The sequence below is a fragment of the Nomascus leucogenys genome, chromosome 19 (genome assembly GCF_006542625.1).
Source record: "Nomascus leucogenys isolate Asia chromosome 19, Asia_NLE_v1, whole genome shotgun sequence".
In the NCBI taxonomy this organism is placed as follows: domain Eukaryota; kingdom Metazoa; phylum Chordata; class Mammalia; order Primates; family Hylobatidae; genus Nomascus; species Nomascus leucogenys.
In genome coordinates, this window is record NC_044399.1 from 37,456,872 (window position 1) to 37,738,941 (window position 282,070).

The following is a 282,070-nucleotide window of genomic DNA, read 5'->3' on the forward strand; positions in this document are numbered from 1 at the left end:
CGATTCTCCTGCCTCAACCCCCCAAGTAGGTGGGACTTAACAGACGTGTACCACCACGCCTGGCTAATTTTTGTATTTTTAATAGAGACAGGGTTTCGACATGTTGGGCAGGCTGGTCTCGAACTCCTGACCTCAAGTGATCTGCCTGCCTCACCTCCCAAAGTGCTAGGATTATAGGCGTGAGCCACTGTGCCTGGCCTGTTACTTTTTTTTACAAAAAAAAAAAAAAAAAAAAAAAAAAAAAAAAGGCTGCTAGCTTATGTTCAGTTCTGTCACTCTCATCTTTTATTCCTGTTTTCACATAAGGTGGTACACTTTCTGTTTCTACTAGGAACTAGTGTGACAAATTCCCTGCCACCTTTAGATGAATTCCCAAATCTGTTCACTCATACTGAGTCAAGCCTCTGGTTAACTGGAAACTCCAACATCAACCTCCAATAACCCGGCCTGGGGTAAAAAGCTTTGTTCAAGTCAGAAAACATATTAATTTGCTTAACAGTTGAGAAATATTTCATGACTGCCTGCTGTGCCTAGGCCCCATTCTAGGTGCTGGTGATGGATAAGGTCCCTTCCTTCATAAAGTGGAGGGAGGTAGACACAAAATACATGCTGCACCTGCTAGTATGCATAAGCTTAGAGTGGGTAGAGAGGAACACATCATAGTGTCCATCCTCCAGGGGTTTGTGGACGAGGGCTGGAGCAGACCCATGTGGAAATAATTACATAAGACCTAACAAGGACGAAGAAGTTGCTTTGGACATATTATGGAGGGAGATACTCTCTTTGGTGGGAACGATTGGGAAAGCCTCTAAAAGGAGCTGCTATTTTGACCGGGGCTTGAAAATAGCACTTACAGTTACAGTTGCTGGGAAAGGCATATTGAGAAGAGTTTAAGCAAAGGTCTTGGGGCAGGGAAAGAGAGGTGGTGGTAGAACGTGCCACAGGCTGGCTGTGCGTTGTCATGACCAGTGCCTCTCCAAGTTTCAGCTGAGAAGGAGACAATTCCCTTGGCCCCAGAGGAGTCCAGGAGCCTTTAGGGCCACCAAAGCCCATCTTTATTTTGGGTGTATCTTGAAAGCTCTGCTGTTGACCTTACCTGTACGCTCATGGTACCTCTGGTCCTTAAGATGTTGCAGAAGGCAAATCTGGCCCTTTGCCAGGCTCAAAGCCAGCCTGCTAGATCCTCCTCTATAACTGCAGATCCCCGGGATTGCTCTGACTCCTGAATAAGAGGCACGGGCGGGAACCAGTGCCCCTGTGGGACTCCCCATAGTGCCCAGTCTGTGCCCAGAAACGACAGTGGCAGGCAGTGACCCCTAAATGGTCTTCTTTTGTCTTCGTGTCTCCTTGGCAGATTATCCCAGTTGTCCTTCCCCCATCCTCCGCCCCCTTGCCTGGTGGCACAGACACTTAGCGATTTGCTCCTTAATTGTCCCCCAGCTAGGCTGCGCAGATGCCGCTCTTTAATCTCTCCTGATAAATGAATCGCGCCGCTCCTTTAATCATATGTTCATATCCAAGCCAATTTGAATCAATTTGGCAGGGAGCGTGTTGCGAGAGATGCCATGACTGCTGTTTCTCCCCCAGGGCCCTGGAGCCAGAGCGGCTGCTGTCCTTACCCTCAGCAAAGAGCCCAGGAGGCCCTCCAGGGAAAGGATCGCCTACCTGAATAGTGGGGACTTTTCAAAGTCATCTAATTCATTCCTGACCTCCAAGCAGGCCATGTGGGACTGGAGGGAGATGGATTCCCAAAGGCCTCCGAAGTGGGAGGGGTATGAGTCCCTAGCCTGCCTTGGTCACTGAATAAAGGGCCCCATTATCATCCCTGGGAGAAAGTACTGCCTTAAATCTAACCCTAATCCCTTCTGTTCCCTGTTCATTTCCACTGCACCAGTTCTCTGGGAAGCTGGAACACTTCGTCACGTTTTATATAGCAACACATTCCAGACAAGTCTATGATAATTTGTCCTTGCCTGCTTCTACTGGCGGCCACCCTGACTCCTTCCATCTTCCCCTAGGACATATTTTCTAAAACCTCCAGCCTGGTGGGCAGTCCGACACGTTTGGTAATGTACCAAGCTCTGCCACCTTTGAGGGTGCTGCCTTTTCACTCCAGAGTGGTGCCCATGTGCAGTAGTGAAAACAAAGCAAAAATAGACAAAACCTGCCAAACTGAGTTCTTCTGCCTCTAGCACTGCGACCTTGGAAAAGAGGCTTAACTTGTCAGGCCTCAGTTTCCCCATCTGTGAAACAAGGTAGTATTGCTGGCAAGAACCTTCTGGCTTCTAAAGTCAGAGCTCCTTACCGCAGCCAAAAGAATCTCCCACGCCCTCCCCCTTCATCCGCCCTAGTGAGGGACTGACAGTTGATGCCAGTGGGGCTTCGAGATTCGGGTGCTGTGGAAGAAATGTTGTGCATGGTCTATCGGGAGTTAGTTTCCATTCAGACACTCGGTTGAACCTCAAGGTCCTCTCATTTACTCTTTTTCCCTAGCCTGCTCTGCCAGTCCAGGCTTGTGCCCTACCATTCACTGGGAAACCGAGAGCTCATTAATATATTCATATATATTTGCATATCCACTGTTCTTTGACGCACGTGGCCCTCTGGTCCCGCCCCTGCCTGGAGGTTCTTTACACACTTCCCAGAAGCCACTCCCCTTAAAAGAAATGGGTTTTCAAGCCGCTGACGGGCAGCCCATCTGCGTTGCCCTTTTAATGATTACAGCGGCATTAGGACCGGTCTACTCTCCCAGCAACCCAGAAATACTGTTTCCCGCCCTTTTAAGGGCCCTTGGAAGTCTTTGGCCTGAGCTGAGGCCCAGAGCCAGTGACTGGGACTGAGAGGCCCCTTCCTACCCTGTCAGTAGTGAGAGGAGGGTAATAAGACCAACAATTGGCCTGGTGCGGTGTGGCTCACGCCTGTAATCCCACTACTTTTGGGAGGCCAAGGAGGGTGGATCACCTGAGGTCAGGAGTTCGAGACCAGCCTGGCCAACATGGTGAAACCCCCGTCTCAACTAAAAAAAATACAAAAATTAGCCAGGCGTGGTGGCAGGCGCCTGTAATCCCAGCTACTTGGGGGGCTGAGGCAGGAGAATCACTTGAACCCAGGAGGCAGAGGTTGCAGTGAGCCAAGATCATGCCATTGCACTCTGGCCTGGGGGACAAAAGCGAGACTTTGTCTCAAAAAAAAAAAAGGACCAACAACAGTTCCCATTTGTTGAGCACTTACTATGATGACCCCAGCGCTTACGCACTTTGCCCCACAAAATCTCATTTCACCTCCATCACAGCTCTGTGAAGACGCCATCCTGGAAAGAAAACTGAGGCTGAAGGGTGATGTCATCTTTCTATGCAGAGTCCTCAACTTGCTTCCAGCAGCTGGCCAGGCATCTCCTAACTATTCTGGCCTTGGCAGAGGATGCAGTGAGAGGCAAGAAAGCAAAGAATCACTACCGTGGTCCTCATCTCAAATCGCGTGTGCTTGGCATTCGCCAAGTCCTGGCCTCAGAAAGGAAACGCTTCTTGGCAATTTTGGGGGAAAATATCTACTTCATATTTGCGTCGCTCTTCACAATTTTCAGAGCATCCCCCATATATTATCACATTTTCACTTCACTCCCACTGTGCCAGCAATATGAATAACAGTTCCACATCGCTCAGAATGCATATTTTAAGCTATATTCACTTCAGTCTAATTTCATTACAGTACAACAACAACCCAGACCATTCCCTGCTATTTGATCTGGGAGCAAAGATTTCCAGAGCAGTAGCCATTTTGGAGTTAACAAGGATGCCGGATGTGTTTAGAAGGAATTGTACAGAGAAATTGAGTCTTCTGTAGTGTGAGCCCCAGAGATGGGTCATAAACATAAGGGAGATTCCAAAAAGAGTGTGTGCTTTGCGACTGAAGTCAGTCACATAAATCCCCAAGTGGAATACTTACATGTGCAGATAGAATTTGCTGTAGATATCAAAAGTCAGCTATGACAGTTTTACAAAAAAAGAAAATTCAAAAAGGATATTACATTTTGACACTATCCAGCCAAATTATATTTGAAGTGGCTTCAGAGTCAAAGAGTTTCCACATTTTAATAAATTTTTGTATGCTTTGTGCCACATCTATGATCTGACTAGATTAGGAAAAGCAGCAAATGGATTTGGGAAAGAGAGGACACTAGGGAATTTGAAAATGGAAATAAAAAAAAAGGAGTTAAGGCTGAGATGGGTGGATCACCTGGGGTCAGGAGTTCGAGACCAGCCTGGCCAAGATGGTGAAACCCCCTCTCTACTAAAAATACAAAAATTAGGCCAGGCGTGATGGCTCACGCCTGTAATCCCAGCACTTTGGGAGGCTGAGGCGGATGGATCACGAGGTCAGGAGATCCAGACCATCCTGGCTAACACGGTGAAACCCCGTCTCTACTAAAAAAATACAAAAAATTAGCCAGGCATGGTGGTGGGCGCCTGTAGTCCCAGCTACTCGGGAGGCTGAGGCAGGAGAATGGCATGAACCCAGGAGGCGGAGCTTGCAGTGAGCGGAGATTGCACCACTGCACTCCAGCCTGGGCGACAGAGGGAGACTCCGTCTCAAAAAAAAAAAAAAAAATTAGCTGGGCGTGTTGGCGGGAACGTGTAATCCCAGCTACTCAGGAGGCTGAGGCAGGAGAATCTGGAAGGCGGAGGTTGCAGTGAGCCGAGATCATGCCATTGCACTCCAGCCTGGGTGACGGGTGAGACTGTCTCAAAAAGAAAAAAAGGAGTTTAAAAAAATTCTGTATGGGGAAGATATAGCCAATAGCTTCGGAAACATTAAGACTTTGAAAGACCGGTGAGTGACAGGCAGCCAGGCAAATATAAAATTGTGTGTGATGAAAGAGGTCTCATGGCTCATCTTTTTTTTTTTTTTTTTTTTTTTTTTGAGACATAGTCTCGCTCTGTCACCCAGGCTGGAGTGCAGTGGCACAATCTCGGCTCACTGCAACCTCCACCTCCCGGATTCAAGCCATTCTCCTGCCTCAGCCTCCTGAGTAGCTGGGACTACAGGCGCCCACCACCACGCCCGGCTAAATTTTTGTATTTTTAGTAGAGATAGGGTTTCACCGTGTTAGCCAGGATGGTCTGGATCTCCTGACCTTGTGTTCTGCCCGCCTCGGCCTCCCAAAGTGCTGGGATTACAGGCGTGAGCCACTGCGCCCGGCCTCATGGCTCATCTTAACCCTGGGGCCTGGCATCAATTGCAGGTTGGCACCCTTGCTTGAGGACTGCTGGGGGACTACTGTCCAAGGAAGAGCGACCCTAGTGAGTGCACTCCCAGGAAGGTTCTGCCCTGGAAGCACAGGTCTCATGGCCTGCCTTTGTGGGTTCCGGAGCACATCTGTGGGAGCTACTGTTTCTGGTGGAAACATACTCAGCCACTGGGCAGGTTTTAATAGTAGAAAGGAGCTTCTGCTCTCAGGAACCGACAAAATAAGCCTAGAGAACCAACTAGAAAGTGAGCAGTCTTACAGCTCTGTTAGTGGGTTACTAAGGTTACATATAGACATGACAAAAGTAGATGGGAAAACACAGATCAATAAATAAATATTAGAAGGGACCTCTGAAAACTGTAAGTAGTTTTACCTGGGGATGTGGGGTTATAGATGAAGTAGCTGTGCTTTCAATACCAAGTTTTCATACAATTTTTAAAAGTCAGTACAGATGTGTGTAGCAACACCAAAGAAGGCCCCAAATTGTCATATTAGCATGATTATAAGAGTCACTTCTTTCCCAACATTTCATATACAGAAATCATAGCAGGTGGGTGGGCGGGGGGTAAACTGTGTGGCAAAGCTGCTTAGAAACTGCTTAGATCCCTCGCTCAGGGAAAGCCATTCTTAAAGCAGCAGGCTTCTCTTGGCGTGGCTGAGAGGGAAGCTGGAAGAGGAACAGATTGAAGGGTGGAACATGAACAGGGTATTTAGGGGAGGTGAGCAGGGCAGATAAGACAAGAACATCTAGACCAAGCCCTCCCACGCAGCCGGGAGCCCTGCAGGTGATCGGTTTAGAGGAGGCTGTTTTTGCTAAAGGAACTGGCAGTGGGGTTGGGATGAGGAGAAGCCAAGAGTTGAGAAGGTCATTTAGGATATTTGTGTCATAGTGATAGACTTTTTTTTTTTTTTTTTTAAGATCTGCAATGGGGGGACATGGCTCACTGGCCAGACTTTGTGCCTGGCTGGTAGATTGGTGCTTCTAACACATGGTTCCATCTAAGAAGGTGTAGCCCCTTAGGGAAGTATTGTTGCCGAGCTGAGTGACCAGTGAGTTTCTCTGAGAAATTGGAAAATGTGGGATCCCTAGGAAAAGGGGAAGCCCAGGGGTTGAGGCATCCTGGCAGGTCTGGGAGGAGCAAGTCCCCTGGGGTGTGGGTGTGATCTCCCTCTCCCTCCCCACCCCCACTCCTTGCTCCCCAGTAGAAATCAGCTACAAATCTCAGCTTGTTGGGAACAGATGGCCTTGGCTGACGAATAAACCACCGCAGGCTGCTCCACCTGTTCTCGGGCTGGAATAATCAGCTCGAGACAAACATCAGCGCTGAAATAACTCATGGCAGCGGGTGATGCGCAGGCACTGATTCCAAAAATCTCTTAAACAGCCCCCCTCCAACTCTCTCCCCTCCCCAGCCCCTAGAGGCCATGGGGGAAGGTAATGGAGCACAGAAGACAGATAGAGCCCCAAACTGAGCAGGAGGCCGGAGCTAGTAGTGCCACCGGCGGAAATGGGTGGAGGACAGGGCTGAGATGTGCGACAGGGTGGGGGCATCCACTTCAGTGGCGCAGGAAATTATTTCTCAGGAGCACATGGAGAACTTGGGCATTCCTGTGTTGGTCCATGGGCCAAGGCTGAGGAGACTCAACTAGTCCAGGATGATAGATACCTGAGCATTTAGGATTCATTTGATTTGTTCATTAAAGGAATGATGTGCAAGTAGGGTCAAGCTACAGGGGAATCTCTCAGCAGCTCACACAGTTCTGGCAGCAACCACTGGGGTCTTCTCCTGCTCCCTCTGTCGATGGGTGTCTGGGTGCCCACAGTTGTACAGATTTGTGTTCAGCCTCCCCCGATCCCCGATGAAGTCAGCTGGGCTAACGTTCCCTGGCACTAGCAGATGAGCCCATCGGAGGAGTGACAGTGCAGGGAAGCAGTGGTGATGGGCAGTGGGGCATGCCAACTGAGATGGGGGTCTGAATCCCTGTGGAGCTGGTCAGGAGAGGTCAGGGAGACAGAGAAGAAGCTGATTGTTTGCACTGGTTGCCTCAGGCAGCCGGCACCCTCAGTCTGGCCTCCAGGCCTCGTATACAAAGCATGGGGACTCCAGAGGCTGTGTGGGCTTACAGTGAAGCAGCTTGCAGAGCCCTCCAAACCCCAAGTTGCATCTCTAAGTGCCAGTTATTCTTTCCCCAAGCGGCCATGTGCTGCCCAGGCCCCAGGACATTGGAGAATGAGCCCTCCCCTCTTATTTAGGGTCCTGCAAACCTGTTCTCCTCCAAGCTGGTTCTGCCCACAGAGTTGCTGAGGTGGCACCTGTCCTCCTAAGTGGCTGGCTCTGAGGTTCTCACCCCTGGCTGTTTTGGTTTATATACAAAAAGTTTTAAAATAATAGTATAATGAATGAACCTGTTGATATGGTTTGGCTGTGTCCCCACCCAAATCTAATCTTGAATTGTAGTTCCCATAATCCCCATGCGTTGTGGGAGGGACCTGATGGGAGGTAATTGAATCATGGGTGCAGTTACCCCCATGCTGTTCTTGTGATAGTGAGTGAGTTCTCACGAGATCTGATGGTTTTGTAAGGGAGTTTTCCACTCTTCGCTCTGCACTCACTCATTCTCTCTCCTGCTGCCCTGTGAAGAGATGCCTTCCATCATGATCATAAGTTTCCTGAGGCCTTCCCCAGTCATGCGGAACTGTGAGTCAATTAAACTTTTCCTTATAAATTACCCAGTCTCGGATATTTCTTCATAGCAGTGTGAGACTGGACTAATACACCTGTTTACCCCTCGAGCAGCTTCAACAGTTACTACACCTCAGGAGGCTGAGATGGGAGGATTCCTTGAGCCCAGGAGCTCAAATTCAGCCTGGGAAACACAGTGAAACTCCTGTATCTTAAAAAATATATACAATTTAATATTTTTTTTGAGACGGAGTCTCATTCTGTTGCCCAGGCTGGAGCACAGTGGCACGATCTCAGCTCTCTGCAGCCTCCGCCTCCCAGGTTCAAGTGATTCTCCTGCCTCAGCCTCCTGAGTAGCTGGGATTACAAGCACATGCCACCACGCCCAGCTAATTTTTGTATATTTTTTAGTTGAGACGGGGTTTCACCATTTTGGCCAGGCTGGTCTCGAACTCCTGATTTCAGGCCATCCACCCACCTCGGCCTCCCAAAGTGCTGGGATTACAGGCGTGAGCCACCGCGCCTGGCCTTAATTTAATTTAAAATAAGAAAAATTAAAACAGTTATCAACAGGGAATCTTGCTTCATTGGCAACCCTGCCCACTTCCCCATTCTCTTCACTGTATTATTTTGAAGCTGACAGACATGATGTCATTTCACCAGGAAATAGTTTAGTATTCCTCAAAGAAAAGAAAATGAGGCCAGGCACGGTGACTTACATCTGTAATCCCAACAGTTTGGAAGACCAAGGCAAGCAGATCACTTGAGCCCAGGAGTTTGAGACCAGCCTGGGCAACATAGGGAGACCCCATCTCTACAAAAAATAAAAATAATTAGCTAGGTTGAGGTAGAAGGATCACTTGAGCCTGGGAGGTCAAGGCTGCAGTGACCTGTGATAGCACCATTGCCCTTCAGCACTTCAGCCTGGGCGACAGAGTGAGAGGATGTCTCGAAAAGAAAAAAGAAAAGAAAAGAAGAAAAGAAAAGAAAAGGACTTTTTTTTTTTTAGATGGAGTCTCACTCTGTCGCCAGGCTGGAGTGCAGTGGCATGATCTCAGCTCACTGCAACCTCTGCCTCCCGGGTTCAAGCGAGCCTCCTGCCTCAGCCTCCTAAGTATCTGGGACTATAGGCGTGTGCCACCATGCCCAGCTAATTCTTTGTATTTTTTAGCAGAAATGGGGTTTCACCATGTTGGCCATGATAGTCTCCATCTCTTGACCTCGTGATCCGCTCCCCTCGGCCTCCCAAAGTGCTGGGATTACAGGCATGAGCAACTGCGCCTGGCCGACTTTTTTTTTTTTTTCTTTAATAAAGACAAAATCTTGCTCTTTTGTCCTGGCTGGAGGGCAATGGCATGATCATAGCTCACTGCAGCCTCAAACGCCCTGCCTCAAGTGATTCTCCCACCTTGGCCACACAAAGCACTGGGATTACAGATATGCGACATCACACCCAGTCAGAAAATGACTCTTTAAAAAACATAATCACAATACTCTTATCACACCTAAAAAATGATCAATAATTCCTTAACACAAAACATCCAGTGTTTAAACTTCCTTGATTTTATTATATATTTTTGTTATGTATTTTATAATACATATTTTAAAATTGATCTGTTTAAACTAGGATCCAAATAAAATTGAAGAGCTTTTTAAAAAATATGGTGCCTAGGGCCTTCTCCCTCGGCGATTCTAATTTAATTGGGTCTTGGGTGGGTCCCAAGCATCATCTTTTTTAAAGCTCCCCAGGTGGTTATAATGCGCAGCCAGGGTTGAGAAATGCTCTGCTTTTCCCCCTACCAGCTTCCCGCCAACTCCTCCATGTTCATGCCATTAAATACTTCTCCCTGTTTCTGATCAGCTGATCAGGCAGCTCCCAGAGCCGCTCAGATCAGGTGAGGGCTGCCCATCTTCTCCAGGTTCCTCTTTCAAGGTGGGTGCTAACTCTCTGTGGACACAGCATTCCCTTTCCCTACAGATTCTCATACCATGTGCACCTGTCCTATTTCTTTCTCCCCTAATATACCTGGTGCTTGTTCCTGCCTTGCAAGCGTAGCAGATTTTTTTTTTTTTTTTTTTTTTTTTGCGTGAAAATAGCAAAATTCCTGCCTCAGGAAAAAATGACAACTTCCCTGGGGGCTGTACTCACTTGGCTGCTCCAACGCCTCAGTGCTGTGCTGGAGCTGAGCACGGGGCCTGCTGGGGGGCTTGGCAACAGATGTAAGGGAACCCGGGGATTCAAGTGGGACTTGAACCCAGCACATGTCGGGGAATCTAAGAAACTTTTCTCTCCTGAAGATGCTGGCCCCAGGAGCATTTTGGAGAGCGATGCCCGTGTCCTTAGCTCTGTGCCTCTGCTGGCAGCTGTGAGCCTGCCTTCCCACGGCTGCTGTTTCCGTTCTCCAGCCCCCGACCCCTTCACTCCACTTGCCTTTTGGACTTGTTCCTCTCTCCCATGCCACCCCCACTCCATGCCTCACTGAAAGTTGGTGGAACAAATCTAGTCTAAAATAATGAGCAATCAACCACCCCGATGCTTGGGGGCAGGCTGGGCAGGGGCTGGGGGAAGGGGTAGGAGCTGAATCATTTATAAAGCTGAATAAAGATGCAGATGAGCAGTGCTAACTAGGAACCCCAGAGCTGGGCTTATTCATTATTCAAAGTTATGTAAATGTCATAGGTCCTGCCTGTTAGAATCCCACCCCTTGTCTCTGTGGCTCCTTCAGGGCTGACAGATCCAGCCCAACTTGGGCCTCCCCCATTCTCCCTAACCCAGGTGCCTGCATTAGCCCTGCCTTAGGCCCAGATATTTATTTCAGACCCTACCCCCAGGGTAATAAAAATCTTAGACCCCCCCTTTCTAGCCAGCAGTCGTCTAGAAGTTTTGAGGGGAGGGCCTGGCCTTCAGACGAGCCTCTACAGGCCCAAATAGCAGAGCTTCTAATTTTTTAAAAAGATTTCCAAGGAAAGAATGTAAGTATGCTCATCTACATGTTTTAGTATCTCATGAATCTACCTAATGGGATGGATTTCCTGAAGTCTAACTTTAATCCCTCTTGCTGCACTAACAGCCCACCACTTAAAAAACCAAATTCTCTTTCATCACTCTTCTGAGAAGAAAATGCAGGCATGGAGTTACTTTGTAACCAACTGTCTCCAGATGACTCAGCCATGTTGCCTCCTTTGACCTTTCTAGATAGTTGACCCTCCTTCCTGGGTACACTCACATTCCTTAAGCTCTAAAACCCTTTCTGGGATGCCAAACTCTGCTGGGGTCTAAACTGGTACTGAGGATAGTATACACCTCCTCCTCTCCCCACCACGATCCCTGACTGGTACCCCACGATCACCTGGGTCTTAGAACTCAAATTACTTTGCCCTGACTCTCCTCCCTCTTTGCCAGTCTTTCCCGATTTCCCCACCATCTCCTCATCTTTTGGAGAGGCTGAAATGAAAAATTGGGTCAGAGTCACGAAGGCATCGATTGCCTCTGCTCTCCCTTCTTTCCTGGACTGGCTTTCTTTCCTCCCGCCCCCAGTCTATTTTCAGCCTGCCTCTGCTTTCCTCAGTCTGCTTGCCAACCAGGCCAGCCTCTTTCTCTTCGTTGCCCTTATCTCTCCCCTGCAGCCTGTGCAGACCCCAGCTGCCCTTCCAGAGGTCTCTTCTTGCCTGCCCGATTGATTTTGATTTTCTTCCATCTCGAAGATCTGTACAGCCTGCCTGACAGGGGATGCCTGGCCATGCTCAGGCAGAAGGGAAGCAGAGAGAGAATACTGGTTGATCTGCTTTGGAAAATCCTTTGACATAACTGAAACCCTCAAGTTGTCCTGGGACCCCTTCTACAATGACTTTTGCTTTCCTCTAGGCCCAGAGACTATTCCCAGCATCTCCTCTACTATCCCACCCCACCCCACCCCACCTAAGAATGGCTGGTTTCCTCCCACTTGGGCACTCTGGGCCCATTTCCTTCAGCCTTAGGGGTGCGTGGCATCCCTGGAGGTCCTGACCTGCCTTCGTGGTCTGCACATCGCCAGTCTCTTCTTTCCCAGCTTCTTGTCTGTCTCCTTTCTTCGCTGGCCTGATCCATCCCCCCACACCCATCCTCCCTCACTCACCCATCCTCCCTCACTCACCCATCCTCCCTCACTCACCCCCCTGCCTCCTCCCACTCTTTCCTGGGCTCATCTAGAGAGGCCTCTGCCAGCTGAGGCAGGGCTTGGGAGCAGCCCCCACTCGTCCTTTCTCAGCCTCTGGGAGACACTGGTCCATCCTTTAGCTGTCACCAACAAGCTGAATAAGGCTGGATATTTTGGAAGGGGAGCTGCAGCTGGCTGGGGGAGGGGGTGGCACTGAGAAAAGCCAGAGGGAACTGCAGGCAGCTGTGGGGTGAGAGGGGGCATTCTGAGCATCTTAGCTTCCCAACTTTCTCGGCTTGGGAGCTGGTGGGATCTTATTCTGGTCCTTCTCTGTATCTCATTTGTCTGTCCCCACCAGTGATAACACAATACCTTGCTTTACAACTCATCACATTCTTTCACCTGCGTCCGAAGGCCTGCATGGCTCACTCCTTCTCCTTCAAGTCTGCTCAAAGGCCCTCCTCTGTGAGTCCTCCTCTGACCACCCACCTGAAAGGTCAGACCCTCCGCCAGCACTCCCTGTCACCTCCTCATCACCTGCCTCTGGTTTGTCCCCAAAGCATTTATCACCTTCTAATTTATAATTACTTATGTGAATTGCCTATGTGTCTCCTTCTCACTGGACTGTAAGCTTCATAAGAATGAGATTTTTTTTAGGCTGGGCACAGTGGTTCACGCCTATAATCCCAGCACTTTGGGAGGCCAAGGCAGGTGGATCACTTGAGGCCAGGGGTTCAAGACCAGCCTGGCCAACATAGGGAAACCCCGTCTCTATTAAAAAAAAAAAAAATTATCCAGGCGTGGTGGCACATGCCTGTAATCCCAGCTACTCAGAAGGCTGAGACAGGAGAATCACTTGAACCCAGGAGGTGGAGGTTGCAGCGAGCTGAGATTGCACCACTGCACTCCAGCCTGGGCAACAGAGTGAGACTGTCTCAAAAAAAAAAAAGAATGAGATTTTTTTTTTAAATTGTGGTCGAAAACATGTAACGAAATTGACCATCTTAACCACTTTTAAGTGTACAGCTAAGTGGCATTAAGTACATTCACATTGTCGTGCAGCCAATCTACAGAACTCCTTTCATCTTGCAAAACTGAAAATCTGTACCCATTAAACAAATCCTCATTTCCTCCTCCTCCCAGATCCTGGCAACCTCTATTTACTTTCTGTCTCTATGACTCTGACTACTCTAGATACCTCATATGTATGAAGTGAAATAATACCACTTGTGTTTTTGTGACTGGCTTATTTCACTTAGCATAATGTCCTCAAGTTTCATGCATGTGGTGGCATGTATCAGAATTCCCTTTATTTATTTGTTTATTTTAGACAGGGTCTTGCTCTGCCGCTCGGCTCACTGCAACCTCCACCTCCCAGGTTCAATTGATTCTCATGCCTCAGCCTCCTGAGTAGCTGGAATTACAGGCTTGTGCCACCACACCTAGCTAATTTTTTTTTTTTTTTTTTTTTTTTTTGAGACAGGGTCTCGCTCTGTTGCCAGGCTGGAGTACAGTGGCGCGATCTTGGCTCACTGCAACCTCTGCCTCCTGGGTTCAAGAATTCTCCTGCCTCACCCTCCCGAGTAGCTCAGCCTACAGGCACGCACTGCCACACCTGGCTAATTTTTGTACTTTTAGTAGAGACAGGGTTTCACCATGTTGGCCAGGATGGTCTCGATCTCTTGACCTCCTGATCCACCTGCCTTGGCCTCCCAGAGTGCTGGGATTACAGGCGTGAGCCACTGTACCCTGCCTAATTTTTGTATTTTTGATAGAGACAGGGTTTTGCCATGATGGCCAAGCTGGTCTCCAACTCCTGGACTCAAGTGCCCCACCTGCCCTCGGCCTCCCAAAGTGCTGGGATTACAGGTGTGAGCCACCATGCCCAGCCAGAATTCCCTTTCTTTCTAAGGCTGAATAACATTACATTGTATGTACATACCACAATGTACATTCATCCATCCAAGGATGCCTCAGTTGTTTCTACCTCTCGGCCATTGTGAATAATGCTGCTCTAAACAGGGGTGTATAAATAACTCTTTGAGATCCTGTTTTCAGTTCTTTTGGGCATATACCAGAAGTGTAATTGCTGGATCATATGGTAATTCTATTTTTAATTTTTTGAGGAACAACCATGCTGTTTTAGAACAGGGATTTTTATCTGTTTTGTTCACTGATGCATCTATGGTGCCTCACATAGTGCCTGACACATAATAGAGGTTCACTCAATGTTTGTGTTTTGAACAAATGCATGAATGAATGATCTTATTTGATCCTCAAACACCCCTGTGGAGCTGGTAGGCATTATTATTCCCATTTACAGATATAATACCACACAAAAAGCAGACTTGGCATGGGGTTGACAGGCTTGGCTGACTTTTTTTTTTTTTTTTTTTTTGAGACTGAATCTCGCTCTGTCACCTAGGCTAGAGTGCAGTGGTGCAATCTCGGCTCACTGCAACCACTGCCTCCCAGGTTCAAGTGATTCTCCTGCCTCAGCCTCCTCAGTAGCTGGGAATACAGGTGCCCACCACCACGCCCGACTAATTTTTGTATTTTTAGTAGAGACGAGGTTTCGCCACATTGGCCAGGCTGGTCTCGAACTGCTGACCTCAGGTGATCTGCCCCCCTCAGCCTCCCAAATTGTTGGGATGACAGGCATGAGCCGCGGCGCCCGGCCTTGGCTGGCTTTTATAACTCACTGGAGAATCAGTGCTAATACACGTGCCTAGGACCTTAAGGACTCGGGCAGTTGAAGAGCCATTTCCTCTGTGTTGTATTTCCTTTGGGGATATTTGTACTGTCGTTCTCACTGCCTGCTCCTCCCCACTCTGTGACTCCCCCTAACATATCTGCCCCGCCCAGTCCCAGTTTTTTTCTCTAGACCATTTTAACTCCTGTTCTGGGGTTGAACTGGCCCGATGTGGAGATCCTCCAGGTGGGTTTCATCTGAGTGCATCCAGACTTGCTCGAGTCCCGGTTTCCACCCCTCACCCCTCCACCCATCCTGGGGTGGTTATAAGCCTGTTCCCTTCCAAAGCAATTAGTGCGAGGAGGCCAGCCGACTCGGTGCTAATGCTGTTTCATTAAGTGGGAGCAATCCTAATGATAATAAAATGGCACATTTAACATTCAAACATTGAACAGGGTTTCTAAGCGAGTGTGTCTCTCTCTTTCTTTCTGGTATAACAGCTCCATCTTCATAAGGACCTGACAATACACCTTAATGACAGACTGGGGAGCTAAGCATCTTCACACAACCAGAGAGGGGGTGAGGAGGAGACAAAGAATCCAGAGAAAGGGGGTGCAGCGCATCGAGGGGATAAAGACTCCAAGGGTTCCTGGGTTAATAGATTCTGTGGTGCTAATTTAGACAATTAGAGCCTGGAAGAAATGAGGTCACACAGAAAAGAAAGCCCGCTACAGACTTAATGCAGAGCAGTTATTTATTTGCTCAACAAATATTTATTGTTCATCAAAGATGAGCCAGATTTTATGGGCATTTGTGATGGAGGCTGGCCTTAGCTTTAGGAAAAGGAACTCCAAGAGCAGTAGTGATCTCTGAGATCATCTTGTTCACCCTCCTCGGGGCAGATTTAGTCAAATCTATCCCAAGCTCTTCAAATATACCAGCAGAGATTTTTTTTTTCTTTCTTTTTTTTTTTTTGAGACAGAGTCTCACTCTTGTTGCCCAGGCTGGAGTGCAATGGCGCAATCTCGGCTCACTGCAACCTCTGCCTCCCGGGTTCAAGTGATTCTCTTGCCTCAGTCTCCCAAGTAGCTGGGATTACAGGCATGCGCCACCACACCCGGCTAATTTTATATTTTTAGTAGAGACAGGGTTTCACCACGTTGGCCAGGCTGGTCTTGAACTCCTGGCCTCAGGTGATCTGCCTGCCTCAGCCCCCCAAAGTGCTGGGATTACAGGTGTGAGCCACCACACCCGGCCCCCAGCAAAGAGAATTTTTAACAACTGCTTTGGTCTCCAGAGCCAGTTCTTGTGCCCTCTTCTTACTGATATATCCATCTCAAAGGTCCTTGCTCTTCTGTGATTGTGGAATATCTGATCAACCTTCTGGGAGCGAGAAAGTAGCTGTGAATGGGGAGGTGGCCAAGAAAAGAAGGTAGACTCAATCATCTAGTGTTTACGGGGGTTCAGGAGAGGCAGAAGAAAAGGATGACATCTCAGGGACACTCCCTTCATCTGAGACATCTTCTCCATCTGTGAAATTGGCTCCTGTGCACAGAAGGGAGGCTTCTGGCCAGAGGTCAAAGGTGGGCTTTGCCCAGGCTTGGGAAACGGCTGATTCGAAAAGGTGCCAAGTCATAAGATGGTGTTAATTTCATGCTTAATTCATACAGGATCTTCCCCACCACAGGGGCCAGCTTGAACCCGTGCCCTAGGAAGGGAAGAGCAGACTCTCAGGCAGCTTCACAGACAGAGAGGCTAAGCTCTCTGGACATCCCCTACTTACCCAGACAGGGCTGACTGTCCTCCTGGTCACATCCCAAAGCCAGAAGTGGCCTCCCACCAACAATACCGTTTTTCTGACTGCCCAGCCTCCTTATACCTACAATGTCCAGGCTTTAGCACCTATCTGGGCAGCTAAGAGTGTGGAAAATACCATTTCACCTGGCACTGAGGTAGGTCCGCTTTAAGGCACCCCATTCCCCCCAGCTCAGACTCACCAGAGAATCCAGCACCAATGACAATGTTGTCATACTTTGGGTGGCGATCGAGAATGAACTGCTCATCAGGGGTATTCTAGAAAGAAACAGTCACACCTTGTGTTCTTTTTTTTTTTTTTTTTTTTTTTTTGAGGCGGAGTCTTGCCCTGTCACCCAGGCTGGAGTGCAGTGGTGCAATCTCGGCTCACTGCAAGCTCCGCCTCCCGGGTTCACGCCATTCTCCTGCCTCAGCCTCTCCGAGTAGCTGGGACTACAGGCGCCCGCCACCACGCCCGGCTAATTTTTTTGTATTTTTAGTAGAGACGGGGTTTCACCGTGGTCTCGATCTCCTGACCTCGTGATCCGCCCACCTCGGCCTCCCAAAGTGCTGGGATTACAAGCGTGAGCCACCGCGCCCGGCCACACCTTGTGTTCTTTGAGGCTGGAGGGAAGAGAAAGAACTGCAGGCTGTAACTGGAAGGGGCTGGGCTGGTCTTTCCAGAAAGGATGGAATGAGGCACAGGGATGCTTTCCACATGCCCGTGCCCCTTTGGGCATGCCAGTCTTTTTCATTTGTCCATCTGCCTTTCTTCTCGCACAGAGCTACGAACACAGTAGGTGTTCAGTTAATCTTTGTAAACTAACTTTAGCCAAGATGCCTCAGGCCGTGGTGACATCTGTCTCTTCTCTTTGTCCCTAAGGCCTGCTCAACTGGAGGAGCTTGCCAAAAAATCTTTTAGCGCTCTTCTGGGAATCAGAGTGAAGGACCGACTGCCAGGCATAGCCTAGTTTCCTAATGAAGAAGAATAGGAATAATTTCGAACAGGCCCCTCACTGGTAGAGGTGAACCTACCCACAGAAATGAGCCCGTTTGTTTAAAGTTACACACTATGTTGGGGTCAAACAATCGGGCCTGGCCAGTGTAAGGTCTGTCTCCTTCTTCCCTTCTATAGAGTGGTGAGGGGGCCCAGCAAGGCTGCCCAGACCCCTTACCGTGTACATGCAGCTCTCAATGACGGCAGGCTCGGGCTTCAGATCAGGTAAGTGATCTCTGACAAAGCCGCTCAGGATCTGGACGTCTCGGATGTCTGTGTGTGCTGTGGGGCAGTCCGGCTCCTCAGGGTCTGCATGGTTGCCGTGGTGATAGCTGACCTGGCTTCCAATCAGAGCGGCATGAGTGGTGAGGGCTGGCCTTCCACATGCACCCACAGCCGAAGGGCAGGCGTGTACACAGGACGGTTTCATCCGTCATTCCAGCCTTCCCCACTCCTGGCAGGTGCTGTGAGCTGTCACCTGAGGCTGCTTAGCTACTGGTCCCTGCAACCACCCTATGTTTGCAAAGGAAGGGCTCCTTTTGCTGGGCCTCAGGGCAGCTGAGGGTCTTTCCTTGCAAATCGCCATGAATGAAGCAGGCTCCTGCTGCAGCCCCCGAGACCCAAGGGCATCTATGGAGGGGAAAGTTAGAGCAGCTTCCCCCAGTCTGCACTGGCATCTACCTGCCTTATCTCGGTCTTTCCACTCACCTTCATCAGCCCTGGGTACTCTCCTGCGGGCAGTCCGTAGATGTGGTGGGGACATAAGCCCAGCCACAGGAAGCACGGAAAGGCCTGGGACACACCATAGCTCCCAGGAACCATCTCTCGCCAGTAACACACGTTGATCCGCAGGGTCTTGAGGCAGGGAGAGGAAGTGGGAAATGAAGAAAAGCCATGGAACTCTACAGCAATGACAGCAGTTTCTCTGGGCCCCTGCGGCCCTGTAACACAAGCCTGGACACCCAATTGAACTCATCCATGTTTGTCTCTCCCACTTCTCATGTTGTTTACCTGTTACATGTGTTATGATGCACAAAGATCTCTGAGCTTCTGTCTCTTCTCCCATTCTTACTTTTCTCCCATAACTACACCCAGCCCCCAGCCATATTTCTGTCTCTTTTCAGGAATTAATAAGACCTCAGGTTTATTGCGTGCTTACTATAAGCCAGGTTATGTCCTAAGGGCTTTATTTTTATTTTATTTTATTTTATTTTATTTTATTTTATTTTATTTTATTTTATTGAGACAGGGTCTTGCTCTGTCACCCAGACTGGAATGCAGTGGTAGAATCACGACTCACTGCAGCCTCAACCTCCTAGGCTCAGGCCATCCTCCTGCCTCAGCCTCCCAAGTAGCTGGGACTACAAGCACACGCCACTACACCTAGCTAATTTTTCTTAGTTTTTGTAGAGACAGGGTCTCGCCGTATTGCCCAGGCTGGCCTTGAACTCCTGGGCTCAAGAAATTCTCCTGCATTGGTCTTCCAGAGTGTTGGGATTAGAGGTGTCAGCCACCACATCCGGCCTCTTAAAGGCTTTATATACAGCATATATTAGGTTAGTGCAAAAGTAATTGTGGTTTTTGCCATGACTTTGAATGGTAAAACTGCAATTACTTTTGCACCAGCCTAATAATTTAATTCTCCAACAGCCCTGTGAGGTAGCTATCATCCCCCATACTACAGGTGATAAAACTGAGGCTCAGTGAGGTGAATGAATTTGCCCAAGGTTGTCCACTAGCAAGAGGCAGATCCAGGACTCAAATTTGACTCCGTCTGGTTCCAAGGCTTCTCTTGAGCACCAACTCTCAGGCTTCCCGCTCCTCTTACCTGGAGAGGCAGCTCAATGCCCAGGGGACGGAGGAGCTGGTTGGTCCAAGGACCTGCTGTGATGACCAAGCTCTTAGCTTGGTAGCTCCTGGAGGTGGTTTTCACCGTGACCAGTAGCCCTGGGTTTATCTCCACCACCTTCTCTCCGTCACGCACTATGCCTCCTAGCTGTCGAACTGCATCCTGAAAGGGCAGGAGCAGGGAAAGGTGAATTAGTTCTGTATGTGGTTCACCCTGGTGGACAGAAAGCCTTTCGCCTGGAGAAGAAAAGAGTGCAGGGTCTAGACCTGTCCTGTATTGACAAGGCCAGCCGCATATACTTCACTGCCCTGCTGGAAAAGTCAAGACTAAAGCCAGCAGGGCAAACGCCTCATCCAGAGGGGGGTCTTGGGCTGGCTGGTTGGGACCCAGGACGCCCAGAGCACGGAGCACCTGCATTGCCCCAGTGCTGTACGACATTACCTGCAGGGCTCTGAGGGCCTTGTATGCATAGAGAACTCCTCCAGAATTGTCCAAGAGCCCCACTTCTCCCCTGGGCAACCGAATATTTGGGAAACGTTGCTTCAGCTCCTCAGATGAAAGACACTGGTGTTCTACCCTCTGCCTCGACAGATTGGCCTGGATTGTCTTTAATTCTTGATTCTCTTTCATTCCCAGCAACAGTAATCCAGTCTGCCTGTTAAAAAATAAGTCACCTAGGTGAAGGTGTGTTTCAAAATCCTGGGCCTGATGTGGCGACTCACGCCTGTAATCCCAGCACTTCAGGAGGCTGAGGCAGGAGGATCACTTGAGGCCACTAATTAGTTCACTAGCAGCCTGGGCAATATCATGAGACCCTGTCTCTGCAAAAAGTAAAAATTTTTTTAAAAGTAGCCAAGCATGGTGTCACATGCCCGTGATCCCAGCTATTTGGGAGGCTGAGGTGAGAGGATCATTTTAGCCAGGGAGGTCAGGGTTGCAGTGAGCCATGATCGCACCATTGCACGCCAGCCTGGATGAGAGAGCAAGCCCCTGTCTCAAAGCAAAACAAAGCAAAGCCCTGGGCCATTTGCTCTCCTTCAGGAGGGATCTCGGGTCCAGGTGTAGGCACTGAGAGGAGTCATGGCCTTATGTTCAGAGAAGAGGTGAAGCCATCTAGATTCAGTCGGTAGAATCCCAGTATTCTCATGCTGATTTCCAGCCCATTCCCAAGTCTGCCCTTGGCTCTCACTATTGGTTTTCTTGTCCTCTATGCCCCTTCTCAGGACCCATCCTGCCCTTGAGGGCAGAGATCCTAAGTCCTCTTTCATGTCCCATAGCTTGGAAGTGGTGGAAGTTCAGTCAGTTTGATGAGATTTCTTCCCTTCCTCCTGTCCCCTGACCCCATTCATTATTTTGATCCCTCTGTTCTGTATTCTCCCCTGCCCTCCCCGCTTCCCTCTTTTTCTTTCTTGTCATATATGTTTGTCCCTTCCTGTGCGTCTGTCTCTGTCTCTCAGTTCCTTAGAGGCTGCCTGTTTAGTGGAAAGGGTCCTAAACTGAGAGATCTGGCTCTGTCTCTAGTCCTGGCTTCACCTTGCCCATGACCTTGATCAGGTCACTCACCTCTCTGGGCCCAGATTCCTCCTCCGTAACGTGCCTGTTGAACAACTGATGGTTCCACACCAGGGTGGTACCCCCCACTCACCCACCCACCCAGGGACAACTGAAAATGGCATGATCCATTTTTGTAGTTGGCACAATGCCTGGGGCTGCCTGTCACATTTAGTGGGCAGGGGCCAGGGATGCTACACCTGCAATGCTCGAGAAGATTCCACCCCAAATTCCAATGGTGTTCTCATGCAGAAACACCGGTAGATGGTCTCCTAGGGCTCCAGCAATACACTCAGCGACTGTGATTTTGTTTCTCCCTGTACCTCCCTCTATGCTTTTACTCCCTAAGGGAGTGAAAGCTGTTTCCCTTTCATGCTTCCTGCCTCTCTGTCACAAGAGACCAGAGCTCCCTTTTGGGGGGAAACGGATAGAAACAATGGAAGAGTCACTCTGGCCTTTGGGACCGTTCCTGTGGTCCTTCTCCATTGCAGCTGCTGCACTGCCCAGCAGCAGCCTGGTACATCCCCCAGGTAGTGCGTATAAAGCTCGTAATAGCCTATAATGGAGTCTCATGGATATTACATGCTTCCAAATCCCACATTATCTGGTTGGGGGGATTAAAGAGAAGATTGGGAGGGGGTAGGGACACTGTGGGCCCTGGGGCGGGTGTCAGTACACAGAGCCGCGCAGCGTGCCCAATCCATTTGCCATGGCCCCGCCTACCCAGCATTCACCACCAGCGAGATAGTAACGAGAGCTCTGCCTCTTCGAAGCTCAACAGAGGAAAGATGCAGTGGAAATCCCTGCTCTCAGCTGACTGTCTTTTTTCTGTGGCCCCCAAAAGGCCTTCAAATTGGTTCAGAGGTAATGAAAACTTGCCTAGTAAACTTTTTTTTTTCTCCCAAGACAGAGTCTTGCTCTGTCATCCAGGCTGGAGTGCAGTGGTGCGATCTCAGGTCACTGCAACCTCCGCCCCCGGTGTAAGCAATTCTCCTGCCTCAGCTTCTGGAGTAGCTGAGATTACAGGCGCTCACCACCACACCCGGCTCATTTTTGTATTTTTTTTTAGTAGAGACAGTGTTTCACCTTGTTGGCCAGGCTGGTTTTGAACTCCTGACCTCGTGATCTGCCCGCCTCAGCCTCACAAAGTGCTGAGATTACAGGCAGGGGCCACTGCACCTGGCCAAACTTTTTTTTTTTTTTTTTTTTTTTAATGGAGATGGGGTCTCGCTCTATCACCCAGGCTGGAGTGCAGTGGCACGTTCACAGCTCACTGCAGCCGCGAGCGAGCTCCTCCTGCCTCAGCCTTCCAAGTATCTAGGGCTACAAGCACAGGCCACCACACTTGGCTAATTTTTTGTGTGTATAGAATAGGGGTCTCAGCCGGGCGCGGTGGCTCACGCTTGTAATCCCAGCACTTTGGGAGGCCGAGGCGGGCGGATCACGAGGTCAGGAGATCGAGACCATCCTGGCTAACACGGTGAAACCCCGCCTCTACTAAAAATACAAAAAAAAAAATTAGCCGGGCGAGGTGGCGGGCGCCTGTAGTCCCAGCTACTCGGAGAGGCTGAGGCAGGAGAATGGCGTGAACCCGGGAGGCGGAGCTTGCAGTGAGCCGAGATTGCGCCACTGCACTCCAGCCTGGGCGACAGAGTGAGACTCCGTCTCAAAAAAAAAAAAAAAAAGAAATAGGGGTCTCGCTGTGCTACAGAGGCCTATCTCAAACTCCTGGCCTCAAGCAAACCTCCTGCCTTGGCCTCCCAAATATTTGGGACTACAGGCGTGAGCCACCACACTTGGCGAATTTTTTGTGTTTTGTAGACACAAGAGTCACACGGTATGTTGCCCAGGCCTGTCTCAAACTCCCGGGCTCAAGCGATCCTCCTGTCTTGATCTCCCAAAGTGCTAGGATTATAAGATGAGCCACTGTGCCCGGCCCTAGTAAACTTCTTACTCAACAAATAAGTATGAAGTCACTCAGGTGTATTTCCTTGAGCCCTTTTTACTCAATGGGGTCCTGGCTGGGAGGGATTCTGGGAGAGACCTGGCTTAAACCACACCTAAGCAGACGTAATGTGAAATCCCTGACCTGGAAATTTCAGAGCAGCATATTCTAACCTCTGCCTGCAATATGGCCTCTCATATACTCTGATATTTCCTTTCCCTTTTTCCATTGTTTCTTCCTCCTTTCTTTCCTCCTTCCTTCCTTCTTTCCTTGAAATGACTCCTCTTACAGGGATGTACTATATGGGAAAAATGAACTCATGCCAAGACAACGGGCAAATCTGTCGAATTATGAAATGCTGAGTGATGTTCTAATTCCCAAGCCATCCAAGCGGGAGCCCCTCATCCCTGGGAGTAATCAGCGAGCTGATTCTGCCGGTGAATGTAATTGTGCCGATTGTACTCATTTTGCTCCAGCTCTCTGCCCCTGTGGCATTTCTTTCTTAGCCCAGATATTGATCTAACAGTGGGAAATTTTCCATCTGAATGTGTGATGCCGGACCCTCCCCTAGTCCGAAGATGTGTTTGGGAAATTCTCATTTTCCGTGGATCACAGCTGAGCTATTTGGCCTGAGGGAAACCATGCGCTGCTGGAGAAATGCCTTGGATTGGAGAGAGATTTTTGACCATTATGAGCAAATCGGAAATAAATGTAAAACACAGCCTGGAAATGCAAAGGCCTGTCATTATGGGAGATAGGTGAGAGGCTCCTATGGGAAATGCTTAGAGAATTGGAAACCAGTCAATCAAAACCGGGATTGGAGAATGGGCCTTTTCCTCCCAGTATGAAGATAGATGGCTTCCATGGGCAGATTGAAAATCATTTAAGTGCTTATTTTCTTAACGGCTTTTTCTAGATCCCAACAAATAGACTGCTCATTCTGCATCAATTTCTCACCCCTGTGTTCGTGGCCTCCCTGTCTTCTTTTTTCTGCTTAGACCTGGGCTGTAAGTTTGGGAAGCAGAAGGGTGAGAAGAGACAAGGGCATCCGCAGGATAAAAAATGACCGGGAAATGAATGGTCAGGACTAGCTACAAAGAAGGACTGAAAGCCAGCACATGGGTTGCCAGGGAACCCTAGAAAAGAGTGCAGCTCCCAGGTCCCAGAATGCCCATCAGCTGAGTCAAGAGCATTTGGTATGAACTATTCCTTCCTCCCGACCCTAGCTCGATCCAGCACTAGGAAGAGGTAATTGAAGATTCCTCCCGAGGGCCTTGTTGACTCTGCTATGGCCCGACTAATGCCTCAGATATGATGTAGGGAGTTGGTGATCAGGGATTTCCACCAGTTACTGTAGCAGGACAGGGTGCAGGATGGAGTGGGGAGGAATTGGGAGAGGAGACAGCTCTCCCTGCACCTGCCATCTCCCATCCCAAGCTTCAGCTCTCCCCTCTGTGGGTTAAAAATGCAGAGCAAGCCAGCTCTGAGTCACCTTGGGGAAGGGATTCGAACGGGGACTTGGTAATGGCTGCTGCCTTTGTTGGTTTTGGAGGAGCTCTCGGCGTTTCATCTTCCGCTCAGTCGGCCGAGGTGGAATTGGTTAACAAAGACTGCTCCAGGGAGGGGATGTGGCTGACAAGCCAGACACTTCGCAGACACAAGAAACAGCAGCTGCAGAGGGGGCCACCAGGTTCTGCCAGCAGCTGTACTGCCTACGGCTGTGATCTTGTCTGATATTGTCAGCTAAGCAGGGGCAGCCCGGGTCAGGAGCTAGATAGTAGGACTCAAAGGGAGAAGGCGGGGCAGGAAAGAGATGGGCCAGGGAGCTGGGTTTTGCTGTTGGAATCAGCGTCCTGGCTGTACACATCACAAAAGATTCAGACCTTGTGATCTGACACATGTGTCATTGTCTGTTCCCAGAATATATGCAAATGTCCCAAACCCACCCATGTTTAGTATGCCGCTGTCACAGGAAGCAGCTGAACAGAATGAAAAGCACTGGACAACCACCTGAACTGCCAACTCCTAAAGGTTTTTTTTTTTTAATCATCATCAAATAGCATTAAGTATGCTCATATCTATCACTAGTATTATGGTATTGTGCTGGTTCTTCTAGAAAAATCTAGGGAGAAGTAAGAACCACACAGATGATGAATCATTTAGAAAATAAGAATCAGTAAAAGCTAAAGGAATTAGAATGGCTTTTAGCCCAAAGGTAGTAGAGCTGTATTCAGATACCATTCTGAGAAAGGGAAGTATCTGCTCTGTGTCCCTGCTAAGTAAAAGAACCAAATAAATTGGTGTGCCTGAGTACATTAGGCTAGCCATAAGAAAGGACTTATAGAATAATAATGACAATAGTAAGAGTACTTAGCACTCTAGAGGTTTTTAAAGCATATTCACATTACTTTTCATTTTTCTTTTTTTTTTTTTTTTTTTTTTTGAGACGGTGTCTCGCTCTGTCGCCCAGGCTGGAGTGCAGTGGCGCAATCTCGGCTCACTGCAAGCTCCACCTCCCAGGTTCATGCCATTCTCCTGCCTCAGCCTCTCCGAGTAGCTGGGACTACAGGTGCTCGCCACCACGCCCAGCTAATTTTTCGTATTTTTAATAGAGACGGGGTTTCACCGTGGTCTCGATCTCCTGACCTCGTGATCCGCCCGCCTCGGCCTCCCAAAGTGCTGGGATTACAAGCGTGAGCCACCACGCCCAGCTACTTTTCATTTTTCATAACTGGGGCTATGAGACATCGGAATGGTCTTTTAAGAAGGGCTGTGATGTTTCCCTGTCTTTATATGCATAGTAGCAGCCTTTTGACCTGGGATGATTTAGGCATGAACTTATTTGGAGACAGAAATGGACAAGTTAACCAGTTTGAGGTATCTTCCAGCCCCAGGGCCAGCAAGCTACCTCAGGGACCAAATCTGGCCTTCTGCCTGTTTTTGTCTGGTCCATGAGCCAAGATGGTTTTTAAATTTTTTAATTGTTGATTTTTTTTTAATCCAAAGAAGAATAATGTTGAATGACACATGAAAATTATGTGAAGTTCAAATTTCAGTGTCTATAAATATAGTTTTATTAGAATACATCCAGGCTCATTTATTTACATCTTGCTTTCACGCTACAATGGCAGAGTTGAATAATTGTAACAGAGACCACATTGCCTGCAAAGGCTAAGATACTTACTAGGTGGCCATTTACAGATGAAGCTGGCCAACCTCTATTCTAGACTTAAGAGTATAGTAATTCTGTGATTTGCATTAATGGGATAAGACCCTGACTACCCAGCAGCAACCCTCTCACAAGATTGTGAGGAGAATGGAATGAGTTATAGGTGTCAGGTACTTAGGCAACTTAGTTTTTTCTTTTCTTTTCTTTTCTTTTTTTCTTTGAGACAGAGTCTCACTCTGTCACCCAGGCTGGAGTGCAGTGCAGTGGCGTGATCTCGGCTCACTGCAACCTCTGCCTCCCAGGTTCAAGCGATTCTTCTGCCTCATCAGCCTCCCTAATAGCTGTGATTACAGGTGTCCACCACCATGCCTGGCTACTTTTTGTATTTTTAGTAGAGGCGGGGTTTCACCATGTTGGGCAGGCTGGTTTTTAACTCCTGACTTCAGGTGATCCACCTGCCTCAGCCTCCCAAAGTGCTGGGATTACAGGCGTGAGCCACCGTGCCCAGCTTAGTTTCTTACTGTAAACACTGCATATATGTTGAGGAGGAGGAGGAGGAGGATGGTTTTCCAGGTGCTGTTCTAAGCCCATAACCTACTTATCCTCACCCCAGCACCATGACACAGGTATTAGTATCCCTACTTCACAGATGAAAAAAGCTGACTCTCACCAGAGGTTCAACAGCTCGTTCCAAACCACACAGCTGAGTGTGTCAGAGCTGAGACTTAGAACCAGGTCCGGTTCCAAAGCCCGTCCAAATTCCTGTCCTGGCAAGGAGGAGGATTATGCACTTCTGAGAGTCTCCTACCCAAGGATCCCTCTCCCTCTTTCCTGCTGCCACTCCCCTTGGTATCTGTGGTTGTCGCACCCATCTGTCTCCTCCTGCCTTTCCTCCCACCGTCGCTCAATGGAACAGGATGCAGCTGACCCAGAATGGATGGAAGGGACTGCCCCTTATTGAAAGGTGCTAGACATTGGGCCAAGTATTTCACAAAAGTCTCATTTAATCCTCTCAGAGCCCTATGATGAAAAGTGAGGCACAGAGAAGTCAAGAAACTTTTCCAAGATCACACAGCTGGTGTGGAATAGAGCACAAAGTCAAACCTAAGCCTGTCTCACTCCAGAATCGTCTCCCTCGGAAAGATTCCAGACACTCTAACATCTCTTAGTTGCCTCATTGTGTGCTGGGACGAAGTGTGCCCTCCAAGGCCCAGGGCGATTCTTTTAGCAAAAGATGCTCAGCAGTATTCACAGACAACTGACAGAGAAGGGTCCCTCTGCCAGGCCACCCACCAGCAAGACATGCTCCTTTATTTGGGTGCTGGGTGCATTAGCTGCCTCTGAATAAATCTGTAATTAGCTGCCCTGGCTGATTTGCATAATGGATTTCACTTTGTTCTTAAGTTAATGGTATTTTTGCAACAGAACACTAACCTCTTGGTTCCTGGCCATTAAAATAACCACCACCCTATCGGGTAGAGCCAGGGTTTGTAGGAAGTTCAGTTAAGAGTCACAGAGGAGGTGGGAGGGAGGCGGGATGGTTAAAGTTCCCATTGCATCACAGATTATTGGCTTTCTTTCCCGTGAGTGTTTGAAAGGTCAAGGGTTGGAGAGAGCCATGAAGGCAGCAGAGAAAGACGTGGAGGCTAACTCCCTGGCAAGCAATCCAGCCTGGGGAACGTCCCCATTTTGTTCCTACAGGAAAAGGTACTCAGAGAGAACAAAATGGGTTTATAGGGTTGCTACGGGGGGTGAGGACCCCTCAGGAAAAGTTAGGATATTGGTTGGACTATAAAGAATCCTGGGCCGGCGCAGTGGCTCACGCCTATAATCCCAGCACTTTGGGAGGCCGAGGAGGGCGGATCATGAGGTCAAGAGGTCAAGACCAACCTGGCCAACATGGTGAAACCTTGTCTCTACTAAAAACACAAAGTAGCTGGGCATGGTGGTGCGCACCTGTAGTCCCAACTGCCCAGGAGGCTGAAGCAGAAGAATCACTTGAACCCAGGAGGTGGAGGTTGCAGTGAGCCAAGATGGCGCCACTACACTCCAGCCTGACAACAAAGTGAGACTCCGTCAAAAAAAAAAAAAAAAAAAAAAAAAGAGAATCCTGAAAGCAGCCTCCTCCTCTATCTCAGCCCCTGCCCTACAAGAGTTGCAGAGGCCTCCACAGAGTTGAAAATACACACTCCAGCAGACTCCTGCCCACTCTGGGCATCTGCCACATGGTGCCTTGCCAGCAGACTTTCCAGTACCGCTTCTGCTAGCCTTGGACACATGGTCTGAACCCAGTCCTGCAACGCAGAGCCTGGCCAGAGTCAGCTGGATCTGTGGGATGACCATGCAAGAGTTCTTCCATGCATCTGGTACTTCCTGAGGCCTTGGGTCCCTCCCATTGCATTCCAAATGTTCCATGACACTGCCACTTCACACACTAAAAGCACCTACAGGTGCAGAGCCCCATGATTCAAGGAATTCCTCCCGCAGCCCACCTGTGCAATTGGGTTCCAGCCTCGTGCTCCAGCTGGGCCCATATCTGATAGCTCTCATGCATCATCTGGGTGTAAAAGTCTTCCAGGTATGCCTTTCGGATTATCCGGCTTTGTCCATGGGAGCTTCCTCGGGAGTGTGGTAGAAAGAACTGGAAGTAGAAATCAAGAGAGATGATGGAAGCCATTACCCCTCACGCTGCATCCCCCGTTAGGAGCCATCTCAGCATGTGCTGTCAACCAGGAGCCATTTATCCTTCAAATATTTCCACACAATCTGGGGAAGGATTATGCACAAGAAGATAATTTGAGCCCAGGAATTCAAGACCAGCTTAGGCAATATAGCAAGACCCAGTCTCCTCAAAAATTTAAAAACTATCAGGTGTGATGGCACTTGTAGTCCTAGCTACTTGGGAGGCTGAGGTAGGAGGACTGCTTGAGCCCAGGAGTTTGAGGCTGTAGCGAACTATGATAGTACCACTGCACTCCAGCCTGTGCAATAGAGTGAGATCCTGTCCCAAAAAAAAAAAAAAAGATCCATACAATCTTTCCAAATTCTCTCTTTATGACCAATTTACTGATTTGGCAATCAATATAGAAGTTCTTCAATAGCACTAACTTGGGCTTCCTTTTTGCTAACATTGTTCACATCCAGAAGTCCTTTGTTAGCTAGTCTTCAACCATCCTGCTGCAATCTCACCTCACTTAGATTCATAAAGAAGCAAAATTAGAAAAAACCTTCCAGTTCAACTAGTCTAGCCCCTTCATTTTATGAACAAGGAAACTGATGCTGACTTTATTTCTCTGTGGCTACAGATCACTCAGGGTAAGAGAACCACCCCAGGATTCAGCAACAATGAGTTTCCTGAGAGGATGAACCAGGAATCTTTGGGCTTTGAGAAAACTGATAGAGAAATGAAGAAGGTTTCTAACTACTCTGGCTCATTACCAAGAAGAGTAAACCATAGCCAGCCTGAGTAGCTGCAGGCAGAATGGAAAGGGAGAGCCCACTGCAATGGAAAGCTTTGATGATAGCTGGGTGGCCCTGCCCTCGAAGGACCCTGCAGACACACAGGGCCCACCCACATATGCAGTGGTCACTGCAGACTGCATTGCGTAGCAGGAAAAATAAGACCTCAGTCTCACTTATCATGTTTCAAACAAGGAGGCTGCTATTATCTGGAGGTGGCAAAAAAAAAAAAAAAAAAAAAAAAAACAGAAGCTTCTGCTGAGTTCTGGGGTGAGAGGCCAGGAATATGCAAGACAGAATCCTACCTCTTAGGCTGATAAATCAACCTTTGCCTCTAGGCAAAATTATCTCTACTTTAGGTTACCCAGAGCAGAACCAATTATTTTTCTGGGGTGGGGATCAACCATTTGAGCACAGAAGGGAAAGAGTAGTGAGAAGGAAGAGAACAGGACCTGGGACGCTTGGTCAAGGGCAGGAACTGGGAAGCAGTAGAAAGAGGAAATGTGCCTAGAAACCCAATGTGGGTATGAGGGAGGTGAAACTTCTTTGAATTGTCGTGAAACACACTAGGCAGCTAAGATACAAATTACACAGAATTTTTGATGATTCAGGCCCTTTGGCCTTGCCCTGTAGCCTGCTGGCTCGGAAAACCCCTCTGCAGGGGAGGAGGGTAGGACAGTCCTTACAGCTGGGGGTGCAGAAGGGACACAGTACCTGCTCCAGCAGGAGGATCCTCTTCCTGTGTTTGGCCAAGTGGTATGCAGTGAAGCAGCCCTGGATCCCCGCCCCAATCACAATGGCGTCCCAGAGATCTTTCTGAGCCGCCATGATGCCACTCAGCCCCACAGCCACAGAGCCTCAAAGGCAAAGGCAAGCAAAGACGGGCTCCCGGCTGAAGGACGAGGAGGAAGGCAAAGTCCAGCCTGGCCAGTGTTCCCACAATGCCCTGGGGTCTTGTCCTCCCCCTTCCCTCCCTGCCAAGCCTGGCCCAGGGCTCAGCCTCCCTTCCTCTGCGGAGCAGAGCTGGGTAGTCTGATTTCTGAGGTTTAGCCCAGCTCAGCTGCCAGCCTCACCCTTGCATCCCTGTGGCTTTCTATTCTTGGCTCAATTATTGTCATGCAAATGGGCTCCTTCCTTTGCCACCTTCCTGTCTCATTATGATCTTTGTCTCAGGACTTCGGCCCTGGAATTTCAATGCCTCCTAGACCATACTGGGCACCGGGAATGCTGCCTCCCCCTGCTGGTTTCCCCCTCTTCGGCCTGTTTCCTTTAGAGATTCTAGAGGGCCCAGCTAAGAACTTGGCACGATGCCCAGAATAAGACCCACCTCCCTGGTGGGTGGTGAGGTCAGGGGGTAGAGGCAGGGGCCAACTGGGAGGGCAGTTTTGTGATTATGAAATTATTCCCAGCATGTTTTGCTTTCATTTTGAAGAAAGGAGAAGAAATGATCCTGAAAAGACAGAAAGGACAGAAGTGAGAGGAGGAGCCCTCTCAGCCACACAGAGTCCCCAGCCCAGTGCCTGGAGGGACCCCGTGTTGAGCATCTCTCCGTCCCAGGCAGTATGCTTAGTAAGTACTGATACTGGCATTCGGGACAGAGCCACCATGGGTAGGGCTTGATTCTCATACAGTTCGAGGGTCCTCTTTGAGAAAAAGGAAAAAGGAGAATTATGAATACAAAATCAGATGCCCGGATGTGGAAGAAACTGTTCAGTTAAGGACCCCCGTGGTTGAAGTTCCATTTGCTTCATGGTAAATCTGCCTCTGCATGAGTTATCTCATTCACTCCTCATAGCCCTAGGAGTTTCTGCGGGTTTTTGTTTTTGGTTTTTTGGTTTTTGAGAGGATCTCCAGGATCTTACTGTCATGCAGGCTGGAGTGCAGTGGCACGATCTCAGCTCACTGTGGCCTCCACTTCCTGGGCTCAAGGGGTCCTCCTGCCTCAGCCTCCCGAGTAGCTGAAACTACAAATGCATGCCACCATGCTCTGCTAATTTTGTTAATTTTTTGTAGAGACGAGGGCTCACTATGTTGCTCAGGCTGGTTTCGAACTCCTGGACTCATACAATCCTCCCACCTCATCCTCCCAAAAGCTGGTATTACAGGCGTGAGACACTGCACCTGGTTTAGGAGTATTTTTATGCCTACTTTTGGCAGATTAAGGATGGCCCCAAATTCTTTATCACTCCTTCTATCACAGGCTCTGTGACTGCTTGACCCATAAAATATGGCAAAAGTGATACCATGACACTTTCTGGCACAGCCCTAAAGAGACTGGCAGCTCCTCTTCTTATGTTGGAGCCCTTACTTTTTTTTTTTTTGAGAGGGAGTCTCGTTTTGTCATCCAGGCAGGAGAGCGGTGGCACGATCTCGGCTCACTGCAACCTCTGACTCGTGGGTTCAAGCGATTCTTCTGCCTCAGCTTCCCGAGTAGCTGGGCCTACAGGCGCGGGCGACCAAACCCAGCTAATTTTCATATTTTTCGTAGAGACGGGGTTTCACAATATTGGCCAGGCTGGTCTTGAACTCCTGACCTCATGATCCGACCGCCTCGGCTTCCCAAAGTGCTGGGGTTACAGGCATGAGCCACTGCACCTGGCCAAGGAGCCCTTACTCTCTGAGCCCTGAGCCACCATGTTAGAAGTGCAGGCACCCTATGGGAGAGTCCATGTGGAGAGGATCTGGGACCAGGTGGAGAACCCTATATAGGAATGAAGTTATCTTGGCTTGGGAGGCTAAGTCAGGAAGGATCGATTGAGGCCAGGAGTTCTAGACAAACCTGTGCAACACAGCAAGACCTTGTCTCAAAGAAAAGTGAAGTCATCTTGGTTCCTCCAGCCCAGCCTAGCACCAGCCAAATAGTACCAAGTGACCCAATTGATGCTGCATAGTGCAGAAGAATCACCCAGTCAAGCTTCATTCCTGATCCACAAAACCATGAAACAGAATAAAATGGTTGTTGTTTTCAGCCACAACATTTTGGGAAGGTTTTTTACACAGCCATAACCAAAATACTACTTAATGGCTGAAGATGTGGAGGCTTAGAGAGGTTCTATCTTACCAAAGCAACACCCCTGGTATACAAAGACACTGAGGCTGGGCACAGTGGCTCACGTCTGTAATCCCAACACTTTGAGAGGCCGAGGTGGGAGAATCACTTGAGGCCAGAAGTTTGAGACCAGTCTGGGCAACATAGCAAGACCACATCTCTACAAAAAATGTTAAAAATTAGCCAGGGATGATGGTGCATGCCTGTAGTCTTACTTACTTGGGAGGCTGAGGCAGGAGGATCACTTAAGCCCAGGAGCTTGAGGCTGCAGTAAGCTATAATCACACCATAGCACTCCAGCCTGGGCAATGGAGCAAGATTCCAGCTCTATGGAAAAAAAAAAAAAAAGAAAAGAAAAGAAAAGAAAGACACTGAGCTGTGAACCTAGGTCTGTCTGCTCCAGAACCCGTTCCTTTAACCACCGTGCTTTACTGAGGATGAGTCAGTAAAGCATGGTTTACTGGGTTTCCACATGACTACAGGGAGCTGCCCTGCCTCCGTACAGTGACCCACCAAGGCTGCCAGCAATGCTTCTCATTCCACAAGTAATCCCCCAGACTGATCTTGGCAACTGGCTGTCCTCTCAGCCCAGCCGTTTTGTTCTTAGGAAAACAGGAGCCCAGAGAGGAGGTGCCATCGGACTGGAGTTTTCTTTCTTTTATCTTTTTTTTTTTCCTGTTACAAGATTTCACTCTGTCACCCAGGCTGGATTGCAGTGGTGTGATCATAGCTCACTGCAGTCTCAAATTCCCCGGCTCTGCTGATCCTCCCACCTCAGCCCCCTGAGTAGCTGGGACCACAGGAGTGCACTACCACGCCCAGTTTATTTTTTGTAGAGACAGAGTTTTGCCATGCTGCTCAGGCTGGTGTCAAACTCCTGGGCTCAAGCAATCTGCCCACCTAGGCCTCTCAAAGTGCTGGGACTGGCTGGGTACGATGGCTCACGCCTGTTATCTTAGCCCTTTGGGAAGTCGAGGTGGGAGGATCTTTTGAGGCCAGGAGTTCAAGACCAGCCTGGCCAACATGGTGAAACCCTGTCTCTACTAAAAAATACAAAAATTGGCCAGGTGTGGTAGTGTAGGCCTGTAATCCCAGCTACTCAGATGGCTGAGGCAAGACAATTGCTTGAACTCGGGAGGTGCAGGTTGCAGTGAACCGAGATTGTGCCACTGTACTCCAGCCTGGGCGACAGAGCAAGACTGCCTAAAAAAAAAAAAAAAGTGCTAGGTTACAAGCAAAACCCACCATGCCTGGCTTTTTTTTCTTCTAAAAAAAAAAAACAGTATATATATATATATGTTTATGTATATATATATGTATGTGTATATATATGTATATGTATATATATATATGTATATGTATATGTATATTTCAAGAGTCCAGAAATCCTCACAACTCCATATGCCACTCCCACCTCCCGGAACAGGCCAGCATCCACATGACAACTGGACAGCTCCCCAGAGTAAAAAATGGCTGACATAACTGAGAAAAATGTACTATCTGAGTATGTAAAGGCTTGATATAAATATACAAGATCAGCCCCCAGATTTCTCTTGATAAGATGTCAGAGGAGATGAACAGTTTACGTACAAGGAAAAGCAGACAATAAATCCTCACATGGAAGTGTGCCCAGTCTCACTAGCAATGAAAGAAATGGGAATTAAATAACTACAAGGTACTATCATGTGCCTATTAAATTAGCAAAAATAAATAAAAATGACAACATCTTCTGTTGTCAGTGCTGTGGGGACAGAGATAGAGGAGGGTGGCAATTTGGGTTGTCAGGATCTCCTGGAGGTGGCTGAGGCAACACACAGCAATCTGGGTAAAACAGCTCAAACCTTCTGACCTAGAAATTCAACCTGGGGAACCATATCCCAAGGGGAGACAAAGGTATGAAGATATTTATATCTGTGCTTTTACAATATAAAAAAATGGGAAATAACCACAAGGAATGGCTGAACAAGCTCTGGCTCGCTGGCACAATGGAATACTACGTAGCTATTCCAAATAACAAGCTGGACTCTGCTGTGCAGAAATGTGTGTATGAGATAATCCTGAGAAAGGCAAGCAGAACACAGACACACACACACACACTGCAACCAAGTGTTCTGTGTACGTGCGATCAAAAATCGAAAGAGAACTTGGTGGAGTAATTGAGCTTCATGCTCATTAGTTGCCGTATTCTGTAAAAACCACACATCCATTCACAATTTGTAAAAGAAGGAGCAAGTCCCTGGGGAAGCAGATGCTTCAAATCTCCCTGGCCCCTGGTTCCAGGGCCTGGGGAAGTTCGCTCTTTGTTCTAATCTCAATTCTTCCTGCTGCCCTCGATATTTCTTATTGTTCAGTCCTCCAGGGAAGCTACAAAGCATCTCTGTATCCTATACCCCCACCCCCACTTTGTTTAATACAATATCCCTTCAGAGATAAAATGACAATTCCATTTCCCCATCCCTACTTCACAAGGCTGCCCTGGATTCCTGGACTCAAGCATTCTGCTTCTCGTTAAGAATTTCAAACAGCTCCTCCGAAAGCAGACACTGGCCATGGCCCAACCTTGAAATGAAAAGCGAATCGACTTCTGAAGGCTTCCCCTTCTCTCAGGGTTGCCCGTCCTTGCGGCTGTCCTGACAGGGGCAGGCAGAGAGAAACTATCCATTCAAATTCCATTTTAACACCCATTCTGGATCGGAAGACTATTAAAGGGAGAGCCAGCACACACCTTGCTGCTTGTGTGTGTCAGCAATTGCTTCTCATGTCCTGGGGCAGAGACGCTGAGGATATGAGGCTGAGCTGCTCATCTGATGGCTTGATTGACACTTTGCAGACAGGGGTGGGAGAGCTGAGCCAGGGAAGCGGCAAGCTGTACAGATCAGAAATAATGAGAGGACCCGAATCCGGAGAGAGCAAGGAATAAATGAGAGACCTAGGGGCTGGATGGCGAGGGAAACACTTCTGTTCTCTTTTCCCTGCTCTGCTTTGCCAAGGAGCCTGGGGCAAGGAGTCAGGCAGGCAGACCAGGAAGGGCTCCCTGGACCCATCCTGCCAGCTGCTGGGGCATCTGGGGCATCCAAACATGCAGAGGATGCCAGCGTGAGAAAACAGAGAGAGGCAGAGCAGGCTTTGTGCATGGTCTCCATACACATCGCCATCCCGGTTCAAGTCTCAGGTTTAATCTCTTCTCTGCCATCCTCCCTCCCTTTGCCCCCGGGGTCATCTACCCACCATCTCTTACCTAAATTTTTGCATTAACCTCAAAACATTTCTCCCTGCCCCATCCCTGCCCCTCTTAATCTATCCTCTGCATCCCTGCCAGAGTCATCTCTCTAAACAGCAAATCTGAACAGGTCACTCCCTGCTGAAAATTATTTAATAGCTGCCTATTTCCTATTAGGAGAAAATCTAAATTCTTTAGCTTGGCACACAAGGCGGTTCACACTCCGGCCTCTACCTGCTCTTGCAGCTTCATCTCAGGTCCCTTCTCACTGTATCCTTTATGCCCAGGCAACGCTGAGCCTAGAGAGGTTTCAGCATTCGGCATGAATCTTCCAAATTCCCCGACACCCCCAAGCCCCCTTAGACAGTCTCTCTCCTATACTCCCTTCCCACCCTGCGCATCTCAATAACACTGAGCGTATTGCATTGTAATTGTTTGCATGCCTTCCTTCCCCCAAGCTCTTTAAGGAGAAAAAGCCTTCTTTTCATTGTCTTTTTTTTGTAGGTAATACATACATATAGAACAGCATAATGTACGAAAGAGACCACTGTGGAAAGGACGTCTGTTTCCACCCTATCCTCAACTGCTTAGTTCTCCTCATCAGATGCAAGCAACGCTGTTGCTATTTTCTTTTGTGTCCTTCCAGAGATGTTCATGGGTAGACAAACATATACAGTATATTCTCTTTTATTCATCTCAAAAGTAGGGTACTAGAACACCCTGGTGTTTTCATTTTCTTTATCTTGGCAATCCACATCAGTCATACCAAGTGGGCACCTTCTCCCTGATGGCTGCATAGTATTCCATGGTGTGTAGGAGACATTTGGGAATAAGAAGGCACCCCCTCCTGTTTACTGACAGGTGGTGAGTTTCTCTGGCTCTCATAGTTGCCCTCGAGTCACAAACTTTCTAGCTGTCTGCTATTGGGTGTTCAGGGAGGGCGAGATGCCTGTTCTGGGCTGCCCGGCAAGGTTTATCAAAGGCTGACGGTGCCCTCTGTGAGTGCCCAGGACAGCACGCACCTTCAGACCAGGAAGTGGAGGGGGTTGAACACCCAGAGACCCTGGTTTCTGCTTCCTTTGCATTTGTTAAATGACATATATTACAGTCAATGCTTCTCCCTCAAGATACAAGAGTACAGTTGCTAGGCAGACTCCAGGGGAGGGCAGAAAATAAGAAAAGTCTTGGGAATTAAGACTATAACCTCGAGAAAATACGAAGTCATGATTTAGCCTGGAAGTGAGGGGCAGGCAGGATAAACTCACGAATGAGCACCCTCAGACCTCACTGGGACAAAAGGAAATGCACTGAAAAGGAGGGTGGAGTGGCTTTCATCTGTCTCCAGGCGAAACTTCCCAGCAGGTAAACACTGGAATCTTCTTAGCCTTATTTCCTGGTCTTTCTCTGCCAATCCTACATAAAGACATGTCCATATTTATACACTCATCTGACTGTGATGCCCCAAAATATCCCCAGGTATTCATTAAGTGGTGTCTTCATATACATGTACATCCGAGTGGGTATATTTCTACCCCTAGGCTTTTGGAGAAGGCCCCATTAAAGCTCAGCAGGCAGTGGGAAAAATGAGAAATCAGAGTGCTCAGAAGTGGCCCTGTTCCTCTGTGGAGATGAGGGTGTGTCTGGGATGGAGACGAGGTATGTGTCCCCTGTTGGCAGCTTTCCCTCCCTTCTCTGCAGAGATGCTTTTCCATGTCTTTCTTGTGCCTCACAGCCCGGATATCACTATACCCTAAAGTGGAGAGTTGGGGAAAGAGTGGAAATTGGGGGCAGGAAAAGTATACAGCTTTCGCATGAACTGGGTTGGCTTGACAGGTGACAGGGCAACAAAAATTCAGCAGCATGCAGGAAGATTAACTCCAGCATTAGGCCCTCTGGTAGTCTCCTTTCTGGGTAGATGTGGTCTTCCCCTCCTAGCTCTGCAGCCAGACCCGCTGATTTTGCTGTTTATTAGGGAACATAGACAGATATGAAAACTCAGTTCTTCCCCACACTATCCCGCCAGCCACAGGGTCGTGGAGGCAGAGAATCCAAGGGAAGCCTGAGAAAAAGGAGGAAAGGAAAGCAGAATTCTGGATAACAACTTCTAAGCTTTCTTCAGTGCCCACCTTCTGCTTGTTGCCTCCATACTGGCTCCTAAGTCAGTCTGGCCCATCTCTCAGCCATGATGCCTGCAGACACATCTTTCTCACTCTTTTTTCTCACTGTTTCTTATTCTGTTCTTTTTTCTGTTTCTGCCTTGGGTTCCCTTCCTTCCTTTGAAGTCAAGAGAGAAACAGAGGTTTAAGGTAAGGCCTAGCGTGGTATTGTGGCATGCATCAGTAGCCCCAGCTACTCCGGAGGCTGAGATGGGAGGATCACTTAAGCCCGGGAGTTTGAGTCCAGCCTGGAAAACATAGCAAGACCTTATCTCTAAAAAAAGGAAGAAGAAGAAGAAGGAGAAGGAGGAGAAGAAGGAGAAGGAGGAGAAGAAGAAGGAGAAGAAAAAAGGAAAGAGAGAGAGTAAGAACATAACTAAATAAAAATAAGAGAAGGCCTTCATGGATGGATGATAGGAAACCAGGACCTAGCTAGGGAAGAGGCCTTGAGGCAGTGGAAAAGGGAGAAAGGCCTAGAAGAGCCAGGGAATCTTTGGTGCCAAAGCCAGAAGGCTTTGCTTCTTGTTGAGAAGCCTAGAGCTTTTTCTTTTCACTGGGGTTTTTATGGGAAGTTTAAGCATGCTAGAGCTGGGAAGGCTCAGCTGTGCCCCTCCTCTCTCACCTGGCTGCTGGTTTAGACAGGACTGCCATGTTTGGAATTTCACACCTCTTGAATCTGTGGACTGATGTCTTTCATGTGCTTTGGAAAACTCAGCCACTGTCTCTTCAAATATGTTCCTCTGCCCTATTCATTCTTCCCCCTCTTTCTGCAAAATACATATAATAGATCTCTGCCTGCTGTATCTCTTATCTTCTCTATTCTTCACTCTTTTTTTTTAATCTCTATGCTGCACTCCAGGTAATTTCTCCTTATTATCTTCTACCTTGCTAACTCTCTGTTCCACTGCATCTAAGCTGTTTTTAAATTAATGAGTTGAGTTTTAATTGCTGTTACTCTATCTTTAGTCCATTTTGTCACCTTGCATAATTTCCTGTCCCTGCAAATATTTTCAAGCTTGACTTTTATTTATTTGACTGCAGTAAGCATGGTTGTATTATAGTCTATTTATGATCATTTTAATGTGTGAAGTCCTCACAAATTTTTTATTTTGTCCCTTGTTTATTTGATTCTCACTCATGGAGCCTTATTTTCTTATAGGCTTGGCTGTCTTTAACAATGTTCTGGTAGCTGTGCTTGAACAAATATATTGGAATTATTTTCTTACGAAAGTACCTTCTTTTATACCACATTGTGTTTATTTCTGCCAGGCATCAGTGGCACAACCATCTAAACCCAGTTGCCAGCTTGAGGTTCCCTGGAGTACCCAGGCAATGTGAATGGGGCTAGCTTACTTTGGTTTATCCTTACCCTGATGGTGTAGCCCTTTGGGGGTCTCAGCATATTGAGGGGAGAATCTTCCATTACAGTCTCCACAATGAGCAGGCACTGGGCTTGGATTTCCAACCCCCTTACTCTACCAGGCCGTCAAAATGAAAGTTCAGATTTGCAAGAATTGATAGATCCTCTTTAAGGGAAAAGTGATTTCTATGCATCCTCTAGTTTTCTCTTCCATGTTGGCCTGTTAATTCCTTACTATTTTAATAACTCTTCAAGGCTTTTAAGATGTGGTTGATATTTTATCTAGCATTTTTCATTCTTTTTACTGGGATAATCGGTCCAAATAACTCAGCCTGCCATTGCCAAGTTTCTGAACCTGATTGCAATCAGAGTACTAGCTCCTAGAATATCTAAGCTCTGCACTATCTTCTGCATGTGTACTGGTCTCTCATTTCCTTCATCCCTTCCTCCCCAGATGCCTAGGTGAAAAAAGACAGTGGCAATTGTCAACAAGGATGGCCACCTCCCTCCTAGGGCAGCAAGAGTAAGAATCTCTTGATAGCCACCCTGAGAGCTAGATTTCGGCGTGGACCAGCCAGGCTTTGTCTGAGGGGCCAATATACATGGAACCCTAAAGTGTCATCATGAATTGGAATACCTTAGAAGAGCACCTTGCTGTCTAGAAAGTTTGTTTGTTTTTTTTGTTTTTTTTTTGAGACGGGGTTGTGCTCTGTCACCCAAGGTGGAGTGCAGTGGTGCAATCTCGGTTCACTGCAAGCTCCGCCTCCCGGGTTCACGCCATTCTCCTGCCTCAGCCTCTCCGAGTAGCTGGGACTACAGGCGCCCACCACCACGCCCGGCTAATTTTTTGTATTTTTTTTTAGTAGAGACGGGGTTTCACCGTGGTCTCGATCTCCTGACCTCGTGATCCACCCGCCTCGGCCTCCCAAAGTGCTGGGATTACAAGTGTGAGCCACCACGCCCGGCCACTGTCTAGAAAGTTTTTTTGGGAATCACTATATTTGTTTTAAAGAAGGGATAGTTTGATAAGTTGCAGGTGCAGGCTGTGACCTCCCAAGGCTAATTGCTTTCCACTAAGAGTGGGTCCTGCTTACAGCTTTTGTTTTGATGAATGGGCAGCAATTGCCCACCAGCACTGAACTGCTCAGATCCACAGAGAGGCATGGTCCTCTGTTCATCCTTCCTTTTTGTGGTGCCTAACCTCTTTAAATAAAGTGTTGAACAAATATTTATAGAAAATAAATTTTCTCTCTATGAGGATAGCAAGAAACTGGCAACACTAGTTGCCTCTGGGGAGTGAACCTGGGTGGAATCTTGCTACGAATAGGAGATGACTTAGGAGAAGATACTGTACAGATCATTGCAGTCCTGATGGGAGTCAGGGATGGGCTCTAGGCATTGTCAGCATCCTGTCTGCACCTTGGCTCCCAACCACAGCCTGGGTAGGAGTGAAATCCACAGAAACGCCAGAAAGCAGGTGAAGGGTTGTGTGCAGCATCTGGAAAATTTAGAGAATGTAAAGGAAGTGGGATTGCTGGGCCCATGCTGGATCTCATCTCACTAAGCAAGGTTCTCGTACAGAACCTTGAAAGGACCCCTGCAGAGCTCTCAGCAGCGCGGTATTATATTAACCAACTGCCACCCACTTCCCACCTCATCCTTGGCAGCCCCCTTTTCCAAGTGGAATCTTAGCTTTATTCTTTCTCTCGCTTTCTCTCTCTCACAGTTTCTCACCTCTCAGGCTTGCCCACATTTATTTTCTTGCTGTTTAGAAGGACAGAGGAAGAAAGGTTTAGAGAAGACATTGGGACGATTCCAGTTTTGTTTGGAACAGACCACCAGGGATCCTTGCCCAGAATTTTTAAAGGGATAGAGAAAAAGGAGGTTCCTGGAATGGGCCGGGGAAGGTCTGCCCAGAGCCCGTTCAAAGCTCTCCAGATGCCCTGGGGTGCTGGATAACTCTGCTCCTCACCATTGCTCCTTCATAACCACCCGCCAGGTTGCCTAAGTTTGTGGCAGGTTTCAGGGCACTCACTCACAGACATCTCATTTGATCTTCACAGCAGCCTCGTGAAGTGGACAGGCAAGCATTTTTACTCCCATTTTGCAGATGAGGCAACTGATCACTAAAAAGCAACAGAGTCGCCGGGCACGGTGGCTCACGCTTGTAATCCCAGCACTTAGGGAGGCCGAGGTGGGCGGATCACGAGGTCAGGAGATCGAGACCACGGTGAAACCCCGTCTCTTCTAAAAATACAAAAAATTAGCCGGGCGTGGTGGCGGGCGCCTGTAGTCCCAGCTACTCGGAGAGGCTGAGGCAGGAGAATGGCGTGAACCCGGGAGGCGGAGCTTGCAGTGAGCCGAGATTGCGCCACTGCACTCCAGCCTGGGCGACAGAGCGAGACTCCGTCTCAAAAAAAAAAAAAAAAAAGCAACAGAGTCAGCATTCCCACCCCCACCCAAGACTGCTCACCCCAACCCTTTCTCTAAATCAAGAGTGAGGCAGATGTTCGCACTCCTCAGCACCCTGGGTCTTGGGTCCTGCTAAGTTCTTTTGTGAAGATGGGGAAAGGATGTGGCTCATTCCACGTTGCAAATAACATTCCCTACCCCAACCCTTGCCTGCAAAGAAAGAGAAGGAGCCCCCAGTGGGAAGAAATTCTAAAGCAGCCCCTAGGGACCTCTGGAGAAGCTGTTTGATTTATTCCAGTCCCTACTGGTACTCTGTGCCACATTTATAAACGTCAGCGCTGAAAATGAAGTTCCCACTGCCCTGGCAGCTGCCGGTTGCTGCTGTTGCTCACCAAGGGTTCAGATAAAGTGTCCCCCTCCCCTTGATTGATAGGGAGCCGAGAATAAAAGAAAAATAAAAGCCCCCTGGAGCATTGATGGAAGGGAGGAGGCAGCTTCTTAAGAAGAGAAAGGGTGTGATCCAGAAAGGGCTGGTACCAGTGGAAGGCGGGAAAGGAGGCGTCTGTCTGTCTGTGTCTGTCAGCCTATAAAAAAAGACCCCGTTGTTAAGGGCACGTGGAAAATAAATAACCTCTGTGGGTGACAGAGTGAGACTCCACCTCAAAAGAAAAAAAGAAAAGGAAGGCTGGGTGCAGTGGCTCACGCCTGTAATCCCAGCACTTTGGGAGGCCGAGGCGGGCGGATCACGAGGTCAGCAGATCGAGACCATCCTGGCTAACACGGTGAAACCCCGTTTCTACTAAAAATGCAAAAAAAATTAGCCGGGCCTGGTGGCGGGCACCTGTAGTCCCAGCTACTTGGGAGGCTGAGGCAGGAGAATGGCGTGAACCTGGGAGGTGGAGCTTGCAGTGAGCCGAGATCGCGCCACTGCACTCCAGCCTGGGCGACAGAGCGAGACTCCGTCTCAAAAAAAAAAAAAAAAAGAAAGAAAAGGAAAGGGGAAAAGAAGAGAATAAATACTTCTGCATATGCAGAGAGAAGAAAGGTGGTGAAATCTATATTTCATTTCAGGGGCTCTGCCACAAGAAGAGGGAAGGAAAGGAGCTTGGTGAGGAAGTCTTTGTGACCTCTGGGCTTCTATGCTCCTGAGCAGGATCTGCTATCTTCTGGAGTCTGGGACAGAGATGAGGCTGGCAGAGACTTAGAACAAAGGTGGTCAGGCATGATGGCTCATGCCTGTAATCCTAGCACTTTGGGAGGCTGAGGTGGGCGGATCACTTGAGGTCAGGAGTTTGAAACCAGCCTGGCCAACATGGTGAAACCCTGTCTCTACTAAAAATACAAAAAAATTAGCCAGGCATGGTGGTGAGCGCCTGTAATCCCCGCTACTCGGGAGGCTGAGACAGGAGAATTGCTTGAACCCAGGAGGTGGAGGTTTCAGCGAGCCAAGATCGTGCCATTGCATTCCAGCGTGAGCAACAGAGTGAGACTCCGTCTCAAAAAAAAAAAAAAAAAAAAAAGAAAGAAAAAAACAGGCCAAGTGCGGTGGCTCATGCCTGTAATCCCAACACTTTAAGGGGAGGCCGAGATGGGCGATCACCTGAGATCAGGAGTTCCAGACCAGCCTGGCCAACATGGTGAAACCCCATCTCTACTAAAAATACAAAAATCATCCAGGCATGGTGGCAGGCACCTGTAATCCCAGCTAGTCAGGAGGCTAACACAGGAGAGTCACTTGAACCCGGGAGGCCGTGGTTGAAGCAGGAGAATTGCTTGAACCTGTAATGCAGAGGTTGCAGTGAGCTGAGATGGCACCATTGCACTCCAGCCTGGGCGACAAGAGCAAAACTACGTCTAAAAAAAAAAAAGGGTCCTAGAGGAGACTGGAAAGAAATGAAACGTAAAAGGATCCCAATGGACCATGCAGGTACAAAGTATTATCATCATAAACCGAACCAGTGAACCAGTGGTTGAGACTGGGGAGACCCTGCCGGGAACAGCTTGCAGCCCTCCAGGTAGCCAAGTGCACACTTCTCCAATAATGGCTTCCCTTGCACCTCCCCTACATCTGCGATGCTCTCGGATCTTTGAGAAGTGTTGACTGAGACCAACTCATGCAGCCCTGGCTGAGCACCCAAGGGATGCAGCGGTTAACCAGGGGTGGCCTAAGTGGTTTCAAAGCAACAAGTCATTGAAAAGTTGTTTTTAACTTGATTATTGTACCTTTATTTTAAAACATACCAGACCACTGGCAGGGCACGGTGGCTCACGCTTGTAATCCCAGCACTTTGGGAGGCCGAGGCGGGCGGATCACGAGGTCAGAAGATCGAGACCACGGTGAAACCCCGTCTCTACTAAAAATACAAAAAAATTAGCCAGGCGTGATGGCAGGCGCCTGTAGTCCCAGCTACTCGGAGAGGCTGAGGCAGGAGAATGGCGTGAACCCGGGAGGCAGAGCTTGCAGTGAGCCGAGATTGCGCCACCGCACTCCAGCCTGGGCCACAGAGCGAGACTGCGTCTCAAAAAAAAAAAACGTACCAGACCACATATTTCCAAATGACTATGGTTCTCTTCAAAGTCTCCCCCGTATGAAGTTGAGTAGTTAATCCAGTGGTACTCAATGTGTGGCCCAAGCCATCCTGGAGGCTGATGTGTGAAATACCTTCAGGCCAATTTATAACCCAGGCAATAAAATGTCTTGCTACTTTATAGGGGTTTCCTTGCTGTCCTTTAACTTGATTTATCAGATCTGTTTCCCCGTAACTTTTGGCCCTTACCAAATGCCAAATGCTCTGCCAAGCTCCTTTCTCGGAGAGGTTTGGAGCAGCCCTGGGAGGACAGGATTGTTCAGGGATGGGATGGAGGTATAATTATTAGCAAAAGAGAAGTGAGAGAACCATTATATTAATGGGAATCTGGTGGGTTTTCTCTGCTTTTCACTTTCCTTATGTGAAAATGTTTCTGTTTTTAAAAACGATGAAATAAACAAAATGTGACATATTCATACAATGAAATATTATTTGGCCTTAAAAAAAAAAAAAAGGTGACCCAGCCTAGGCAACACGGCAAAATCTCTGATCTACTAAAAATGCAAAAATTAGCGGGTGTGGTAGCCTGTAGTCCAAGCTGCTCAGGAGGCTGAGGTAGGAGGATCGCTTGAGCCCAGGAGGTCGAGGCTGCAGTGAACTGTGATCACACCACTGCACTCCAGCCTGGGTGACAGAACGAGATCCTGTGTCAAAAAAGAAAAGAAAAAGAAAGAAGAAAGAAAAGAAAGAAAGAAAGAAAGAAAGAGAAAAAAAGAAAAGAAAAGAAGAAGAAAGAAATGGCATTCTGACACATACTACAACACAGGTGAACCTGGAGGACATTATGTTAAGTGAAACAGGGCACACACAAAAGGAGAAATATTATGATTCTCCTTATATGAGGTACCTAAAATAGACATAGACAAATTCATAGGCAAAAAGTAGACTATTGGTTACCAAGGGCTGGCGATAGGGGGAATGGGAGTTAGTGTATAATGGGGAGAGATCTCCATTTTGGGAAGATGAAAAAGTTCTGGAGATGGATGGCAGTGATGGCTGTGTGAATGTGCTCAATGCCACTGAAATGTACCCTTAAAACGGTTAAATTGCAAATTGTAAATGTTATGTATATTATACACAGTAAAAAAAAAAAAGTCTAGATAACAAAATAAAATCTACTCAAAAGGTAAAGATGTGGCTGGGGATGGTGGCTCATGCCTGCAATCCCAGCACTTTGGGAGGCCATGGCCCAGTAGTTCAAGACCAGCCTGGGCAACATGGTGAAACCCTGTCTCTACCAAAAAATAGAAAAATTAGCTGGGTATGTTGGCACACACCTGTAGCTACTCGGGAGGCTGAGTCAGGAGGATCGCTTGAGCCAGGGTGGTCAAGGCTGCAGTGAGCCAAGATCCCACCACTGCACTCCAGCCTGGGTGACAGAATGAGAGACCCTATCTCAAAACAAAAGGGGGATAAATATTTTATATCACTGATGTTATTCATAAAAATTTGCTATGGGACGGAGTGGGCCAAAGTCCAAAGAAAAAGATGCAAAATATTCCTTCCTCAGGACCAAAAATTAGCCGGGATCAGCTAGGTTAAATACAGGTGTCTGTCACTCCTGCTCTAAAATAGCTACAGGAAGGGACCCCTCCTTCAGTTCTTCTCCCATAATATCTTGAACCTATCTGTGTCCTGGAACATTCCACAGCACAGCCTGGGTTTCCGTGACCCAGGGCCCGCTGGGGCTGGCCCACTCCCCTGGCAGTGTGAACAAGGCTCTGGAGAGTCATGGTTCTGCTGGCCAGGAGGCTGCTGAGGTGGCTTTTTAATCCTCCAGCCATGCCGTCCTAGTGATTGCTTTTATTAGGAAATGTAATGAAAAAGACTATATGAAGCCCCTGCCAGAAACAAAAAATCTAATAAGATTTTGCACCAAGTGTGGCGAGAAAAGAAAGGGGGGAAAAGCACATTAGGAGTCAGATAATGAGATAAATGAAAGACCGCAGGGAAGATCATTTTTGCAGACTTACTGGATGGTTGTAAAATTTTTAATTTGCTGAATTCTCTTTTTTCGTTGTCTCTGACTCTCCTCATCTCTGTCTTTTACTGTCTTTCTGACGGCTGAACCCTTTCTCTCTTTGCCTCTCCCCTTTTCCTTGATTTTTCTGCCTCTGTTTCAGCTCTTGCCTTGGAAATGTGTGTGTGTGTGTGTGTGTGTGTGTGTGTGTGTGTGTCCTTTCCCCGTGGCCAAATCCTGCCTCATGACTTGGGTAGGAGGCTGAGATCTGGACGGCGAGGACCCACCTAGTTAAGGGAAAAAGAGGACAAAGAACTGCCTCTCCCAGCCTTTGCCTTCTAGGGAGCGGCTATGATTCAGCTAAAGAAAGAGAAAGAGGAATAAATCAGGGAAGGAGGGGGAGAAATGGACTATGGAGGGAGGACAGGAGATCAAAGACCAAGGAAGTAAGGAGGAAGAGAAAGCCCCCGCTGCTCCCGCAAATCAATTCCCAGCAATGCCCACCTCTTCATCTGTGCATTAAGCTCCTGAGCAGAATGCCACCTCTGTGGGATGCCAGGCCTGAACAGAAGGGCTCTGGGGCACTGGGCAGGCATGCAGGCCAGGCTGCAGGGACCCCAGGCCTGCCTTGCCCTGAAGAGAGCGGTCTCCCTTCCCCAGGACCATCCTCTCACCATCCACACTTGAAGTCCTCTCCAAAATCTAGTTTCACCGCTTGCTGTGGCAGACTCCTTCCTCCTGTTCCGAACTTGGGAATTCTGAGGTGTCTCTTGGCTGCTGCGCGTAAGTCCCAGTTCACAGCTGCAACTTGGGGGACTGAGGGTGGACACAGTGAGCAGCTTCCCCACAGGGAGTCGGCAGAGGAAGGAGGCTGGGAAACTGAAGTATAGGAATGAGTGGCTTAGGATGGAGACGCACCGCTAGTTATTAGGAACATCCCTCTCACTCCTCGGTCCCTTGTTCCTTCCCCAGTGGGGACTATCCGCTCCGTTTCCCTCCCAGAGATGTCATCTCTCTTGGTGCTCTCCCACATGCGAAAGTGTGCTACTGGTTACCGAGGGAATGGGCGTTTCCTGTACTGGCCATTACAGGAGATAAAAGAGCCACCCAAATCAGCGAAGTCCATGGGAATGAAAGGACTTTTTAGAAACCACGCACTCTGTATCCTTTGATCAACAGTTCCTCTTTCCCTAGCCAACCCCCTCCCTGAGCCTGTGGTAACCATCTTTTTTTTTTTTTGAGTTTCGCTCTTGTTGCCCGGGCTGGAGTACAGTGGTGCAATCTTGGCTCACTGCAACGTCAGCCTCTTGGGTTCAAGAGATTCTCCTGTCTCAGCCTCCCGAGTAGCTGGGATTACAGGCGCCCGCCACCATGCCCAGCTAATTTTTTGTATTTTTTAGTAGAGATGCGGTTTCTCCATGTTGGTCAGGCTGGTCTCAAACTCCTGACCTCAGGCGATCCACCCGCCTCAGCCTCCCAGAGTGCTGGGATTACAGGCATGAGCCACCGCGCCCAGCCACCATTATTCCACTCTCTACTTCCATGACTTTAACTTTTTTGGATTTCACATATAAGTGAGATCATGTGATGGATTTGTTAATTAGCCTAACTTAATCATTCCACATTGTAGACATATATTGAAACATCAGGCTGGGCATAGTGGCTCATGTCTGTAACCCCAAAACTTTGGGAGGCTGAGAAGAGAGGATCACTTGAGGCCAGGGGTTTGAGACCAGTCTGAGCAACAAAGTAAGACCCCCATCTCTACAAAAAATAAAACAAAATAAAATTAGCCAGGCATGGTGTGGCATGCCTGTGGTCCCAGCTACTCAGGAGGCTGAGGCGGGAGGACTGCTAGGAGTTGGAGACTGCTGGGAACTATAATCGCACCACTGCACTCCAGCCTGTGTGACAGTGGGACCCTGTCTCTAAAATAAAAATAAAATAAAAGCATCACAATGTACCCCATAAATATATACACAATTATTATTTGTCAATTAAAAATAAAATTTTAATCTGGGCATGGTGGCACATGCCTATAGTCCCAACTCCTCAGGGGCTGAGGTGGGAAGATCACTTGATCCCAGGAGTTCGAATCTAGCCTAAGCAATGCATCAAGACCCCATCTCTTAAAAAGCAAACAAACCAACCAATACTTTTTTTTTAATTTAGAAAAAAGAAAAACTCGGGCAAAAGATCTGGTGAAATCTGATATGCATCAACGGTACTCTGGGGGGGTCTCAGGGAAGCTTCCAGGAATGAGGGTTATGTGGTGGGGTCTGATGGTGGGGCCCCAAGCCAGGCTGGGCAGGGGAGGAAGAGGGCTAGGAAATAAGGTGGACTGGAACAGAGATGGTCGCCCCAAGAGGGGAGATGAAATAGGTTCGAGGCCAGCTGGGAGGGGTGGCTGCTACCAGACTGTGGAATAGAATAGGCTGAGAATAAGAGCTCATACACACATAGACCAGCTCACTGAAGTGGGAAAAATACAAACGAGCTAATACACACAGTGCGTCCTATGCTCCAGGAATTGCTCTGAGAACCGGAGGATATTTACTTATTTAATCTCACCACAATCCTATGGAATTGGTACTACTGTTAACACCTCCGTTTTACACACGAGGAAAGTGAGGCTTGGTGAGAGGATTCAGAACACAGCCGCCTGCCTCCAGAGTCTGTGCTCGTAACCACCCTCCTCCAGAATAGGAACCTAGGTAGGCAAAGTCATGGAGACTCGGGGAGGGGAGAATGGCACTGCACTTAAGAACGTGAACTTCTGGACCAGGTATCCTGACTCTCACCCTCGGCCTGACCTTGGATAGGATCCTTAGCACTAAGGTCGGCCTGCGGAAAGACACGAAGAGTGACTGGAAGCATGTTGGTAAAAACACAGGCACAGTGCTGTCCCTGAGCTCAGTCAGGGGTAGTTTTTTTGTTTGTTTGTTTTGGTTTGGTTTTTTGTTTTTTTTTTTTTGAGACGGAGTCTCCCTCTTTCGCCCAGGCTGGAGTGCAGTGGCATTATCTCGGCTCACTGCAAGCTCCGCCTCCTGGGTTCACGCCATTCTCCTGCCTCAGCCTCCGGAGTAGCTGAGACTACAGGCACCTGCCACCAGGCCCGGCTAATTTTTTGTATTTTGTTTAGTAGAGACGGGGTTTCACTGTGTTAGTCAGGATGGTCTCGATCTCCTGACCTCGTGATCCGCCCCTCTCAGCCTCCCAAAGTGCTGGGATTACAGGCCTGAGCCACCGCACCCGGCCAGGGGGCAGTTTTTAACACTGTTACTCTCTGCTTCCCACGAGATGAAGGAAGCATCTTTGGTGCTTGGCAACTGGCAAGGCTCAATTTCCCATCTCTGATTTCCCACCAGAAACACAGGAGATGGACCCTCCAAGGGACTGACTTCTTAGAGGCACACAGTCCTGCAAACAGGTCCCAGCACACATAGCACAGCCCCTCTCCCCAGAGCCAACCATTCCTTGCTGTGTCCTGATGACCCCCAATGTTCCCAAGCCCTGGGAACACCCCCCAGTCCTGTGGCTCACTGCATTGTTCCAGGGAGTGTGTGTCACCCTTCTCTTTCGTTGCCTCCTTCCCTCCCCCAGCCCCTGCTTTTCTCTTCATGGAGAAGGCACAAATTAGGCAGAAAGGAAAACGTTGACAGTTCCCAGCCCTCCCTTGCTGGGGATAAAGAGAAATACGTTAACGGTTGAAGCTTTAGGCGGATCAAACACAGTTTGTGAGATGCTTCAAATGTATTATTCATCTCACCAATGAGATGCAATCTTGGGCTTTCTCTTTTCACCCCATCAAGAGGAAATCTCAGCTACCGTGAAGATGCCGGGCTCCAGAGGGGAGGGGGTGCTTTCAGAATGCCATCTTTTCAATTAAATCAACAAGTCCATCTTGTGTCTGCCCCGATTCTTCTGAAGCTTTCCAAATGAAATGGGTCAACTTGCCAGAGAATCTAAGAGTACAAAGGCTGTGGGTGACACCCACAAGTATTGGGCAGTGACAAGCACCTGGAAGCAAAGAGGAGACCTGGAATCGAATCTGAGACACTTAGAGAAGGCAGGAGTTGGAGCCAGTCCTAGAAGGTCCTCCATGTCCACATGATCTTGAGGCCATGTAACTCTCATGGGCTAGAAGAACTCCAAGAGGAACCATCTCAGCTGTGCCTTTAGCTCTGCGGTGCCACTGTAGAAGGTGGCGCTTAGGTCCCTGGTGAGAATCCAGGTCCAGCCTTGGGTTGTTGCTGTACAGCTTTTGGCCTTGTGATTTGGACTGGTGGAGGCCCCTGCCCCACCTGCCTGGAGATTCTACACCCATTCCTTGCTCCTCCTCCTTTTCCCTTTGGCCACTGAGGTCCCTCTGGGCTGCTGCCAGCATCCTAGGGTTCTTCACCCCGAGAAGAAGCTTCCCCAGCCTCTCATGAGTTTGCCTCACTGTCTCACAGACCTTACATGTGTGCTGTGTTGAAAAAATCTGATGTGGGAGTAGGGGGCAGGCTCTGCCCATGGAACAGGAGATTGGGACAGCCCAGAGGGAAGGAAATTTGACGTGATGGATCAAAAAGCCATAAAGTATACACCACCTTTGACCCAGCTGTTCCATTTCTTAAAGCACCCCCAAGGAAATACTAGATAAGTGTGCAAAGATATATTGGGTTTGCCATTACTTTCAATGGCAAGAACAGCAATTACTTTTGCTCCAACCTACAAAAAGATACAAAAATGTCCATCTCAGGTTTATCTATAATAGGAAGACTTGCAAACATCTTAAAACCACACTAATAAAGGACTGATTAAATAGTAGCCTTCTGATCTAGTCATTTAAAATCAGATTCCAGAGGAATAACAGGAGGAAGTACTGTATCAATATATTTTCATTCTAAAAAATTTCCCTTCAATCCTTACCCAACCTCATTATACTTCCCCAAGGTACTCATTGTTATCAGTTTAGTTTGTATCCTCTCCAATCTGTATTTTTGAAGAATCACATTTAACTCAAACAAGTAATAAAACCAGGTTATGCAAGTTTGTGACTATAGAGGCATGCATCTATGCAAAGAGAAAAGGCTGGCTGAAATGTGAACATCAAAAATGTGAACAATGGGCCGGGCGTGGTGGCTCATGCTTGTAATCCCAGCACTTTGGGAGGCCGAGGTGGGCGGATCACGAGGTCAGGAGATCGAGACCATGGTGAAACCCCGTCTCTACTACAAATACAAAAAATTAGCCGGGAGTGGTGGCGGGCACCTGTAGTCCCAGCTATTTGGAGAGGCTGAGGCAGGAGAATGGCGTGAACCCAGGAGGCGGAGCTTGCAGTGAGCCGAGATTGCGCCACTGCACTCCAGCCTGGGTGACAGAGCGAGACTCCGTCTCAAAAAAAAAAAAAAAAAAAAGTGAACAGTGTTCAATGTTCAACTCCAAATAGGGGATTGCATATAATTTTTCACTTTCTTCTGCAGGAATTACTGTATTTTCTACATGAACGGAAAACAGAAACAATGCTATTTTTGAAAACAGTGAAACAGACGCTATTGCTGGCACTGACTACCTCTGAGCAGTGGGAAAGCCTGTTCACCGTATACTCTTTTAAGCCTTTTGAATTTTGCACTTTGGGCACGTATCACCTATTCCAAAAATGAATTAAATTTTTAAAAATTTAATATGGCAATAAAATGAAATAAGGGGGGTGGTGAAGACCTCCAAAGGACAGCAAGCCGTGACTGAGAATCTGTAAAATTCCTCAAGCTGTACGGTTTCTGAATCAGCTCAGGATTCACTCCAATAGTGCTGGTCTCTTTCTGTCTCACCAGACAAGGAATTAGGGCCTATAACCTAGAAGAAATGAGGTAGGGTCTAACATAAAACAGGCTGCCAGGCAGGAATAACTTTATAATAATATACAGCATAGCAACAGTAATGGCCCCGTTGAACCTGTTTTCATACTTTTTCAAAGAACTTTTCATCTCCCTTTTGTTCTCCACATTTTCCTTGAGGCTACCCACTGCTGTCAGGTTCCTGGGGAGGAAAGGAGGGGACCCAAGACCTTGTCTAAAGGGCCATTGTCTGAAGTCTGCCAGCAAGACCCACATTTCCCGGGGCTGGGTGCTGGTCTCAGACAACAATTCTCTCTCCTTTCCAGGGCCCATTTCACCCGTCAACACCCAGCTTCTGTCACCTGTCTCTAAGCCTCAGGTTCCTCACTTGTAAAATGAGGGTAATCAGCCTGATTATGAGATGTGGTTGCCAGTCAACAGACTGTATGGCAAGGGTGCCACCCGCTAGAACAGAAGGTCCCCAGGGCTGGAGTTGCTTGCCCACCCTGGGGGAAGAATCTAGACAGCAAGTCTGAGGCCTGGTATAGCCATTATTTATAAGCTGATGACAGATATTTTCAATCCGCCATGTTGTGAGAATTAAATAAGACACATGCGTCTGTGTTTGAGGATGCAGGCCATCCACCCAGCCTAGAAAACGCTGCATGAAGGATGAATTCTCTCCAGCCCCACCAATCCCATCTTCCTATGCCTCTACTACTCGGACATCTCCTTGTATTGTCATTGTGTAACTTGTTTCATGAACAGTGTCCCCAGACTAATTCCTCAACAACATAATTTGGGTCCTAATCATTTTAATACATCACGTAGTAGATCCCCAGAAACTGGTTGCTGAATGAATAAGTGGATGCTATTTATAAGGCCATGATCCTTGTAAATTCTCACTACGCTGCCTCTTGTTCCTGCCCCTGAAGCTGCTGAAGACCTGCGCTCCCGGTCTGAACTCACTCTAAACTGGACCCAGAGGAGGTGGGAGCAGAGAAATTCAGGGAGCAGCACAGTGTGGTGAAAAGTAGACTGGGGGTCATCCTGAAGCGGCGGCCAGAGAAGAGACAAGGACACGAGCATCGAATCGCCATGCCTTTCTTGGCCATCCAGAAAAGGTTCGGCCTTAACATAGATCAATGGTGGACAATCCAGAGTGCTGAACAGCCCTACAAGATTGCTGCTCAATGCCATGCTTTTGAAAAAGAATGGATAGAATGTGCACATGGAATCAGTGTTATCCGGGCAGAGAAAGAGTGCAAGATAGAATATGATGATTTCGTAGAGTGTTTGCATCGGCAGAGAGCGATGAGACATGCAGGTACCATCAGGAAGCAGCGGGATAAGTTGATAAAGGAAGGGAAGTACACCCCTCCACCTCACCACATTGGCAAGGGGGAGCCTCGGCCCTGAGCAGAGCAGCTGCTGATGTCTGGAGGCTGATTTTCCTGTTCTCTGTTCTTCATTGGAAAGGTTGTTTACGGAAAACCTCCTTGTCAAAGTGTATAAAAATAAAGGATTGCTCTATCCTAAAAAAAAGAAGAAGGAGAAGAAGAGGAAGAAGAAAGGAAGAAGAAGAAGAAGAAGAAGAAGAAGAAGAAGAAAAGAAGAAGAAGAAGAAGAAGAAGAAGAAGAAGAAGAAGAGGAGGAGGAGGAGGAGGAGGAGGAGGAGGAGGAAGAGGAAGAAGAAGAAGAAGAAAAAAGAAAAAAGTAGAGTGGGGCTGTTGTCCTGGCCATCAGAGACTTCACCTCTCTGGGCTCAGTTTCTTCATCTACATGTGATCGTTAGAGCAGATCAGGATTGAAAACTCAAACGCCCACAGAGGCCAGAAAATAATGTAGACAAGGCAACAAAGGGGGAAGGTGGCACCCTCCCTGTGTTGAAGAGCAGGCATGCTTCTTGCACAGCACTGCCCTTCAGTGCCCGCCGATCATCACCAATTGATGCAAGACTGTGGGTCAAGTCTTGTGGCAAGGTTGTCTGATCTTTCAAGGGAAGCCAGCAAAGTGGATTTTTATGTGAAGTCTCTTGAATAGGTCAAACTCAAGTCCATAGGCCATTTACAGCCTGGAGGCCACTGGTTTGTAGTCTGAGCACCAGCGGACCACCTGGCTTCCTTCCAGCTCTTCAATTCTGTGTGTTCAGGAGAGGAGAACATTCTTGTAAGTAACTGTTTAAGGGAAGGACCCAAAGTCTGGACCTCATTCTGGCGGCTGGGCCTCCGGTAACTGCCAGCCTGACCCCTAAACTGCAGCTTTATGCAAGACATGTCCCCCATCTGCCAGCCCCCCGCCCCACCAACACACACACATGAGGGGGCAGAAATGGGGGGTGAGGAGGAGACAATGATCATTTGTTCTGGGGTGGGCCAGGGTTCAGCCCCTCCTGTTCTGCCCCTAGGAGTGCCCGCCCTGCCTAGAGAGCTAGGCCTAGGGGCAAACTCCCCACCCTTAGGCTGCCCTGCACAGGGGTGCCTACCGGTGATACAGTCTCACCTAATAAATTCCTGTCAGAAAAGCTGTCAGGGCCTGGGAAATAAATAATGATATTTAACATTTTGTAATAACAACAATTAACCAGTAAATAATATCCTTTAAACTGCAAACGCTAGAGTAAATTAATTCTTCTAATGAGCTGTCAGGCACGGAAGAAAAAAGTCCCCGTGTTCTTTGTCGCCACGCGGCTGCCGTGTGAGCAGCCGAGGAAGCTCACCTCGGGCCCTGGGAGCTCATTACAGGGAAGCACGCGGCGCGGGGTTCCCGGGAAATCAGCCCGGCCTCGCCTGCACCCACGTGGGCACTCGGCCGCCGCCCGCACCCGGAGCCCCACGGCCCCGCCCTCATTGCGCACGGCGCGCCCCTCCAGGTGCCGATCGCAAATGGGCAGCGCGGAGGGCATTTCAATTAGAGACCTCCCCCTCTCCCTTCTGGTCGCCTGGGCGGCTCTCAGCCTCGAGGTGGAGGGGGCACAGGAGCTGGGAACGGAGGAGGGAGGAGGGGGAGAAGCCCTGCGCGTCCCTAGTCCTTGCTGCCTGACCTTGGACAAGTTTCTTGCCCTCTCTGGGCAGGGACGTTGTAAATGGAAGTGTGAAGCTCATCAAACCAGATGTGATTACTTCTGAGCTCCTGAGAAGTCCGTGACCATAAAAAGACACCTAAGAGTGAGGCAGCTCTTTATGTACTGATTCGGAGTAATCTCCAAGATATTGTCAGGTGACAAAAGCGAGGCACAGAAGAGCTTGCAGGGGATGCTACATCTTGTGTATTAAAAGTAGGACTCAAGAAAGAGAGTATGTGTCCGTGTTTGCTTGTATATGTCTAGACAGGAAGCAGGTAACATTGCTTGCCTCTGGGGAGGGGAAGCTGGAGACGGGGACTGGAGGGAGAGTTCAGTGAACAACCTTTTATACCCTTATTATTTGAACCATGTACAGTTATTACCTAGTCAAAAAATAAACGTTACGAAAAACAAAGCCATACACATCAGGGGTCAGCTTGTCTCAGTAGCTTTCAGGAAGTGGAAGCCACAGAGGCCCAGCTGAACTGAAGCCACATCTGAAATACCTCCAGAGAGACAGCACACTGCCTCTCTAATAACCTATTCTAGAGACAAGCTAGTGAGTCAGGAAGTCCTTCCCAGTAGCTAATCCCATTCCCTTCTGCTATAATTTAAGTTTCTCTCTTCATGTTCTGTGTTTGGTGGGTGAAACGGCTGATAGATAATTCTCTGCAGAGAGCTGGGGGTAGAGGACAGCCACTGTATGGACAGGAGAGAATGAAGGGCAGTCCCAGCCCTCTGGAGCCCACAGGCCTGGGTTTGAATTCACTTCTGTCACTTGCTCACTGTATGGTGTTGTATGTCACTCTCCCCACCGCGCTTCTGCTTCCTGTGGTCCCCGCCTCCCTCGGGGAGGATATTAAGTGCTGGGCCTGGTGAACAGGCATCTACTTCCCGTGGAAGCCCGCAGGTCCATTGCTGCCCGAGATGGACAGAGACCCCCCTGCACAATCCTGGGTCATCTACCCACCCCTCCCCAGCTGCGACGCCCAACCCCGCCTCCCACCCGGAGCAGCCAGATACAGCCTCCCTATGGCCAGACGCAGCTTTGCCCATTTGGCACCTAAATTGCCATGCCCTGAATCTAGAACAAGTTCAAGGTAGCTGGTGGCTGAGATAGAGTTGGAGCCAGAAATCACCAGAGGTGATCACTTCTGAGCTCCTGAGAAGCTCGTGACCTAAGACACCTAAGAGTGAGGCGGCCCTTTACGCGCTGGCCCAGGGCTTGAGGAAAGCACTTGAGAGGCTGCTTTGGGGCTGGGGGTGAGAGAGGGTTCAAGCCAGGAGAACTCCCAGCCCCCTATCACCATCTGACCAACTCCCCCTTTATCTATTTTGTATCCTTGCCATCTTCATAAAGTGTCTTTTGATTAAAGAGTTCCTTAGCTGGCCAGGCGCGGTGGCTCACACCTGTAATCCCAGCACTTTGGGAGGCCGAGGCAGGCAGATCACGAGGTCAGGAGTTCAAGACCAGCCTGGCCAGCATAGTGAAACTCCATCTCTACTAAAAATACAAAAATGAGCCGGGCGTGGTGGCACACGCCTGTAGTCCCAGCTACTCAGGAGGCTAAGGCAGGAGAATCGCTTGACCTTGGGAGGTGGAGGTTGCAGTGAGATCACACCACTACACTCCAACCTGGGTGACAGAGTGGGACTCCATCTCAAAAAAAAAAAAAAGAGTTTCTTGGCTAAAACATATTTGAAATGCCCTGACCTTGGCCATTCAGAACTGGGCACCCAAGGCATGGGGTTTCAGAAAGAGCAGGGACAAGGGGGGGAAGAACCCAGCGCCTACTGAGGACCCACTTTATGCCAGGCACTTCCCATGCAATTTTCCCCTTAATCCTCACAACCTGTGGTTTGAGTAGTATTATCCCCACTGTATGGACAGGATTAGGGAAGTTCCAAGGGGTTAATAGACTTGCCCAGGTGTATTCAACAAATAAGTTGTAGTTGGGCTAGAATTTGGACCCAGATCTGCTGACTTCAAAGTCACATCTCCTAACACACTGCTGCCTGTCCCAGCCCCTCACTTCACCATCTAGATCTATTAATGTGATGGGGTGCAAGTGGGGTGGTACAGAGCTGGGGTGTGGGAAGGAGGCCAGCTCAGCCTCTTGACCCTCTCTTTCCTCAACATCTTCTACTCTGAAGCATTGAGATGAAAATTCAAGGAACAATTGCTGATTGTAAGAATTCATGAGAAAGGCTCCCCTTCCCTGGGAGCCTAGAGGAAATGCACTGGCTTCTGCTCTCAGAATCTGCTTCCTCCTCTCTAAAGTAGGAATTACTTAACCAGGCAATAACTAGGCAGGGGGAGAGTATGGGCCCCTCTGATGTCATCTTTAGGAGAGTGTGGTGGCTGAAGCTTAGGCACAGAAGTCTAATACACATGAGTTCAAATCCAGGCTCTACCACTTACAAGCTGTGTGACTCAGGACAAGTTACTTAACCTCTCTGAGCTTTGTTTTCCTTCCCTGCAAAATGTGGATCATTGCCACTGATCTCTTTGGGCTGTTACAAAGGTTAAGAAGATGACGTGTATAAACTACTTAGCATGGTGCCTGGGCATTAAGTGGGCACCCAATACATGACTACATCTGTCCTGATGAGTTTTTTGTTGCCCTGCCAGACAAACTCAATCTCCCAGACCAAAAAGGGCAGTTGTCCTGGTGCCTGAAATAGGCAGCCTACCTCTGCAGCTTCCTGATTTGGGAGGCAGCCCAGAAAGGCCTCCAGGCTTGGTTTTTTGCAAAGGGCAGCGGAAAATCAAAGCTGAAGCCAGCAAAACAAGGATCTCAGCAGTGGATCTGAGTCAGCTGCTTCTGGGTCTGGGGGTTCAAGAGTCTTCCTCAAAGTAACATAGCTTCCTGGTTACCCTGTCCTCCCTGTAGCTGCCCCCTTGGCCTGAGTCCTCTGAGGGCCCTGGGCACTTGTGTGCACAGAGCATCAGCTGGGAAACAGGGGTGCTCCAGTGAGTAGAGGAAGCTGGGTCTCAGCCACGCGGAAATTAAAACCAACTTGCCCAGCACTGAGTTACCATGTCGCCTGAAATCAGATTGATTTCTTGGGCTTGTTGTGACGGCAGTGTTGCAATTGATTCATCTGGATGGCGGGGAGTTTATCTATTCAGAGCTGTCTGTCACTGATCTGAATAAGCTGCTAAAATAGCCCAAATACCTGGCGAGGGCGAGGTCGCCACCAACCTCGGCTCAATATTAATTATAATAATGAACAGGCATAAGGAGCGTTGGTTCATTGCTTGCCCAGCAGGGCTGGCCTCTGAGGTTTGGTGTTTAATATTCATTTCATGTCAACAATGTGCAAAGAGCGAGTAGACTCTCCTAAGCTGAGAGAAGTCTGCAAGGGCAATGATGTTGATCTGTGCTTCCACGGGACTAAGAAGGAGCCAGTGCTGCTGAAACAGAAAAGGTTTAGGTTAGACCTCAAGAAGAACTTTCTAATGACCAACAGTGGATGGACATAGAATATCTAATTCAGCCTGGACGAGTTACTGCTCCTCCTTGACTCAGCTTCCTCCTCTGCCTGGCTAACATGGTGAAACCCCATCTCTACAAAAAATACAAATATAGGCCGGGCGTGGTGGCTCACGCCTGTAATCCCAGCACTTTGGGAGGCCGAGGCGGGCGAATCACGAGGTCAGGAGATCGAGACCATCTTGGCTAACATGGTGAAACCCTGTCTCTACTAAAAATACAAAAAATTAGCCGGGTGCAGTGGCGGGCACCTGTAGTCCCAGCTACTCGGGAGGCTGAGGCTGGAGAATGGCGTGAACCCGGGAGGCAGAGCTTGCAGTGAGCCAAGATAGCGCCACTGCAGTCCGGCCTGGGCGAAAGAGCGAGACTCCATCTCAAAAAAAAAAAAAAAAAAAAATACAAATATCAGCTGGGTGTGGTGGTGCATGCCTATAGTCCCAGCTACTTGGGAGGCTGAGATGGGAGGATCATCTGAGCATGGCGAGGTTGAGGCTACAGTGAGCCATGATTGTGCCACTATACTCCAGCCTGGGTAACAGAGTGAGACCCTGTCTCAAAAAAAAAATAATAATAAAAAATAATAATAATAATACTTCTTGGAGGTGCTGCTACTGCTGCTCCTGGCCAAATAGCAAGAAAAGGAAAAACAAAACAACAAAACTGGCAGGCTCTTCTGGGTTGTTGGTTCAGGGAGCAACAAAGGGGTCCTACTTCGGGTGATAAATCACCCTTCTCAGCCTTGGTACAGAGCGAGCATTCCATCAATGGGGCTTTTGTAATAATTATTGATTCTGTGAATATTTATTGAGCCCCTGCTATATACCTGAATCTGAAGAAAAACTATTGAACAAGCCATGATCCCCAGCTTGTAAGGAGATGAATTCTGGGGTTACTATGGGAGCTAGGGCACCCTCCTCACTGGAGGCTCTCAGGAATAAGGGTGAGCCCTATCTCTGGGAGATAGCTTAGCAAGTGCTCCTGGAGGCATGCAGATGGATGTGAAGACCTCATGTGGTAGCTGGGGTTGTTTGAGGCATAATTATCCAGCAGAAGACCCTGCTAAACATCAGTCAAGAAGAGCCCCTCCAGAATATTGTTCTTTCAGAAAGGGGAGGATCCTTCTCTCGATGGGTCTTGCAAAAATGTGGTCAGACTTGGGGATCAAGTCTGCAAGAAGCCAACAGTGACCAATTGACTCCCCTGCCCCTAAAGACACCAACTGAAATTGCAGCAAGAAACATGGAGGTTAAACGAGATTTGGAAAGCAGTGAAGGAGACCATGATGAAGAGATTCCCCTGGCTGTCTGGAAGCCTGGTCGGCTGCCTTCCTTGTGACATTCCTTTCTCTGTTCCTACAAAGCTCTCCTCTCTCTCCACCTCAGCTGCTGGTGGAGACCCCCATGGCCAGCCTTAAGAGAAACATCAGAAAAAAGTTAATAGCGAAACGCTCTGGCGGATCTAATTGATTTTTTTCCTATTGGTTCCCTAATATAGGCAACACTGTTCCTGCCGCTTTTCTGGGCTGCAGATTATGTCATAAATAAAGAGATTTGCTTCCTATTTCCATGTGCTTATCTTTAATAAGTTAAGAACTCAACAAGCTTTAGGAGGACTTGAAATAAGCAAGAGATCCGGTGGTGGCTTCGGCTGTGGCGGTGGCTTTATTTCAACAAAGCAGGAGGCAGATTGCTGAGGTGGGTGGAAGAGAATTTCCATTCTTTGAGTTGCACTGGGCCTGGGCTCAGCTGGGAGAAGAGAGGGGCAAGTGGGAGAGCTGGGGGAGGAAATTCGTGGTGGCAGATATAGTAAAATGGATGGACCCCGCCCATGGGGCTGCGGGTAATGTGGGAGTTAAGAACATAGGTTCTAGAGCCAGGTAGCCTGGGTTCAAATCTGAGCTCCGTCATTGTTTACTAGTTGTGTGACTTTGGGCAAATTACTTAGCCTCTCTGTTTCCACATTTTAAAAATGGATAATATCTAGCTCATAGGTTGTTGTAAGGATCAAAATGTAAAGTGCTTAGAACAGAGCCTGGCACAGAATATGCGCAGAATATATGTTAGTATATTATTAAATTATGTTAGTATATTATTAAGACATCCTCTAACTCAGTTTACCTTAACTGTTGCTGAGCCTGTGCCATGTGTCAGGCCCCAGCCTGGGCTTCATAGATGAGTTCACTCTGACTTCAAGGAGCACCCAGCCCCTGTGACTGGTATGAGCTGGGTGTCCGCACTAGGGGGAATCCAGAAAGTGAGCGGTCACCCCTTTCGGGGAGAGACTGCCGTCCTATGGCCCTCTCTTGAGGTTCACCCACTCTCCAGTTCTGGACACTCCACAGATTAACTCACATTTCCTGAAAACTGACAGTGAACACAAACTGTGCAGCACGTGCAGAAACGGCCTCACTCAAGTTTAGGTACTGTGTACCTCATGTGTGCCAAGCTCTGCTATTTATTTGCAGGGTCTCATTTAGTCCTAATCAGCCCTATGAGGACAACAGTATTGCTATCTCCCATTTTACAATTAAGGAAACCAAGGAACAGAAAGGTGATTTGCTCAAAGGCTTACAGCTAGCAAGTAGCAGAGTGAGGATTTGAATCCAGGTCCATAGAATTCCCCTGCTCTAAACATTGCCCTGTAGCCCTCATCCTGCACTTACAGTGCACTTACAATTGCAAGCATTAATAAGGCACATATAATATGCAAGATCCTAGGCGTAAGGGCTGAGGGGTAGAAAAAGAAGTAGATAGAAACAAGCACCTACTATGTGCCAAGCTCTCCAATAGGTTATCTCGCTGAATACTTTTCTGAAAGGCAAGTGGCATCATTTTCCTTTCATAGATAAAGAAATGGAGGTTCCAAAACTTGCCCAAGGCAAATATTAGGCTGGGATGATTTGAATTCAGGTCTGCCTCTGAAGTCTAGCCAATGCTCAGGATGACCCTCAATCCTCAGCTTCTTTTTTCTTTTTTCTTTTTTCTTTTTTTTTTTTTTTGAGAGTCTTGCTCTTTCACCCAGGCTAGAGTACAGTGGCATGATCTTGGCTCACCACAACCTCCGCCTCTCAGGTTCAAGCGATTATCCTGCCTCAGCCTCCTGAGTAGCTGAGACTACAGGTGTGCACTACCACACCCAGCTAATTTTTGTATTTTTAGTAGAGACAGGGTTTTGCCATGTTCGCCAGGCTGGTCTCGAACTCCTGACCTCAGGTGATCCACCCACCTTGGACTTCCAAAGTGCTGGGATTACAGGCATGAGCCACCACGCCCGGCCTCCCTCAGTTTCTTGATGAGCAGTCTCCCTTTCTAGCAGGCCTTGCTCTTGCCTATCCCGAATGTGGCCCTACTACAGATGGGCTGAGAAGTGGAGCCCTCCCCACGACGGGCCTTGGGTGGACTCCCCCTTTCCCAGGAGATGGTCTCTATCCCGGGCTTCCATTTTGTATTCTTCCTTTCTCTTGCAGGCCATTGTCTGGACCCACATATTCTGTTGCTTTAAGGACTGGTGACCTCACAATCAGTTGCCATAGAGACCATTGTGATGTCACAAATAGAGGACAAGTAGTTCAAGGAGGAGTGGGGGAGGGAATATGCTAGAATTAAGGGACATTGGGAATTTCTGTCCTATTTTCATGCCCAGAAAAGGAAGTGGCTAGGATGTATCCAAGCCTGGGTTCTGATGTCTAAGGGAGGCTTGACCATGCTCTCATACCACTTCCCCTGGGTTCTCCTGAGACTGTGATGCCTCTAAGGCCCAAATAAAGGGTCAGTGAGAAGGAACATCAGAAACACTCCCCGCCACTCTGGGGCTATAAGAAGCGGGCTGCTTTTGTAGCAGGAAGGAATAGCATTAGATGCCAGGAGGATCTGTGTGAATGGAAGATCTCCCCGGAGGTAATGAAGGGCCCTTGCCTTGGGAAGCTTGAAGCGTGGGAGACTTGGCCTCTAGGGCTTCCAGAGCCTTGTTTAAGTACCTTGTGGAGATAAACATGCTGTCTTTCAGGGTGTTGGGGCTGTTTCCCCTCCCCAATCTGGGCGCTCCTTGAGGGCTCTCCCTCTCCAGTAGCTAGCTCAGGTCCTGGCATACACACAGTGCTCAGTAAGTGCTCACTCATTCAGTAAATGAATGAGTGGGTGATGAATGAATTGAGAGGTAGTAGGGTGAAGGATGAATGAATAAATGGACAGATGGATGGGCAGGTAGGGCTCCTAGAGATTTCGTACCAGCCACTAAGCTTCGCTACACCCCAGCTCTCTAGCTACATCCCACACCACAATTCTTGTTTGCTGCCATCCAGCCACACTAACCATCTCTTAGTCCTGCCTACTCATATACACGCTGTTCCCTCTGCATAGAATGCACTTCTCTTCCTCTTCAATTAACTAACTCATCCGCATCTCCCCGTAGCCTCCCGATGCCCACCTGCCAGGGGCAGCCCACAGGATGCATCCGGGGCCTCTTCCCTCTTTCTCAGGAACTCACCCCACCTGGTGACTCACTCTCTCATCACGTGGCCATCAACCTGGCACCAGGTTCCCAGCCCCAGAGCAGCACCATAAACCCAATGCCTCTGGACAGATGTATTTTATGTAAGTTCAAGCACTAGAAATATTGAGTTCAGAGGATTTTATTTCTAGACCCCTCTATATTTCTCTGGGATTATCGCCTGTCTTTGTTCCCTCCCTCTCTTGGTTACTATCTTTGGACCCTTTCCAAGCCAAGCTGCCTTGATTGCTTGGGATGACAAAGTTCCCCAGCATCCTCCCATGGCGTCTCTGGGTCTGGAGAGAGTGACCTTGGGGGACCCTTTCTTCTTCCTTCAGCATAACCCTGCAGGTGGCCACAGTGCCAGGCAGCCTTGGCTTTTAGGAGCTGGCTTCACTAAGAGACAAAGTGTCAGGGAACATGAAGGGGATGGTGAAAGTGGAGGCCTCATGCCCCCCAGTTGCAGAAGGCTATGCTTAGAATAAGCTCTGGGGTAAAGAGGGGATGGAGAAGGCCAGCTGTTCTCTTTCCTACACCATGCCAACCTAGCCTGACACCAAATTAATAGCATTCAAATGAGATGCAAAGCATTATGCAAATCTAGAGGAGAAAGCCACTCTTACCAGGCTGTTGGAAGGCCAGCACCTTGAGTCCTTTACGGAGGACCCCACGGGCTTCTTTCAACTTCAGCCCTTGAACCTTCAGCACCAGCTGGTGTGAAGAATCCAATGAGACTGGTGCAGCCTTCTCCCTGATCATCTGAGCCGGAGCTCACTCTGGCCTCACCCCACTGCAGGTACTCAGGGCCTCCTGAAATGACACAGAGGCAGCCACGGAAGATAGCACAACCTCCCTCTGGATGCCAGAATTCCGGCTCCCCACTCATCAGCAGTGTATGCAAAGTAGATGCAGGGTTTTTTTGCATCTATTTAACCGTCCATTAAAATGGTCCCTCGCCCGTCACCTCTGCACAGGCTCAGGCTTCCAAATTGCCAACCCCCGCTGCCTGCAAGCACCATGTGGTTCCTGAGCCTGGTAATTGCTGTGGTGTTTGTTGAGCTGTGTTTGCATTTGATTGTCATTTAACTTTCCATCTTTCTCCTTCAATCAAACCAGAGATTGGGCTTTTGCAATTGATTATTCATTTTATTTTCATCCCCTTGGTGGTTTTCGAAGAGTTTTCTCTGTTAGTGCCACAAATTTGAACGCTGGGACTTCTCCTGCCACATGATGGGGGAAAGCCTCCTCCCATCCATCCCAGAGCTCCTATGTGAAAATAATCTAGCCAACATTGTACATCTTAAGTCCTATCCCCAGTCTCCCTGTTTTAGCACCTGCCTTATTTCTGCCCAGCCGGTGGCATTAAACATTTATGGAGCTGTGGAGGATCAAAGGCCTCGGCTGGGGGTGGTGGGCAGGCTGGAGGCCTCTGTTTGGAGATGGAAAGTAGCTCACATCAAACCACTTTCTGCTGCTGTCTCCATCTACCCTGAGCTCTTCCTACAGCCAATCTGGTCCAGCTCCTGGAGCAGGAGCAAGTGCCTGGAGCCAGGACTCTCCGTTTATCAGAGCAGGGCCCTCCTCCTGCCCCTAAATTCAATGGGTTGACTTTGGGTAATGCAGGGAGCCCTGGCTGGAGCACTGGCATCCCTGACTGTTCCAGGCACTGCAAGGTCTAGAATCCTGCTCCACGAAGTGGGTTGAGGTAACCAGGCAGCTCTGTACCCCTGGGAGCCTCTGGAGTGAGGTGGCAGCCCCTGCCCTTGCCTCCTTGAAACACCAAAACACCTTTGGCTCCACAAAAGATATGGCTCTGGTTTGAAAGCTGTCTTAGAAGAGAGTAATTTTCTCCGCCTCTCGCGCAGAAAGCAAGTGTCATCTCAGCAGAGACTTCAAAATAAGTCACCAATGTGCCTGTGATCCTACAGATTGATGGGCTGTTTGGAACTGGGGAAGTGAAGCTGGCTTCTCCAGGGGTGGGGGCTCTATGAATGTCTGGCTTTGTCTGGGCAGGGGTTGGGGTGTCTGGGATTGAGGAGCCCCTTCTTTCCTCTCTCTGGTCTCTCAAACCTAATTCAGTCACTGTAGCTCAGACACACACCCCACCCCCTGGCTTCTGAGTCAGCAGTGAACCCCACAGTTCCTACCACTTGCCATAGTGCTTGAAAACATACCTTAATGATGCCAGATTGCTCTGTTTCAGTTCAAATATCTTCGTGATGGAGTAATCCCTTCAGTGTAGCCACCAAGGATGACCACCAAGCCTTTCACAGCTAGGCCCCAGCCTGCTCTAGCCCTTTCTCCTACTTCCCAGCAGGAACTCTGCTCCAGCAGAACCAGTCTTCTCACTGACCCCAGACTAGCTTGCATTTTCCACCGCTGTGCATAAACCACACCCCCCCACTTTGAATGTCTCCATTGAATCATAAAACTTATTTGGGCTAGGGGCAGTTGTTCATGCCTGTAATCCCAGTCCTTTGGGAGGCCAAGGTGGGAGGATCACTTGAGCCCAGGAGTTTGAGACCAGCCTGGACTACATACAGAGATCTCATCTCTACAAAAAAGTAGCCGGGCATGTTAGTGCACACCTGTGGTCCTAGTTATTCAGGAGGTTGAGATGGGAGAATCACTTCAGCCCAGGAAGTCGAGGCTGCAGTGAGCCCTGATCACACCACTGCATCCCAGCCTGGGTGACAGAGTGAGAACCTGTCTCAAAAATTAATTAATTAATTTTTAAAAACATATTCAACTTGGTTTCACCCATCCATTGTGTGAAGATTTCACTGACCTTGCCTCATCCCCAAAAGAAACAATAGCCCACTTCTTCATTATCTCACAGCACTCATTTGACACTAATGACCAGCCTTGGGCTTTAGACACTCCTCATCCCTGTTGTTTATTCACAAATATTTATTGAACATCTACTATGTACCAGCCACTGAGCTAGATTGTGGGTAGATGAGACAGACATGGTCTGTGCCTTTGCAAAGTCAACAACTAGTAGAGCAGACAGACAATTAAGCAAGCAATTACACAGACAGGGGAAGCCCAGGGTTCTCTGGGAGCAAAAAGCCAGGTGGGGGATGCAAAGAACAGAAGTGAGAGCAGTGAGGCGAGCCTTGCAAATCCACCCAGACTGCCACTTTCAAAGGTGCCTATGAATTAAGTAGACTATAAGCCTGCCAGCCCTGTATGCAGCTGATTGTCCCCTTGGGCATTTTATTGTTCTCAATTTGTAGGTAATATCAAGGTCTGGTTAGGATGAGCCCCTTGGAGGGCAAGACAGAGGGCACCTGACAGAAGCTCTGCTGTTTCCTGGTTTGGCCCAGACTCTGCCTCAAGCTGCCTAGGAACCCACTGCATAAAGGCTATGTTGACTGCCTTTAGGAGGGAGGGACAGCCCCAGTGCATTGTCATGCCCGTCATGCAGTACAAGCCCATCTTCTGAGCTCAGGGTACAGTGCTGTATTCTGGGACTTGTAGTCTCCATTGGACCCTCTAGGTTAGTTCAGGCCATAGGGAAGGTGATGTGGCAAGTTCCAGGATGGCTTCTCTCCCCCTACTTTATGTGTATAGTGCCCAATCCATCAAGGAGCCCTGTTGCTAAGAGAGTCAGACAAGCCTGCCACCAACCTCCAAATCCCCATGAATCATCCTGGCAATACAAGGTTCATCCCTAGGTCATGACTCACTCCCCTTGCCCAAGCTGCCTAGCCATGAGGGACCAGGAGTACTAGAGGAGCTCAGAAATACTTTCAAGGAGGAAAAGAGGAATCTCACGACATTTGCCAGCATTTCCCTAAGCTTCCCTCGGCCACACAACCTTCAACCTCTGTGTCCCTTCCCTTCCTCTGTTGGCAACTCTCTTTCTGCCTCCCCTCTTGCACCTTCCTTGCTGGCTTCCTCTCCTCACCCCTGATTCTTTCATCAACTCCTCCTTCTTCCTGCCATCCTTCTGCTACTGCCCTCTTTTTCCTCAGCTTCTCAAAACAACTGTCCAGAAATCCCAGCATCTTCCTAATTCCACACGCCATCTGCCTGCTGCCTGGGATTCTTTACAGCAGTCATCACAGCTCCCCAGAGCCCATAAGAAGAGGGTCTGGAGAGAATCCAACCAGCAGAGTTGGGAGACTCTGGTCAAGAGGACCAAAACACTCTCTAAGGAACTCGAGCAGAAATTTCACCACCTACTTCCAGGATGAGGTCAAGAAGGACACTGGACAATGACTGGAGTCTGGAAGCTTTGGAGAGCAATCAAGTTCATGTAAAAAGAAACTAAACAAAAAACTGCCCTTCTCCCAGGGGCAATAGGGAGTTCAGCCCTCTTATTCCTCTGCAGGGAATAATAACATCAGCCATAGGATCCTGTCCCATTGTACCCATTAAAGCTCTTCAAGTGAGCCCATCAATGAGCCCCTGCCTTTAAAGAGCAGCCTCAGGATGGCACAGCTGTGACTGCCCCCTTGCTGTCCTGTGACTCACTGGGGCTTCTCAGCCCAAGCACGGCCCTGGAAAGTTATTTTTCCATGCCTTTAATAGTACAGGCTACACCCCTGGGCCTCCTGCAAGTCTCTATCTAAAACAGCCCTAGGGCACAGTGGCTCACGCCTGTAATCCCAGCACTTTGGGAGGCCGAGGCGGGAGGATCACTTGAGGCCAGGAGTTCAAGACCAGTCTGGGCAACATAATGAGACCTTATCTCTACAAAAAATTTTAAAATTAGCCAGGCTTGGCCGGGCGCGGTGGCTCACGCTTGTAATCCCAGCACTTTGGGAGGCCGAGGCGGGCGGATCACGAGGTCAGGAGATCGAGACCACGGTGAAACCCCATCTCTACTAAAAATACAAAAAATTAGCCGGGCGTGGTGGTGGGCACCTGTAGTCCCAGCTACTCGGAGAGGCTGAGGCAGGAGAATGGCGTGAACCCGGGAGGCGGAGCTTGCAGTGAGCCGAGATCACACCACTGCACTCCAGCCTGGGCAACAGAGCGAGACTCCGTCTCAAAAAAAAAAAATTAGCCAGGCTTGGGGGTGCATGCCTGTAGTTCTAGCTACTCGAGAGGCTGAAGTGGGAGGATCTCTTGAGCCCAGGAGTTTGAGTGAGCTATTAATATAATTGTGCCACTGCATTTCCAGCCTGTCTCTAAAAACAATAAGAAAATAAAATGAAATAAAACAAAATAACAGCTCTAGGAAACCCTCTCTCATGACTATCCCATTTTCTCCACCAATTCCAGAAACTTGGGCAGAGATGGCATGAAGGGTCTGTATCGACTGTCACTGTGGCTTCTCTGGTCCTGCAGAGGGGCCAAGGCAGAGTCCTGGAGATCCAGGGCTACGTGGGGACCCAGGATACTACCTTCAGCTGCCCACAGCTTGGCCCAGGTTGCCTCCTGCCAAGTGAAGAATGTCTCCCCAGGATGCGAGTGCCACTGGCTTTTAACTATAATATCAGGACAATTAAGCTTTTCTGTGAGCACAGTTTGCTGCTGATGCAGCTGCCTGGAGCCCTGGCATTTATTGAGCGCAAAGTAATAATTTATTGTCCTTTGTACGCTCAAAAGCCATCTTCATTATCGGCCCAAGACAGAACTGCCACAAGGACACGCGGGCCTCACCAGCTGCCTCACTCTCGGATGTCTTCCCAGGTCACCCTTGACGCCCTCAGGTACCAGGATTGGGTGGAGAGGGGTGGGGAAGGTGTTGCTCTTTCTCATGGAGAATCAGAAGGCTACAGTGAGCTATTAATTGAGGTTCCTTGGCAGGCTGTTAACGGGATAGAGAGTGGCATGCTTGGCTGGGCGCGGGCAGCGCAGAAGGGCAGGGTCCGTGTGCCCACATGAGTAGGGCAGTCGCGGTGGAGCGGGATCCTGGGCTCCTGCCCCTGGGTCTCTGCGCCTTTGCATGAGACTTTACGGTAAGCCGCTCCTCCTGCGCCCCCGCCCCCAGCCCCGCGCGGCGATCCCCGGCGCCGACGCCAGGCGCTGGCCGTGGTGCTGATTCTGTCAGGCGCTGGCGGCGGCAGCGGCGGTGACGGCGGCGGCCCCGCTCCCTCTCCCCGGACGGACCCGGATCTGCCCCCGTGCCCAAGCCCCACCAAGCCTCCCGCCCTCCCGCCGCGGTCCCAGCCCAGGGCGCGGCCGCAACCAGCACCATGCGCCCTGCAGCCCTCCTGCTCCTGCCCTCGCTGCTGGCGCTCCTGGCTCAAGGTAAGGGACCCCGGCGTCCGGCGGCAGGACGGGGGCGGGAGCGGGGCCCCAACGGTGGGAAGGGAGACCCGGTGCCCAGCTTCGGGCATCTGGCTGCCCAGTCCAAGCACCGCGCCCCGCCGGCTGCGCTGCCCCCCGCGCCGGCCAAGCCGGGCGGGGCACGGGCTTCACGGGCGGGAAGCTGCCGCGGCTCCCGCCATTCGCGCCTGGCCGAGACCTCGCCTTTAATCATCTCCCCAGATCTAATGGGATTTCTCTGATGCAATTCATCACGCCACCCACTCCCCGCACACACGCGCTCACCCGCGCGCTACCTCGCCACACTCTAGGCGTCTCAGGGCGCCGGGGCGCGTGCCGGGGGGCGCAAGGCAGTGAGTCGGGACGGTCCAGCTGGCGGCCCGCGGTCCCGCTTCCCCTGCCGCCCGCCAAACTTCGCTCGACTTTGCCGCCGGTTCCAGGGCCTCTCGTGTTCTTACTGAGGGGAGACGGGGCCGGATGGCGGCCGGACCCGGGGTTGGGACCTCGCTCACCTCCCCATGCCCTGGCGCTGCCACGCCAGAGTCGGGACCTAGAGCACAACTCTAGAGAGAAACTCCAAGGGCCTGGACCCCCTATCTGGCTCCTGGCTCTGCCCTCAGCTGCAGCAGCGGAGGTACTGGGATAGAGATTCTGTCCTCCCCAAAGTCCTTTCCTTATACACACACACACACACACACACACACACACCACTGCCCCGAGTTCTGCCTCCCTCCCGGCCTGCCTTCCTGCCCCGCCCTGGTCCACTCCCCACCTGCGCGGCAGATTCGTCTCTGGAGGACCGGTTCCCCACACCCTGAGAATCTCCGCGCCCTCTCTAGGAGTCTGGTCCCCAACTTCATCGGTCTCAGGTAGAGGGAAACTTGGCCATGGTGTGAGCGGCAAGGGAGTGTTCGGGAGAGGATAGGGGTTCCGTGCCTCGGGGAAGAGTCTTATCTGGACCTGCCGTCCTGGCTCAAACAAGCTCTCATGGAAGCTACTGGCACCCAAGTCTTTCTCCCGCTGCAGTAGGCTGGTAGGGTCGGCAGAACCGCACTTGGAGTTGAGACCTGCCATCCCTTGCCATATGGTTTGAAGCGCCTGATGTGGAGAAGTGTGAGGGTGGGAGTTTCTAACCTCCCTGCTCGATCTTTCCAGGCCGCTGCCGAGGTCAAGGCAGCCCGGCCAGGGACAGGCTGGGCCCCTGGACGGCAGTTTTCTTCATCCAGGAAGAAAAACTGTGGCCCCAGAGACGCAGAAGCCTTTTTCTGAGCCTCTAGCTCCACTTGCACACAGCCCAGTGTCCTCACCCCGCCACCGGCCTACCCATGCTGGATCCTCCGGCAGCGCCCAGAACTTGAAACCGTGTGCTCACGTTTTGGGGAGAGGGGAAGAGTCCTGCAAGCCCCACCCCAGGGATGAAGACCGGGGAGGAGAAGCGTGAATCCCTGCCTAGCTGCCTGGGGATGTCCCTAGGAATTCCGAACCTATCTTGGGTCCTGATGGGTCCTGGTGCTGGACAGCTCCCTTGGGGCACAGGGCCTGTGTCTGTCCCCTGGCAGTTAGTCAAGGCCTTGTGTGTGAGTTTGTGGGTCTGAATGTGAGAGTAATCAGGGCCCTGCATGCCTAGAGGAGCCAGTCCCAGTGTGTCTGCACTTCAGGTGGTCCGAATCTTGGGTGAGGGGTCAGCAGTGAATGGGTGTGAGGACTGTGTGAGGCCACTAGTGTGTGGGTGCAGCCTCAGCCAGAGAGCTCCCTGCAGGGCTAGAGTGAGACTGTGGGAACCCAGGAGGAAGGCTGGTGTGGCCAGGAGTCCGACCAGCCCTGATGGGGTTGTGGGTGTGAGTGTTAGGAGGAATCTGCTCACTCTGTGGCCTCAAGTCTGTGTGTCCCTGGGCAGTGTCCCTTCCCAACTATCAGGATCTCCAGTGCCCATGGGGGCACCTGCCCATGGGATGTGTGGGGTAGGAGTCTGGCTGTTAGGAAAGACCTTTATTTTCACTCCCCAAGGGAGATGAAGAAGCAGCCCCGAAGTGCCAAGCCTGAGGGTGAGAGGGCTGGGATGTCAGAGCTGGGTGGCCAGAGGCTCCTCTCTCCTCAGCTGGGCTGGAGGTCCCAGCCATTGGGATAGTGAGTCATCTCAGTGGGGAGCAGCGCATTTGGCCATCCCGGGGTTCTTGGGCACTTTAGCTTTGTGAAGGCAAGCCTAAAGGGGCAAAGGCCTCGGGCTATGAACCTTTTCGGCCGGAGGGGTGCATCCCTCAGCCTTTCAGTCCTGCCACCTCTCTGATGAGGCCCTCAGAGCTTTGCTCATAGGCAGGATGCAGACTGCAGGTTGTAGCCAGGCATGGCCCAGATGCCTTGGAAGGCCTGGTATGCCGAGGCTGCGGAGGTAGGGAAAGATCGTGCTGGGCCTGGCCCAAGCTCACAGGCTCAGTCCCCTATTCCTTTCTGCAGCCTCCAAGTCTTGATTGGCGTCAGGCATCGGGGTGCCTTGGGCCACGGGGTATCTTCCCAAGTCGTGTGGGGTGCCTGGGCCATCCAGCCACAGTGGAGGAAGAAGGCGGTGTGGAAGGGGCTGCGTGTGCCGAGCCTGCTGTGTCAGTTTAATGATTTTTAATGAGCAATTACCTTTAGTCATTCTTCTAATTTCTGAATATCAATAAAGTTAATTAAACTCTGCATGTGTGAATGTAGGGAGATTATGAAGGTGGAAGCCGCTGAGACTGGGGTAAGGTTGGGTCTCAGGAATGGAGGCTGCCTCCGTGGCTGTGTGACCTTGGACCTGCTGCTCCACCTCTCTGAGCTCCACTTGAGAATGTGGTGATAGAGGGGGCCTGGGGATGGCAAGTCTGGGTTACTCACTCTGCCAAGAACTGAGGGATGATGTCTGGAAGGGAAGGTCTGGAGGAGAAAAGACAGGAAGGACGACTCAGCTTCCAGGAACCCTAGTGCTGCAAGGGTTAACAAACCAGGGCTGCCTTAACCTAAAATGGTAATTGCTGCTTCCTGCAGACTCCTTGGTAGGTGCTGGATTCTAACAGCACATCCCTGAGTCTGGGGGCTGCTGTTGAAACCGATACTAGGTCCTGTTCCTTGTCCCCAGCCTGGCACTTTGGGATCAGGAAGTGGTACTGGGGACAAGGCCCCATGGGAGACAGTCCAGATTCTGTTCAGAACCCCAGAGGTTGACATGGCAGGCAGGAGCACACCCCCACCCACCGGCCCCGGGCTTCTGAGGAGGCTGGAGGACCCAGAGACTGCCATGGACAGGAGAAGCCTGAATTGGCTTTTTGCTCCTCATAGGTCTAAGCTTGGCAGGCCCTGGCGGCCATCCCGGCCTCCTCAGCAGGGTGGCAGCTTAAAATGCCTTGGGGACACTGTGGGGCACTAATGGAGATCAAGGAGACACAAGGGCTGGGCTTAATTAGAAACCGAGCTTCCATTCCCCACCAGTACTACCATGCCTGCCTAAATATGGGGAGCATATCAGAAAGCCTGCTTCCATCCATCCAGTTCCAGGCCCTCCATCCATCCAGTTCCAGGCCCTCCAGCTTCCTGTGCTCTTTGTCCCCACCTATCCTAGCCCTATTAAGCCCCATCTGCCGGGCTGGGATCAGCTCAGGAATGCTGTGCCCCCACCTGGGCAGAGCTGTCAGGGCTCAGCACTCCACCAACCCCACCCTTACCCCCATCAAAAAAAAAAAAAAGAAGAAAGAGAGTGCAGAAAAGGGCCTATTAGGCACGGGTTACATTAGTGAAGGGACTTCTCAGCCCAGGTGGTTAAGAGCCCAGGTTCCCATGTGATCTCCCGTATACCCCTGTCCTCTCTGGGCCTCCACTCTCTGGAGCCTTCAATGGAAGTTGCCATGCCTTATAGCGCAGGAGAGCCTCAAAGTTCTTGTCAAGTCATGCAGATTTCTGGGTCCCCAGCTTACTGGCCTATTCTCAGGGAGGAGGAGCCAGGTTCTATACGGAAGAGGTTTCCGGCAGAGACTATGCTGCCAGCACTGGTCTGCAGCTGGGTGGTGGGAAGCAAGCACTAGGAGGTCTCCAAGACCAATTCCAACAGGAAGTGGCAATTCCAGGAAGCTGACCCACCCAGCCAGGCCAAAGGAGTTTTAGCTTCAGTTTTCCAAATTAGCCAAGTCAAATGAACCAAGTTCTCAACAGCTTCTGGGCTCTTATCAGCCTTTCTGCCTGAAATTCCTTTCCCCTCCCAGACCAATCTGGCTCACTCTACCTCATGCTTCAAGTATTAGCTTAGCTAACACTTCCTGTAATTCTTCAGTATATATTTAAGGGGCATCTACTCTATAGTTCCTCAGAGGAGCCAGGCCTGTCCTCCAGCCTGGGTCAGAGGACTCTTCTGGGTGAAAGGACTCTCTCACCATCCCTTGGCTTCCCCCCTCCAGGTCCCCATCTTGCTGGGTCACAAGTCCCTGGTTGCTTGATGCTCCAGCAGCAAAACTAAACTCAGCAAAGGTGATCCCAAGTCTGTTTTGTTCACCCACTATGTCTTGGGGAAGCTCTAGAATTCCTGTTCGGGAGAAGTTTAGGGTCAGCTGCTTGGTTAGAAAGGGTAGGCGGGCCTATGGCAGCTGGGACCGAATCTTGAAGCTGAGTTTGCGTAGCAAGCATGCTATTTTTACATAGATTGTATGTTAGAATTTTTTTCCTTTCCTAACAGTTGGCCAATTATCCCAACTGTAAATTACAGCCTTTACTTCGTTTTTTCCTTCTACAAATTAAGCTGTCACGCCATCAGCCTGAGGTGGCTCGGAGGTAGGGTGCTGATGGCCATTCTGAATGGGCTAAAGCCTCTCCCCAGTCACTCCTTAATGCCACCACTGCTTGTGTCCCCAGTGGCACAAAGCCTAGCACATGGCAGACGTTAAATACATGTTGAATAAATTAATGAGAGTTGCACAGGTGTATACTGGCAGAGGTAAAGCCCAGGATTCCTGACCCTCCCCCATAACAGCCACCCTAAGCACCCACCCACTACCCCTAATGGCTGAGAAGGATGCCTCGCAGGGACTTGGCTGGCACTAAGAGGTAAGGGAAGGATGAATCCATGTCATCTGGCTCCATAGCCCTGTCATCCATCTCCCAGCTTCAGACACTGTCACATAGCTTGCAGGGACCAACATGAATCTTTGAGAGCAGCTCTGAGCCTACATGCCCTTTAGTGGAGAGGTGGAGGCCTACAAATCATCCAGAACCACAATAATTCAGGTCCACAGCTCCTAAAAGAGCAGGCCCTGGGGTATATCTACCCATCCATCCATCATTCATTCATTCATTCCATAGACATATATTGAGGCGTGAGGCCTGGCCCAGAATCCCTAGGGGCCCAGCCTTCACTGGTCAAGCCTTTCACATGACTTTCTATTTAGTACTTGCTGTAAGATATTAGTTGTTCTCATTTTACACATGGAAAAACTGAGTTTTGAAGAGATTAAGTCACTTACCCTGAGGCTGCACAGCCAGTAAGCAGTAAGGCTACTCCAAAGTGTCTGCCCATTTCACAAAACCTGGCTTCAGCTAGCACTGTGTCCACTTTCCCAGCATAGGGGAGAGCTTCACTACAGGCAGATGGGCGCCCAGGAGAGTATCACTATCCAAATAATAGCAACAACAATAATAGCAAACATTTATATGGTACCAACTACGTGCCAGGCACTGTACAAAGTGCTTTGTATACATTAGCTCATTTAGTTCTCTTATCATCTCTGTGAGATAGAAGTTATTATCTGCCTTTTATTAATCAAGTTGAAACCCATGTTGTCCGACAGACTCAAGACATAAGCAGCCCCTCACTTTCTTCTAGCACATTTCTGGTGATGACAGGTGCTTCTCAGTCATTAGTGGCAAAGGAATAAACATCCTTTCCAATATTTGGAGGTCAGGAAAGAGCGAGGGGCTGGGAGTCAGGTGAACTATGGTCCCTGAAGTCTTGGGCCAGAGCAGAGTGACGTGGGGTGGCTCTTACTCTTCAATCCTTTGAGGGCTTTGTGAATGAGAGGACCAGTCACTGCTGTCCTGGCATCCTGGGCTTCCCTACCTCTCCCCTTCAGCCTCCACTGAGGCCCAGCCCCCAGGTGGGAAGGCCCAACCCTGCCCCAGCTTCCTTCCACCTGCCTACCTGCTGCTGAAACCACCGCCAGACCCGTCGGGGGAGGATCGATGCTGCAGCCGCGGGCAGAGTGTTGTTGGCCATTGATTGTTGGGATTTCTCCGCGGGCTCCAGAGCAAACAAACCTGCGGCTTCTCCAACAACAATCCACAAACCTGCCAATTCTCCAACAACAATCCGGGTCTCCGGGTCTCAGGCTGCAGAGCCTGTAGCCTTGCTGGCAGGCAGTCTGGCAGGAAAGGAGGGGGTGGGGTGCGAAGTCCTGGCTGGGCCCATCTGGAACAAGGGGCTCTGCCAGGAGATGAGCAGGGACTGAATGAAGGGGGGCAGTGGGGAGATGCCGTGAGGATGCTAGGGTGAATCCTAGACCCTGTGCATGCCCTGTTTCACTCATCCACTACAGTTTTGCTCAGCCATTTTTTCATACCTGGAATGCCATCCTGGGTCCTTCTGCTTATTTCAATTCTCCAGTCCCCTCTTTTCCTGATCACTCAGCCCAGATGGCTCTCTCTGTTTCCCAAACACCAACAGAACTTAGCCTGTCCATCCTCCATCCATCCATCCATCCATTCTCCATTCAGCAACCCTCTATTCAACAGCTACCAGGTGCTTTGATCAGCAGGAATACAACATAGTCCCTCCCCTTAAGGAACTCAGTTTAGAGGAGAGCTGCCTTTTTAATAAGCTCAGTTGTGACTATCTCTCCAGTTAGATTTTAATAGAAAGAGATACAGATGAAATGACAAACGGCACCTATATGATCCAACTACTCTGGCCTCCAGAAGGACAGGAGACTCCTGGCCAGGGACTGCTCAAGGCCTCAGTTTCTCATTTGTAACAAAAGAGTTTTCCTCTGGGTCTGTGAGGACCCAGCAAACCTCTGGGGTCCCTGGGCCAATCCATGATGGGTGCCCTTCATGACAACCCTTCCTATCTCTGGCGGGTCAAGTGTGCCCCTGAAGAGCAGGTACAGGGCCTCTGCTGCCACTGGACAGCTCTGGCTATTGGAGGGGTGGGGGGCACTTCTGGTTTCTTCCCAGTCACCACCCCCCTGATTTCCTTTGATCCTGATGCTGTTCCATTAAAGAGCTGGAAAAAGGACAGACATCATGAATTTGTGGTGGGGAAAGAAGGGGGAGACCCGCTGCTTGGATTCTGCAGCACCAAATCGCATGTGCTGCAGAATCTCTCCTCACCATGCCCTCCTTCCCATGACTTCCCCCCCTACCCCTGGGTCCCCAGGGCCCAGCCAGAACCTTGACACTGTGGCATTAACCTTGGCATCTCTCTCAGTCTCTCCGTCCCCCCTCCCAACAGGCTGTTCTCTCTACCCTCAAGCCCCTCCCTCTAACTGGTCATGAGTCTGGGAGGACAGAACTTGGGTTTACTGTGACAAGTGCCTAAACCACTGAGCGCCCCCCACGTTCATGTGCACGCTGGTTTACCCCTTTTTGCTCATGGATCCTTGTTAAAGACACCAAAGCGGACCCTTCTCCCGCCAACTTCCAGCCCCATCCCTCCTCCCTCCTCATAGCTTCTCCTTCCCTCCCTCCCTCTCTCCTTCCCTCCCTCCCTCCCTCCCAGCTCAGCAACTGAGTGCCAACTCCTTTGTCCCCCAGGCAGCCACCTGCTGAGTGTCTGGCCTGGGTCCCACCAGCCAGCAGGTGCCTAAGGAGTCCCAGAGCCTGGGGTTGGGGGCAGGGAGGCATCAGGCAGTGTGGGGAGCCAAGTTGTGCTCAGGGAGGAGGGGGGAGTCCTAAAGGAAGAACATAAGAGGAAGAAGGCTGGTCAGGGAGTCAGGACTGCAGGGTTTACACCCAGTGCTGGGTTTTGCTGGCTGTGTGACCTTGGGCAAGTTGTGTCACACCCCTATGCCTCAGTTTCCTTGAGAATCCATGATGTCTGTCCCTGCCCCACCTCTTTTGTAGAGCAGCATGAAGATCAAAGCAAATCGGGGTGGGGGGGGTGGTGACTGGGAAGAAACCACAAGACCCCTTGAGAGGAGGCCCCTCCAACAGCCAGAGCTGTCCATCACCAGGAGAGGCTGATTTGTCAGGCATCGCTGGAGGGGCTGAATCATACAACCCAGGAGTCCAGAGCTGGACCACTGAGGCAGCGGTGGGGGTGAGCGCCAGCTGGTTTGGGTCTGTCCAAGAAGGTGCGACTAGCAATGCAGAGGGACCAAGTGCAGGGTGCTTCTAAGGCCTTCACCCTGGCTTGCTGCTCTGCTGGACATTGTCTTAGGCATCATTTACATCTAGCAAAGAGATATGCTGGTGATTTGAAATGTCTGGTCCAGCAGCTGCAGGCCCCCTCCTGTCATGAAGCCCTATTTTCTGGCTGGTTAGAGGAAAGGTAAGACGTGGAGTCAACTTTTGTGAACCAAAGAGCCCCTGGCAAAGGGGGCATCTCCGGGCAAAGGTGTGAAGGTGGGATCAAACAACTCATGCCCGAGAGTGGTCATCCATGCATTTACTTCTCTAGATCCCCTTGGCCCCCTTCCCTCAATTCCCACCCATCTCCTGGCAGAGCCCCAGTCCTGCCCTACTGGGTCCAATCACTCCTCTCCCATGCCTCCCTCTGCCTGCCAGCCAGGCTAGAAAGAGCCTGTTGCTCAGGTCGAGTGATGCTCCTGAGCCGACAGCCACTTGTTGGTGCCCTAACTCTGGTCTGTGCTGTAACTCTATCCCCGATGCTGCCTCTGGTGACCCTTGGTCCTTCCCTACCCTGAGCCACACACACAGGAGACTGAAAGAGACAAGGGAGGAGGGCTTAGCCCTGTCAACTCAAGGTGTCCACACACCCAGCTCTGCAGGGTCCTTGGAGGTCAAAACAAGGTGGGGGCAAGGGACAGGCCTGAGAGGCTGGGGGCTGTGCAGCTGGGCCCATCTGGTGTTCCTGAGGTTCTGGAGAGAGGAAGCCCCACATGCGCTGGTAGCCATGTCTACGTGCATTTCTGCCTGGCTTGTTCACCTGTCCTTGAGTATCTGTGTTCACATGTCCCTGCATGTCTGTGCCCTCTGTCCCTGCATCCTAGGACTGTGGCCTGGGTGTAAGGTACACCAGGCCCCAGCTCAGGCTGGTCTCTCTCCCTCCTTGCAGCCCACTCCAGTCTCTTCCTCCCCAATCTTGGGCTCCACTGACCCCTCAAGGAGACTCATAGCTGGAGCTGCTGCAGCTATTTTTAGCAGCTCTGCACCCCTCCCCTCCCCCACTCAGGTTTGCTGGGGAAGTGAAGGGCCAGGCCAGCCTCATGGGCTGGAGTGCTGGGCAGGCAGGGCCCCTTCCTCTCAGGCCCACAAGGCCTTGGAGAGCAAAAGGTGCCTGGGATAGCTCACAGGTGCAGGGCCCACACCCTGGGGCAGGTGAAGCTCATTCCACCTGCCTGGGGATGGGAGAGGTCCCACGATGACTTCCCTCTGCCCCCACAACCTCACCAAGTCCCTAAGGACAGAGCCCAGGCCTCCAGTGACTCCTCCCTAGGCCATTTGGAAATAAGGCTGGAGCTAATTAGCTGGGTCTGGTGGCTGGGACTAGAGGCACCTGCTGTAGTCCCAGCCACTCGGGAGGCTGAGGCAGGAGAATGGCGTGAACCCGGGAGGCGGAGCTTGCAGTGAGCCGAGATCTCGCCAGTGCACTCCAGCTTGGGCAACAGACTCCATCTCCAAAAACAAAAAGGAAATAAGGCTGGAGCTTCTGTGTCTCCCACACAGAGGCTCGGAGAGGCAGAAAGGAGCTCAAAGTGTCAGGATGTGGAGAGGAGGGAGGCACGCCTGGAGGAGGTGGCCCACCCAGGGACCTCCAGTACTGTCCTTGCACTCTCCAGCGGGGCTTCAGGCCCCTACTACAGCTCAACTCTGCCAAAAGGCCACCATTAGAGCTCATTGCCTTCCACACCCTTGAGCCTTCACCCTGGATCCCACCACCATCAGCTGCAGCTGCTCTGGAAACTGGTACCAGCTGGGAGAAGGTATGGTAGGGCAGTTCAAGGGGTCTGAACTGAGAGACCAAGGAGGGAGTCCTCTGGTCGCAGGCCATCTTTGCTTTCAAAGTCTTTTGTTCCTGCATCTGTCCTTCCGTCTGTCTCTTGAGCTCAGCAGGACAAGGATGGCCCAGGGTCTGCCTCCCAGGCCCAGCTAGACCACCTCCCACAGGTCACGTCAGCTCTCAGACCCTGTTTCTCCACCTGTAGGATGGAGAGGATTAATCAGATGGTGTAGATGATGGGGCAGCATGGAGTCTAGCACACAGCGGCTGCCCAGAAACCTTAGCGCTCTCTCCAGGCCCTCTTCTCACACCTCCATCCCCAACTCCTATTCCTCATCTAATGCACCACCCCCCAACATACATGCACACACACAGAGACACACACACAAATATGCTCACACACCTACATACATACACATGTGCACACACAGACACACAAACACATACACACAGCCTAGCCCTGCAGATGCTCAGCAGAGGGAGAGGAGGAGACAGGCTCCAGCACACACAAAAGAAAAGTGACAAGTCGGCCGGGCGCGGTGGCTCACGCCTGTAATCCAAGCACTTTGGGAGGCCAAGGCAGGTGGATCACGAGGTCAGGAGATGAGACCATCCTGGCTAACACAGTGAAACCCTGTCTCTACTACAAAATACAAAAAATTAGCCGGGCATGGTGGTGGGTGCCTGTAGTCCCAGCTACTCGGGAGGCTGAGGCAGAAGAATGGCGTGAACCCTGGAGGTGGAGCTTTCATGAGTCAAGATCGCGCCACTGCACTCCAGCCTGGGCAACAGAGTGAGACTCTGTCTCAAAAAAAAAAAAAAAAAAGAACAGAAAAGTGGCAAGTCAACAGAACACAGTCGCCCACCATGCCAAGCCCCCTCCTCCTCTACCCCTGCGCACCCAGAGGCTCCATCAGCCCCCAGGGTTGAGCACCGATAATAAAGGGTCAGTGACTATGTCCTACCCACCCAAAAGACTCTCTAAAAAGTCAATAACCAGGCCAGACACGGCGGCTCACGCCTGTAATCCCAGCACTTTGGGAGGCCGAGGCAGGCGGATCACAAGGTCAGGAGATGAGACCATCCTGGCTAACACGGTGAAGCCCCATCTCTACTGAAAAATACAAAAAATTAGCCAGGGGCAGTGGTGGGCGCCTGTAGTCCCAGCACTTTGGGAGGCTGAGGCGGGCAGATCATGAGGTCAAGAGATCGAGACCATCCTGGCTAACACGGTGAAACCCTGTCTCTAACAAAAATACAATAATTAGCCAGGCACTATGGCAAACACCTGTACTCCCACCTACTCGGGAGGGTGAGGCAAGAGAATCGCTTGAAACCGGGCGACAGAGGTTGCAGTGAGCCAAGATTACGCCACTGTACTCCAGCCTGGGCGACAGAGTGAGATTCCGTCTCAAAAAAGGAAAAAAAAAAAAGTCAGTAACCAAGTACTGTATGAAAAACCGGCCAGGCCCAGAGAGGCCGGGCAAACCCAAGGTCGCATAGCCTGTCAGTGGCAGAGCTCCCTCCATGCTCGAGGCCTTCTAATAAGGCCTCACCAGGCTCCTCAGCTTCCACAGCTAAGAACAGACATGCTAGGGACCTCCAGGGTAGGAAGTGGCCAGAGCTCACCTCAGCATCAGGGTAGCCCAGGGGTCTGGGCTTAGGGCCCCTCCATCTACAGCCAAGCTCTCCAACTTCATCTCCTCCCAGATGCAGCAGAGAAAAGTAACCACGGGGCAAAGGTCACAAAGTCAGGGAGGTAACTTTGGTCCTGGTGCACAAAACAAGCCCCTTCATCTGACCCAAAGTCCACAGAGCCTTGGGGCTGCCGGGCTGGTGATTCAGCTCAGAAGTGGACACGTGTGCTGGAACAGCCTCAGTGGTGTTGCCCTTTGAACCTCAGAGTAGAGGCTGGGAGGGGGCAGTAGTCCAGAGATGCTGGCCTGGGGCCCAGGAAGGAACCTACTCTCCGGCCCTGGCACCTCATGGCCTTGTCTTGCTGGGCTCCATGGCTAGGAAGGACTGTCTTTGGTGGGTATGTGGAGTGAGGCAGTAGGGCAAAGGATGGAGGGGATGCTATTCCTTCCTAGATCAACCCCTGTCCCCCAACTTCACCACTGCGCTGGGCAGAGCTGACCTTGATACTGGCTCCAGGGAGAATGCAGTTCCTGCCTCCACATCCTTCCTTGTCCCAGCTAACACCTCCAAGATTTTCCATTCAGAGAGATATGGTCTCTGCTGCTGATATGGTGGTGGTTGAAGTGGCTGGCACAGGGAGAAGTGAGCCGAGCACCCAGCTCAGGGCCACGTACTTCTGCCCACTTGCTCCACACCCCCACCTTGGGGCCAGTGGGTAGCTCCTCATTCTCTGCCTCCTAATATAGCAGGTAGGAGAAGGGGCCTGGGGCTAGCAGATGGACAGAAGGAGCTGATGGACAGAAACCCCTCCAAGGAGAGAACGAAGCCCAGTCCCCAGCTCCAGCCCTACCTAGGACTCTGCCCTGGCCACACTCCTGGGAGTTGGCATAAGCAGGGTGAGGTACAGCAGATTGATTATTTATCAGATTGGTGAGGGGGTGATGCCAAGAAGACCATTCCTTCCATCCTACCCCAGGGGCTGGGGTCAACTCCTGCCCCTACCTCAAGGTCAGTCCCTCCCTCTCACCTAACCCCCACTCCAGGCCCCCAGCTCCAGTGCCACCTGCCCAGTCTGAGGAACTGCAGGCAGGCAGGGCTGGGGTCCCCAGGGCCAGCAGGCAAACAGGAGAGGGGAACACAGGGCTGCAGGGGAAGGTGTAGAGCGCAGCAGGTGACGCAGGAGCTGAGGCCTCATTCATCACCTCTTCAGCCCCCAGCTCTGCAGTGGCGAGACCATATTAGACTGTAAACTGGAAAGCAGAGAACGTGGCAGTTAGCTGGGAGCTCCCTCTCCCCTGGGCCCCTGGTCACAGCCTCATGGGAGGGAGGGGACACTGGAGGAGAGAGGACTGGCCCAGCCACAGCCCCAACTAGTCTCTCCCTCCCCCACCCACCCAGAGCCTGAGACGCTGTCCGGGACAGATAGCCCTGGGGCGGGTCAGGTCAGGGCCCAAGGAGAGGGCAGAGTGAAAAGGAGGGGCACAACAGCCACCTTGGAGAGAAATATATCCCTTCTTTTGGGGGGTAGGGCCTTTCTGGGCTTGGGGACTGCTTGAAGTCAGGTCCCAGGGTGTGGCATCCTTGGGCAGGGATACATGGTAGTGACTTGTGGCGCAGGCATGTATTTGGACCTGCACATGTACATGCACTTGAACACACACAGACACACCCGGTCTCATGCACACACATACGCCCACACACACACGCACATGCACACATGCTCACACAAAGCAGCAGCCAAGGCAGTAGACATTTTCATCCCAGGCTATGGAGCAGGCAGACTCAGTTCAAACTCTTTGTCACTTTCCTCTGTGTGAACTAGGACGATTCACTTTGCCTCTCAGCCTTAGTTTCTTCATAGGCCAAACATAAACTATTGATTCCAAGCACAAAGGGCTGCCACTCTAGGTGGAAGACAGCTCTTTGTGAAGTGCATGGCTGGCCCATAGCAGGTGCTCAGTAAATGTGAGTGCCTCTCCTGTGCCCGAGGCCAGGCAGCTGCTCTGGGGTAGTAGCCAGGCCAGATACTCTGCCCTCCGTGCTGCTGGCTGGGCAGTGAGGCAGGGGCAAGCCAACAGAGCGCAGCAAACGTTCCCCTGGAACACACATGTGAGGGCAAAGTACGAGGCTAAGCGTTCCTGGCTGTCCTCCACCCATAAAATCCTCCTAAACTGGCTCTGTCTGAGCTTCCAGAATTGCCTATCATACATCCAACCCTCAAAGCACCAGCACGCGGCCAAGGTTGGGAAGCAAATCTCATAGGTGGATGACAAGAATCCTCCCTGAGGAATGAGTGGCTGCTACACCCAGTTCCCCGAGGCCTTTCTGAAAAGCTCGAAGAAGTCCAGGGCTCCTTGTCATCTCTCCCTGCCAATCCCAGTTTTCCCAGACCCAAAAGGAGGGGAGCAGGCACCCCATCTTAACTCTTTTCCAGGAGTCCCACCCTGGGCTCTTCCTCACTGAGAGGTGGTGAATACTGTAAGGCTGAGAAGTCAGGTAGGGATATGCACTTTCCGTTATGGTAGCCACTGACCACATGTGGCTATTTAAATGTAAACTGGCCGGGCGCTGTGACTCATACCTGTAATCCCAGCACTTTGGGACGCTGAGGCAGGCCGATCACCTGAGGTCGGGAGTTCGAGACCAGCCTGGCCAACATGGCGAAACCCTGTCTCTACTAAAAATACCAAAAATTAGCCAGGCGTAGTGTCGGGTGCCTGCAATCTCATCTACTCAGGAGGCTGAGGCAGGAGAATCGCTTGAACCCAGGAGGCAGAGGTTGCAGTGAGCCAAGATCGTGCCATTGCACTCCAGCCTCAGTGACAGAGCGAGATTCCGTCTCAATAAATAAATAAATGGAGGCTGGGAGCGGTGGCTCACGCCTGTAATCCCAGCATTTTGGGAGGCCAAGACAGGTAGATCACCTGAGGTCAGGAGTTTGAGATCAGCCTGGCCAACACAGCGAAACCTCATCCCTACTAAAATACAAAAATTAGCTGGCCATGGTGGCACACGCCTGTAGTCCCAGCTACTTGGGAGGCTGAGGCAGGAAAATTGCTTGAATCCAGGAGGCAGAGGTTGCAGTGAGACGAGATCATGCCACTGCACTCCAACCTGAGTGACAGAGTGAGACTGTCTCAAAAAAAAAATTTTTTTTAATAAATAAATAAATGGGAGACCAGAGTTTTATTACTACTCAAATCAGCCTCCCCGAATATTCAGAGGCTAGGGTTTTGGTGGTTTTTTGTTTTTTTACTTTTATTATTATTATTATTATTATTATTATTATTTGGAAGTCGTCTTTCAAGCCTGAAGGAGGCTAGGGTTTTTTTATAGCTGGGGGATGGGGAATGGGTGCTGCTGATTGGTTGGGGATGAAATCATAGGAGTCTGGAAAATGGTCCTCCTACACTGAGTCCACTTCTGGGTGGGGGCCACAGGACCCGGGAGTCATGAGTCTTGAGCCAGGTGGAGCCATCTTGCCAATAGAAATGCGAAAGTCTTGCCAGGCACAGTGGCTCACACCTGTAATCCCAGCACTTTGGGAGGCTGAGGTGGGCAGACTGCCTGAGTTCAGGAGTTCTAGACCAGCCTGGGCAACAGGGTGAAACCCCATCTCTACTAAAAGTACAAAAACCTGCCTGGGTGTGGAGGCACATGCTTGTAATCCCAGCTACTTAGGAGGCTGAGGTGGGAGAATCACCTAAGCCTGGGAGGTCAAGGCTGCAGCAAGCCAAGACCATGCCACTGCACTCCAGCCTGGGTGACAGAGTAAAGAAAAAAAGAAATGCAAAAGTTTGAAAAGACATCTCAAAAAGGCAATCATAGGTTCTACCATAGTGATGTTATTTACAGGAGTAATTGGGAAAGTTGCAAATCTTGTGACTTCAGAATAACGGCTGCTAACTATGCCTACATCTCAGCAGAATTCAGGCCCCTCTCATCCTCCAAACCTAGTGGTCTTTCATTCTTTTTTTTTTTTTTTTTTTTTTTGTGGGTGGGGGACGGAGTTTAACTCTTGTCGCCCAGGATGGAGTGCAATGGCGCTATCTCAGCTCACTGCAACTTCCGCCTCCCACATTCAAGTAATTCTCCTGCCTCAGCTTCCTGAGTAGCTGGGATTACAGGTGTGCACCACCACACCCAGCTAACTTTTGTATTTTTAGTAGAAATGGGGTTCCACCATGTTGTTTCACCAGGCTGGTCTCAAACTCCTGACCTCATGTGATCCACCCACCTCGGCTTCCCAAAGTGCTGGGATTACAGGTGTGAGCCACCGCACCTGGCCTCTTTCATTAGTTTTTAAAAGGTGGTTTAGTTTTGGGAAGGGCTATTATCATTTAAACTATAAACTAAATTTCTCCCAAAGTTAGCTTGGCCCATACCCAGGAATGACCAAGGGCAGTCTGGAGGTTAAAGGTAAAATGGAATTGGTTAGATCACATCTATTTCACTGTCATAATTTTCTCACCATTATAATTTTGGCAAAGGTGGTTTCAAGCCCAGTCTGGGCAACATAGCAAGACCCTATCTAAAAATAAGATAAATAAATAAAAATATTTCCATCATCACAAAGTTCTATTGGACAGGGCTGCTCTAGGCTAGACAACCCAGGTTTGAATCAGACTGCATTAGCATCCAAACTGCTAATGCATTTCCCTGGGTCTCAGTGTCCTCATCTACAAAATGGGATAATAAAAGTTCCCATCTCATAAAGTTATTATAGGGATTAATTCTGATAAAGCACTTAGAGTGTTGCTGGGCATGTGGTAAATGTATACTCAGTAAACAGCAGCATTCAATATTTTTATTCATAGAGCCCTTCATGGTTCACTAGATCCTGGAATGTGAGAACTGGCAGGGACCCATTTTACTGACGAAAATATGGAAACTCAGGTTGTGGAAGTGATTTGTGCTGAGGGACCTGGCTTGTCAGGGGTGGGAAGAGGAGAGCATGGCCTGACTCCTAGCTGGTGCCCACTACCTCCACCCACGCTCCCTCCATGTGACAATGAGACCCCAACTCTGGAGATGCCAAAGCCCACAGTTACCCCTGTCCCCAACCAGGATGGTTAAGGAGGCAGTGAGTTCTCTGTCCCTGGAGGTGTGCCCACAAATAATAGACAGCTCCAGATTGGAGGGTTCACTCTTCCCAGTAGTTGGGCTAGATGTCCCAGCCCCAACCTGAGTCCCAACCCTGCCCCAAGTTTGCTGTGTGACTTGGGAAAACCCTCTGGACTTGGTTTCTTCTTGGGTAAGTGTGGGAGGGATGAGATGCTCACAAAGGCTACAAGGCTTAGGTTCTGGGAACCAGCCACTGCCCCACTTGGAGCCTGGCCAAGAGGAAGTGCCCCCGTTCATATCTGCAATCCAAATTTGACTGGACTGCAGGGGTTGACCAAGAAAGAGAGGGTGGTGAGAAGCTGTGATGGGGATGATCAGTGGCAGGGGCAGGGAGGGTAGTCTGGGGCAATGGGGACCCACCAGCTTGTGCCAGCAGACACTCCCCATCAACTGCCAGTTGGGGCTGTGATGGGGCACTGCCAAGGGCTGGCTGCCCATCTTCTCCCTGCTCCTGCCCACCTTGCTGGCCAAGGGCTAGGCACTTTGGGGAGGAGGTTGCCTTCTGAGTGTGCAGAGAGGCAGAATCGGGGCTTGGAAACAGTGTGCCCTGAGCCCAGCCTTCACTATGCCTAGCACCAGGTAGAGAAATGAGAAGAGAGATCCCCACTGCTGGATCCTTGCCCAGGGACACAAGCCATTCATGTGTTAGGAGCCCACTAGGAAGTGCCCCCAGGAGGTCAAGAGAAGGGCCAGGCAAGGATGGCTCTCCAGAGGAGGATAAGAACTGACCCATGAAGGATGGGGAGGGTTTGCAGAGACAAAGGAGTAGAGAAGCCAATGGCAAGGAGACAGAATCACGTGAGCAAATGGGGCCAAAACGGGGAAGGCACCTGTTCTGACAATGAGAAGGTCCTTTTGAGTGCATCTCTGTGTCCAACCCAACAATTGCCCCTCCAGGACACAACCAGAACACACTTCCCCATCATCCAAGCTGCAGGGCTCCTGGCACGAGTGCCCTAGGATAGTGGTGTCCAGCTTGGTGGGGAGATAGGAGGCCCCAGGTGCTACAGCCGAAAGCCAGCAAGAGCAGTAGACAGCTGAGCTATGGGGCTGTCCAGCTTTGGGTTCCAGTCCGAGGCTCTGCCATCATTAGCTGCATGACCTTGGACAAGTTACATAACCACTCTGGGCCTCAGTGTCTTCATCTCTTGGGATGATGTCCCAAAGCTCCCTGGAGCAAGGGGAGAATGAGAAATTACATATGAGGGCACTGAGGGCATGGTCAGCACACAGTGGGCACACAGCAAGTGAATGGCAGCTCTTACCAGCCCCAGTTTCCTGGCTACAGACCACAGGAGACAGAATGTGTCCATTCTGGCTCAGCCATAGCTTCTGGGTGACCTTGGAGGAGCCACATCCCTGCTTAGGGCCTTAGTTTCCTCATCTGTCTCGTGGGGGTTATATTGCTTTCCCTGTCAATACAAGCAGATGGATAGCAGCAAACCTGCCTCAGGTGCTGGACGCGTGGGGGTAATTATGTCAGTAGCGCATGGAATTGGAAGCCTCTAGAACTAGGCCTCAGATCCCAGCGGCCCTATATAGCCCTGCCAGCCTGTAGCTGGGGCCTCACAGTACAGAGGGCAGGGCTGGGCCCATGGAATTGTCACCGTAAGGAGGGACTCTGGCTCTGGGGGGCCCAAGCACTCTCAGCTCCCTCAGGTTCTTGGATAATAGGGGTCTGCAGGGACCAGGCCCTCACTAATCCCCTATTAAAACTTGAAAGGGGCCAGGGAACTTCCAGAATAAACTCATTAACTTTTATGGGATAATAAATGGATCCCATTAAGTTCTCATTGTCCCCGTGCTGGGCCAGCTTAACCTCTGGAACCGAGAGGAGTGGGCCCCCTGCCCGCCCTGTCCCTCAGGCTCCCCCTTGTACCCACACACTGTCATGCCCTCCCCCAAAGCTGACAGTTGGTGCTGCCATGAGGCGGTGATGAGGCCTGAACTTGTCCCAGAACTTTGGCTCCCGTGCCTGCCCACCTCGGAGGGGCCAGAGGCTTGGGGAATGCCTGGCACCTCTTCAGGGGCTGCCAGAGTGACAGGCAGTGCCGCCTGCCCTTCCAGAGGCTTCGGTGGGTGACAGTATACGTCTGTCCATAGATGAGCCCTCCCCAAACCCAGCATGTTTTCACTCCACAGATGAGCAGACAGAGGCTTGAGTGGGCAGCCCCCACCCAGGTCACACAGCTAGTGTCACATCGATTTGGGATTGGAACCCAAGGCTTTCTGGCTGACTGGTACAGAAAGATCTGCAGAAACAGCAGCGCTGAAGGGGCAGACCAGCTGGCCCTGAGATGGCATCACTGCCTGGTTCGGCGGTCCCCCCAGGCTGGGGCACTGCGTAATGACTCCAGCTCCACCGCACACCACCACTGTGAACCTCCCCTCCTGCAGGGCCGGGGGCTGCATTCTCCAAGTGGGCTGGGTCCAGGAAACACCCCTCCCCTCCCCGCCGGCCATCCCTGGTGGAGACGGCCCAGGAACATCCCCGCGCCTGCCGCCCCCAGCCCTGGCATGGCCCCGCCGCCGCCTGGGCCCTCCCCCTGCATTAGCTCTTAAGCTATGCAAATAGACATCGGAGGGAGCCCTGTTTAAAGTATTTAGACGAAAAGAAAAAAGGCCTGGGCCTCACTGAGCCTCGGTTTCCCCATCTATAACACAGAGGCCATAACACCTACCTAGCTGGACACTAGAAAAGGCCCCAGTCCTTAAGGCTTCCCCTAAACACAGGCTGGGCCCCACCCCCCATCCCGATCCAGATCTGGTGGGGCTGGGGCGCAGGGGGCCTCCGCTCCACCCTCACCTAGCTGGGCCCTGGGAAGTGGGGTGGGGTAAGCAGTCCTCCCAGGGAGTCCCAGGCTGGGGTTGGGAGGAAGGGGCCTCCAATCCCAAGAGGGGCCGTAGCGGGGCGGTGCGGGCAGGGAGGCGGGAGCGGGAGAGAATCCACCGGGGAGGCATCCTGAATGGCTCATTAGTGCCGATGAAAGCCTTTTTTCATTTCGTCTAAATACTTTAAACAGGGCTCCCTCCGATGTCTATTTGCATAGCTTAAGAGCTAATGCGGGGGGAGGGCCCAGGCGGCGGCGGGGCCATGCCAGGCCTGGGGGCGGCAGGCGCGGGGAAGTTCCTGGGCCGTCTCCACCAGGGATGGCCCGCGGGGAGGGGAGGGGTGTTTCCTGGACCCAGCCCACTTGGAGAATGCAGCCCCCGGCCCTGCAGGAGGGGAGGACTGAGCAACTGGGGAGTGCATCCTGTGTTCTGACAACAGGTGGGCAAGTGGGGATCACGGGGGACGATCTTGCTGCGGCCCACCGCTGTGTCCCCCACGGCCATGCAGGGCCTTGAAGGTGGCCGCCCTTTGCATGGTGCAGTATTATCCTTGTTTTATGGATGAGGTCTTTGACATCCTCAGGGTCACACATGCTGCCACCCAACATGGAACATGGGTAGTCCCCCAGAGAAGAGAGAGCCCTACCTGCCAGGGGCCAGCCCCTTCCTACCCTAGAAGCCTGCCTCAGTGTTCCCCTGACAGGGGCTGCCTAACCTCTGACTGTGGCCTTCTCCCTCAGCCTTTGGAACTCTGCTATTCAGAGCATGCAGATTCCCACAAAACCCTTCCAAAGTGCCCATTTTATAGCTGAGGAGGTGAAGGCTCTGAGAGGCAAGTTGCCAGGTTCACATGACTTTTAAGTGGCAGAACTGACACTTAAACCCAGGTCTGTGTGGCTCTGTGCCCTGGCCCCGCACAGCAGTGTTGTTGGGTCTCCGGTTTGGGTTTGAGGCTCAGATGTGCTTCAGGCACAGGGTGGGGGCTTCCCTGGGTCCCAGCCAGAAGGCTTCCTGAGGGCCTGCTCAACCAGGGCCCAACCCAAGTCCCAATGCCAGAAGCTCTGGCCCCAGACTTTTAAATGGCGTGATATCTTCGACGAGTCCGTGCCTCTCCCTGGACTTAGTTTCTTCAACTGGCTGGAGTGTTCTCTGCTGTGTAGCTCCAGTCTGCCCCTCCCACGAGGCAGGTGGGTACGTGGAAAGAGCTAGGGCTTTGAAGCCAAATCATCGTAGGTTTAAATCCCAGCTGCATCACTGCGAGACTTCAGGTGAGTCCTTGCTTCAGCTCTCTAGGCTTCAGGTCTTTGTAAAATGGAAATAAAATTCCCATCTCCCAGAAGTGCAGCACCCATTAAATGATACAAGGTCTGGGAAGGGCCTGACACAGTAGTGCCTGATGAGACTGGGCATCGGAGCCCCTGACACCTTCTGCTGTCCCCTATATCATACTCTCCCTTTGTCAGTCTCTGCACCCCTGAATTCAGTCAGCCCAGGCAGAGAGAAGCCCCTATCCACTGGCCACAATCCTGGGAAACTAGGGGGCAGGTCTCAGGGCCTCAGGCCTCCAACAGAGTCAACCGGGGGGTCTGGAGATGCCCTCTCCCCAGAAATGGCTTGTCTCCCAGAGGTTATCTTACCCTCTCTGACAGTGGGTGGCACCCGCTGGGACCAAGTGGCAGCTGATTTTGGAATCAATTTGCTCGTTTGATATGCTATCTCGATCCCAGAGAGCACAATCAGTGCAAGCGACAGTGACGGGAGGTGCCCGTTAGTGCTGCTCCATTGCTCAGCACCCACCTGGCAGCCAGCGGGAAGAGCTGTGCCTGCCCTGGTCACTTCCTGAATTAGAGGATCTCTGTGCACTCCCTCTCCCAGGAAGAGTCACACAGGTACCTACTCTGAGAGCCAAGGGCCACATCTCTTGTTGGGTACTCTGGAAAGGGGCCGCATAAACAATGCCCGGATCCAGGGGGCTCCAATCTATGTGATTAGAAAAGCCCCCCTTCCTTGCGCCATGCTAGAATCAGTCTCAGCGTACCTGGCAAAGCCTGTGTGACATCTGGGGAGTGGGCAAAAAGAGGAGCCCTGTTCTCGCATGTCACAGGCACTGCCTGGACCTTCCGTAACTGATTCAGATGAAAGACAGGCACTGGTGGACCATCTGCTCTGGGGGGTATTGGCCTGGCTGGACATCTAGATTGGACGGTGCTGTCAGTGGCTGGCACACAATGCCAAGACACAGATGGGCTGCTTTAGTGGGCATCTCAGGAGATAGCGGTTGGTCCTGGTTTCTCAGGGCTGCGGGGTGCCCAAGCTTCTCTGACCCAGAAGAATGGAGAGCCCTCCAACCTGTACCCACCTCCCCCACCCAATTTCCTCCCTCCTCCCATTTGTCTGACACATCAGAGCTGCTATGGTCTCCTGAACAGAACGTAGGCCATCTGCTGCTTCCTCATGCCTGCCAATCCGTGGAGTGGGTGTGAGCCTCTGGAATGACAGCCCCACCACCAGACGTGCGGAGGAAGCGACCTTCTCCTTGCAAACTCTGTGATCTCACCCCGGCTGTGTTTCCCTTCAAGTCCTCGTGCAGCCATTTTGAGAGCTGTAAGGATCAGAAATATCCTCCCAGGCTTCTCAGAGCTGGCAAAATTCTGTATGAGCTGAATCTGGAGCCAGCATTCATTGACCTTTTCTTGGCAGTTAAGGATCTGGGGAGCCGAATGGGCCACAAGCAGAATATGCATCATCTCTCCACCTATATGGTTGAATAAGTCAACATAATCAATAGCAGAGCAATCTGTACCTCGGACTAGAGATAGCAAATCAGTTTCATCCCCCAGAGCCAATCTCATTGATTGGTAGTGGCTGCCTGGATAACATTGTGAGAGGGAAGTTGCTAAGGCCCACGTGGCCTTAGCAAGAAATAACCAAAATTGATTAGCAATGCCTGCCGTGGATTAGGGGGTTGGTGGGTAGCATGCTAGATTTCCATTCTACACCTGTTTTTGACCCTGCCCTAGATGGAACCTGATTAGTGTCACCAGAAAGATTAAGGGAACTCAGGGGGACAAATCAAATAGAGACAGGATGTAATATTATCTCAGTCAATCCTAAAAAGGAAACCCAATTTTACAGATGAGAAAACTGAGCTTCAGAGAGTTTGGGTTATTTGCCTGAGGGCACGCAGCCCTAGAGTATTGGATCTGGGATTTGAAGTTATGCCTGCCTAGCTCCAGAACTTGGCTCTTCCCACTCTACTCATATTACTACTCTAGAAGGACCATAAAAACAGAAAAGAGTACAAAAGAAATGATTTTCTGAGAACTGAGAGAAACTACTGGGCCCCTAACAGAGAAGTCATGCACCCATGGCCGGGTGCGATGGCTCATGCTGTAATCCCTAGGAGGCTGAGGTGGGAGGATTGCTGGAGCCCAGGAGTTTGAGACCAGCCCAGACAACATAGTGAGATCCCCATCTCTACAAAAATTCTAAAAATTAGCCAGGCATGGTGGCATGCACCTGTAGTCCTAGCTACTGGAAGTGGGGGTGTGGGGAGTGTGGCTGAGGTGGGAGGATCACTTGAACCTGGGAGGTTGAGGCTGCAGTGGAGCCACGATCGCACCACTGCATTGCAGCCCGGGCCACACAGCAAGACCCTGTCTCAAAACCAACAAACAAAAAAAGAAGTCATGCAACCATGAGGAAATCTAAAATAAAATCCCAAATATGTGACGCATTTCCTGAGGCTAATGACTAGCAGGTTCACTGAGAACAGGAAATGAACTTGAATGCCCTATCATCCCAGGCAGGAAAGACACTGGTGGGAGACACACTTATGCTTGCTTAAGGTTTTCATCTCAATTCAACTGGTCGTGTGACTTTGAACAAGTCACTTCCTTTCTCTGGCCTATTTCCTCACTAGTAAAATAAGGCCTCTGCTCTTCATTAAGGATGGCAAATATTTGTCATGTCAGTCTGAGGTGTCAGGTGTGACCTCGTGGAGTGCTGTGTTGAGGAGGATTCTGAGGCTGAACCTGAGAACAGTAGGAAATAGTGCACGGATGGGCTAGAAATGTCTGCCTCTGGTGCTGGAGGAGAAAGAGTATCTCATGTGCCACCCTTGAAGTATGTAATAGCACCTCACTTCCAGCTCACAAATTCTGTAGTTCCGTGATTCTCAGCAGTGAGCACACTCCTCAGGGCTCTCTGTCAAAAGAGAGCGGGCCCCCCCACTACTCGAGTTGGGCGTGATGCTGCTCTCTGGAGCAGGGGGAGAACCTCTGACCATCCCTTATTATTTCAGGACTCTCTTTAGAGGCCCCAACCGTGGGGAAAGGACAAGCCCCAGGCATCGAGGAGACAGATGGCGAGCTGACAGCAGCCCCCACACCTGAGCAGCCAGAACGAGGCGTCCACTTTGTCACAACAGCCCCCACCTTGAAGCTGCTCAACCACCACCCGCTGCTTGAGGAATTCCTACAAGAGGGGCTGGAGAAGGGAGATGAGGAGCTGAGGCCAGCACTGCCCTTCCAGCCTGACCCACCTACACCCTTCACCCCGAGTCCCCTTCCCCGCCTGGCCAACCAGGACAGCCGCCCTGTCTTTACCAGCCCCACTCCAGCCATGGCTGCAGTACCCACTCAGCCCCAGTCCAAGGAGGGACCCTGGAGTCCGGAGTCAGAGTCCCCTATGCTTCGAATCACAGCTCCCCTACCTCCAGGGCCCAGCATGGCAGTGCCCACCCTAGGCCCAGGGGAGAGAGCCAGCACTACACCCCCCAGCAGAGCCTGGACACCAACCCAAGAGGGTCCTGGAGACATGGGAAGGCCATGGGTTCCAGAGGTTGTGTCCCAGGGCGCAGGGATCGGGATCCAGGGGACCATCACCTCCTCCACAGCTTCAGGAGATGATGAGGAGACCACCACTACCACCACCATCATCACCACCACCATCACCACAGTCCAGACACCAGGTCAGCTACCTGCTGGCTTGCAGATGTGGAAATGGGGATGAGGGAGGCTGCGGGGCCCCTAAAAGCCTGTCTCTGACACTGTGCCAGCCTGCCCTGCCCTTTGACACCAAGGGCCAGCCTGCAGGAGGCGTGTGGATTGGACCCAGATAGAGCTGAGCTCAAATCCTGATTCTTCAGCCAGGTACAGTGGCTCATGCCTGTAATCCCAGCACTTTGGGAGGCTGAGGCCAGTGGATCATCTGAGGTCAGGAGTTCAAGACCCTCCTGGCCAACATGGCGAAATGCCATCTCTACTAAAAATACAAAAATGAGCCGGGCACGGTGGCGGGCACCTGTAATCCCAGCTACTCGGGAGGCTGAGGCAGGATAATCACTCAAACCTGGGAGGCAGAGTTTGCAGTGAGCCGAGATTGTGGCAGCCTGGGCAACAGAGCGAGACTCTGTCTCAAAAAAGAAAAAATTTTGATTCTTCCAACTATAACATGACCCTAGGAATTCTACTTAACATCTCATCTCTGAGCCTCATCTGTAAAATGGCAACAAGAAAACAAACCTCTGGCTGGGCACGGTGGCTCATGCCTGTAATCCCAGCACTTTGGGAGGCCGAGGCAGGTGGATCATCTGAGGTCAGGAGTTCAAGACTAGTCTGGCCAACATGGTGAAACCCCATCTCTACTAAAAATACAAAAAATTGGCTGGGCGCGGTGGTTCATGCCTGTAATCCCAGCACTTTGGGAGGCTGAGGCGGGTCGATCATGAGGTCAGGAGATCGAGACTATCGTGGCTAACACGGTGAAACCCCATCTCTACTAAAAAATACAAAAAATTAGCCAGGCATAGTGGGGGGCGCCTGTAGTCCCAGCTACTCAGGAGGCTGAGGCAGAAGAATGGCGTGAACCCGGGAGGCAGAGCTTGCAGTGAGCCGAGATCACGTCACCGCACGCCAGCCTGGGCGACAGAGCGAGACTCTGTCTCAAAAAAAAAAAAAAAAAAAAAATTAGCCAGGCATGGTGGTGTACACCTGTAATCCTAGCTACTCGGGAAGCTGAGCAGGAGAATAGCTTGAACCCAGGAGGCAGAGGTTGCAGTGAGCTGAGATCACGCCATTGCACTCCAGCCTGGGCAACAAGAGTGAAACTCTGTCTCAAAAAAAAAAAAGAAAAGAAAAAAAGAAAACAAACCTCACTGAGCTACTGTGAAAACTGAGATAAGATTGCACATGTTAGGGGGCCGAGCGCAGTGGCTCACGCCTGTAATCCCAGCACTTTGGGAGGCCGAGGCAGGTGGATCACGAGGTCAGGAGATCGAGACCATCTTGGCTAACATGGTGAAACCCCATCTCTACTAAAAATACAAAAAAAAAAAAAGATTGCACATGGTAGGTGCCTAATAAAAGGTGGTCCCCTTCCTTCAACAGGAGACTAGACATCACAAGAGATGGTCTTCACCACACACACACACACACACGCACACACACACACACACAGAGTTCAGCCTTAGTTGGACCACTTCACCAGAGCTGGCACTAGCTTTGTGTCTCCTCCTGCCTCCCAGGCCCTTGTAGCTGGAATTTCTCAGGCCCAGAGGGCTCTCTGGACTCCCCTACAGACCTCAGCTCCCCCACTGATGTTGGCCTGGACTGCTTCTTCTACATCTCTGTCTACCCTGGCTATGGCGTGGAAATCAAGGTGAGTGATCTGGATGTGGCAAGGGCAAAGCTGGGGCGGGTGTATTCTCTTTCTTCAGAGAGGCACATGCTATGAGAGGATGTGGGGATGATTAGGGGCATCAATTGTGGGGCGTCGCCTAAGGCCAGGGCTGGGAGATGGGCCTAAAACATGGTTGGATTCTGTCCCGTGTGCTTGACAATGGCCTAGGCCAAGAGGGGCTGTGGGAGGTGGCTCTAGCCTTGGATGGGCAGGGGATTGGGTGAGTATAAACCCTACATCTGAATCTATGGGCTAAGCAGAGAACACAGGGCTGCCTCGTTGGGCCTGAGAGTGTCATGGAGCTTCATTCATTCATTCATTCATTCAGCAAATCCTCTGAGCAGTTCCTCTGGGTGAGGTTCTGTGCTGGGTTCTGGGATGCAGAGGTGGGGGAAGACAGACCTGACCACAACATCAGAGAGGTGATCAGCTGATAGGAAAGTCAAATCTACAGCCCAGCCTCCTGTCCCTAGCCTCTCTGGGTTATCTCATCCCTCCGTTAGGATTAAGACTTTCTCTTAATCCCAAGGCCCAAGGCTACAGGTCCTCACAGGTGTCCCACAGTCTCCTCAACCTCCACAAACCCAAATCTTCCTTTTGTTCCCCCAAAGCCACTCCTGTCCAGGTCAGAAACCTGGAGCAGAACCACCACAGTGCAATGTGGATGGTGTCCCTTAATGTGCAACATGGGGTCACCTTAGCCCTTCCCTGTCCCTCTTCCTCCAGTCCCATCAATTCATCCCCAAATTCTGTCACCATGACACTCCCCTCTAAATCTCTCTGCTTCTCTCCCTCCGTCCCTCTTCCTCCAGTCCCATCAATTCATCCCCAAATTCTGTCACCATGACACTCCCCTCTAAATCTCTCTGCTTCTCTCCCTCCGTCCCCACAACCACACGTGGTTTAGACCCCACCATCCCTCCCCTGATGATGCAGTAGCTGCCTCACTGGTCACCCCGCCCACAATTGCTCCCTACTCTACCCATCTCCACCTCCATTGCAGTCATTTTTCTCAAATCAATCCTGCCCCCTACACCTCTCTAAGGGCTCCTGAATCAAGGTCTGTCTCTCTGGGTCCACCCCTAGACACTTCGTCCCTTGTTCTTTACCCCCACTTTGCACGAAACAGCTTGCAGCTAACTGAATGGGCCAAACCTTCTTTCCCAAGTCCCAACTGCACATGCTGGTCCCTCTGCTTGGAAGAGTCATCCCATGATGCCTTCCCTTAGGACTCGGCCCTGGCATCACCCTCTCTGGGAATTCCCTCAGATCCCCAAAGCCTGGGGCATCCCCCATCTTAGCTCTTAGCAGTCTGCCTTCCATCCAACTGTTTACAGCTGTCCACCTCCCCAGCTAGACTGTGAGCTCCTTAAGGGGTGCCTTGTAGTGCAGAGCCCAGAATGGGTACTCCATGCGCTGACTGAATGATCGGACAAAGGAATGGAGGAAGGAAGGGATGTGGTGACATTTGACTTGAATCTTGGAGACTGGGGTGGGCAAGAGAGGCATTCAGCCCGGTTGAGGGAATCTGGCAGGGTGCTGAGAAGTGTGTCCTGCTCCCTGCTCCCTGCTCCCTGCCTTCTGTTCTGCTTCCCGCCCATTCCAATTCCTGCATGTTCCTGGATTGGGGCCTGGAGCCGTCTAGACCTATCCTGGGGCAGTGCCTCCAGCCCTCCCCTCTGGGGATATCAGGTCCAGGTCTCTGAATCAGACCCTGTCAGGGGGACCCTCTCCTACCCCTGTGGGGCCCCTCCCCTTCTTCCTACAACTGTTTCCTCCTACTCTGCCAAGCCCTGTGCCCCTCACTCTGGGCTGACTGGGAGGGTAATTAGGAACAGCCACCCCACCTCAAGCCATTAGCACTCAGCACCGCTTAATTAAGGTAATTAATGTAAAATCATCACCTAATGAGAGATGGCACTGGCTGTGGCTCACTGGGTGGAAGGCACCAGCTGCAGGTGTGGGAAAGGGGGTGGGAGGGGGCAGATGCCAGGCTGAGTGCCCCCCTGCAGGCCTGGGAGGCTCTGTCTGCCCCCCCAAGCCTACCACCCCTACTGAAGCCCACTGGATAAGGCTGAGCCCAGCCCTGGTACCCTCCACAATGGAGCAAGATGCTGGCCCTGCCTGCCCGCTCTCTGGCCCAGGCACAACCCCCGTGCTGGATGCCCACCCCCTCACATAAGCCCCGTGTCTGTTGTCTGGTGCTGCCACATTTTTTTTCTTTTATCAGAATGCAAAAGCCGTTACCAGGCAACCTTGAGACGAAGACCTGCCACAGCCCTGGATTGCTGTCAGGAAATGTGGCAAATGCTGGCCCCACCCTCCACCTCGGTACCATGGGGGCAGGGTCCTTGGGGACACTGTCGGCCCGGATGGCCTGAGATAGTCTGAAGTCATGGAGGGGAGGTGGGCACAGGGTGGCCAGAGCGGGGTCAGCACCCAGTTTGGGGAAGGAGCAAGAGAAAGAATCAGCCAGAACTAAGCAGGATTTAAGGTTCTTCTCCCAGGGCCAGTTCTGGCAACCTCCACCCCCACCCAGGCCATTTGGGACCTGAAGAATTTCTGACACTACCCACCAATACCCACTGGAGAGCTGGAAAAACTGAGGCCCAGGCAAGAAAAGGGATTTGCCAAAAGTCGGTCAGTTAATTACTAACTAATTAGTTTTGTTGAGTGGATTTGTTCCACAAGCATACGTTGAGAATTTGCTATGTGCCATGCTCTGCGCTGGGCACTGGGGACACAGACCTTCATGATTAGTAGGGAAGACAGAAATCATAAACAATGACCACGGAATGCCCAGTGCTGGCAGGGATGGGGATAGGAAGCACAGGACGGGCATACTCCACCAGCCTGGGGGTCAGGGAAGGCTTCCTGGAGGTGATGACACCTGGCCTGAGACCTGTAGGATGAGAAGCCAGCAGCCAAGTCTGGCCTGGGCAGCAGCAGGTGCGGCAGGCCTGGCCCTTGAAGGCTGCCCTGGCTGTTTTGGAAAGGTGGCTTTGTTGTGTAGGGGCAGCGGGTAAGGGTAAGGGCTTCCAGATCACACTCCTGCCAGATGCTCAGCCCAAGAGCAGCGTCCTTCTGCCCAGGCTGACAGTTGTGTCAGGCCATGCTGGACACTGGGGGTGGGATGGGTGGGCAGCTGGAAGGCCTACAGAGCTCCCCATGGCTCCTCAGGCTTGGGGAGAAGGGACTGCCTGTGGCTTCCCTCCATCATGGAGAATTCTCCACCCGCCCGTCTATGAATTCACTGGGATCACTCAGGGCAGATAGGTGGGACAAAGTCTGGGCAAGAAGATTGACGGGAGCCATGGAGGAGAGGACTGTCTTAGGGACCCACAAATCATATCCCTGAGCAAAGCAGCCAGACACCATGCTGGGCCCCTAGCATGAGACCACAGCCCTTGCCTAAAGTCTGGGGCCTCGAGAAAGACCCTCTCAATTCCCTTTTTTTTTGGAGGACCAGCCTCAGGGGTACCAGAATCCCTAAAAGCCCTACTCTCCATGGCTTGGACCACAGCCTCTCATAACCTGCTTCATCTCCTGCCTCCCACCTCCTTTGATGGTGCTGCAGTTATTGATGCCCTCTGAGGCTGAAGGTCTGAGCCATCCACAGGGAGGAGGCCAGGTCAGGCCCTCTGTGATCCAAGGAGGCTTGCCTGCTTCATCTGGGGATCAGGCATTGGGCTAGGCTCTTTCTTGAGCGGTCCAGAGAAGACCCTTCAGGATGGATGGGCATGAGCCTCATGGCCCATGTGGGTCCCCGCCCCTCCCCAGGCAGTCAGTCTCCCCCTGAGGGCTCCAGGCCTTTCCGGGCCTGGCGCCTGCCTCTCTCTGCACTTGGCATTCCAAGAGCCTTCCCACTGCCAGCCTCCATCTTGGCTTGGCTGCTCTCTGTACCATCTGGGCCTGGGCACAGCTGCCCACAGTCCCTGCCCTGGTGCCCCAGGTGGCTCTGTTGGCACACAGCTCACCCATGCCAGGCCAGCTGACAGCTTGATAGCCAGAATACCCTGGCCTTCTAAGCCGTGTCAGGACCAGCACTGATGTGGGCATGGGATAGGGGGTCAGTTGGGTGGAATTTCTGGACAACTTTATATTTCCTGGCTCTAGGCAGGCTTATCTAAGAGGGATGACAGGATGCAGGCAGGTCTAGCCCCATGGATTTTGGCCACTCTCCTCATCCCTAAAACAGATCTTACCCCATAAGGTTTTCTGGATAAGTGCCAATTCAGAAGGGCACAGAGGCTGTCTGGTAAGACTGAGGTTTCAGTGTTGGCTCTGCAGCCCACCTCTCTGTGACTGAGCTAAACCCCTGGCCTTCTCTGTGCCTCAGTTTACCTCTCTATAAAGGGAGATTGAACCAGATGATGCACCAGGCTCCTCCTAGCCAGTCCCTTTGAGTGTGGCTCCTTCTCTGGGGTCAGCAAGCTCCCTCATAGGCCTGACTGAGCAGGGGCACCTCAGGTTCCTGGCTCTGCTGTTTGCTTCCTGGCAGCTGCAGAGCCTGGGCCAGGGAGAGGGTGGCTCCAAGGTACAGTGCCTCCCAGGCAGAGCGCTGGCAGTCCTGAGGGTAAAGTAAGTTCATAGCCAGCTATCATTTCTGCTGCAAATGCCAAGGTTTTACCAGGGTGTGGCCCACATCTCCCCATTAAATGGAAAGATGACTGCTAGTGCTGTGCCCCTCTGTGCTAAAACCCTTACTGGCAGGATCTAACCAAATCCTTACAAACCCATGAAGTAGGTAAACTACCCCCATTTCACAGGCAAAACTGGGGCTCGGAGCGGTCATATGACTTGCCTAAGGCCCCTCAACTGGTCAGTGATGGAGCCGAGATTCAATCCAAGACTCAAAAGCCCTGTTCTTCCCTTGGCCCAGGAGACAGGCCTTTCTGTGGCACGAGGCAAATCCAAAGTGGGAGACCCAGGCGGATACCGGTACCTGTCAGGATCTGCCCCAGATGCCCTTTCCCAGTCTGGAGGACATCCACTTGGAATTCTCCCAGTTCTGGGGAGGGCCTGGGGTTGCCAGGCACACAAGACAGGGCACTGCACCAGGAATAATGAGTCCTGGCCTCGAGTCCTGGCTTTGTCTTGGACTCACTGTGTGACCAAAGAAGATCTCTCAACCTCCCTGATTACAAGGTTCCCTTATCTATAAAGTGCAGGAAAACAGCCTGCCCTGCCTCCCTTATTGAGGCTTTATGAGAGCTGAAGAGATAATGGATGTGAAAACTGCGGAAGTTCTTATGGGAAAATTGTGATTATCCTATGGTTGCTATGAGGGAGCACAGGTATGTGAGGGCATGCACGTGTTAGGACACGTTTAAGGGGGTTGTGTGTGTGTAAGTGGGCCTGTCTGAGTACACACAGGTGATGGTGACCAAGAGATCCTAGGAGACCTATAGCCAGCATCTGGGGGTGGGGATCGCACACAAGAGTCATCTTGGAGCTCATCTGCCTACGCCGGGTTGTACTGGTGCAAATGAGTACAAAAACTGTAGTGCCATCTCATCTGTGGGTTATGCCATTAGGGGACATGCTGGAGGCCTGACTCACAGCTTCTATGGGGACAGACAGGCCAGATGAGGCTGATGAGCTAGAGGTTGGCAGAAGACAACCTGAATCCTTCCACCTCCCACCCTGGAAAGGGCCAGCCTCTCAAAGTGGCTATATTTCTTCCTTGAGCTGACCCCATGGTCTGCTGGAAGCAGGGCAGTGTTAGACAGCCCAGGGTCCCGGAGGAACTGTCCTCAGCTCCCTCTGCTTCTGTCTTCCCCCTGCCTGGCCCCCAGGTCCCCTCCTGTCACTGGCTATGGGTATGGAAGACAGCCCTCAAGAAGAGAGCTGACATTTCAATCTGTCTCCCAGACTCTACAGATGCCTGCAAATTGCATCAAGACTTCATCACCCCTCCTGTCCGACACCCAGCCCTGTCTGGCCTCTGTCAGCCTGGCCCTCAAACAAGTGACAAATTACATTCCAGCCACTGCAGCAGGCCCGCAAGAGGGTGCTTGAAACCCAGGGGACCATAGCTGCACAGACAGCCTCTGGTTGAGAACAGAGAGGCTTCTGGATAGGAGCCACTTCATTCCACACTCTCATCCCAACCCTCACCACCAGACTGGGCCAGGAGCCAGGCCAGCTTGAAAGGGCCATGTCTCCCCTGGACCAGAGGGGGCCAGAGGTCTCAGTCTCAGTTTTCCCAGCTTTACAGACTGCTAGGAGCAAGGGTGGCTGGTGGGAACTCAAATCCCAACATCTTAAAAAAGCCAGGCCAAGCCAAGACCCACCTCCTTGCTAAACCTGGGGGAGCTGGAGCTTGGGAATAAAGATGTCTAGATGTTATTTCTACAGAAGATGCTCCCATGAAGTTGGGAGGATAGGGAGCTGCCTCGTCTCAGCAAGGCAAGACTGCTTAACCCCTATGTGACCTTTTGCAAGTTCCTTAGCTTCTCTGAGCCTCTGTTACTTGTGGGTATTTTACCACCTATCTTATAGAATCGTGGTGAGGATGAAAACACCTAGTACAAGGCTTGACACACTCTATGATGGCAATTGTTGTTACTCTGTCGCTACAGCTTCTCTCTGGTCCCAAAGCAGCAAGATCAGGAACAAGAAGCTAGAGGTCAAGCCAGAGGTATATGGGGAACTAGGAAGAAAATACAAATTAATTTCTAGTAATACTTCTCTGCCTTTGCTTTCGTGGTAATTTCCCTGTAGTGAGCATCCTCCATTCCTCCTTCTCCCAGTGCTCCTCTCTTCAAGGCACTCTGAGACCCACCTGCTTCAGGCGCTTTCCCTGAGCCTCTGAGCCCTTCGCTCTCCCCCCGAGGATTCCTGCTGCCTGCATTCAGTGCCACTTAAGGCGGAATTATATGCTGCCTGGCATCTCTCGATAATTACAGATTCCACGTGTGTGAGTCTTGTTTTCCCAACTCTAGAATCACAGAATCTCCAAGTTTGAAGGGACCTCATCCAGCCTCCGCCTGCTGCAGGAATTCCCTGAGGAATGTCCCCAGCAGATGGTCAGGCAGCCTCCGCCCAAACGTGCCTGGGTGGGGAGTTTCTCACAGACAGGAGACGCCTCGGCCTCCAGCACCCTGCCTTGAGCCTTCTCTTCAGCCGAAAGACCCACCAGGTCTTTCCTCTCAGGCAGGGGTAGGGACCTCTCCCTGCCCAGCTGCCCCTTCTGGAGTCCCCAGGGCACATCTCTTCTCAGCACCCAGTCTGAGGGGCCCTGAGCCTCACAGCAGCCATCTCTTTGGACCTGGCTAGGCTCAGCATCCTCTATGCTTCTCAGCTCACAGGTATCTGATGGGAAATATCCCTCCAGCAGCCCACACATTTACTCTTTCCACACGTCTTTGTTGAGACTGGCCAGTGAAGAGGGCACTGTGACCCAACATGCCACCGTTGGCTTTAACAGCAAGATGGGCAGGAGCCAGTGGGGAGAGTCTGAAACAGAAGGACTGCCTGGCCTAGCCTGGGAGGCAGAGGATGCGGCCCTGAGATCTGAAAAGATGACCAGCTTCACCAGGAGAGGAAGAAGGGAAGGCATTGCCCCCGCAGAGTCCCATACGTGGATGCCCAGGGGGTGGAAGTGAGGGGTGGTCTGTGGCTGCAGTGCACGTTAATGAGGGCTGCAGAGACACTGGCACCAAATGTGAGCTGGGCAGTTTGGACCTTTTCCTCTGGGCAATCTGAAATCAGCAGGAGATGAGTTGGGGATGGGAAGTGTGAGACAGACAGAAAGCCATTCTCAAGAGAAAAATAATGGGCAGGAGGTAATTAGGACCAGGACAGTAACAAAAGGATAGAGAGGAGGAACCCATTGGAGTATTTGGGAAATAAGACTGGGAAGGATTTGGTGACTCACTGATGCCACTTAACCATCCCAGGTGGTCAAACCTTGAAACCCTGCTTCAGAGCAACACGGTAGGAACCTTGAGCCCATGTAGATCAGTGCTTTTGAGTTGCCCGAGGATCCTGTTAAAATGCAGAGTATGCTTTAGTGGGTCTGAGGTGGGGTCTGAGATTCTGTATTTCTTTTTTTTTGAAATGGAGTTTCGCTTTTGTTGTCCAGGCTGGAGTGCAATGGCGCGATCTCGGCTCACCGCAACCTCCGCCTCCCAGGTTAAAGCGATTCTCCTGCCTCAGCCGCTTGAGTAGCTGGGATTACAGGCATGCGCCACCATGCCCAGCTAATTTTTGTATTTTTAGTAGAGACGGGGTTTCTCCATGTTGGTCAGGCTGGTCTTGAAATCCTGACCTCAGGTGATCCACCCGCCTCGGCCTCCCAAAGTGCTGGGATTACAGGCGTGAGCCACAGCGCCCAGCCAAGATTCTGCATTTCTTACAAGTTCCCAGGTGAGGCTGATGCTGCTGGTCCAGGAACCACATTTTAAGTAGCAGAGAACTCCACTAGTTCATTTTATAAAATGAGGAAACCGAAGTTCAAATAGCAGCATATTTGTCCAAGATCACATGGTTAGGATGAAGTCCCAGATCTCTGGGCTCCCAACCAGTCCTGTGTTCCTTCTATCAAGCCATGCTGCTAATTTCCCTCTGGGCAGAGTCCGTCCTTGTCCAATCCTTGTTTGCCTGAATGGAGGCATGGAGCCCAGAAAGATGCTCAAGGGACTGAGGGCCTGAAGATCAGCGTGGTAGCAGAGGAGACTGTGACAGCCAGGGGAAAGGATCAGAGAAAGAGGCTCAGAAAAAAGAGAGAATCATGATTGACATGCGGAGGGGCGTAGTGTAAGGCCCAGCTGACAGTCAGCAGGGGCCAAGTTGGGCAGGGCCTTGAGGGCTAAGCAAGGAGTTTGGACTACATAATGTCGGCTTCACAGACTCAATGGGGAGCCACTGGAGGACTTAAACAAGAAGCACCATGATCAGCAACAGATCTAAGACTGTCAGCTGGCTATAGTTCAGAAAACACTGCTGTAGAGGGAGGGGTGGGTTAAGCCCTACAGGCAGGAAGGCTGGCCAGGAGGCTGCTGCGGTGATCTAGGTGAACAGTAACGGCGGTAAGCTGGGGAATGGCAGTGGGGATGAAGAATAATGAACAGATTTGAGATCCAGTTGACAGGACTGAAGGACTGACTAGGTATGAGGGAGGAGGCAAGATGCCAGTTTCTGATTTGGACACCCAGGGAGATAGTGAGATCATTCCCAGGGGAACTGCTGGCTGGGGGAAGACAGTCACCTAGCATGAGGCAGGCTGGGTGTGAAGCATCCAACAGGGATGTCCAGGGGAAGCTGGGCACATGGATCTGATATTTAAGACCTCATACTGCTGACCAGGGCCTCGGACACCATCTGGTTCAATACACCTACTCCATCCCTACTTTACAGATGAGAAAACAGAGCCAGGGAAGGGAAGGACAGGAAGCAGCTGGTGTATCTGAAAAGCTTGGAGACAGAAAGTTGTGTTTGCAAACCCCAGTTCTGCTAAGAATCTCCATGTGACCTTGGATAATTTACTTAATCTCTGAACTTCTGGTCCTATCTCACACTGAGATGAGCAACTCCTGCACTGCTGAAGTGCCCAGCTCAGGGCCTGGGGGCTCCGACGCTCAAGGGGCATTGAGGATTGATCTGCCCGGGGCCTGCAGGATCCTGAGGGCGGCAGGATCCAGGCAGCAGGAAGAAGTCTGACTACTTCGCTTTTCTCTCTCTACTCCACCGGCAGGTCCAGAATATCAGCCTCCGGGAAGGGGAGACAGTGACTGTGGAAGGCCTGGGGGGGCCTGACCCACTGCCCCTGGCCAACCAGTCTTTCCTGCTTCGGGGCCAAGTCATCCGCAGCCCCACCCACCAAGCGGCCCTGAGGTTCCAGAGCCTCCCGCCACCGGCTGGCCCTGGCACCTTCCATTTCCATTACCAAGGTAAGGCCTGGGTAGTTGAAGGTGGAATCAGCCCAGACTCACTGCCCTCCTTGCCGGGGAGGGGGGTCTCTGTGAAACTACATCCTAGAGGGAAGCAGCAGAGAGGGGCTAGTGACACATAGCACAAATGTCCAGTGAAGCTCTGGACAATTGGAGGTAAGTATCGCGTATCTGAAACCTCCAGGATCTTCTCTCTTCCACCCACCACCCTGCAGAGAGCTGGTCTTGACTCAGGATCAGGTAGCCTCTAGGTGTGCCCGTTGTCCCTCATTCATTCATTCAGCAAACTTTTCCTAGGCACCTGCTCTTTGCCAGGCTTGTGCTGGACACTGGCAATGTCAGGATGCACCAAGGTCCTTGTCCTCAAGGAGTTCTTTCTCAGGAGGAGGCAGACACTTAAACAGGCAATAATAGAAGCCCTCTCCAAATGCAAGAGGGTGAAGGTCAAAGGGATCTGACAATGACCATCTGGAGGTCTTAGCCGCCAGACTTCCCTTCCTGAACTGCCTCACCCACCTTGACCTGGCCCATGCCCCAATCAGCTCAGAACACCTCTGGAAATAAGGGAGCAGCATGATGTAATGAAAAAAATCACAGACTCAGGCAATGGGCAGATCTGTGTTTGAATCTCCTTACTGGCTGTTGACCTTGGACAGGTCATTTGACCTCTCTGACCCTTCTGCTGTAATATGAAACCAAAACACCTACCCCACAAAGTCATGGTTAGGATTAAGCAAAATGGTACATGTCAAGTGCTTAGCACATGCTCCATTAAGGAAACCAGTATTACATGACTGGCAGGATGGGAAAGGGAGGAAAAGCGGCTCAGGACTTTGCCGCTCTCTCGGCTGTGTCCCTTCTACCCATGCCCCTCTCTGAGCACAAAGTCAGCTTGATCCTTTGCATGGGTTCACTAGTTGAGACTAGGGAGAACTAATAGGGAAATAATTGGTGTGAACAATCAAGGGATTGTCTTGCATTGTCATGGACCACTTCTGCGGCCCTGCAGGGGGCCACAGCCGGGCAGAAGAGCCAGCACTCTGGAGATGGGGCTGCTTGGAACCCCACCTAAGGAGCACTCACCCCACCCTCACCCCTCCACCCAAACTAAGGGAGCAGTCTGGCATAGCAGCAGGGAGCCTAGAAGTGGATGGGGCTGTAGAGTGGCTTGGCAGAGGCAAGGGGCCAGCTGAGGCAAGGGTGAAACGTCTAGGCGGCCCAGCTAGCCTCCCTAATGGCTCATCAATCCTCCCTGGCAGCAGGCATAATTTCACGCCATGATAACCTTCTCTCTTGCTGCAAATTCCTTTGCACAAAACTCCAGACCTCCTCTCTGTCGGGCCAGACAAAGGTGGCTGAATGGCAGTGAGCTGGAGGCCCAGCAAGGGGAAGCAACCTCCAAGGAAGGGCTGGAAGAGCTGGCCTGGTCCTTCCTCCTTCTCAGCTCCCAGAAGCCCTCCCTCGTCAGCCCAGTTTTTGTCAATGATCAGCTCTTGCCTTAATGAGTGTAATTCCCCTAATTACAGGCTGTAATTAGCCCTGATCCCAGAGATGGGAACAGGAGGAGCGTGTGCTCACACGTGAATCTCCGTGGGCTACAGAAAGAGGGTGCCAGAAGAGGGGGTGAGGGGCCTAGTACCCCCACCTGTGCTGGAGCTGTCCAAGCTGATGTTGGAGGTCACAAGGATGAGCCCTCACAAGGGCCTTATCGCAGGACCAAGTTCCAACTCCCCTCCCACAGCCTCAGGCATGGTGGGGAGGCAGACGGCCCTGACAGACATCCCCCTCCTCCATCCTCAGCATTCCTGGCACTGGACTTGGCTCCAGAAACAGACTCCAGTGAGAAAATAACTCAACAGATTGCAGTGGTGCAGGCTCCCCGGGAACGGTTGTCATGGCAACAGGAGGAAGCTCATCCTGGGAAGAGATACTTTAACTACTATGGAGTCTGGGGGCTTCATTGTCTGCCCCCAGCCTCCTACTGTCACCCAATTCCAGCCCAGTTTCCTCATCTGTGAAATGAGGGCCCTCCCTTACTAGAGTGGTGATAAGAACTCAAAGGGGAAGATGTAAGGGGAAATGCTGGGCCTGAACCTGGCTCATGGTCTAGACCCCACTAGGCGTCAGTTAACCTCTTAGCCTCCTCCACTCTGGGCGTGGTGCCCCACACCCCTTTCCCCATCCCATCCTGGCCTGGGATCTCTCCCCAGGTCACTGTGAGTGGCTGCCCTGGACAACCACCCAGAGCAGGCTTGTCTGTTACTCTCAGATTTCTCCAACCCCTGAACCCAAGTTTCTACTTCAAATGGGGAAGCAGGTGGGGTGGTGGTGGAAAGCAAGAAGGCTTCAGAGCCCAGGAGCTTCCAGTTCCTGGTCTCGTACTTCCCTGCTGTGTGATGAGGGCACAGGGTCTCTCTGAACCTGTTCTCCTTATCTGAAAATGGGCTAACAGCCCCTACCTTGCCTGCCTTTCTCCCAAGCATATTGTAGACATCAAGAAAGAGGAGTGTGAAGGCATTTTAGAATCTGGAAAGTACATGCAGATGTGAGGTGCTATTATTAATCAAGATTACAAACAATAACAGCAGGCTGATGTCTTAGGCATTTGTTCAGGAACTGCACATATGTCTTCTCACTTAACCTCCACAACCTTGGATGTAATACTGAAAATGGGTGGATAAATGAGGCAACTGAGGCACAGAGAATTTAGGTAACTTGCCCATGGTGGCACAGCACGTAGGGAAGAAGCCTGCATTCAAACCCAGGCAGTCTGACCCAGAGCTCACCTGCTAAGCACTGCCCTGTACTGCCTGCCAAGCACAACTAGCCACTTACTGACCATTCTCTCCAGAGCCCCGTGAGAGACAGAAGAGGAGGAATTCTCCTCCCACTTTCACAGACATAATAACAGGACAGATGAAAGTCATAAAACTCAAATCTCTGGACCCTGGTCTGCCCAGAGACAGCCCCTTTTTCTTTTTCTTTTTAATGGGGGGAAGAAAGAGGGCCCATTTTTCTATTCACACAAAGGCACCCAGGAACAGAGGCCTTGCATGGACCTCTCCTCCCATTTACCTGATACCATCAGTGGGGCTGCCCCCTACCCCAAGACCCAAGTTCTTCAGTCTAGACAGTCCTCACTTTTCCTACCACCCCAAGGGTTATCAGGCTCTGTAGTACAAGCCTCTCCTTGACCCCTCCAGGCCTTTGCACTCACCTCTTAGACGCAAGCCAGGATCTTCGCTTTTTTTGAGAAAGAGTCTCGCTCTGTCACCCACGCTGGAGTGCAGTAGCACAATCTCCACTCACTGCAACCTCTGCCTCCCGGGCTCAAGCGATTCTCCTGCCTCAGCCTCCCAAGTAACTGAGACTACAGGCGCGTGCCACCATGCCCAGATCTTTTTTTTTTTTTTTGTATTTTTAGTAGAGATGGGGTTTTACCATGTTAGCTGGTCTTAAACTCCTGATTTTGTGATTCACCTGCCTCGGCCTCCCAAAGTGCTGGGATTACAGGCATGAGCCACCGCGCGCAGCCAGATCTTCACTTTTATTTTATTTTGTTTATTTTATTTTTTGGGACGTGGAGTCTCAGTCTGTCGCCCAGGCTGGAGTGCAGTGGCATGATATCGACTGACTGCAACCTCTGCCTCCCAGGTCCAAGAGATTCTCCTGCCTCAGCCTCCCGAGTAGCTGGGATAACAGGCACCCGCCACTATGCCCAGTTAATATTTTTGTATTTTTTTAGTGGAGATGGGGTTTTGCCACGTTGGCCAGGCTGGTCTTGAACTCTTGACCTCAGGCCATCTATCCGCCTCAGCCTCCCAAAGTGCTGGGATTACAGGCGTGAGCCACTGCACCGGGTTGATCCTTTTAGCTACCACCCCAGCTTGACCCCAGGATCGGGATATGCCAGATTGTTTTGTAGGATTTGCTGCCACCATTTGGTCAAATTTGGTATGACAATTCCAAAGCTGCCAGCTTTCCCAGGGCAACTTGTTCTTCCCCCAACTTCCATGAAGGCAGTGCACTGCCTCCCTACCCTCGTCCCCATCTTTTTCTTGTTTGTCTGACGTTGTTTTTCGAAACAGGGAGGCTGGAGCGCAGTGGTACAATCATAGTTCACTGCAGCCTTAAACTCCTAGGCTCAAGCGATCCCACTTCAGCCTCCTGAGTAGCTAAGACTACAGGTACACATCACCATGCCTGGCCATTTTTTTAAAAATTTTTATAGAAATGGGGACCTCACTATGTTGCCCAGGCTGGTCTCGAACTCCTGGCCTCAAGCAATCCTCCCACCTTGCCCCAGCCTACCACCATTCTGGATTTTGTTTGTTTGTTTGTAAGTTTGTTTTTTTGAGATGAAGTCTCACTCTTGTCCCCTAGGCTGGAGTGCAATGGCACGATCTCGGCTCACTGCAACCTCCACCTGCCAGGTTCAAGCGATTCTCCTGCCTCAGCCTCTCGAGTAGCTGGGATTACAGGCGCCTGCCATCACGCCCGGCTAATTTTTGTATTTTTAGTAGAGATGGGGTTTCTCCATGTTGGCCAGGCTGGTCTCGAACTCCTGACCTCAGGTGATCTGCCCGCCTCGGCCTCCCAAAGTGCTGGGATTACAGGCGTGAGCCACCACTCCCGGCTGTTTGTTTGTTTTGAGATGGAGTTTTGCTCTCGTTGCCCAAGCTGGAATGCAATGGCATGATCTCGGCTCACCACAACCTCCACCTCCCGGGTTCAAGTGATTCTCCTGCCTCAGCCTCCCCAGTAGCTGGGATTATAGGCATGCGCCACCATGCCCAGCTAATTTTGTATTTTTAGTAGAGACGGGGTTTATCCATGTTGGTCAGGCTGGTCTTGAACTCCCCACCTCAGGTGATCCGCCCGCCTCGGCCTCCCAAAGTGCTGGGATTACAGGCATGAGACACCGGCCCAGCCACCATTCTGTTTTTAAAAGAAGTCCATGGCCATTGGCATCAAGCTTTTTAGCATTTCTCAGTGAATACTGGGAAAGCCTTTACTGTCTGACTTCAGTCTTTGCTGCTGCAATTCATATTTATTCCCTAAAGGAAAAACAGTATCAACACTTTACATCAGTATAGGTTTTTCACTATTTCAAGTGCTTTCATGTCTATGAGTCATTCAATAAGCATTTCTTGAAGATATATTATCAGCTGGGTACCAGGGATACCAAGCTAGATAAAATACTATCCCATTTCTTCTCACAGTAACCCTGTAGGTGGGCTGGGATTTTAAACCTCATTTAACAAATGAGGAAACACACACACAAAGATTAAATAACCTGACTAGAGTGTCACAAAGCTTGAGCCAGAACCTAACCCTTCTAATTTCCAGCTTTGTATCTGCTCCACTAACCAGCCCAGGCTGCTGGAAATATCACTGGCACCTTCTAGGGAGGAGATCTTTTGGAACTCCTAGTGCTTCCTCTGGCCCCAAATGACACCTCCAGGCAGACTGAGGCAGACCTCCCCCACCAATGGCCCAGCTCCCGCCCCCACCCTGCACACATACAGTGTCGCCCGTTCTCTGTTTGCAGCCTATCTCTTGAGCTGCCACTTTCCCCGCCGTCCAGCTTATGGAGATGTGACTGTCACCAGCCTCCACCCAGGGGGTAGTGCCCGCTTCCATTGTGCCACTGGCTACCAGCTGAAGGGTGCCAGGCGTCTCACCTGTCTCAATGCCACCCAGCCCTTCTGGGATTCAAAGGAGCCCGTCTGCATCGGTGAGTGTCCCCAGGGGAAAGGGCTCACTGCTGAGCAGAGAAGTGAGATGGGGACTCATCCCTGCTCTCTATTGCTGTCTGCCACTTTCATTTGCTCTTCATAAGGAAGCCAGAAAATGGCCATGCACCTCAGTGGCATTCATCCAACCTGCACTTACTGGGCATCTACCAGATGAAGTCACCACAGGCATAAACAGCTGAATTAAACAGGGACTCTGCCCTCAAAGAACCCACATTTCCAGGAAGGGGAAAGGAGAAAGCACAGAGGTCACCAATTTCCAGGGCAAGAAGTAAAAAGCACCAATGAAAAGATATAAAGCGACCTGGGAGGCGAGGGTGCAATCATTCTTACCTGGACATTTAGGAGGCTTCCTGGGGGAGGAGGCCCTGCAGGTTTGACATTTAAATGGAGAGAACAAAGTGGGCAGGGACATACAGGCAGGAAGGTGAGGGTGTTTAGGGACACAGAAGACAGCCAGGTTTGGCTGAAGCCTGAGACATGTGGCAATGGAAAGGCCTTGAGTGTCAGGGTAAGATACAGGCTGAGGAGCTGTTGAAGCTTATGAGAAGAGAGGGGCTTAGAATTCCTCAGGAGATGGCTGGGAGGCCAGCCAGGCAAGACAGTTTGAACTTGGATTGTGATTTGGGGAATGAAGCAGAGGGAAGTTCCAGAAACTGATGGGAACTGGGAAAAGGGAAAGGGGACTCCTAGGTCTGGTCCTGAGTGATCAGGTCTGGGATTGCTGCCAATGTAAAGGGGCTTGTTGGAAAAAGGAAGACGCAGTGTTTGGTTTGCAGTATGAAAGGCAACTTAGGCTTTTTTTTTTTTTTTTTTGAGACAGAGTCTCGCTCTTGCGCCCAGGCCAGACTGCAGTGGCGCTATCTCGGCTCACTGCAAGCTCTGCCTCCCGGGTTCACACCATTCTCCTGCCTCAGCCTCCTGAGTAGCTGGGACTACAGGTGCCCACCACTGCTCCCAGCTAATTTTTTGTATTTTTAGTAGGGACGGGGTTTCACCATATTAGCCAAGATGGTCTTGATCTCCTGACCTCATGATCTGCCCACCTCGGCCTCCCAAAGTGCTGGGATTACAGGCATGAGCCACTGCGCCCAGCCAGGCTTTTTCTTTTTAGTGGTTATGGGCTTAGGCTTTTGAATCTTTTTTTTTTTTTTTTTTTTTTTTTTTTGAGATGGAGTCTCCCTCTGTCACCCAGGCTGGAGTGCAGTGGCACGATCTCTGCTCACTGCAACCTCCGCCTCCCGGGTTCAAGTGATTCTCCTGCCTCACCCTTCAAAGTAGTTGGGGTTACAGGTGCATGCCACCACACCCAGCTAATTTTTTTGTATTTTTAGTAGAGATGGGGTTTCACCATGTTGGCCAGTCTGATCTCGAACTCTTGACCTCAGGTGATCCACCTGCCTTGGCCTCCCAAAGTGCTGGGATTACAGACTTGAGCCACCATACCCAGCCATGAATCTTATTTCATTCTATAAATTCTTCCTGGGTGCCAGGCACAACCAGAGTTGAATAACACAGACGCATTCTCAGCCCTCGAGGATCTGGCGGGGAGGCTGGCAGGCAGCTCAGTGCAGAGGATGCTACAATAGGAGTAAAGGCAGAGTGGTGGAGGAGCCCAAGGGACGGAGAGCTACTCCAAGATGAGAGAGGAGGCAAGCAAGGCTTCCCAAGGAGACAGCATGGAAGGATTTCAGAAATATTAGTTTGGGAAAGTGCGGTGGATTCCTGGAACAGCATATGCAGAGGTGTGGAGGCATGAAATAGCACAAGATAGTGAACACACAGTGAAGTGTGCCTGAAGCAGAGGGTATGCAGGGAGAGGGGACTGAAGCTGAGTCTAGAGAGAGTTAGATTCATAAAGGGCTTGAACACCATCTTCAGCTTTAACTCTATGCTGAGGGTAATGGGGAGCCACTAAGCAATTCTAAGCGAAGGATGGGGCATGATCAGATTTGAAGGGCAGTTCCATTCTGAGACCAAGCCGAGGCAGATCTGTCCTTTCTGCAGAGAAGAAACTTGCCCCAGCCCCCAGGAGCTTTACTATGTTAAAATATTCTGCTGCCTTGAGCATCTGGAGACAAAGGTCCTGTGTATTGGTCATGACAGCCCGGTCTCTGAGAGTCGGGTAGGTCAGAGCTGTGTGTCCAGGAGAGGAAAGCACTGCCTGGAACCAGCCATACTCCTCTTGCCTGAGGCCCCCTTTCTGGCCGCACTTAACCGCCAGGAGTTTGTGGCCAAGTAACCCAGCAATCCTCACGGATAGCCATAGGCAAACTGTTCAGTCTCTCCTTAGAAAGAGAAGACGGTCCCAAGCCACAGGGTCAACACTAGAAAGGTCAGTCGGCCCAGGAACGGCAGTGGTAGTGAGGCCGGGGCGGATGGCATGCACATCAGGTGTTTGCCGCCCGGATCTAGTGCTAACCCCTTTTTACATTCATTCACTCATTTTACTCAACCAATGCTGAACACCAACTCTGTGCCTGGCCTGAAAAGACCCGGTTCCTGCTCCGGGGGGTCCTAGTTAAGGGACATACCCAAACAACTGATTTTAGGAAAGTGGCATGAGGTAGAAGTAGCAGATGTATCCAAGAAGGTTGAAGCCCACAGTAAGGGCTTTAATAAAGCCCACCTAGGGAGAGTCGGCCTTCTAGAGAAGTCAGCAGAGAGGGAAAGTGACTTACCTGGGCACACAACCAGGCAGCGATACATCTACCCACAGTCAAGAGAGTTGCCCTGGTCAGTCCCAGGGGTGTGAAAGGTTAGGCGGCAGGATTCTGGAGCTCAGGCAGCCTGGAGACGCAGGTTCACAGGGCTAAAAGGTTGACCTTCAGGACCATGAGGGCCAAGATGGCAGAGAGGCAAGGTCCCCGCTGCTCCAAGCAGAGGATACAGAGCTGAGATAGGGAGGAAGGCATGTTAGGCTGCCTGGGTTCAGGCAGGGGCCTAGCCTACGTCCTGTCCTGGTCTTACAGCTGCCTGCGGCGGAGTGATCCGCAACGCCACCACCGGCCGCATCGTCTCTCCAGGTTTCCCGGGCAACTACAGCAACAACCTCACCTGTCACTGGCTGCTTGAGGCTCCTGAGGGCCAGCGGCTACACCTGCACTTTGAGAAGGTTTCCCTGGCAGAGGATGATGACAGGTGAGGGGCTGTCCTAGTGGAATGGGAGTGCCTGGCGTGGTAATACTCTGCTGGAGGGGCGCTACCCAAGCCTGGGGCCACACCCCATCTGGGTCAGCCACCAGCCTACATAGCTGCCACTCTCCTGGTTCAGGCTCATCATTCGCAATGGGGACAACGTGGAGGCCCCACCAGTGTATGATTCCTATGAGGTGGAATACCTGCCCATTGAGGGCCTGCTCAGCTCTGGCAAACACTTCTTTGTCGAGCTCAGTACTGACAGCAGCGGAGCAGCTGCAGGCATGGCCCTGCGCTATGAGGGTGAGCTTGCTGGGGCCTCACTGGGGGTGGGGGGTCCAGGGGGATGGGCCCGGGCCTAGGATCTTTCTCCCACACCCTACCCCTCTCTGCCTCCATGCTGTCACTCCTTCCAAGTCAGCCCCTGCTCACTCAGTACTTAGGCCCCCTTTCCCTGCCCCTCTCTTTGGGTCCAGGATCCCTACCCCAGCTTTGCAGGAAACCTCTGCCTGGACCTAGGCCCTATGGTCCAAGGGAATAAATTCTCCAGATTTTGAAAAGCAAAAAAGCCCTCAACCCTTAAGAAAGAATTGCTGTAAGAGACATTCTAGAACCATTTATGCATGCATGCATGCATTGATTAATTCATTCAAAAAACATGTATGGAGTACCTTCTGTGTACTAAGCACAAAACCAGGCACTGGGAACAGCATGGTGATCAAGACGGCCTCCTGAGCATAATAGGGATGGATGCTCTTGGCTGTCTCTCCTCCATCACCTTCCTGCTCCAACCCCAGGATATATGTCATTCGTACCCAGGAAAAGAAAGGCTCTGGGGAGGGAAGTAGGGGGATGCTTGCCCACTGTGTTTAATACCAGTCAAGGCTGAGCTGGGCTGGGCCCTGTGGTTTACAGCCTTCCAGCAGGGCCATTGCTATGAGCCCTTTGTCAAATACGGTAACTTCAGCAGCAGCGCACCCACCTACCCCGTGGGTACCACTGTGGAGTTCAGCTGCGACCCTGGCTACACCCTGGAGCAGGGCTCCATCATCATCGAGTGTGTTGACCCCCACGACCCCCAGTGGAATGAGACAGAGCCAGCCTGCCGAGGTCAGTAGACACCAGTGGATGGGCCTGCCGGGCAAAAAGCAGGGTCATACCAGGGGAATAGCAGCAGAGCCTGGGGCCACAGGGGCCCTGTGATATACGTGGTTCAGGCTTCCTCCAAGGAGGAGGTGGGGGGTCCCAGCAATTGGTGGGCACTCCTACAGGCAAATGGTAAGCAACACCGTGGTAAGCTGGAAAAGACCCTTCTGGGCCTCCCCTGCCTTCTAGCCGTGTGCAGCGGGGAGATCACAGACTCGGCTGGCGTGGTGCTCTCTCCCAACTGGCCAGAGCCCTACAGTCGTGGGCAGGATTGCATCTGGGGTGTGCATGTGGAAGAGGACAAGCGCGTCATGCTGGACGTCCGAGTGTGAGTGCCTACCGGGTCAGGCCGACCCAACTCCTGAGGTCTGGGGATATCCCGTGTCCAGCCCATCCTCGGGCCCCCAGGCCGGCTCTGCCCTGATGCTCCTCCTTCACAGGCTGCGCATAGGCCCTGGTGATGTGCTTACCTTCTATGATGGGGATGACCTGACAGCCCGGGTCCTAGGCCAGTACTCAGGGCCCCGTAGCCACTTCAAGCTCTTTACCTCCATGGCTGATGTCACCATTCAGTTCCAGTCGGACCCCGGGACCTCAGTGCTGGGCTACCAGCAGGGCTTCGTCATCCACTTCTTTGGTGAGCTTGTCCCTACCCCACTCAGAGTGCAGACAGCAAGCCATGGCAAGTCAAAGAGGCCAGGGCAGTGAGGTGCCTGAATGCTGTCTCAGACAAGAGGAAGCTGGAAAAGCACCAGGGATCACCTGGAGGAAGCTAGTCCTGTTCTCCATCTGCCCTGAGGGGGAGCCAGAATTCTATAGTGGCAAGGGGGGTTTCGGTAGGCGGCAGAACAACTTTCTTTTTCTTCCTTTTTTTTTTCTGAGACCGTTTCCCTCTATCACCCAGACCATGGTGCGATCTCTGCTCCTTGCAACCTCCACCCCTGGGCTCAAGCAATTCTCGTGCCTCATCCTCCTGAGTAGCTGGGATTACAGGCACACGCCACCACGCCTGGCTAATTTTTGTATTTTTAGTGGAGACAGGGTTTTGCCATGTTGGCCTGGCTGGTCTCGAACTCCTGGCCTCAAGTGATCTGCCCACCTCAGCCTCCCAAAGTGCTGGGATTACAGGTGTGAGCCACTGCACCTGGCCAGAACAACTTTCAAACAAAAATGGGGGAACTAAGGAAAGGTGCTGGCTTCTATCTTTCTGACAATCTTTCATAGAAGTGACAATTTCCCTCACCCTACCTGGCCCCATCTCTCAGGCCTAAGGAACTGGTCAAGGTGCTTTTGGAAGTTAAGGCCAAAGCTTAAATGCTAACCCTGGAATCTAAGAGACAGAGCAATGTCAGAGGCAGTCAAGGAGGGGCCCTTGAGCAGGGAGGAATGGATCCCTGAGCCCGCCCAGGACAGTCTAGGTCCAGGACAAACTAGCAGGAGCCAGAGTGCCCTCAAGGTGAGGGGGACAGTCACTTTGGTGCTGGCCGAGGGCCTGCATGTTGTGCCTCTGTGCCCCCAGAGGTGCCCCGCAATGACACATGTCCGGAGCTGCCTGAGATCCCCAACGGCTGGAAGAGCCCATCACAGCCTGAGCTAGTGCACGGCACCGTGGTCACTTACCAGTGCTACCCTGGCTACCAGGTGGTGGGATCCAGTGTCCTCATGTGCCAGTGGGACCTAACTTGGAGTGAGGACCTGCCCTCATGCCAGAGGGGTGAGTATACCTGTTCCCCATGCTCCCCCTCCCAACACAACCTCCAAACCTCTCTCCTGGATTCTGAACCAGACTGTAGGTGTTATTAGCTAGTATCCTCAAAGTTCCTTCACCTCTTATAGCCTCAGTTTCCTCATCTGTGAAATGGGGATGATACCTTTTCATGGGGTTATCAGCCACGTACTCTAAGTATTTCATTCCTGGTAGATGGTCAATCAGTGTTTATCGAACCTAATAGATGGGAAGGGGTCAAATGGGGGGACACACCCACATAATGGTAGGGACAGATACATAGGGGGTAGACCCATATGACATGAAGAAGTTAGCTGGCCTAGAACAAAGCCAGGGTGGATTGGCCTCTGCTTAGTTCTCCTTGGGCTACTTCTCCCCATCATCCCCTACCCATAGTGACTTCCTGCCACGATCCTGGAGACGTGGAGCACAGCCGACGCCTCATATCCAGCCCCAAGTTTCCCGTGGGGGCCACCGTGCAGTATATCTGTGACCAGGGTTTTGTGCTGACGGGCAGCTCCATCCTCACCTGCCATGATCGCCAGGCTGGCAGCCCCAAGTGGAGTGACCGGGCCCCTAAATGTCTCCGTAAGTGTCAATTGGAGGAAAAACCTCTAGCTGGAGATAAAAGATGCTGCCCTGAAGGCCAAGGGTATGACACCCTCACTGCGCTCTGCCTGCTTTGCAGTGGAACAGCTCAAGCCATGCCATGGTCTCAGTGCCCCTGAGAATGGTGCCCAAAGTCCTCAGAAGCGGCTACACCCAGCAGGGGCCACCATCCACTTCTCGTGTGCCCCTGGCTATGTGCTGAAGGGCCAGGCCAGCATCAAGTGTGTGCCTGGGCACCCCTCGCATTGGAGTGACCCCCCACCCATCTGTAGGGCTGGTGAGTGCCCTGTCACCCCTTAAAACCCTCCCTGGCCCATAGAGCTGCTCTGGCAAAGATGTCCAATGTTGAGAACCAGAACCACCTGCCCATGCCACCTTCATGTTACCCTTGGTCTCCCCAGTCTCTGCCAGATCCTTCTGACCTGGCATCACCAAGACAAATGCTGGAGTGGCCTCTCCTTGGACAAATCCTTCCCATGATCATGCCACTACCTCCTCTCTCTGCCTTAGTGGTTTGGCCCACTGGGCTCACCCACTGCCCTTGGCTATCCCCTTTTGTTCCAGCCTCTCTGGATGGGTTCTACAACAGTCGCAGCCTGGATGGTGAGTCTCTACCCTTGAGGGCCAGAGAAGTGGTCTCCCTGGTCCTGGTTCTCACGGCTCCCAGGTCATGGGCTTCCCAAGGAGGGAGGGTGGAGAAAGAGAGAGGTTTGGGCCTAGCAGGATAAAAAGCTCCTTCCCTGCACCCAGCCAGCTAGAGGGAGCTGGTAGCCAGATGCCCTTGGGCAGAGGTGAGAGAATATGGGCTCCAGGTGACAGAGACCTCTGCTCCAATCCCACCCTCTGTGTCTTCAGTTGCCAAGGCACCTGCTGCCTCCGGCACCCTGGATGCTGCCCACATTGCAGCTGCCATCTTCTTGCCACTGGTGGCGATGGTGTTGTTGGTAGGAGGTGTATACTTCTACTTCTCCAGGTGAGTCTGGCTTCTCTTTCTGCTCTGCATACCTGCATACCTCACTCCTACCCAGTGCTCCCGACTTGCAGGCTTCTCTGCCCCACAGGCTCCAGGGAAAAAGCTCCCTCCAGCTGCCCCGCACACGCCCCCGCCCCTACAACCGCATTACCATAGAGTCAGCATTTGACAATCCAACTTACGAGACTGGAGTAAGTAACCATGCCAGCCTTGCCACGCTATCCAAGACCCAGTTCTTTGCTTCTTTGGGCAGATAACCCTGAGGGTCCTGCCAAGCCCTCTCACTTTTTCCCTTTTCCCCTTTTCCTAGGGAAGGTGAATTATGGCCTGGCAAACCTAATACAAGTTTCCAACTCCCAGCAGTCTCTTTCCTTTGCAGGAGACGAGAGAATATGAAGTCTCCATCTAGGTGGGGGCAGCCTAGGGAAGTCAACTCAGACCAGCACCACAGTCCAGTAGCAAGGCTCCTTGCCTCCTGCTGTCCCTCCACCTCCTGTACATACCACCTAGGAGGAGACGCCACCAATCCCTCAAGAAGTTGTGCCCTTCCCCGCCTGGGATGCCCACCATGGCCTATTTTCCTGGTGTCATTGCCCACTTGCGCCCTTCACTGGGCCCATGTCAGGGGGCATCTACCTGTGGGCAGAACACAGCTGGAGCACAAGCATCAACAGCCAGCATCCTGAGCCTCCTCATGCCCTGGACCAGCCTGGAACACACGAGCAGAGCAGGAGTACCTTTCTCCATATGACCACCATCCCGCCCTGGCATGGCAACCTGCAGCAGGATCAACTTGACCATGGTGGGAACTGCACCAGGGTACTCCTCACAGGGCCATTACCAATGGCCAAAACTCCTCTCAATGGTGACCTCTGGGTAGTCCTGACATGCCAACATCAGCCTCTTGGGAGGTCTCTAGTTCTCTAAAGTTCTGGACAGTTCTGCCTCCTGCCCTGTCCCAGTGGAGGCAGTAATTCTAGGAGATCCTAAGGGGTTCAGGGGGACCCTACCCCACCTCAGGTTGGGCTTCCCTGGGCACTCATATTCCACACCAAAGCAGGACACGCCATTTTCCACTGACCACCCTATACCCTGAGGAGAGGGAGACTTTCCTCTAATGTTTATTTGGCTGTTACAAACATCTTCACCCTAATAGTCCCTCCTCCAATTCCAGCCACTTGTCAGGCTCTCCTCTTGGCCACTGTGTTATGGGATAAGGGGAGGGGGTGAGCATATTCTGGAGAGGAGCAGAGGTCCAAGGACCCAGGAATTTGGCATGAAACAGGTGGTAGGAGAGCCCCAGGGAGACGCCCAGGAGCTGGCTGAAAGCCACTTTGTACATGTAATGTATTATATGGGGTCTGGGCTCCAGCCAGAGAACAATCTTTTATTTCTGTTGTTTCCTTATTAAAATGGTGTTTTTGGAAAAAAAAAAAAAAATGGCCAGGTGAATGATGCTTTCTTGGAGGGACGGGAGGTGGGAGATAAATAGGATATGGACTTCAGGACCAGAAGGCATGCTAGACCCACCAATCAATCATCTTCAGGTTTTATATTATTACTACCGTTTTTGAGATAGGGTCTCACTCTGTCATCTCTGTCATCCAGGGTGGAGTGCAGTGGCTGGATCACGGTTCACTGCAGCCTCGACCTCCAAGGCTCAAGTGATCCACCTCAGCCTCCTGAATAGTTAAGACTACAGGTGCAGGCCACCACACCTGGCTAATTTAAAAAAAAATTATTGTAGAGATGGGGTCTTAGTATGTTGCCCAGGCTGGTCTCCAACTCCTGGGCTCAAGTGATCCTCCCACGTCAGCCACCCAAAGTGCTCAGATTTTATTTTAAAAGAACCTGCTACATGCAGTTGAACAGGGTCCCCTGTCCCAAAAGGGACAGTGCAACAGATAGCAGGCGAAATCAGAGGCCCCAATGGCTGGTGTTGCAGGGATGTGGGAGCCCAGGAACCCCACTGCACATCCACCCAATGGCTTATTTCCTCCTCTTTGCCAGGTCCAGAACTACAGGCTGGCACACTCCCAAATCCCTTCTCAATGCCACTGATGCCCTTCTCAATGCTAACTAGGCTCAGGAAGTCTGATGCATCTCTCCTTCCCCTTATTTCTAAGTGAGCAAGCCTTGGGAAATGAGAATAGGAAACAGAGACTGATCTCCGGAACATGAAGCCCTAATCTGGCTTGGCCTTAGAAAACCCTTAGATTGTCAGGAGCAGTGGTAATGCAGCTTAGGGGCTTGGATCCTAAGTTAGGCAAAGGCCCTAACCATGGGCTCTGGAGAAAGGTGGCTGGGAGGATCTGCTTAAGTTTGCCCCTTCCCTATGGGCCCCAGCACCTACCAAGATGGAAAGTGCCCAGCGTTGGCTCCCAGTATGCACATTCCATGCTGAGAGGTGTGCCCTGCATTGCTGCTCTCCAAGAGTAACAGCAAGAGGCAGGCAACAGGAAATTATGGGAGCTCAGAAACCAGTAGAGAAAAATCCATGAAAGAAATAATAGCAGCAACCAGCACCTTCTGCTTCTACAGTCTTCCAAAAGGGAGGTCTTGACCACTCATGCTGCCTACCCCTGGCTCTAGCACAAGCCACCTTGAAGGATGGAAAAGCTCTTGTCCATGCAGAGTGCAGTGCCTAGATTAGCCACGAGAGGTCACTTCCAAAGGCGTCTGTATCCCACCTGCTCGCCCCTCAATCCCCCCTGAACTGGCAGGGCGGGAGCTCTCCAAGGTGGCAGCATTCCTTGGCTCCATTGGCCTAACCTCATCCTCCAAGTTCCAAGAGGAAGATGTGTGAAGTTTCCCTGGCTCTTGTCAACAGAGCCAAGTCTTATTTCCCTCATTAGCCCATGGTTCCTATTATCAGCTGTAACTGATGGTGTTGATCAAAGCAAAGCCTTTTTCAGTGGATGGACGCCAATGGCTTACTTACCTGTTCCATAATGCCTTCAGGCTGACACAGCAGCACAGCTGGGCCCTGAGCAGCAGGAAAAAAAGCCAAAGAGAGAGGGCACATGAGGTTCTAAACTCTGAGAGCCTGTGGCATAAAATATAGCCATAGGAGATAAAAATCTTGCCTCTTTCATACAAACAATCTAGCTCAGCCCTCCCCTCTCTGTGAGCCACATCTCTGGTCCACAGCTCCTGAAGTTTATTGTTGGCTCAGGATGGTAGAAAGCAGAGAGCAGCCAATTCACATGACATTCTCCACCCCACTATCCATGACCTTATCATTCTTTCCAGGCACCAAGAGGGTCATCAGAAAAGCAAAAAGTCAGGAAAACAGAAACCTAAGACTCCATACACTGACATCCCCACTCTATCTAACTCATCCTCCTTATTGTCCCCAAAGCAAGCATAGTAATTCCTTAGACACAGTCGACATGGTGTAATGGACAGTGTCTGGCTTGAGAATCAAGAAATACAATTCTTAGGTCTGCCATAAATGCGCTATGTGACCTAGGCATATCACTGCCCCTCCCTGTGCATCGGGAAACGAGGGGATTAAATCAGATGGTCTCTAGACCCTTTCTAGTTTTACGACTCTGAGAATGCTGTGTCCCTTAACATTAAAAGTGGGCCGAGCACAGCTACGAAGCAATAATTCCAACTAAACCCCTAGTATCAAGCACAACGATACAGTTCTCTTCTCCACTGCTTCATCCACCATCAGGCAGCAGTAACCAACCGCCCATCTCTGACGGCGATACCAAGGGGAGGAGCGGGCGCCCTGAAAATGTGCATGAATCCCCGCCCAGAATGCGAGGCGGGCCCTCAGACTACAAATCCCGGCATGCAGCACTGACGCTCTCAAAAGTATCCCTTCCTGGCCGGCAAATGACTCTTCCCCGGGTCTATCCTACCATAGAGTGCATCGCACGCACATGGAACTACAGCTCCCACAATCCATCAGACCTATCGCGATTCTTGCTCCCAGGATGCAATGCGCCCCGGTTCACCCTTTAGACCCTTTGGCATTGCAAACTGGGAGTTGGAGTCGGGGGTACGCAGGTAGCTGGGCGTTGTCAGGATTACGAACTCTCCACTTTAGGCTTCCTCTTGAAGAGCAGATCTCAGGGACAGTGGTGAAGAGAGGGTGGTAACGGGCAGGCAGAACTCTCCAGTGCCACCACCACGGAAGGCAGGGGTGCTCAGGATACAATTAACTGATAAAATTAACTGTTGGGAGCGGGAGAGAATTAGGAACCACAGTCATCCAACACGCCTCCAAAAGCGTCATTTTCTGTCTCAAATGGCTTTTCTCTTTACCAGTATGGTGGCCTGGTCCAGCCACACCTGATGGTAGAACCAAACGGTCCAGTACAACATCCCTAGGAATACTGCTGTCACCGACAGGCGACCAGCTCCATCCAACACCACACCTTGCTCCTTTCTGTTCATGCCTGAGGACTCCAAGGGCATGATAGCCCATATCCCATTACCAAAATGGCGAAAGGAGCAGCTTTCTTGTGATGGCCTGCGGAGGGCAATACGCCTGCGCGGGAGGTGTCTGTGTTATGGAGTGGGAGGGGAGCACCCCCAACACGCCTGCGCAGGACAGAGTCTTCTTAATTTGCACACAAACACCAATGGATGAAAAGTCCCCAGCTTCCTGCGGCTGCGCCTTGACCCCTACAAGCTTTCTCAAGCGCCTGCGCGAGACCTCAGGTCCCGCCTTTTTGTCTTAGTGCGCTGGCGCAGGACAGAAAGGTGGGGCTTCGGTCCTCCAGACGAATGCCAGCGCGGCTGCGCGCTGGGGGGTACTCCCTCACCGCGGCTGCGCGGGAGCCAGGCCGCCGGCTGTCACTGCGGTTGCGCGCGGCGAGCGCCGATCCCGGGGCGCCTGCGCGGGTGGCTTTGCGGGCGCTCGCGGTAAGTTTGCGCCAAGTGCGCGGCAGCCGGGACGCAGACGGCGGCGGCGGCGAGAGGCGGAGCCCGGGGACCACCCCCCATCACCCTCCCCCCAGTCACCTCACGTACCACAACCTCACCTAACCTCTCACCCCCCCCCCTCCGATACCCCCAGCCCAGGGATGGCAGCGCCCGCCAGCCTTCCCGGCCGGACCGGCGGTCGCCAGTGCCGGCTTTAGCCTGTGGGACTAGGCCCCGCCGAGGCCTGACCCCCGGAGCCGGGACCCACTGTGCAGCCAGCAGCCGGGCCGGGACTGAGGGGCCGCTCCCCCCTCGCGGCCCGTCGGGAGGACGCTGTCGTCCCGGGGACTGGGGGCCGGGGGGTGGGGGGGAGCCAGGGCGAGGAAGTCGGGACCCGTGTTGGGAAAAAAGAAGCGGGGCCGGGGTCAGGAGCGCCCCCTCCCCTCACCTCCCCCCTCCCCCCGGGGTTGGGGGGGCCGGAGCAGAGAGCACCCAGCCCGGGAGGTGGATGAATGTGGGAGAAAATGGAGACCAAGACGATCGTGTACGACTTGGACACATCAGGGGGGCTGATGGAGGTAAGAGTGGCCCTCCTCATCTCCTTCCTTCAGCGCCGGGAGGGAACCTCCGCCCTCCGCCCCACAAAGCCGGTCCTAAACTCGAAGCGCCCAGAGGGCCGAGGGAGGGGGATTCTTCCTCACCAAGCCTCTCCCTCCCCTCTTTGCAATTTAGGGGGCTGAGCTCAGCCTCCGAGGACGTTTGCAGCAGTTTCACCTACCCGCCGCCCTCGATTCGCTCTCCCGAGGCGCCAGCCCACTCCATCTCGTTGCACCGGCAGGCCTCCCCACCCCCTTCTTGTTGGCCCCTTTGTGCTTCCCCCAGCACGTCCGGGTACCGGGCTTCGGGCCTCTCCCGAGCCGGTCTTTGGAGTCCCCCACTGTCCATACAAGGAAGTGGCAAGAAGGGAACCGCGCACCCTCTTCCCATCCCCCTACCCTTGATCCTCCCCATTTGGAAGAAGCTGTTCTCGTTGTTGTGCTGCAGGAACGCGGTTAGGGTGGGCTCCCCCTGGTTCCGGGGGCTGAGAGATTCTGGGAGCAGCCTGGATGGGAGGAAGAAGGACAAAAGGGGGGAGAGGGGTGGGTGACGGAGAAGCCGCGCCGGGGGGGCGACGGACCGCCCGGGAGCTCCGAGTGTGCACACACGCCGTTTGTATGTGTGTGCAGCAAATCCAAGCTCTGCTGGCTCCCCCCAAGACGGACGAGGCAGAAAAGCGGAGTCGGAAGCCTGAGAAGGAGCCCCGGAGAAGCGGCAGGGCCACCAACCACGACAGCTGCGATAGCTGCAAGGAAGGTGGAGATCTCCTGTGCTGCGACCACTGCCCGGCTGCCTTCCACCTCCAGTGCTGGTAAGGTCTGGGGACCCTTTTGGAGCTTCTTGGCGGACCCTTCTCTGCGCATTCCTTCACCCGGCCTGCCCCTGCCTGCCGAAATAACGGGCGCTTGCAGCCGCTAGCTGACTTTCTGCAGCTGCCGGGGCGAGCACCTCCCCGCCCCCAGGTGTCCGCCGGGTTCTGGCAGTTTAGGGGGGAGGAGCAGCGGTGGGTCCGGACCCCGAGGTGGCGGTTGGGAGGAATGAAGAGAACCCCATATGGGATTGGAAGTCGTTGGGGAGCCGGGACAGAGCCGGCCGGGGACAGCCGGCAGTGGCGGGGGAGGAAGGGGAGGAGCTCCGGGCCCAGTGCCGCTTGCCTGCCCGCGCGCCCGCTGCCCTCGGGGCTCCTGCCCGGCCGGGCTCTCCTCGGGGTGGGTGCGTGGAGCCCTCGGCCACCTGAGTTGCCCTGGTCCAGACCCCGGCAACTGGGCGCTTGTGGCTGTAGAAGAAATCATGGAGGGTGTCTCTCGAGTCCGCCTCTTCTTTGCCTCTCTGTTTACAATATGGCGACCTGCCTTTAAATTATATTTTTATTCTCAGCGCCATTTTGGCTGCATATATGATTTGCAAACGTCTCTCGGGGAACGGTGGGGACAGCCCCAGAGTCCTTTCTGCAGAAGCTTCTCGGGCGCCCAGGCTGGGATCTCGCCGCTTTGGTCCCCTTTCTCTGCCTCCGCTTGCCCCCTGTTGCCTCTCAGAGCTGCCTTCCTTCCTCCTCCCTGTTCCCTCCTCCCTCCCGGCGCCGCTGCCTCTTAGGAAATCGGGCCGGGTTAGACAATTAAAATTGCCCTTGGGCGCCGATTTCATTTCTCCGCTCCGGATCGGCGAGCCCTTCGTTGCAAAATTCTTTGCTGCCCGAGGGAGGATTGTGTGCGGTGGCACTGGAAAGGCATTTTTAAGGAGCTGAGAGCTGGAAAGCCGTACGCTTTTTTCCCCCTTACTGGACGTGAGGGGAGGGGAGAGACCGAACCGAGAGGGAGGGACCTGGGTTGATCGCCCGCTGCGTGATCCTCCTCAGCGGCTCAGCCCAGAACAATCCGGCAAAGAAGAGTTTAAACTCCATCTTCTGCCGGCAGAAATCACCTCTGCCCTCCACAAAAATCCCACATCTGCGGCAGCAAACCCAGATTTCGTCTTGTTCTACTGGGTCTCGTTCTGTTGTTCTGCAACAGTTGACTGAGGCAGGGGTTTGAGAGAGAAGCCAGACTGGAGAGAGGAAGAGGGGGCTGTTCTGTGTTCCCACCAGTTTTTTGATGTTGCCTTTTTTAGCCTTCTGTTTTTGTTTTATTTTGTTTTAAGTGAAATTTCACCGAAGGTCTCTCAACAGTTCCATTCACGTTCCATCTCTTGGTTTGTGGAGTAGTGTCTACTGTATATTTGTACTAATTGCAGGTTTGGGAACACTTACTAGACAGATGACTGATACTGAGCAAATTATGTCTGTGGTCAGAAGTTATGTAGGAAGCTCCCATTACCATTCCCAAGATACTTTTGCCCAGGAGGGCACCCCATCCCAGCTTGTAAAATTGCTGGGACAAAAATGATTACGCAGAGGAAGTTTTGCTGCTGGCTTTAAAATTTTTATTATGAAGTGACTAAGGGTCTGTGGTTTTTAGCCTTTACTTCCTATAAGGTGTAATCCACCTGGAGAAGATATTTCTGGTCACATTTCCTTTGCTGTTCTTAGGAGAAATTTGTGCCTGAATATACTTTGTGTTGCTTACCAGTTATTCCCAGTTGCTATTTTTTTAGTGTGTTTGGTATGTTTACCAGGACTGAGCTGTAGACGTCTTGATTTAAAACGTGGGCTTACGTCCTACTCCTAGGATGAAATTGGTGTTAACCATGATTGTTGACATGCATGTTGAGTGAGAATTTGATAAGCTCATTTATTTGATAAAGTTGAAATTGTTTATTAGAAACCTCAGGCATGGGAAAAGTGTGCTGTCTGGTTTGCCTGAGATTGGGCTTTTAAACTCTAAAACCTAACCTCTGAATTTTTTAATTAGATGAGTCTAAAGTCTTGTCAAGTGGTAACAATTAACAGTTTCCACTTTAGATGAAAGGAGAGAGAAGGAGGGACTCTTTAGCTGTTGGTGAGATTCAGACTTGCCTAGACTGTGCATTTCATTGAATTTTTTTTTTTTTTTTTGAGGCATTGAATGGGAACTGGTAATCAGAGATTTGTGAATAGTAGTAAATGAAGTAGTGCTTGTTTCACATCTCCACTTCTCCCTTTGAAGATGTCAATACTGAATGTACCATTGACTTACCTGAGTTATTATCTAAATCACAAAGCATTGTAGATATTGGTGCAAAGGCAGGAAGTCTTTTAAGTAGGAATTCCCTAGACGAATTTCATTTAGTGAGGCTTATCCCACTTTTCTGCGTCTGAAGCCACACTCTTTCCACCAAGAGTGAAGTATTTTTTTTTTTTTTTTTTTTTTTTCTGAGACAGGCGTCTTCGCTTTGTCACCCAGGCTGGAGTGCAGTGGTGCAATCTCGGCTCATTGCAACCTCCACCTCCCAGGTTCAACGGATTCTTCTGCCTCAGCCTCCCAAGTAGCTGGGATTACAGGTGCCTGCCACCACACCCAGCTAATTTTTGTATTTTTCGTAGAGATGGGGTTTCACCACGTTGGCCAGGCTGGAGAGTGAAGTATTTTCTTAACTCAATCAGAGTAGTTAGATCAAGTAGTTAATGTCTCAGAACATTTTTATTCTTGAATGTGTTTTCATGAATTTGTCCTGGCCGGGTGCTGTGGCTCACGCCTGTAATTCCAGCACTTTGGGAGGCCAAGGAGGGTGGATCACGAGGTCAGGAGTTTGAGACCAGCCTGGCCAACATAGTGAAACCCCATCCCTACTAAAAATACAAAATTAGCCAGGTGTGGTAGCACGAGCCTGTAGTTCCAGCTACTCGGGAGGCTGAGGCAGGGAATCACTTGAACCCAGGCAGCGGAGGTTGCAGTGAGCTGAGATCACACCACTGCACTCCAGCCTAGGTGACAGAGTAAGACCCCATCTCAGGAAAAAAAAAAATTGTGCTATTACTGCTTATTTTTATCATATGAGAGTAAGGTTATATTTCCTCTTGCTTCCCTTTTAAACTGGCTAAGACTGAATTATTTAGGTAGGCATGATAATGATAATTTTCCTTACATACGGAAAGTACAAGAGTAAGGTTGAAGCCGAGTATGGTGGCTCATGCCTGTAATCCCAGCACTTAAAGGAGCCAAGGTGGGAGGATCGCCTGAGGCCAGGAGTTCAAGACCAGTCTGGGCAACATAGCAAGACTCCATCTCTACAAAATTTAAAGAAAAAATGAAATTTAAATTTTGCAAATGCTGTAGGTCTTAATTGCAGTGCTGCTGTGGTTCTCCATCCAAAGCTCTGTGGGATAAGTCTTTTTTCAGTCTCTAGTATTCCTTGCCAGTCTGCCTCACTGTGAACGGAATCCAGTACAAGTGTTCCAGACGTGGTTCTAGGCAAACTTTACCTCCTGGGCTTGGTAACACAGCTATAAACCACAGGAGATCTTTCTAAGATAAATAGTAAGGAAATGACTAGTCAAATAAGCTGTTTTAATTGTTCTGTCTTTTCTCAGGAGCCAATGCTTTGTATGAGGCACGTCATCTCTTCCCAGTTAGACTGGGAACCTATTTCTGGGTTTTCTGTAATGATTCTCTGGGTGAAGGAATGAATTGTCTTATGCTCAGTACCATGACCTCACCAAAGAATTAAACTTGAAGAACTGATGTCTTTTTGATTAAGTGATAGTGTAATCATTTTATCCAAGTTTAACTGGTTTATCAATTATTCAGAGTGATAGTAGGGGTTACTAAACCCGTCCCTAGAGAATTGGAAAGAGATGTGTGTGTGGTCTTTTTGTTTTTGTTTTTGTTTTTTTTGAGACGGAGTCTTGCTCTGTCACCCAGGCTGGAGTGCAGTAGCGCAATCTCAAGTCACTGCAGCACCTCCCGGGCTCAAGCGATTCTCCTTTCTCAGCCTCCTGAGTAGCTGGGATTACAGGCTCATGCCACCAGGCCTGGCTAATTTTTTTGTATTTTTAGTAGAGACAGGGTTTCACCCTGTTGGTCAGGCTGGTCTCGAACTCCTGACCTCGTGATCCACCCACCTCGGCCTCCCAAAGAGCTGGGATTACAGGTGTGAGCCACCACACCCGGCCATAGAAAGAGATGTTTTTAAGTGTCCTTTGGTGAATCTGACTTCATCGTGATTATCATGCCATGAGTTGAGCTTTCTAAAAGATCTCTGGACTGATCCCAAAAAATCTGTTAAAAATTAGAATAACCAGTACAGCTTTAGTTGCCACTGACCCATCTTTCTGTTTGAGATCGGTAGGACTGTTGTCATTGACAGAGTGAATACCATGGGGCATCAGTAATCAGGATGATAAAACTGACTGGTTTCCTGTGATTGCCTTCTCATGGCATTTTGCTCCAAACAGACTGAGGGACCAAAATGGTCTGATAGAGAAGTGCATCTACCTCAGCAGACCTCAGCATGGTCCCTTCCCGTCAGACAGATTTCTGTAGCATTTGCCTCCGTGTGTTATATTTGGAATTGTTGGCCAGCTTTCCTCTCTCTGGTGTTGGCAGCGAGATCCAAAATGAGGTTTTCGAAGAATGAGAGTAAAAAGGTCTCTGTGCACAGGCAAAACTAAGCTCAGCTTGGAGTTTTGCATATTTTCAGTGAGTCGTAACAAAGGTTTCACACATAGAATAGAAAACTGCCTTGCAGAAAATGTTTGATGTTTGAAGTGGGGTTGTTTGTTTTTGGATACAGGGTCTCCAAGGCTTGATCCTAGCTCCCTGCAGCCTCAAACTCTGGGCTCAAGTGATCCTCCCATCTAAGCCTCCCAAGTAGTGGGACCACAGGAATGTTCCACCATGCTGGGCTAATTTTTTAAATTTTTTTGTAGAAACAGGGTCTCACTATGCTGCCCAGGCAGGTCAAGCAGTCCTCTCGCCTTGGCCTCCCAAAGTGTTGAGATTACAGGAGTGAGCTGCCATGCCCAACCTGTTTGAACTTTTAAGGAGGTGGTTTTTCTGATTTTGTTGTGTTTAGCTCCTCATTAGAATAGTATCAGGCAAGTGATAGATTAACATATATTAATTTTAACATTATCTTGTCAGTATGTTGTTTTCGACATTGTAAGTGCTTAAAAGCCTAGCACTGACGAACTGGAGGTGACAACGTCTAGATTCCTTCCCCTCACCCGGCCCCATCAGTAGTAAAATGATTCTACAGTAAACAAACCTAATTTGCTTTTATGTTTATTTTATTTATTTGTTTGTTTTGCATTTTCTGTGTTGAATTAGAATCTAGGTATGTCGTATTGTCTTTGTTTTTTTTCTTTTTTGAGACAGAGTCTCACTCTGTTGCCCAGGCTAGAGTGCATTGGTGTGATCTCAGTTCACTGCAATCTCCGCCTTCCAGGTTCAAGTGATTCTCCTGCCTTACGTGTCATGTTGTCTTAATGGTCCACCTAAATATGGAAGATACGGTAATGTTCAATTTTAACTCAGGTTCAGATGCATGCTTCTTAATGTAGGGCTCGGGCTAATTCTTATGAAATGAGCGCAAGTGTCAGAAATATTTAAAGTGGAAAAGGAGGTTATACTCTTGAAATATTACAGTTTTTGTGTAAAGTAAGGCAAGTACTTAGTAGTGCTGTTATGGGAAATTTTTCACTTAAGGCCTGTCCCAAAATTAATTACCATACTCAATAAAAGGTAGGATGCAGTTATAATTTCATCAATCTGCTGCTGTTCCTTTACATATAGCTCCACTAATAATATATTAGGACAGTTTTGGCCTTTGTAAATGACTTGTGTATTTTTAATAGATATAAAGGTTCAAAGGAATATTTAGGTACTGCTTTCATTTGAACCTGGAGATGGGATTCATGTTGGTCTGTTGTAAGTTCTTGGTCAAGTGTGCCTCCAGGAGTATTTTTGAAAGCTAAATCAGTAATGTTCAATAAATTGTCTAATCTTAATTTAAAAGGAATTCAACTAGTCACTATTAATGTGTTGAATAAAACACTGGTTTTTGCTAACCTGAGTGAAAGTACAAGTGATAACTAAAATTACTCAGAGGAGCTCAGTGAATCTTTCCAAGGTTCATCCTGGTTGTAGCATTTATCAATTCTTACGTTGCTTTTTAATGGCTAAACAATATTCCATTGTATGGATGTACATTTTATTTATTGGTTCACTAGTTGATAGACACTTGGGTAGTTTCTACTTTTTGGTGTTGTAAATAATGTTGTGAACATTTGGGTGCCAGTTTTCTTTGTTGTTGGTTTTGGTTTTGTTTGTTTGTTTGTTGAGACAGAGTCTAGCTTCGTTGCCCAGGCTGAAGTGAAGTGGAGTGATCTCGGCTCACTGCAGCTTCCACCTCCCAGGTTCAAGCAATTCTTCTGCCTCAGCCTCCCGGGTAGCTGGGCTTACAGATGTCCGCCACCATGCCCAACTAATTTTTGTAATTTTAGTAGAAACGGGGTTTCACCATGTTGGTCAGACTGGTCTCATACTCTTGACCTCAAGTGATCCGCCCACCTCAGCCTCCCAAAGTGCTGGGATTACAGGTGTGAGCCACCACGCCAGCCAGGGTGCAAGTTTTTATGTGCAAGTTTTCATTTCTCTTGGATGTACACCTAGAGGCAGAATTGCTGGGTCTTATGGTAACTCTTAACCTTTGGAGGAACTGCCTGTTTTCCAAAGAAGCTGCATTGTTTTACTTTCCCACCAGTAGTGTAAGAGGGTTCTAATTTCTCCACTTCCTTGACAACACTTGTTATTTTCTGCCTTCTTGATTAAAGCCATCCTAGTGAGTGTGAAGTGGTATCACATTGTGGTTTTGAATCAGATTTCCCCGAAGGCTAGTGATGTTAAACTTTTTTTCATGTGGTTATTGGCCATTTGTATATTTACTTGGAGATCTCTATTCAGATTTTTGTCCATTGTTAATTGCGTTATTTGGTTTTTGGAGTTATGAGAGTTCTTTATATGTTGTAAATATAAGTTCCTTGTCGCATATATGATTTGCAAGTATTCTTTCATTTTGTGGGTTGTCTTTACACTTCCCCCATCTTTATTTATTTATTTATTTTACTTATTATTTTTTTGGGACAGTCTCCCTCTGTCGCCGAGGCTGGAGTACAGTGGTGTGATCTCAGCTCACTGCAACCTTCACCTCCCAGGTTCAAGCAGTTCTCCTGCCTCAGCCTCCCAAGTAGCTGGGATTCAGGCGCCTGCCACCACAACCGGCTAATTTTTGTATTTTTTGTAGAGACGGGGTTTCACCATGTTGGTCAGGCTGGTCTCAAACTCCTGACCTCGTGATCTGCCCGCTTCGGCCTCGCAAAGTGCTGGGATTACAGGTGTGAGCCACCGCACCCAGCCTATTTATTTATTTTTAGAGGCAGAGTCTTGCTGTGTCTCCCAGACTGGAGGGCAGTGGCACAGTCATAACTCACAGTAACCTCGAACTCCTAGTCTCAAGCAATCCTCCCACCTCAGCCTCCTGAGTAACTGGGACTACAGGCATTCGCCACTACACCCAGCTAATTTTTTCCTTTTTTTGTAGAGAGAGGATCTCACTGTGTTACCCAGGCTGTTCTCAAACTCCTGTCCTGGCCTCAACTGATCCTCCGGCCTCAGCCTCTATTTTTTATTTTTTAGTCTTAACCTAGCAAAAGATGGTTGATTCAAGCACACTTTAATATCTATGCCTATATTACCTCTGTAATGTCAGTAAATGAAGAGTTTCTTCTGTGAGCTCCACTTAGGATGGTACATCCCAGTGAAGAGAACCTTACGTTGTGATTTGGTATGTTGTTCAACTTTTCTGGATGTCCCTTCCTAGCAAAGAAGTCTAAAGATGTATTGTTGCCTTAGAGGAAGTACAAAAAATCCACCATCTGCCTTTAGATAGGATGCTCACCTGTCACCCAGTAGCCACAACAGAAAATTTCTGTGTTTGAGCAGTTCTCATACTTGGAGGACCCTAGTTTAAGAAAGAAGATGTTGGCTGAGGGCAGTGGCTCACACCTGTAATCCCAGCACTTTGGGGAGCCGAGGCAGGTGGATCACTTGAGGTCAGGAGTTCGAGACCAGCCTGACCAACATGGTGAAACCCCATCTCTACTAAAAATACAAAATTAGCCGGGCGTGGTGATGCACGCTACTTGGGAGTCCCAAGTACTTGGGAGGCTGAGGCAGGAGAATCGCTTGAACCCGGGAGGTGGAGGTTGCAGTGAGCCAAGATCACGCCATTGCACTCTAGCAAAAAAAAAAAAAAAAAAGATTTTAATTGTCTCAGTTTTATTGGTTGTGGTGGAAATAACTTCAGGTCAATTAAAATGTGCTGTCTTTTAAGCCCAGTTAACAAGAACAAAAAGTTGTTTGTATATTGCAGCAAACTCACCTGTTTGTTTGTATCTTTATATAAGCCCAGATAACAGTAAATAAAGAGAGTGCAGAGAATATTTACTGGACAGTTTTATATGGCTCATAAAAAGAAACTGTCTGCTTTGATCCTCCCAAGAGGATTTTTGCTACCTAAAAATGCAGATGTCCTGCTTCTTGAACAGAAATGGGTGCATCTTTTCTCCCACAAGTGAAGAGTAATAGAAAATAGATTAATACTCTGGGCTTTTGATAAAGGGTAAACATACTGAAATCCATCTCTCAACTTTCTTGTCCCAACCCCAACACAGAGACAATTCCTTGGGTATACAGTTAAGTAGGCCACCCTGATAAAAGATACCGTTTGAGTTTATGGTAGCCCTTATATATTAATGCAGCACAAGCTCCTGGAAATGCATTCAACTTTTAAGGTGCCAGCGTTTTAAGTCACCAGAACAGGGAAAAAAAAAAGTGTTTTCCGCCCTCCACTGGGCTCCTCCTTTGACTTAGAGACCCCAGGGAGTACAACATGGCCAGCTGCATTGCCATTCAATGAGTGACACTTAGAAGAGAACCTCTGCATAATGCTTGCCTCCCAAGAGAACACAGGACAGGAGCACAGCTGTCCCCCTGCCAGTTTCCTGAAAGAGGAGGACATTGTATTCAGTGCAAGTCCTAGACCAAATTTCAGAAAGGCACTTTGGTATTGCACATTTGTCACCATGCCCAGGACGCATGCACAGGTCACTAGCTGACTGCTTTTCCCAGGACTTGAGAGCAGTTAAGAAGAATGAGAATGTGACTCCTTTTTCTGCCTGCCATTTCCAGATATCAAAATCCTTATCCTTTAAGCCTAAGGTTATTCCTAAATCTAAGTCTCAGCAAATAAGAACAAAGATGAGGTTTTAGCACATTTTGTGTGAGGCAAAAGCTGAGGCATACAATAGACACTAATAAACGGAGGAATCCATGAGTTGACCCATCAGCAAGAAGGAACTTGACTACTACATAGAGCTGTTGTGGAATTCACAATAAGTAAATTACAAGTGCATGTTGCAGGTCGATGCAATTTTCAAAGTAATGAAAAACTTGACTTGCTCACTCAAAGAGTGAGTCCCTTTTGCTCTGCTGCCTACTTCCCCTTTTGCTATAATCGTACTACATAAATGCTCACTAAACTACTTGAAAGCCGGAGGCTGACCCATTTCCTCTTCTCACTGCCGTGTAATTCCTAGTGGTATTACAGATGAGAGACATGCAAAGGTAAACAGTAGTTGGGGAACAAAAATGATACCTGGGTTATTCCAAGTGGATGATACCTTTGTTAACACAAACACAAGGTGAAAATTTCTTTTCCCCTAATTACATTTGCTTTCTTTTAAGTTAGTGACTCTGTTGTTTAATTTTTGCCTCTCCCGTTTTCTGACAAATTTTACAGGATATCTCCCAAGAAATGTTTCTCAGCCTTGACAGGACAAAAGACATATAGAGTAACAGCAGGGCAGGGAGAAACTCCATGCCTGAATGTAGCGTCAGTCTTTCCCACTGATCTGGGCTCTCTGCGTGAGGCTCTTTTTGAAATAAGCTTGAGTAAGCAAAAGAGGACTCTCTGCAGGGTTTGAATTTAACGGTAGCCCAAAGACATCACTTTACCTCCAAGCCAGGCAGGGATAGGGGAACCTCTCAGAATTACTAGCAAGCTTGAGTTCCAGGTGGACCCCTGTTTGTGGCAGCACAAGCACCTTTTTTACTCAGCTATGGTCCTCAAAGGGATGTTGAATATTATTTTTCTCCTGTCTGCATTTGTGCAGAGAACAGAGCAGAGAAACTAATGAAATGCACAGAGCTTCAAGTGAGTTTAAAGAAGCCTCTGCATTATGAAATGAGGCAATGATGACCTACTCTTGCTTTTCTTTCCACCACCCCTAGGCTCCTGTGATGAGCCGAGTGCTTGTTAATTCCCACGTTCACTAAACCATCATAGTTCTGCTGATTCTCAGCTTTAGAGGAAAACTCTACAGTGAACTTTTTCAATTAGCAGTCATCAATTACTGGTCAGAATACATTATAATTGTGAAAATTATACTCCATTAATCTCATTAAATGTGTCTAAACCTGTAACTTGTCATAGTTCTATATACATAGGTTGGCCATATTTAACTTTCCTTGATCTTATTTGCCATTTTTTGCAAAAGCATCATCTAAAATGTAGGGAAAGTTGTCAGTAATTTTGGCTTTTTAATAAACATTGTTTTGCTTTGTCATTTTTGTTTTGCTGTATCCCTCCTTTGTGGTCCTTGTGGTTTTGCCTGGCATGGGTGACACTTAGCCATTTTAACTTAGCAAACTGTCATACCAAAGGAAATGCCTAATTCTGTGATATCAGGCATCTTGACTGCGGGCTACAGTTTGTTGGTGTTGAAGTAAGCTGTATGTTAAGAGAAGTATCTCCATTTTTTTCTTATAGCAAATAACGCATGTCCAAGGTTTATGTGCTTGCTGCCTTTCTTTGAGGGCTTTCCTCAGAGCTCACCATTTGTGTGTACACATGCAGACATTTAGGGTGATCATTCTTTGGTTAGGGACCATCTGAAAGAAAAGTGGACCAAAGGGGAAAATCATGGCTCTGGAGAGGTATGTTCAACTCATAAATAGGTCACTGGTGGGTATAACTGGAAGGCTGTGGAAGCCCAAGTCAGCACTTAGCTGCGGCATCAAACCATGACAGCACAGTTTGACAGCATGCCCAGGAGATTACTTCAGTCCTGTAGGGTGGGGAGCTTTGATGTTTATGAGTAGAATTGGGGGATGGGAAAGGGTAAGGGTTTTAAAGTAGTGGGGTATAATCCCTATGCTGGCATGGCCCAAATAATATTATTCTCCCTTTTTGCTGTTTCTATAGACCCTGTCAGGGGAGGGTAAATTAAACCAAAGTCCCTCCTTAGGAAAAAACAGCTGGGTCTTAAGTAGAAACCTGCTCTCAGGCCGGGTGCAGTGGCTCACACCTGTAATCCTAGCACTTTGGGAGGCTGAGGTGGACGGATCACGAGGTCAGGAGTTCAAGACCAGCCTGACCAACATGGTGAAACCTCATCTCTACTAAAAATACAAAAATTAGCCGGGTATGGTGGCGCCTGCCTGTAATCCCAGCCGCTCAGGAGGCTGAGGCAGGAGAATCAGTTGAACCGGGAGGCGGAGGTTGCAGTGAGCTGAGATCATGCCACTGCACTCCAACCTGGATGACAGAGTGAGACTCCATCTCAAAAAAGAAAGAGAGAGAGAGACAAGAAAGGAAAGAAAGGAAAGGAAAGGAAACGAAAGGAAAGGAAAGGAAAGGGAACCTGCTCTCTTGATTTTGTTGGGTTTTAAATACATTGTTAGTATTTTTTGTTTTCTGAGCCTTTATAGAATTTTAGGTCCAATATATATAAACTGTAAACTGGCCCACATTCCTGAGCTGTGTCTGCAAGAAGTGTATCACCTGGCTATTTCCTTTTTCTTGATAGTCTGCTAAAATTTGGCAATAGAATAGTACCCAGTTTCCCATACCTCTGAGACTCTTCCAGAATACAGAGTTGGCAGTTGTTGGTTCTTCCTTCCAATGGAATGTTCCCAAGAGTGTTAGAAAATTACTATTGAGGCCAGAATTTTGTCCCTTTTCCAAATCAGGTGGGCTCTAGCATCTATCATGAGGTGAATTAATGAAGCCCCTTTTTAAAGTGTTTGCACCGCAGCCCATCTTTCTTTGTAGAGAAGCCAGAATTGCAAGAATAGCCAAACCAGGCTAGTGATAGATCAGGCCCTTGAGACTGAGGCTCAGCTTGTAGAAAAGTTAGCAGAGGCAAACAATTGGTATAACTGTCAGTGCTCTACCCTCCCTGCTTCCTTTTTTCCCTGTACTAACTAGTAACACTCGTATCCAGGTGTCCTTTACTGTGCTCTGCATAGAAGGTGATAAAATTTGGGGGCACAGTCAGCCAGTTTAAAAGGATTGTTTGCCTGTGGAAGTGACGCAACTAGCTAAGTTTCTCAATGAGGCATTTGTAATGTTCTGGCACTTCATTTGTTTCCTTGTTAACACTCTCACTGAGGCTTTGCATGGGAAAACCAGCAGTCCTTGTACCTTTTTATGTACTTTGTGGCATTAGTGGTGTTTGAGTCAGTAGCCAGGATGGAGGAGGATAAGGGATTAAGGTTGAGGGACCCTATGAATTTTCTCCTTCCATCTCTTTAATATCCTTCAATATAGCTATCTTCCTGCAAAAGACAGGCCATACTTGAAGAGAAAAGCTGATGCCCACACAAGCGTCCAGAGGAAGCTAGCTATTTCTGCTGACATTTACATTTCATTAAATGTTGTTCCCTCAAGGCATACACTTTAAAATTTGGGTGTATTAATGCAACTTTTCATTTAAATTAAAATTTAAATTAAACTTTACCCAGCACCACTTAGCTTTTCCAGGACATAAGTTTGTTTTCATTTATAAAAGCCTGGTTCTCTGTGCTCGTGGGTCCCTTTACAGAGCAAGATGGCTGCTAAGAGGCTGAGACATGATTGTGGTCCTTTCAGTGATCACCTTCACTCCCCATTTTGGCTAGTACCAACACATTTTCTGAGCTGGATGAGGGCCGCAGGGCCAGTCTGAGGGAGCACAGGCTTGTTCTGAGCATGTATTATGTTTTGCAGTTTGTCTTCCACAATGAGACTAAATATAATTGCAGGATTTTTATCTGGTAGTGGTCCTCAGATGGATGGATGAGCCCCGTGAACTGTGAAATTAAAAATCAAAACTGCTCAGTCCTGTTGTTTGCTTGCTGAACACCTCTTCCCCCACCAAAAAAGGGTGGGGAGGCATACAGACGATGATAGGGGCAGTGAACTCTTTCTTAGTCCAGCTGATGTTTTCTTTCAACTGAAACTGCCATAGATGGCTAGAGAGCTTCTGATTCCTGAAGAATTACGGTTTCTGACAAGAAGGACCCTACCAGTTCATGTGACTGACCTCTTTTGGAAGAGAACCCGCTTAGTAGGCTGTTGGTGTATTGTATATGGATATGCTATTTACATAGTGTTCCTGTTAAGTATTTGTATTAAATAGAATTACTTTGTTAATCCAGAAAGAGAAAATGGAGTTTTAACAGCTTTTTCTTAAATATTTTTCATCTACTTGCTTTCTCTCCCTCTACCTCTCGCCTCTTCCCTTTGTTCTCTTATTCCCCCATCCCCCCTCTCCCCTCCAATTCCAGACTGAGAAACTGCTTGTGCTGGATGGATAATTAACATGGTGCTGTGGAGCAACAGGTCCCACTGGTAGCGACTAAATCTGAAGTAAATGTTAATGTTGTGCAGGTTCACATATATTAATAGGCGAGGGAGATGAGTGAGGTTAGACTCAGATCAACCACACTGGTATATGACTTGAAATAGATCCTCTTAATTAGAGAGCCAAGAACCATGACAACTACCAACATCTTCCACTTGCAGTGTTGAGCTTGCAGCCTTATTAGTGAATGCAAGGCATTCTAAATTAAAACTCGACTTTAACCTGGGGCTGAGAGTTGGGATCATCTGGCTCTGGGCTTTGATTTGAATCTTTGAAACAGAGGTCTGTCAGTATAGGCATTACAGTTAGCTGAGGGATGTGTGTTTGTGGTTTTCTCCTTGATGACTCCAGAAACAGACTGATGTAGATACCCTCCTCAGCAGTAGAGATGGGCCATTTGGATTTGTTTATGGGAGTCTAGGTATGTTGGAGTCATGCTGAAGAGGTTGGCTTTAGGAATTGGTTTGTATGTAAATATTACTCTTAACACTTTGTAGGCCCTCTAGGCCTCACAGAGAGCCACACCAAACTGAGAAACATATCTTCCAATTGAATGTACAGTCTCTGAAGATTTAGGGCTTTATGAACAGCTTTATAACTAACAGCATGTCTTAAGATCGGGTAGTGGTTAAAATAGTGAGCTGGGGCCAGGAGTGGTGGCTCACACCTGTAATTCCAACACTTTGGGAGGCTGAGGAGGGCGGATCACTTGAGGTCAGGAGTTCAAGACCAGCCTGGCCAACATGGTGAAACCCCATCTCTACTAAAAATACAAAAATTAGCCCAGTGTGGTGGCGCATGCCTGTAATCCCAGCTACTCAGGAGGCTGAGGCACAACAATCTCTTGAACCCAGGAGGCAGAGGCTACAATGAGCTGAGATCACACCACTGCATTCCAGCCTGGGCGACAGAGTGAGGCTCCATCTCAAAATAAAAAAATAAAATAAATAAAATAGTGAGTTGTAAAAGCAGTGAATGGTCGCTTTCTGGCCAGGAATTGTAGGCCAGGGCCTTTTAACAAATGATCTGGGAGGAAACATACCAACAGCAGTGAAAATGGGAAGATACTCTGCAAGAGGTCTGTCTTCATAGGGCACTGTCATCTCTGCCTATGGAAAAGAATGCCTGTCTCATAGCAATGCAGGCTATGCTCTTTTGAAGCCAGAAAATAAAGTAGAGGTCCTTGGCCTATTGGCTAAAAAGCTACCAGTTTTCCAGGACAAGCCAGTTCAGGTACAGAAGATAACTATTCCAGAGCTCACCATCCCAAGTACTCAGATAATTCTCAGAAGGAATCGAAAGGTTCAAACATGCTGGGCGCTGTGGCTCACGCCTGTAATCTCAGCACTTTGGAAGGCATAGGCGGGTAGATCACCTTAGGTCAGGAGTTCGAGACCAGCCTGACCAAGATAGTGAAACCCCGTCTCTACTAAAAATACAAAAAGTAGCTGGGCGTGGTGGCGGGTGCCTGTAATCCCAGCTACTCCAGAGGAGAATTGCTTGAACTCGGGAGGCGGAGGTTGCAGTGAGCAGAGATCGCACCATTGCACTCCAGCCTGGGCAACAGAGCAAGACTCCATCTCAAAAAAAAAAAAAAAATAGAAAAGAAAGAAAGAAAAGAAAGGTTCAAACACTGTTGTGCTCTAGACAGACTTAAACATTCATTTTCTGGAGAAATGTCCCCACTTCTAGAACCTTCCTTTTATCAGATATTTTATCAAAATGCAGAAATACACCTGCTTCTGAAACTATGGCTTCCTCCTGAACTCCTCATGATCCTTAACTTCACTGTCTTTAAAGGCTCACTGGCTGAATTACCATTTGTTAAATAGCTCTGAATTATGAAAAGAGTAGGAAAAAATCCCATGTCACCTTCAGGTACCAAATGTCCAAACTTTGGGGCTCTTCGTTGATTCTGGCATCCATAAGCAATTGAGTTTTATGTGGGTCTTTATGGTAAGAATCAGTTTGTAGTTGATTCTGGCCTCCATAAGCAATTGAGTTTTATGTGGGTCTTCATGGTAAGAATCAGTTTGTAGTTGATTATGTATGTTCTCATTACTGCATGTCCTTTTCACCTTGTCTCCAGCCCATGATCCCTAAAATCAAGAACCATGTCTGAAATACCAGCACTTCGCACATTGTCTAGCCTAAAATAAACATCCAATAATGTTTGAGTGGATGGATGACTTTGATCCTCTCTCCCCAAGGCTACTTTTTTTTTTGAGGCAGGGTCTTGCTCTGAAGCACAGGTTGGGGTACAGTGGTGTGGACATGGCTCACTTCAGTTTTGCCCTCCTGGACTCAAGTGATCCTCCTGCCTCAGCCTCCCAAGTAGCTGGGACTACAGACGCATGCCACCACATCTAGCTCATTTTTGTATTTTTGTAGAAACGGGGTCTCACCATGTTGCCCAGCCTGGCCTCTAACTCCTGGGGTCAAGCACTCCTCCCACCTTAGCCTCCCAAAGTGCTGGGATTACAGGTATGAGCTACAGCCTGGCCTAGGCTACTTTTTTGATGGGGTAGATGATAATTTGTTTGCTTTGTGTTCATTTTTCAGTGTGGGACGTAGTACATGGATAAGAAAGTCATGGGTACTCAATAAATATTGACTGATGTAGAAGGAAATGCTCAGCCTTGAGGCTAAGGAGGGTACCCTGATGGATATTTCACTGTGTACCCCAGAAATAAGAAAACTTCTAAAGGTTCTTAAAAAACAACTTGGGCTCTGAAGCATATCCTGAGAGTGAACCAAAAACAACAACAACAACAAAAATAGCTTAGGCTCAAGATTTCAAAGGCCAGGAAACTTTGATGTGGGTTCCAATTCTGCTACTTAGTGGCTTTAGATAAGTCAGTTTCCTCACCTGTATGATGGGAATAAGAATTATCTCAGTGTGGTAGTGAAGATCAAATAAGAACATCTGTTAAAATACTTTGTGAACTGTAATACCTAGATGTCAATGAAATTATCACTATGCTATTTCTAGGCTTTAGTTTAAGAAACACATTGATGTCTTTACAAAAGCAGCATTGGCTCATTATAGTGTTTGCCCTGCTGAGCAGCTGAAACTCTGGTAATCTCAGTGTTACGTGACTTTTAACTTTTAATGATTTTTTCTTATAAAGGATGGCCTCCAGCACCCTGTGTTCATTGATATATGAGGATGAGAGGGAGCGAGGGCAGAGCCTTTTTTTCTTGACAGGCATATCATGATTTAAAGACTCTGGTGTGCATGTAATTGTTTTCAGAGTTGCACACTAGGCTTATGGGAATACCATTCTTCCAAGGAAGGAGGGGTTTTTGTTTTTGTTTTTAGGAAGAATCTCGTTCTGTCACCGAGGCTAGAGTGCAGTGATGCGGTCTCGGCTCACTGCAACCTCCACCTCCTGGGTTCAAGCAATTCTCTTGCCTCAGCTTCCCTAGTAGCTGGGACTACAGGTGCGCACCACTACACCCAGCCAATTTTTGTATTTTTAGTAGAGACAGGGTTTTGCCATGTTGGCCAGGCTGGTCTCGAATTCCTGACCTAAAGTGACCCACCCACCTTGGCCTCCCAAAGTGCTGGGATTACAGCGTGAGCCACCACACCCAGCTGTGGAAGGAGTTTTGAGGTGGGGAGTCCTCAGAATAAATACATGAGTACCGTGAGTCTGCAGAATCTCTTTTCTCCCTGCAATCCTTTCCCTGTCAGCAGTATTTCTGATATGGAGCAAAACAGCCCCTTTCAGAATTGGTTCCTGAGCTTACCCCAATGACAGTGTCTTTCCTGGAACCGTTTCATGAATCCCTTTCCTCTAAAAAATTTGCATTGAGCCAGGCATGGTGGCCTCACACGTGTAATCCCAGCACTTTGGAAGGCAGAGGCAAGTGGACTATTTGAGCCCAGGAGTTTAAGACCCAGCCTTCGGCAACATAGTGAAACCCTATTTTCTACAAAAAATACAAAACTTAGCCCAGCATAGTGGTATGCGCCTGTGGTCCCAGCTACTCAGGAGGCTGAGGTGGGAGGACTGCTTGAGCTTAGGGGGTCAGGGCTTCTGTGAGCCAAGATTGCCCCACTGCACTCCAGCCTGGGCGACAGAGTGAGACCCTGCCTCAAAAAAAAGATAGAAGTTTGAATTGAAAAGCTGCCTTCTAAATAGCTGGAAAGGAATTAATTGCTTGAAGCAGAGAGGAAACATGGTCATGAGAAAGCTTTATGATGGGTGATTTCTTGTGTTCCAGCTATGCCTATGATGATCATTTTCTAAGACCTTTCTTTCCTATCCATCTAATCTTAGATATTACTGCCTTCTCCCAAGATACCATCTTTTCAAATTTGTTATTTCAAGATGCATGTTCTGTCCCTAAGAAAGCAGCAAATCTTGGCCAGGCACAGTGGCTCACACCTGTAATCCCAGTACTTTGGGAGGCCAAGGTAGGCAGATTACTTGAGGTCAGGAGTTCGAGACCAGCCTGGCCAACATGGTGAAACCCCATCTCTAAAAAAAAAAAAAAAAATTAGCTGGACATGGTGTCGGGCACCTGTAATCCCAGCTACTCGGGAGGCTGAGGCAGGAGAATCGCTTGAACCCAGGAGGCAGAGGTTGCAGTGAGCCGAGATCACGCCACTGAACTCCAGCATGGGTGATACAGTGAGACTACATCTCAAAACAAATTTTAAAAAAGCAGATCTTAAGAAGTGATGGCCTCAGCCAGGTGCAGTGGCTCACACCTGTAATCCCAGTACTTTGGGAGGCCAAGGTGGGTGGATCACTTGAGGTTAGGAGGTCAAGACCAGTCTGGCCAATATGGTGAAACCCCATCTCTACTAAAAATATAAAAATTAGCCAAGGGTGATGGCGGGCAACCTGTAATCCCAGCTACTCGGGAGGCTGAGGCAAGGGAATCGCTTGAACCCCAGAGGCAGAGGTTGCAGTGAGCCAAGATCGCGCCACTGCACTGCAGCCTGGGCAACTGAGCAAGACTCCATCTCAAAAAAAAAAAAAAGGAATGATGGCCTCAGTCTTTTAAATGTTTTATCTTCATCTGGGAGACAATGCTTGGGTTTCCCTGGACTACTCCCTAAATTCATAGCCCCTATCCATACTTTAGGGCAGGCTTAACAGAAGGAGCCTATGGTCATTATCTAGAATTCTGAGAAATGTGTGGTTTTCTTTGTTTGTTTTTTGTTGTTGTTATTTTTGAGACAGGGTCTCACTCTGTTGCCCAAACTGGAGTGCAGTGGCATGATCACAGCTCTACCTCCCAGGCTCAGGTGATCCTCCCACCTCAGCCCCACAAGTAGCTGGGGCTATAGGCTCATGCCACCTCACTTGGCTAATTTTTTGTATTTTTAGTAGAGGTGGGGTTTCACAATGTTGCCCAGGCTGGTCTTGAACTCCTGGACTCAAGCAGTCCACCCACCTCGGCCTCACAAAGTGCTGGTATTACAGGCATGAGCTACTGCACCCGGCCAGAAGTGTGTTCTTAAACTTGGTAACTCTAAAAGTGATCCTTTAGAAACCAGCAAGATGCTACTTCTGAGAGCCTCTTAATACAAGTTTTAAGCATTTTACCCTGTGTTAAAATAAACGAGATTAAAAATCAAATTGTTTAAAGAAGATTAAAATGAGTAGAGGTGGGATGGTTTAATAAGTACAGGCTTGCCAGTATGGACTTGGACTCCTGTTCCGTCTCATTGTGTAGTAACTTAGAAAACGTAAGTAATTTCATGTGTGATTTAACCTACAAAACAGTTGCCTGCCCCGTTGCATTACCTTGCCTCATAGCTTTGAAGGATTACACTCACTTCCTAGAAGCCCATTCCTTAGTGTTCCCCAGTTCTTTAAAGCTTTATTGAGTACCTGCTACATGCCAGGCATTGTACAGGGTGTGGAGGTACAAAGGCAAATGAGGCATGGAGAAGGGGATTCAGACACGTAATGGTTTGAATACAGTGTGGTGCAGAAGTGCTCTGGGGAACCAGAGACTTTCAGAGAAAGCTTCCTGGAAAGAATACCTGACTTGAGTCTCAAAAGATAAAGAGTTTACCAGGTGAAGTAGTTAGGGAAGAGTGGCATAGTTGTGGGTAGCAGCCCTGGAGTGAGCAGAGACACAGATGAGAAACAGTATGGTCTGTGTAGGGAGCTGGCCAACTGATTGAGCTGGAGAAAGAAGAGGGTTCTGGCCACAGGGATCTTATCTTCTCTACTTTAAATGTTTTAAATGTTTGATGTAGGATATCTTGGTACAAAGCCAGGGGGCAGATGAACAGAAATGATGAGAAACAGAATCAGAAGTGACACCCTTCAGGGTAAATTTTGATAGGACAGCTACTGAAGCATAGCAGAGTCTGTAGGCCTTTGAAAATTACTTGATGCATTTCAGTAGTTTAGATGTGGCCTTTTGCAGAATTACATTGGCGAGAATGAGCGGAGGCTTACAGGTGACATTCACCTGTGGTCCTGTAGGGCTTGGAGATCTGTTCCAGCAGGCCATTGTTTTTCCAGTTTCCTGATTCCTGGTAAGCATCCTCCTGAGATTTCACTAAGGAAACAGGGAGGAATGGAAGTAATGAGCTGTGAAGCCTTGGTGGGTATCTGACATGTACGCTTAGGGCTCTGGGGAAACAGGGAGCTAAGAAAATTTGCCAAGTGAAGTGCTATTTTATGTGGAATTGGTAAAACAGCATAGCTTTAAGCTCTGAGATACTCAAGTTTGGCTGGGCGCGGTGGCTCACGCCTGTAATCCCAGCACTTTGGGAGGCTGAAGTTGGCGTATCACCTGAGGTCAGGAGTTCGAGACCAGTCTGACCAACATGGAGAAACCCCGTCTCTACTAAAAATACTAAAAAAATTTGCCAGGCATGGTGGCGCATGCCTGTAATCCTAGCTACTCGGGAGGCTGAGGCAGGAGAATTGCTTGAACTTGGGAGGCGGAGGTTGCGGTGAGCCGAGATCGCACCATTGCACTCCAGCCTGGGCAACGAGAGCAAAACACCTCTCAAAAAAAAATACTCAATTTTTTTTTTTTTTTTTTTTTTTACCATTTCCCCCATTATTTGAAGAAAAATTTCCTGCATACCATTCCAAGTAGGTGACTTAGCCAAGAACTCAAAGGTAGGAATTTCTTAAGCATAAATGTGGTTTGTTTTGTTTTTTGTTTTTTTGTTTTTGAGACGGATTCTCACTCTGTCACCCAGGCTGGAGTGCAGTGGCACTATCTCGGCTCACTGCAACCTCCACTTCCCAGGTTCAAGCGATTCTCCTGCCTCAGCCTCCTGCGTAGCTGAGACTACAGGCGCCCGCCACCACACCTGGCTAATTTTTGTATTATTAGTAGAGACAGGGTTTAACCATGTTGGCCAGGCTGTTCTCAAACTCCTGACCTCATGTTCTGCCTGCCTCGGCCTCCCAAAGTACTGAGATTACAGGTGTGAGCCACCATGCCTGGCCTGTTTTTTGTGTGTGTTTGTTTGTTTGTTTGTTTTGAGATGGAGTTTCGTCACACAGGCTGGAGTGCAATGACATAATCTCTGCTCACTGCAACTTCTGCCTTCCAAGTTCAAAGGATTCTCCTGCCTCAGCCTCCCAAGTAGCTGGGATTACAGGTGCCCACCACCACGCCCAGCTAATTTTTGTATTTGTAATAGAGATGGGGTTTCCCCATGTTAGCCAGGCTGGTCTTGAACTTCCAATCTCAGGTGATCCGCTGTGTGCACAACCTCTATATTATAAAAATACAAGGAGGGAAGAGATCCAATCATTGTCCTAGTCCCTCTAATAAAATAAATAAGAGAACTGCCGAAATGGGCAAAGCATGAGAAGTGCCAAAAGAGAACTAACCCATGCAGCAAGAGGTCCAAGGTATAGGAGTAATATGAACTCGTGGAAAAGCTGTTTGGTTATCTATTGTTGCATAACAAACTACGCCAAAACTCAGTGGCCTGGTACAGAAACTCGTTATTATCTCTCACAGTTCTGAGGATTGCCTGGGCTCTGCTGGGTGGTTTTTCTGTTTAACATGATGTTGGCTGGGACTGCAATCATTTGGAGGCTTCACTGAACTGGTATGTCTAAGATGACTCACTCACATAGCAGTAGTTGCTGCTGCGTGTTGGCTTGGAGTTCAGCTGAAGCTGGTTTTTTGTTTTTTGTTTTCTCAAGATGGAGTTTCGCTCTGTTGCCCAGGCTAGAGTGTAGTGGTGTGATCTTGGTTCACTGCAACCTCCACCTCCCAAGTTCAAGCAATTCTTCTGCCTCAGCCTCCCAAATAGCTGGGATTACAGGCATGTGCCACCATACTTGGCTAATTTTTATATTTTTAGTAGAGATGGGGTTTCGCCATGTTGGCCAGGCTGGTCTTGAACTCCTGACCTCAAGTGATCCACCAGCCTCGGCCTCCCAAAGTGCTGGGATTCCAGGTGTGAGCCACCGTGCCCAGCCCAAAACTATTGATTGGAATACCTTGTCTCCTCCATGTCTTCTCTCACAGCATGACAACAGGGCTCTGAGATGGAACTTTCCAAGCATACTTTTTAAAAAATAGAATCTGCAGATCTCTTAAGGCCCGGCTTTGGAAGTTGCAACATTGTCACCTCTGCTGCATTCTGTGGTCAAAGCAAGTCATAAGCACAATTCAAAAGGAGGGAAAGGGACTACCTGTGGATGGGAGGCAGAGCAAATAATTTGCAGCTGTCTTTTAATCCATCACAGCTGATTCAGGCAGGTATGAAAGGATGAATAGAGTTTTGACAGGCATAGCTTTCTAAAGGAAGGGTATTCTAGAGGAAGAAATAGGAAGTCTTCCATTTGAATAGTGGGAAGAGCACCTGAAGGGGTCTGGGAAGATGGAATGGGACCATGTGACAGGGCTTTGAACAGCAGTTAGAAAAGCTTGGCTCTACACTAACAGGCTTTAAGAAAACTGTGTGGAGGACCTCTCAGTTATTTTATTATACCTTTCCCTACAAACCCAGTGTTAATAGCTCTGGATTTGGCTTCTCTCTCTAAGGTGTGGGAAGGGATGCTCACTCCTTAGGTTATTATGAGTGATGCTGACTTAGGCATTTTGAAGGAGGAGACAACCCTAGCAGTCCTGCAGGACTGGCCACAATAGGAGTTTAGGAACATGCAAACCTAGCTAGGCTTTTCCTACTGCCTCAAAGGGCTAGTTATTTAGTCTTGCCCTTGTCTGTTCCCCACAGTAACCCTCCACTGAGTGAAGAAATGTTGCCTCCTGGAGAGTGGATGTGTCACCGATGCACTGTTCGCCGAAAGGTAATAATGCTGCTTTCTGTCCAGAAAGCCTGATCCAGAGCACTGATACGCTAGAGCTAAGATGGCCTAGCCCTGAAGGCATTCTTGTCCCTTCTTCTTGTCTCTTCCAGCCCTGGAATCACCCCACTCTTCCCATGGTGACTGTTTGGAATCCAGTAGGGCCTAAAAATCCAAACATGGGCTGCTGAAATGGGCAGAAGAGGTGTGTTAACTTACTGAGCCATGTTTAGTCACTAGTGACAGGAGTAGTCTTACCTTCTTGTTGTCCTCCTAATAAGTGGCCTTATCCATGGCGGAAAAACGAAGGTTGCTTCTCTAGCTTGATGGAAAATGGAGTTTTCTCTCACCCCAGGGCAAATAAGTCACTGGTATCCAGAGACTTGGCATACTGACGGAGAGGATTTTGAACCCATTTGTACCCCAAGTTGCCTAATCTTTCTTTAGCTTCCCTTCCTTCAGCTTTGATAATTCAGTACTGGCTTCAAGAACATGGTTTATTATTTTCTACTTTGAGAACTCTTGTGGGTAACAAGAGCTAAATTCTCCCTTATTAAAAAAGGAAGTAGGTGTGCTTGCACCCAAATTATGATTGACCCAACCCTTAAATTACAGGCTATGGATTAGAATTTGTCTGTGCATTGTAATCCACCCCGCTGTGCTCCCCACACTAATTATACACCAAGCAACTTTCCTATGTTGTGACCTCACCTCTATTTGCCTGGTCCCTGAACATGATGTCACAATGAATGATGACTTCCTTGGTTGCAGAAACAGGATGAGATGATTCAGATTGTGGTTTATGTGTGTAACAGTTTCAGCCTTTAAGAAAGAAAGTAAACAAGCAGACATTATTTTTCGAATATGTGCATAAGGGTTCATATTTAAAAGCAAGCCAAAGCCAAGTCAACCACCTAACCACAGCTGTAGTTAAATTTCTCCATAAACCAGGCTGTCTTCCAGCCTCTGCACCTTCCAAGATCCTTTCCTGTGCATCCCTAATTAGGTTAGAGCAGGGCCTGTTAGAGGCACCTGCCAGCTAGGAGCCCTCTCAAACTTGCCATTCAAAAAAGCTGGACCTGAAAAGGTTTAGGGGAGCTGAAGGAAAAGAGGTAAAGACGGTGGAGAAAAGGAAATATTATGTTAGTGCCCATCGTATGCCAGGTGTTTTAATTATGTTATCCCATTATCTATCCATCCAGCCATAGATGGATACCGAATGCTAGTGGTAGGTTTCCATTTTAGAAAGGAAGAAACGGAGGCTTTCTTCCTTTCTAAAGGAAGAAACTTTCCCAAGGACTCAAAGGAATTGACAGAACGAATATTTGAACCAAATTCTCTCATTCCAAACCTCTGTTACCTCTTCATCAGTTTTCTAGAAGGAGAGCTACTTGTTGGGGATTACAGTATGCCGTTTTCTAACATGGCACTTCTCCTGAGATGCCTCTCTTACCTTTCACATGGACCTCTTTGCCTACCAGTGCCAAGTCTGCCTTTTCCACCATCACCAGCACTACTCCCCTTTGGCCTCTCATATTTACACTGAAGTGGATTGAAGTAATATATCCTCTGGCCTTCATCAGCTCCTGACATTCAGGCCCTATCATGATTCGTAGTGGAAGCACTAGGTCCTACTCCAACTCCAAATTATCCCTTTCATATATATGACTCTTTTTATCTCCCTCCACCATATCCCTGAGAAGAGGAGGAGAAAGATTTTTCTCATTTTACAGATGAAGAAATTCCTGCCCACCAGCCTGAGTCACCACAAGGTCAGAGGGGATCAGTGGCAGAAATAGGACAAGATCACAGGTCTCCTACCTGGAGATCAGTGTTAAACCTTCATTTGACCACTCCATTTGGAGTCCTGGAGGAAAGTGTACTATCAGATATCCAGTCCTACTGAGTACACTTAATCTTTTTCCATTTCCCCACTTTCTAAGAAGTGTCACTTATTTTTGAGCAAAGTTTTTAAAACCATTCAGGAGGTCAGGAGGCTCTATAGTGATCTCATTGATTTTTTTTTTTTTTTCTGAGATGGATCTTGCTCTGTCGCCCAAGCTGGAGTGCAATGGCGCAATCTCAGTTCACTGCCATCTCTGCCTCCCAGGTTCAAGCGATTCTCCTGCCTCAGCCTCCCCAGTAGCTGGGATTACAGGCGCGTGCCACCACACCCAGCTGATTTTTTGTTTTTAGTAGAGACAGGGTTTCACCATGTTGGCCAGGCTGGTCTCAAACTCCTGACCTCAGGTGATCTGCCTGCCTCGGCCTCCCAAAGTGCTGGGATTACAGACGTGAGCCACTGTGCCTGCCCCGTTGATTTTTACTATTAGTCTCACTAAATTTATTCTCACCGTGTTACCTTTTTAGCCCTATACTTCATAGATGTTGTATGTCATATGATGAGTTAATGTTAATGATATAAATTTTGTATAGTTATTCCTAACTTACCACGCTTTTTGGTGATTCTCTGATGCAACAGTTTTGTCAGCTTTAGTTCAGTTATAGTTGTGTCAACTTTAACAGACCAGTGTTCCAAGTGACCAGGTAGATGAGTCTGTGATATGTGAAAGCCTTTTACAATTTTGGTTAGTGGTCTACCAGGACTTTGTAGCACACATCTCTTTGTTTCATGGTACTTTTCATGATGGGCCCACCTGTTCATTTGCACAGAAACGAGAGCAGAAAAAGGAGCTGGGTCATGTCAATGGACTGGTGGACAAATCTGGCAAACGGACTACATCCCCCAGCAGTGACACTGACTTGTTGGACAGATCGGCCAGCAAAACTGAACTAAAGGCCATTGCCCATGCCCGGATCCTGGAAAGGAGAGCCAGCAGGCCTGGCACGCCCACATCCAGCGCCAGCACAGAGACCCCCACCTCTGAGCAGAATGATGTCGACGAAGATATCATTGACGTGGATGAGGAACCAGTAGCAGCGGAGCCAGACTATGCGCAGCCCCAGCTGAGGCGGCCCTTTGAGCTGCTGATTGCTGCCGCCATGGAGCGGAACCCCACCCAATTTCAGTTGCCCAATGAACTGACTTGTACCACTGCACTACCAGGTCAGCCAAACCATCATCATATCCCTCCCCAACCCCAGTTTCCCCAAACGACCAGCACAAGAGCAGTGCTGCCTGTGGAGTCACTGTTCATGTAGCTACTGTCTTGGGTTCCTGTTCCTGGTTCTGCTTAGAGAGATCTTTGAAGGTCTTAGCCATTACAGAGCTTACTCAGTTTTCCATTTTCTCAGTTTCTGAACTTCTTTCCTACCCTTCCCCCAGAATTATCTTTTTCCTTTTTTTTTTTTTTTTTTTTTTTTTGTGAGTCTCACTTTGTCACTCAGGCTAGAGTGCAGTGGCACGATCTCGGCTCACTGCAACCTCCGCCTCCCAGGTTCAAGCGATTGTCATGCTTCAGCCTTCCAAGTAGCTGGGACTACAGGCGCATGCTACCATGCCCGGCTAATTTTTGTATTTTTAGTAGAGACAGGATTTCACCATGTTGGTCAGGCTGGTCTTGAACTCCTGACCTCAGGTGATCTGCCCACCTCAGCCTCCCAAAGTGCTAGGATTACAGGTGTGAGTCACCACGCCCGGCCCCAGAATTATCTTTTTTTTTAAAAAAAAAAGTATTATACATTCACATGGTTCAAAAATCAAAAAATATTAAGGGCTACAATGAAAATTTCCCTCCCACCCGTCTGCCATTTGCCTACTTTCCACCTTCCTGCTCTTCACAGGTAACCACTGGTTGATTCTTGTTTATTCTTCTCCAATTTCTTTGTGCATGTAAAAGTAAATACAGATACATGCTGATTAATTTCCCCTTAAGTAACATGCTAGTTAAACCATTCTACACGTTGCTTTTTTTTTTTCTCACTTTAAAATATGTTCTAGAAGTCTTTTCATATTAATATAGAATTTTGTTTGTTTGTTTGTTTTTGAGACAGAGTCTTGCTCTGTCACCCAGGCTGCACTGCACTGTGGTGCAGTGGTGTGACCACAGCTCAAGCAGTCCTCCCACCTCAGCCTCCCGAGTAGGAGTAGCTGGGTCCACAGGTGCACACCACCACACCCAGCTAATTTTTATATTTTTTATAAAGACAGGGTCTCACTATGTTGCCAGGGCTGGTCTCGAACTGTGCTCACACGATCCTCCCACCTCAGAGGATCCCAAAGTGCTGGGATTATAGGCATGAGCCACTGCACCTGGCCTTCTCGCTTTTTTTAATGGTTACCTAGTAGTTCATTGTACAGATACGTCATAATTTATTTAACCAATTTTCTATTAATGGACATTTAGGTTCCAAATCTTTTGTTACTAGTGGTAGTGCTTCAGTGAATAACTTTGTAAATACATCATTGTATACATGTATAGATGTGTGACTATGTCTATAGGACAATAAAATTGCTGGGTCAGAACTATGCATTTATAGTTTTGATAGATATTGCCAAATTGTCCTCTATTCTTTTTTCTTTTTTTTTAAGTCCTGGCTTCCTGATACCGTAAAGCTTCTAGGTCTTACTTTTTCTTCCCAAAGAAAGTGAAATTGGTAGGCTTAAGAAGGATGCATATAGAATCAAAGCTTCTCTGATTTTTATGAAAATGTGGGCCAGGTGTGGTGGCTCACACCTGTAATCCTAGTACTTTGAGAGATCAAGGCAGGAGGATTGCTTAAGGCCAGGAATTGGAGACCAGTCTTGGCAACATAATGAGACCCCATCTCTCAAAAAATAAAAATAAGTAGGTTAGCTGAGTTTGGTGGCCCACACCTATAGTCCTGTCTAATATGGAGGCTGAGGCAGGAAGGTTGCTTGAGCCCAGTAGTTCAAGGCTGCAGGCCAACTCCACAGAATAGTCCTTGTTGACTATGTGACTTGGACATTTACATTTCTTAGGTTGCCTGTATCTAACCTAGCATTTCTGACCTTTTTATGTTTGCAAAACAGTTAGATGTGTTTCTGCCATAGAACAGGTGACTTCTGGTTGTGACTTGTGTATTAGTCTCTTTTTTTTCTTCCCTTCTCATTCTTTTTTCTAACTTAAAATCAACCCCAGGGGCCTCAGAGAGCAATTCATGCCTAGGCCATGACACATGCTTAAGATCTGTTTTTGTCACTTAATGTTGTTTCCATATTGCAGGCTAGAAACTCTGAAGCTAGGGATAGCTCAGCACAATCATTTTCTTTTCTAGGTTCTAGCAAGAGGAGAAGAAAGGAGGAAACCACAGGGAAAAATGTTAAGAAGACACAGCATGAATTAGATCACAATGGTCTCGTTCCCTTACCCGTCAAAGTCTGCTTCACGTGTAACAGGTATTTTCTTTCACACTAAGGGGCTCTTTCTCATATTTAGCAAATGATACTTTTTCTCTCTTCACCTCTTCCAGACCATGTATGTTAAATGTGAACAGCCCATATTCTGATAGTATGAGTACACGGAGACTAACTGACTAATGGACTGACGAGAGCCTCGAATGTGTATGTGTTAACAAATTTTCTGAAGAATCACAGTACAGGAGTACTGTGAACTGTGTTGAGCCCGAGCACGGTGGCTTATGCCTGTAATCCCAGCAATTTGGGAGGCTGAGGCAGGCTGATCACAAGGTCAGGATATCGAGACCATCCTGGCTAACATGGTGAAACCCCGTCTCAACTAAAAACTAAAAAAAAAAAAAAAAAAAAATTAGCCAGGCGAGGTGGCGAGCGTCTGTAGTCCCAGCTACTCTGGAGGCTGAGGCAGGAGAATGGCGTGAACCCGGGAGGCGGAGCTTACAGTGAGCCAAGATCGCGCCACTGCACTCCAGCCTGGGCGACAGAGCAAGACTCCATCTCAAAAAAATAAACAAAAATAAATAAAACGAAAACAATGGCCCGGTGCGGTGGCTCACGCCTGTAATCCCAGCACTTTGGGAGGCCAAGGCGGGCAGATCACGAGGTCAGGAGATCAAGACCATCCTGGTCAACAGGGTGAAACTCCGTCTCTACTAAAAATACAAGTATTAGCTGGACGTGGTGACACATGCCTGTAGTCCCAGCTACTCCGGGAGGCCGAGGCAGGAAAATCACTTGAACCCAGGAGGCGGAGGTTGCAGTGAGCTGAGGTCGCGCCACTGCACTCTAGCCTGGTGACAGAGCAAGACTCCATCTCAAAAAAATTGTGTTTACACACTAGAACGAGAGGAGTTGGACTTAAATTAAACATTAACTTGAATCACTAAAGATAAGTTTAAAAGTAGATAAGGATCTATGATAGTGTGTATTGGACTGGATGACTTCCAAAAGCCCCTAGGGCTGCCCCAGTTGTAGTCTCTGGGACAAGGTTTCCTTCAAATAGGATCTCTTTGACAGAAACCAGCTGCTTCAGTTACTGAAGCTGGACTTGTTGGCTTGGGTGTGTCAGAAGGACTGTATTATGGTCAGAGCAGGGTAGCAAGAGAAAGTAACTATCAAAAAGAAATGTTTCACAGCAAAAGGTATAAGGAAATGGAACTAGATAGTAGAGTGGCAGAACTCTGAGCCAGGACAAACTGTGGCTCCAGTGCATCTCGGGGACCCCAGGAGTATTGTAGTTACAAATCGTAGTTGTCATTTGCTTAGTCCTCCCTTGAACCCTGCTTACATGAATACATTACAAAATCATCTTTCCAGCACACCTCTGATTGTCAGTTCTGCTGAGTGCTTCATGCAGAAGAGAAATATTTTCTTGCTATAGTTAAGACTCCAGAAAGGTTGCTAGTGATTTTTTTTTAATGAAGTAGCCTCTCTCTTTTAAGAAGTAGGAAGATCAGATCAGAGTTCACTGTTTTCCCCCAGTGAGTACTGAGCATTGATCATCCCTGCTCTGCCACTTAAGCTGTACTCCAAATAAACATTCACTTTTCCACAAGACATGTTCTTCTTAGAAGAGAGAATAATGGAGAACCTAATGGGAGCCCCCAAATCCATCCATCTTTTTTTTTTTTTTGAGATAGAGTCTGTCACCCAGGCTGGAGTGCAGTGGCACCATCTTGGCTCACTGCAACCTCCGGCCTCCTGGGTTCAAGCGATTCTCCTGCCTCAGCCTCCCGAGTAGCTGGGATTACAGGCGCCCACCACCACACCCGGCTAATTTTTTGTATTTTTAGTAGAGACAGGGTTTCACCATGTTGGTCAGGCTAGTCTCAATCTCCTGACCTCAGGCTATCCGCCCACCTCAGCCTCCCAAAGTGCAGGGATTACAGGCATGAGCTATCACACCAGCCCCATCCATCTTTCTAATCATAAATGTAACTGAATCACTGGAGGAAGATATGGGAGAATGTTAGGATCAAGGAGGAGAGGCTGTTCCACAAGTCAAAGTTAGTTTGAATTTTCCTTTTCTTGCCACAGAAATGGCCTACATCTCTTTTTTGCAGGAGTTGCCGCGTGGCTCCTCTCATCCAGTGTGACTATTGCCCTCTCTTGTTTCACATGGATTGCCTCGAGCCGCCGCTCACTGCCATGCCCCTGGGCAGATGGATGTGTCCGAATCACATCGAACATGTGGTGGTAAGCGCTGCAGTGTCCATTCAGACCTCAACAGGCATAGCTGGAGGGTGGACTGATTAGTAGAAAGCATATTAAGGTCAGCTTGGTCCCAAGTTCACCACATTGTCATAGGTACTGGTTGCTGCAGGCCACCCTACTCAATTCTGATCATTTTGACATATTTCAGCTATGCTTTTTCTCACAATGTTTTGTTTCAGCTGCCCACACAGACTTAACTCACTAGTGCTTGGTTGTTTGTAAGTGACTTCTCCTACAAGGAATTAAGCAGTTGATGTTACAGCCCTAAAAGAGGAGTATATTAGATCCAACCTTAAGGAAATAAATCGTTGGCTGTCTGGGGTACATGTGTCCCAGGCACCAAATGAAGTTCAGTAAATAAGCTGTTGAATGAATAATAGTGTGAAGGTCCTATTGCTTTCTCTTCCAGGAGTCTTGGGTTTATTTTCCAGACTGAGGCTAGAAAAGAGCTGTCACTTGCTATCTCCAAAAGAAGTTTAGGACATCTCTTTATAGGCAGTTAGAACAGTCACTCACAAGATTGAATGGGAGAGGATTTGAGGAGGAGGAGCTCCCTCATAAGAGCAGCCTTCCAAATTAAAAAGGCTACTGCTTAAGACATTGTCAAATGATGATAACCATGGAATGACCATTGGCCTTCATGGCAGTGTGCTGCTGACCTTGCACTGAGAGGAACCTCCGTTAAAGACTTGCACACATGGAAGAGAAGAGTTACTTTGTGTTCTTTTGACTCATGCCACTCAAAGATTTTTCTAGGAGGAAAATCTAGTCTTGTTTTGCTTCCGTGTTTCTCTCCTAGTCTTGTTTTGCTTCCTGATGAACCAGAAAAAAAATGACCATAAGCAGTTTACCCAAATGTGAAACTTAAAGAACAGCTTTCTAGCATTTGAGAAATTATTAGTTGGTTAAATTTTTGTTAGCCACTTAAAGGTTTTTCCTGATTTATGAATTAGGAAGCTGCCACAGCAGGTCCTTTCTTTTGAATTAAAATGTAGGAGCCCCGGTGTAGAATAGGAAAAGTGGCATAATTTCTGTATGCCTTCTGTATATTATTGCAGAAACTCTTCTTTCTTTTCTCCTTTTGGCCTCTAAGAGCAATCCAAGGTTTTCCCTTCCGGTAGAGGAAGACTGATACCAAGATGGGTTAACTTATGCTCCTTGGTACCATGGAGTAGGAATAGAGCAGAGCACACAGATTTCTGGTTCTGACCCAGTTGTCAGCCAAGCTCCTATGTAGGACACAGTCCTGCTTTTCCTATGAGAGAGAGGCCCTTCCCGGGAAGGGAGTCTGGGTCTCTTAAGAGTTGAAACATACGTCTTCTCTGAAACCTATGCTGCTATTAGAGGGCCCTGACAGAGGCTTCTCTGAGCTGGAACAGAGACTGTCAGAGGCTGAATTTGGAAGGGTACATCTTGGCTCATTTCTCCTGCCTTCCTTAAGGCTCTCTAGGGAGCAGGAACATATTGGCTCTCTTCCACTGGACTGGGCAGGGCTGAGTAGGAAGTCTCATCCGTGTTCCCTTGCTCTCTGACAAAGAGTGCCAACATCCTGGTCCGTAATTGAGGGAACCCATGTGGCTGAGGGCTTCTAGTTTTTAAACACAGGGAATGGGGTTAACTGGGACAGGAGGTGCCTTTTGAGGCTCACCACAAGGCTGTGTCTGCTTTGTCCCTAGCTGAACCAGAAGAATATGACACTGAGCAATCGGTGCCAGGTGTTTGATCGTTTCCAGGACACCGTTTCGCAGCATGTCGTCAAAGTGGACTTCCTGAACCGAATCCACAAGAAGCACCCCCCTAACCGGCGTGTGCTCCAGTCGGTCAAAAGAAGAAGCTTGAAGGTGAGTCACAATCAGGTGCAGGCAAGATGGTGGTCTGCCTGCCATCATGGGTTAGACAGAGGATCACTGTCCCAATTTTACAGGCAGGAAAACTGAAGCCCCAGAAATAGGTTTGTGGTGTCTAGTGAGTAATGAGTGTGACCTTCATTTACTTGGGGATGATGGTCAGGATTATGAGGGCCAAACCTCAAGTTAGCCTTCGAAGTCTACCAGTCTCTAGTTTTCCAAAGGATAAGCACTCTTCAGCCCATCCCATCAAAACCCAAATGTGCTCTGTTGTTACTGCCACCCTCACCTAACACTCATTCTATCTGTTCCTGTTAGATGGCCTCTGTCCAAGAGGCAAGGTAAAGGTGGGGATGATTAAGCAGAAAGAGCCATGTGGAAGGTGAAGAGCTAATGCCAGCTCAGGAACTTAAGTGGAAAATATCTAAAGGAAACTTGAATCTATTTTTCCAGGCTGCTGTTAATATATCACCAATGCTCCAAATTGTAGCATAGCTATAATAATACCTAATATTTATATGCTCTTGACATTGGCCAAAGTGTATTTACAGAGATCGACAGAAAAATTTCCCTCCTTGAAAAGCATTTGGTGGTAGTGAGGATGTTTTTAAACCATTCAGTCCCGTCATTCAGTTAACTTAGAGGGTCCAACACTATATACCCATATATAAACTTGTTTTTCTCTTTTGAAATGATCCCACAGTCTTATGTGCTAACAGAAACCAGCACTTCTCAAGTATGGCCACTTGGTGGCAGCCACATTTTAAAATCAATCACACTGGCCAGGCGCAGTGGCTCACGCCTGTAATCCCAGCACTTCGGGAGACTGAGGCAGGTGGATCACCAGAGATCAGGAGTTCGAGACCAGCCTGACCAACATGGTGAAACCCCGTCTCTGCTAAAAATATAAAACATTAGCCTGGCATTGTGGCAGGCATCTGTAATACCAGCTACTCGGGAGGCTGAGGCAGGAGAATCATTAGAACCTGGGAGGTGGAGGTTGCAGTGAGCTGAGATCGTGCCATTGCGCTCCAGCCTGGACAACAAGAGTGAAACTCTGTCTCAAAAAAAAAAAAAAAAAAAAAATGTCAGTCACACCACTGCCATCACCTCCAGTGGGTATCAGCACTAGCAAGATGCTAACTGTTGAAAATTGTATAACAGGCCAGGTGCGGTGGCTCACACCTGTAATCCCAACACTTTGGGAGGCCGAGGCGGGCGGATCACCTGAGGTCAGGAGTTCGGGACTGGCCTGGCCAACATGGCGAAACCCCATCTCTACTAAAAATACAAAAATTAGCCGGGCGTGGTGGCAAGCACCTGTAATCCCAGCTACTTGGGAGGCTGAGGCGGGAGAATCGCTTGAACCTGGAAGGCGGTGGTTGCAGTGAGCCGAGATCATGCTACTGCACTCCAGCCTGGGCAATAGAGCAAGACTCCGCCTCAAAAAAAAAAAAAAGAAAAAGAAAATTGTATAACAAACTTAACTGGGCAAATATTTATACATCAGTGGAGACACAGGTTTTCCAAAACTAGATTCAAATATTTTGGGGATGGATATTAAAGGTAGTATGCCTCATCTCAGTGAAACAGATCTAAAAGTAATCCAGACTGTGTAATTCACTGTGTAGATTTGTCAGAGAGCATGCTGAAGTGAACGGGCCAGGAGACCTTGATAAAAATCCTGTCGTTGTATGGTGCCCCTCCCCCCCCTTTTAAGTATTTCTCTAGTGAGGGAACTCAAAGGGCATGAGTTACCTGCAAAGTATTTTGTACTTGGACAGTTTGAGAGTGAAATAGGACCATAGCACCATAGAACATTGGTGAAGAACCCCAGCTGTCTCCTGGAACATTAGCCTTTACACTTGATTCTAGCAATTCAGGAAAAATCTGCTGAGAACTTTGTATCTTCATTGCGAATTTCTCTTCCACTTAGCCCTTCACTCTTCCCCAGGGGTAGCCTTAGACTAGTCCACTGTTCATTCCTCCTCCTCTCATTCCTGGGTGATCTCAGAAAGCCCATGGCACCAGCTAAGGCCATCACCAGCCCATATTCCATGCATTTCTCCTTATATCCAGACTTATGTCTGCCTGCCCATCCCACAGATATCTCAGGATGAACCTCCCTAAGACCAAAAGTCTTCTGCCTCTCCACATCTGCTCTTCTTCCTGTATCTCCTGTTGCAGTAAATAATAATGATCACTACTCAGTCCCTCAAACTAAAATTCTGGGAACCATTTTCAGTTCTTCCCTTGTCTACCATAAGGATTTTGTCACCAAATTTGTTGGTTCTCTGGATGTTTTCCAAATCCACAAAGTGCTATCACATCTCTACACCTTACATCTTCTCCGCCTCCCTTATTTTTCCTTTATCTGCCTGGAAGATCCTACTCAACTTCCAAGTGTCAACTCAAATACTGACTTCCTATAAAATCGTCCCTAATCCCAAATTCCTGTCCCCCAAACTAAAATAAGCACTCTATGTTTTTAATAGCATCTTAGACATGCTTCTCTTCTAGAACCCATTACCTTGTGTTGTAATATTTCTGTGTTTATCTCCCCACTAGACTGTGAGCTCCTTGAGGGCAAGTCTTAAGTTTTATTCATCTCTGGATCTCTAGAACTTGAAACAGTGCCCAGACACAGGAGGTGCTCAATAAATGTTGGTTGAATGTATGAATGACTCTTTGCTTGTGTGGCTCTTTCATTCTTCCATAGTGTGATTCAGAGTGTGTCTTCTGTTTTTGGTGCACAGAGACGTCTTTAGTTGTTTCATGAGTCATGAATGAATGGATGAAGGAAACTAACATTGATTGAGTGCTTATCATGAGCCAGGCCTCATGTCAAGCATTTTTATCTCTCAGTGACCGCTCACCCACTCCCAAACTTGACACTGAGCAATAAGAACCCAGAGTACCACTCTGAAGCCCTGTCCAGTGCCAGTCTTACACCTTTCAGGCTGAAGCAGAAGACAGAACGCAGTGGTTTCTGTGTTCTGCAGGCCTTAGACCTCGATGAAGAAAAGTGGAGGCCCCACGTGCTATTTCCATTTCTGAGCCTCCTTTTCCTCAGCGGACCCCAGAGTGGATGGTCCCTTGAGCACCAGCACCACAGACAGAACAGCATACCAGGGCAGAATCAACTAGACATGTTGGAACTATCTCCCTCTCCTTCCTTCTTCTATCTATCCTGAACAGGTTCCCGATGCTATAAAATCTCAGTACCAGTTTCCACCCCCTCTCATTGCACCCGCGGCCATTCGGGACGGGGAGCTGATCTGCAATGGGATCCCTGAGGAATCACAGATGCACCTTTTGAACTCTGAGCACTTAGCCACCCAAGCAGAGCAGCAAGAGGTGAGTGAAAGCGGGGCGGGGATTCCAAATCCAACCTTCCTTCCGTGTCACCACAGCTGTTATCGGAAGTAGCCTCAGTGTGATTCTCATTCCAGTCCCCACCCACCCTCATCCTAACCCCTCAAGAGTTGAGTATTCCAGGGGGAACTTCTGGCTCAAATCCCAAAGGCAAGTAAGAGATCTACAAAGGCAACTGGTCTGCTTCTCTCCATCGTTACCCCAGTGCACTGTGAGATGGGCAAATCTATACTGTAGAAAGAGATGAGTAGACCCATAGAGAGGTTAGGTGATAGTGCTGGACATACCACAGGTGCTCAGGGTAATTGCTGAATATTGGTCACAAGTAAGCCTTAAAGGCAGAGTCAAAATGCAGATCCCAAGCTCTGTTGGCCAGAGGGAGTGTTGGCCTGCTGAGGATACCTGTAAGTCTTGCTTGGGAATGGAAATGGAATTCTATCAGGAGTCAAGCACACCCTTTGTGAGCATTCGTGATGGGACCTCGGAAACTGCTTGTCAGCTCTGCTGCAGCCCTGGCCACTGTGGCAGGAAGGACCGGCGCCTCTCAGGCCTCTCACCCTCCTCTCCTCTCCTCTCCTTCCATTGCAGTGGCTCTGTAGTGTTGTTGCGCTCCAGTGCAGCATATTGAAACATTTATCTGCTAAGCAGATGCCTTCGCATTGGGACTCTGAACAGACAGATAAGGCTGATATTAAGCCTGTTATTGTGACTGACAGCTCAATCACCACCTCCCTGCAAACAGCTGACAAGACACCTACACCTTCCCACTACCCCTTGTCCTGCCCCTCAGGGATTAGCACCCAGAATTCCCTGAGCTGCTCTCCACCCCACCAGCCCCCAGCCCTAGAGGACATCGGCTGCAGTTCTTGTGCGGAAAAATCCAAGAAAACCCCTTGTGGGACTGCCAATGGGCCAGTGAACACAGAGGTGAAAGCTAATGGCCCACACCTCTACAGCAGCCCTACTGATTCCACGGACCCCCGGCGACTTCCAGGCGCTAACACCCCACTACCAGGCCTCTCACACCGGCAAGGCTGGCCCCGGCCCCTCACGCCACCAGCGGCTGGGGGCCTTCAGAACCACACCGTCGGCATCATTGTGAAGACAGAGAATGCCACTGGCCCCAGCTCTTGCCCCCAGAGGAGTTTGGTTCCTGTCCCAAGCCTGCCCCCTTCCATTCCCAGCTCTTGTGCCAGCATCGAGAACACCAGCACTTTGCAAAGAAAGACTGTCCAATCACAGTTAGGACCTCCATTGACAGATTCAAGGCCACTAGGCTCACCCCCAAATGCCACCCGGGTGCTCACTCCCCCGCAAGCAGCAGGAGATGGTATCTTGGCCACAGCAGCCAACCAACGATTCAGCTCACCAGCGCCATCGTCAGGTGAGTGCTGCTCAGCTTTGGGTTGATTTGGAATAATTTTATGCTCTTTCTGGCAAATAAGACAAGATTCTAAAAGCACTTATATTCCTGTGAATACTTCAGACGACTTTGGCCTTTGTATTGTTTGTCTTACTCTCGTTTCCATAGTAGAAGAGGAAGCACATGTTAACTTGTCCCTTTTATAAATGGGACTGCTTAGGCTCTGAAACCTTCAGTGATTTCCTTAAAATGACCTACTGAGTCACTGGCAGGATTGGAACCACAGCCCAGGTCTCCTGACTCCATCCCATACCTTCCGGGCCTAGGCCCCTGCCTGTTTTGTTCTGTCACCTTAAAAGAAGGCAGGGTGCCCTCTGGAATTACTGTGATCAGCCTGAGGTTCTGCGTGATGGCCTCAGTATTGTCAGATCCACACAAAAGAATGGATTCATGCCTGATGCATATTCTCAGAAAGAGTTAATCTGATGAACTTCCATATCAGGAAGCAGGGATAGACAGCAGCACTGTCTTTCAGAGGAGCTGTAGAGTGGGATGCCAACAGGGGTTGGTCTAGCCCAGAAGCATGCCCTCAGGCCACATGCCAAAGGGTGGTCCTTTAGGTCTGTACTTGGCCTACTGTGGACCTGCTCTCTCAGCTGTCCCCAGACAGCACTCAGGACCTTGAGGTTGCTGACCCCGGCATCTGAACCAGGTTTCAGATGCTGCCGGAACCCCCTGTGGTCTCTCCCGTCTGAACTGAAGCCGGCCTCCTAGTCAGCTGGGAGTCTCGGTAACCAGGTGATTGTGATTCCTCTGCATGGGGGCCCCTGGTCCCAGGATGGCCCCACTCCCAGGCTGTTTTCCTGTCTCTGTTTATCACTTAATACCAGCGTGGGTGGATTTTCCACGCTGTGAGTCATATTTCAGTAGGCAGGAATTATAAGGGCAGGCACCACTTATTTAAAAGTAGAGGCAGCAGGGAGGTGGTCATGACCCAAAGAATGAAGCTGCCCCACCACTTTCCCCAGAGCAGTGGATTTCAGTGGTTCTCACTGCTCTGGAGACTCCTGTGTACCTGGGTGCTTTGCCGTTCCATCTGCCCTTCCTCACCACACGTTTTTAGCTCTAGGAGTTCCAGAGCCTATGGGTTGAGAATCAAGAAGGGAACATCACCTTGGGTCCGAAATCCAGACCTGTCTCAGCAGTGGGGGATTGGACGGTGGGTTTCCCTCAGGCGACGTAAGTAACAGTCTTCCTGCTCCGTCCCCAGATGGCAAGGTCAGCCCCGGCACGTTATCCATAGGAAGCGCTTTAACCGTACCCTCTTTCCCAGCCAACTCTACTGCCATGGTCGACCTCACCAACTCACTTCGAGCATTTATGGATGTCAATGGAGGTGAGTGAATGAGCTGCTGCTGTTCCACCGTTTGCTATGTTGAAGGTGCTATTCCTATACAGCATTCAGCTCATTTCAGAAAGGGAGGGAAGGGACACCTGATCCCAGAGGCCTAGGGGAGATGGGAATGAGGAGTATCCTTTTGGATGGGGGGGGTGGGGTGAAAAAGCTCCTTCTGTAGCTCTGCCTTCTACATGTGCATATATACATAATCAAAGATGAAGGGAGGACAGAGCCAAGCTGAACCAGTGAGACGAGAACAAAATCACTTTAGGCAGATCACCTGGATTTGCAGAATAAAACTAAGATCCTCACTCCCAAAGGAGGGACCTCATCTGTGGGAAACCCCCAAAGTCCAGGAGAACAGGGACAGATCTTGATCTCTGTGAACACAAGGTGGGTAGAAAATTCAAGTCTCAATATCAGACATCCAGGCCCTCCCCCACAGACAGGCAAGTGGTTTATTCCACTCTGCCTTTCTAGGAGCACTTTAATTAAAATCAGTCCACCCAACTACAGAAGGTAGCTGCAACTGCACAGGCTGCATTGGGGCCTATCCCACTGCAAATGGCAAGTGAGGTGCCCAGCTGCAGATCCTTGTACGCTCTGCACTCAATGCTGTTTGAGTAAAAATCACTTGGCTGGATTTTAGAAATGCCGAACTATTTGCTCTGTGACCCTGATTTGCTTGCACATTCCACTTCCCATCTCAGCTGCTTTTTAATCTTTCTCTTTGGCTAATAGAAATCGAGATAAATATGCTGGACGAGAAGCTGATCAAATTTCTGGCCTTGCAGAGAATACATCAGCTTTTCCCCTGCCGGGTCCAACCTTCACCAGGCAGTGTCGGGACACATCAGCTGGCTTCTGGAGGGCACCACACAGAAGGTGCGCATGTACACACCTGTCACCACATCATCAGATCTCCCCTCTACGTGTGTGAATGGTCACCTTGCCTCTATGGAGAATCTGAGCTTCCAGTATCTCAAACCTCCTTGTGTGCTTTTCATGGGCTTAATAAAGCACCATGGTTTTTTCTGAAGAGAGCAGGAACAAGATGGCAACCACAGCTTTCTGATCAGACTTGGGGAAGTCTGCTGTAACTTTCTTTCATATATAAGTCCACTTCGAGACACAGCAAAGCAGCTACCAGTACCTTTGGGTATATGTAGTGTACTTTCTGCTTACTTGCTTTCAAATATTTGAATTAGAAGGGCTTCCCGACTGAGTGCAGTGGCTCACACCTGTAATCCCAGCACTTTGGGAGGCTGAGGCTGGAGGATCACTTGAGCCCAGGAGTTGGAGACCAGCCTGGGCAACACAGTGAGACCCTATCTCTACAAATAATTTTAAACTTACCCAGGCATGGTGGCATACACCTGTAGTCTCAGATGCTTGGAAGGCTAAGGTGGGAGGATCGCTTGAGCTTGGGAAGTCAAGGCTGCAGTGAGCTATGATTGTGCCACTGCACTCCAGCCTGGGTGACAGAGTGAGACCCTGTCTCCAAATAAATAAGTAAATAAATAAATAAATAAAATTTTAAAAAGAATGGCTTCCCAAGAGGGAACTTTTCAAGTTCAAGGTGAGAAATAGAATAACACTAGGCCAACCTTCTGGAAATTTTCCCCGAGGGGTTAACTCTGTTTCAGATATGTCTGAGCATTGGCCATTAAGAGCCTTGCTGCTTCAAAGTGTGGTTCCCAGACCAGCAGCATCAGCAGCCCCTGAGAGCTTGTTAGAAATGCAGAGCTCAGTGCATTGGTTTTTTGCCTATTTTTAAAGAAAACAGCAAAAGAAATGCAGAGCTAAGGCCCCTCCTCAGACCTATTGAATCAAAATCTGCATTTCAACAAGATCTGTAGGCGATTCTTATGCACATTAAAGTTTGAGAAACACTGGTCCATGCCGTCTGTTTTTCCATATTCTCCATATAGTACCAGCTGGAATATCCCGGATAGCCAACCAGGAGCCCAGGAACTTACAGAGTACTGTCATCTCTGACTTCTCTGACCATCTTCAAAGATGGTCCTCTGTACCCTGTGTTGGAAATGCTGTGGGTGGGGAGAGAAAGCCTTACCCTGCCGCAGCTCAGTGTTGGATGTGAGTTTGGAAAGATGAGTCATCCAGCGGGATTTTCTCCAGGCCATGAGCCAAAGGTCCAGATTTTGTTGGTTTATGTTTGGATCACAGGATCTGAGTTTCTGAATGATCCTATTCCTATGTTTGTCTTATAGTGCAAAGAAAGGAGGTACAGGCCCGAGCTGTGTTCTACCCCCTCTTAGGGTTGGGAGGAGCTGTGAACATGTGCTATCGAACCCTCTACATCGGGACAGGTGAGCCAGCCAGGAAGCTGGGAGAGACACTGAATCTGTTCAGCCCTAAAGACTGACACCCTTACCCACAGAAGTTAGAAAGGGGTGAGGGAAGCCCTTTCCAGAGTTGACTGCTTTAAATCAATGGATAGCTAGACAAGAGAAACTAAGAATAGAGACAATCAGCCAGTCACGGTGGCTCACACCTGTAGTCCCAGCACTTTGGGAGGACAAGGCAGGAGGAACACTTGAGCCCAGGACTTCGAGACCAGCCTGGGCAACATGGTGAAACCCTATCTCTACCAAAAACAAATACAAAAAATTAGCTGGGCGCACATGCCTATAGTCCCAGCTACTTGGGAGGCTGAGGTGGGAAGATCACCTGAGCCTAGGAGGTCCAGGCAGTGATCCTTTTCAAGCCACTGCACTCCAGCCCAGGCAACAGAGTGAGACCCTGTCTCAAAAATAAAAGAGACGATCAGTTCCTTGTCTTCCCTTGTTCAGGCCCTTTTGTTTTGTCTTTGCCCAGTGTTGCAACAGCAGATATGAAAGTCAGCTCTGACTACTGCCCAGGGAGGCACTTTAAACACTGCCGGGAAGAACCCAAGAAGAAGGCAGATGCTTTGTCCCTGGTGGTCTTTGAAAGAGTGATAGGCTCACACATACCCAATCTTCAGTTAGCCCAGTATCTGTTTTTTGCTTTGTTTTGTTTTCCCTAAAAGTCCTAGAAACAGATAGCTCTATATCTGGTACAGAAGGACAGACAACTTAGCCCTTACCCTAGAAACTTCCCTTTCTTTAAGGTGATATGATTTTCTAGGCTCTGCACCCCAATGTTGTATTTTCATAGAAATATCCCGTCCTCTTCAGTAACTCACTGTTCCCTTCTGGGTAGCAGCCACATGTTCTAAAGCAGATCAGCTGGCAGGGACAGCTGTTCTTTATCAGGAGCTTGGAAAAGACAACAGTTTTTGTTCAAAAATAAAAGGGGAGGGCCCTAAGCTACTCACCCTTGAAGTCTCTGCTAGTGCCAACCCAAAAGCTAACTCCCTCCCTGTCTCACCTCCCCGACACATGCACCTTACAGTCTGTTCTCTACCTTCCTTTTCCTCTACTCCTGCCACCTTGCAGGAGCTGACATGGATGTGTGCCTTACAAACTATGGTCACTGTAACTACGTGTCCGGGAAACATGCCTGCATATTCTACGATGAGGTGAGGGCTGAAGATGGCGGTGGGAGGGAGCTTTCCCAACCTGAGGCCTCTCCCAGGCAGTGGGTTTTTGTTCAGTGCCCTGACGGGAGGGAAGAGGGATTGGGGGTCCTCTTCTTTATTCCCTCCCTGTCATTCCTGGAGGAGGAGAGTCTTGATGTGAAATGGCATCCTACCTGGGAAGGTAGCTTCCCAGGAGCAGGGCTACCATTTTTCCTGAGGTTAGTCACAGGCACAACAGAGGGAGCCTACCCTAAAGCAAGGGGAGGGGACCAGCATAGAAGGAAGCCAAGCCTTGTGGGTGTGTCCCTGTGAATTTCATCATCATCACGGGCCAGTGAGTATCATACCAAGAGGAGCGGTGCTGAGAGGGCAGAGTGAAGGAGGAGTGGGAGAGTAGGGAGTGTGGGACACCGGAAGGAAGGCTTCCCTGAGGAGGCGTCTCCAGCCCCCTTCTGAAAGGACAGGGGCCATGACTGGGGAGGCAAGTAAGGACTCCCTAGGTAGAGTAGCACTGCCTTCTCCATATGTACTCTCTCCCCTTAGCCCCAGGCCCCACACAGCAGACCACACATCTTATCTCCCCTCCTCCTCCTCAGAATACCAAACATTATGAGCTGTTAAACTACAGTGAGCATGGGACAACGGTGGACAATGTGCTGTATTCATGTGACTTCTCGGAGAAGACCCCGCCAACCCCCCCAAGCAGTATTGTTGCCAAAGTGCAGAGTGTCATCAGTAAGTTGGAGCAGAGGTCTGTGGCCACAAAGCTGAGGCCCCAGTCAGGGTGGTTCTGACTTGCTGCCCATGGTCTGTCTCTTGCCTTCCCTGTCCTATTGGCCAAGCTCTACTTCCTTGTGGGCCCAGGGCAGGCCACGGAGAAGCAAGTGCTGAGTACCCCCATGTGTGTACACACCTGTGGGGACTTCAGACTCCACCAATCCTTTCTGAGCATCCTTCATCCCTAGTCATGCAGCAGTTGGAATGGGGAGATGCAGGAGCCCAACCTTGGCAAACAGCCCACATGGGTTGGCTGCTCACTGTTCCTCTTCTGTGACCATCCCCCTTTTTCCCAGGGCGCCGCCGGCACCAGAAGCAGGATGAAGAGCCAAGTGAGGAGGCAGCCATGATGAGTTCCCAGGCTCAGGGACCGCAGCGGAGACCCTGCAATTGCAAAGCCAGCAGCTCGAGCTTGATTGGGGGCAGTGGGGCCGGCTGGGAGGGCACGGCCTTACTGCACCATGGCAGCTACATCAAGCTGGGCTGCCTGCAGTTTGTCTTCAGCATCACTGAGTTTGCGACCAAACAGCCCAAAGGCGATGCCAGCCTGCTGCAGGATGGGGTCTTAGCCGAGAAGCTCTCTCTCAAGCCCCACCAGGGCCCTGTGCTGCGCTCCAACTCCGTTCCTTAGGACTGGCGGCTACCCCGCCACTGGCCTGTACACCCACCCAAGACTCCTGCAATGCAAAAATGTACACAAACCAAGCCCGGGTGTTTTCTATACTCTACCAGAAACCCTTCAACTACAATCTTTGCATGAAATGAAGAAAACCTTTTGACTGTTTTTTAAAAATCTTTTCTTTTCTCAAGTTCTAGGGGGCATTTGCACATATATTTGTACTCAACATTTCATGGGAAAGCGGCAGACCCGAGCTGAGGAACAGCGTGGGCAGGGAGGGAAAGACCCAGGGTCTGGACACTTCCTCCAACACAAAACCCTTCCCCACCCACCTCCTGCTCCCTCCCCCTTGCCCACCGTTGTAAAATAATCAGAAACTTGTTCTATTTTGTGGCAGTGACAATAGTTTTATATTAAAAGAAAATACAGTTTTCATACAGCAAAATCTATACAATATCATTGTTTTATTTAATATAAAGATCGCTACCCACCTTCCTTCCATGGTTCCCACCCTCCACGTTATTTTCCCTTTCTGCAGCGGTTGCACTACAGGTAGCTACTGTGTATTATGGACAAATGAGAAATGAATTCTTTTTCTGGCTGTCCATCTATTTTATTTCAAATAAGGAAAAGTGTATTTGGATTTTGTGTAAATACATCTAGTGATGACATTTTTCAATGTTTTTAAAAACTGTGTACAGTACTACATGTGGTAGAGCGTTTTCTCAAATTGTCTATTGTAGCAAAAATGTTTTTGTCGTAAACCTGTTTTGTCTCCTTTTTTTGTTCTCTTGCCACTTCTCTCCTCTTCCTCCTGCCCCTGGTTCCCTCCTCTCCTCCCACCCCTACAACCAGTACCAATGTACATAGTAATTGTAATGTTTTAGACTTTACAGAAACTTTCCTGTATTCTGTATATAAAAAACAAAAATACTTCAAATTGTGTTTTCTGACTGTCTGTCCTACCTGTCATCACCCTTAGAGAAGACCCTCCCTTAGATCTGGGTCTAGCAGGTGGGGGGCCTTTTGAACAGGTCTCATTCCCATAGGGAAGTTTGGGAGGGGAGGTGTTGGAGAAAAGTGAGCCAGGGTGGGTGGAGGACAATGGAATGACATGGTTGCGTCTGCTGGCCAGGGGGGCTGTTTCTCCAGAGAACCCTGACTGATAGTGGAATCTAGTTTTGACCTGTCACTTCTAGTCATGTGATCTGCAGTCACACTTCTCTACAACTGCTATTCCTCATCAAAAAACGAGTCTGCCGCATTACTTTAATTCTCAAGTCCCAGGGACCTTCATTCAACCAAATTCCGTGCTTTCCTCCAAGATCTTAGTGAAAAACTCTCCAGGAAGTTTTCGTGAGGACAGCCTCCTCCTTAGATGGAGAGCACCTCTGTGTATATTCTAGCACTGTTTGTGTAGGTGCATCTGCTTGTGTGTCAGGATTTTGCCTTAGGGATAGAGCATGAATATTCTACCCCCAGCCTCATCCCACAGCATCTACAATGGAAACCCGAATCCGCAGTGCAGCTAAATAGGAAACTGGCCCTGGAATCTGAGGTCTGTCCCTGACTTTCATCTGCCCATCTAGGCTTCATCACTCTGCTCCCGGTGCCCTAATGGGCTTTTTGAACTCCCTAAGGACAGAAACTTGTATATCTTCCGCTCGGAATTTCCAAGTCTAACTACACTGCTGGGCACATCATAAGTGCCAAATACCAGGTTCTAAGTTGTACTGAATGTATCAGGCAACGGCCTTCTGCCCTGGAATGCTCTTACCCATTTGTTCCTAGCCGGCCCCACCCTTCCTGCCTTCATGGTCACTTGTAACTGAGTGATGGAGCTTCTCTGCCTGTCTCTGCCTGTCTCTTATCACCTGTGAGAACCATTCCAAAGGCAAATTTCCTCCTGAAAGGCAGTAACAGATTTTACTCTCTATCTCTTCCTGCTTCCCTTCAGCCATGGAAGGCACTAGTGGGGTTGAGGTAGGGAGATACAGACGGGGAATGAAGGAGTGAATTCTGACACCCCTTAACTGCCTGTGCCACCTTTAACAGTGTCCCCTCTAGCCTGTGTGGGGAGAACAGGGAAGAATCCTAGAAGCTGGGGGCTGGATGTGAAGATAAGAAAATGAAGGATTTGGCCCAGTGCAGAGGGTCACACCTGTAATCCCAGCACTTTGAGAGGCTGAGGCAGGTGGGTCACTTAAGGTCAGAAGTTTAAGACCAACCTGGCCAACACAGTGAAAACCCTTCTCTACTAAAATACAAAAATTAGCTGGGTGTGGTGTCACACACCTGTAATCCCAGCTACTCTGGATCCTGAGGCAGGAGAATTGCTTGAACCCAGGAAGCAGAGGTTGCAGTGAGCTGAGATCACACCACTGCACTCTAGCCTGGGCGACAGAGCAAGACTCTGTCTCAAAAAAAAAAAAAAAACAGATGGGGCTGGGCATGGTGGTTCACACCTGTAATCCCAGCACTTTGGGAGACCGAGGCAGGCGGATCACCTGAGGTCAGGAGCTCAAGACCAGCCTGACCAACATGGAGAAATCCCGTCTCTACTAAAAATACAAAATTAGCCAGGCGTGGTGGTGCATGCCTGTAATCCCAGCTACTCAGGAGGCTGAGCCAGGAGAATGGCTTGAACCCGGGAAGCAGAGGTTGCAGTGAGCTGAGATCACGCCATTGCAATCCAGCCTGGGCAACGAGAGCGAAACTCCGTCTCAAAAAAAAAAAAAAAAAAAAAAAAAAGACACCTGGACACGGTGGCTCACGCCTATAATCCCAGCACTTTAGGAGGCTGCTGAGGTGGGCAGATCACCTGAGGTCAGGAGTTCGAGACCAGCCTGGCCAACATGGCAAAACCCCCTCTCTACTAAAAATACAAAAATTAGTCAGGTGTGGTCGCGGGGACCTGTAATCCCAGCTACTCAGAAGGCTGAGGCAGGAGAATCGTTTGAACCCGGGAGGCAGAAGTTGCAGTGAGCCGAGATGGTGCCATTGCATTCCAGCCTGGGCAACAGAGGGAGACTCCGTCTCAAAAGAAAGAAAGAAAGGAAAGAAGGAAGGAAGGGAGGGAGGGAGGGAGGGAAGGAAGGAAGGAAGGAAGGAAGGAAGGAAGGGAGGAAAGGAAGGAGAAGGATTTGTTCGGAAGGGAAGGAAGGAGAAGGACTTGTTCCTAGAGGGAAAAGCATCTAGGACTAAACTCAAAGACACACGTGTATTCATGTACACACCTAACTTCAGAAGGGAGGGACTGTGCTACATACACCTCGAGTAAACATATGGAGATATGCAAGCACATGCATTGGCAGAGACTACAGATGCAGGCACATGCCTGGAGGGACTCTGCCGGAATGCACACAAACACCTACAAGATGCTTACATGGGCTCACACACAGGATCCAGAGGCACGCACACAACCCAAAGGGTGATCCTCGGGGCCATGGGCACATACATACCTAGAGATCATTCACATACAAGCGTTGCAGATGCATGCACATACCTAGCATGCACTCCCAGGGTGTACGTGGACACACACACCTAGGAGTTCACACAGGCACACACCTAGGGGGCGCTCCCAGGGCCCAAGTGCACACACGCACCTCAAAGGTGTCCACAGAGGCACACGCCCCCAGGACGCCGACGCTCGCCTAGGGGGCGCTCGCAGGGCCGGCGCGCACCCGCACGCGCACACACCCCTGCCCAGCCTCCTGCCCGCCTCCGCCTTCGGAGGCTGACGCGCCCCGGCGCCGTTCCAGGCCTGTGCGGGGCGGATCGGCAGCCGCCTGGCGGCGATCCAGGGCGGCGCGGGGCCTGGGCGGGAGCCGGGAGGCGCGGCCGGCATGGAGGCGCTGCTGCTGGGTGCGGGGTTGCTGCTGGGCGCTTACGTGCTTATCTACTACAACCTGGTGAAGGCCCCGCCGTGCGGCGGCATGGGCAACCTGCGGGGCCGCACGGCCGTGGTCACGGGTGAGTGCGGAGGCGGGTGAGTGCGAGCTGGCGGGGCGCGCGGAGAGGAGGCCGGGTCGGCGGTAGCAGCGGCCCGCCGGGCTCAGCTCAGCTCGGCTCCCGCCCGCGGTCCGCAGGCGCCAACAGCGGCATCGGGAAGATGACGGCGCTGGAGCTGGCGCGCCGGGGAGCGCGCGTGGTGCTGGCCTGCCGCAGCCGGGAGCGCGGGGAAGCGGCTGCCTTCGACCTCCGCCAGGTGAGAGGCAGCGGGGGCGCGTGGAACGGTGAGCCGAGAACCCGCCGGGACACGGAGAAGCCAGCAAAGGGGCTGCGGAGGATCCGGGTCCAGGGAGGAGAGTGCGGCGCGGGCGGCTGAGCGCGAAGAGGGAGTGCACGGAGCGCCGGGGTCACCCGAGGAAAGCGCACCAGAGCCGAGTGGGGGAGGGGCTTCCTGAAGGCCGTAATTGCAGGTCTGAGACGTTTAAGCATCAGTAGAAGTTGGATTAATGATTAGTAGGAAAGGGAACAGCAGAGGGCACAGCATAAGCAAAGGCTCTGAGGCAAGAGAGCTGGACTGATCTGAAAAACAGAAAAAGATTTAATAAGGCTGGAGCACAAAGTATGAGGAAGATGGGCAAATGAGGGGGCTGGAGAACCTTCTAGAGCCTATTGAGAAACTTGGATTTTATAGATTGGGTAGCAGAGACCAGTGGAGACCATGAATGGCCCTCAGTAGGCTCTGGACTGTCAGAATAGCCTTTGGAAGGAACCCCTTTGTGGCTGCGTGGTGCCTGGAGTGGAGGGGCAAGAGCGGGAGAGAGGAGACCAGTGAGAAGTTACAGATTTTAGGGTAAATGGTAATGGGGAAAGGAGGTGATAATAATAATAGCAAGTACCTACCCAGTGCTGCTGGAGTGTATTTTACACATGTTAACTCCTTTCATCCTCACAACAGATCAGTGAGATTGGGACTGTTGTTATTATTATTCCCTTTATGCAGTGAGAGAACTGAGGCCCAGAGAGATTAAGTATCTTGCCCAAGGACACACTTTAGTAAAAGGCAAAGTCAGGATTTGAATCCACAAACTTATCTAGTACACTCTAAGACACGGGCAGATTTTAGTAAACAGTAAGAGATGGACTCTCAGAATTTGGTGCCTGGGGAGAGGGAAGAGGAGAGAGATGCCTGGTGACAAGCCCAGCCCTTGCCGCTCCACAGGAGAGTGGGAACAATGAGGTCATCTTCATGGCCTTGGACTTGGCCAGTCTGGCCTCGGTGCGGGCCTTTGCCACTGCCTTCCTGAGCTCTGAGCCACGGTTGGACATCCTCATCCACAATGCCGGTGAGGGGCAGCAGGCCCTGGGTGGGGTGGGGTGGCGGGTGGCCAGGGGCAGCTGCCCCCTCCAGCGGGGGCCCTGCTGGGGCCAGTGGACACATGGGAAGGATGCCCCCTACTCCCATCTCATAGATAGGGATGCCAAGGCTGCAGAGCTCCTTCTGGAGCAGCCGCTCACATCTAGCCTCTGCCCCAGGGATCAGTTCCTGTGGCCGGACCCGCGAGGCGTTTAACCTGCTGCTTCGGGTGAACCATATCGGTCCTTTTCTGCTGACACATCTGCTGCTGCCTTGCCTGAAGGCATGTGCCCCTAGCCGCGTGGTGGTGGTAGCCTCAGCTGCCCACCGTCGGGGACGTCTCGACTTCAAATGCCTGGACCGCCCAGTGGTGGGCTGGCGGCAGGAGCTGCGGGCATATGCTGACACTAAGCTGGCTAATGTACTGTTTGCCCGGGAGCTTGCCAACCAGCTTGAGGGCACTGGCGTCACCTGCTATGCAGCCCACCCAGGTGAGGTCTGGTTCTTTGGCTTCCGATTCCCCTCTCCTTTCCTTGCCCCATCCTGTGCCCCCCACACCACTACCACTTCCCCACCCCCCATCCCTCATTGGGTCACAGAATCTCAGAGCAGGAAGGAAGCATAGTCCAAGGAGAGACCTGTTCCTTGCTGATCTTGGAACCAGGCTCTCCTGGTTTAGGTTCTTCCTCTCATACCACAAGCCTGGGTCCTGAGCCCTGGGGGTTATATGGCCATGAATAAGACCTGGATTCCCACCCGTAGGAGCCATCTGCACTGACTGAACTGATAATGATGATGATGATAGCCAATAATTCATCCAAGAAGCATTTACCGAGTACCTACTCTGTATCAGGCATTATTTGCAGTGCTGGGGATATAGCAGTGAACAAAACAAAGACCCTGCCCTCATAGAGTTTGCATTCTAGTTTGGAGGAGAGGGAGACAGCCAATAAATATATACAATGAGGGGTGGTGATAGAGTGCTCTGAGGAAAAAGGAAACAGGGCGAGGGGCAAATGGAATGGGAATATGGTGTGGCAGTCAAGGAAGACATTATCTATAAAGGTGACATTTGAACAGAGGCCTGAAAGATACATGGCTCAGTGGGGAGATGCCCAGAAAAAGAGAGAACAGCACAAATAATAAGTGCAGCGGGGCTGGGAGCAGTGGCTCATGCCTGTAATCCCAGCACTTTGGGAGGCCAAGGCTGGTAGATCACTTGAGGTCAGGAGTTCGAGACCAACCTGGGCAACATGGTGAAACCCCATCTCTAGGCCGGGCGTGGTGGCTCACACCTGTAATCCCAGCATTTTGGGAGGCCGAGGCGGGCAATCACAAGGTCAGGAGTTCAAGACAAGCCTGACCAACATGGTGAAACCCCGTCTCTACTAAAAATACAAAAATTAGCCAGACATGGTGGCACGCACCTGTAATCCCAGCTACTCAGGAGGCTGAGGCAGGATAATCGCTTTAATCTGGGAGGTGGAGTTTGCAGTGAGCCGTGATCACGCCACTGCACTCCAGCCTGGGGGACAGAGCAAGACTCCATCTCAAAAAAAAAAAAAAGAAAAAAGAAAAAAAAAAAGAAAACCTGTCTCTACTACAAATACAAAAATTAGCTAGGCATTGTGGCTGTCACCTGTAGTCCCAGCTATTCAGGAGGCTGAGGCAGGAGAATTGCCTGAACCTGGAGGTGGACGTTGCAGTAAGCTGAGATCTCGCCACTGTACTCCAGCCTGGGTGACAGAGCGAGACTGTCTCCAAAACAGAAAAAAGTAAGTGCAGAGGCCCTAAGGCAGAAGTTCCTGGTGTGCTTGAGAAAGGCTAATGTGGCTGGAACAGAGTGAGGGGGGAGAGTGGCAAGAGGTGAGGTCATAGAGAGGCACTGGGTCCTGTAGGGTTTGGAGGGAGGTTCACCATAGGCATTCTGGCTTTTACTATGAGTGAGATAATTGGGGATCCAGAGGCACACTTTGTCTTATGGAAGAGGTTATACGAGGATAACAAGATCTGCCATATTCATATTACCATGCTGCATTTTGGATAGTCACTGCCTAAGGCTCATTAGTAATTATAATAGCGATGATCGCAGTTAGCCTTTATTAAGCCTTTATTACATTCCATATCACTAATGTCCAAAATAGTGGCTGGTATACTGCAAGTACTTAATAAATCCTGGTTAAACAAGGAACAGGACTTGAGCTAGAAGAAAAGATGGAGAGAGACTGAGAATTGTTTCAGGCATGGGACACGGCATGAACAAAATCTGGGATGTGGGGTGAACAAGCAGTCTGGATGGAAGGGAAGAGGCTTCATGCAGGAAATGAGTGAAGTCACCTCGCAGAAGCCCCCGATGCCTGGTAAATACTATCCTGGTTCCCTTGAAACCAGATTCTGTCCCTGTTCTTCTAGCTCTGTTCAATTTTTTTTTTTTTTTTTTTTTTTTTTTAAGAGACAGAGCTTGACTATGTTGCCCAGGATGGTCTTAAACTCCTGGGCTCAAGCGATCCTCCTGCTCCTCCTCCCAAGTAGCTGTGACTGTAAATACACACCACTGCGCCTAGCCCAACTCCTTTCTTTCTTCCTGCCTACAGGGCCTGTGAACTCGGAGCTGTTCCTGCGCCATGTTCCTGGATGGCTGCGCCCACTTTTGCGCCCATTGGCTTGGCTGGTGCTCCGGGCACCAAGAGGGGGTGCCCAGACACCCCTGTATTGTGCTTTACAAGAGGGCATCGAGCCCCTCAGTGGGAGATACTTTGCCAACTGCCATGTGGAAGAGGTGCCTCCAGCTGCCCGAGACGACCGGGCAGCCCATCGGCTATGGGAGGCCAGCAAGAGGCTGGCAGGGCTTGGGCCTGGGGAGGATGCTGAACCCGATGAAGACCCCCAGTCTGAGGACTCAGGGGCCCCATCTTCTCTAAGCACCCCCCACCCTGAGGAGCCCACAGTTTCTCAACCTTACCTCAGCCCTCAGAGCTCACCAGATTTGTCTAAGATGACGCACCGAATTCAGGCTAAAGTTGAGCCTGAGAGCCAGCTCTCCTAACCCTCGGGCCAGGATGCTTTCCATGGCACTTCATGGTCCTTGAAAACCTCAGATGTGTGCCAGGCCATGCACACACGGGTCTGTGATCTTGACCTCCATGGTTACTTTCTGGGGCCCCAAGCCGTGCCCTGGACATCTGTTTTCCTGGTTGAAGGAATAATGGGTGATTATTTCTTCCTGAGAGTGACAGTAACCCCAGATGGAGAGAGAGGGGGTAATATGCTAGACCCTGTGCTTCTCGGAAATTTCGATGTAGTATTTTCAGGCCCCACCCTCATTGATTCTGATCAGCCCTGGAGCAGAGGCAGGAAGTTTGCAATGTGATGCAGTGCCAACATTGAGAAGTAATGAATTGAGCCCTTTGCAACCATCTAGCTAGGTAGTTAAATTACCCCCATGTTAATGAGGCGAAATTAGGCTTCCGAGCTAAGGGACTCGCCCAAGGTCTCACAGTGAGTAGGAGGAGGGTCTGGGATTTGAACCCAAGGGTCTGAGGCCAGGGCCAACTGCCTTAAGATGGGTGCTGAGAAGTGTCAGGGCAGGGCAGCTGGTATCGAGGTGCCCCATGAGAGTAAGGGGACGCCTTCCGGGCGGATGCCGGGCTGGGGCGATCTGTATCCGGAGCCCCTTGGAATAAAGCGCGTTGACCGCCGAGGCTGCCCTCGCTCCTGCCTCAACGCGCCGGCCCCGCCCTCCGCCGCCACACTTCCGGCGGGGCTGCGACCACAGAGGGGCGCGGGCGAGCGGGCGGCCGGCCGCTGGGGGTGGCGGGATAGGCTGGGCGCGGCCGGCGCTGCGGACCCGCTGTTGCTGTCCGGGTCTGTGCGGTCCCGAGGGCCCTCCGTGCCGCCGGCGCCATGGGCAATTGCCACACGGTGGGGCCCAACGAGGCGCTGGTGGTTTCAGGTGAGGGGGCGGCGAGGAAGGTGGGCGCTGTGGAGGATACTCGGGGTGGGTGCAGGGCTGGGGAGTGCACGGGGAAGAGCTGGGCCTGAGTCCACCGCGCGGCGCAGGGCGCTGGCCCCCGGGCCGCACCTGAGGCCCCTTTCGAGAGAGATCCCCTTGTGCTCACGCTTTCCTTGCTGCGCACCCTCGGGCACCCACCAGGGGTCTCCCCCTCCCGCCGCGTGTTTTCCTGTGTTTATTTGCTTCTCCTCCCCCTCCCCCTCCCTAGGCGGGCCTCCCCGCCGCTCCTCCGTGAGGTTGGGGGTCCCGAACTGAAGCCGCGGGGTTCCAGGAGGGAGGGAACTGGTGGTGCCGGGAACGCAGAGGTTTGGCTGGATTCCAGCGCCCGCGATTGGGGGCGGGTCGCGCAGTCCTGGAGGGCAGGTGCCTGTATGGGGAGGGGCCCTGAAACAGAGGTCCTTTCTCGGCACAGTCAGACCCGTTAATTCCAAGCAGGCTGGGGCTTGTAGGGGATTACCGGCACTGCCCGCCCAGGAGACGCGAGTGCGGCCTCTACAGGTTGGGAAACCCGGTTCTGGGCCGTGCAGCTCGGGATTGCAAAATGCTGCAAGTTCCAGAATTTCTGTCTAGGTGGGGCATGGGGACTGCGGTACTGGGGAAGAGGAGCTGCTATTGAGATTTTATATTTGGAGTGCTTTGAGAAGCGGCGGACACCTTGCAAGCCACCGGGTTGTGCAGCTCCTTGCTCTCAGGAGCTGGCGGAGGGGGGTCCTGGTGCCTGACAGCTTGGAGGCCTGGAGCTGGAGGAATTTCTCTTGTCTGTCTTCCCACTATCAGTGCTGATTTTTTAAGCCTGCGTGCAGATTTGGTAGAACTGGTTACTGAAGAGATAGTAGGGGATAGAAGCCCTGAGCCAGGCCTTACAGCTGCCAACCCTTGGAAAGGGGTGATAAATCCACTGGGAATTTTCATTCCAAAACATGGCTTCAGGCTCACTTTGGATCTCAAAATCAGTCTGTCCACTGGGACATCCCCAGTGTGTGGGAGATAAGTACCCTACCCCCCTGAAGACCAGAAATAGCCTTGGGGACAGAAGGGAGACTCCCAGAGAACACTGAAGGCAGACTTGCTCCTCTATAAGACCTGGACCTGTCTCCCAGTCCCCACCCTTAGAGAAGGCTTTTAGAGACCAGAATCTGCACTGCACTTTGTTTTTCTTGTGGAATTTCGTTCAGGAAGCCCAGACTCTGAGCTGAGAAGACAAAAGCTCCAATTCCATCCTTGTGGAAAGGACTTGGGACTGAGGGGCATGAAGAGCCCCAGAGATGGGCTGCTCTGTGCCTTCCAGTTACTGAGAACCTGGTCTTCAGAACAGAAGTCAATGCTCTGTTAGCTTCAAAGCTTTTAGGGGTGGGAAGAGGAGGTCATGCTGAGAACTGAGGATGCTCAGGTTGGGGGGGGTGGCAGATAATGCCTGGCACAATGATACCTTGGGATTTGAGATGATCAAGCTGAGATCCAGCTCCCTCTTGTGTGTGGACTCCTGAGAGAGCAGAGCAACTGCTCCCACCCCTGCCCCCACCTGTCTGCCTTGCACCTTGGACCTGGGTCTAAGACCAGAGGCACCTCACCCAGCCCAGTTTCAGAAGGAGGATGCTAATACATCTAATGGTCATCTTTTCCATCCTTTCTTATTATCTAACTTCCCTCCTTCAGTTTGTAACATAAAACCTTTTTTCTCTCTACTTTTGAAAATTTTAAAGGGGAATCCTTTTCATTTGGATGGGGTCGGGGGGTGGGGATAAGGGGGGAGAAAAGTATAATTTTATTTTCACTCACCCTAACTGAAATTTAGTGTTTTCTGTGATTATGGATGTTGGCAACAATTCATGATAGTATTAGCAGAAAGTTTCCTACTACACTACAGTTATTTCTGGTACCTTGAAAATCTGGTACCTTGAAAATCCCAGCACTTTGGGAGGCCAAGACGGGAGGATCAACTGAGGTCAGGAGTTCAAGACCTTTCTGGCTAACATGTTGAAACCCTGTTTCTGTTAAAAATACAAAAAATTAGCCGGGCATAGTGACACGTGCTTGTAAGCGTCCCAAAAACAAAGGAAATAATTCATCTGTATTTCGGAATTAAGCTAATAATTAGATTTACCACTAGATCTTACTATTTAATGTATTAATAAAGAACGACATTACTGTATTGCACATTTGGTTGTTTTAAATTTTGATAACTTTCAATATAATTTCTTTCTTATGTATTTATTTTATGAATTTATAAGTATTCTTGGCCAGACTAATGCCTGTAATTCCAGCAATTTGAGAGGCTGAGGCAGATGGATCACTCGAGGCCAGGAGTTTGAGACCAGCTTGGGCAACATGGCAAAACTCTGTCTCTACCAAAAAAAAAAAAAATTTGCCAGGAGTGGTGGCACATACCTGTGGTCCCAGCTACTCCGGAGGCTGAGGTGGGAGGATCGCTTGAGCCCAGGAGGCAGAGGATGCATTGAGCCAAGATCACACCATTGCACTCCAACCTGGGCAACAGAGTGAGACCCTATTTCAATAAATAAATAAATAATAAACCAATATTCTTGAGGAGGGGTCCTTAGGCATTGCTGGATTGCTAAAGGGGTATGTGGTTCAAAAAAGATTAAACCCCCTAGTAGGATATGGACTTTTTTTTTTTTTTGAGACACAGTCTTGCTCTGTCACCCAGGCTACTAGAGTGCAGTAGCATGATCACAGCTCACTGCAGCCTCGACCTCCTAGGCTCAAGCAGTCCTCCCACCTCAGCCTCCCAAGTAGCTGAGACTATAAGTGGATGCCACCATACTCAGTATTTAAAAAAAAAAAAAAAAAAACAAAAAAAAAAAACAAGGTCTTGCTCTGTTGCCCAGGCTGGAGTGCAGTGGTGTGACTTCGGCTCACTGCAGCCTCCACCTACCAGGTTCAAGCCATTCTCATGCCTCAGCCTCCCAAGTAGCTGGGATTACAGGCATGCGCCACGGTGCCCAGCTAATTTTTATATTTTTAGTAGAGACAGGGTTTCACCATGTTGGCCACGCTGTTCTCAAACTCCTGGCCTCAAGTGATCCACCCACCTCGGCCTCCCAAAGTGCTGGAATTACAGGTGTGAGCCACCATGCCTGGCTGCTAATTTTTAATTTTTTGTAGAGACAGGGTCTCCCTGTGTTGCCCAGACTGCTCTCAAACTCCTGGGCTCAAGCAATCCTCCCACCTCAGCCTCCCGAAGTGCTGGAATTACATTCATGAGCCATCATGCCCAGCCAGGATATGGACTTCTTGACTAGTAGGAAGAAGGTGGGCTGGACACGGTGGCTCACACCTGTAATCCCAGCACTTTAGGAGACCAAGGTGGGAGGATAACTTGAGGCCCAGAGTTTGAGACCAGCTTGTGCAACATAGTGATGTAACAGGATGAGCTGCAGACAAAACTTCTCAGATACTGAGTTGTAGAAGGAAGGGCTTTATTCAGCTGGGAGCATCGGCAAGCTACGGCCTTAAAATCCGAACTCCTCGAGTGTACAATTTCTGTCCCTTTTAAGGGCTCACAACACTAAAGATTTCACATGAAAGGGTCGTGATTGATAGAGCAGTCTAGGGGATATGTGACAGGGGTTTCATGCACTGGTAGTCAGAGTGAAACAGAACAGGGCAGGGAGTTTCACAGTGTTCTTCTATACAATGTCTGGAATCTATGAATAACATCCGTTTCTAAGTTATGAGTTGATTTTTAACTACTAGGTTTAGGCCAGGCAGGCCCAGGCCTGGTTTTGAGCCTGGAACCGGGCTGCCTGTCTTTGATTTCACTTCCTTGTTTTTTTTTCTTAAAACAGGTATTGAGTACAAAACAATATGAGAGGGTCTCTCTCTTCCCTCAGCGAGACCCTGTCTCTACAAAAACAATTCTTTTTAATTAGACAGGCATTGCGGTGTATGGAAGGCTGAGGCTGGAGGATCGCTTGAGCCCGTGAGTTCAAAGCTGCAGTGAGCTGTGATTACACCACTGCATTCAGCCGGGTGACAGAGCACAATACTGTCTCAAAAAAAAAAAAAAAGAAGGTGGAGGAAGGCCAGGAAGGGCAGGGGATGCTCCTGAGAGGGCAGAGTGGTGGGCTGTGTCCTGGGGAAGGGCTAAGGGAATGGAACAGAGGTTATCGTAGGGTATTTTGTGGTTCTTCAGCTTAATTGTGGAAAGGGAAAGCAAATTGGGTTAGAAAGAGTAGAGTGAGGTACAGTTAGGAGAAACTTCCAGGTCTTGAGACGAGTAAGAGTTAGGGAAATCAAGGAAGAGGCACCTAACTGGCCTCTTGGGAGGGGTGCTCAGGCTGAGTGACCAGGAAGCTGGCAGGAAGTTGCCTTCCAGGGGAGGATGCTGGTAGGGGCGGGTAATCTGGCAGTTTCAGCTTCCTGTTGTTGCTACCCTTGGGAACCTGGCAATGTTGCCCTTGGCCAAGGCCCAGCTTGAGCTGTGGTAGCCTGCTCCCCAAGCCAAAGAAAAAGGTAAAGGGTGGGCTGGGTGCGGTGGCTCATGCCTGTAATCCCAGCACTTTGGGCGCCTGAGGCAGGCAGATCACCTGAGGTCAGGAGTTCGAGACCAGCCTGGCCAACATGGCGAAACCCCATCTCTACTAAAAATTTAAAAATTAGCCAGACGTGGTGGTGGTTGCCTGTAATCCCAGCTACTTGGGAGGCTGAGGCAGGAGAATCGCTTGAACCTGGGAGGCGGAGGTTGCATTGAGCTGATATTATGTCACTGCACTTCAACCTGGGCAACAGAACAAGACTCTGTCTCAAAAAAAAAAAAAGAAAAGATAAAGAGTGGCCATCCAGGCCGGGCGCAGTGGCTCATGCTTGTAATCCCAGCACTTTGGGAGGCCGAGGCGGGCGGATCACGAGGCCAGGAGATCGAGACCAAGGTGAAACCCCGTCTCTATAATACAAAAAATTAGTCGGGCGTGGTGGTGGGCGCCTGTAGTCCCAGCTACTCGGAGAGGCTGAGGCAGGAGAATGGCGTGAACCCGGGAGGTGGAGTTTGCGCCAGTGCACTCCAGCCTGGGCGACACAGTGAGACTCTATCTCAAAAAAAAAAAAAAAAGAGTGGCCATCTACCCTGTCCATCCCCCACCCCACTCCCTCATCCTACCCTCACCACTACCACCTTCCCACTGCACATTGAGAAGTCCCTGGGGCTAGCCCAAGGCAGCCATGCCCCAGCCCCCACCAGGCCAGAAGATGTAGAATAAGCTATGATTTTTGGTCCCCTTCCAGTTTCACTTGATCCTGAAATGATTTGGGTTTCAGATTGAGTGCTTGTCCTCAGAGGCCTCCCTACCCCACTTCCCAGGTCAGAGAGGCCTGGAATGCCTTACCTTGAACAGCAGCCCTGTTAACAGGTAGTTCTACCCCAGAGAAACAGAGACCCAGGACCCCCTCTTACTGTTCCCTGCCCACATTGCTCCTTGATCCCTGGACCTCTGGCTCTGCTACTAGAACTTCATGCATGGCAGCAGACCCAGAAAACTGGGTTACCCACCTGGTAAGCACTATTAGATGCCAGCTCTCCAACCTTTCAAGCCCTCCCCACTGGGGGTGAAGTGGAGCAGGTCTTTATTTCTTTGCCTCCACCCACCAAAAATTTGTCCCCAGTTTCCTGTTCTCTCCATTGTGTCTGTTTCTATTATTGTCCTCACCACCCACCCAAACCCAGACTCTACAGCTGCACTGTCCGATGTGGACAGGAGCCACAGGTGGCCATTTAAATTAATTAAAAAATTCAGGGCCGGGCGTGGTGGCTCACGCTTGTAATCCCAGCACTTTGGGAGGCCGAGGCGGGCAGATCACGAGGTCAGGAGATCGAGACCACGGTGAAACCCCGTCTCTACTAAAAATACAAAAAATTAGCCGGGCGTGGTGGCGGGCGCCTGTAGTCCCAGCTACTCGGAGAGGCTGAGGCAGGAGAATGGCGTGAACCCGGGAGGCGGAGCTTGCAGTGAGCCGAGATTGCGCCACTGCACTCCAGCCTGGGCAACAGAGCGAGACTCTATCTCAAAAAAAAAAAAAAAAAAAAAAAAATTCAGTTCCCCAGTCATACCAGCCTCATTTGAAGTGCACAACAGTCATGTGTTGCTAGAGGCTGCTGTACTGCACAGCATAAACTTTTGCACTCCTCGTGCAAAGTGGTGTGTTTCTCAAGGGTAACCTTGCTCCCTGTCACTCACATACACAGCTTCTTGGCCTGACACACAAGACACTGTGTGATCTGCCCTCTGCCCCTCCACTTGCCTTGTTCCCTGCCGTGAGTCCTCAGAGACACTAACCCAGCTGCATGAAACTCCCCCAGACCCTTGACCTTGGGAGTCAGACAACCTTTTGAGGTTCTTTGAAGCTTTCATGAAAACCTAACTTCGTGAACATGGAAATGATAATGCTCGGCCAGGTGCGGCGGCTCATGCCTGTAATCCCAGCACTTTGAGAGGCCAACGCATGTGGATCGCTTGAGCCCAGGAATTCGAGAACAGCCTGGGCAACATGGTGAAACCTTGTCTCCACAAAAAATACAAAAATTAGCTGGGCGTAGGGGCACACACCTGCGGTTCCAGCTACTCGAGAAGCTAAGGTGGGAGGATCGATTGAGCCCAAGAGGTGGAGGCTGCAGTGAGCCGTGTACTCCAGCAGTGCTGTACTCGTGTGCAGTGTACTCTAGCCTGGGCGACAGAATGAGACCCTGTCTCAAAAAAAAAAAAAAATGATAACACTCTGGTTTTTCCCAGATCACGTATTTCCTTTGAATACTGTTTCCTGTACATTTTTTTTTTTTTTGCACTGCAAGTTAACTGCCTGTCCAGTTTTATGAAGGTTTCCTTGAACTTGATGAGGAATTTTGGCATTAACAAGAGAGTTCACTACAAGAATCTCAGGAATTGCCGGGTGCGGTGGCTCACGCCTGTAATCCCAGCACTTTGGGAAGCTGCGGCGGGCAGATCACGAGGTCAGGAGATCGAGACCATCCTGGCTAACGCGGTGAAACCCCGTCTCTATTAAAAATACAAAAAGTTAGCCGGGCGTGGTGGCGGGCACCTGTAGTCCCAGCTATTCGGGAGGCTGAGGCAGAAGAATCACGTGAACCTGGGAAGTGGAGCTTGCAGTGAGCTGAGATTGCACCACTGCACTCTAGCCTGGGCAACAGAACGAGACTCCTTCTCAAAAAAAAAAAAAAACTTAGGAATTGATTTTTCTCGTTTCTGTATAGGGATCATGTGGAACATGTCTACAGCATGGATCTGGGTTGTGGCTGAATTAGATATTCTGTGTAACTGACACACTGTTTCCAAGAACCACTTCCTTTTTAGGCCTTTTTGCTTTCTCTTCACTTCTCCCATTGGTACCACAAGTTAGCCTTTGTTTTGAGGCCTTGCCTTCCCCACCCGTTCCCACGAGAGGAACAAAGTCATTCTGAATGTTTTGGAAGTAGAGAACCAGCCTCACTGAGATGTGTCTGCCAGGCAGAAGAGCAAACCCCCTTGCCTTGGCTGGGAGACTCTTCCTTCCCTCCCAGCCCCCCAGTGTTGCCCCTGTCCGCGTTCCCTCTCTGTCTACACCCACTGTGATAACAGGTGAACTCCAGGGAATACTTGTTTATTGAATGAATTAATTAAAAATGGAAGCTGGACTGGGCGCGGTGGCTCATGCCTGTAATCCCAGCATTTTGGGAGGCTGAGGCAGGTGGATCACAGGGTCAAGAGTTCAAGACCAGCCTGGCCAATATGGTGAAACCCCATCTCTACTAAGAATACAAAAATTAGACGGGCATGGTGGTGCATGCCTATAATCCTAGCTACTTGGGAGGCTGAGGCAGGAGAATTGCTTGAACCTGGGAGGCGGAGGTTGCAGTGAGCCGAGATCACGCCACTGCACTCCAGCCTGGGCAACAGAGCAAAACTCCGTCTCCAGGAAAAAAAAAAAAAAAAAGCTGGCCTGGCGAGGTGGCTCACACTTTGGGAGGCCAAGGCAGGCAGATTGCCTAAGGCCAAGAGTTTGAGACCAGCCTGGCCAACATGGTGAAACTCTGTCTATACTAAAAATACAAAAATTAGCCAGGTATGTTGTGGTGGGCACCTGTGATCCCAGCAACTCAGGAGGCTGAGGCAGGAGAACCACTTGAACCCAAGAGGCAGAGGTTGCAGTGAGCCGCGACTGCACCACTGCACTCTAGCCTGGGCAACAGAGTGACATTCTGTCTGGAAAAAAAAAAAAAAAGCTTTTTCAGATCACCTCTGCCCATTGTCCTGTTCTGTTCTTCTTTTCTCTGGAAGCACTTACATTCTGAACTATTCGTTGGCTATCCTTCTCTTTATGTAAATTGCCTGTCTACCAAACTAGATTTTAACTCCCATAAGGGCAGGGAGAACTCTCTCATTTATGTGTAACCTCAGTACGAGGCACCCAACAGTAGGCGTTGTCAAGTATCAGAGCAGGTAAAGGACAAAAGTTGCTCTCAGTGGGCTAGAGGGTAGACAGACCCAAGAACCGACTGACCTGCGGTGGTTTGCTTTGCTCCCCAGGGGGCTGTTGTGGTTCCGACTATAAACAGTACGTGTTTGGCGGCTGGGCCTGGGCCTGGTGGTGTATCTCCGACACTCAGAGGTAAGCACCTGGGGACTCTAGGACCTGTCATGGAGTGGGCCACGGAGAGAGGGGCTTCCACCATTGTTCTGCTTCACCCTGAGGGTCAGCTAGAGCATCTACCATTTCCACATTCCATTCTGGCGGTGGAGGGGTAGGGTTGGGGGGGACCTCCTAAGAAGCATGTGAGATGGGTTGCACAGGGGTGCAGGAGACACGCGTCAGGAAGGTCTGTCATGGGCACCCCCTCCTTAGTGGGTGTTCTTTTTTCCACTGGAGGTGGCATTACTTCTGTCCCAGAGAATTCAGGGTCATAACCCTGGCAGAATCTTGATTTCCTGATTATAACTCAAAGTTATTTAAGAAGTCTTTATTATACGCCCAGTTTGGAGTGGGCATATGAAGGGAGGAAAGGCTGGAGGGACCCCATGCATACCCTTCCCTATGCAGGCCCTGGGGTAATCCAGGCAGGGACTACGTGGCAGAGAATGGACATAGAGTCAAAAGTGGTTCTGTGACAGTGGTAAGTTAGACAGGGAGGGGGACTTAACGAATTAGTGCTGGGGCTGAGCAAGACAGGTCTGGACCTCCTAAATCAGTCTGGAAAGACTTACTAGAGGAAGTGAGATTTCAGCTCCCCATAGGGCCCACCATCCAGCTCTACCTGCTGCTGCCTGCAGAGCCTAGGGCAGGGCCAGACCTGGCCTCTCCTGCTACCCTCATTGCCCACCCGGGAGATGAGGCATGCCAGCTACCTTTCCACGATAGCCCCCTTCCTGATTATGGGAGATGGGGCGGTGGGGAGGGGAGGAACAGACCCTTCCCAACCAGGACCCAGGCAACAAGGGCAGCAGAACTGTGGGCATGTTGCAAGGGGGTCGGTCACCCCACAGGGGAAATCATGGAGATTCCAGTGGAAACCTCCTCTGCCCCATCCCCCACCCGTCAGCAGCTCACGTCTGCACCAAGCTGCTAGCGCTTGAGGCTCCTGGGAGTCTGAGGGCATCTGCTAGGGTCGGGGGGAACGGGAAGAATGGCACAATGGATTAACTTCACTGGTTCCCAGTAACCGCTCCACTGTCCCACCTCTCTCCTCACTTTACACGGCCGGAGGTGAGCAATGCTGGGGACTCTTCTGGTCCAAGGCTCAAAGTGTCAGAGTAATCAGTAGTGGCCACAGCCTCCACTCGAGAGGATCCTGGCCGCACCTGAGTGGGCCAGTGGCCTGTCAGAAGCCGTGGGGAGCCCTCTCCAGACATACTGCCACCCCACACGCTGTGCATTCCCAGCACAACAGAGTATCTTGTCCAGACACCTGTCCTGCATGGGCAGCCACTGCTAGGCCAATTCCCCTGCAGTCCTTTCTCTGGATTCTTGGTCCCCTGCTCTCCCTTCTTGCTCCAGGGAGCAGAGCCAGGACAGAAGGGCTGAGCCTTTCTGACAGCAAGTTTGGAAGTTAGAGGTGAAGGGCCTTGTATCTCTTCCCAGGACACTGACCTCACACCCAGGCTCTACATCCTCCCTCTGGTCTCACTTGCTGGGTAGTCTGAGCCAGTAATCCTTCCCTTTCTTACCCCTTTTCTGGGGGGCAGTCTCTTCCCCAGTCTCTAGCCTGCTTGGGGGACAGCTCCACAGGCTGGGGCCTTTATTTCCCTAGGCTGGCAGGAGCCTCTCAGGTCAGAGTAGAGGCTTCTAACTCAGCCTGGATACTCAGCCTCCCTCTCAAGGTCCTTTCTGCAGCTGTCTATATATCACCTGCCCTTGGGGTCAGCCATTCTTCTTCCAGGCTCAGTGACCCCTCCTGCTGCACTTTGCTGCCACATCCTATACTATCCCGAGGCCCTGATATGGGCAGCTCTCTCCCTCTTACCTGAGCAATTCTTCCACCTTTGGCATCTGAGCTGCAGCCTCCCTTCTTCCCTCCCCACTACCCTTCCTCCCTCCCTCTCTCTCCCCTATTTTCCCTCTCTCCTTCCCCAGAAGAGAGCTTGGTGGGTTCCTGTCTGAGCTGTGTCAAGAATCCTCTCAGGCCCAAGGATGCTAGTGTTAGGGGCTGGAATGAAGGCAACTTTTGCATGCCTGCATGGCCAGTGCCCCAGGGCTGGCACTGTGGGGATGGCCCCTCCTGGGATTGAGATGGGGGCTGCACATCGACTGCTGCTCCTTATCACCCCCTCCACCTGCTTCTGCCCCTTCACCCTCGGCCTCTGCCCTCTCTTCCTTCCTCTGATTTAGGGAAACCTTCCACACTGTCCACAGCCTGGCCTCTGCCTGGACAACCACCCTGCACACACACTGCCTAGGGAGGCCCAGCCAGGATGGGCCAGGGAGCTTTGAGGCACCTTGTTTTCTTTGCCAATAATCTCTCTGCCCCTGGCCAACTTTGGAAATTCCCAATTAAATGTTTCCCTTATCTCCCGGTTGTCCCTGAGTATTCTGGCAGGAGCACACTTTCTCCCCCAGCCTTCCTTGGCCCCCCACATCAGAACATTTGGGCTTTTCTGGCCTCTCCTTGCCTTAGTGATAGATAGTGCAGACCTGGCGGATTCAGTATTTGCTAAAGCTCAGGAGTCCCCAGAATAGCCTCCCACTCCCGATTTCTGGAAACACAGGTTTACCTGTGTGAAGATAGGGGGCTAAGGCTCAGTCTCCCAGATTGCGACAGGATCCCTGGGAAAGTGAGGTGGTGGGCAACCCAGGTGTCCTGTGCACAAGCCTCCTGACCTCAGGCTGCAGGCCCAGGGTGGCAGCAGGCATCTTCCCCAGCGCAGCAGGCCCTCACTAAAAGGGTTTGGGGGCTAGAGAAGAGACCCAGAGGCCTCGGATCAGCACAGGGGGTCTCTGCTCTCCTGCAGCCCTCGGCTGAGCTGGCAGTTGGGGGGTTGGATTACTGACAGCATGCCCCCCGCGTCAGGCATCAGTGCTTGTCTGGTAACTACTGTGTGTGTTTGCTGTGTCCCCTCCTCCCCTTCCTGTCCCTACCTCTCCCCACTCCCTGGCTGCTCCTCAGACTGTCTCTGGAGGTTATGACCATCCTGTGTCGCTGTGAGAATATTGAGACGTCGGAGGGGGTTCCACTATTCGTAACAGGGGTTGCACAGGTAATAACCCACCTGCTTCCTCCTCCGTGTCTAACCTTCTCTCTTCCTGCCCTGCGGGGCCTGGCAGACAGGAGCCGATGGACTCCCCTCCTGAGACCGTGCCTTCCTCCCTCTCCTCTTTTCTCTCCTCCACTGCTCTGGGTGCCAGGATGGATCCCTGTAGATCCCTAGGTCCCTTGCCCTTGCCTATTGGACTGCAAGTAGGGAAACAGCGAGGGATTCTGGAAGCTCTGCCAAGTCTGCCAGTGAGTGTCCCTGGATGCCAGGCCTTCGTTACCATGCAGCCATAGCTGGCGAAATCTATTCTTGGGCTTGGGTGTTAATTAGCTCCAAATGCTTACTCTGTCATGTGTGGGTTCCCCTCTTCATTGCTTCATTCACCAGCTCTCTACTGAGTACCTTCTCAGTTTGAGGCATGTGGACTGCAGGAGCGAACAACAAAAAGGCGCTGCCCCCTCAGAGCCTGTGTGCCAGCGGGTTCCCAGGCTGGAAGAGGCCTGAACCGCATCTTTCTCACCCCCTCCCTCTGCATTCAGTTGCCCTTCAGCCTCTGCTTAGGCAAAAACACTGCACCACCACTCCCTTCTTCACCCTTCCTGCCATCTCTAATGGGGAAGGGGACCATCCCCATCCCCTTAGCCCTTGTAGCCATGGGAGGTGCAGAGGCCTGAGAGGCTCAGAGCACCTTGTGTGGAAGGGGTAGGGTCCAGGCCTCCCTCAATACCCCATTTGATGCAGTCCTCTCCCCTTCCACACCCACACCTACACTTGAAACACCTGCAAAGCCCAGATCCCTTTTAAAGTGGGTGACTGTGGACCCTGGGGGAGTCAGATTACGTGGCCAGAACAACTCTTTCCAGGGTTAACACTCCTTGGCCAAGAAGCTCTAGTGTGACCTCAGTCTAAATTCCCCATGTGACCCACCTGGGCCTAATACTAGACGCGGGTTTCAAGTCAAAGGCTGCAGCCACCAGGTAGGGCTTCTCTGGCAAGGGGCAGGTACAGAATCACTTCCATCTTAGCCCAGCAGTGGGCATACTCCAGGATGCCAGGCAATCAGGCAGAGCTTTCCAAGCAGCTTCCTGGGGCACCCTGGGGTGCTGGGTAGACCAAGGAATGGGCAAGGGCCCCTGCGGGAGGCTCAGTTGACATCCACGGATGGCCTGCATGGCAGGGCCAGGAGGACCAGCACTGACTTGCTATCCCAGAACATACACACAGCTACACCTGGATTCTTCCCCGACCAACAGCCCCTGACCACCCACAGCCACTTCTTTCTACTTCCTTTTCCTCACAATTCCAGCCAGGCTGACTTGAGCAGAGGGTGTGTGCACATATGCAGCCCACTTCCGCTCCTTCCCCTGGGGGCCACCTGCACCCACCCTGCCCTCGTGCCCACCTCCTTCTCAGACACTCCCATCTCAGCCCCATGGAGAGTCCTCCCTCCACCTTCCTCACCAGGACCCAGCCGGAGCAGTGAGGTACTGGCCTCTTTCCCAACACCACCAGGCCCTGCGCCCCCAGACCCATGCCCCTGTTTTGCATTTCTTGGCAGGATTTCCCTAGAGATTATGACGTTGCAGCCCCGCTGCGAGGACGTAGAGACGGCCGAGGGGGTAGCTTTAACTGTGACGGGTGTCGCCCAGGTATAGTAACTCAGCAGCCCTGCGCATGTCCGTTGAGCTGCCTGGTCCCGTACTCGGGTTTGGGGGGAGGAGGCGAGGACAGCAGCCAGGGGCAGTCTCTCTCCAGCGCCCCAGCCCCCGCAAGTCCCACAAGAGAGGGCCAGTCGGGTCGTCGCCACTGGAACGTGCTCACCGGGCCCTTCTGGCCACCCGGCATGACTAACAGACACCCCTTCTCTCCTCAGCGGGCCCACGAGGGACAGAACCAGTGCCGAGGGCTCCTGGCTCACTAACCCCACCCCCATTCTTTGCAGGTGTTGGAAATGTCAAGCCCCAGAATCCAGGCCTTCCTTGTTCCATGGGTATGGGGTGGGAGGGGTGGGGCCCAGAGGGAGAGGCCATGTGAGGCAGAGGAACTCTGGACTCTGGGAGTCGGAGGCTGCGTCATATTCCCAGCTGGGGGCCTAGGTGAGGGCTTCCTGCCCCGATTCACCTCTTGGCTTCACAGGGCAGCGAGGTTCAGCCATGCTGTAGGCCTCGGCGAGGGGTTGGCTGAGTAACTCAAGAAAGAGAGGCACCCTCGGTTGCATCCCCCAACCCTCTCCTGCCCTGTCCAGCTCTTTCCTTCTCTGTCTGTGTCCCTATTGCTCATTCTGCTTGTCATACTCTCTGCCCCTCAGCCTGAGGGTCTCCCACGTGTAGGAAGCCTGCAAGGGAGGAATTAGCTGGTGAGGGGACAATAGGCTGGAGGGGTGGGGAGACAAGCCCCGAATGCCCAGGAGAGGCCGTGGCAGGGCCTGGGGCTGCCAGTGCAGGTGAAGTTTCGCAGTGTGAGAAGCCCTTGTGCTGCTGTCTCCCCACTAGAGGCCTCAGACAGATTCCAGCCCCCCAGGGCCTCCAGGTCTGAAAAAAGGAAAGAAGGAGGCATAGCCACCATCCTGCCTACTTCTGGGTCTGGGGCCTCCCTCCATCTGCCTCGCTCCAGCCTGGCTGAAGCGCCTTTGTCATCACTGGCAGGTGAAGATTATGACGGAGAAGGAACTCCTGGCCGTGGCTTGTGAGCAGTTTCTGGGCAAGAATGTGCAGGACATCAAAAACGTCGTCCTGCAGACCCTGGAGGGACATCTGCGCTCCATCCTCGGTGAGGCCCTGTTCAGCCTTTGAGGAGCCTCACGGGCCCCTAAGCCAAGGCAGGGAGGGGTGCAGGGCTGGGCAGGGGGCCTGTTTCACAGGAGTTTCAAGCTAAAACATTTTTCCTCAAATATTTAATTTCAAAACTTCAGGTGACTTGAGTGAAGGGAGGGCATGAGTGAAGGAGAGGGTGTGAGTGAAGGAGAGGGTGTGAGTGAAGGTGGGCGTGAGTGAAGGTGGGCGTGAGTGAAGGTGGGCGTGAGTGAAGGTGGGCGTGAGTGAGGGGAGGGCGTGAGTGAGGGGAGGGCATGAGCGAGGGGAGGGCGTGAGTGAGGGTGGGATGGAGGCTGTCGGTCTGCTCAGGAACCTAGTGCTGCTTGGGACACTTTTCCTCGTTCAGCCTGGACTGTGCACCAGGAAGCTCAGTGTTAAGTGCTGTTGAGAAGATACCCCAGGAAGACCCAGCTCAGAGTGCAGCACCCCGCATGCACCCCGACCTCTACATGCATGCCTCCTCCTTTCCCCAGCTGGCTGGGTCCCTGGGGAGCCAGCCTCTGATCCCTCTGCCCCCAGGGACCCTGACAGTGGAGCAGATTTATCAGGACCGGGACCAGTTTGCCAAGCTGGTGCGGGAGGTGGCAGCCCCTGATGTTGGCCGCATGGGCATTGAGATCCTCAGCTTCACCATCAAGGTACGACATGATGGGAAGCTGTATCTCCTGGCGTCCATCTGGGAGATGGTGGCTTGGCTAGAGGGGCACCTTTGTGCCTCTGGCTGCTCCTTTGAGCCTCTGATACCCCCTTCCCTCTCCAGGACGTATATGACAAAGTGGACTATCTGAGCTCCCTGGGCAAGACGCAGACTGCCGTGGTGCAGAGAGATGCTGACATTGGCGTGGCCGAGGCTGAACGGGACGCAGGCATCCGGGTACGTGGGTTCAAGGATGGGAAGCTCAGGGGTGATGGGACCATGATGACTCAGGACCTCTACTCACTCACCTGCCCCTTCTGCCCCTTTTGCCCCCAGGAAGCTGAGTGCAAGAAGGAGATGCTGGATGTGAAGTTCATGGCAGACACCAAGATTGCTGACTCTAAGCGAGCCTTCGAGCTGCAAAAGTCAGCCTTCAGTGAGGAGGTTAACATCAAGGTGAGCAGCCTGAGGGCATCCTGGGTTGGGGCTCAGGGATCAGGACTTGGTGACCAGCCTCTAATGTGCCAACCACCCTCTTGCCACAGACAGCTGAGGCCCAGTTGGCCTATGAGCTGCAGGGGGCCCGTGAACAGCAGAAGATCCGGCAGGAAGAGATTGAGATTGAGGTTGTGCAGCGCAAGAAACAGATTGCCGTGGAGGCACAGGAGATCCTGCGTACGGACAAGGAGCTCATTGCTACAGTGCGCCGGCCTGCCGAGGCCGAGGCCCACCGCATCCAGCAGATTGCCGAGGGTGAAAAGTGAGAGCCGCCCAGGTGCCGGGGTCAGGGCTTAGTCAGGCTCCTCTGCCTTCAGTGCACTCCCTCTACTCTCCTGACCACAGCTTGGAAGCCACTTCTCCCCCTCCACTGTGTCTTCTTACTCACTGTGAAGTGAAGATAACCCCACGTCCCCTGTGGGACGGCTGTTAAGAAGACTAAAGAGAAGGCCAGGCGCGGTGGCTCACGCTTGTAATCCCAGCACTTTGGGAGGCCGAGGCGGGCGGATCCCGAGGTCAGGAGATCAAGACCACGGTGAAACCCCGTGTCTACTAAAAATACAAAAAATTAGCCGGGCGTGGTGGCGGGCGCCTGTAGTCCCAGCTACTCGGAGAGGCTGAGGCAGGAGAATGGCGTGAACCCGGGAGGCGGAGCTTGCAGTGAGCCGAGATCGCGCCACTGCACTCCAGCCTGGGTGACAGAGCGAGACTCTGTCTCAAAAAAAATAAAAAAAATAAAAAATAATAAAAAAAAGAAGACTAAATAGATAAAGGAGGCTCCAGTGTCTGGTGTAGTGCTTGGGCATAGACGGCATCCTGGTTTGTCCCCTCCCACTTACAGATGGGAGCTGGTGGCCTTTTCCTGGCCAGAGCTGGAAGGTCAGGCCACCCCCGTCCGTTCAAATGTCTCCCACCCCTGACAGCCCCCAGAGCAGAGGGTTTGAAGGTTTGCTGGCCCCCAGGCAAGGCTTGAGAGGACCCTGGTACGTCCCACTGATCCTGCCTGTCCTGGGCTCCCCCAGGGTGAAGCAGGTCCTCTTGGCACAGGCAGAGGCTGAGAAGATCCGCAAAATCGGGGAGGCGGAAGCGGCAGTCATCGAGGCGATGGGCAAGGCGGAGGCTGAGCGGATGAAGCTCAAGGCAGAAGCCTACCAGAAATACGGGGATGCAGCCAAGATGGCCTTGGTGCTGGAGGCCCTGCCCCAGGTGAGGCTTCCACCCAAGCGGGTCCCAGGGTTCAAGTGTCCTTGCTTGACAATCTGGGCAAGTGCCAGAACTTCTCTGGGCCTTGGCAGTAACACAGGGACAGATGGCTAGAAGGGTTAAATGAAGAGCATCCTCAGGAGGGGGCAGGAACCCTACAACAGGCCTAAGCCATCCCTGGCCCACAGGGCCTCTTACCATGGCTCGAGACTAAGGGCCGCCCAGGCTGCTTTGGGGTTGGAGTGAGTTAAGGAAGGGAGGGAGAGATGCTGGACCGGGCTGAGAACAGAGTCAGCACCAACCAGGCTCTCCTCCCACTCTTACCTCCTAGATTGCTGCCAAAATCGCTGCCCCACTTACCAAAGTTGATGAGATTGTGGTCCTCAGTGGAGACAACAGCAAGGTCACATCAGAAGTGAACCGACTGCTGGCTGAGCTGCCTGCCTCTGTGCATGCCCTCACGGGCGTGGACCTGTCTAAGGTATGTGCCTGCCTAGCTGCGGTGGGGTTGCCCGGGCAGCCCATCAGACTGGCCCAGGCAAAGTGGTCCTGGGCCCTGGAGCCAAGGCCTTATGGCATCTCCCATCCTTGCAGATACCCCTGATCAAGAAGGCCACTGGTGTGCAGGTGTGAGGCTCCTGCAGGCCCACTCACTTCAGCAGCCACCCGGCCCTCCCTCCAGCACCCGTTTTAATCCCACAGAACAACGGGAACGTTACTGACTCTGGTGCCTTATCTTGAAGGGACCAGAAGTGCTGCGTGTTCAGGCCATCTCTGGCTGTCTTCCTGTCTCTCCTGTCTGTCCACCTCCTCCTCTTCCTCTCCTTCACCCCACTTTCACTGCCACTTTCATCAGGTTTGTGTCTCATCTCCCTGTGTGACTTTTCCTTTGTCTGTCTTTTTCTCTCCCCCATGCACATCATGTAGATTAAGCTGAAGATGTTTATTACAATCACTCTCTGTGGGGGGTGGCCCCGCTGCTCCTCAGAATCCTGGTGCCTTGAAGTTCTCTGTGCATCTGTCCATCCTCCCTATGGCCCTGGCCAGAGCTCAGCATGGGCAGGGGTTCTGGGTAGGACGGTCACTGTCCTCTCTCCTGTACTGGTCTTCCCAGCCCTAAACCCTGCCCCAGGAAGCCCACAGCCTCACCCGCTGCTGCCCCTCTAGGTCTGGGCAGCCATGACCTGCAGGGCCCAGAGACACTGTCCTTCCCCTCATCCACTCAAGGCCCCGGCCGGCGCTCATACCCTGTCCTTTCTCCCTGACCCCAAGGGCACAGAGGCAAGGCCTCCTGTCTGCAGCAGCTTCCTCAGTTTCCTACTGCCTTAGGAGGCTCCTGCTTGTGCTCAGGGAAGGCCTCTTTATGGGCATGTTCCTGCTGGAGCGGTGGGGTTTGGTCCCAACTCTGCTAAGTTTTCTGAGATGAGGGTCTAGCCCTGTTGGGGACAGAAAGTGTGTAGACCTTCTTCCTGCTAGGGCTGCACTGTCCTGGGTGTTGGGCCCTTCTGGTGGACAAGGCTGTGCCAATCCTGTACAGAATCGAGTGCTGTAGCCTGGCCAGACCCCAGAGCCCTTGTGCCATCTTTCTTCCTGGCCAGAGTGATGGGGTTTCAGCTATGGGGAAGCAACCCAATCCTCTGTTTCCTTGCTCCAATGGAGGCAGAAGAGCCCAGGACCCAAGCGTCTTGGCAGGGGTGCTGTGAGTGTCCAGTGGTCCCAGCTCCCCACCCTGGCCCTGCCCCAGCCTGTGTAGCTCTTCCTGCATGTGGATGCTGCATGTCTGGTCTGGGGCTTGGATGTTGCACTGCCCCACTGCCTGTCCCTTCTGGTAAAATAAAGATCTCTTAATGCCCACCCCTGCATTGTGTCTTCTGTGAGGAGAGAGACTGCGAACCAAGAACCAACCAGGTCCCCTACCCCTCTTCAGCTTCAAGGCAGCTTTTAGCCCGTTCTTCCCCATTCTAGCCACTGGGGAGCAACAGCACACTGGCCTTGCCCCCAGTTGTGCCTTGGACATGACTGATTTGCTAAGATGCTTAGGCCAAACCCCAGCCCTGGAACACCTGGCTCCATCGCAGGCAGAAGGTGGAGGGGGCTAGCAGGGCGCAGTTGCACACGCCTGTAGTCCCAGCTACTCAGGAGGCTGAGGTGAGAGAATTGCTTGAGCCCAGGAGTTTGAGTCCAGCCTGGGCAACATAGCAAGACTCCCATCTCTTTTTTTTTTTCTTTGAGACAGAGTCTCACTCTGTCGCCAGGCTGGAGTGCAGTGGCGTGATCTTGGCTCACTGCAAGCTCCGACTCCCTGGTTCAAGCGATTCTCCTGCCTCAGCCTCCTGAGTAGCTTTAATTTTTATATTTTTAGTAGAGGAGGTTTCGCCATGTTGGCCAGGATGGTCTCGATCTCCTGACCTTGTGATCCACCCGCCTCTGCCTCCCAAAGTACTGGGATTACAGGCGTGAGCTGCTGCACCCAGCAGCAAGACTCCATCTCTTTAAAAAAAAAAAGAAGAAGAAAAGGTGGAGGAAGCTGCCAGGTTCACTGCACCTCTGTACCAGTATACTGAGCCCTACTCAGTAATGGAGCCCATCTCTCAGGCTTAAGAGCTTAGACTCTGAAGTAAGGCAATGTAGCTTTATTGTTTATTATCTGTGTAATCTTAGGTGAGTAACTTCATCTTTCTGGGCCTCAATATTCTTATTCATTTAATGAATTTATCAAATGCTTGCCATGTACCAAGCATTGTCTTAGATGCCAGAGCAGTGAGTCAACAAAATAAATGCATAGCCGTTCAAGCTTACATTCAGATAGAAACAAGAAAAATTAAACGTACAGTATGTTAGATAATGGTAAGTCATAAGGAAAGGAAGTCAAAGAAATAATAGGAAGTGTGGGAGGCCGCTGAAATTTTAGGGTATCCAAAAAAGGCCTCATTAAGAAGGTAGCCCTGCCGGGTGTGGTGGCTCACGCTTGTAATCCCAGCACTTTGGGAGGCCGAGGCGGGCGGATCATGAGGTCAGGAGATTGAGACCACGGTGAAACCCCGTCTCTACTAAAAATACAAAAAATTAGCCGGGCGTGGTGGTGGGCGCCTGTAGTCCCAGCTACTCGGAGAGGCTGAGGCAGGAGAATGGCATGAACCCGGGAGGCGGAGGTTGCAGTGAGCCGAGATTGCACCACTGCACTCTAGCCTGGGTGACAGAGCGAGACTCCGTCTCAAAAAAAAAGAAGGTAGCCCTGAAGAAAGTAAAGGATTGAGCCATTCAGATATCTGAAGGAAGAGTTTTCCATCCAAAGGCCCTGAGGCAGGAGAGTATCTGGCATGATGAAACAATAGCAAGGTCAGGATGTTTGGAGCAAGGGAGTAAGTCAGGGTATCGGGAGATGAGTCAGGATCTCATCTTTCCAGATCATGTAGAACCTTAATGAGGCAAATTTTGGTCTTTACTCTGAGGTGGGAAACCACTGAAAGGCTTTGGAAAAGGAGTGATATCATTTGATACACCTTAAAAGGTAATTCTAGGCACCAAGACAATACAAGGCAGAAAGGAACAGATGGTGCTAGAACAACTGGGTCTGTATTGGGGAAAAAAATTGAATTGCAGCTGAGCACGGTGGTTCATGCCTGTAATCCTGGCACTTTGGGAGGCCGAGGCGTGCAGATCACGAGGTCAGGAGATCAAGACCATCCTGGCTAGCACAGTGAAACCCCGTCTCTACTAAAAATACAAAAAATTAGCCGGGCATGGTGGCAGGTGCCTGTAGTCCCAGCTACTTGGGAGGCTGAGGCAGGAGAATGGCATGAACCCAGGAGGCAGAGCTTGCAGTGAGCCAAGATCCGCGCCACTGCACTCCAGCCTAGGTGACAGAGCGAGACTCCGTCTCAAAAAAATAAAACTACAAAAATTAGCCGGGTGCAGTCAGGCACCTGTAATCCCAGCTACTCAGGAGGCTGAGGCAGAAGAATCACGTGAACCCAGGCAGCAGAGTTTGCAGTGAGCCGAGATCATGCCACTGCACTCCAGCCTGGGCAACAGAGTGAGACTCTCTCAAAAAAAAAGAAAAAAAAAATTGAATTGCAACCCCTACCTCACACTGTATACCCAAATCTAGTTTGGGGTGGATCACAGACCTAACCTAAAAACTCAAAACAGGCCGGGCGCGGTGGCTTACGCTTGTAATCCCAGCACTTTGGGAGGCCGAGGCGGGCGGATCACGGGGTCAGGAGATCGAGACCACGGTGAAACCCCATCTCCACTAAAAATACAAAAAATTAGCCAGGCGTGGTGGTGGACGCCTGTAGTCCCAGCTACTCGGAGAGGCTGAGGCAGGAGAATGGCGTGAAACCGGGAGGCGGAGCTTGCAGTGAGCCGAGATCGCACCACTGCACTCCAGCCTGGGTGAGAGCGCAAGACTCCGTCTCAAAAAAAAAAAAAAAAAAAACTCAAAACATAAAGTTCATAGAGCAAGCAGGGAATGTTTCTATGACATAGGCAAGATTTCTTAAGACCAAAAAAAAAAAAAAAAAAACTACTAACCATAAAAGAAAAATTTGATATATTGCATCATCAAAATAGGTCTTGGCCAGCCAGGCATGGTGGCTCATGCCTGTAATCTCAGCACTTTGGGAGGCTGAGGCAGGTGGATCACCTGAGGTCAGGAGTTTGAGACCAGCCTGACCAATATGGTGAAACCTTGTCTCTACTAAAACTACAAAAATTAGCCAGGCGTGGTGGCAGCCTCCTGTACTCCCAGCTACTCAGGAGGCTGAGGCAGGGAGAATTGCTTGAACCCAGGAGGTGGAGGATGCAGTGAGCTGAGATCGCGCCACTGCACTCCAGCCTGGGCAGTAGAGCAAAACTCCATCTCAAAAAAAAAAAAAAATTAACTAAGCATGGTGGTTCGTGCCTATAGTCCCAGCTACTTGGGTGGCTGAGGTGGGAGGATCGCGTGAGCCTGGGAGATGGAGGCTGCAGTGAATGAACTATGATCACATAACTGCACCCCAGCCTAGGTGACAGAGACCCTGTCTCAAAAAAAAAAAAAAAAAAAAGAATGAGAAGACAAGCCTCAGAATAATGGGAAAAAATATTTGCAAGATATATGTCTGGCAAAAAAGAAAAAAAAAAAACTAGCATTCAGAATATATTTTACCAATCAGTATGGGAAGAAATGGTAATGCCGCAGAAAAATAAACAAAGGAATGGCCAATAGATGTATGAAATGTGTGTGACAGATTGTATTTTCCACAGATAGTGGCAACAATATCTTCCATCCTACATGTTCCTCTTACAGTGTCACTTTGACCATCCTTACAATTAGAGGTAGAGCCTATTCTTCCTTCCCTTGAAACTGGTGGGACTGTTGTGGCTATTTAGGCCAATAAAGAGTATTGCAGAAGTGACATTATGCGACTTCTGAGTTTAGACCACAAAAGATGACAAAGCCTGTGCTTTATTTGCTGGAATACTCTCTCTTTAAGCCTTTAGCCACCATGTAAGCAGTATGACTGTTCTGAGGCCACTGTAAGGAAGCCCAAACAGAGGGACCACAGGGTTAGGCCCTGGCTACGTGAAGAGAGAGAGATACCTGCAGCTGCTCCAGCCGCCATCTGGCTGCATCTGCAGGAGAGACCCCAAGCCAGTTCTGCCCAGCCAACCTCCTAAAATCCAGACTCCTGAAACTGTGTGAGATAGTAAATGGACTGTTGATTGTTTAAGCTTCTAAGTTGGAGGTTGATTTGTTACATAGTAAAGAATGGCAGGAATAGCATGCATAACTTCATTAGTCATCAGGGAAATGCAAATTTTAAAACCAAAATGAGATTATCACTTCACACCCACCAGAATGACTGAAATGGAAAAAAAAAAGTTACAATATCAAGTAAGGGTGAGGAGGAAGAGCAATTGGAACATTTACACACTTCTGGTAGAAATATATTTCAATACAACCACTTTGGAAACCTGTTTGACAGAATCTACTACAGCTGAACATAAGCATACCCTTTGACCCAACCATCTCACTCCCAACAGCAATATACATACATAGGGGTACAAGAATACTCACAGCAGCATTATGAATAATGGCCCCCGAATTCAAACAACTCAAATGTTCATCAATGGTAGAATGAAAAATGTGTATCATATTCATGAAATTGAATACTACGTAGTAATAAAAACAAATGAACTACTGCTACATGCAAATACTTGAATAAATCTTGCAAACGTAATGTTCAGTGAAGGAAGCCAGACATGGGCTGGGTGCAGTGGCTCACACCTGTAATCCCAGCACTTTGAGAGGATGAGGTGGGCAGATCGCTTGAGTGTGTGGCAAAACCCTGTCTCTACAAAAGATACAAAACAAAAAATTAACTGGGCATGGTGGTTTGCACCTATAGTCCCAGCTACTCGGGAGGCTGGGGTGGGAGGATTGCTTCAGCCCAGGAGGTTGAGGCTGCAGTGAGTCAAGATTGCACCATTGCACTCCAGCCTGGGAGACACAGTGAGACCCTGTCCCAAAAATAATAATAGCCGGGTACGGTGGCTCACGCCTGTAATCCCAGCACTTTAGGAGGCTGAGGCAGGTGGACTACCTGAGGTCAGGAGTTCGAGACCAGCCAGGCCAACATATAGTGAAACCCCGTCTCTACTAAAAATACAAAAATTACCTGGGCATGGTGGCACACATCTGTAGTCCCAGCTACTTGGGAAACTGAGGCAGGAGAATTGCTTGAACCCAGGAGGCAAAGGTTGCAGTGAGCTGAGATCACACCATTGCACTGCAGCCTAGGCAACAGAGCGAGACTCCATCTCAAAAAATAATAATAATACAGATTGTATCATTCCATATAAAGTCCAAAAAGCAGGCAAAGCTAATCTATGACATTAGAAGTCAGGTTAAAGGTCATCTTTGGGGAAGAAGAGACTGAGATAGAGGGCACAGGAGCCCCCGAGAATGTCCTGTTTCTTGACCTGGATGGTGATTACATGGGTGTGTTCACTTTGTGATAATTAACTTACGAGTCATGCACTTTTTGAATATATGTTCTACTTCAGCAAAAAGTTAATTAAGAAAATAAATTGCGGGCAACCCGCTAGGGTCCCCTTCCACACTGTGGAAGCTTTGTTCTTTCGCTCTTTGCAATAAATCTTGCTGCTTCTCACTCTTTGGGTCCGCACTGCCTTTATGAGCTGTAACACTCACTGCGAAAGTCTGCAGCTTCACTCCTGAGGCCAGCAAGACCACGAACCCACTGGGAGGAATGAACAACTCCGGACGGGAGGAACCAATAACTCCAGACGCGCCGCCTTAAGAGCTGTAACACTCACAGCGAAGGTCTGCAGCTTCACTCTTGAAGCCAGTCAGACCACGAACCCACCAGAAGGAAGAAACTCTGAACACGTCCGAACATCAGAAGGAACAAACTCCAGACACACCATCTTTAAGAACTGTAACACTCACCGCGAGGGTCCGCAGCTTCATTCTTGAAGTCAGTGAGACCAAGAACCCACCAATTCTGGACACACCATGTTCATGCCACTGCATTTTGCCCTGGGTGACAGAGCAAGACCCTGTCTCAAAAAACGAACAAACAAAAAATTGTGATTAATACATAGAAAATAGGGAATTGAGTGGTTGCTTTTAAATTGGAAGTATAACTTACATAGCGAAAGGGGTACAAATCTTGTGAATTTTACATACAATAAAATTTCATAAATGCATATACCTTTCTAACCAGTGTGAAGATCAAAATCTGGAACATGTCCAAAAAAAGAAAATAAATTGCCTCCAAGATCTTCATCCCATCTGGAAGAATGGAAGAACGGAGTTGCTATTTACTGAAATGGGAAAAATATTTGAGGGAGCAGATTTTTTTTTTTTTTCGAGACAGAGAGATAGTCTCTCTCTGTCGCCTAGGCTGGAGTGCAGTGGCACCATCACGACTTACTGCAGCTTTGACCTCCCTAAGCTCAAGTGAACCTCCTACCTCAGCCTCCTGAGTAGCTGGGACTACAGGCATGCACCACCATACCTGGCTAATTTTTGTTTGTTTGTTTGTTTGTTTGTTTTTTGAGACGGAGTCCCACTCTGCTGGGCTGGAGTGCAGTGGCGCTATCTCGGCTCACTGCAACCTCCACTTCCCAGGTTCAAGCGATTCTCCTGCCTCAGCCTCCCAAGTAGCTGGGACTACAATCGCATACCACCGCCTGGCTAATTTTTGTATTTTTAGTAGAGATGGGGTTTCACCATGTTGTCCAGGCTGGTCTCGAACTCCTGAGGCTCAAGCAATCCACCTGCCTCAGCCTCCCAAAGTGCTGGGATTACAGGCATGAGCCACCATGCCTGGCCCACTACTGCTCTTTTCACTGCTTCCTGTTGACCTTCAGGAAAAGGAGGCCTGAGTGGCTGCAATGAGACCCAACTAGGAGATGGTCCACGTTGGCCTTAGTGTCAGGCACAGTGACTTCAGCAAGAAGATGGGAGGGGCCTTGCTGAAAGAGATCTGAAGGGTGCTGGAGAGGAGGAAGGGGCAATGATGTGGGGGTAGGGAGTGAGGAGGGGATGCCTCAGCACCTGTACTAATGCCAATGGACCCCTGGAATGGAGAAAGCCAGGCTTCTGTCCCCAGAGCCTGGAACCAGCCTCAGGAAGAGGGAGTGGAGAGTATAGAGCATTCCGCCTAAGACTTCAGAGGCCTGCTAAGGCCCTGTTTACCGTGAACTTCCATGAACCCAGGAAGGAAGCGGCTTAGTATACAGAATGGGCACCTGGAGCATGCAGGTGATGCTGTTTCCTACCCTGTTGTGCTCATGACACCAGCCTTAGGAATTTGGTATAGAGGGTACCAGGCCTGCCCATCTTCCCTGCTGTGCCCAGTCCCTGGGCCTGAAGGCCCAGCACAGAGGGGGTTAAGGGATCAGGAACGCTTGCCTCTGGGTGGGTGGGAACTGTCAGCAAGGGGCCTTGTCTGTCTTGATAATCCAGGCTGCCTATCTTTTCCACAGCAGCTGTGAAGCAAACAGGTTGTCCTGGCAGGGAGGGAGGAATGTAAAGGCCTGGCTGATGGCGGGAAGGATTTGAGGCAGTAGGGACACCCAGGCTCCACTCAACAGCCACCTTTAGAACTGTACCTGGCTGGGCGAGGTGTCTCACGCCTGTAATCCCAGCACTTTGGGAGGCCAAGGCGGGCGGATCACGAGGTCAGGAGATCGAGACCATCCTGGCTAACACAGTGAAACCCCATCTCTACTAAAAATACAAAAATTAGCTGGGCGTGGTGGCAGGCGCCTGTAGTTCCAGCTACTCGGGAGACTGAGGCAGGAGAATGGCATGAACCTGGGAAGCAGAGCTTGCAGTGAGCCGAGATTGCACCACTGCACTCCAGCCTGGGGGACAGAGCGAGACTCCGTCTCAAGAAAACAAAAAAAAGAACTGTACCAGGAGACTGGAAAGGTCATGGCCCAAGTCTGGACTTGAGGGTCCCCACTGACCCAGAGAATAGGAACTGGAAGCTGACGAACAGAGTTAGGGAGGTGTTGAGAGGAAAATTTCCATTTCTGACTCAGTATGTGTCTCAACAGGGGTGCAAGGGGGACACTATCACGTGTATGTGCACAGGTATGAGTGAGCACGAGCGCCCACAGGTGTATGCCCCGTTGGAGAGAGTAAACAGGGAAAGCCCACTGCAAAGCCAGGAAGGAAGGAGCTTGGCATCTATTGAGCTGCTGTTGTTCATGTGCCAGGCTCTAGGTTAGAAATATCCACCTTCACTATCTCATTTCATCTTCACCAGCATGGAAAAGAAAGCATTTGAATCCCTTTTTTTTTGAGACGGAATCTCGCTCTGTCGCCCAGGCTGGAGTGCAGTGGCGTGATCTTGGCTCACTGCAACCTCTGCCTCCCTGGTTTCAAGCAATTCTCCTGCCTCAGCCTCCTCAGTAGCTGGGGTTACAGGCCTGTGCCAACAAGCCCAGCTAATTTTTGTATTTTTAGTAGAGATGGAGTTCCACCATGTTGGTCAGGCTGGTCTTGAACTCCTGACCTCGTGATCTGCCCGCCTCAGCCTCCCAAAGTGCTGGGATTATAGGTGTGAACCGCCGCGCCTGGCCTTTTTTTTTTTTTTTTTTTTGAAACAGAGTCTCACTCTGTCACCCAAGCTGGAGTGTAATGGCACTATCTCGGCTCACTGCAACTTCTGCCTCCTAGGTTCAAGAGATTCTCCTCCCTCAGACTCTCGAGTAGCTGGGATTACAGGCGCCTACCACCACGCCTGGCTAATTTTTGTATTTTTAGTAGAGACAGGGTTTCGCCTTGTCATCCAGGCTAGTCTCAAATGCCTGACCTCGAGGGATCCGCCCACCTCGGCCTTCAAAGTGCTGGGATTACAGGCATGAGCCACCGAACCTGGCCTGAACCCCATTTTACTGTTGAGGAAGCCAAGACTCTAAGATCAGATGCAGGGGCCAGAATCACTCAGCAGTAGTGTATTGGAGCCCGGACTCTGACAAGTCAATCAGGAGCTGTGCTTATTCCCTGCTAGCTTGCCGTACTCCTAGACAGGAAGCAAGAACCCTAATGCACAACCCCTGAACTGTGAAGGCTAAAGCTCTGGTTCAAGCCAAACATGGCCTGTGATTTCAGGACAAGCGAGCTTCATGAGAAGCCTTGGCTCATAAACTGCAGGAGGTCAGAGAAAGGAGAGGGGATTGTTGCTGGATTGCAGCTGCCCAGGAGCAGTGCGTGGAAGAGGCTTAACAAGGGATTAGATGACTAGGCATGGTGGCTCATGCCTGTAATCCCAGAACTTTTAAGGGCTGAGGTGGGAGGTTTGCTTGGGGCCAGGAGTTTGAGATAAGGCTGGGTCGCATAGTGAGAACCCCCATCTCTATTTTTTTTGTGTGTCACTGTTGTCAGCCTGGGTTGGAGTGCAATGGCATGATCTCGGCTCACTGCAACCTCCGCCTCCCAGGTTCCAGCAATTCTCCTGTCTCAGCCTCCCGAGTAGCTGAGATTACAGGCGCCTGCCACCATGCCCAGCTAATTTTTCTATTTTTAGTAGAGACATGGTTTCACCATGTTGGCCAGGCTGGTCTTGAACTCCTGACCTCAAGTGATCTGCCTGCTTCGGCCTCCCAAAGTGCTAGGATTATAGGCGTAAGCCACTGTGCCTGGCCTCTATCTCTATTAAAAAAAAAAAAAAAAATTTCTGAGACGGAGTTTTGCTCTCGTTGCCCAGGCTAGAGTGCAGTGGCCCAATCTTGGCTCACTGCAACCTCCACCTTCCGGTTTGAAGAGATTCTCCTGCCTCAGCCTCCCAAGTAGCTGGGATTACAGGTGCCCACCACTATGCCCAGCTAATTTTTTTGTATTTTTAGTAGAGACGGGGTTTCACCACGTTGGTCAGGCTAGTCTCGAACTGCTGACCTCGTGATCCACCCACCTTGGCCTCCCAAAGTGCTGGGATTACAGGCGTAAGCCACCGCGCCTGGCCCTAAAAAAAATTTTTTTAAGACAGGGTCTCACTCTGTCACCCAGGCTGAAGTGCAGTGGTGCGATCACGGCTCACTGTAGCTTCAACCTCCCAGGCTCAAGCAGTCCTCCCACCTTAGCCTTCTGAGTAGCTGGAACTATAGGTACATGCCACCACACCAGGCTAATTTTTGTATTTTTTGTAGAGATGGAATTTGTCGTGTTGCCTAGGCTGGTCTCCAACTCCTGGCCTCAAGCAATCCACTCGCCGCAGCCTCCCAAAGAGCTGGGATTATAGGCATGAACCACCACACCAGGCTTCTACAAAAATTTTGTTTTAAAATGACCCGGAGCCCGGCGCGGTGGCTCATGCCCGTAATCCCAGCACTTTGGGAGGCCGAAGTGGGCGGATCACGAGGTCAAGAGATAGAGATCATCCTGCCCAACATGGTAAAACCCCATCTCTACTAAAAATACAAAAATTAGGGCCGGGCATGGTGGCTCACGCCTGTAATCCCAGCACTTTGAGAGGCTGAGGTGGGTGGATCACCTGAAGTCAAGAGCTCATGACCAGCCTGACCAACATGGAGAAACCCCGACTCTACTAAAAATACAAAATTAGCTGGGCGTGGTGGCACGTGCCAATAATCCCAGCTACTCCGGAGGCTGAGGCAGGAGAATCACTTGGACCCAGGAGGCGGAGGTTGTGGTGAGCCGAGATCGAGCCATTGCACTCCAGCCTGGGTGACAAGAGTGAAACTCCATCTCAAAAAAAATAATAATAAATACAAATACAAAAATTAGCTGGGTGTGGCGGCCCACCCAAGTCACAGCTACTTGGGAGGCTGAGGCAGGAGAATCGCTTGAACCCAGGACACAGAGGTTGCAGTGAGCCAAAATCACACCACTGCACTCCAGCCTGGCTACAGAGCGAGACTCAGTCTTAAAAATATATATATTACCTGTACCTGGAGCCAGGCCAGGTGTGGTGGCTCATGCCTGTAATCCCAGCACTTTGGGAGGCCAAGGCAGGTGTATCACGAGGTCAGGAGTTCAAGACCAGCCTGGACAAGATGGTGAAACCCCATCTCTACTAAAAATACAAAAATTAGCCAGGCGTGGTAGTGGGCACCTGTAATCCCAGCTGCTCAGGAGGCTGAGACAGAGAATTGCTTGAACCCGGAAGATGGAGGTTGCAGTGAGCCGAGATTGCACCACTGCACTCCAGCCTGTGGAACAGAGCAAGACACCCTCTCAAAAAAAAAAAAAAAAAGGCAAAAAAAAATACGTGGAGCCGGGTGCAGTGGCTCACGCCTATAATCCCAGTACCTTGGGAGGCCAAGGTAGGCAGATCACTGGAGGTCAGAAATTTGAGACCAGCCTGGCCAATATGGTGAAACCCCGTCTCTACTAAAAATACAAAAAATAATTAGCCGGGAGTGGTGGCGCATGCCTGTAATCCCAGCTACTCGGGAGGCTGAGGCAGGAGAATTTCTTGAACCCAGAGGCAGAGGTTGCATTGAGCCAAGACTGTGCCACTGCATTTCAGCCTGGGCGACAGAGTGAGAAAAAAAAAATTACCTGGGTGTGGTGGTATGTGCCTGCAGTCCCAGCTACTTGGGAGACTGAGGCAGGAGGATTCCTTGAGTCCAGGAATTCAAGGCTGCAATGTGCTGTGATTGTACCACTGCACTCCAGTCTCTGGAAAAAAAAAAAAAAAAAAAAAAAGAGGTCCGATAGATGAGTGGAGTCTGCCTGCGTAAGCAGAAACACAGAAAGAATACTTGCATCATTCAGGGGCTTTCTTACACGATTTCACTGAATCTTGTTTGTTTGTTTGTTGTTGTTTTGAGACGGAGTTTCACTCTGTCGCCCTGGCTGGAGTACAGCAGTGCAATCTCAGCTCAATGCAGCCTCCGCCTCCCAGGTTCAAGTGATTCTCCTGCCTCAGCCTCTTGCCCAGCTGGGATTACAGGTGACCACCAGCACACCCAGCAACCTTTTTTGTATTTTTAGTAGAGGCAGGGTTTTGCCATGTTGACCAGGCTGGTCTCGAACTCCTAATTTCAAGTGATGCACCCACCTTGGCCTTCCAAAGTACTGAGATTACAAGTGTGAGCCACCGTGTCCAGCTAGATTTTACTGAATCTTCTGAAGGATCTTGTGAGGCAGGTATTATTTTCATCCCTATAATAGATAAGGAGGCTCAGAATCACATTACTGGTAACTGGCAAAACTTAGGTTTGATTCCATTGAACTCAAAAAGGCCTCACAAAGACACAAAATCTACCCTATTCCTAGCAGGTTTGTGCATAGAGCCAGGGTATGGGGTCTGGAGAACAGGGCTGTAGTGCTGCTCACTATAAGACTCGGGCCAAGCACTTCCTCCCTGAACCTTAGTTTCTCTATCGTGAAAATGGCATGCAGGTGTCTTTTGGAGACTGATGGACATTGGCAAAGCCCCCAGGAAAGCCATTCCTAGGACCCCACTCCCTGGAAGGGCTCCAGGGGCATCTGGGTACAGTGTTCAACACGCACACTTCCTCATGGGGTTGAGCGGCATAAAAAGTATAAGGGAACATATGCTTGAGCATCTGTTCCATCTAAGGCGTTCTCTGAACACCTCCCAGGATAAATCCCGGGTGCTGGGCCAGGGAGATGGTTCAGACAAGGTGCCCATTCATGGAATGGCTGGGGACAAACAAGGGAATTTGCCGCACTGTGATAAGGACAACAGTAAGAGTGGGTCCTAAGCCTGGACCTAGAGAGGCAAGTGTCAGGGAGGGTGAAGAGAAGCTTCACAGACCAGTCACGATGAAGTGGAGCAGGCCTCTCTGACAAACTCCTAAATCTCAAGCCCCATTGACCACATGGAGGGGAAGGATTAGAATGGTTTTCCAGGCTGGGCGCAGTGGCTCACATCTGTAATCTCAGCAGTTTGGAAGGCCAATGCGGGAGAAATGCTTACTCAGTTACTCTTGAGAGGCTGAGGTAGGGGGATCCCTTGAGCCCAGAAGTGAGTTATGACCACACCACTGCACCACTGCACTCCAGCCTGGGCAATAGAATGAGACCCTGTCTTTTTTAAAAGAAAAAAAAAAAACAGAAAACAGTGGCCGGGCAGGCGGATCACCTGAGGTAGGGGGGTTCAAGACCATCCTGACCAACATGGTGAAACCCCGTCTCTACTAAAAATACAAAAATCAGCTGGGCATGGTGGCGGGCGCCTGTAGTCCCAGCTACTTGGGAGGCTGAGGCCAGAGAATCACTTGAACCCGGGAAGCGGAGGTTGCAGTGAGCTGAGATTGTGCCACTGCACTCCAGCCTGACAACAGAGCGAGACTTGGTCTCAAAAAACAAACAAGACAAAACAAAACGAAAAACCAGTTTTCCAGCTTCTCAGAATTTCTCAAAGTCCTTTGTTCCTGAATGAGTTTTGCTACTGTCTGTGCTATGAGATATTGAATGAGAAAACACTGAATAACCATTTGAATAAGCATATTATTTGGCCTTCTTTTATCCTTGTATAAAACTGCTAGTGTCATAAGACATAGTAAAGCAAACAAGAGGAAAATAAGAGTAATTCTACCCGCTGAATTTATTATTTATTTTTTAGAAACAGGGTCTCACTCAGCCAGCCTCCCATGCTGGAGTTCGGTGCTGCTGCAATCATAGTTCACCGCAGCCTCAGTCTCCCGGGGCCAAGCAATGTTCTCACCCCAGCCTCCCAAGTAGCTAGGAATACAGGCATGTGCCACCACAGCTGGCTAATTTTTTTTTTTTTTTTTTTTTTTGAGATGGAGTTTTGCTCTTGCTGCCCAGGCTGGAGTACAATGGGACCATCTCAGCTCACTGCTGCCTCTGCCTCCTGGGTTCAAATGATACTCCTGCCTCAGCCTCCTGAGTAGTTTGGATTACAGGCATGCACCATCACGCCCGGCTGATTTTGTACTTTTAGTAGAGATAGGGTTTCTCCATGTTGGTCAGGCTGGTCTCAAACTCCCAACCTCAGGTGATCCGCCTGCCTCGACCTCCCAAAGTGCTGGGATTATAGGCATGAGTTACTACGCTTGGCCCACAGGTGGCTAATTTTTAAATGTTTCTGGAGAGATGAGGTCTTGCTATGTTGCCGTGGCCAGTCTGAACTCCTGGGTTCAAGCGACCCTCCTGCCTCAGCCTCCTAAAGTGCTGGGATTACAGGTATGAGTCACTGTGCCTGGCCTGAATTTCTTTTTTTAATGTGTATGCTGTGTATTTCTATGTGTTGTATGTCTGCGTACATGTGGGCAGTGCACATGTGTGCATTTGCATGTGTGTGTTTTGCATATTATGTATATCTGTAAGTGTCTACGGCTGCTTCCTGTTCCTCTTTGAGTCATGCATTGTTCTCCGATGCTGAGAGGTGGAGGGAACCTGCAAGCTTTGGACAATTCTCTCTTCCTCTCTGGCTTCAGTTTCTCTCCTATATAAATGGGAGACTTGAACTCCATGATTTCGAAGGACCTGTGCAGATCTGACCATCCTTAACTTCATCACCATACACTTTAGGACTTCTTCCAAAACAGACCTAAAGAACGGTCAAGAGCTTAAAGCCGCAGTGGCAGGGGTTGAAGTTAGAAGGACAAAGGCCCCAGACTTGCCTCACTGGCCTCAGAAAAGCCATGGAGCTCCTGGTTTGAAGCAAAAGCTGTCAGAGTTGAAAAGTCAGGCCCAAGGCCCTAGCTGGTGTCCTCCACCCCTGTACTGGCCAGAGAGTCTCCATGTGCCTTGCAGAGAGGCAGAGGGATTCACATTCCAACTCCCTGTGGGGTACTGGGGAGGCAGAGGAATGGAAGAACAAATATCCAGGAAAACAGCCCTGGGCGGGAAGCGAAGTGTCCTCAGCCCTGCTTTGGCCCGTGTTGGCTCCTGATAAACAGAAGGCTGCTGGGCCCCCACCCTGATAGCCCAATGTCTGCTTATCAGGGCCCCCTGACTATCCCACCCAGGCCCAGACTCTCCTCCAACCCACACCCTACTCACAGCAATCCCCACCCCTGGCCAGAGGCCACAGCCACAGGATCTCTGGCTGGCTGAGATAATCTCTCTCCTTTCCCTTCAGGACCCCTAGGTTCTGCCCATGCTCACCTTTGGACTTGGCCCCCAGGGACTAGGCAGAAGTCTAGGTAGTAAGTGACATGAAGCTTGCCCTAGTACACGAAGCCCTGGCTTTGTTGAAGGAGCTTGAGCTGTCTGTGGGGTCTCTGAGTAGAGGTGGCCTCGCAGGAGGGACACAGGACAGGAAAGGGGGTCAGGGGAAGCAGGAGCAGACATAATGACAATGCCTCACCTGGTTAGAGCAGCTGGATTTCAGAAGCTTTGTCATTCATCTTTCTTTTTTTTTTTTTTAAACGGAGTCTCATTCTGTCACCCAGGGTAGACGGCAGTGGTGCAGTCTTGGCTCACAGCAACCTCCGCCTCCTGGGTTTAAGCAGTTCTTGCGCCTCAGCCTCCCGAGTAGTTGGGATTACTGGTGCCCGCCACCACGCCCGGCTAATTTTTTGTATTTTTAGTAGAGACGGGGTTTCTTCATGTTGGCCAGGCTGGTCTCAAACTCCTGACCTTGAATTATCCACCCACTTCAGCCTCCCAAAGTGCTGGGATTACAGGCGTGAGCCACCGCACCTGGCCCTCACTCATCTTTCTATACTTCTTTCTTTCTTTTTTTTTTTTTTTTTTTTTTGAGATAGAGTCTCACTCTGTCACCCAGGCTGAAGTGCAGTGGTGCAAACATGGCTCATTGCAGCCTCGACTTTCCAGATTAAAGTGATCCTCTCACCGCAGCCTACCAAGTAGTTGGGACTATATAGGCACATGCCACCACAACTGGCTGATTTGTTTTGTTTTGTTTTGTACTTTTAGTAGAGATGGGGTGTCACTGTGTTACCCAGGCTGGTCTTGAACTCCTGGACTCAAGCGATCTGCCCCCATCAACCTCCCAAAGTTCTAGGATTACAATCGTGAGCCACCGTGCCTGGGCTCTCACTCATATTTCTGACTTGACTCTTACAACTTGGCAAGATGTGTATAGCCACCAAAGCTCAGAGAAGTGCAATTTGTCCCCAGTCACAGTTTGTGAGACAGAAGTAAAGAAGGAAACTGACATTTGTTTCATATGTGCTAGGACCTGATCTGGGAGCTTGAGATGAGTGCTCATATCACCCTCCTCATCACTGTATAAAGGTAGATATTGACAGCTGCCATTTTAAATTTGAGGAAACTGAGAGTGGGAACACTTGGTCCAAAGTCACAGAGCTGGATGCAGCAGAGCTGAGACTGTCACTTGGGACCTGTCACCTCTAGACCTGGGTTCTCGCAATGGTCCCAGGTGGCTTTCAAGAATATTCCATGGGCTTTCAGATGTTCAAGGACAGGCCTTGTGGGGGTCCCTGAGGGAATGGGGTGAGGTGGGAATGAACTTGTTTGAACCCCTTCTGTTGACCGGTACCAGCAGCTGATCCCCTAGATCTGGCAACTCTGTGAACTGGGGACTATTGTTATTCCTATTTACAAATAAGAACAGGGAGGGTCCCAGAGAGAAAATGGCTTGCCTGAGAGAGCCACAGCTTTGTCCATCTGCCTCCTCAGGCCAAGGTCTCTCTTCTCCCCCATATTACATTAGGCTCAGCTTGATGTAGGCTGGAACATTTATTTAGTCGTTAATTATGTGATAGAAGTACATCAGTGAGCCGGGTGTGGTGGCTCACGCCTGTAATCCCAGCACTTTGGGAGGCTGAGGTGGGCAGATCGCCTGAGCTCAGGAGTTCGACACCAGCCTGAGCAACACAGTGAAAGCCTGTCTCTACTAAAAATACAAAAAATTAGCAGGGTGTGGCGGTGAGTGCCTGTAGTCCCAGCTACTCAGGAGGCTGAGGCAGGAGAATCGCTCCAACCTGGGAGGCGGAGGTTGCAGTGAGCCGAGATTGCGCTACTGTACTCCAGCCTGGGCGACAGAGCAAGACTCTGGCTCAAAAAAAACAAAAAAACAAAAACAAAAACAAAACACAGAAGTACATCAGTGAATAAACAAGGCCCTCATGATTATTTACTTAATGTGAATAATCACACAAATCAATAAGCCCCTATCAGGGAGATTTTTTTTTTTTTTTGAGACGGAGTCTTGCTCTGTCCCCCAGGCTGGAGTGCAGTGGCGCGATCTCGGCTCACTGCAAGCTCCACCTCCCGGGTTCACGCCATTCTCCTGCCTCAGCCTCCCGAGTAGATGGGACTACAGGCGCCCGCCAACACGCCCAGCTAATTTTTTGTATTTTTAGTAGAGATGGGGTTTCACCATGTTAGCCAGGATGGTCTCGATCTCCTGACCTCATGATCCGCCCACCTCGGCCTCCAAAAGTGCTGGGATCACAGGCTTGAGCCACTGCGCCCAGCCTATCAGGGAGATTTAAATAGTCTGGGAAGACTGCAGAAGTAACACTTAGAGATGTGAAGAGGGAGGCTGGTGCGGTGGCTCACGCCTGTAATCCCAGCACTCTGGGAGCCCATGTGGGTGGATCACTTGAGCCCAGGAGTTTGAGAGCAGCCTAGACAACGTGGCGAAACCCCGTCTCCACTAAAAATACAAAAATTAGCCAGGTGTGGTGGTGCGCACCTGTAGTCCCAGCTACTTGGGAGGCTGAGGTGGTAGGATCACCTGAGCCCGGGGGTGTGCAGTGAGCCGTGATGACACAACTGCACTCCAACCTGGGTGACAGAGTTAAATTGTCTCAAAAAAAAGGAAGAAAAAGAAAGAGCTCTGAAGAGGGCCTAGGAGCTAACTAGACAAGAAAGCGGGAAGACCATGCTAAGCAGAGGGTAGGCCATGTGCCAGCGTGCTGTGGCCTCAGGAAATAGAACACCTCCACAGGACCCAGAAAAGGTTGGGTATCTTCCTCCACTTCCATCCTGGTCTAGTCTGCCCTGCAGAGGAAGGGTATAACTGCCTTCCAGCACACAGACCAGATTGTCTAGGATAGGGAAGAGGGAAGGGCGTGTCCCCCAGCATGGGGATTCTAAACAGCAGAGGCCTTGCTTTGAGGAGCCTCTCCTCTACCCCAGAGGCAAAGAACCAAACAGTGCTAGGCTCTCACTGGAAGTGCCTTGAGCTTTGAAGAACAGATCCACAAGAGCTGGGGATTCAGTTGCTCTCAAATCTCCTAGTAGAGCAACCCCCAAAAGGACCTTGCCAGGGCAGTGCTAGGCAGAGTCTCTCTGCCTGCCTAGGTCTGGCCTCCTTGGGCCCATCATAAGCACAGGGGCAGGGGCTGGGAATAGAAATTTAGGCTAACGGGTAGTGTGAGCTCGGCTGCCAGACAGATTCTGGAGATCCAGTTGCCAGGACCCTTCCTGCCCTATATAGAGAGATTCAACTAACATTGCCCACCACCACTGCAAAACAAAAATAAAAACAAAAAAAGCCAAAACGAAAAACCTTCCACTAGGGATCTGACCAGCAATTAAATGCTGGTGGATGGGATGAGGCTGTTCTTTCTGCTTCCCAGCCCAGCAGAGATGACGAGCTTCTTGGAGATGGGAGTGAAGGGTGAATCTCAGGGTTAATGTGGTCCGTGAGAGAGTATGTGAGAAAAGGCCTTCTAGGGAAAGGGGCCAGTGACCCGTTTCATGGACTCTAGCAGGGCAAGGGTTAAGAGGCAGGGCCAGGAAAAGTGCCCCACCCAGGGGAGGGACTGGTATATTAAAAGGCAAGCAGTTCGAGGAAGAGGAAGGGACAGATCCTCCCTGCATCCAAAGGCCTCCTCAGTCTGCAGTTCCAGCTCCAGGTAAGTGCACCTTCTCTGGGTCTGTCTGCCTGTCTGCCTGTCTGCTTGTTGGTCTGACCAAAGGGAACCTTCTGCATCATTACGCCATCTCTGGCTTGTTTAACACTGGCCCTGGGTCCCTATGAGATCTCAACAGACCCTAGCTCCAGTCCCCTTCCCATAACCCACCTGGGCTTTGCCTGACCACAGAATCAAGGAGACGCTGGCCTGGGAGGGAGGCGTAGAGCAGGGAGCTGTGTGTGTCCAGCCCTGACCTGTCCTGTTCTGCCCCCAGCCCCCCACAGTGCTTTTCAAGCCATGCTTCCTGTGCCCCCAGTGGGGCCCTGGCTGGGATATCATCATATACTGTAAGTTTGCGATGAGACACTACAGTATAGATGATGTACTAGTCCGGGCACCCCCAGCTCTGGAGCCTGACAAGGAGGACAGGAGAGATGCTACAAGCCCAAGAAGCTCTCTGCTCAGCCTGTCACAATCTACTGACTGCCAGGGCACTTGGGAATGGCAAGGAAACCGTTACCATTACTGAGTTTAGTAATGGTAACGGTTCTCTTGCTATACCCAGAAAACGTGCCAGGAAGAGAACTCAGGACCCTGGAACAGACTACTGGAAGGGAGACTCCAGCTCAAACAAGGCAGGGGTGGGGGCGTGGGATGGGGGGTAGGGGAGGGAATAGATACATTTTCTCTTTCCTGCTGTAAAGAAATAAAGATAAGCCAGGCACAGTGGCTCACGCCTGTAATCCCACCACTCTCAGAGGCCAAGGCAGGAGCATTTCTTGAGCCCAGGAGTTTGAGACCAGCCTAGGCAACACAGTGAGACTCAGTCCCTAATATTAAAAAATAAAAATAAATAAATAAAAGGAATAAAGATGAGAACCAGAATGCTTATATTTTATTAGTATCCAAGACTGGGGAGAGGGATGGGGTGGGAGAGATCAAGAATTGGGGAGCAGATGGGAGGCGCTACCTCACTCAGGAGACACGATTTTTTTTTTTTTTTTTTTTTTTTTGAGACGGATCTCCTCTGTCCCAGACTGGAGTGCAGGGCGCATCTCGCTCACTGCAGCCCCCCCAGCACGCCATTCTCCTCCACCTCCCATAGCTGGACACAGCGCCCGCCACCCCCGCCATTTTTATTTTAGAGACGGGTCACCGGTCCATCCGACCGTGATCCGCCTCGGCCCCAAGTGCTGGATACAAGCTGCACGCGGCAGACACGAGTTCTTATCCAAGTTCAAGGTGAAGGAAGTGAGGGCAGGAAGAGAAATCTCCCTGCTAGCAACAGCGACTCAAGGAGAAACTCTGGGCCCATAACTAGCTGCAGGCAGGGTGACATTGCTCCCACCAATGGGCCATCTTCTTAGCTACACCTTTGTAGCTGTGGTCCCAGGCAGAGGAACCACCTGGAAACTGAGTTAAGGCAGGTTCCTTCTTCCAACAGAAGACACAGCTGGGCAGGGACTGTGCAGACTCAGTAGGGCCAGGCCAGCTAGCGGCCAGTCAGTGTTCATGCCTCTCACCAGTGCCTGGAGGGTCCCCAGCCAAGGACAGATCTGGTCAGTTCCCGCCAGCAGCTTGAGCTGGAATGCCGTGGGAGGGTCAGTAGAGGGTCACTTGAGGAGCTTCACAGAGAGGTGGATGTCAACATCACAGAGGAAGATGTCCATGAGGTCACGGCCTGCCTCCTGTGCTATCTGGGAGATCACGTGGCCCTTTGGACCAATCAGGAGTTTCTGAGGGTATGTGAAAGAGAAGGAAGCCAGGAATGATGGCACATGCCTGTAGTCCCAGCTACTCAGGGGGCTAAGGTGAGAAGATCCTTTGAGCACAGGAGTTTGAGTCCAGCCCGGGTAACAGTGCGACCCCTCTTTAAAAAAAAGAGAGGGTGGCCAGGCGCAGTGGCTCATGCCCGTAATCCCAGCACTTTGGAAGGCCAAGGCGGGCAGATCACCTGAGGTCAGGAGTTCGAGAGCAGCCTGGCCAACATGGTGAAACCCTGTCTCTACTAAAAATACAAAAAATTAGCTGGGCATGGTGGCGGGCACCTGTAATCTCAGCTACTCGGGAGGCTGAGGCAGGAGAATCACTTGAACCCGGGAGGCAGAGGTTGCAGTGAGCTGAGATCGCGCCTCTACACCCCAGCCTGAGTGACAGAGCAAGACCCTGGCTCAAAAAAAATTAAAAAATAAAAAAAAAGAGAGGGTTAGGTGTGGTGGCTCACGCATATTAATCCCAGCAGTGTCGGAGGCCAAGGTGGGTGGACTGCTTGAGCCCAGGAGTTTGAGACCAGCCTGGGCAACATGGTGAAACCCCTTCTCTACAAAAAAATTTTTTTAAATTAGCGGATGGTCAGGTGGCACTTTGGGAGGCTGAGGTGGGCGGACAATTTGAGGTCAAGAGTTCGAAGCCAGCCTGGCCAACATGGTGAAACCCCGTCTCTACTAAAAATACAAAAATTAGCTGGGCTTGGTGGTGGGCACCTGTAATCCCAGCTTCTCGGGAGGCTGAGGCAGGAGAATCACTTGAGCCCGGGAGGCGGAGGTTGCAGTGAGCAGAGATCGCGCCACTGCACTCCAGCCTGGATGACAGAGTGAGACTTTGTCTCAAAATAAAATAAAAAAATCAGCTGGTCCCAGCTCCTCGAGGGGCTGAGGCGGGAGGATTGCTTGAGCGTGGGAAGCCAAGGCTGCAGTGAGCTGTGATCACACCACTGCACTCCAGCCTGGGTGACAGAGCGAGACTGTCTCAAAAAAAAGAAAAGAAGAAGAAAAACAGAGAGAAGGACATGGTCCTGCTCTCAGGGCTCCAAGCTGGGGGAAGAACTCCTGCCTAACGTAGTCTTGATCTCTCCTCTGAGCCTAGTCTCACTTACCATATAAGATTCTTTGGGCACCAGAAGCTTCTGTTGGATAAGCAGCTCCCCACCTGGTCCTTCCTCCCACACTGCCGTCTTCTGTACAGGGAGAAAAATGATCAGTCAGTCATACACCTGGTTAGAGGTGTGTGTCTGGTAGAGAGCCCCCAGAACCCTTCACTCTGTACCTGCTGTACATTGTAAGGCACCTCCTGGGGCAGGTGCTCTAGGAGCTTCTCTCGGATAATGTTGGCGCAGATCTCTTCTGGTGTCTGGCTAGTGAGGACTGCACTGTGGTACTCCCAGGGCCCTGGCTGGGCCTGTGTCAGGAGGTATTGCTGTGGGAACAGAGGGAACAGATGGGCATCTTAACCCCAGCCAGGACTTTTCTCCTCAGTTTTGCTTCCAGGAGGAAATTTGAGGGCTGTCTTCATATGGTAGAAACCAAGGGCCAGGCTACGGCCAAGACTAACTGACCTTTAGTGTTTTCACATCCTCCTGGCTTAGGGCTGACAACATGAAGATCTCCTTGAAGTGGGGCCAGCCAGTCCTCTGAGGGTTTCCCACAGATTGTGTGTCTGGGTCCTTAACTGCTGGGCTGGGGCAATGGGTGCCAGGGTGTGAGTGGAAGGCCTGCCTCATGTTGAGCTTTTTGCCGTTGACCACACCTTCAGTGAGGGCTGCCGTGAGCTCCAGGAGAACTGACTTCTGCTTCAGACAATCCACCTGGACATGGGGGATGGGCAAAGGGTGTGTGGTCAGAGATAGGGGACTTGGAGGGAAGTAGACCCCTTCCTCAAGTGGGTAGTGCTCACCTTGTTCATGACCAGGACACTAGGGATCTGGGAGAACTTGGTCAAGCACCTGAGCAACTGGGGGCTGAGCTGGTTCCGTGTCCACTTGTCTGAGACATCCACAAGAACCACAACTGGAAGATGGCAAGGCAGGAAGAAGGAAAAGGAAATGGTCACTCTTCTTCCTTCCCTGACAAAAACTTCCATGGTATGAGCTTGGCTTTAGCCCCCCAAACTACCAAGGAATGAAAGGCCATGACCCCTGTAAACTGGGCTTAAGGTTCCCATCCTGAACCTAACCAAGATCAGCAGATTCCACGCTCTTCCATGGATCTTCCAACAAAGAGAGCTCCAGGTGGTGCCTGAGGGACAGACGTACATCAGTCAGGAAAGGTCTTATAACTAAGACATTTCTGATGAGGGATGTCGTATGGTAAAGGGGTTTTCCAGCCCCTATAATGGAATCTCCCCACCCTCTTTCAGTACCTCCCCGCCAATCCACCCCAATTCCACTGCCATTACCTCTTCTGTTTACCAGGACTGATAATGCCAGGTGTGTCAAGTAGAATCTAAAATCAGGAAAGTGAGATACCCAGACCCCAGGAGAAAAGATTATGACTGGGAAGTGAGAGAGAGGCTACCTGTGATGTCAGGAGCCTGCCCTCCCTTCTCATTCAAACTATTATTGACTTTAGGTTTTTTTTTGTTTTTTTCTGAGACGGAGTCTGACTCTGTCACCCAGGCTGGAGTGCAGTGGTGCCATCTCAGCTCACTGCAACCTCTGCCTCCCGGGTTCAAGCAATTCTCCTGCCTCAACCTCCTGAGTAGCTGGGATTACAGGTGTGCACCACCACACCCGGCTAATTTTTGTATTTTTTCAGTAAAGACAGGGTTTCACCATGTTGGCCAGGCTGGTCTCGAACTCCTGATCTCAAGTGATCCGCCCGCTTTGGCCTCCCAAAGTGCTGGGATTACAGACGTGAGCCACTGAGCCCAGGCTGACCTTAGGTTTTTACCATTCTTCTTTGATGGGATCTGGGAGAAAGATGATGACTGTGAATATAAGGAAGACTAGGAAGCAGTAAACAGAATGAAATCGGCTGGGCGTGGTGGCTCATGCCTGTAATCCCAGCACTTTGGGAGGCCAAGGCGGGCAGATCACCTGAGGTCAGGAGTTTGAGACTAGCCTGGCCAACATGGTGAAACCCCATCTCTACTAAAAATACAATATTAGCCGGACGTGGTGGTGCATGCCTGTAGTCCCAGCAACTTGGGAGGCTGAGGCAGGAGAACTGCTTAAACCCAGGAGGTGGAGGTTGTAGTGAGCTGAGATCACGCAATTGAACTCCAGCCTGGGCAACAAGAGTGAAACTCCATCTCAAAAAAAAAAAAAAAAAAAAAGAGAGAGAGAGAGAGAATGAAATCTTTCTGACTAGATGCCAGGGGAGGGCAAGGCAGAAACAGAACTGTACCATGCCTAAAGGAAGAGGAAACCCCCTTTCCTGGCCAGGCGCGGTGGCTCACACCTGTAATCCCAGCACTTTGGGATGCCGAGGCAGGCGGATCACGAGGTCAGGAGATCGAGACCATCCTGGCTAACACAGTGAGACCCCGTCTCTACTAAAAATACAAAAAATTAGCTGGGCGTGGTGGCAGGCGCCTGTAGTCCCAGCTACTCAGGAGGCTGAGGCAGGAGAATGGCGTGAACCCGGGAGGTGGAGCTTGCAGTGAGCCAAGATCTCGTCACTGCACTCCAGCCTGGGCGACAGAGCGAGACTCCATCTCAAAAAAAAAAAAAAAAAAGAAAAGAAAAGAAACCCCCTTTCCTCAGATAAATGAATGTAACCATCATTTTCTTCAAGGCTGATGGTAAGTGAGACCCTCTTAGCTTCACCCTCTGTCCTGTTTCAAGGACTCCCTTTGTAGGTACCCACCACCTGGGTCTCCTTCTCTGTGATGACCCCCAGAGCTTGGCAGCGAGTGGTGTGCACCTTCTTGGAAACAGGAAACACCTGCCAGGAAAAAAGGAGTCTCAGTGAGGTCCCAGATCCCTCCAAGACCATCCTTGAAGGCATGGCAAGAAGTAAAAGATGTAAAGGGTAGGATGGTCAAGGGTGTAGCATACCTTTCGGCCCAGTAGCTGGTTGGAAAGTGTTGACTTCCCTGCATTCGGGGCTCCCAGGAGGACCACTCGTAGGACCCGGGGATTCTCAGGCATATCAGGGTGATGGACCAAGAGGACATCCTGCTCATCTATGTTCAAGTGGGAAGAGGTGTGAGACATAGTGGAATCTGGATTTCCTGTCAAGTGCTTGTTCCTGCCCACCCACAAAGGGAGCAGGGGTACAAAATTAGTGCACCAGATTGAAGTCACCTAGACCTGACTTTGAGACTTTGGCCCTTAATTTACATTAATTTATAAAGTAACTCTCTGAGCCCTTTAGTTTTCTTATACGTAAAATCGAGTTGATATTAACGGTACCTACTTACTAGCTTATCTTATAATTTTTTTGATGACTAGCAATTGTGTAAAACAACTCAGCACAATGCCTGGCACTTAATACTCAATTACTGCATGTAATTATAATGTGTAGCTGTGCCTGAGAAATGTATGTACATGAAAGCAAGCTGGATTACACAAAGCCAGATATTTCCTCAGCTCTCATTCTCTCACCCTACTAAGGGTGCTATGAAGGCTCTGCAAGCTTTCCCAGTCTTTTTTTTTTTTTTTTTCTGAAGGAGGGACAGGAGGAAGGGCTAGGGGTCAAGAAGGGAGAGGGCCCAGTCTTTTTATATTATCTTCTTATGACACCATTTTGCAATGACCAGTTTGTGTCCAATCTCCAATACCGGACACTGTTTGAAGAATAAAGTGTGCTGTTTTCCAGGTGTAACTGTGTCTTGACAAGAAGATGAGGCCCAACATGCATTTATTGGATCAAATTTTCTTCCCATGTCGGGGTGCAGAGCCATAGTTCCACTTTGTCTGTGGCCCTTCAATCTCATGCTCTTTAGTGAGCGTCTCTGGTTGTGACCAGATCGTTTCCTTCTCCCACTCAAACTGTTATTTCCCTCCTGAGAGATTTTTCACTGCTCGTCCCTGTCAGGGCCTCAAAATCGTTTTCCACAAAATAGAATCAAAGACAGTATCCCCAGAAACCTTTCAATGCTAAAAACATGACAGTTCCGGGCAAACTGATCAGGGCTCTTTACCTCTGTGCATGGATACCGCGGGGACGCAAGAGGTCACCGAACTGTCGGGCTGAGAGAATCCGAGGAAGTGGTCCAGGGCAGAGCCCTGGCCATTACTGCGAGAAGCCGAGGCCAAGCGGGGACCAGAGAAAGCGGACCCCGCGACGCAGGACACGCACCTCCGTTGGAAGTCTAAGGGTGAGGAAAAAGGGATCACCCGCTGCCACGCGACATGAGGGCCCATCTGCCAGACCCCTAACACCGACTGAACAAGCCTAGCCCCGCGCCAGCTGGGGGCAGCCATTATGGCCGCAAGGCACTGCGGGAACCGACCAGGAGCGCTCCTACGATTGAACAGAGCGGCTGACAAACCAGCGAGTAGGAGAGAGGTAGGTCTGCCCAAATTGAAAGCCGAGACACATGGGATGTGGGCGGGAGGAGGAACTGCTCTGGAGACTGGTGGAGGCTAAAGAAGGGGGAAAATGTGTATTTAGAGTCTGTGCAAGCGTGACGGTAGTTTTGGACTCCCATATACAACGTATTTTTTTCTTCTGCCAAAGTTTTGTAAAAGGCCCTTCTGGCCATGTCTCCTAAAAGACTACATTTCCCATGAGGCCAAATAGCAGAAATCGTCCTCCCATCGAGGGAGGAATGGTTGTGGGAGTGGGAGGGGGCACTGTTCCGCCTGTCCCCATAAGGGTTTTGTTGTTGTTTGTTCCTAGTCCTTTCCATCCTTTGGCCTGCAGGATCCTCTCCCAGCCTTAATTTGACCTAGAGGTCAAAGACCTCTCCCAGCCTTAATTTGCCCTAGAGGTCAAAGACCTCTCCCAGCCTTAATTTGCCCTAGAGGTCAGCGGTGGCCCCGGGCTGTCTGCACCTTTGCTTTATGCTAGGCTCCTGGAAGGAGTGGTCTTTGGGTCGGTGTTTGGGATGAAGAGCAGGTCTGGATTTCCCTCCTGTAAGCCTTGGTTACTGTCTACTATCTGAGGTCATTCCTTTATGGAGAAAAACCAGAGGGTTTGCAAAGGAGGAAGAAGCGGCTTAGCCACCTGAGGTCTCCTAGAACGCTCTAGCAGCCGGAGAAACTCCATTTACCTTGCTGTTTGAGGCCTTGAGCCCTCTTCATCCTTTGTAGCCTCTAAATCAAACACTTGAAACAGAGATAAACTTTGGTAGAGGGAGTTGAGGAAAGAAGGTTCTTAGAGTCAGTGCTCATTCTGTTGCCCAGGCTGGAGTGCAGTGGCATGATCATAGCTCACTGGAGCCTGAAACTCTTGGGTTCAAGCGATCTTCCAGTTTCAGCCCTCTTGAGTAGCTAGGACTACAGGCACATGCTAACATGCCTAACTATGGAGGAAGATGTATAAAGCATCTACTAGCAAGCTCTGTCCCGTGCTGGGAATACATCAATGAACAAAACAGACAGAAATCTCTATCACCACGGGACTTCAGGGACCCCATCTCTAAAATAACAACAACGACAAAAATACGACACAATACAGTATAACAACTATTTATATAGCACTTACATTGTATTAGATATTATAAGTAATCTAGAGACTTTAAGATGACTTGAAGTCATCTCTTACTACAAGAGAATCAGCAGATTTTGGTATCCATAGGATGGGAGGGTGGAAATTATGGTATCTAAATTCCCTGGGAAGACACCACTGTATATTCTGGCTATCCTCAATTTGTCTCCTCCCATTCTTTCTTTTATTTTTATTTTTTTGAGACCGGGTCTTGCTCTCTCACCCAGACTGGAGTGCAGTGGTGCAATCATGGCTCACTGCAGCCTCGACCTCCCAGTCTCAAGCATTCCTCCCACCTCAGCCCTGCTAGTAGCTGTGACAACAGACCTGCCTAGTAATTCTTTTTTTTTTTTTTTTTTTTTTTGAGACAGAGTTTTACTCTTGTTGCCCAGGCTTCAGTGCAATCACGCGATCTTGGCTCACTGCAACCTCTACCTCCCGGGTTCAAGTGATTTTCCTGCCTCAGCCTCCCGAGTAGCTGGGATCACAGGCATGCACCACCACGCCTGGCTAATTTTGTATTTTCAGTAGAGACGGGGTTTCTTCATGTTGGTCGGGCTGGTCTCGAACTCCCGACTTCAGCTGATCTGCCCACCTCAACCTCCCAAGGTGCTGGGATTACAGGCGTCAGCCACCTCGCCCAGTGCTAATTTTTAAATCTTTTGCAGAGACAGAGTCTGACTATGTTGCCCAGGCTGGTTACGAACTCCTGGCCTCAAGTGATCCTCTGCCTCAGCCTCCCCAAGTGCTGAGTTTACAGGCATGAGACACCATGCCTGGCCTTTCCCCAGATATTTTGTTCTTCAGTTGGTTGAATTCCTGGATGCTGAACCCTTGGATATTGAGGACCAGTATTGGGCAGGAGAGGGCTGTGGGGTTAATAGACGATTTTCTTTTCTTTTTTAAGAGGAAAATTTCATTCTTACTGAGATGGAATCTGGCTCCCCTAGGCTGGAGTGCAATGGTTGAATCTCATTGCGACCTCCGCCTCCCAGACTCAAGCAATCCTCCCTCTTCAGCCTCCCAAGTAGCTAGGACTATAGACATGGGCCACCACACCTGGCTAATTTTTTTGGTAATTTTTTTGTACAGATGGGGTTTCACCATGTAGCCCAGGTTGGTCTTGAACTCCGCCTACTCCACCTCCCAAAGTGCTGAGATAACAGGCGTGAGTCACTGTACCTGGCCTGAACATTTTTTTTTTTTTTTTTTTTTTTTTTTGAGACAGAGTCTCGCTCTGTCGCCCAGGCTGGAGTGCAGTGGCGCAATCTCGGCTCACTGCAAGCTCCGCCTCCCGGGTTCACGCCATTCTCCTGCCTCAGCCTCTCCCAGTAGCTGGGACTACAGGTGCCCGCCACCACGCCCGGCTAATTTTTTTGTATTTTTAGTAGAGACGGGGTTTCACCGTGGTCTCGATCTCCTGACCTCGTGATCCGCCCACCTCGGCCTCCCAGAGTGCTGGGATTACAAGCGTGAGCCACTGCGCCCAGCCGAACTTTTTTTTTTTTGAGACGGAGTCTCGCTCTGTCGCTCAGGCTGGAGTGCAGTGGCTCGATCTCGGCTCTGCCTCCCGGGTTCATGCCATTCTCCTGCCTCAGCCTCCCGAGTAGCTGAGACTACAGGCACCCACCACCATGCCCGGCTAATTTTTTGTATTTTTAGTAGAGACGGTGTTTTACTGTGTTAGCCAGGATGGTCTTGATCTCCTGACCTCGTGATCCACCCGCCTTGGCCTCCCAAAGTGCTAGGATTACAGGTGTGAGCCACAGCACCAGGCCACATTGTTTTTTTAATTAAAAAAATTTTTTTTTGAGACACAGTCTCACTCTGTTGTCTGGGCTGGAGTGTAGTGGTGCAATTTTGGCGCACTGCAACCTCCACCTCCTGGGCTCAGATGATTCCCCCATTTTAGCCTCCCAGGTAGCTGGGACTACAAATGTGCCTGACCACGTCCAGCTAATTTCTGGTTTTTTTTTTTTTTGAGACGGAGTCTCGCTCTGTCGCCCAGGCTGGATGGAGTGCAGTGGCGCAATCTCGGCTCACTGCAAACTCTGCCTCCCGGGTTCACGCCATTCTCCTGCCTCAGCCTCTCCGAGTAGCTGGGACTACAGGCGCCCGCCACCACGCCCGGCTAATTTCTTTTTGTATTTTTAGTAGAGACGGGGTTTCACCGTGGTCTCGATCTCCTGACCTCGTGATCCGCCCGCCTCGGCCTCCCAAAGTGCTGGGATTACAAGCGTGAGCCACCGCGCCCGGCTAATTTCTGGTTTTGTTTTTTTTTTGTTTTTTTTTTTTGAGACGGAGTCTTGCTAATCGCCCAGGCTGGAGTGCAGTGGTGCGATCTCAGCTCATTGCAACCCCCACCTCCCTGGTTCAAGTGATTCTCCTGGCTCAGCCTCCTGAGTAGCTGCGATTACAGGTGCCCGCCACCACACTGGCTAATTTTTGTATTTTTAGTACAGACAGGGTTTTGCCATGTTGGCTAGGCTGGTCTTGAACTCCTGACCTCGTGATCCTCCCGCCTTGGCGTCCCAAAGTGCTGGGATTACAGGCATGAGCCACAGAGCCCGCCGGGTCATCCCCCACTTAACATGAGCTCAGTTCTGGTGGGGAATCAATGCTGCCAGGACTGGGGGTGTGGGCTGGTGGCCCAGTCTAGACTCTTGGCTCCCAGGGGATAGGGGAAAGTGGTGCCCCCTGCTGGAGACTATATGACAACAACATATGTTCCTATATTTGAACCATTGTGGGTCTTCTGAGCCATTTCCCTACTTGAATTTCTTTTTTTCTTTTTTTGAGACAGAGTCTTGCTCTGTCGCCCAGGCTAGAGTGCAGTGGCCCAATCTCGGCTCACTGCAACCTCTGCTTCCCTGGTTCAAGCCATTCTCCTGCCTCAGCCTCCCAAGTAGCTGGGATTACAGGCACCCACCACCACACTGGCTAATTTTTTTATTTTTAGTAGAGACAAAGTTTCACCATCTTGGCCAGGCTGGTCTGGAACTCCTGACCTCGTGATCCACCTTCCTCAGCCTTCCAAAGTGCTACGATTACAGGTGTGAGCCACTGCGCCCAGGCCCCTACTTGAATTTCTTACCAAGGGCAGAATAGTGGATTTTTCCCCTGCCAATCATTAATTCATTATATACGATATAGTTATCCATAGAAACACCCCTACTCCAAACTCAGACCATGTGGTTGGATAAGGCTCACCCCAGGCAGGGAGCACACAACCCGGAACCAACTCAATCAGTGTATAACATTCTCTAGCCCATGATGATTGTTTTAGAGATGGGCACATAACCCAGGCAGATAAAAGGTACAAGGAGAATTTTGCTTCTTTCCCACTGGAGCTGGATGTAAGAAGACAATATCTGGAGCTGCTGCAGTCATGTTGATACCAGAAGGGGAGAGCCAACCCAGAGAAAGATGTCGTTTATTCACTCCTGAACAAAAATCTATTGAGTACTTGCTATGTGCTAGACACTGTTCTAGGGCTCAAGTCACCCACCTCAGCCTTCCAAGGTGTTGGGATTTCAGACGTGAGCCAATATGCACAGGCTCCATCTGCTTCTCTCTCCTTCATCTTCACTACACTATTTTTTCTTTCTTTCTTTTTTTTTTTTTTTTTGAGGCGGAGTCTCGCTCTTTCACCCAGGCGGGAGTGCAGTGGCGCTATCTGGGCTCACTGCAAGCTCCGCCTCCCGGGTTCACACCATTCTCCAGCCTCAGCCTCCCAAGTAGCTGGGACTATAGGCGCCCGCCACGGCGCCCGGCTCATTTTTTGTATTTTTAGTAGAGACAGGGTTTCACCATGTTAGCCAGAATGGTCTCGATCTCCCGACCTCGTGATCCACCCACCTCAGCCTCCCAAAGTGCTGGGATTACAGGCGTGAGCCACCGCGCCTGGCCTTGTTTTACTTTATTTAATTAATTAATTTATTTATTTTTGAGATGGAGTCCTGCTCTGTCGCCCAGGCTGGAGTGCAGTGGCACGATCTCGGCTCACTGCAACCTCCACTTCCCAGATTCAAGCAATTCTCCTGCCTTAGCCTCCGGAGTAGGTGGGATTACAGGCTTCCGCCACAATTCCTGGCTAATTTTTTGTATTTTGAGTAGAGACAGGGTTTCTCCATGTGGGCCAAACTGGCCTCGAACTCCTGACCTCGCGATCCGCCTGCCTCAGCCTCCCAAAGTGCTGGGATTATAGGCATGAACAACCACGCATGGCCCACTACACTATTTTAGTAAGAAAGATCAAGTTATACCTTGTAACTTGGGGTCACGGAAGTTTTAGATTTTTTCTTTTTCTTTTTTCTTTTTTTTTCTTTTGAGATGGAGTCTCTCTCTGTCATTCAGGCTGGAGTGCAGTGGCACTATCTAGGCTCACTGCAACCTCTACCTCCCGGGTTCAAGTGATTTTCCTGCCGCAGCCTCCCGAGTAGCTGGGATCACAGGCATGCACCACCACGCCTGGCTAATTGTGTATTTTTAGTAGAGACGGAGTTTCTCCATGTTGGTCAGGCTGGCCGCGAACTCCTGACCTCAGGTGATTTACCCACCTCGGCCTCCCAAAGTGCTGGGATTACAGGCGTCAGCCACCACACCCAGCGCTAATTTTTAAATCTTTTGCAGAGACAGAGTCTCACTATGTTGCCCAGGCTGGTCATGAACTCCTGGCCTCAAGTGATCCTCTGCCTCGGTCTCCCCAAGCGCTGAGTTTACAGGCATGAGACACCATGCCTGGCCTTTCCCCAGATATTTTTGTTCTTCAGTTGGTTGGATTCCTGGATGCTGAACCCTTGGATATTGAGGACCAATATTGAGCAGGAGAGGGCCGTGGGGTTAATAGACGATTTTCTTTTCTTTTTTAAGAGAAAAATTTTATTCTTACTGAGATGGAGTCTGGCTCCCCTAGGCTGGAGCGCAATGGTTGAATCTCACTGCAACCTCTACCTCCCCGACTCAAGCAATCCTCCCTCTTCAGACTCCCAAGTAGCTGGGACTACAGATGCGGGCCACCACACCCGGCTAATTTTTTGGTAATTTTTTTGTACAGATGGGGTTTCACCATGTAGCCCAGGTTGGTCTCAAACTCCGCCTACTCCACCTCCCAAAGTGCTGAGATAACAGGCGTGAGTCACTGTACCTGGCCTGAACATTTTTTTTTTTAATTAAAAAAATTTTTTTGCCGGGCGCGGTGGCTCAAGCCTGTAATCCCAGCACTTTGGGAGGCCGAGGCGGGCGGATCACGAGGTCAGGAGATCGAGACCATCCTGGCTAACACGGTGAAACCCCGTCTCTACTAAAAATACAAAAAAAATTAGCCGGGCATGGTTGCCGGCGCCTGTAGTCCCAGCTACTCGGGAGGCTGAGGCAGGAGAATGGCGTGAACCCGGGAGGCGGAGCTTGCAGTGAGCCGAGATCGCGCCACTGCACTCCAGCCTGGGCGACAGAGTGAGACTCCGTCTCAAAAAAAAAAAAAAATTTTTTTTTCAGACACAGTCTCACTCAGTCGCCTAGGCTGCAGTGTAGTGTAGTCTAGGCTCACTGCAACCTCTGCCTCCTGGGTTCAAGTGATTCTCCCACCTCAGCCTCCCAAGTAGGTGGGACCACAGGTGTGCACCACCACATCCGGCTTTTTTTTTTTTTTGAGATGGAGTCTCGCTCTGTTGCCCAGGCTAGAGTGCAGTGGCACGGTCTCGGCTCACTGCAACCTCCGCCTCCGGGTTCACGCCATTCTCCTGCCTCAAACTCCTGTGTACCTGGGACTACAGGTGCCCACCACCACGCCCGGCTAATTTTTTTATATTTTTTTTTTTTTTTTTTTTTTTTGAGACGGAGTCTCGCTCTGTCCCCAGGCTGGAGTGCAGTGGCACTATCTTGGCTCACTGCAAGCTCCACCTCAGGGCTTCACGCCATTCTCCTGCCTCAGCCTCCCAAGTAGCTGGGACTGCAGGTGCCTGCCACCATGCCCGGCTAATTTTTTATATTTTTAGTAGAGATGAGGTTTCACCGTGTTAGCCAGGATGGTCTCAATCTCCTGACCTCGTGATCTGCCCACCTCGGCCTCCCAAAGTGCTGGGATTACAGGCGTGAGCCACCGCGCCTGGCCCTATTTATTTTTTTTTAATTGAGATGGAGTCTCAGTCTGTTATCCAGGCTGGAGTGCTGTGGTGCGATCTCGGCTCATTGTAACCTCCGTTCCTGGGTTCAAGCAATTCTCCTGCCTCAGCCTCCTGAGTAGCTGGGACTTCAGGTGCATGCCACCATGCCCGGATAATGTTTGTATTTTTTCAGTAGAGACAGGGTTTCACCATGTTGGCCAGGCTGGTCTCGAACTCCTGGCAAGTTATCTGCCCACCTTTACCTCCCAAAGTGCTGGGTTTACAGGCATGAGCTACTTTGCCTGGCCATTATTTTTTAAAATTTTTTTGTAGAGATGAGTCTCCCTATGTTGCCCAGGCTGGTCTCTAACTCCTGGGCTCAAGCAATCCTCCCAACCTGGCCTCCCAAAATGTTGGGATTACAAGCATGAGTCACTATGCCCAGCTTTATTTTTAATTTTTTTTTTTCTTTTGAGACAGAGGCTCGCTCTGTCGCCTAGGCTGGAGTGCAGTGGCGTGATCTCGGCTCACTGCAAGCTCCGCCTCCCGGGTTCACGCCATTCTCTTGCCTCAGCCTCCCGAGTAGCTGGGACTACAGGCGCCCGCCACCACGCCTGGCTAATTTTTTGTGGGGTTTCACTGTGTTAGCCAGGATGGTCTCGATCTCCTGACCTCATGATCCACCCGCCTCGGCCTCCCAAAGTGCTGGGATTACAGGCGTGAGCCACCGCACCCGGCCTATTTTAATTTTTTTAACATTCCTCATTGAGCACTCAACTTGACGTCTTTTTTTCTTCTCTTTTTCCCCCTTACGTTCTATCTTGGGCCTTATGTGTCCAAACTCTGAAGAGAGGAGACCAGCGCTGGAGTTGAGAGAGAAAAAAGAGCCATAGTGATGAGGAGATAGTTTAGTCCTGTACCTCCTCTTCCCTTTGGTTGCTGTTCATTGCCTGCTGCTTTCAAGTCTGTTTTGTTGAATTCTCAGGACTCGATTGAGCTTAGTCTCTTGTCAGGCTATGCCAAAGCAGCACAGTAGTCTAAGGACTGACAGTTGGGCCTCACTGGACTAAAGGTCTGGTTTTCTTTTACCAGTTTGAAAAAGGGCCAGGCTCACAGTGAGAGCTGGAAAGTAGGGGACTATTTGCCTGCAAATTCCTCAATAGCACACACGTGATGCCTAGAACATTTCTGTCCAATAAACAGCATGTGCTTGATAAACGTACTGAACTTAGTGGCGTCCCCAGTGCATTCTAGGCGAGGTAACCTCCTTGACAAGGTCCCCAGGACTTCATTGCATCTCCTAGCCAGTAGTGTATTCTAGGATGGCAAAGCTGCCTTTACATAATTACCCCCGATACCTTCTAGACACGATCATCTTCTTGAAAGAGACTCAAATTTGACCAGGCGTGGTGGCTCATGCCTGTAATCCCAGCACTTTGGAAGGCCGGGGCGGGCGAATCATCTGAGGTCAGGAGTTCGAGACCAGCCTGGCCAACATGGTGAAACCCCGTCTCTACTAAAAATACAAAATTAGCTGGGCGTGGTGGCGCATGCCTGTAATCTAAACTACTCGGGAGGCTGAGGCAGGAGAATCGCGTGAACCCGGGAGGCGGAGGTTACTTTGAGCCGAGATCACGCCATTGCACTCCAACCTGGACAACAAGAGCGAAACTTCGTCTCAGAAAAAAAAAAAAAAAAAAAAAGACCCAAATTTTCATCAGTGGTCACCTCAGAGCACCTGAATTCAGGCCTTTCAGTGCAAGTAGGATGCAGAATTCTGGAAGAGCCAGTAAGTCTGTGGCTCCTTGGGGAAGCGTGATCCAAGAGTTTAGTAACCTAGACACGGTACTCCAGAGGCGTACCCTGAGGCAGCCGCCAAATTCTCTAAGCCTCAGAATTTTTCAAGGCCAGCTCCCATGCCCACTAGAGACCCAGGGGTCCAGACCATCAGGCACTAAGGAAGACGCCCCCGGCAGCGGCTGCGCAGGCGCGTGCGGCCCGAAAGGGCCCAGGCGCTGCACGCTGCGCAGGCGCAGGAGCGGCTCCGGCTAGTCCCGACAGCTGCGCCGGTGACTGAGGGGCCGGGCAGTGGAGAAGTGGTGGCGGCGGGCGGCGGGCGGCAAAGGAGCAGCCATGAGGGCCGGGCCCAGTCACCGACCGTGAGTAGTGGTGGAGGGGGAGTGGACAACGCGTGGGAAGAGGGTAACTTGGCGGAAGGATACATGACTTTGTGGGGTGGGCTCTGACTGTGGGAGACGGAAGGGCGTGGGGGAGGTACAGTTTGAGGTGATGATGGGAGAATTTGGGGTACGGGTGGCCAGGTCGCCGGCCGCAGAGCTGGACAGCTTGGTGGAGGGGGAAGGGGTTGCGTGCTGTGGAGTGAAGCAGCCCAATTGTATCATCCCTTCCTCCAGGAGCTTTTGGTCGCCTCTCCTTTTCCGCTTCTTTCAGAGAATGATCGCGGGGGGAGGGTGGTGGAGGATGAAAGCTCTGCTGGAGCTGAAGAAGCCACCTCTGAACCAGGCAGGGGAAGGGTCGGTCTCCCGGAGTAATAGGCTGCTCTGGGTAGAGGATGGGAGTCGGGAGCCCTCTTTTGAAAGCTGGGAGGGATCTAGGGAAAAGAGCTAGGGGCTTATAGTCAGGCAGGTTCGAAAGGAAGTCCACCATTGATAAAGCTGTTAGGTAACCCTGGGCAGGTCCCACTTAACCTTTGTGAACACCAGGAAGATGTCATGCTTCAAACGGGCTACTGCAAGCATCACCTATGTAATTGAGATTGTTTATGCAAATTGTGAATTGTAAGTACTATGTTGATGTTAATGTATCACCAACAGTATTACTGGAATTTAGACCTTACCGTTGTTAATGGAATGACTAATTTCTCTGTTAAGGTAAGAAGCATATTGTTTGTAAAACCTCAGTAGACACATATGTGCTTTCTGTATGGGCACAGCAGATCATGTGCAGAACTACCAGTTCTGTAATGTGATAAATTAGCCATCAGACTTCTGTAGGAAAAATACCGTACTCCGGCGTTTTTACAAACGGTTTGCAGCTCCTCACCCAAAAGGATGGAGGGCCAATCTGTTAAAATACTTTCTGAACATAGCTAACTCATGTTGCCATGTAACACAGTTGGCACTAATGTGCTTTAAAGAGTTGAGAAAAGGCCGGGTGCAGTGGCTCATGCCTGCAATCCCAGCACTTTGGGAGGCCGAGGCGGGCGGATCATGAGTTCAGAAGTTGGAGACCAGCCTGGCCAACATAGTGAAATCTCGTCTCTACTAAAAATACAAAAAATCAGCCGGGTGTGGTGGCGGGCGCCTTTAATCCCAGCTACTTGGGAAGCTGAGGCAGGGGAATCAGTGGAACCCAGGAGGCGGAGGTTGCGGCGAGCCGAGATAGCACTATTGCACTCCAGTTCGGGCGACAGTGCAAGACGTCCTCTGGAAACAAACAAAAAAGAGAGTTGAGAAAACTAGTTTGGGACAAGCTGGGAGGGCTGCCCAGTGAGGGATGTGAAAATATAATTTGTTTATTATATTTTATTTTATTTTTGAGACGGAGTCTCGCTCTGTCGCCAGGCTGGAGTGCATGGCATCATCTCGGCTCACAGCAACCTCCGCCTCCCGGGTTCAAGCGATTCTCCTGCCTCAGCCTCCCGAGTAGCTGGGATTACAGATGCCCACCACCACACCTGGCTAATTTTTGTATTTTTAGTAGAGATGGGGTTTCACCATGTTGGCCAGGCTGGTCTTGAACTCCTCACGTCAGGTGATCCACCCACCTCGGCCTCCCAAAGTTCTGGGTTTACAGGTGTGAGCCACCGGGCCCGGCCTAATTTTTGTATTTTTAGTAGAGACAGGGCTTCATCATATTGGCCAGGCTGGTCTTGAACTCCTGACTTCAAGTGATCTGCCCACCTCAGCCTCTCAGAGTGCCGGGATTACAGGCGTGAGCCACCGTGCCTGGCTATTTTGTTATCTTCATTTTTATTTTATTTTATTATAATTTTTTTTGAGGTAGGGAAAGGAGTCTTGCTCTGTTGCCCAGGCTGGAGTGCAGTGGTGCGAACTTGGCTCACTGCAACCTCCGCCTCCTGAGTTCAAGCAATTCTTCTGCCTCAGCCTCCCTAGTACCTGGGATTATAGGCACGTGCCACCATACCTGGCTAATTTTTGTATTTATTTTAGTACAGTCGGGGTTTCTCCATTGCTGGCCAGGCTGGTCTTGAACTTCTGACCTCAGGTCATCCGCCTGCCCCAGCCTCCCAAAGTGCTGGGATTACAGGAGTTAACCACCGTGCCTGGCCCATTTTATTATTTTTAAATTATAAAAAGTTTTCCTTTGCTAATGAGTCTGGCTGCTCCGGGGACCTGTCGCTGTTTTGGAGGTCAGATATGCATAAGGCAGCCCTCTAGCTCTGCTTTTTGTTACCCTGCTTGTCAGTAGGATCTCCCAGGTGGAATATCTCAGAAGAGCCCAAGAGGTGTCTTGGTTTTCCTGAGAGACTGAAGAAACACTCCTGAGACGTGTTTTTTAATGTAGACAAAGCAGAGGACAGTCAATCTATGTGTTTATGGAAAGAGAAAATGGGTTCTTTTTATATTGTTTATTTTGTTTTGACAGAGTCTTGCTCTGTTGCCCAGGCTAGAGCGCGGTAGCGCAATCTCGGCTCGTTGCAACCTCTACCTCCTGGGTTCAAGCGATTCTCCTGGCTCAGCCTCCAAGTAGTTGCGATTACAGACACCCACCACCATGCCTGGCTAGTTTTTGTATTTTTAGTAGAGATGGGGTTTCGCCGTTTTGGTCAGGCTGGTCTCGAACTCCTGACCTCAGGTGATGCACTTGTCTCGGCCTCCCAAAGTGCTGGGATCACAGGTGTAAGCCACCAAGCCCAATGAGAAAATGGTTTCTAAAGTAGAGATGCAGACTCCTTTTAAAAGGACATAGATGCTTCAGCTTTGCTGACTGAGAATTGAGACCTTAAACTGTCAAGGCGTTTTGGCAATTGATGAGTGATTTGTCTTTTACCTGAGTAAAGGTAGGGAGGGGCTATACTAGGTTCTTGAAGATTCACAAATAAGGGGAGTGAATTTATAGGAATGGGAAAAATGAACCTGGTTGTTTTTAACTTCTCTGTCTGGTAAAATGTGTTTCACTTTTCTTTCCTGGAAATGCACAGTGATGTATAATTTTAACCTTTTTACTTTAGTTCCATGACTGTCCCAATAGATTATTTGTCTATAATACTTTGTTTAAGATAATAGTTTTAAAAAGAAAGCATTTGTTACTATTGTGATAGGTCGTTACAGAAATTTATTCTATGTTTGACTACTACATGGAGTAGAGTATAAAATGTTAAAGCTGGGCATAGCTATCTTATTTTTTAATAGTTGGACATTTATTTTTAATGTTGGCAATGCATTTTCCCCCTACTGGAAATTTCCATCAGTTCAAATAAGCCCATAAATGCCACCCATGTTATGTTAAAATAATAGAGGTTTGTTCAGCTGTGATGAGAATTTCCTGTCCTCTCCTTCTGTTCTCTTTCCTATTTGTGGTTACTTTTATGTAGTAAATTACCTTACAAAACGAGGATTTCTTTCCCTGGGGAAGAAAAAGGGGTGGGCTAGTGTCTTGATTGCCTTTCGTGTGAGAAGTTTTTCTAAAGTGGGAGAGGAACTTTGGAGATTTAAGGACTTCCTGTGAATCTCTGACATACCGGGACTAAAATAAATATTTATTGGCTTAATTATTATTATTTTTTGAGATGGAGTCCCTCTCTGTTGCCCAGGCTGGATTGCAGTGTCGCGATCTCAGCTCACTGCAAGCTCTGCCTCCCGGGTTCTCGCCATTCTCCTGCCTCAGCCTCCCTAGTAGCTGGAACTACAGGCACCCGCCACCATGCCTGGCTAATTGCTTTTCGTATTTTTAGTAGAGATGGGGTTTCACCGTGTTAGCCAGGATGGTCTCGATCTCCTGACCTTGTGATCTGCCCGACTCAGCCTCCCAAAGTGCTGGGATTACAGGCATGAGCCACCACGCCGGGCCTTATTTTATTTTTTTTGATACCAAGTTTCACTCTGTTGCCCAGGCTGGAATGCAATGGCGAGATCTCAGCTGATTGCAACGTCTCCCTCCTGTGTTCAGGTGATTCTCTGGTCTCAACCTCCTGAGTAGCTGGGATTACAGGCACATGCCACTGTACCTGGCTAATTTTTGTATTTTTAGTAGAAATGAGGTTTCACCATGTTGGCCAGGCTAGTCTCAAACTGCTGACCTCAGGTGATCCGCCTGCCTCGGCCTCCCAAAGTGCTGGGATTGCAGGTGTGAGTCACCGTGCCCAGCCAAAAATCTTTTTTTTTTTTAGATTCTATTTATTTATTTGTGTGGTGTTTTTTTTTTTGTTTTGTTTTTTTTTTTTTTGAGATGGAGTCTCGCTCTGTCGCCCAGGCTGGAGTGCAGTGGCGTGATCTTGGCTCACTGTAAGCTCCACCTCCTGGGTTCACGTCATTCTCCTCCCTCAGCCTCCTGAGTAGCTGGGACTACAGGCGCCCGTCACCACGCTCGGCTAATTTTTTGTATTTTTAGTAGAGATGAGGTTTCACCGTGTTAGCCAGGATGGTCTCAATCTCCTGACCTTGTGATCTGCCCGCCTCGGCCTCCCAAAGTGTTGGGATTACAGGCGTGAGCCACCGCGCCCGGCCTATTTGTTGTTTTTTTGAGACAGGGTCTCACTCTGTCGCCCAGACTGGAGTGCAGTGGCGCCATCTTGGCTCACCGCAAACTCTGCCTCCCTGGCCCAAGCAGTTCTCCTGCCTCAGCCTCCTGAGTAGCTGGGATTACAGACATGGGACTACTGCCTGGCTAATTTTTGTATTTTTAGTAGAAACGGGGTTTCACCATGTTGGCCAGGCTGGTCTCGAACTCCTGACCTCAAATGTTCCACCCGCCTCTACCTCCCAAAGTGCCAGGATTACAGGCATCAGCCACTGTACCTAGCCTAAAAACATTCTATTTAAAAACAAAATTATTGGTCGGGCATGTTGGCTCACTCCTGTAATCCTAGCACTTTGGGAGGCCAATGTGGGTAGATCATTTGAGGTCAGGAATTCAAGACCAGCCTGGCCAACAAAGTGAAACCCCGTCTCTGCTAAAAATACAAAGATTAGCTGGGCATGGCAGCAGCCGCCTGTAATCCCAGTTACTTAGGAGGCTGAGGCAGGAGAATTGCTTGAACTTAGGAGGTGGAGGTGGTAATGAGCCGAGCTTGTGCCATGGCACTCCACCCTGGGCGACAGAGCGAGCGAGACTCTGTCTAAAAAACAAAAAAACAAAACAAAACAAAAAGAAGTATTTAATATCTATTTCTGTCTTATTACCTCTCAGGGTCTCGATTGTTTCCCTGTCAAAGCTCTGTGACTTAGAGTGAAAAGAACTACAGTTTAACAAGAAAAATACTAAATTTTCTTTATTAAAGATGCATTTAATACAAGGAGGGGTAATCAGATTTGCTGGCTCAATTTTTAAAAAAAATTATTTATTTATTTATTTATTTTCTGAGACAGAGTCTTCTTGGTCGCCCAGGCTGGAGTGCAGTGGCTCGATCTCGGCTCACTGCAAGCTCTGCCTCCCGAGTTCACACCATTCTCCTGCCTCAGCCTCCCGAGTAGCTGGGACTACAGGCGCCCGCCACCACACCCAGCTAGTTTTTTGTGTTTTTAGTAGAGATGGGGTTTCACTGTGTTAGCCAGGATGGTCTCGATCTGCTAACCTTGTGATCCACCCGTCTCAGCCTTCCAAAGTGCTGGGATTACAGGCGTGAGCCACCGTGCACAGCCTTTAAATTTATTTATTTATTTATTTATTTATTTATTTATTTACTTTTTGAGATGGAGTCTCACTGTTTTTTTTTTTTTTTTTTTTTTGAGACGGAGTCTTGCTCTGTCGCCCAGGCTGGAGTGCAGTGGCGCAATCTTCGGCTCACTGCAAGCTCCGCCTCCCGGGTTCATGCCATTCTCCTGCCTCAGCCTCTCTGAGTAGGTGGGACTACAGGCGCCCGCCACCATGCCCGGCTAATTTTTTGTATTTTTAGTAGAGACGGGGTTTCACTGTGGTCTCGATCTCCTGACCTCGTGATCCGCCTGCCTCGGCCTCCCAAAGTGCTGGGATTACAGGCGTGAGCCACTGCGCCCGGCCGAGAAGTTAGATTTTAAAAGGCACAATTGATTGTAGGGAGACTAGTTGGTTGGGAGAATGGTGTGATGACTTGAAAGATTTTAGATATCAGGCACAGTAGTCACGGTGGAATTGTAGACAGATTGAAGAACTTTTTAGGAGAGTAACTAAAAGAATCTCATTGACTTTATATTGGGGGATGGGTAAAGAAGAAGGAGTTGTCAAAGATGGAGTTGAAATTGTTGGCGTGGACAACTAAGTGGAATGTGATGTCATTAACCAAGTTACGGAATACAAAAGAGGGTATTACATTTGAGGGAAATAAGTTTGATTTTGGTATATAGGATTTGAGGTATCTGGGAAATCCAATAGGCTTCTGGATATATACATAGGTCTTGAGTAGAAAGGTTCAGAAGGGAGATACAGATTTAGTAGTCATTAGTATATTAGTAGTTAAAGTCAGTTTGATGACTCTGTGAGTCCAAGCTTCAGTTGCTTTATATGTTGTTCATTCATATCTTTTTGAGAGATTAGCCTTGCAGGAATGTGGCATGATAACTACTACTTCATAGTACAGTGCTAGTCCTTTTCCTTAGTTTTCAATTTTTTTTTTCTGTGAACTTCTTTTTTTTTTTTTTTTTTTTTTTCGAGACAAAGTCTCACTCTGTTGCCCAGGCTGGAGTACAGTGGCACGATCTCAGCTGACTGCAACCTCAGTCTCCTGGGTTCAAGCAATTCTCCTGCCTCTCCCAAGTAACTAGGACTACAGGCGCACACCACCACGCCTAGCTAATTTTTGTATTTGTGGTAGAGACGGGGTTTCACCATGTTGGCCGGGGTAGTCTCGAACTCCTGACCTCAGGTGATGCACCTGCTTTGGCCTCCCAAAATACTGAGATAACAGGCGTGAGCCGCCATGCCCAGTGGAACTTCTTTTTTTTTTTTTTTTTTTGAGAGGGAGTCTCCCTCTGTTGCTCAGGCTGGAGTGCCATCTCAGCTCACTGCAACCTCCGCTTCCTGGGTTCAAGGTATTCTCCTGCCTCAGCCTCCCAAGTAGCTGGGATTACAGGCGTGCGCCACCATGCCCGGCTAATTTTTTGTATTTTTTTTTTTTTTTTTTGAGACAGAGTCTCGCTGTTGCCCAAGCTGGAGTGCAGTGGCGCGATCTTGGCTCACTGCAGGCTCCGCCCCCCAGGGTTCATGCCATTCTTCTGCCTCAGTCTCCTGAGTAGCTGGGACTACAGGCATCTGCCACCTCACCCAGCTAATTTTTTGTATTTTTAGTAGAGACGGGGTTTCACTGTTAGCCAGGATGGTCTCGATCTCCTGACCTCGTGATCTGCCTGCCTCGGCCTCCCAAAGTGCTGGGATTACAGGTGTGAGCCACCGTGCCCAGCCAATTTTTTGTATTTTTAGTTGAGACTGGGTTTCACCAGGTCTCAAACTCCTGACCTTGTGATCCGCCTGCCTCAGCCTCCCAAAGTGCTGGGATTACAGGCCTGAGTCACCATGCCCGGCCCCTTTCCTTTTTTTTTTTTTTTTTTTTTTTTTTTTTTTTTTTTTTTAGTAGAGACAAAGTCTTAACTGTGTTGCTCAGGGTGGTCTCAAAATCCCGGCCTCAAGTGATCCTCCTGGCCCAGCCTCCCAAAGTGCTAGGATTTTAGGTGTGAGCCACTGTGCCCAGCCTTTCTTTTTTAACTGGTATCACTTTGCACTTTTTTGGAGGATTCTTTTTGTAGCTTGTTTGCAAGGTAGGACATCCTATTTTCAACTTCTCCCCCTTCTTGCTATTATTCAAAGCAATTGGTCATTCAGAACAAAGACTTACGTATTTCTCTGTCTCTACTAAGAGCTAAAATGTAAATATTTAGTGTTTTCTCCTTCATACCCACCCAGAGTTTATGTCCTGATGGAAGACACAAGTTAACTCTCAATCATAGAGTTAAGAGTGATGATAGAGGTCTTTAAGGTGTAATGGAAATATGTTAACCCTTAACCCATATTTGGGGAGAATCAAGGAAGGCTTGTGCATGGAGGATTGTCCAAAGTAAGACCTGAAGGATGCGTACGATTTAGGTGAAGAGTCAGAGGAAGATCATTGGCAGCAGAGGGACCATTGTTTGTGAAGTGCAAGAAGCTTAATATTTCATTTTCACTGTTTGGAATGAATAGCTTGTCTTTTATTTATTTATTTATTTATTTTTTTTAATTTTTTTTTTTTTGAGATGGAGTCTTGCTCTGTTGCCCAGGCTGGAGTGCAGTAGCGGGATCTCGGCTCACTGCAAGCTCCGCCTCCCGGGTTCATGCCATTCTCCTGCCTCAGCCTCCCGAGTAGCTGGGACTACAGGCGCCCGCAACCATGCCCAGCTAATTTTTTTTGTATTTTTAGTAGAGACGGAGTTTCATTGTGTTAGCCAGGGTGGTCTCGATCTCCTGACCTCGTGATCCGCCCGTCTCGGCCTCCCAAAGTGCTGGGATTACAGGTGTGAGCCACCGCGCCCGGCCTATAGCTTGTCTTTTATGAAAAATGGGTTTTTAACTCTGTTGTACTAAACAATAATATATATCTTTAAATAAACCATTTTTCTTTTCTTCTGGACAACTGCAGGAAATCTCAGAAGAGCTGTGCAAGTAAAAATTTAGAATCTTGAAAAATAGATATTAGATTTCTAATCCTCCTAATACCTCCATTTTTTTCTTTATTATTTTTTATTTTATTTTTTTTTTTGAGAGGGAGTCTCGCTCTGTCGCCCAGGCTGGAGTGCAGTGGCGCAATCTCAGCTCACTGCAAGCTCTGCCTCCCAGGTTCACGCCATTCTCCTGCCTCAGCCTCTCCGAGTAGCTGGGACTACAGGTGCCCGCCACTGCGCCCGGCTAATTTTTTGTGTTTTTTAGTAGAGACGGGGTTTCACCGTGGTCTCAATCTCCTGACCTCATGATCCGCCCGCCTTGGCCTCCCAAAGTGCTGGGATTACAGGCGTGAGCCACCGCGCCTGGTCTATTATTTTTTATTTTTATTTTACTTTATTTTTATTTTATTTTTTATTTATATTTATATTTATTTATTTATTTATTTTTGAGACAGAGTCTCGCTCTGTCGCCCAGGCTGGAGTGCAGTGGCGTGATCTCGACTCACTGCAAGCTCCGCCTTCTGGGTTCACGCCATTCTCCTGCCTCAGCCTCTCCAAGTAGCTGGGACTACAGGCGCCCGCCACCACGCCCGGCTACTTTTTTGTATTTTTAGTAGAGACGGGGTTTCACTGTGGTCTCGATCTCCTGACCTCATGATCCGCCCGCCTCGGCCTCCCAAAGTGCTGGGATTACAAGCGTGAGCCACCGCGCCCGGCCTATTTTTATTTTTATTTTTTTTGAGATGGAGTCTTTGTGTGTTGCCCAGGCTGGAATGCAGTGGCGTGATCTTGGCTCACTGCAAGCTCCGCCTCCCAGGTTCATGCCTTTCTCCTGCCTCAGCCTCCTGAGTTGCTGGGGCTACAGGCGCCTGCCACCACGCCTGGCTAATTTTTTTGTATTTTTAGTTGAGACGGGATGGTCTCGATCTCCTCACTTTGTGATCTGCCCTCCTCGGCCTCCCAGAGTGCTGGGATTACAGGCGTGAGCCACTGCGCCCGGCCCAGCATTGTTTTTTTCCTTAAGTAAATCTAGGAAGCTAACCCCTACTTAAAAGTAGACACTTTGTGGGAAAGTTTAAAAAGTCTTTGACATGGTCAGGCATGGTGGTTCATGCCTATAATCTCAGCACTTTCGGAGGCAGAGGTGGGTGTATCGCTTGAGCCTAGGAGGTCCCAGGGTTCGAGACCAGCCTGGGAAACATGGTGAAATCCCATCACTACAAAAAAATACAAAAATTAGCCGGGCATAGTTGCTCATACCTGTAATCCCAGGTACTTTGGAGGCTGAGGCAATAGGATTGCTTGAGCCCAGAAGGCGGAGGTTGCAGTGAACCAAGATCACATCACTGCACTCCAGCCTGGGGGACTGAGACCCTGTATCAAAAAAAAAAAAAAAAAAGCCTTTGACAAGCTAATTCTAAAATTTATATGGAAAGGCAAAGGGACTAAAATAGCCAAAACAATTTTGAAAAAGGACAACAGAGTTGGAAGACTCATACTATCTCATTTCAAGACTTAATAAAGAGCTACAGTAATCAAGACAGTGTGGTATTGGCAGAAGGATAGATACATAGATCAATGAACAGAACAGAGGTTCAGACATAGATTCAGGCCGGGCACGGTGACTTATGCCTGTAATCCCAGCACTTTGGGAGGTCGAGGTGGGGGATCACTTGAGGTCAGGAGTTTGAGACCAGCTTGGCCAACATGGTGAAACCCCGTCTCTACTAAAAATACAAAAATTAGTGGGGCGTGGTGGTGGGCACCTGTAGTCCCAGCTACTCAGGAGGCTGAGGCAGGAGAATCACTTGAACCCAGGAGGCAGAGGTTGCAGTGGCCGAGACCATTCCACTACACTCCAGCCAAGGTGACAGAGCGAGACTCTGTCTCAAAAAAAAAAAAAAAAAAAAAAGAAACGTTCACACTATTAAGTATGGCTATTGATATTTGACCGAGGTGCAAAGGCAATTCAGTGGAGAAAGAATAGTCATCTCAACAATTACACCTAAATGTAATTTGTAAAATTATAAAATATTTTTTATTATTTTATTTTTATTTATTTATTTTTTTAATAGAGATGGGGTTTTGCCAAGTTGCCCAGGCTGGTCTCAAACTCCTGGGCTCAAGCCATCTGCTCACCTCAGCCTTCCACAGTGCTGGGACTACAGGTGTTAGCCACCATGCCCGGCCTAAACTGTGAGATTTAAAAGAAGATAAGAGGAAATCCTTATTACATTGAGTTAGGCAAAGAGTTCTTAGATATGACACCAAAAGCAAGATCCATAAAATAAAAAATTGATAAATTGGATTTCATCAAAATTAAAAACTTTTGCTTTGCAGAAGACTATCAAGTAGATGAAAATATAAGCAACACACTGGGAGAAATGTTTGCCAATTATGTAGCAGACATACAGCTTATATTAAGAATGTATAGGCCAGGTGTGGTGGCTCACACCTGTAATCCCAGCACTTTGGGAGGCCGAGGCAGGTGGATCACGAGGTCGAGAGATCGAGACCATCCCGGCTAACACGGTGAAACCGCTTCTCCACTAAAAAACAAAAAATTAGCCGGGCGTGGTTGTGGGCGCCTGTAGTCCCAGCTACTCGGGAGGCCGAGGTAGGAGAATGGCGTAAACCCGAGAGGCGGAGCTTGTGGTGAGCCAAGATCGCGCCACTGCACTCCAGCCTGGGCAACAGAGTGAGACACGCTCTCAAAAAAAAAAAAAAAAAAAAAAAGAATGTATAAAGAGGCTGGGCGAAGTGGCTTATGTCTGTAATCCCAGCTCTTTGGGAGGCCGAATGGGTGGATCACGAGGTCAGGAGATTGAGACCATCCTGGTTAACACAGTGAAACCTCATCTCTACTAAAAATACAAAAAATTAGCCAGGCATGGTGGCTTGCACCTGTAGTCCCAGCTACTCGGGAGGCTGAGGCAGGAGAATCTCTTGAACTTCGGAGGTGGAGGTTGCAGTGAGCCGAGATCACAACACTGCACTCCAGCCTGGGCAATAGAGCAAGACACACTCTCAAAAAAAAAAAAAAAAAAAAAAAAAGTCCAGACGCGGTGGCTCACGCCTGTAATCCCAACACTTTGGGAGGCCGAGGCAGGCGGATCACGAGGTCAGGAGATGGAGACCATCCTGGCTAACATGGTGAAACCCTGTCTCTACTAAAAATAAAAAAAAATCAGCCAGGTGTGGTGGCATGCGCCTGTAGTCCCAGCTACTCGGGAGGGACGGAGAGCGAGGACAGGGAGAATCGCTTGAAACCCTGGGGAGGCGGAGAGGTTGCAGTGAGCCGAGATCGCCGGCGCCACTGCACTCCAACTCCAGCTTGGGCGACAGAGCGAGACTCGTTCTCAAAAAAAATAAATAAATAAAAATAAAAATGACCTAAGTATCCAAGTGAAATAAAAATCTGTGTTCACAAAAAAACTTACATGTGACTGTTTACAGCAGCTTTATTTATAGTCACCACAAACTGGAAACAACCTGAGTGACTCTCAGCTGGGGAATGGATAAACAAACTGATACATCTACACAATGGAATACTACTCAGCAATAAAAAGGAACTGTTCATATATGCAATAACATGAATGAAACTCATTGGTATTATGCTTAGTGAAAGAAACAAAACTCAAAAGGCTATGGTCTGTACGATTGCATGTGTATGATGTTCTGGGGAAAACTCAACTATAAGGACAGTGGGGAGCAGATCAGTGATTGCCTGGGGATAAGACTAGAGAGAGAGTGGGCCGGGTGCAGTGGCTTATGCCTGTAATCCCAGCACTTTGGGAGGCCGAGTTGGGGCGGATCACCTGAGGTCGGGAGTTTGAGACCAGCCTGACTAACATGGAGAAACCCTGTCTCTACTAAAAATACAAAATTAGCTGGGTGTGGTGGCGCAGCTTGAACCCAGGAGGCGGAGGTTGCGGTGAGCCAAGATGGCGCCATTGCACTCCAGCCGAGGCAACAAGAGCTAAACTCCGTCTCCAAAAAAAAAAAAAAAAGAGTAGAGAGAGGGTGGCCAAGCGTGATGACTCACGCCTGTAATCCCAGCACTTTGGGAGGCCAAGGCGGGCAGATCTCGAGGTCAGGAGTTCGAGATCAGCCTGGCCAATGTAGTGAAATCCCGTCTCTACTAAAAATACAAAAATTAGCCGGGCATGGTGGGGCATGCACCTGTAGTCCCAGCTACTCGGGACGCTGAGGCAGGACAATCGCTTGAACCTGGGAGTCGGAGGTTGCAGTGAGCCGAGATGGCGCCACACTGCACTCCAGCCTGGTGATAGAGCGAGACTCTGTCTCAATTAAAAAAAAAAAAAAGTAGAGAGTTGACTGCAAAGAGGTAGTATGAGGAAATTTTTTGGGGGTGACATGACTGTTCCGTATTTTGATTGTAGTTGTGGTTACACAACTATGCATTTATGAGAACTCTTAGAACTGAACACTAAAAGAGTGTTATTTTTGTCTGGGGCGGAGAAGAGAGACTTTAAAGACTAATTCCAGAAATGTAATTCCCTAAATACATTTGAATTTTTAGCTTAATTTTCTTTTTTAATACATTTTACATAATTAAAAGTGAAAAGTCTAGAAAATTTAAATCCTTTTGAATTTATTTGACTTAGAAATGCAGTTGTGTGGTTTTTTTTGTGTGACAGAGTCTTCCCTGTAGATCAGGCTGGAGTGCAGTGGCACAATCACAGTTCACTGCAACCTATGCCTCTGGGCTCAAGCGATCCTCCCACCTAAGCCTCTTGAGTAGCTGGCACTACAGATGGCGCGCCACCATGCCTATCTAATTTTTTGTGGGTATTTTTTTTTTTAGAGAGGGGGTTTTGCCATGTTGCCCAGGCTGATCTTGAACTCCTGGGATCAAGTGATCTGGTCACCTCAGCCTCCCAAAGTGCTGGGCTTACAGATGTGAGCCACTGTGCCCAGCTCACTTTGTTTTTTTGAGACAAGGTTTCCCTCTTACCTAGCTACTCGGGAGGCTGCGGCAGGTCGAATCACTTGAACCCGGGAGGCGGAGGTTGCTGTGAACCGAGATCGCACCATTGCACTCCAGCCTGGGCAACAAGAGTGAAACTCCGTCTCAAAAAAAAAAAAAAAAAAAAAAAAAAAAAAAAAAAAAAAAAAAAAAAAAATTTGGATTTGACCTTGATTTCTCGTTACCCCTTATCCGACATATCTGGTTGGTCCCAGGTCTGATTTTAACCTTGAAGGTCTCCTAAATCTGCATTTTTTTCATTTCTACCATATTGCCAAATTCTTGGATGAGACCTTTTTTATTTCTTACTTCAACAGTTACAGTAGCCTCCTCACTAATCTGCATGTCTCAAGGCTTATCACCCCTCTGGTCTGTCCACCACACTGCCACAAGAGTGATCTTCCTAAGTTGTAAGACTACTTATGCCCTTTCCCTTTAAGGCCCTTCATTACCCTAGTGCCTGATACATAGCAGATGCTTGATTCCATCTTCCTTCCTCACTTTATTATATTTTTGCTCAAGCTGTTTTCTTTTCTTCCAAGAACATTCTTCCAGAATAGACAAACATAACCAATTATCTGAACAAACATAACCAAGACTCTCCTAATTAAGCTTTAGGATTTAGCTCATAGTTAATTTCTTCTGTGAAGTCTTCCCTGTTCCCAAGGCAGTATTAATCACTCTTGCTGATGGGCTACTCTGACATTTTACTATCCTGCTAACATTACCTTTATTATTATTTTTTACATTGTTTAAATGACAACATCTCATTCTATAAAATAGAATGCATGTTCCTTACATTTATTATTTAATTGCTATTCTGTTTCCTCATCTGGATTGTGAGCTTTTTGTAGGTAGGGATTATTCCTTTTTCACTTTTTCTTTTTTTTTTAATAGACAAGATCTCACTGTGTTGCCCAGGCTTGGAGTGCCATGGCACTCTCATAGCTCACTGCAGCTTCTAAACTCTTGGGCTCAAGCAATCCTCCTGCCTCAGCCTCCCACGTAGCTAGGACTACAGATGCAAGCCAGCGTGCCAATTAATTTTTAAAATTGTTTGTGGAGATGGGGTCTCAGTATGTTGTCCAGGCTGTTTTTTTTTTCTTTTTTGAGACAGAGTTTAATTCCCCACCAGGCTAGAGTATAGTAGTGCTGTTATAGCTTACTGCAACCTCAAACTCCTGGGCCTAAATGATCCTCTCGTGTCAGCCTCCCAAGTAGCTAGGACAATAGACACTAGCCACTGTGCCTGGCTAATGACAAAAAAAATTTTTTGGCAAAGACAAGGTCTTGCTATATTGCCAATGCTGGTCTCAAGCTCCTGGCCTCAAGTGATCCTCCCACCTCAGCCTCCCAAAGTGCTGGGATTACAGGTGTGAGTGCCTGGCCCTTTTTCACCTTTTTAACTTCAGCACCTAACAACTAAGCCTGCCAAATGTATTGAGTTTCTACTATGTTTTCAGCATTGGCGGTACACAAAACAAGATAGACAAAGTCCCTGCTGTTATGGAGCTTACATTCCAATGAGGGCAGACAACAGCTTTTTTTTTTTTTTTTTTTTTTTTGAGACGGAGTTCCACTTTTGTTGCCCAGGCTGGAGTGCAATGGCGCCATCTTGGCTCACCACAACCTCTGCCTCCCAGGTTTAAGGGATTCTCCTGTCTCAGCCTCTCAAGCAGCTCAGATTACAAGCATGCACCACCACGCCCGGCTGTTTTTTTTTTTTGTATTTAGTAGAGATGGGGTTTCACCATGTTAGTCAGCCTAGTCATGAACTCCTGACCTTAGGTGATCCGCTGGCCTCGGCTTCCCAAAGTGTTGGGATTACAGGCGTGAGCCACTGTGTCCAGCAACAGACAGCTTTTAAAAAATCAGTTAATGGCCGGGCGTGGGTGGCTCATGCCTGTAAACCCAGCACTTTGGGAGGCTGAGGCAGGCAGATCACTTGAGGTCTGGAGTTCGAGACCAGCCTGGCCAACATGGTGAAACGCTGTCTCTACTAAAAATACCAAAAATTAGCTGGGTGTGGTGGCATGAACCTGTAGTCCCAGCTACTCTGGAGGCTGAGGCAGGAGAATCGCTTGAACCGGCAGGCAGAGGTTGCAGGGAGCCCAGATCTTACCACTACACTCCAGCCTGGGCTACAGAGCAAGACTCAGTCTCAAAACAACAACAACAACAAAAAAACAGTTAATGGCCGGGCACGGTAATCCCAGCACTTTGGGAGGCCGAGGTGGGCGGATCACTTGAGGCCAGGAGTTCAAGACCAACCTGGCCAACATGACAAAACCCCATCTCTACTTTTATACAAAAATTAGCTGGGCATGGTGGTGGGTGCCTGTAATCCCAGCTACTTGGGAGGCTGAGGCAGGAGAATTCTTGAACCCGGGAGGCGGAGGTTGCAGTGAGCCAATATTACGCCACTGCACTCCAGCCTGCGAGACAGAGCGAGACTCCATCTCAAAAATAAAATAAATAAAAATCAGTTAATGATAAATACTGTACAGAAAAATAGAGGATGTGATAGTATGAATGGATAGCTACTTTAGATTGGGAGAATATCTCTCTAAGGATATGGCATTTAAGGTCTAGGAGTATATGAAGATCAGCAGATCAAACATTACAGTGCAGAGCGCCTAAGGAGGAATGAGCGTGGTGTGTTGGAGGAACAGAAATCAGGCCAGTGTTTGAATACGGTGAATGAGGGAGAAAATGACAAGAGATGACAGAGGCAGAGGCTAGGTGACAGTGAGATTTGGAAGCTAGGGTAAGGTGTTTCGTTTCCTTTGGAGTGTTTTTTTGTTTTTGTTTTTGTTTTTGAGATGGGATCTCACTCTGTTACCTAGGTTGGAGTGCAGTGGCGCAATCTTGGCTCCCCGTAACCTCCACCACCGGGCTAAGGGATCCTCCCACCCCAGCCTCTCAAGTAGCTGGGACCATAGGTGCACACCTCTACGTCCGGCTAATTTTTCTGTATTTTTGGTAGAGACCAGATTTCACCATGTTGCCCAGTCTGGTCTCAAACTGCTAAGCTCAGGCAATTCACCTGCCTTGGCCTCCCAAAGTGCTGGGATTTCAGGTGTGAGCCAGTGCACCCAGCCTCCTTTGAAGTTTTTAAGTACGAGTATGATATGAGTTGATTTGTGACTAGAAAGAATGTTGAGTTGCTGTGTTAGAAATGGATTGTAGTGCGGGTGCAGTGGCTCACGCCTGTAATCCCAGCACTTTGGGAGGCCAAGGCGGGCTTATTACCGAGGTCAGGAGTTCGAGACCAGCCTGACCAACATGGAGAAACCCCGTCTCTACTAAAAATACAAAATTAGCTGGGCGTGGCGGCACATGCCTTTAATCCCAGCTACTCGGGAGGCTGAGGCAGGAGAATTGCTTGAACCCAGGTTGTGGTGAGCTGAGATCATGCCATTGCAATCCAGCCTGGGCAACAAGAGTGAAACTCCACCTCAAAAAGAAATGAGTTGTAGAAGGAAGCAAGGAGACCAGTAACAAGGCTCTTTGCATGAATCAAATGAGACTTTATGGTAACTTGGACTGGGGTGATGGTATAAAAGCTGTGGAAAGGTGGACAGATTTGGCATATCTTTTGGAAGTGAAGTTGACAGGGCTTGCTTTGGGATTGTTACACCTTTGGAAGTGAGGTAATAAGGAATCATGGGTAACTTCTATATTATTGACTGGAGCAACCAGGGAGGTAAATGGTTGACGCTGTTAATTGATATGGGTAAGACTAGCAGAATATAATTGTCAAGAATTCTTGGACAGTGGTGGCTCATGCCTGTAACCCAGCACTTTGGGAGTCTGAGACAAGAGGATCGCCTGAGCCCAGGAGTTTCAGACCAGCCTCGGCAAGATAGAGAGACCCTGTGTCTACAAAAAATAAGAAAATTAGCCGGGTGTGGTAGTACATGCCTGTGGTCCCAACTACTTGAGGAGCTGAGGTGGGAGGATGGCTTGAGCTCAGGGGGTGAAGGTTGCAGTGAGCTGTGATTGTGCCATTGTACTTCAGCCTTGGCAACAGAGTGATAACTTGTCTAAAATTAAAAAAAAAAAAAAAAATTCTCGGCCGGGTGCGGTGGCTCACGCCTTTAATCCCAGCACTTTGGGAGGCCGAGGCGGTGGATCATAAGGTCAGGAGATCGAGACCATCCTGGCTAACACTGTCTCTACTAAAAATACAAAAAATTAGCTGGGCGTAGTGGTGGGCGCCTGTAGTCCCAGCTACTTGGGAGGCTGAGGCAGGAGAATGGCATGAACCTGGGAGGCAGAGCTTGTAGTGAGCCGAGATTGTGCCACTGCACTCCAGCCTGGGCAATAGAGTAAGACTCCGTCTCAAAAAAAAAAAAAAAAAATTCTCTTTTGGTCCTGCCAAGTTTGAGATACTTGTTAGGTATCCAAATGGAGAAATTAGATAGGCAGTTGGATAGAAATGCTTGGCATTCCTAGGAGAATTCTGAGCTGAAATAGATAGAATTTGAAGTTATGGAATTTAATCAGGAGGTCATCTACGGATGGTTTGTGGCTAGAGAAGAGCAATTTGAAAGAGAAGGAATAGCTAGTGAGATAGGTGGTAAACCCAGAAAGTGATGTTATAGAAGGCAAGTAAAGAATTGTTTCAAGAAGGGAGTGGTCAGCCTGGGTAACATAGTAAGACCCTGTGTCTACAAAAAATAGAAAATTAGCTGTCTGTGGTGGCACATGCCTATGGCAGTCCCAGCTATTCAGGAGGCTGAGGTGGGAGAATTGCTTGAGTCTGGGAGGTTGAGGCTGCAGTAAGCGGTGATCGTGCCACTGCACTCCAGCCTAATTGCACCACTGCACTCCATGTGACAGAGCTAGACACTTTCTCAAAAAAAAAAAAAAAAAAAAAAAAATAGAATGGAGTGGTGAGCTCTGTTGAATGCTATATAGAGGTCACGTAACAGAGAAGTACTCACAGGATTTGACAACCTGGGGACCTAGGGATTATTGGTGACTTCCAGTAGAACCGTTCATTGGAGTGGTGGAAATAGAAGTCTAATTGTAGTTGATTGAGGGGGAAAAATAAGATGAAGAAATATTTGATCACTTTTTTTGTTTTTGTTTGGTAACAGGTTTTGGCACCTAGTTTCTTTGAAAACTTCCTGTGTCATTGTAACTAAGTACTTACCTATTTGTATTCCAGTTGAATATGTTTTTTTTTTCCCCCAAGATGGAGTCTCGGTCTCTTGCCCAGGCTGGAGTGCAGTGGCACAATCTTGGCTCGATGCAACCTCTGCCCGAGTTCAAGTGATTCTCCTGCCTCAGCCTCCTGAGTAGCTGGGACTACCTGCGCATGGAACCACGCCTGGCTAATTTTATATTCATATATATATATATGTATATGTATACATATGTGTATATATGTATATATATATGTATATATGTATATATATGTGTGTGTATATATATATATATATATATATTTTTTTTTTTTTTTTTTGAGATGGTGCCTTGCTCTATTGCCCAGCCTGGAGGGCAGTGGCATGATCTCAGCTCAGTGCAACCTCCGCCTCCTGGGTTTTAAGCAGTTCTCTCTGCCACAGCCTCCCGAGTAGCTGGGATTACAGGCGCCTGCCACCATGCCCGGCTAATTTTGTATTATTATTATTATTTTTTGAGACGGAGTTTCACTCTTGTTGCCCAGACTGGAGTGCAATGGTGCAATCTCGGCTCATTCCAACCTCCGCCTCCCGGGTTCAAGCGATTCTCCTGCTTCAGCCTTCCAAAGTGCTGGGATTACAGGCTTATGCCACTGCGCCGGGCTTAATTTTTGTATTTTTAGTAGAGACGGGTTTCACCGTGTTGGCCAGGCTGGTCTTGAACTTCTGACCTCAGGCGATCCACCTGCCTTGGCCTCCCAAAGTGCTGGGATTACAGGCGTGAGCCACTGTGCTGCCCGGCCTTTTTAAAAAATACTTCTAGGCCGGGCGTGGTGGCTCATGCCTGTAATCCCAGCACTTTGGGAGGCCTAGGCGGGCGGATCACGAGGTCAGGATGTCGAGACCATCCTGGCTAACACGGTGAAACCCCTTCTCTACTAAAAATATAAAAAATTAACCGAGCGTGGTGGCGGGCGCCTGTAGTCCCAGCTACTTGGGAGGCTGAGGCAGGAGAATGGCGTGAACCCGGGAGGCAGAGCTTGTAGTGAGCCAAGATCATGCCACTGCACTCCAGCCTGGGCGACAGAGCGAGACTCCGTCTCAAAAATATGTATATATATATTTTTAGTGGAGTCAGGGTTTGGCCAGGCTGTCTCAAACTCCTGACCTCAAGTGATCTGCCCGCCTTGGCCTCCCAGAGTGCTGGGATTACAGGCGTGAGCCACCGCACCCAGCCTGACTATGTATTTTTGTTGAATTAGTATCTTTCAGTGTTTTTGTGCCATTATTTTATTTTATTTATTTATTTATTTTGAGACGGAGTCTTGCTCTATCGCCCAGGCTGGAGTGCAATGGTGCGATCTCGGCTCATTGCAACCTCTGCCCCGTCAGGTTCAAGCGATTCTCCTGCCTCAGCCTCCTGAGTAGCTGGGATTACAGGTATGCGCCACCACGCCCAGCTAATTTTTGTATTTTTTGTAGAGATGGGGTTTCACCATGTTGGCCAGGCTTATCTCCAATTCCTGACCTCATGTGATCCACCTGCCTCAGCCTCCCAAAGTGCTGGGATTACAGGCATGAGCCACCTCTCACCCGGCCCTGTACGATTATTTTAGATGGACTCCTATTTCCAAAAACCTGCTTTAACTACTTTTATGAGCAATACAGGTAACTGGTGAGCAAATGAGACTTTTTATAAGGGTTAGGCCCTTGGTCTATAAGAAAAGCAGACTGACATGACCTTGGTCTTAAAGTACATCAGGTTTCTCAGCTGTCAAATGAGGGTAACAGGACCATTTTGGCTTGTTGGGTGGTTGTGATGCATGACTACTAATGAAAATAATTGTAAAACACTTTTGCAAGTTAAAGTGTGATATAAATGCTAAATAGTACTTCTTTATTGGGATGTTGTGAAAATAAGCAACATGCTGTCTATTGGGAGGCCTTAAGTTCCTTTTGAGGAGGCAATATATTTTTATAAGTACTATTATATCACTTTAGAATGTTCATATTATTAGAGTTTTGGCCAGGTGCGGTGGCTTACACCTGTAATCCCGCACTTTGGGAGGCCGAGGTGGGTGGATCACTAGGTCAAGAGATCGAGACCATCCTGGCCAATATGGTGAAACCCCGTCCGTACTAAAAATACAAAAATTAGCTGGGCGTGGTGGCACGTGCCTGTAGTCCCAGCTACTTAGGAGACCGAGGCAGGAGAATCGCTTGAACCCCGGAGGGGGAGGTTGCAGTGAGCCGAGATCGCACTGTTGCACTCCAGCCTGGCAACAGAGCGAGAGTCCATCTCAAAAAAAAAAAAAAAAAGAGTTTTACCAGACTGGGCACAGTGGCTCACTCCTGTAATCCCAGCACTTTGGGAGGCTGAGGCAGGTGGATCATTTGAGGTCGTCAGGAGTTTGAAACCAGCCTGGCCAACGTGGTGAAAACCCATCTCTACTAAAAATACAAAAAAAAATTAGCTGGGCATGGTGGCGGGTGCCTGTAATCCCCGCTACTTGGGAGGCCAAGGCACGAGAATTGCTTGAACCCAGGAGGCAGAGGTTGCAGTTAGCCGAGATCGTGCCACTGCACTCCAGCCTGGGTGACAGAGCGAGACTTTGTCTCAAAAAAAAAAAGTTTTACCATCTTTGCTTTTTGGTTCAGATGAAGAATGAATTCCACCTTATGATAGTTGCAATGCTGAATGTTTAAAGGACTGATGGGAGTGACTTACTGTGTGTGTGTGTGTGTATATTTATAGCATCGCAGCCAATCAATAGAAACACTCACAAAAGACACTGAAAAAAATTTTAACTTGCTATAGGTAACACCTTAAAGACATTTTAATGTAGGATTAGGTGATTGTTGCAGTTAGGCTTTGAAGAGTAACATGGTGCCATTTTAGACAAAACTAACACTCCTTGTTCCATACCAGAGTCTAAATATAGAATCAGTGGCATCATTACCTGTAATGTACTTAGGAACTACATTGAAATTTGAATCTGTTGAACTAAATTTTTCTCAGCCTTTTAAGTGACATTAACAGTAGAGGAAAATTGGGATGTTGTCTAAAAGCCGATAAGGGAAAACTGAAATCGTTATGGGATAGTCTGCTGACGTGCTGGGAACTTTACCCTGACACCTCAGCTGGGATCGTATATATTGTTTTTAGTATAGGGACCTGTGTGTTGCTAATTTTAGAACAAAGTAACATGAAGTTTTTTTTAGCTTTATGCAGGTTGGAATGGAGTCTTTTTTTCTGGAATTTGAGTTCTTTCACAATCCATTACGTTTTTGTATCAAGGACAAGTGAAAGGCTTAGGTTTCTTTTCCTGTTTGATGGGAAGACTGTACTTGCTTTTGCTGGACTCAGGCATTATCTGCTTTTCGTTTGCATTTGCATTTGCATTTGGTGACTGCTAAAAGGGTCCTTGAATGACATGCTTTCACAGCAAAGACAGTTGAGTAATTTTATTTTCTTAGAGACGTTTTATTTCTGTGATTGTAGTAAGACTCCCTGTTACTTGCTTTCATCATCAGCTTTGTTCATTCTAGGCTTAGGGATTGGCTTCAACTGTTTTACATTCATAGGCAAAGGTTCACTTTATATTCATATTTTAGTTCTCTTGGATTTAATTTGTAGCTTATATGTATCTATTGTATTGAATAGTTTCCTTCCTAGATTAGGTATTTCATAAAACTTCTAAATATTTTTAGGAATGTATTAGTTATGCTTGACATGTTTATCATTATTTTTTTCATTCAAAATAGCCCAAGTTTCTCTGGAAGCTTGCAGTTGGCAGTACTGTCAAGACAAAATGCCTTTAGGATTGTATGGAGAAGGCACTTTCCACCACTACCTAACAAAATGGAATATATGTATAATTTTTGACTTTATGTATTTCTTCTGTGATTTACTAGCTCATATTCTTTGAATATTTACCCCTTTGGCTATTTGTCTTCCTTTTATTTACTTATAAAAGTTCTTTGTATATTGTGGCATTCAACTCTTTTTTTTATGTGATGTAAGTATTCCTTAAGGCTATGAATAAGAAGTGAGAAGGGAAGCTATTGCATTAAATGCTAATCCAAGATGGTGTTTGGTTAAATTGTTTTATTGTTTGCCTTGATTATTTGAGCAGTGGTAAGCTTCTTTTGTCTCCCTTTCCAAAGATGCATAGAAAAGCTCCTTCTGTCTGAAGTAAAGTGTTGGCTCTGTGTTGGTTATAATTTGCTTTTTCTGGCTTGCACAGCCTTCTTTTTGTTTTCTGTCTTCTGACAGATTATAGGATTGTGGGGAAACAGCGTCCAGGGCTTTTTCAGGAACTGTGCCATTTTATCTACAGGAGAAGCCATTGGCTTTGGCACTAGAAGGGAATTGGCTGTGCATTTAAAGATGCCAAATCATGCTCGATTCACAAGTTTGCTGTCTCATTTTGTCTATGTGTGTGAAACTTTTTCAGGATTTTGGCTTTTTACTTTTTCTACCATGTGCTACCCCATCAGTATGAAAAATTAACAACTTGCCCCTTCTCTGCAGCTCTCTACTCCCAGAACATATAACCCAAACATCCTAAACCATAACAAATGATGGAGCAGTCATTTTGAAGATTAGGGAAAAATATACCATACAAGTGTTTCCCTTTGGCACCCTTGTCGTGACTTTGAGTCTTAATTCTGGTTTATCAGTCATTCCTATAGTCTTTTTATTTTTATCTTTATTTTTTATTTTTATTCTTATTTTTTTTGAGACGGAGTCTCGCTCTGTCGCCCAGGCAGGTGTGCAGTGGCGCCATCTCGGCTCATTGCAAGCTCCGCCTCCCAGGTTCACGCCATTCTCCTGCCTCAGCCTCCCAAGTAGCTGGGACCACAGGCGCCTGCCACCACGCCCAGCTAATTTTTTGTATTTTTAGTAGAGACGGGGTTTCACCGTGTTAGCCCGGATGGTTTCGATCTCCTGACCTCGTGATCCGCCCGCCTCAGCCTCCCAAAGTGCTGGGATTACAGGCGTGAGCCACCGCGCCTGGCCTATTTTTATTTCTTTAAAGACAGGGTCTTGCTCTGTCACTGAGGCCTGGAGTGCTGTGGCACGATCATAGCTCACTATAACCTTGAACTCTTACTCCTGTGCTCAAATGATCCTCTCACCTCAGCCTCCCAAGTAGCTGGAAGTATAAACCACCCCCTGGCTGGGTGCAGTGGCTCACGCCTGTAATCCCAGCGCTTTGGAAGGCCGAGGCGGGCGGATCATGAGGTCAGGAGATCGAGACCATCCTGGCTAACACGGTGAAACCCCGTTTCTACTAAAAATGCAAAAAAAATTAGACGGGCCTGGTGGTGGGCACCTCTAGTCCCAGCTACTTGGGAGGCTGAGGCAGGAGAATGGCGTGAACCTGGGAGGTGGAGCTTGCAGTGAGCCGAGATCGCGCCACTGCACTCCAGCCTGGGCGACAGAGCGCGACTCCGTCTCAAAAAAAAAAAAAAAAAAAAAACCACCCCCTATACCCCACCTTCATGCCTTTTAAACTGCATACAATAGATTTTGAAGCCGGACCAACTAATTATTTTAGCAAATCTTCTTTACCAGAAAATGCTTCTACTTTCATAGATAGAAGTTTAAAGATACCATCTAGGTATAGGTTATTTCCATTTAGACTAAGGCCAGAAACGTTGTTATTAGGAGAAAAAGCCAATTTGGATATGCTGGTTTGTCTAGTGTGAATTATTATATATAGGCACATGTTTTTCCTCTCTCTTCTAGGAATGATTCTCCTTCTGTCCTGTCCCATATCCATAGTCTCCCAAAGTCATGGGTTTGATTCTCTACTCTGCATTCTCTGTTGTAGTTTGCCTATTATTATTATTATTATTTTTTGAGATGGAATTTTACTCTTGTTGCCCAAGTCAGAGTGCAGTGGCACAATTATTATTATTGTTTTTTGAGGTGGAATTTTACTCTTGTTGCCCAAGTCAGAGTGCAATGGCACAATCTCGGCTCACTGCAACCTCTGCCTCCTGGGTTCAAGCAATTCTCCTTCCTCAGCCTCCTGAGTAGCTAGGATTATAGGCGACCACCATGGCCGGCTAATTTTTTGTATTTTTAATAGAGACAGGGTTTCACCATGTTGGCCTGGCTGGTCTCGAACTCCTGACCTCAGGTAGTCCAGCCTCGGCCTCCCAAAGTGTTGGGATTACAGGCGTGAGCCTCTGTGCCTGGCCTTATTATTATTATGATTATTAATTTTTTTTTTTTGAGAGAGAGTCTCGCTCTGTTGCCCAGGCTGGAGTTCAGTGGTGCGATATCGGCTCACTGCAATCTCTGTCTCCCAGGTTCAAGCAATTTTCCTATCTCATCCTCCTGAGTATCTGGGATTACAGGCATGTGCCACCACGCCCAGCTAATTTTTGTATTTTTTAGTAGAGACGGGGTTTCACAACGTTGGCCAGGCTGGTCTCGAACTGCTGACCTCAGTTGATTCATCTCCTCGGCCTCCCAAAGTGCTGGGATTACAGGTGTGAGCCACTGCGCTGGCCTTATTACTATTTTTTTTTTAACAGGCATGTCTTCCCTAACTAAACTAAGTACTTTAAAGACAGACCACATCTTATTCATCTTTTTGTCTCTGGGGTCTAACAGAATTTCTGGCATACAGGAATACAGTACATATTTGATGATGTTAGTGAATGAGTAAAACAAAATCCCAGATTTTATTTGGATTTTTATACTCCCCTCTAGTGTCTGAAACAGAAAGTGCAGCCAGTTAAAACCCTTAAACTACTGTTACACCTTGCTACTTTGAAGTGATAGTGCCAGGAATTCCCTTAAAAAAAATTACCACAGTGTTTTTCTCAGGTCTACTGTTCTCTTGAAGTCTAATGAACAATAAAGGTTTTATCAAAGTTTCTATGCTCTGTGTCATGGGTGCTTGAATTCTGTAAATATGATGTAGCAGTTCTTAATGAGGAAATTGTCTTTTTAAGACTGTTTGCCTTCTTTTCGGGTTCAATCATTGTTTTTTTTTGTTTTTGTTATTCCCTTCTACTGGGAACTGTGTTGTTTTGATTGGAGTAAATTAAGTGTCAAAGTTACATTTTATTTTTTTTTATTGTTATAAATGCCATTTAGGAAATTTGCAAAATAGGGTGCTCAAGAAATAATGAGGTGCAAACTGATCAGTCTAGAGGGATGTTACCTAAACTAGTTTTTAGTCTAGCCTAATTGATCTCTTCCATCTATTTTTGAGAGATGTTTATGTTTTAATATCTTTTACTGACTATAAAAGACATGTTCAACATAGTTTAAAGATGATAAAATCTGTAATTTCACTAAGTTAACATAGTAAAAATGACAAAATTAATGCTTTTTATTTACTTATTTATTTTTTGAGACGGAATCCCACTCGCCCAGGCTGGAGTGCAGTGGCGTGATCTTGGCTCATTGTAATCTCTGCCTCCCGGGTTCAAGCAATTTTCCTGTCCCAGCCTCCCGAGTAGCTGGGATTACAGGCCCCTGCTACCATGCTGAGCTAAATTTTTTTTTTTTTTTTTGTAGCGATGAGGTTTCACCATGTTGGCCAGGCTGGTTTTGAACCCCTGACCTCAAGTGATCTGCCGCATTCAGCATCCCAAAGTGCTAGGATTACAGGCGTCAGCTACCATGCCGTGCCTTAATATTTTCTTTCTTTCTTTTTTTTTTTTTGAGATGGAGTCTCGCTCTGTTGCCCAGGCTGGAGTGCAGTGGCACGATCTCAGCTCACTGCAACCTGCGCCTCCCGGTTTCAAGCGATTCTCTTACCTTAGCCTCCTGAGTAGCTGGGATTACAGATGTGCGCCACCACGCCTGGCTAATTTTTGTAATTTTTTTTTAGTAGAGACGGGGTTTTACCATGTTGGCCAGGCTGATCTCAGTCTCCTGACCTCGAGATCTGCCTGTCTTAGCCACCAAAAGTGCTGGGGTTACAGTCGTGGGTCACCACACCTGGCTGCTAATTTTTGTATTTTTTGTAGAGACAGGGTTTCACTGTGTTGCCCAGGCTGGTCTTGAACTTCTGAGCTCAAGTGATCCACCCACCCCAGCCTCCCAAAGTGCTGGGATCACAGGCATGAGCCACTGCACCTGGCCCGCTTTTTTATTTTTTAAAAGATGTAATAAAACAAATTCTCTTCTTCACTTCTCCCTACCTATATTCTTATTCTCTCAATAACTACTATTGACAGATTGGTGTAACATTTAGATATTATATTGGACCAAGAGATGTATATTTATATGTGCTTAAAAAATAGATGTGATGCTGGGCACGGTGGCTCATGCCTTTAATCCCAGCACTTTGGGAGGCTGAGGGGGAGTGGATCACCTGAGGTCTGGAGTTCAAGACCAGCCTGGGCAACATGGTGAAACCCCGCTTCTACTAAAAATACAAAAATTAGCCGGGCACGGTGGCTCGTGCCTGTAATCCCAGCTACTCGGGAAGCTGAGGCAGGAGAATCGCTTGAGCCTGGGAGGCAGAGGTTGCAGTGAGCCAAGATTGTGCTGTTGCACTCCAGCCTGGACAAGAGCGAGACTCTTATCTCAAAAAAAAAAAAAAGATTGGCCAGGCACGTTGGCTCATGCCTGTAATCCCAGCACTTTGGGAGGCCGAGGCAGGCAGATCACTTGAGGTCAGGAGTTTGAGACCAGCCTGGCCACCATGGCGAAACCCCGTCTCTAGTAAAAATACAAAAGTTAGCTGGGCGTGGTGGGTGCACCTGTAATTTCAGCTACTTGGGAGGCTGAGGCAGAACTGCCTGAACCTAGGAGGCGGAGGTTGCAGTGAGCCGAGATTACACCATAGCATCTCACCACTGCACTCCAGCTTGGGCAACAGAGCGAAACTCTGTCTCAAAAATAAATAAAATAAAAACAGGCATGTCATACAGCTCCTTTTCCATCTTCCAGGAGTACTGAGGTTGTTATATATGAAATGTTTTGAGTTCCAAGGTAGGCTAGACTGCTTAATTTTAAAGTTTTGTTTTAAATTATAGTAGTGTTTGGGGGGATTAAGCAGTGTTGTAGAGTGTGATGTAGATATTTAATGTTATGCACTTGCAAGAACTCTGAATAAAAATGACATTCTAGGTAATAGCTTGCCTTCCCTGACCCCCGTTTTCTTTTTCTTTTCTTTTTTTTTTTTTGGAGTTAGAGTCTTACTCTCACTCAGGCTGGAGTGCAGTGGCACAGTCTCTGCTCACTGACTCTGCCAAGTAGCTGGGACTACTGCGCGAGTTACCACGCCTAGCTACGTCTAAAATTTGTGGTAGAGATGGGAGTCTCACCATGTCACCATGTTGACCAGGCTGGTCTCGAACACCTGGGTTCAAGTGATCTGCCCGCGTTGGCCTCCCAAAGTGCTGGGATTACAGGTGAGACACACCGCGCCCGGCCAGTTTTCTTAAATGAGCCCCATGTAGTGCTCTATCACTACACCCAAGAAAATATACCACAGTGTTTTAAATGTCCTATTCCATGCCGGGCGCGGTGGCTTACGCCTGTAATCCCAGCACTTTGGAAGGCCGAGGCGGGCGGATCACGACGTCAGGGGATTGAGACCGGCCTGGCTAACACAGTGAAACCCCGTCTCTACTAAAAATACAAAAAAAATTTAGCTGGGCGTGGTGGCGGGCACCTGTAGTCCCAGCTACTCCAGCTACTCTGGAGGCTCAGGCAGGAGAATGGCGTGAGTCTGGGAGGCGGAGCTTGCAGTGAGCCAAGATCTTGCCACTGCACCCCAGCCTGGGCAACAGAGCGAGACTCCGTCTCCAAAAAAAATTGAAACAACTGTCAAAATCAGGAAAGTAACATTGACACATTACTTCCATATAATTATCAGATCCTCTTCAAATGTTGCTTATTATTATACCAGTTATATGCTTTATAGCAAAAAGGATCCAGGTCAGAATCACACATTGCATTTATTTTTCATGTTGTCTTAGTCTCCTCCAGTCTGGTTGCTGAGAGTATGTTCCCCATAATATTAGGTATATGACTGAACATGGATTAGGTGTTTGGTTCCTAATTGTACTGAAACCTGCTAAAAGAGTGGTATTTTGGGATTTAACTGGATTGGATACATCCAGCTAAATACATTGGATGTTTTGTATCTGGAACAGGTTGGAGCCAACTGTGTGTGTTATTTTTGTATGTGTATTTTTTTTTTTGGCTGATGATTTCGTGTATTCCCTTCTCCTCCACCCCACCAACTTCTAGATACATACTTTCCCAACATGCCTCCACCCGCACCCCCCCTTAATTTCTGCGTCACGGGAAGCAGGAGTTTCCGACAGGGAGGATTGATGTGTGCAATTGACTTAATATGCAATCCTAAATCCGTCCACTGTTACAGTGCAGTGCAGTTGATTAGACTAGAGGCAGAGACGCTTGGGGAGCATCTTTTTACTGTCGAGTGTCTCCAGGTGGCAATTGCTGTTGAAGTCTGAGGCACTCTGGGAGGTATCGCGTGGGTGGGGGGGGGGTCTCCTAGTACCCAGGCAGAAAGTGGGAGGGGACAGAGGGAGAAGGAGTGCGAAGGGGCGCAGCTTCACCTGGCCCAGCTACGGGATGCTTGGCTCCTGGCTTTGGGGTGGGGGCCGGGAGAGATGGGGGCAGCCCTAACAAAGAGGAGCCGAGTCGGGCCGGGTCCGCGGGTAGCGGGCCTATCCCGGTGGCTGACCTCCCTGTGGGCCTACCCAGTTGGCTGTTTGGCGAGTCGCTCTGCTGGCTCCCTGGCTCTCCATTGGCTGTGCGACAGGAGGGGGCTCGCGAAGAGCCAGGGTGGAGGTGAGGGGGCGGGGCTGGCTTCCGGCGGCGGCTGGGAGCAAGCGGCAGCCGGCTGGGGGAGGGGGTGTCGGCGCACCGCGGAGTCCTGCGCTCCGTGAGCCTGGCACCCGGAGCAGCCGCCTCCCCCTCCCCCTGCCTAGACCGCTAGAAGCCCCCTCTCTTCCATCCTCCCGGGGCGGGGGTGAGCTGGGCTCAGCTGCCCAAGGCGGGCGGGGCGGAGCCAGGAGCCCCACCGAGCGCTGCGGAGCGAACCTCACCTTTCCAGGGCGCACGGTGTGTGTGTGCTTTTTCTAACGCGACCCCGACTTCAGCCGACTTAACCTTGTAAGAAAAGGGGAAACGGAATGGGAAATAATGTCTCTGGATCCCATCAGTTTATTTTGATTATCTGTTTCTACCCTTCATCATTTTTTTTCCTTCCCTTCATCTCACCCCTGCAGATGGGTAAGGAGATTCAGGACTCTTATCTCTTTTTACTGATGTGTCGATATCGGTCGCATAGTAAAATGCACAGAGAAGAAAAGAGGAGCCCTTTTTTGTGTGATATCTGATGCAGTAAACCGTAATTAAAAAAAAAAAAAGGCAAGCTAGGAGTGGATATTTGGAACTGTACTGCATCCGTGTCCATTAAGGTTGTCTTCACCATTTTCCTCCTTGGGACTGCCTTGATCAGCAATAACAATCTGAAAGGAGAGGAGGTGCTAGTGGAAAGAGGGAGCAGCCCCAGTCAAATGGTGGTTAAAGGAAATCCTGATAGTTGTTAGCGATTAACTCTGCTAAAGTCTCTTCCTGGAGTACGTTGTCACCGGCTTTGTGTAGTAGCTTATCTCTGTTGCAGAAACCTGACTAGAGCAGGCAAACTTACCTTGCTGTTGCTGAAACTTAAAAGTCTTATCTTTTTCCCTGTTGGTATATTTCTCATATTCACAGACCCTCGGAGGGATTAGTTTCTGTCGTCAAAAACCAAAACCAAACTTAAAAAAACAAACCTCCAGATACGTATTTTAGTTCGTGTTTTTTTGTTTTGTTTTGTTTTTTTTTTGAGACGAGTCTCGCTCTGTTACCCAGGCTGGAGTGCAGTGGCCCGATCTCGGCTCACTGCAACCTCTGCCTCCAGGTTTCAAGCGATTCCCCTGGCTCAGCCTCCTGAGTAGCTGGGATCACAGGCGCCTACCACCATGCCCAGCTAATTTTTTGTGTTTTTAGTAGAGATGGGGTTTCACCATGTTGGTCAGGCTGGTCTCGAACTCCCAACCTCGTGATCCGCCTGCCTCGGCCTCCCAAAGTGCTGGGATTACAGGCGTGAGCCACGGCCCCCGGCCTCGTTAGTTTTTTAAAAAAGGTTCCTCTCCCTAAATTTTATGAATTTGGGTGCTGTAGCATTACAACTTAAATGCAATTTATCTTTTTTGAGTTCCTTTTCTGCTTCATCTTAGGGATCTTTTCTTTCTGAAGAACACCCATCTCCAGCCAAAATCGGGAACCTCTTTGTAGGCTTTAAATTGAGAAAAACATTTTCAGTGGAAAATAGAAAATCCAAAATTTTTGATGTTAGAAACAAAGGGAGTTTGTGTGTGTGTGTGTGTGTGTGTGTGTGTGTGTGTGTGTGTATGTTGGGTAGCAATGTCCACAGCACACTTGCTTTTTTTTTTTTTTTTTTTTTTTTTTTTTTTTTTTTTTTGAGACCGAGTCTTGCCCTGTCGCCCAGGCTGGAGTGCAGTGGCGCGATCTCGGCTCACTGCAAGCTCCGCCTCCCGGGTTCACGCCATTCTCCTGCCTCAGCCTCCCCAAGTAGTTGGGACTACAGGCGCCCGCCACCACACCTGGCTCATTTTTTGTATTTTTAGTAGAGACGAGGTTTCACTGTGTTAGCCAGGATGGTCTCGATCTCCTGACCTCGTGATCCGCCCGCCTCGGCCTCCCAAAGTGCTGGGATTACAGGCGTGAGCCACCGCGCCCGGCCTAAATGGGCATTTTCAACAAAACGTGTTTGGACCAGGTTTATCTTAATGTTGATTAGCAAAGAGCTACAGTACCAGAAGGGATGAATTTTTTTTTTTTTTTTTTTTTGGCAACACTTTGATAAATATTAATTAAAATGGTTCAGAGTTTATGTAATATGGGTTCAGTTTCCCACGATTGTTGTAACTGGGGTCCACTTTTGAAGACAGAATTGATACACTGGAGCTGTCTTACAGTTTTGGCTAGATTAGTGATTTTTTTCTTTACATTGATTTATTAGATCTCTAAACAATTAGTAGCAATTTGGGATGAAAGCAAGTATTATAAAAAATAGGGATAATGGGATAGGAAACCATTTCAGCTGTGGAAAGTAATAGGGATTAGGAAGCTTATTTTACCTTTTTTAAAAATAAGATTTCAAGTACCTTAGAATAGACATGTTACTAAAAAGTAGATTCACAGTAATCTGTGTCAAGTTTTGGGTTTTTACTTTATTACTCACTTGTCCTTTAAGGCTCCATGAGTTGTATTTAAATTGGGAGGGAAAGGGGATCCCCCAGATGTTGACTTAGTTAACTTGGTACTGAGAGTGAACTGTTAAAAATCAGTGATTGAAGCCTTTACAGTTAGCTAGTATATAAAACAAAGTTAGCTAGTACATAAAACAAAGTGCGCTTTGATGTCTAAGGTATAGGAAGCTGGGGAAGTGACCAAAAAAACCAATTGGAAGGCGGAGTGCAATGGCTTGCTCCTGTAATCCCAGCATTTTCGGAGGCTCAGGTGGGTGGATCACTTGAGGTCAGAAGTTAAAGACCAACATGGTGAAAACCCCATCTCTACCAAACATAAAAAAATTAGCTGGGCGTGGTGATGCACTCCTGTAGTCCCAGCTGCTTGGGAGGCTGAGGTGGGAGAATTGCTGGAACCCGGGAGGCGGAGGTTGCAGTGAGCCAAGGTTGTACCACTGCACTCCAGCCTGGGTGACAGAGTGAGACCCTGTCTCAAAACAAAAACAAAAACAAAAAAAACCAAAAAAAAACAGTTGGAGGCTATACAATTTCAACTTGCTTCTGTCAAAAAAACAAGTTGCCCTTCTATTTGATATCTAGGTGGTTTTTAAGTTCTCTACCCATGGGTGAGCAGTTAAGTACAGCTTTATAAAGTTATACTTCACTCACTTTTTTATATTACTGTTTTTTAATTTTTATGTTTTATAGAGAATAGGGTCTGGCTCTGTTGCCCAGGTTGGTCTCAAACTCCTGGCCTCAAGCAGCCCTCCCAGAGGCCTCCCAAAGTGTTGGGATTAAGGTGTGAGCCACTGCACCCCTCCATGCCTGATATTTCTATTTTCTTGACTGATTTGCGTGATCACTATTTTGCATGGTGCAATAGTTAGGGGTTCCTGAAAGAATATTCCCAGGAGACAGAAGACTATGTATAGAACTAATCATAAATGTATTTGCACTGATGTTCAAATATCATTTAAGGGGCATGGAAATCCTGGAATTTGGTCATCTGCAAGGAAACAATTATAGAAAGCCATAATCTCTTAGGTTGAGGGGGCATAGTGCTGGTTGAGGTTAAAGCAATTGATTTAATTTTCTTTAGCAGTCTGTTTTTATCCATCCTGCTTATTTCATTTCTCTCTTTTTTTTTTTTTTTTTTTTGAGATGGAGTCTCGCTCTGTCACCCAGGCTGGAGTGCAGTGGCACAGTCTCTGCTCACTGCAGCCTCTGCCTCCCAGGTTCAAGCAATTCTCCTGCCTCAGCCTCCTGAGTAGCTGGGACTACAGACACGCACCACCACGCCTGGCTAATTTTTGTATTTTCAGTAGAGACAGGGTTTCACCATGTTGGCCAGGGTGGTCTCAAACTGACCTCAGGTGATCCACCTGCCTCGGCCTCCCACAGTGCTGGGATTACAGGCGTGAGCCACCATGCCCGGCCCATCCTGCTTATTTCTGTGAGTCACGGGTTGGAATGTGTTAAGAAAAAGGCCTCTATGTTCTCTCTAAAGGGAGACTTGAGACTAATCCCCTGTTCACATCAGAAGTATAAAATGATCCCCTTGAGAAGGTGAAAGAAAAATATTGGGCCCTTGGCATTGCTTGATTCTCAGAATAATCAGCTTGAGTGTTGTAAGGTTTGAATTGGGAAAAGCTTACTCTAGGTGAGAAAATATTAGAGGCAAAGGAGACTCTGAGAATGCTCACTCAATTGTCAGAGACTTATTTAGAACAATGGATGCATTCATATGGAGATGTGGGTGATGGTAGTTTTTAGCTTTTCAGCTTTTCCAGTCAGGTGTCAGAGACAATATTTTGTGTGTTTAAGCACAATCCCCTCCCCCAGGGTTTGACTCTTGGAAGCTGAATCTTTTGAGGCAGTTGTTTGCTATGAGTCTGAATCCTGAAAGTAGAGGACTTGGTGGAGTCTATAATCTGTTTACCAGTCAGATGAGGATGTAGAATTTATTGTTGGTGAGTTACTGAACTCTTCCTAAAGAATGGTTGCTAGGCAAATTTTATCTCAATCAGTTTAACCCTTAGTAGTTTACAGTCTGCTCTCGGTGAAGGCCAGAGCTGTCTTTCTAATGATACTGTCCTTTAAGAATCCTTGTTGGATATGCACGTATGTTGTTCAGTGGCTCAAAGTAAAGGACTAGAATGATGTATGGATCTCTCTTCATCCAGGACAATTTAGCTTTTGGTAACCTGGGCTGGTGTTATTAATTTCTCTCCTAGATCAAATGGTTGGTGGGGTTGCTTTCCAACGTTAAGACACCACCGTGTTTGATTATTTTGGTTTTGTAACTAATAGGGCAATGAGTAATGCATTCATTTTGGAAACAGGCCAGTGGTAACACGGCTCTTGGGCCTGCTGGACATGTGGAAAAATAGGACAGAGTAAACAATTGAGGGCATAAATAATGAATCTTCCAACTGAGCCCTGGGAGAGTGAGGGAGATTATCCTCAGAGCTGTTCAGTCTGGCAGTAAAAGGGAAAGAGTCCACTGAATTAATTACCCAGACTGTATTTGATACTGCAGGAGTTACGAGATTGTTAAAACCATTCAAAACAAAGGTACCTTTCCGATACAAACTTTTAATCTATCTTTTTGTTTGTTTTAAGCCAGACATTTGAATTGTTCATTTATTTTTTAGAATCCAGGCCTTTGTATCTTCTTTAAACTTTGTTCTATATGTTAGCATTCTGTGACCACTTGATGGTCCTTTTGTTTAGTCAGATCTTAGAAGTTTACTTTATTAGAGATTTCATGATCTGTAAATATATAAAACGTCTCACAAAAGGTTAAGAACAAGAGTTTGGGCCAGATGCGGTGGCTCGTGCCTGTAATCCCAACACTTCAGGAGGCTGAGGTGGGCGGATCACTGGAGACCAGGAGTTCAAGACCAGCCTGACCAACATGGTGAAACCTCATCTCTACTAAAAATATGAAAATTAGCTGAGCGTGGTGGCGCAGGCCTGTAATTCCAGTTACTCAGGAGGCTGAGGCAGGAGAATTGCTTGAACCCAGGAGGTGGGGGTTGCAGTGAGCTGAGATCGTTGGACTGCACTCCAGCCTGGGTGACAGAGTGAGACTCCACATAAAAGCAAAACAAACAAAACAAAAAACCACACACAAAAAAACAAGCGTTTCTTCAGCCCAAGAATCATTTCTAGTATTAAGATAAATATTTGCCATGCGTGGTGGCTCACACCTGTAATCTCAGCACTTTGGGAAGCTGAGGCAGGCGGATCACCTGAGTTCGGGAGTTCGAGACCAGCTTGACCAACATGGAGAAACCCCATCTCTATTAAAAATATAAAATTAGCTGGGTGTGGTGGTGCATGCCTATAATCCCAGCTACTTGGGAAGCCCAGGCAGGAGAATCGCTTGAACCCAGGAGGTGGAGGTTGCAGTGAGTCGAGATTGTGCTGTTGCACTCCAGCCTAGGCAACAAGAATGAAATTCCATCTAAAAGAAAAAAAAAGATAAATACTCTTACTTTTGGATAGTTTTTATCCAGTGAATTAAATGAACATTGGTCTCAGCATTTCTCTGAAGTAGGGAAAACTAATGCCCTGTGATTATCTTTTTTTTTTTTTTTTTTTTTTTTTTTTGAGATGGAGTCTTGCTCTCTTGTCCAGGCTGGAGTGCAGTGGCGCGATCTCGGCTCACTGCAAGCTCCGCCTCCTGGGATCACGCCATTCTCCTACCTCAGCCTCCCGAGTAGCTGGGACTACAGGCGCCTGCCACCACGTACGGCTAATTTTTTTTGTATTTTTAGTACAGACGGGGTTTCACCGCGTTAGCCAGGATGGTCTCGATCTCCTGACCTCGTGATCCGCCCGCCTGGGCCTCCCAAAGTGCTGGGATTACAGGCGTGAGCCACCGCGCCCGGCTACCCTGTGAGTATCTAAATAACTTAAGTGATTTGGTAGTGAAGCCAGACCGAGAGCCAAGGTCTCTGAATTCTTCCTTTCTCTGAATTTCTAATATAGCTTATTATTTTCTCCAAGAAATTGCAGGAACCCTATTTGAAATGATTTGAAGTTTTCCTATCTCTACCCTGAATGGCTTTTTTTTATCTTTCTGGTTGTGAAGGGAATCCAAACACCAGTATGCTATTATTAATCAAAAGAAGAACGCTCAAGATGAGGTATTGGAGAAAGAAAAAATAAAGTTGGTAAGAAAAGACCAACTTGAAGGTGATTTTATTTTGTTTTGTTTTGAGACAGGGTGCCATCCCAATTATATTGCCCAGGCTGGCCTTGAACTCCCGGACTCAAGCAGTACCCCTGATCCAGCCTCCGAAATAGCTGGGACTACAGGTGTGCACCGTGGTGCCCGACTTCCAAATTGAAGTTTTATTGTATTTGGTGCTGGTGGATCCCAGGAAGGAAATACTGGGCTGGTTAAATTAAATTCAGTCATGGACTGAGTTTGTTACATTGCAGCCTAACTGAAAAGAGCAGAGGGCATCTTTACCAAGATATGGGCAAGACTCTGGTTAAGAGTTAATTCCTTAGATTCCCAGAGACCAAAAAGTGGAAAAAACAAAAGTTCATTCCTGATCTTTGAAAAGTCTGTTATTGATTATACACACAAAAGGGCAAGCAGGCAAAGTATAGACAGGTGAAATCAATCCAAAGATATTCTCGCCGGGCACAGTGGCTCAAGCCTGTAATCCCAGCACTTTGGGAGGCCGAGGCGGGCGGATCACGAGGTCAGGAGATCGAGACCATCCTGGCTAACAGGGTGAAACCCCGTCTCTACTAAAAATACAAAAAATTAGCCGGGCGTGTTGGCGGGCGCCTGTAGTCCCAGCTACTCGGGAGGCTGAGGCAGGAGAATGGCGTGAACCCCGGGAGGCGGAGCTTGCAGTGAGCCGAGATCGCGCCACTGCACTCCAGCCTGGGGGACAGAGCAAGACTCCGTCTCAAAAAAAAAAAAAAAAAAACATCCAAAGATATTCTCAAGGACACTTTTTTTTTTTTTTAGATAGAGTTTCGCTCTTGTTGCCTAGGTTGGAGTGCAATGGCACGATCTTGGCTCACCGCAATGTCCACCTCCCAGGTTCAAGCGATTCTCCTGTCTCAGCCTCCCAAGTAGCTGGGATTATATGCGTGTGCCACCACATGCACCATGTGCCCAGCTAATTTTATATTTTTAGTAGAGATGGGGTTTCTCCATGTTGGTCAGGCTAGTCTTGAACTCCCGACCTCAGGTGATCCGCCCGCCTCCACCTCCCAAAGTGCTGGGATTAAGGCGTGAGCCACTGTGCCCTGCCTCAAGGGCACATTTTTAGGCAATAGCTTTAACTTCCTCTGAGTTTTAACTGAGATTTTCTAGGCATACAGACTACTGAAAAATTTGTTTTTTTCTTTGGTGATTCAACTAAGCAGCAGGCAAGATAGCCAAGAACTTGTATTACACTTAGTTTTGTTTTGAGACAGAGATCCCACGTTTGTGTTTCTCTTTCTTTTTTTTTTGAGACAGGTTCTCACTGTATCATCCAGGTTGGAATATAGTGTGATCACAGCTCACTGCAGTCTCTACCCCTCGGCCATGGCCTCCCAAAGTGCTGGGATTACAGGTGTTAGCCACCATGCCTGGCCCACCTCAGCCTCTTGAGTAGGTGGGACCACAGGTTTGCGTCATCATGCCTGGCTAATTTTTTCATTTTTTGTAGAGACGAGGTCTCCCTATGTTGTCCAGGTTGGTCCCAAACTCCTGGGCTCCAACGATCCTCCCACCTTGGCCTCCCCAGTGCTGGGATGAGAACCATGAGCTATCATGCCCAGATTACACTTAGTTTCTTTCTTTTTTTTTTTTTTCCTGAGACGGAGTCTCGCTCTGTCGCCCAGGCTGGAGTGCAGTGGCGCGATCTCAGCTCACTGCAAGCTCTGCCAGTGGGGTTCACACCATTCCCCCGCCTCAGCCTACCGAGTAGCTGGGACTACAGGCGCCCGCCACCACGCCTGGCTAATTTTGTTTTTGTATTTTTAGTAGCGACGGGGTTTCACTGTGTTAGCCAGGATGGTCTTGGTATCCTGACCTCGTGATCCGTCCGCCTTGGCCTCCCAGAGTGCTCGATCATAGGCGTGAGCCACCACGCCCGGCCTGCACTTAGTTTCTTAATCATCAAAAGTAGTATATAGCTCAGTACTGGACCTAGAAAAATTCAGCTTAATGTAGTATCCTTGGGACAGTTTGTTTTATTTAATACTAAATATAAAATCTGTATTAGAGGCTGGGCATGGTGGCTCATGCCTGTAATCCCAGCACTTTGGGAGGCCGAGGTGGGTGGATCACAAGGTCAAGAGATCGAGACCATCCTGGCCAACATAGTGAAACCCCATCTCTACTAAAAAATACAAAAATTAGCTGGGCGTGGTGGTGCGTGCCTGTAGTCTCAGCTACTCGGGAGGCTGAGGCAGGAGAATCACTTGAACCTGAGAGGTGGAGGTTGCGGTGAGCCGAGATCGCGCCACTGCACTCTAGCCTGGCAACAGAGCGAGACTGTGCCTGAAAAAAAAAAAAAAAATTTGTATTAGCATTCTCCAGAGAAACAGAACCAGTAGGGTAAATATAAGAGGGGATTAGGACTTGGCTCATTTAGTTATGGAGGCTGAGAGGTTCCATAATATGCTGTCTGCAAGCCCGAGAACCAGGAAAGCTGGTGGTGTCATTCAGTCTGAGGCCAAAGGCCTAAGAACTAGGAGCTCTGATTGCCAAGGGTAGGAGAAGATAGATGTCCTGGTTCCTAAAGAGACCTGACCTTTGTTACTTAATCACACTGAGGTGCTATGGAGAATTAAAATCTTTCAAGTAAGTCATATGTAAACTAGCTTTTGATACTGAAATGTCGTTTTTGTTTGTTTTTTGTTTTTTTTTGAGACGTAGTCTTGCTCTGTCACCCAAGCTGGAGTGCAGTGGCACGATCTCGGCTTACTGCATCCTTCACCTCCCAGGTTCAAGCAGTTCTCTGCCTCAGCCTCCCAAGTAGCTGGGATTACAGGCACCTGCTACCACACCCAGCTAATTTTTTTGTATTTTTTTTTAGTAGAGACGGGGTTTCACCATCTTGGCCAGGCTGGTCTTGAACTCCTGACCTCTTGATCCACCCGCCTCGGCCTCCCAAAGTGCTGGGATTATAGGTGTGAGCCACCGCACCTGGCCGAAATGTCTTCTTTGTTGGTGTCTTCTGACGCCATAGTATATGTAAATTATTCATCATATGTGGGTGAGCTGTTGGTAGCTAAGCCAAAGAAACAAACTGCAGCCAGACGCAGTGGCTCACGCCTGTAATCCCAACACTGGGAGACTGAGGCAGGAGGATTGCTTGAGCCCAGGAGTTCGAGACCAGCCCAGGCAAGATGGTGAGACCCTGTCTCTCTGTAAAAAAAAACTAGGTGGGTGTGGTGATGTGTGCCTGTACTCCCAGCTACTTGGGAGGCTGAGATGGAAAGATCCCTTGAGCCCAGGAGTTCGAGGCTGCAGTGAGCTGCTATCATGCCACTGCACTCCAGCCAGGGTGAGAGAGCAAGACCGTGTCTCTAAAAAGAAAAAAGAAGAACCTGGGTATGGTGGCTCATGCCTGTAATCTCAGCACTTTGGGAGGCCAAGGTGGGCAGATGACTTGATGTCAGGCATTCGAGACCAGCCTGGCCAACATGGTGAAACACTGTCTCTACTAAAATTCAAAAATTAGCCAGGCGTGGTGGCATGCACCTGTAATCCCAGTTACTCAGGAGGCTAAGGCAGGAGAATTGCTTGAACTTGGGAGGTGGAGGTTGCAGTGAGCCAAGATTGCACCACTGTACTCCAGCCTGGGCGACAGTGGGACTCTCTCAAAAGAAAAGAAAAAGCAAAGAAACAAACCTCTCCTCTTACCACAGCAAAGTGTTCTAACGCTGGGCAATACTTGCTAATAATCAGAGCTGTTGGCTGAAATGAAGTCCATTTAGAATAGTCAGTGTGTGATGAAAGTAGTACTGTCATCACTTTTTTGTTGTTTTTGCAGTTGTATAATTTTATTTGATGACCAGTGGTTAGTTCTTATCCACATTGAGTGTCTGTAGATTTTGAAAGTGGTAACAGGTACATAAGTAACCAAAGTATAGAGCTTGTTTTAGTGAATCTTTATCTTTATTACATTTTCTGGACAACCACACAGGGATACACTGTGTGAGACATTCCTTATTCCTTTGGCCCAGACAGCTTTGTTGAGCCTGCTATCAGTGTGTGCATCTGGGGTCCTCATCTCCCTCATGGCAAATTTCCAGATCTCTTTGAGTGCCTGAGGGGCTTGCTTCTTAGAAGTTCACTCCATGAATGCACTTGTGAATCTCAATAGTGTATTCTTGGGTTACCACCTGGTTGATGGCAGAACAGCCTTTCTTCTTACCACCCTTTGCAGGAGCCATTCTGCTGGGCCCAAATTGGAAAGCAGTCATCACTTTAAAGCTGGGGGTTTCTGGCCGGGTGCAGTGGCTCATGCCTATAATCCCAGAACTTTGGGAGGCCGAGGCAGGTGGATCACTTGAGGTCAGGAGTTTGAGACCAGCCAGGCCAACATGGTGAAACCTTATCTCTACTAAAAATACAAAAATTAGCAGGGTGTGGTGGCAGACACTTGTAATCCCAGCTACTCGGGAGGCTGAAGCAGGAGAATTGCTTGAACCTGGGAGGCAGAGGTTGCAGTGTGCCGAGATTGCCCTATTGCCGATCACACCATTGCACCTGGGCCACAGAGTAAGACTCCGTCTCAAAAAAAAAAAAAAAAAAAAAAAAGCTGGGGGTTTCTTTAAGTGCTGTTTGCTGGGAAGATATTACCTGAACAATCACTTTTTTTTCTTTTTCTTTTTTTTGCATTCAGCAAAGTGTTTTTGAGGATCAGTTGCTGAACTGAATAAAAATCAGATTTTATGCCACTTGCAGAATTGAGATGGTTTAGACAACATTTGTGTTGCTTCAAAGGAGAAGCATAAGCATTATTAGTCATAACTTAAGATTTACTTCCTTCCAAAAGCTAAGCACTTCTACCACTGGCATTTTATTTATCTTCATTCTTACTATGTAAAGGATAGGACTTAATCTACTTTAAAAGGAAAGATGTATCAAGACTGTGAGAAGTTGAAGACAGCTCATCCTAAATTAGGATGGAAAAGTCCCATTTACTGGGTTCCTGTATGGACCCTCTGCATTACCCAGCTATTCAGCTGGGAATGGTTTTACTAGAATAATAATAATAATAATAGTAGTAGTAAAGTGCTCCCAAAGTGTTGGGATTACAGGCGTGAGCCACCACGCCCAGCCTGTTTTACTATTATGAAGACATTAATTTTGTAGCTGTTAAGGTACTGGTTTGGCTTTTGCTTATCTTAGTCTCCCAGAACATTTTTTTTCTTTTTTCTTTTGGTTTTTTTTTTTTTGAGACAGAGTCTCGCTGTCACCCAGGCTGAAGTCAGTGGCACGATCTCAGCTCACTGCAGGCTCTGCCCCCTGGGGTTCATGCCATTCTCCTGCCTCAGCCTCCCGAGTAGCTGGGACTACAGGTGCCCGCCACCTCGCCCAGCTAATTTTTTTTGTATTTTTAGTACAGACGGGGTTTCATTGTGTTAGCCAGGATGGTCTCGATCTCCTGACCTCGTGATCCACCCGCCTCGGCCTCCCAAAGTGCTAGGATTACAGGCGTGAGCCACCGCACCCAGCCTTTTTTTTTTTTTTCTTTGAGATGGTGTCTCGCTCTGTCATCCAAGCTGGAGTGCAGTGGCACGATCTCGGCTCACTGCAACCTCCGCCTCCCAGGTTCAAGCAATTCTCCTGCCTCAGCCTCCTGAGTAGCTGGGATTACAGGCGCCCGACACCACGCCCAGCTAATTTTTATATTTTTAGTAGAGATGGGGTTTCACCATGTTGGTCAGGCTGGTCTCGAACCCCTGACCTCGTGATCCACCTGCCTCGGCCTCCCAAAGTGCAAGGATTACAGGCGTGAGCCACCATGCTTGGCCAACTTTTTTTTTTTTTTTTTTTTTTTCAACAAAATGTGGAACTAGTAGCTTAATGAAGAATCCACATCTTAGTTTTAACTTGTCTTGCCTGGTATTACTGTGCATTCACTAAAGTGCTTTACAAAATATTTTAATATTTGGGCTATATTTAGTGAGGTATGGTGCAGTTGGAGAGTGATACTCTGTTAGAACTTTTCTCCAGAGAGACAAAAAGAACCTTTCATTTTAAGAAAAGTCCTTTGACTATTTCCATAGTCCCTGGCAAAATTAAGTTGGAAAAGGCAGCTTTTTCAGCCAGATATATTTTTATTTTTGCCTCTTCTCCAAGCTGAACGAGTGTCCCAACTGAAATGTGTCATTCTTATCAGTGATAGTATATTTTGGGAGAAATTGTTCCTTAGTGCGCCTAGAAGTAAGAAGCTTATGCCACTTCAGCCTGCACATCAATTTTAATAGCTCTCTAAAATTGTTTATACCAACTCCCTCCACCTCACATCTGTCCACATCTGCTCATCTTTCAGTTCCTCACAACTAGTTAAGAAAGTATAATAGGCCGGATGCGGTGGCTCACACCTGTTATCCCAGCACTTTGGGAGGCCAAGGTGCGCAGATCACCTGAGATCGGGAGTTCGAGACCAGCCTGACCAACATGGAGAAACCCTGTGTATGAAAAATACAAAATTAGCCAGGTGTGGTGGCTCATGCCTGTAATCCCAGCTACTCGGGAAGCTGAGGCAGGAGAACTGCTTGAACACAGGAGGCGGAGGTTGCCGTGAGCCGAGATTGCACCATGGCACTCCAGCGTGGGCAACAAGAGTGAAACTCCGTCTCAAAAAAAAAAGTATCATTGCTCAACCAGAGAAATGCCAGTCTTTTTTTTTTTTTTTTGAGACGGAGTCTCGCTCTGTCGCCCAGGCTGGAGTGCAGTGGCGCGATCTTGGCTCACTGCAAGCTCCGCCTCCCGGGTTCATGCCATTCTCCTGCCTCAGCCTCTCCGAGTAGCTGGGACTACAGGCGCCCGCCACCACGCCCGGCTAATTTTTTGTATTTTTAGTAGAGACGGGGTTTCACCGTGGTCTCGATCTCCTGACCTCGTGATCCGACCGCCTCGGCCTCCCAAAGTGCTGGGATTATAAGCGTGAGCCACCGCGCCCGGCCATGAGAAATGCCAGTCTTTATCATAGTTGCATACAACAGCAGTCTTTGGTATGTGTGGAAGTTTGCATTACTTTGTTTTATTATTGTTTAAAGAGCCTTTCTTGCCAGGTGTGGTAACTCACACCTATAATCCCAGAACTTTGGGAGGCCAAGGCAGGAGGACCTCCTGAGCCTAGGAGTTCAAGACCAGCCTGGGCAACAACCGAGATCTTGTTTCTACAAAAAATAAAATAATTACCAGAGTGTGGTGGCAATCACCTGTAGTCCCAGCTTACTCAGGAGATTGAGGCAGGAGGATCACTTGAGCCTATGAGTTTGAGGCTGCAGTGAGCTATAGTGGTGCAACTGCACTGAAGCCTGGGTGACAGAGCGAGCCCTGTCTCTTAAAAAAAGAAAGTTTTGGCCGGGTGCTGTGGCTCACGCCTGTAATCCCAGCATTTTGGGAGGCCAAGGCGGGCGGATTACGAGGTCAGGAGATTGAGACCATCCTGGCTAATATGGTGAAACCCCGTCTCTACTAAAAATACAAAAAATTAGCTGGGCATGCTGGCGGGCGCCTGTAGTCCCAGCTACTTGGGAGGCTGAGGCAGGATAATGCTTGAACCCGGGAGGTGGAGATTGCAGCTGAGATTGCACCACTGCACTCCAGCCTGGGCAACAGAGCCATACTCCATATCAAAAAAAAAGTTTTTCCATCCTGGCTAACATGGTGAAACCCCCTCTCTACTAAAAATAAAAGAAATTGGCCGGGCGCAGTGGCTCACGCCTGTAATCCCAGCACTTTGGTAGGCCGAGGTGGGCGGATCACGAGGTCAGGAGATCGAGACCATCCTGGCAAACACTGTGAAACCCCGTCTCTACTAAAAATACAAAAAAAAAAAAATTAGCCGGGCATGGTGGCAGGCGCCTGTAGTCCCAGCTACTTGGGGGGCTGAGGCAGGAGAATTGCTTGAACCCAGGAGGCAGAGGTTGCAGTGAGCCGAGATCGGGCCACTGCACTCCAGCTTGGGCAACAGAGCGAGACTCGGTCTCAAAAAAAAAAAAAAAAGTTTTTCTGTGTTACAAAAACAAGAGGCCAGTCGTGCTGGCTCACGCCTGTAATCCCAGCACTTTGGGAGGCCGAGGTGGGTGGATCATGAGGTCAAGAGATCGACACTATCCTGGTCAACATGGTGAAACCCCATCTTTACTAAAAATACAACAATTAGCTGGGCATGGTGGTATGCGCCTGTAGTCCCAGCTACTTCGGAGGCTGAGGCAGGAGAATCGCTTGAACCCGGGAGGTGGAGGTTGCAGTGAGCCGAGATCGTGCCACTGCACTCCAGCCTGGCAACAGAGTGAGACTCCATCTCAAAAAACAAAACAAAACAAAAACAGGATTCCAGTCTTGAACACAAGTTGATAAATTGCTTTTTATTAAAGGTGCAAGTGGCCTGGTGCGGTGGCTCACACCTGTAATCCCAGCACTTTGGGAGGCCGAGGCAGGTGGATCACGAGGTCAGGAGATCGAGACTATCCTGCCTAACATGGTGAAACCCTGCCTCTACTAAAAATACAAAAAATTAGCCGGGCGTAGTGGCACTACTCAGGAGGCTGAGGCAGGAGAATAGCGTGAACCGTGGAGGTGGAGCTTGCAGTGAGCCGAGATCGCACCACTGCACTCTAGTCTGGGCAACAGAGCAAGACTCCGTTTCAAAAAAAAAAAAAGGTGTAAGTGCCTAAGTATTAAACTTCACATGAGAAAACAAAAACTGTATTAGTTATGGACCTAATTAAAAGCTGTGCTGCTGTCTTGCACTGAAACTAACAGATAAACCATGGAGAAACTGTAGTTTCTTATCGAGGATTGCTCTATGCTGTTTAAAATTACTATCCTACCCAGTACTTTCTATTTCCTTACACTGCTTTATTTAATTTATTATTATTATTATTTTTGAGACAGGGTCTTATTCTGGTTGCCCGGGCTGGAGTGCAGTGGCATGATCTTGGCTCACTGCAGCCTCAACCTCCTGGGCTCAGGTGATTCTCTCACCTCAGCCTTCCAAGTAGGTGAGATTGTAGGTGCACGCCATCACACCCAGCTAATTGTTTGTATTTTTAGTAGGTTTTGCTCTTGCCAGGCTGGTCTCAAACTCCTGCAGTTTGCTCACCTCAGCCTCCCAGAGTGTTGAGATTACCAGTGTGAACCACCGCGCCTGACCTGTTTATTTTTCATATTTTTTCATAGCGTTTATCACTCTTTTTGTATGGCTGGGGGACAGGGTCTCACTGTCACCCAGGCTGGAGTGCAATGGTATAATCATGGCTCCTTGCAGCTTCAACACCTGGGGCTCAAGTGATCCTCCCATCTCAGCCTCCTGTGGAGCTGGGACCAAAGGTGCACACTACCACACCTGGCTAAATTTTGTTGTTGTTGTTGTTGTTTTTGTAGAGATGGGGTCCCCCTATGTTGTCCAGGCTGGTCTTGCTCTTGGGCTCAAGCAGTCCTCCTGCCTCAGCTTCCTAAATTTCTGGGATTACAGGCATGAGCTGTGATGGCTGGCCAGTTTCTAGTTTCTTTATATGTGAAAATGGGGCTAACGATACATACCCAAACCATCTCAAAGGACATCTTGAGAAGATGGAGAGAGAATCACATGAAAAAGCACTTTGAAAATTGTAAAACTCCCTACAAATGTAAGATATTGTTAATGACCTTATAAAAACCACCTTTTTAAAATGATTTGGAATCATAGACTCTAAAAGTTGATTCTAGTGGTCATCTAGTCCAAATTCTTAGCTACTGAAAAAAACCCTTTTCCATAATTCCTGATGAGTGATAATTGCTTTTGCTTCAGTATTTATTGCTGTTGAACAAGATCAAATTGTTCTTTATGTTCACTTAAAATTGCCCTTCTTCAAAAACTTTATTAACTTATTTTGTATCTCTGGAGCTCAGAGACAGATCTGCTTCCTCCTTTATATGATAGCCCTTTTATGACATCCTCATTTGAGATTTTCATCATCTCACCTCAAAATCGCAATAGCCAGCCAGGCGCTGTGGCTCACATCTGTAATCCCAGCACTTTAGGAAGCCGAGGTGGGCAGATCAGTTGAGGCCAGGAGTTGAAGACCAGCCAACAACAAAACCCCACCTCTACTAAAAATACAAAAATTAGCTGGGTGTGGTGACTCACGCCTGTAATCCTAGCTACTTGGGAGACTGAGGCTAGAGAATCGCTGAAGCCCAGGACGCGAAGGTTGCAGTGAGCTGAGATCGTACCATTGTACTCTAGCCTGGGTGACAGAGTGAGACCCTTGTCTCAAAAAAAAAAAAAAGGCAATAGCCACTTAACTGGCTTCTACCATTTCCCGTTTTTCTTTCACACTTCCAGAAGATTTATTCTAAATAGACATCTGATAATGTTACTTGCCTTAAAACCTATCCTTATTTCCCCATGGTTTTCAGAGAAGTCTGACATTAGCAAATAATAGTTACAACTGCCATCAAGCACAGGCAGTGTACTAACTACTTCACAAATACCATCTCATTTAATCCTCACAATTATTCTGAAAGGTGTTGGGTCCACTTGTCCACTTTCTTTTCTTTTTTTTTTTTTTTTGAGACGGAGTCTCGCTCTGTCGCCCAGGCTGGAGTGCTGGAGTGCAGTGGCGCAATCTCGGCTCACTGCAAGCTCCGCCTCCCGGGTTCACGCCATTCTCCTGCCTCAGCCTCTCCAAGTAGCTGGGACTACAGGCGCCCGCCACCATGCCCGGCTAATTTTTTGTATTTTTTTTAGTAGAGACGGGGTTTCACCGTGGTCTCGATCTCCTGACCTCGTGATCCGCCCGCCTCGGCCTCCTAAAGTGCTGGGATTACAAGCGTGAGCCACCGCGCCCGGCCTTTTTTTTTTTTTTTTTTTTTTTTTTTTAATCTTTGCTGTTGAAGTAGATCAACAATGCCATCTGCCTGTTGAAAAATAAGATTTTTCCAGGATTCTGTTAAAAGAAGATAAATTGTTAGTATAACAGTAGCTTCTGTCTTTGCATACTGTCTCTTCTTACTACTAGACACTGGTGGCACATGATGCATTTAGTGCATAGTAGCATGGTGTGGAGATCAGACCACAGTGCTTTACTTTAGGGCATCCAGGGGAAATTTAACAATTCTCAGTAACTCTCAGCCTTAATGGGCTTGTTTATTGTTAAAATTCATCTTTATCAAAGGAAGCACCAGTTAATGACTTTTCTCCTGGCCCAACATGCTGGGTATTAACTGGAAATGCTGAGTGATTTGCAGTGGGGAAACCATGAGAGCAATTTCATGTTTGTCCACAAATTATCATTGGCAGTTTCATTTGCAGATTGAAGGAGCAGGAGGAATGGGCTCTTCGCCAGTTACAGCTTCCCTCCGCTTAGGGTGTTAGTTCAATATGTCCAATTAACTTTTATTGCAGATAGTGATGATAATTACTTGCAAGTCAGTTTTTGGCTGCAGTTAAACCAAGACTGAAGTATGAACTTGATGGATTTTAATAACCGGTATGACACATTTCACACCCTCACTCCACTGCAGTTATTTCTTTTTCTAGGCCTCTTTTAGACAAGAGGTCAAAGCATTGAAAAGTCCATCTCACAATTAAAACATACTGTCCTTCCTTGGAAGAGACTTGTAGGATCCTATTTTAAAAGAATCTATTAGGAGCAGTCTTAATGGCTTTTTACATTCTGAGATCATACCCTTGAGTTCACTGTTGCTTATCATAGGAGAATAGACTGATATATAACTAAATGTCATTCATAGCAGTATATGCTAATTTTAAGATTATAGTAATTGGCAAGGTACAGTCTGGTTTTCTGATTGCGTTTTAAATTCTCTTCTAAGTGCAAAAGAAAACTTGATTTGGACACTTTAAAAATCAGTAGGACATTGGCTGTAATCCAATGCCTGTAATCCCAGCATTTTGGGGGGACGAGGTGGATTGCCTAAACCCAGGAGTTTGAGACCAGCCTGGGAAACATGGTGAAACTCCTTCTCTACAAAAAATATTTTAAAAATTAGCTGGGTGTGGTGGCACATGTCTGTAGTCCCAGATGCCCAGGAGGCTGTGGTGGGAAAATCACCTGAGCCCGGAAGTCGAGGCTGCAGTGATTGCATCACTGTGCTCCAGCCCGGGCAACAGAGTGAGATGCTGTCTCAAAAACAAAAGAAGTCTGGGTGCGGTGGCTTACACCTGTAATCTCAGCACTTTGGGAGGCCGAAGCGGGCGGATCACTTGAGGTCAGGAGTTTGAGACCAGTCTGCCCAACACAGCGAAACCTTGTCTATACTAAAAATACAAAAGTTAACCGGGCATGGTGGCATGTGCCTGTAATCCCATCTACTCGGCAGGCTGAGGTGGTAGAAGCAGAGGTTGCCGTGATCTGAGATCCCATCACTGTACTCCAGGCTAGGTAACAGAGCAAGACTCTGTCTCAAAAAGAAAAGAAAATCAATAGGACACTGAGGACACGTTTCTTTTGCTGTATAGGAATTTTAGGGTTTTTTTTTTTTTTTTTTTTTTTTTAAACAGAGTCTCACTATTGCCCAGGCTGGAGTGCAGTGGTGTGATCTTGATTCACTGCAACCTCGGCTTCCCTGGTTCACGTGATTCTCCTGCCTCAGCCTCCCGAGTAGCTGGGATTACAGGCGCATGCCACCACACCTGGCTAATTTTTGTATTTTTAGTAGAGATGGGGTTTCACCATGTTGGCCAGGCTGGTCTCAAACTCCTGATCTCAAGTGATCCGCCCACCTCAGCCTCCCGAAGTGCTGGGATTACAGGCATGAGCCACTATGCCCAGCTAGTATGTTATTTTAATAGAAAGTTACATATCTTTGGAAGTAACCCTTATATGATGGATAAAGAGGGATAGAAACAAGGGACATAGTTTGCCTTTCTTGAAGAAGACTCGTAGGTCCCCTTCTGCTTTCTTCAAACTTTCCTGTCAGTATTGTTCTTTGATGGTTACCCTGAAAAGTGGACTTACAAGCAAAATATTTTTAAAATTTTAATTTTATTTGGATTTTTTGTTATTTCTTAAAATGTTGTGGGTATAAGCAAAATCTTATCTCTTTAAAATGCAGAAGACAGGCCGGGCACTGTGGCTCATGCCTGTAATCCCAGCACTTTTGGAGGCTGAGGCGGGCAGATCATTTGAGGTCAGGAGTTTGAGACCAACCTGGCCAACATGTTGAAACCCCGTCTCTACTAAAAATACAAAAATTATCCGGGTGTGGTGGCACGTATTTGTAGTCCCAGCTACTTGGGAGGCTTGAGGCAGGAGAATTGCTTGAACCTGGGAGATGGAAGTTGCAGTGAGCCAGATCGCACTACTGCACTCCAGCCTGGGTGACAGAGCAAGACTCTGTCTCAAAAAAAAAAAAGCAAAAGACAAGTTGATTCCAGCTGGCACTGTTATTAGATTTGCAGGTGACTTGCTGCTGTTTTCATTTTGGATGTTGCCTGCCTTCATATCCTTTGTTGTTGTGTACTCTATCTAAGGGTGTATCAGTTTCCTTGGATATCTTTGTGGGCTTGGCTGCATAAAAATTTGGTTGAGCCAGGAGCCGTAGCTTACGCCTGTAATCCCAACACTTTGGGAGGCCGAGGCAGGCAGATCACCTGAGTTTGGGAGTTTGAGGCCAGCCTGACCAACATGGAGAAACCCTGTCTCTACTAAAAATGCAAAAAATTTAGCCAGGCGTGGTGGCGCATGGCTGTAATCCTAGCTACTTTGGAGGCTGAGGCAGGAGAATCGCTTGAACCCGGGAGGTGGAGGTTGCTTGCAGTGAGCTCATATCGCACCATTGCACCCCCGTCTGGGCAACAAGAGCGAAACTCTGTCTCAAAAAAAAAAAAAAAAATTGGTTGAATATGACAGAATATGACAATGCATTTTAAGAGCCTATTTTTTGTTAATGTTTGTTTAAAGTAGGGGAA

The 282,070-nt window shown here is 49.4% G+C and overlaps 8 protein-coding genes and 1 long non-coding RNA gene across 21 annotated transcripts in view; 6 read left to right on the top strand and 3 right to left on the bottom strand.

The window, feature by feature from the left end:
- Positions 1-16,204: 16,204 nt before the first annotated feature.
- Positions 16,205-123,169, bottom strand: PIPOX (pipecolic acid and sarcosine oxidase). Of its 3 annotated transcripts, none has more exons than XM_030799321.1 (8): positions 122,901-123,169; positions 121,949-121,993; positions 19,842-20,055; positions 19,380-19,562; positions 18,260-18,406; positions 17,730-17,888; positions 16,758-16,833; positions 16,205-16,468 (listed from the first exon to the last, which is right to left on the bottom strand). In XM_030799321.1, exons 1-8 carry the CDS (start codon positions 122,924-122,926, stop codon positions 16,338-16,340), a joined length of 981 nt encoding a protein of 326 aa, XP_030655181.1. In that variant the 5' UTR covers positions 122,927-123,169; the 3' UTR covers positions 16,205-16,337. The 3 variants fall into 3 exon arrangements, with proteins under 3 accessions (XP_030655181.1, XP_003277113.1, XP_030655182.1); XM_003277065.4 differs by lacking the exons at positions 121,949-121,993; positions 122,901-123,169 and adding exons at positions 28,558-28,706; positions 30,239-30,550; XM_030799322.1 differs by lacking the exons at positions 121,949-121,993; positions 122,901-123,169 and adding an exon at positions 81,118-81,268.
- On the top strand, positions 53,190-53,569 carry LOC100580677 (NADH dehydrogenase [ubiquinone] iron-sulfur protein 5). The gene has a single exon (XM_030799323.1). It carries the CDS (start codon positions 53,190-53,192, stop codon positions 53,508-53,510), a length of 321 nt encoding a protein of 106 aa, XP_030655183.1. The 3' UTR covers positions 53,511-53,569.
- SEZ6 (seizure related 6 homolog) lies at positions 69,099-120,447 on the top strand. Of its 2 annotated transcripts, none has more exons than XM_030799318.1 (17): positions 69,099-69,347; positions 93,386-94,054; positions 95,609-95,742; positions 105,464-105,659; positions 111,211-111,396; positions 114,388-114,556; positions 114,690-114,856; positions 115,469-115,663; positions 115,889-116,027; positions 116,140-116,336; positions 117,219-117,413; positions 117,822-118,013; positions 118,114-118,311; positions 118,599-118,637; positions 118,890-119,007; positions 119,096-119,198; positions 119,371-120,447. In XM_030799318.1, the coding sequence occupies exons 1-17, from the start codon at positions 69,293-69,295 to the stop codon at positions 119,401-119,403; spliced, it is 2,985 nt and encodes a 994-aa protein (XP_030655178.1). In that variant the 5' UTR covers positions 69,099-69,292; the 3' UTR covers positions 119,404-120,447. The 2 variants fall into 2 exon arrangements, with proteins under 2 accessions (XP_030655178.1, XP_030655179.1); XM_030799319.1 differs by having other exon boundaries at positions 119,387-120,447.
- Positions 123,170-123,735: 566 nt separating the features above from the next.
- PHF12 (PHD finger protein 12) lies at positions 123,736-169,742 on the top strand. Of its 3 annotated transcripts, none has more exons than XM_030799316.1 (15): positions 123,736-123,888; positions 125,115-125,296; positions 148,278-148,350; positions 151,021-151,414; positions 153,547-153,667; positions 155,749-155,881; positions 157,576-157,740; positions 160,945-161,103; positions 161,710-162,505; positions 163,755-163,880; positions 164,625-164,768; positions 166,115-166,213; positions 167,324-167,406; positions 168,003-168,141; positions 168,480-169,742. In XM_030799316.1, the coding sequence occupies exons 1-15, from the start codon at positions 123,751-123,753 to the stop codon at positions 168,812-168,814; spliced, it is 3,087 nt and encodes a 1,028-aa protein (XP_030655176.1). In that variant the 5' UTR covers positions 123,736-123,750; the 3' UTR covers positions 168,815-169,742. The 3 variants fall into 3 exon arrangements, with proteins under 3 accessions (XP_030655176.1, XP_003277111.1, XP_030655177.1); XM_003277063.2 differs by having other exon boundaries at positions 123,756-124,466; XM_030799317.1 differs by lacking the exons at positions 123,736-123,888; positions 125,115-125,296 and adding an exon at positions 130,791-130,852.
- LOC105739091 lies at positions 130,615-150,371 on the bottom strand. The gene is made up of 2 exons (XR_001114959.2): positions 148,606-150,371; positions 130,615-130,834 (listed from the first exon to the last, which is right to left on the bottom strand). It is a non-coding gene; the product is annotated as an uncharacterized LOC105739091 (long non-coding RNA).
- Positions 169,743-172,516: 2,774 nt separating the features above from the next.
- On the top strand, positions 172,517-177,805 carry DHRS13 (dehydrogenase/reductase 13). The gene is made up of 5 exons (XM_003277062.2): positions 172,517-172,774; positions 172,891-173,009; positions 173,973-174,096; positions 174,287-174,598; positions 176,702-177,805. Exons 1-5 carry the CDS (start codon positions 172,648-172,650, stop codon positions 177,151-177,153), a joined length of 1,134 nt encoding a protein of 377 aa, XP_003277110.2. The 5' UTR covers positions 172,517-172,647; the 3' UTR covers positions 177,154-177,805.
- FLOT2 (flotillin 2) lies at positions 177,648-196,820 on the top strand. Of its 4 annotated transcripts, none has more exons than XM_003277142.4 (11): positions 177,648-178,059; positions 186,657-186,738; positions 191,374-191,464; positions 192,461-192,584; positions 193,148-193,266; positions 193,389-193,502; positions 193,602-193,721; positions 193,811-194,025; positions 194,786-194,969; positions 195,298-195,447; positions 195,561-196,820. In XM_003277142.4, exons 1-11 carry the CDS (start codon positions 178,011-178,013, stop codon positions 195,597-195,599), a joined length of 1,287 nt encoding a protein of 428 aa, XP_003277190.1. In that variant the 5' UTR covers positions 177,648-178,010; the 3' UTR covers positions 195,600-196,820. The 4 variants fall into 4 exon arrangements, with proteins under 4 accessions (XP_003277190.1, XP_012358991.1, XP_030655481.1 ...); XM_012503537.2 differs by lacking the exon at positions 191,374-191,464 and adding an exon at positions 189,728-189,818 and having other exon boundaries at positions 177,861-178,059; XM_030799621.1 differs by lacking the exon at positions 191,374-191,464 and having other exon boundaries at positions 178,013-178,059.
- Positions 196,821-216,461: 19,641 nt separating this feature from the next.
- On the bottom strand, positions 216,462-222,468 carry ERAL1 (Era like 12S mitochondrial rRNA chaperone 1). Of its 2 annotated transcripts, none has more exons than XM_003277140.3 (10): positions 222,114-222,468; positions 221,026-221,153; positions 220,835-220,912; positions 219,423-219,469; positions 219,201-219,262; positions 218,922-219,034; positions 218,584-218,832; positions 218,295-218,444; positions 218,125-218,205; positions 216,462-216,985 (listed from the first exon to the last, which is right to left on the bottom strand). In XM_003277140.3, the coding sequence occupies exons 1-10, from the start codon at positions 222,394-222,396 to the stop codon at positions 216,863-216,865; spliced, it is 1,314 nt and encodes a 437-aa protein (XP_003277188.1). In that variant the 5' UTR covers positions 222,397-222,468; the 3' UTR covers positions 216,462-216,862. The 2 variants fall into 2 exon arrangements, with proteins under 2 accessions (XP_003277188.1, XP_030655288.1); XM_030799428.1 differs by having other exon boundaries at positions 216,471-216,842.
- A 9,270-nt stretch (positions 222,469-231,738) lies between these two features.
- FAM222B (family with sequence similarity 222 member B) overlaps positions 231,739-282,070 on the top strand; it is a 96,584-nt gene continuing 46,252 nt past the window's right edge. For 2 of the 4 annotated variants that reach the window (XM_030799430.1, XM_012503535.2), the window contains exon 1: positions 261,489-261,792. The gene's annotated coding sequence lies outside the window, so the exon portion shown is untranslated. Of the gene's footprint in view, positions 231,888-261,488; positions 261,793-282,070 lie in introns of those variants that run through there. The other 2 variants (XM_030799429.1, XM_030799431.1) reach the window with 2 other exon arrangements.

Bases quoted from the DNA above. Each gene is read 5' to 3' on its own strand.
- PIPOX (XM_003277065.4), bottom strand. From the start codon at position 30,352: ATGGCGGCTCAGAAAGATCTCTGGGACGCCATTGTGATTGGGGCGGGG. The intron at 17,889-18,259 runs GTGAGTGGAAAG...ATTGGAAGCCAG, and splicing joins AGTACCCAGGGCTGATGAAG to GTCAGCTATCACCACGGCAA. The intron at 16,834-17,729 runs GTAAGGGGTCTG...GTTTCTTTCTAG, and splicing joins TTGAGAGCTGCATGTACACG to AATACCCCTGATGAGCAGTT.
- LOC100580677 (XM_030799323.1), top strand. From the start codon at position 53,190: ATGCCTTTCTTGGCCATCCAGAAAAGGTTCGGCCTTAACATAGATCAA.
- SEZ6 (XM_030799318.1), top strand. From the start codon at position 69,293: ATGCGCCCTGCAGCCCTCCTGCTCCTGCCCTCGCTGCTGGCGCTCCTG. The intron at 114,557-114,689 runs GTGAGGGGCTGT...CTCCTGGTTCAG, and splicing joins CTGGCAGAGGATGATGACAG to GCTCATCATTCGCAATGGGG. The intron at 118,638-118,889 runs GTGAGTCTCTAC...CTGTGTCTTCAG, and splicing joins CAACAGTCGCAGCCTGGATG to TTGCCAAGGCACCTGCTGCC.
- PHF12 (XM_030799316.1), top strand. From the start codon at position 123,751: ATGCCAGCGCGGCTGCGCGCTGGGGGGTACTCCCTCACCGCGGCTGCG. The intron at 163,881-164,624 runs GTGAGTGAATGA...TTTGGCTAATAG, and splicing joins ATTTATGGATGTCAATGGAG to AAATCGAGATAAATATGCTG. The intron at 164,769-166,114 runs GTGCGCATGTAC...TTTGTCTTATAG, and splicing joins TGGAGGGCACCACACAGAAG to TGCAAAGAAAGGAGGTACAG.
- DHRS13 (XM_003277062.2), top strand. From the start codon at position 172,648: ATGGAGGCGCTGCTGCTGGGTGCGGGGTTGCTGCTGGGCGCTTACGTG. The intron at 172,775-172,890 runs GTGAGTGCGGAG...CGCGGTCCGCAG, and splicing joins CCGCACGGCCGTGGTCACGG to GCGCCAACAGCGGCATCGGG. The intron at 174,599-176,701 runs GTGAGGTCTGGT...TCCTGCCTACAG, and splicing joins CTGCTATGCAGCCCACCCAG to GGCCTGTGAACTCGGAGCTG.
- FLOT2 (XM_003277142.4), top strand. From the start codon at position 178,011: ATGGGCAATTGCCACACGGTGGGGCCCAACGAGGCGCTGGTGGTTTCA. The intron at 186,739-191,373 runs GTAAGCACCTGG...ATTTCTTGGCAG, and splicing joins TGTATCTCCGACACTCAGAG to GATTTCCCTAGAGATTATGA. The intron at 194,970-195,297 runs GTGAGGCTTCCA...CTTACCTCCTAG, and splicing joins TGCTGGAGGCCCTGCCCCAG to ATTGCTGCCAAAATCGCTGC.
- ERAL1 (XM_003277140.3), bottom strand. From the start codon at position 222,396: ATGGCTGCCCCCAGCTGGCGCGGGGCTAGGCTTGTTCAGTCGGTGTTA. The intron at 218,206-218,294 runs GTACAGAGTGAA...CTCCCTGTACAG, and splicing joins TGCCTTACAATGTACAGCAG to AAGACGGCAGTGTGGGAGGA. The intron at 216,986-218,124 runs GTAAGTGAGACT...ACATACCCTCAG, and splicing joins TGCCCAAAGAATCTTATATG to AAACTCCTGATTGGTCCAAA.